This window comes from Toxotes jaculatrix, chromosome 2 (assembly GCF_017976425.1).
Source record: "Toxotes jaculatrix isolate fToxJac2 chromosome 2, fToxJac2.pri, whole genome shotgun sequence".
Taxonomy (NCBI): domain Eukaryota; kingdom Metazoa; phylum Chordata; class Actinopteri; family Toxotidae; genus Toxotes; species Toxotes jaculatrix.
In genome coordinates, this window is record NC_054395.1 from 26,788,015 (window position 1) to 27,038,484 (window position 250,470).

At 41.9% G+C, this 250,470-nt stretch overlaps 19 protein-coding genes across 30 annotated transcripts; 9 read left to right on the forward strand and 10 right to left on the reverse strand.

Moving 5' to 3' along the window:
- Nucleotides 1–343: 343 nt before the first annotated feature.
- agmat (agmatine ureohydrolase (agmatinase)) lies at nucleotides 344–3,469 on the reverse strand. Its single transcript, XM_041056469.1, has 7 exons — nucleotides 3,094–3,469; nucleotides 2,530–2,732; nucleotides 2,286–2,334; nucleotides 1,893–2,088; nucleotides 1,206–1,385; nucleotides 870–954; nucleotides 344–794 (listed from the first exon to the last, which is right to left on the reverse strand). Exons 1-7 carry the CDS (start codon nucleotides 3,405–3,407, stop codon nucleotides 721–723), a joined length of 1,101 nt encoding a protein of 366 aa, XP_040912403.1. The 5' UTR covers nucleotides 3,408–3,469; the 3' UTR covers nucleotides 344–720.
- Nucleotides 3,470–4,722: 1,253 nt separating this feature from the next.
- LOC121192766 (tubulin alpha-1B chain) lies at nucleotides 4,723–7,425 on the forward strand. Its single transcript, XM_041054646.1, has 4 exons — nucleotides 4,723–4,801; nucleotides 5,773–5,995; nucleotides 6,087–6,235; nucleotides 6,338–7,425. Exons 1-4 carry the CDS (start codon nucleotides 4,799–4,801, stop codon nucleotides 7,316–7,318), a joined length of 1,356 nt encoding a protein of 451 aa, XP_040910580.1. The 5' UTR covers nucleotides 4,723–4,798; the 3' UTR covers nucleotides 7,319–7,425.
- An 816-nt stretch (nucleotides 7,426–8,241) lies between these two features.
- pink1 (PTEN induced kinase 1) lies at nucleotides 8,242–12,647 on the reverse strand. Its single transcript, XM_041054635.1, has 8 exons — nucleotides 12,203–12,647; nucleotides 11,598–11,873; nucleotides 11,369–11,472; nucleotides 11,078–11,260; nucleotides 10,371–10,534; nucleotides 10,114–10,241; nucleotides 9,518–9,748; nucleotides 8,242–9,186 (listed from the first exon to the last, which is right to left on the reverse strand). The coding sequence occupies exons 1-8, from the start codon at nucleotides 12,557–12,559 to the stop codon at nucleotides 8,902–8,904; spliced, it is 1,728 nt and encodes a 575-aa protein (XP_040910569.1). The 5' UTR covers nucleotides 12,560–12,647; the 3' UTR covers nucleotides 8,242–8,901.
- A 1,055-nt stretch (nucleotides 12,648–13,702) lies between these two features.
- On the reverse strand, nucleotides 13,703–15,533 carry LOC121191421 (trypsin). Its single transcript, XM_041052561.1, has 5 exons — nucleotides 15,428–15,533; nucleotides 15,163–15,316; nucleotides 14,811–14,949; nucleotides 14,445–14,699; nucleotides 13,703–13,858 (listed from the first exon to the last, which is right to left on the reverse strand). The coding sequence occupies exons 1-5, from the start codon at nucleotides 15,531–15,533 to the stop codon at nucleotides 13,703–13,705; spliced, it is 810 nt and encodes a 269-aa protein (XP_040908495.1).
- A 3,700-nt stretch (nucleotides 15,534–19,233) lies between these two features.
- Nucleotides 19,234–24,314, forward strand: LOC121192777 (trypsin-3). Its single transcript, XM_041054656.1, has 5 exons — nucleotides 19,234–19,288; nucleotides 21,262–21,421; nucleotides 23,367–23,508; nucleotides 23,602–23,868; nucleotides 24,144–24,314. Exons 1-5 carry the CDS (start codon nucleotides 19,234–19,236, stop codon nucleotides 24,312–24,314), a joined length of 795 nt encoding a protein of 264 aa, XP_040910590.1.
- A 2,791-nt stretch (nucleotides 24,315–27,105) lies between these two features.
- On the reverse strand, nucleotides 27,106–29,728 carry LOC121186853. The gene is made up of 4 exons (XM_041045717.1): nucleotides 28,743–29,728; nucleotides 28,410–28,508; nucleotides 27,445–28,313; nucleotides 27,106–27,345 (listed from the first exon to the last, which is right to left on the reverse strand). The coding sequence occupies exons 1-3, from the start codon at nucleotides 28,911–28,913 to the stop codon at nucleotides 27,720–27,722; spliced, it is 864 nt and encodes a 287-aa protein (XP_040901651.1). The 5' UTR covers nucleotides 28,914–29,728; the 3' UTR covers nucleotides 27,106–27,345; nucleotides 27,445–27,719.
- Nucleotides 29,729–60,656: 30,928 nt separating this feature from the next.
- On the reverse strand, nucleotides 60,657–61,885 carry fam43b (family with sequence similarity 43 member B). The gene has a single exon (XM_041066773.1). The coding sequence runs from the start codon at nucleotides 61,883–61,885 to the stop codon at nucleotides 60,881–60,883; it is 1,005 nt and encodes a 334-aa protein (XP_040922707.1). The 3' UTR covers nucleotides 60,657–60,880.
- Nucleotides 61,886–72,843: 10,958 nt separating this feature from the next.
- Nucleotides 72,844–75,636, forward strand: mul1b (mitochondrial E3 ubiquitin protein ligase 1b). Of its 2 annotated transcripts, none has more exons than XM_041066761.1 (5): nucleotides 72,844–72,943; nucleotides 73,532–73,670; nucleotides 73,760–73,847; nucleotides 74,005–74,125; nucleotides 74,654–75,636. In XM_041066761.1, the coding sequence occupies exons 2-5, from the start codon at nucleotides 73,551–73,553 to the stop codon at nucleotides 75,381–75,383; spliced, it is 1,059 nt and encodes a 352-aa protein (XP_040922695.1). In that variant the 5' UTR covers nucleotides 72,844–72,943; nucleotides 73,532–73,550; the 3' UTR covers nucleotides 75,384–75,636. The 2 variants fall into 2 exon arrangements, with proteins under 2 accessions (XP_040922695.1, XP_040922687.1); XM_041066753.1 differs by lacking the exon at nucleotides 72,844–72,943 and adding an exon at nucleotides 72,961–73,292.
- Nucleotides 75,637–85,761: 10,125 nt separating this feature from the next.
- Nucleotides 85,762–107,967, reverse strand: vwa5b1 (von Willebrand factor A domain containing 5B1). The gene is made up of 23 exons (XM_041058879.1): nucleotides 107,905–107,967; nucleotides 106,243–106,246; nucleotides 105,207–105,363; nucleotides 104,840–105,001; nucleotides 103,853–104,072; nucleotides 103,527–103,681; nucleotides 102,406–102,537; nucleotides 100,566–100,690; nucleotides 99,358–99,534; nucleotides 98,054–98,164; nucleotides 97,055–97,257; nucleotides 95,580–95,694; nucleotides 95,181–95,366; nucleotides 94,727–94,928; nucleotides 93,909–94,105; nucleotides 92,753–92,999; nucleotides 90,622–90,915; nucleotides 90,343–90,480; nucleotides 88,996–89,130; nucleotides 88,301–88,372; nucleotides 87,792–87,861; nucleotides 87,215–87,338; nucleotides 85,762–86,421 (listed from the first exon to the last, which is right to left on the reverse strand). Exons 3-23 carry the CDS (start codon nucleotides 105,343–105,345, stop codon nucleotides 85,762–85,764), a joined length of 3,864 nt encoding a protein of 1,287 aa, XP_040914813.1. The 5' UTR covers nucleotides 105,346–105,363; nucleotides 106,243–106,246; nucleotides 107,905–107,967.
- Nucleotides 107,968–109,920: 1,953 nt separating this feature from the next.
- Nucleotides 109,921–114,231, forward strand: zgc:193690 (ATP-dependent RNA helicase DDX19A). Its single transcript, XM_041055464.1, has 11 exons — nucleotides 109,921–110,052; nucleotides 110,238–110,301; nucleotides 110,416–110,608; nucleotides 111,393–111,485; nucleotides 111,729–111,831; nucleotides 111,920–112,034; nucleotides 112,154–112,331; nucleotides 112,447–112,684; nucleotides 113,539–113,701; nucleotides 113,811–114,002; nucleotides 114,093–114,231. The coding sequence occupies exons 1-11, from the start codon at nucleotides 109,990–109,992 to the stop codon at nucleotides 114,152–114,154; spliced, it is 1,464 nt and encodes a 487-aa protein (XP_040911398.1). The 5' UTR covers nucleotides 109,921–109,989; the 3' UTR covers nucleotides 114,155–114,231.
- Nucleotides 114,232–116,120: 1,889 nt separating this feature from the next.
- ubxn10 (UBX domain protein 10) lies at nucleotides 116,121–116,864 on the reverse strand. Its single transcript, XM_041052572.1, has one exon. It carries the CDS (start codon nucleotides 116,853–116,855, stop codon nucleotides 116,121–116,123), a length of 735 nt encoding a protein of 244 aa, XP_040908506.1. The 5' UTR covers nucleotides 116,856–116,864.
- A 768-nt stretch (nucleotides 116,865–117,632) lies between these two features.
- On the reverse strand, nucleotides 117,633–119,623 carry LOC121194171 (ceramide-1-phosphate transfer protein). 2 transcript variants are annotated; one of them, XM_041056840.1, is made up of 3 exons: nucleotides 119,527–119,623; nucleotides 119,263–119,415; nucleotides 117,633–118,972 (listed from the first exon to the last, which is right to left on the reverse strand). In XM_041056840.1, the coding sequence occupies exons 2-3, from the start codon at nucleotides 119,394–119,396 to the stop codon at nucleotides 118,450–118,452; spliced, it is 657 nt and encodes a 218-aa protein (XP_040912774.1). In that variant the 5' UTR covers nucleotides 119,397–119,415; nucleotides 119,527–119,623; the 3' UTR covers nucleotides 117,633–118,449. The 2 variants fall into 2 exon arrangements, with proteins under 2 accessions (XP_040912774.1, XP_040912765.1); XM_041056831.1 differs by having other exon boundaries at nucleotides 119,263–119,606.
- Nucleotides 119,624–119,917: 294 nt separating this feature from the next.
- ints11 (integrator complex subunit 11) lies at nucleotides 119,918–127,466 on the forward strand. The gene is made up of 17 exons (XM_041065536.1): nucleotides 119,918–120,081; nucleotides 120,342–120,439; nucleotides 121,369–121,442; nucleotides 121,556–121,784; nucleotides 121,901–121,999; nucleotides 122,082–122,116; nucleotides 122,212–122,350; nucleotides 122,481–122,545; nucleotides 122,941–123,130; nucleotides 123,229–123,312; nucleotides 123,389–123,478; nucleotides 123,926–124,088; nucleotides 124,231–124,341; nucleotides 125,008–125,069; nucleotides 125,235–125,377; nucleotides 125,734–125,863; nucleotides 127,174–127,466. The coding sequence occupies exons 1-17, from the start codon at nucleotides 120,054–120,056 to the stop codon at nucleotides 127,237–127,239; spliced, it is 1,806 nt and encodes a 601-aa protein (XP_040921470.1). The 5' UTR covers nucleotides 119,918–120,053; the 3' UTR covers nucleotides 127,240–127,466.
- Nucleotides 127,467–127,674: 208 nt separating this feature from the next.
- Nucleotides 127,675–129,396, reverse strand: LOC121200320 (P2Y purinoceptor 1). The gene is made up of 2 exons (XM_041065548.1): nucleotides 129,265–129,396; nucleotides 127,675–128,817 (listed from the first exon to the last, which is right to left on the reverse strand). The coding sequence occupies exon 2, from the start codon at nucleotides 128,695–128,697 to the stop codon at nucleotides 127,729–127,731; it is 969 nt and encodes a 322-aa protein (XP_040921482.1). The 5' UTR covers nucleotides 128,698–128,817; nucleotides 129,265–129,396; the 3' UTR covers nucleotides 127,675–127,728.
- Nucleotides 129,397–130,491: 1,095 nt separating this feature from the next.
- LOC121187417 (PHD and RING finger domain-containing protein 1-like) lies at nucleotides 130,492–136,532 on the forward strand. Of its 4 annotated transcripts, none has more exons than XR_005894589.1 (8): nucleotides 130,492–131,026; nucleotides 131,390–131,473; nucleotides 131,566–131,693; nucleotides 131,886–131,977; nucleotides 132,231–132,430; nucleotides 133,725–133,821; nucleotides 133,916–134,105; nucleotides 135,618–136,532. XR_005894589.1 is itself a non-coding variant. In XM_041046644.1 (7 exons), exons 1-7 carry the CDS (start codon nucleotides 130,904–130,906, stop codon nucleotides 133,951–133,953), a joined length of 762 nt encoding a protein of 253 aa, XP_040902578.1. In that variant the 5' UTR covers nucleotides 130,492–130,903; the 3' UTR covers nucleotides 133,954–134,229. The 4 variants fall into 4 exon arrangements, 2 of the variants coding, with proteins under 2 accessions (XP_040902578.1, XP_040902598.1); XR_005894591.1 differs by lacking the exon at nucleotides 135,618–136,532 and adding an exon at nucleotides 134,294–135,605; XM_041046644.1 differs by lacking the exon at nucleotides 135,618–136,532 and having other exon boundaries at nucleotides 133,916–134,229.
- Nucleotides 136,533–141,093: 4,561 nt separating this feature from the next.
- LOC121200200 (arf-GAP with coiled-coil, ANK repeat and PH domain-containing protein 3-like) lies at nucleotides 141,094–198,149 on the forward strand. Of its 4 annotated transcripts, none has more exons than XM_041065301.1 (25): nucleotides 141,094–141,273; nucleotides 166,714–166,771; nucleotides 170,351–170,470; nucleotides 171,186–171,239; nucleotides 176,380–176,438; nucleotides 176,788–176,971; nucleotides 177,937–177,981; nucleotides 178,128–178,223; nucleotides 178,820–178,894; nucleotides 181,193–181,204; nucleotides 186,367–186,479; nucleotides 186,600–186,651; nucleotides 187,023–187,123; nucleotides 187,284–187,395; nucleotides 187,627–187,835; nucleotides 189,456–189,525; nucleotides 189,626–189,720; nucleotides 189,821–190,038; nucleotides 190,206–190,295; nucleotides 190,481–190,582; nucleotides 190,726–190,952; nucleotides 191,439–191,548; nucleotides 192,163–192,273; nucleotides 192,387–192,448; nucleotides 197,133–198,149. In XM_041065301.1, the coding sequence occupies exons 1-25, from the start codon at nucleotides 141,227–141,229 to the stop codon at nucleotides 197,240–197,242; spliced, it is 2,532 nt and encodes an 843-aa protein (XP_040921235.1). In that variant the 5' UTR covers nucleotides 141,094–141,226; the 3' UTR covers nucleotides 197,243–198,149. The 4 variants fall into 4 exon arrangements, with proteins under 4 accessions (XP_040921235.1, XP_040921246.1, XP_040921257.1 ...); XM_041065312.1 differs by having other exon boundaries at nucleotides 197,136–198,149; XM_041065323.1 differs by having other exon boundaries at nucleotides 190,490–190,582.
- An 866-nt stretch (nucleotides 198,150–199,015) lies between these two features.
- hipk1a (homeodomain interacting protein kinase 1a) lies at nucleotides 199,016–210,043 on the forward strand. Of its 3 annotated transcripts, XM_041059883.1 has the most exons (17): nucleotides 199,016–199,342; nucleotides 200,283–201,013; nucleotides 201,163–201,536; nucleotides 201,638–201,761; nucleotides 202,274–202,393; nucleotides 202,506–202,592; nucleotides 202,912–203,093; nucleotides 203,275–203,425; nucleotides 203,969–204,173; nucleotides 204,383–204,501; nucleotides 204,961–205,098; nucleotides 206,083–206,234; nucleotides 206,371–206,523; nucleotides 206,856–207,026; nucleotides 207,124–207,317; nucleotides 207,490–207,620; nucleotides 208,090–210,043. In XM_041059883.1, the coding sequence occupies exons 1-17, from the start codon at nucleotides 199,303–199,305 to the stop codon at nucleotides 208,528–208,530; spliced, it is 3,513 nt and encodes a 1,170-aa protein (XP_040915817.1). In that variant the 5' UTR covers nucleotides 199,016–199,302; the 3' UTR covers nucleotides 208,531–210,043. The 3 variants fall into 3 exon arrangements, with proteins under 3 accessions (XP_040915817.1, XP_040915818.1, XP_040915827.1); XM_041059884.1 differs by lacking the exon at nucleotides 204,961–205,098; XM_041059893.1 differs by lacking the exon at nucleotides 204,961–205,098 and having other exon boundaries at nucleotides 206,086–206,234.
- A 993-nt stretch (nucleotides 210,044–211,036) lies between these two features.
- On the reverse strand, nucleotides 211,037–215,886 carry sdf4 (stromal cell derived factor 4). 2 transcript variants are annotated; one of them, XM_041061781.1, is made up of 7 exons: nucleotides 215,658–215,886; nucleotides 214,594–214,910; nucleotides 213,867–214,003; nucleotides 213,582–213,695; nucleotides 213,310–213,468; nucleotides 212,836–213,011; nucleotides 211,037–212,674 (listed from the first exon to the last, which is right to left on the reverse strand). In XM_041061781.1, exons 2-7 carry the CDS (start codon nucleotides 214,902–214,904, stop codon nucleotides 212,498–212,500), a joined length of 1,074 nt encoding a protein of 357 aa, XP_040917715.1. In that variant the 5' UTR covers nucleotides 214,905–214,910; nucleotides 215,658–215,886; the 3' UTR covers nucleotides 211,037–212,497. The 2 variants fall into 2 exon arrangements, with proteins under 2 accessions (XP_040917715.1, XP_040917716.1); XM_041061782.1 differs by having other exon boundaries at nucleotides 215,549–215,671.
- A 1,532-nt stretch (nucleotides 215,887–217,418) lies between these two features.
- c1qtnf12 (C1q and TNF related 12) lies at nucleotides 217,419–232,544 on the forward strand. Its single transcript, XM_041046448.1, has 8 exons — nucleotides 217,419–218,544; nucleotides 226,770–226,874; nucleotides 227,028–227,139; nucleotides 227,277–227,461; nucleotides 228,186–228,294; nucleotides 228,658–228,751; nucleotides 230,133–230,211; nucleotides 230,300–232,544. The coding sequence occupies exons 1-8, from the start codon at nucleotides 218,365–218,367 to the stop codon at nucleotides 230,396–230,398; spliced, it is 963 nt and encodes a 320-aa protein (XP_040902382.1). The 5' UTR covers nucleotides 217,419–218,364; the 3' UTR covers nucleotides 230,399–232,544.
- The last annotated feature ends 17,926 nt before the right edge of the window (nucleotides 232,545–250,470 follow it).

Below are 250,470 nucleotides of genomic sequence, written 5' to 3' on the forward strand. Positions count from 1 at the left end.
GCACTCTTTTACGGTCTTCCCTTACCCCAGTTGTTGCTATAGCAGATTTAACTTAGACAAGTCCCTTTCCATTTTACAGCAAGAAGAACAGGGACTTTGCTGACACTAAAAGCATGTACTCACAGCCTTGTCCTTTTTGTAATTTCATAGGGCAATGGGAAAAGTGTGTGTGTGTTTATGGATCTCATGTTTTGGACATGAGAGACAGTGTAGTCTTTTTCAGTGCGGTATGTGGAAAACAGAACAAACAGCTTCACAGTGTCCATGATTGATAGATTCATTATCATATCAATATATATTATGTGAAGTTACAAACACATTAAAGTCAAACTTAATATGCGCTTGCCTTGTTTATTAGTTTCCTCAACATAAACCGTTGGCACAGTAATATGTAAACATTGTACATAATCATGATATATTATTCTGTATTTTAATGTAGCTTGAAAGCTGAATGTATTATATTCATAACATGAACATCAACATGCTGTAGTTATGAATTTTATGAAAGTTGTCAAATGCTTCAGTTGGTTTTCAATACTACATTTATCCCCTTGATGGTTGTAATCGGATGTTTCACTGATTAAAACATAAAACTGCCATTGTTGCAGAACTTGCCCTGCTTACCGGCATATTCAGCAGAACAACATGGTCATTTGGTATTCAGGTAGCTGTGCTGATTGTTAACACACTACCTATCCTGTACTGTGTGCTCAATTCTGATCAGTAATATTTCATTTTTGGGAGGACGCACAACATTTCAAAGAGGAGGTTGGCAGCCGTCAGTGCAGTGTTCCCTGTTAAGGAAAAAAAAGTATAAATGGTGGTTGTTAAAATATATATTTTGACAAGAAATTAAATGTGTTGATTACCTGTGGTGTCATAGGGTGGAGACACCTCCACTAAATCACATCCGACAAGATTCAGACCTCGACAGCCCCGGATAATCTCAACTCCCTAAATCAAGCCAAGACAACAAAAATGCATCAATATCCATACTGAAGACTAAAAGAAATTAGTTTTAACAGCATCAGTAACAACTAATCGAATTCCTCTTTTGACATTTTCCTTCTTTAAATTGTACATGTGGAAGTGGTGGATTAATTTCTTAATATAAATAGTAATATGACAGAGTTGTGTCATAAGATCTTTTTTAAAAATCACAGACGATAGTTTAGAAGGATTAAAGCCTGTTGCATCATATTTACCTGGATGGGGGTAAGCCCTGCTATCTCTGGCGTGCCTGTTCCAGGGGCAAAGCCCGGGTCAAGAGCATCGATGTCGAAACTGAGGTATACGGGACCGCTGCCCATCTGAGCCCTGACCTCAGCCATCAGAGGTGCAAGAGATTTGAACCAGCACTCTTCCACTTGGACCACACGGAAACCCTGCGCAATATACAAATAAGGAATGAGATTATTATTAAAAGATTGTTTTCAGGTCCAAACAAAAACAGGTCCACTGGAGCTTTAAAGCACACCACACTTGACCATACTTGTCTGATCATGTGGTAATAAATAGTTGGTATTAATTTCAGATCTTATTAAAGCAGTTACAAAAGTTCTTTTAAGAGTTCTTTTAATTTATTAGTAGATTTAAAGAAAATGAACTGCCAAATAGTTTAATAATTTATAGATTTTTCATCATCAAAGAAACGTGTGTCAGTCAAAGAAAGATATTTGAAGGTGTAATCTTGGACTCTGGGAAAATGGCATGGAGTTTTAAATTTCACTGACTACTCAGTCAATTAACTGAGGAAATAATCAGCAGATTAATCAGTAATTAAAGTAATCATTTGTTTCAGCCCTACATTCATTTAGTCAGACCTACTCATGAGAACAACTCCTGTGCTGTGTACCTGTACATACAAGACTGACAGTATTGTAGCAGAGTACCTGGGCGCGGCTCCATTCATATGAATCTGCAGAGTAGCCTGAACCCCGCAGGCCGATCTGGACCACTCTCTTACAGTCCAGTAGCCCTTCTTCCACACAGCGTCTGAATGGAGTCCCATGTCCGATCTTCTCCCCCAACACCACATCACTGGTGTCAGCATGAGCATCCACATGGACCAGACCCACTGGGCCATGCCTGATAAAATGTCACAGAACAGACTGAGTGAGGCACGAGGACACGATGTATGAAGTGACTGGGTTTTTGCTTGAGTTTCTTAGATTTGGATTTGGACTGCGCTTTGTTCTAGATGTTGGTTGATTTGCTCATGTTGTTTGAAGTCCTAATAATATGGATCATATCAGCATCCAGGCCAAGGTACATAACCTACTTACTTCTCAGCAACAGCTTGCAGGATTGGATATGCAATTGTGTGATCGCCACCTGCAGACACCAAAACTTCCTTCACATCTGACCTTTGATCGAGCATGCACCTCAGTTTATAAGGCTATTTAAATGGCTAATAATTGTACAGACACAACAGCTCTTTGCTCTTATGAAACATTTACTGAGCTACACTGACTCTCTGTCAATGTAGCTGAACCGATCAATCTCTCTTTTTCATCTAGTCCTTCTCACCCATAGTCAGAGGGATACATCCAGTAGCCAGGATCTTCCTGTAGGCCTCCCTGATGCGTTTACAGGTGTCCTTCAGGTCATACACATTCACATTGACGTCCCCAATATCAGCCACCATAAGGGACTCATACGGCGCAGCCCTGGTGCCACTGTTGTAAGCCCTCAGCATGGCAGACTCTACTCTGATCTGGCGGGGCCCAAACCTGTGGTGGTGGAGGAAAAATACGAGATTTCATTTCAGGGCTGAAATATTTGAATCTAAAGCTGTAAAGCAAACTGGGTCATTTTGGACTGTTATCATTACCTTGTACTTTGAGTATTTCTACTTTATTTACATGAACTGTCATATGCTCAGCTGTCTTGGGAAAAACTTACGAACCAAGTTGCAGTTTATAAACCTGAAAATAACAGCTAAATGCCGGTGCTGTTAAGGACGTTATACTGTAACCACAAAGTAATGGTGTAATGTAATAGGGACTCTTGCAAGAGACACATGACACTGTATGATTACAGCAGCAACAGGCCCACACTTTTCCACAGCAGCTGCAGAGAAAAAAACAGCACCTTGCTCCGGGTCGGTTGGAGGTCCCGGTATCAATTGGGACGCCGACAAAGGCCGCGTCAAGTCCGTCCGCCGTCTCCTGGAAAGGTAATCTGGCCATGGTGGGGATCCCTGACACCCGTGCAACAAACTCGGCGCTCGGCGGCACATTGAAGCGTTTCCCTGAGTACTTTCTGTGGGGATTTACGCAGAAAACTCGCCTGTCGCTGCACAGGCCCAAAGTTTGTCGCGGCTGCAGAGAGAGGAAGTCAGCTGCAGAACAATACGGCGAAATAATACTGCGAGTTATATTCAGGTTCCTCCAAAATGAAAACATATTTGCAGAGTTGTGAGTCTAATATGGATCGAGCTGTGTGAGTTGTGGTGAGACGGACTTGTGCTGCTACTTCAAGTGTTTCCTTGTGAGCTCGTAACATCCCATTTCTTATTGGACACAGGGAAATGACAGAAAGTACACCAGGGCAGTGTTTAATGTTCAATGAAGTGGTCATTCCTTGTTGTATTGAACGCACCACGTCTGAAAACCACGCACAGTATGATATCTCCCCTGGTGAGATATCATTTCGTTTCTTTTCTTGTCTGGTCGTGCATGTGGATTTCAAAGTTACGACTTGGTTGTGAGCGTGAAGGCAGCACGAGTCCACAAAACAGTAACGGAGTAGGTGGGAGGGGCGCCCCGCCCCTACCAGGAAAAAAAACAAAAAACAAACACACAAAAAAACAAATAGATCAAAATTTAAGCACGATAAAAATCTAAACACACTATAATGTTTTTGTAAACAGATTTAAAGGCTTATTAAAGTATTTGTCAACAAATTTAACTCCACCTGTTACCTGTAAAAACACGTAAAACACAGTTGTATATATAATAATCCTAACTAACCCATGTCTTAATAAGAGAAGATTTAATTATTGACAAATATTATTCATTAATAAAAACGCAGCTGCTTGCAATAGCCTGTTATATGGTGTGTTATCAACTATTGAGTCAACTTTTTGCTTTTCACTTGTGTATGATTCACAAAAATACAAATTACAAAGTCACAGTTACAATATACTTATACAATATAGTTTTTTGTTGGTTTTAGAAGTCCTAACAAATTTAGTCACTACGAGTATTTATTCGTATTTTTTGTCTCTAACCTTTCATCTGTATTTTTATCCGTTTCTAGTGGAAACGGATAAAAATATAAACTGGCTTCCACGCATTTTTCATAGTGCTTAACTAATTTACACTTTCAGATGCTGACCACACAGTGCACACCCAAACTAAAAACTGCTGTTAAAAATCTCCTGCTCCTGTAAATTAGCAGTATTACAAATAAAGTTTTTTTTGAAAGGGAATGAAAAATTATGCAAGAAGCAACAACCTTAATCTAAAAAAGCACAATAACAAATCTGTAAGAGCCTTATAGGACAAGATCACGTGTCACAGAGGAATCCATACCTTATACAGATAAAATAATCACGAATCCTCCACATAAGGTTTTGGGGGTGTACAGGTCCTATTTAATGTTGGATGTGAAACAGTTACTGCGACAGACGGAGGAGTGGTTTTTTTTTTTTTTTTCTTGGTCATTTGCGCACTTCACCTGTCCTCCTCGAGAGGCAGAGAGTGCGTCAGAGCAGCTTCAGACACCGCACATCGCAGACGCAAAACACTCCGCAGACTTGTCTCATTACATTGCATAATATCGACAAGCCATCATGGTAAGTACGAGATTAAATTCAATTTCCAACATTTATCTCTACCTCTGTTGTTTTACGTCTAACCTATATTCGGAGGAAAATGTGGGTGAAAGCCGTTCGATTCTGGGATATTTGTCCAACGTTACCCTCTTTTGTCTTGATACATTCTGAAGCCAGTTATGGCTAAAAATTCACAGTCAGTATTCCTACTGTCACAGAATTAAAAATTAGATAGGGTTACAGTTTTTTTTTTAGAATGTAGTCTAATACATTCCTGCACTGCAAACGTCTAATCCTCTTTCCACATAACACATTCAAATCAGCTTAGATACCAGTGCTTGACCACTGGCCTTATACTAACATTGCTACCGGTTTGTCAGCCTGATTTTCTGGCCATTTATGCAGCTTTTATGCATTTACATCAGCCCAGTGCCCCTTGTAATAAAGATCATTTTATGTGAAATGATAAATCCCTCTGACTGTCTTTATGTGTTACATAAAACTAAGACACCTGTAATATTTCAATTCACCATATACTAGAAAAAAAAAAAAACATGTATATATAATAAAGAAGGAATCTGATGGCACACAACCTCAGTGGAGAATCTTAATGTGGCTTTTTAAAGAGACAGCACACTGCAACATGTCTGACCTAGATAATCCCTTCTCTCTACAGTAATCCCATGCGCAGTAGACACAGTCTTATGTCGCAGTAGAAAATGCAGGGGCTCCAGTGAAAGAAACAATAGACCTTCAGTTAGACATGCTGTCATAGATAATAGACTGTAAATAGTAGTAGGCTTTTCATGCTAGTTGGAGCAAATGAACTGATACAGTTTGTGCAGTTTTGCGGTTATTTTAAAGGATATCTATATATCTGGTATCAAAGTTTGAAAGGCCTCACTGATTCAAGTTTACATGTGTTTCTTTCCTTCCTCTGTTCCCTATTCAGAAATTAATCTTAATCCAAACCTTCTTTCTCTTCATCCCAGCGTGAGTGTATCTCCATCCACGTTGGTCAGGCTGGAGTCCAGATTGGCAATGCCTGCTGGGAGCTTTACTGCCTGGAACATGGGATCCAGCCGGACGGACAAATGCCCAGTGACAAAGCCATTGGCGGAGGAGACGATTCCTTCAACACCTTCTTCAGTGAGACTGGAGCTGGAAAGCACGTCCCCAGAGCTGTTTTTGTGGACCTGGAGCCCACTGTCATCGGTAAACTCCCAGAAATATAGATATCTTGTTGCCTCGTGATTTCACTTTGTCTAACTCGCAAGTCGTTTTGTGATTCAATCTGTCTCTTCAGATGAGGTGCGCACTGGGACCTACCGGCAGCTGTTCCACCCTGAGCAGCTGATCACTGGTAAGGAGGATGCTGCCAACAACTACGCCCGTGGGCACTACACCATCGGCAAAGAGATCATTGACCTGGTGCTGGACAGGATCCGCAAACTGGTGGGTAAACTGAGAGCAGCAGGAGTTGTTTTAGAATAGCAAATTAAATCATATAACTGTATCTCATATATTTGATCATGGTCTCTCCCTCTCTGTCCTCAGGCTGACCAGTGCACTGGTCTTCAGGGCTTCCTGGTTTTCCACAGCTTCGGAGGTGGCACCGGCTCTGGTTTCACCTCCCTGCTGATGGAGCGTCTGTCCGTCGACTACGGCAAGAAGTCCAAGCTGGAGTTCTCCATCTACCCAGCTCCCCAGGTGTCCACCGCTGTGGTGGAGCCCTACAACTCCATCCTGACCACCCACACCACCCTGGAGCACTCTGACTGTGCCTTCATGGTAGATAACGAGGCCATCTACGATATCTGCCGTAGGAACCTCGACATCGAGCGTCCTACCTACACCAACCTGAACAGGTTGATCAGTCAGATTGTGTCGTCCATCACTGCTTCCCTTCGTTTCGATGGTGCCCTCAATGTTGATCTGACAGAGTTCCAGACCAACTTGGTGCCATATCCCCGTATCCACTTCCCTCTGGCCACTTATGCCCCCGTCATCTCTGCTGAGAAGGCGTACCACGAGCAGCTCTCAGTGGCTGAGATCACAAACGCCTGCTTCGAGCCGGCCAATCAGATGGTGAAATGTGACCCCCGCCACGGTAAATACATGGCCTGCTGCCTGTTGTACCGTGGTGATGTCGTGCCCAAAGATGTCAATGCAGCCATTGCCACCATCAAAACCAAGCGCTCCATCCAGTTTGTGGACTGGTGCCCCACTGGTTTCAAGGTCGGCATCAACTACCAGCCTCCCACTGTGGTTCCTGGTGGAGACCTGGCCAAGGTGCAGAGGGCTGTGTGCATGCTGAGCAACACCACTGCTATTGCAGAGGCCTGGGCTCGGCTTGACCACAAGTTTGATCTGATGTACGCTAAGCGTGCCTTTGTTCACTGGTATGTGGGTGAGGGTATGGAGGAAGGAGAGTTCTCTGAGGCCAGAGAGGACATGGCAGCTCTGGAGAAGGATTATGAGGAGGTCGGAGTCGACTCCATTGAGGGTGAGGGAGAGGAGGAAGGAGAGGAGTATTAAAAGGGATGTAAAGAAAACAGGAAACAGGAAACAGTTGATTTCAGTGTGATCCTAGATACATTCCAAACAGAAAAGTCTACTACATATCAGTTTAACCATGTTCAGAGTACAATCATGAAAATGCCAGTTTGGCTCTGTCCTAAATAAAATTCCTGTAACGTGAAGTTGTTTGTGTGTTATTTATCAGACCTTTTTTTTTTTTAATATCCTGTGAATATACCGTGACAAATGAAATGTAGGTTGCAGGGGATTTCGCCACCAAAATCTTTGAAATCCTAAATCCTATGCCATATTACTGTGTGCATAACCAACTGTCAACATATTAATCTAAATTCACTTAACTCACAGAAACTTAGAAACAAGAGGGGTTAATAAACAATGACTTGTACAATCAGTCCAGAGCTCTTTTCAGACAGGTACCTTTATTCTGAAACATGGCAGAAAAATCTACATTTATCCAAAATATTTCTCTCCATCTTTCGTATGAAAACAATACACACACACTCTTTATCTTCTATTCCTAACTGACCACATGATTATGTGATATTTAAAGGTGCTGAAATTGTAGACTTTACTGACTGGTTTTGATAACAGATGATAGTGAGGTGTGAAAGGTTAAGCCACTCTATTCCAATCATTCAAATCAATATATAAGAATATAATTAATATCATATATACGACAGCTACAAACCAACACCAGTAAGCCATAACAATGGCTCTGAGCATGTGCAAACAGGGACATAAAGTGCAAACCACAGGATCAAAACCAGAACAAAATCACATCCATAAAGTCGGTCAATAATAAGATCCACGCAATCCCTCATCATCATTGTGAGTTGTGCAGATGACAGTTTTGTTGGTGGACAAAATAAGCAGTTTATGTGATGTGTGTTACCTCTGAGTATGTAAATCTTACCGTCACCCTACACAGTAGAGTCCAACAAGTACAGTATATTATTACTTTAAATTATCTGTATTGGCCTTCACCTTTATCTTGCCTAACAAATATTTGAATAGTGCATTAGGGCTTGTAAAAGAAAATATCCATGCTTAGAATTACCAGAGACCAGTAGTATATTTCGTCCTAAATTAATTTAAGACTAATTCAGGGAGATATCAAACACAGAAAGCACAGGGATGCCGAGCTTATTTCTCCAGCTGCATAGTCTCTATTGTCAATGATGCACTGCACTCAAAACACACATTGCATTTTGCATTAGGGGTACTAGTAGCACTTTGTTAAACTCCCACTGATGGTGTAGTGATGCAGAGTGAAACTAATTCAGAAATTTGTGAGAACTCATTCCGAGAAATGCAGATCAGCACCTACAGCAGCACAAACAGCACTGGGTTAGGGTGGACCAGGAATATCAAAAAGGTGAATTACACCTTTGACACTCTGTAATAAATCCTGGAATACACTCACTGTCACAGAGGATGAATAACAGTGTGAGAGTATGGTGCGTTTGCACCTCTGACTGAGACTCTAAATCTTCCAAATATAGATGTTTCACTGAATACAAAAGCAAGTTTTAACTCTAGTATCCCAGTCTAAAGACTCTAAGTTATGTGTTTGAGTGTATCTATGCAGACAGTATGCAGGCCTGACGCTGGTCTCGTCCATACAGCAGGAAGCCCACAGCGGTGCGCAGGTCCTCCAGGTCCAGGTTAGCCAGAAAGCTCCTCTGAAGCTCCGCCTCCACCCTGTTCCCACTGGGTCCACTGCAGCCCTTCAGGAGAACCACAGCAGACTGGCACATCAGCCAGTCAGCCAGCTTCCTCATCCCTGCACTGTCCTGATCGACCAGGGCCTTCCGTCCCCAGAGGCTCAGATGTAGCATATTAGCTGCGACACGGGCACTGGGGCGCTGCAGAGTAAGAAAAACATCAGTGAGTAAGGGTTTAGCTATTTTTTATTATACTATTTTCAACATCTGTATCCTTATATAGTTTCTTTTTTTATCTGCCATGTCAATGTTTTATGGACATAATGCTGCAGATCAGTGTTGTGTTGCAATGCCCCCAAGTGGCCAAAAAAACTTTACTGAACATTACCAAAACTCGTTAAAACATTTCACAGTAATGCTTAGATAATGTGATTTTCAGAGTTTTCCAAGACCTGTAAACACTCAGTTGAATCACATCAATCATCGACCGAGTACACTGTGTCCTAACAAATCCTCCCCACCGCCGCTCTACCTTGTTTGGGTTCCTCCTGAGGAGTAATCGGATCACGAACTGCACATCAGCTGGAACGCTGGAGGGCAGAGAAGGAAGCTGCTTCTCCTGGTAACTCCTGCTCTCCAGTCCCACTGCTCGATAGAACGGATTACGCTGCCCAAATATCTCGTAGGAGATGGCACCCACCGCCCAGGCATCTGCTTTGCTGTAATCAATCACCACACCAGACGCAGGAACTGCAGTGGCCACCTGTGGGCAGAAGCATCATGGAAAATGATTAAACATATGGTTAGTTACAGCAAACTGTTAAAACTTATTTGTGTGAATCTGCATTTATCAAAATGACAACCCCTTCAAAACACACAATTTGTAAATGCAAACTGAGCTGCTGAGGTAATTCCATTTCACATTCCACACTACATTTAAGAACATTTTCATGACAGAACATGTATTGGTAAATACTGGTTATATCCAAGTCATGTCTTTGATAAGACATGTGCAAGTCGCCAAAATTTTTCTTCATCTCTGAGTCTAGGGGGCCAATAAGAGACGTCTCAGCAGCAGTTGGACATTTTTCCTTTCCATAATTACAATAAAGAGCTACTTAAGCCTACCTCAGGTGCCATAAGCGAGGCATTCCCTCCTCTGCTGACCCACATGCTGTTAAAGGGCAGCTGTAGACTCGCGTCCCTCTGGGCCAGGCAGCAGCCAAAGTCAGTAATCACTAAACGAGGGCAACCATCTGCATAAAAGCAAAATCAACTGAAATTTTAAGAGAAATCGATGGAGTCAAATCTCAAACTTATTTAACCTGCATTTCAGTTTAATCTGATCTCCTATTGATGGAAGACGTGTTGGTCATTTATTTCACCTGAGTCAAATTCCAACAACACGTTGTCTGACTTGAGATCTCTGTGAGCGACACCCTGTCTGCACAGATGGTCGACCCCCTCGAGGAGCTGCAGCACCATCAGAGAGCCCTGCCTGCGGCTTGGCGTGGACGCTTCCAGGTACTGTCGCAATGTGCACGGATAGCTAGGGCACAGAAGAAGACAGGCTGGCAATGCAATCTTATCCTCACGACTGTCATGAAATCAGATCCAGTTTTTGATACCGTTTATGTAGCAGTCACTGAATGCTTTTACATTCTGTCATTACCTCTCTACAAAGTGGTTTTCATTAGTGGTAGACTGTTTGTAATTTTACCTCACTGTCCACACTGCTACAGCTGTATCAGAGCTGCTTTAAATTACTGATAATGTAAACTCAACATCACCTTCTGCTTCACATTAAAAGCATTCAATTGGTGAAACACGGGATGGCTTTTATTGTGAAGCAGCCTCAGGATATTCAGTGTCACTGAGCACCGAATGTTATGTTTGCTGCCCCCAGAATTCTGGGACCTGGAATGATTAACTGCTCTTGATGTTACCATCAGTAACCATGGGTGCTGCCAAATCAATCGGGACTAAAATCTTGATATTTTTAAGATGAAGCTGGTAACATTTGATTTAAAAGCTTTTTAATTCTCCTCCTGTATGAGATTTGATCATGAGGGTGAAAGGTGGCAGGTCTTACTTCTTCATGACCAGGAAAAGAGTGCGATTGTTGCCCAGGCCGGCAGGGTTAAGCCTGGCTGGCAGCACATCTGGATACTCTTCCTGGGCACCTGGTAGCAATGGAACGTCTGCTGTGAAAGCCCGGTGCACTCTGATCACATTAGGGTGAGCTGACAGTTTTTTGGGCAGGACTCCAAATTGTCTGAATGTAGAAACAGATGAGGTCACAGCGATTCATGAACATCTTTCATACACCGTGTTAATTACTTTAAATACGACAGAACTAGTAAAGAACAAAGAAAATACTTACCCATCCACAGTAATTTGTTTTTTTTCCTCCTTTAAGGCCAGGGGGCCTGCAGGCACCAGCTCCTGTGACATGGATTTTAATATAGCCTCGCTTGATGAACCTGCCTGCAAACAAATGGCATCAAAAAAGACCCGTCAGTGCTGATGTGTGCCTGACATTTGCTTTCCCACAGAGGATTGAGAACTAAAATAGACATCCCCGGGAGACATATCCACGGCAGAATACGCACCCCAAAGTTCCACATCATCTTGATAGCCAAGGGGAAGTTCCTCAGCGAGCAGCATGTCAGAGATCGAGTCTTCTCTCCTTCCTCTTCGTCTTCTCTCAGCTGCACCAGGGTGCACTTGCTGTCACGTTCCTTCGGAGGGGCAAACTGAGCTGCAGCCTCGTACACAGCGGCATTGGAGCCTTTCCCGATCTGGTTCCCAATAATGTAATCTTCCAGTTTATATCCTGCGGTGAATGGCTTGAGTGGGCTCTGGAATCTTTTCTTCCTAAATACAGCCTGCAGATTGGGAGAAATGTTTTTGTTTGTTTGTTTGTTTGGATGAGAAAGGTGGCTGCATGCAGATCTCATCCTTTATTTAGGCCAGATGAAGTAACAGGTTCAGCCAAGGAAGAAGTATTAAGCAGAATGTTATTACTTATATCTACTTTTTAGTCACACACATGCTATGGCTGCCAGATAAATATAGCCTGTGGAGTAAAATGTCTCCCCCCGTAATGTTGTGGAGTAGAAGTAGTAACATGAAATGGGGATAATAAGAAAGTACAACTACCGCAAAACTGTGCTGAAATACAGTATTTATAGAACAACGATTTATCTGGGAATACCTGGATCTCCTGACATGTCGCCGCACTCTTTCTGTCATCCTCCAGCTGCTGTTCGATGAGCCCGACGCCGAGACCGAAAGCCAAAAACACGGCCCTGTTTCGCGGGGATGCGCCGGTAAACCTCCTCCTGAAGCCGGCGGACTGGAGCTGAGCCGCCAGACCCTTCAGAGAGGTGCGGTAATAGCGGTACCGGGACGGCAGGAAAGCCTGAGGCTGAACGGTGCGGACCGACGGGCCTACACGAAAACGGTCAGCTCGGAGCTTTGCTGCGACTCGGCCACCGGATTTGAGGAGACCCAGCTGAAAGACCGACCGGCCCAACTCGAGCCCCCGGCTAATGGCGTGTTTCACAGACATAATTTACCTGCAGAGGTAATTTAAGCTGTGCTTTCGCAGTCCGGCCTGTGTCAGCTACACTTCCACTGTCTGACACAGGACAGGGCACGCTTACGTAAACAAAACAACTGCTACTGAGCATGCGCTAGAATGACAGCTGACCTAAATATTCATTTTATTAATAATAACAGTAATAACAATAATAATAACAACAACAATAGTTATTATTATTGTTATTTTATATTCTATTTCTGTACAACAAAATATCCTGTAAAGAAAAATAGCTAAAATGTTTGCAAAAAGTTGTGAGAAAGTAGTTTCTAGGCGGTCGGTGTGGAGTTTTGACACTCAGTGGTTTTTGACCACTAGAGGGTGAAGACACAGCTTGAGATAAGTCAACTTTATTGGTTTGTTTTTTATTTCTTGTAAAGACAAGGCAAGAGATTCCTCAAAGCATATACAGACAACCATAAGAAAAACAGCCCATCTTTACTGTCACTGTGGCTGGTTAATTCATTCATTCATTCAGAGCTCCTATTAGGAAAGTGTCACTAACCAGTGTACAGACCCAGTGCTTTGGTACAATGTCCTTTATGTTGTGTCAATTAATATTTTTATATTTCCAATGCAATGCATTAAATGAAAGGTGTTTTTTGAGCGACGACTTTCACATTAAATGTAGTCTTTTGATTAAAATAGTAAATAAATATGTGGTCATTCAGTATTATAATTGGGAAATGACTAAAATTGGGATATGATTTTAACCATATTACCCAGCTCTTCTAATTAATGCAGCTTTAACATCTTTGCTGCTGCTACAACTACTACAAATGCTACCAATAATAATCATAATGGTAGTGTGTTTATTTCTATTTATTTATCTCATTTCTGAGCAATGAATGAATGAAAATCACTGAATTATAAGCATACTGACATATTTCCGGGAAAACCTATATTAAGAAATGACTGATAATCCTGGCTCTATATATGCAAATAAACTAAGTATGTAAATTTGACATTTAGTGCTAGAAAAAAACACAAAATGTTATTAGTAATAAAAATGAAGCCACTGAAAATAACGTCATGAATCAGCTTGTTAGTTTGTTTTCAAATTGAATGAATCTAGATCTCTGCAGTGTGCTCATCAAGGATCATGGCGACTGTTTACTGTGCGTCATTGTCGATTATCCATTTGATCCACTGTACGTAGTTCCTCACTTTGGTGTAAACCCCAGGAAAGTATGGGTTTGCGCAGCTGATACCCCACGAGACAATGCCCTCGAAGTAGCCGTTGCAGATAAGGGGACCACCGGAATCACCCTGTGGAACGCCAAGACAAATTAGAGATGAACAATATTTTGGATTTTTTTTTTTCCAATTCCAGTCTTGAATGATATACACTAGTCTGCAGTGAAAAAACAGTATGCATCTGTGACTCTGTAGACACATTGTGAACACAACTCAAGAATGATAGAGAGTAGAAGCTTCATATTTACACCACAGGTAGTCCAGGCAAATCCTGGCAAATTCAAAACTTACACCACAAATACCCCATTGGAGAAGATGATCTGATTAGACTTTGGTGTGTTACAGCCTCACAGATTCACTAGCATGGCTAATGACTCTTAGTGTTCATTTGTAGTGCCATGACTGCTGTCACTCCTAAAAAGTTACTGAAATAGTACGTGGGCATGCTCAGTGTTAGTATGTACTACAACACATCAGTTTGCTTTTCAGACATTAAAACACGCAACAAAGAGGCATATGATACAGATCATGTAAATTAAAATGAAAATTAACGTTAAAGGTAGTGTGTACTGTACAAGACAACATTGTGCTACATCGTTATGTAGTTAAATTATGCAGCACATAAAGATAAACAAAAACAACATAAATCTTCCTGTACCTGGCAGGAATCTTTGCCGCCCAGTCGAGATCCAGCACACAGCATGTTTGACGTGATCCTGCCCCAGTAGTAATAACTGCAGTACGGCTGTATTCTCACGTCCACGGCACGTAGCACAGGGGAGAGGTAGAAGCTGTAAATCTGTGTCACACCCCAGCCGCTCACGGTGCAGACGTCATCAGTAAGCTGAGGGGTGTTTTCATCAGGCAGATCAACTGGCTGGACATTGGCATTCAGCTGTGCCGGCTCACTCAGCTGTAACACAAGACAAAGTTACGGCATCACCTCTGTGAGACGGTGACCAAGCACAGGTCAAGAGCTCAATGTCCCCTATCTACTATTTCAGGCTGCCATTCTTCTGCTTACCTTAATGATCATGATGTCGTTGTTGAATGTCTTGTAGTTGTAGTTGTGGACATATATTTTTGAGACATTGAAGATCTGTTCAAATCCTTCTGTGGCGGTCAGGCTGTGTTCACTTAACACCACCCTCATCAAAGTGCTCCTGAAGGCCAAAAGAAAGAGCTTCAGAAACTTAGCTGCAAAATACAATAAAAATTACAATTTCACATCTTTGCTGTCACAAAAACACATTCTGCCCTCATCATATATCAACACAGTCGTTTATTATAACATTTTGGCTCTTCTCAAAACATCATCAGTTTGCATTACCCTAACTGCCTTCCTTTGTCTGGTAATATCTAGTGTCAGTACTTACGGTCTCCAGCAGTGGGCAGCAGACACCACCCACTGAGGGTGCACTAAGGTTCCTCCACAGTAGTGTTGCCCGGTCTCAGACTGCAGGGACGCCTGATATTTGATGGAGTACGGCACAACTTCCTGACCCCCAATGATCCTCGCTGCAAACGCCTCTGTGGACAGAGACAACAGGCAGGGAGTCAGGCATTTAACAATTCTGGTTTACAAAAATGTTCTGTGGTGCACTAAAGAGGAAAGTAAAAATTAAAAACTGAGAATCTTACCTGATACTGAGAAAGTCAAAAGCAGCAGCACAGTGGACCTCCTCAGTGAGCCCATAGTTTTACTCATCCACTGCAATGGAGAAATATGACTTTTAGCAGCTTCCATATACAGTAGAAGAAGAGTCAGACATGCCTTTAGGTGTATGTATGACACCTGAAGGCATTTTCTACCTTTTTTCTTTAATTAACTATTTATTTATTAATTTTGCTGAAAGGTACTGAAGTACAACTAATTAGCGACAAAAAGATCACAACCTTCTTGTTGACTAAAATCCTAGAATCCTAAATATCAGAGCTTAAAAAAAATTCTGTGATGATTCATCATCATACTCTACTGTTATCACTGTGATTTTATTTTGAAAATACTGTACTATTTGACATTTTAATGCAATTTTAGCATGTGCTATACTAAACACTTTTCCAACAGATTTTTAAAAATTAAAACACCATCACACTCTGAATTCTGGACAGCCTCTTGTAAACTGATGATTAGATTTGAACTAAAAGGGTTAGAATCACCGTGTACTTACCTGTTAAGTCCAAACACAGCAATCTTCAGATTTATCTCCAACTGGTGGGGCCAATGCTCTCCTGTTGCCTTTTATAGTGTAACTGTATCCTTACCTAAATCTTTTGTTTAAATTATCTTTTCGTCTTGTTCTGTACTTCGACCAGATCGCAGTACAACAATGAAACTGACCTACTACTTGACAAAGCTAAGGCGTTCTCCTGTATTATGTTATTTTTCTGAGCCTTGGTTTACTGCTTGCACCTTGGGATATGAAGGTATTTAGGATGGGAACACCTCCACACGGTCACCATCATCACCAGCTCACACACAGAGGCCGAGTTTACGGCCTTGTTGATGTGATGAAATTTTTTTGTGTGATTGTAGGGATGTTATAAAAAGAAGTCACAGTGATGTCTGAATTTTATTTACTGAACTAAATCTGAAAAGATAACAGCAGTGCTCTTTGAAGTCTGTGGTTCAACTCATGTTTCTATACTTTTTATTATCTAAAATAGCATTTGAACACAAGTATCCCTGACAAATCAACACACAACATCTTAATTGAAAGTTTAGTTAAAAAACAAGTCATTACAGGCAGTAATGCACCCTGTGATTGACCTCGATAGTTTTATTGTCTGTATCTAACACCACATTGCTACATGCTGAAATGTTTGTAATATGCTGTATACACAGATCAAAACCAGGTTAAAGCCTTTATTTCTTTAGTGATTTCCCTTTAAATCTATGGGAATTACATACTGTCTGGGGACATATAGAGAACCCAAGGGACATAAACACCTCATTACTCTCAGGTTACTCTGTATAACTGTACCTTTTGTTCTCTTCATTACAATAGGTTTCAAACTATATGCACACAATGGTTCTACTGCACAACACACCCTGGTTTTGTCGTACACGGTAGTGCAGTATCTCACTGAATTATTACACAGACACTGTATGACTATGGCTTTGAAATTCACCATAAGAATGAATTATTCAGTGATCAGTGAAGCTTAATAAAACTAACGGCAACTAATACTACTACTATACTCTGGTAAAAAAAACTAATACTGTAGTAATTAATACTGATGATAATAACAATGTGGCTACTGACACATCTATGACCACTATTCCTACTAAAAACAGTTAGAAATAGACATAAATCTAACCTAAACATGGGGCAGTTGTTGACGTGCTGCCAAATCGTCATGGATTGGGAGAATAATGTTTTCCCACACATAATCTTTTTATTTACATTATCACAATCTGACAAACTGGTAGGCTGCTTTCCTCAGTTACTGTTAGACTGACAACAGCGATTTTACTCCCAGTCTGCCCAGTCAGACAGACAGCGAGGATAGATAGATAGATAGATAGATAGATAGATAGATAGATAGATAGATAGATAGATAGATGAAAAAAAACCTGTAAAATGAAGCATTAGAAAAATTTCCTGGAAAGAACGATATGATTTGTATTATTTACTGAGTAAATTACTTATGAGACCAATTGCTGTCTCTGTTGCAAAGTTACACTGTTCTCTTCAGGAAGGAAAACTTAAAGGTAATTATCAGGCATTTACTGACATGTAAAATAATACATATTTGCAATTTCCTTTTCTGAACATATGTGTAACTGAAGGAGAAATTGCATAACGTTTGATCGGGAAGTCAGTGCTGAGTCAGAGGTGCTGTGGGAGAAGTGATGATGGTGATGCTGGCACTGATAAGCCGTTAGGGCCACCCCACTCCAAAGACTGTAAACTAAGATTATCCCAGGATCTACGTGGCTCCTTTCCAGTTAAACATTTTGTTACAGAGTCATTAATTAATTATTTCTTAAGTGAGCTGAGTTTTTTTTCTTTCTCATGTCAGTAATTAAAAACAACACAGATTACTTGCAAACCACAAGTGCACTTTAAAGCATTCAGGAAACGTGCCAGCCCCAATTAAGCTTTATTTATGACATTTGTCAAGTCATACAGATGGAATGAAATCAAATACCGCTGATAAAGACATTAAACACCCCTAAAGGATTTATGTCAGATGGTAACACTGTAACCCACGCATTTAGCTTTTATGTGCAAAACTTATATAGCAGTTTTTAACACAATATAATGTAGCTGAAAGCAGATATAAAGGGATTTTTGTACTTATAACTTTGTTTGTCAAGAACTGTAACTTCTCTCCTGAAGCAGCCATAACTGGTGTATAAGCAAATAACAAATGATTACTAGCACAGTGTAACATGGCAGTAGTCATATCTAATAATATATAATTACACAAATCATTCACCAGCAACCTCTTTTTCCAGTCAGCTGACGAGTTAACAGTGACTGAGTGTATTAAAACAGATGGGATGCTTCTGGATTAAAGCGTGGTGCTGTGTGATATACAGTTGGCTTGTCATTCCAGGGCCAGACAGATGAATGTGAGAGCTGGCAGCCATGTGTAATGATGACAGCACTTGAACTGAGGAGTGGGTCATGCAGAAAAAAGGCAGCGGTCAGCACTCAGGGGATGAGAGAGGTACCAAGGGCCCGGCTACAGCTATCAGTAGCAGGGAGGGCACCCGAGAGGGCTATTAGCCAGCTGAGGTCAGGAACTCCACAGAGGGACGGTAACGGTGATGAGACCTGCCGGAGCTGTGCTCCATTTTTAATGACACCTGGCCCGAGAATAGATGTGGAGCAGCTCGACCTGGTCTGATACAAAAGCTTTTGCTGCTTGTCGTCAGTCAAAGCCCTCATCATTCCTTCCTGGGGAAATCAATGAGGAGAGACTGTACAGTGATGAAGAGCTGCAGAGACCCTTCCTCTTTCATTTAGGATGACAGCGGCCCATTTGATGCATAATGGAAGTTTCACTCCCAAGCTGCAGTATGTCAAATATCGAGGCATGGCTGATACAGCTACAGCATCATAGTAGCTGTACCATAACATGATAAAACTCTGCTGAAGGACAGGGTCATGACAACACAACTGACAGTATATCCTTCACCTTTTATGTGTCAGTAAATGGGTCAACAAAGAAGTGGGTGATTATATAAACAATGGACAAGTATAGGACAAGTTTAGGACAGCTTGAGTAGGTCATGGAAGAGGTGAGGCAAGGGGCCGTGCTGTGGAGGCTTCAATTATATATCCGTCCAGGACAAGGAGGTGACCATGGAAACGGAAATAAGAACTATAAGAAACCCGAGAGTGCAGGTGCGATGCCTTCCCATTAAGATTAGACAAGTAGCACACAGGTGAAGCCTCTCTCTGCGTGTAGACTGCTGTTCCCATTGTCTCACTATGGACCTGCAATCTTTACTGCTTTGTATACTGTTGGAGGTACTGGCAGTAAATTGTGAGTAAGCTTCTTTATTTTGAATTTGCAGGATATATATGTGTGAAAGGGCATTCAGTGAACTTAAGCGTCTGGGTTACAACGACTACAATGGACAGTTGGGATGCATACTTTGTTGTCTAACTTCCTGAAAAACAACATACAGCAGCAGTTTTGGGTTCACAGACTGAATGTGTGTTTACATGGACTGAATGTGTATCTATTAGTATCCCTTCTCTCAATTTTTAAAGACATCCCTTTTAGCTGTGGCACTTTCAGTTCTGATGCTCCCCTGAGATGGTGTTTTGGCAGAAAAAGTGTGACTCAGATCCATTTTCATTCATGACTGAGCATCTTACAGCTTTAAATCATAAATCACACTAGCAGAGTAATGCAGAAAGGGGAACGTGGGCAAACGTTTGACTTGAAATGAAAAAGATGAGAATATTTTACTTATAGATTTCGCACTGCATCATTTTGTTTGTGAGAATCAGTTTGGTTTGCCACTGTGATGCAGGGCTATGTTGAAGTGACTGATCTTCTTGTTTACATTTAAGTTTCATTTTAAACTTAAGTATAATGAGTGGCATTGTTATAATTCCTGTTACACGCACATTGTTACTCAGCACAGCAAAGATATCTTTCTGAGATAAAGAGCTTTTGAGATGAAAAGGTCAGTAAAAGTGTGCTTATTCATGAAAAGAATTTGAAACCTCAGGGACAACAGACGGAGGCTAACAAGAAAAATAACAATAAGTAATTGTGGCCAACACCCGCTTTTGTGCCTGACAATTATGTCACAAAGATAAAATGTGAAAGGGGACTCTGATAAACATCTTGAACAGGCCCAGGATCTGGGACTAAACAGAACCGCTTAATTTCACAAGAGACGATGCTGAAAATTGAGAAACTTTCACTTTCCTGTTGTATTTTAGCTTGTTTTGAAAATATGTACAGATTATGGAAAAAAAATAGATTTGTTTGCATTAATGGCGGCTAAATACATCACCAGTAAATGCTGAAATACATGTTTAGCAGCGTTTGCAGTAAGAACGTGCTGTCAAATTTCACTCTATACAGTTCTGCCCACAACACACAATAGGAGACCCATTCGTCAAGGTTCATTTCCAAGGTCTTACATAATGCTTTCTTGCACCTGTATATGTGTGTGTTCATCTCACTGTTTAGAGTTATCATTTTGCTCTTGACACGCACCATTGTCACTAATTATAGCTTGGGATCGATATCTAGGATCTAGGACAGCAATTAGAAGGTGGTAGTGTCAGGATTTCAGAAATACTGTCATGAATACGGTGACGTTTTTATCTTATAGTTTATTTACTAAGGTGAGGGTGAATGTATATTGTGTCAAATCCTGTTTGACAGAAATAAAATTCTGATGGGGAAATACTGAATCCTAAAAGTAATGAAGCCTAGCAGAGGCTAACAGAGTTAACAACTTGGAATAATGTATGAACATTTATAACCTCATTATATATGTGTATGTAAAATCTTCTCTGCTGGAGAAGAAATTTAAAATGGCATGAAATGGAAATAATCAAATAAAATACAACGATTAAACGTGTACTTGAGAAAATGTACGTATTTACTTTCTGCCTCTGCTATTTTGGATTCAAACCACTACATATAGAGTAGAAATCCAAATCGAGTCAGTCAGTGTGATGAGAACACGTAGCTCCCTCATGAGATAGAGGTAGACGGTCAGACTCATGCTCTCCGCGAATCAGGGTACCTCAGAGATGAAACCGTTTTTCATTGATGTTCTGAGCCAGAAGCATCTGTGCAGTGAAGTCCTCTGTTGTTTTCTTTATGACTTGTTCTGTTCTTGCTGATGCTGCAGCTGCAGTAATAAAATTACAGCTGTGTTAGTTCTGTGCGGCCTGCACAAAAACCCTGTGGACTAATGTGTGTTTCTCCCTCTAAATACAATCTGAGCTAAAATCTTTTTATTTCCCTCTGTGTGTGTGTCGCAGGTCTTGACATTGCACAGGAACGAATAGTGGGAGGATACGCGCCAGTTCCACACTCAATAAAGTACATTGTGTCGATACAGACGACAGAACGTCAGCACATCTGCGGCGGCTCCTTGATAAATAAGTACTGGATCATCACAGCAGCACATTGTAACATTGGGTGAGCTAATTTTTTTTCTTTGATCTCCTTCCACTGAGTATGAAAGTTACATCACCTCAGGCAGAAACACAAACTTGATGAAGTGGTAAAATAAGGCCCGGTTCAGGGTGTACATCTTGGTGTCCTGATTCAGCCTTCTGACATTTGATGACCTAAGCTTGACTTCTCTGCGTGTACATGCATGCCTACAGGATTTCATTTGAAGACCCAGAAATTTTCGAGGCATATCAGATATTGTGTGCTGCAAGTTATCAAGACTGAGAGAAAGCACCTGAAAGTGATACAAGCACACCAGAAACAATGGAGCTCTGGTACTGGAGTCTAACACAAGCATGCGACTCAACAAACTTTCACATAGATTACAAGCACTTTGGCTCATGAGGTAGAAATAATTTTAGACAATGTTTGGATTTTAATCCAGTCTCTAAGGTAACAACAGTACCTCAGCAAGTGGATATTGGCCTTTTATTAAATGAGATATTGGACTGCCAGGGTTGTCAAGCTCCCAAATGTCAGTGTTACCTACTTACGTCAATACATATCAGTGTCTGTCCTCAAAGTGCTCATGGTGTTTACAGCAGGTACTGGTCCAATGACGAGGATGAGTCACTGTTGTTTTATTATTCATTTATAGTTTACCTATAGTTATATGTATAGTTTCATCCTTTTATCAGAAATGAAATGACATGCATTAAACAAAAAAGTTAAATAAAGCTGTAATCACTACAGGTGGATATTATACTGCAAGATCAGATATATTTGGCAAACAACTAAAATGTTGTCTGAGAACATTTTAATGACATGCTAAGTGTCAAAGTATTTGCAACTTGCCAAAAAAAAGTTAACAATATATCCTCATTACGTTAATGAGGTTGCAATTACATTTCCTACAAAAATGTATTTTGTGTGTTTCCTGCTTGTGTGATGCTTCCCTGCCCTGATTAGTTCCACCTGTGTTTCATTGTCTTTCATAGTCATTCATTGTTTTTCATAGTGTTCCCCTCCCTTTGTGCAAATTCATCTTTGTTCCATGATGATAGGGTTATCTTATCTTTCTCTGATCTTTTAACTCTCTACCTGTGTGCTGAACCTTTTTGGCAAGTAAAGAGATTTTTGGACCCAGTGACTGTCTTAGAGCTGTACATTTGAGTCCTCTCTCCTGTGGTGTTCCAGTTGTTCCAGTATCCAGCACTAAAAAAAAAAGCTCAGACAAACCCATTGTACACTACCTGGCCAGCACAAAAACAGACAACAGTTAGTAATTATCCAGTGAGCATAATGGAGTACTTAGCAGCCAAAAAGCCAGATATTTAAGAGTTTGTGAACACAAAAACAGAGCTAAAAGTAGAGTGAATATTTGTCAGGTGACAACAAACATAACTCCATAATTGCTGTATGTGTAAAAAATGCAAGTGTTTGTTAATAAGTTCACTGCAACAGATTTATAAGGTGAGAATGTGTCAAGCTAAGGATGCACTTACGGCTTGTTTTGTTGGAATATACTGAGTTTCATCCCAGTAGACCTTTACGGCTTCTTTATGGCAGACATTTTGACGTCATGGCAGGAAAAGCAGATGTAATTAATAACCTTAATAAAGGCTGCTTCCAGTTAAGTGTCTCAGTACCAAGAAGCTGGTATTGTGCATGTCGGCTCACAGACACAGCTTAGTGTTAACACCCAGATGTAACAGAGCCATCATTAATGCTATTACTCACCTGTGCTTTTCCTGCTTTGACAAGTTTAACTGTCTGCCAGTGAAAGCAAAGCCTAGTGGGAGTTTTTCAAGTATGACTTTTTTACTTGTCATAGCACAAGAAACACACGTGCTGCTAATATCATTAACAATGGCTCTGTTCTATTCAAGTGTCCCAGTAAGGAATGACAGAGCGATTGTGGGTCAGCGTGCACAGTGTGGTAACTTTAATCTGCTTTTTATCTCTGCAGGGTAAACAAAATGATGATAGTAGCAGGAGACTACTCTCTGACCATCTATGAGGGCACAGAGCAAGAAATCATGCCCCATCTTTTGGTACCCCACCCTGAGTACAACAAGACCACCAACAACAATGACATTATGCTTATAAAAGTACAGTATGCGGACTTTTTAGATGTTGTTCTATCAGTTTTAGTTGCCCTCAGTAGGTCTGTTTGCTGATCACACTGTCCACCATCTCTCCAGCTGAGGGCCCCGATCTACCTGAACAGCTACGTTTCCATCGCTCTGCTGCCCAGGCAGGGCGCCTCCATAGCGGAGGGCCGAATGTGTCGAGTGTCAGGCTGGGGATACACCAGCCCCAGCGGAGGCCAGATCCCCTCCACCCTCCGCACCGTCAAGCTGCCCATCGTCTCCACACAAAAATGCAACAACAGTGAGTCCTTTGACGGCAGCATCACAGAAAACATGCTCTGTGCGGGTTTCAGCACTGGTGGGAAGGATGCCTGTCAGGTAAGAGGAACTTTTTACTGCGGCCACAATAGTCTGTGAGCATGTGGAAAGTTTTAGAATAGTTGCCTGTCTTATATTGGAACATGAATTTTTCCAGTGTCTGAACAAAATTAAAAAAAAATAGCCCTGACATATATTTTTGTTCCTATATATAGTTTATCATACATGTAGTTGTTTTTCATCAGGTCATCATTGGACCTACTCAGTAAAGCATGACTCTAGGACGTCTGCTATAATAGCATGTCTCACCTGCTGTTCATTCCCTGCTGTTTCAGGGGGACTCTGGGGGTCCGCTTGTATGTGATGGCCGGGTCTACGGCGTGGTGTCGTGGGGGAGAGGTTGTGCTGATGCTCAGTTTCCTGGAGTCTACACTGCTGTGTCCACGTACCGCAGGTGGATAGACAGCACCATATTTAGCTACTACAGCAGGTGTGACAAGGAGTAGAAGTCAGTGTTACTGAGATAAAGACAAAACAGTTGGCGGAGACTCAAGGTTCTTCATTTCAATTTAGCCTACTTTCAATAAATATGTATGTTCTTTTTATTATTTGTGCACATTTGATTATATGTTCATGTCTTAAAGGAATAGTTAAATATTTTGGGAAATAAACTTACTCACTTTCTCGCCAGGACATAAATGAGAAGATCGACATCACTGTCATCTCTGTATGATAAATATGAAGCTACATGGTTAGCTTAGCTTAGCATAGATCCTGGCAGGAAGGGGAAACAGCTAACAAAATCCACCTCACCAGCACCTCTAAAATACGCTAAGTAACACATTACATCTTGTTTGTTAACAGGTATAAAACCCAAAGCGTAAAAACATCAAGTTGTGGTTTCTACAAGGTTATAGGCTGGTCTATTTCTTGGTGCTAAGCTGACTCTCTAAGCTAAGTGGTATCAATCTTTTCATCTCATTCTCAGCAAGAAAGACATTTCTTCCCAAAATATCAAAACTATTCATTTAAGTTTTCACACTTGAATATTTATCATGTCTGTTGTTGATCTGTTTAAAGCGTTTCAAAAACAAAACAAGTGACGGATAATCGCCCCTCTGACAAAACAGGACATACTGACCACATTATTACAACATCAAGAATGAGGTGCCATATCACTGCTTAGATTGTCCAGATTCAGAGATTTAAAAAGCCTCATGAAGAACTATCTGAAATGCTGTTTCACTAACGAATTACCCAGGTCCAACTGGTGCTACGACTGCAAATCATGTGAGCAGTCAATGCTCGTTCAGAGGCGATAAACACAACTGTAAAATACACATGCAATTCAATACAGTAGTACCCTCTACAACTGAAATGATCAGAAAGTGAATCAGCAGCTGTGTTAATAAACAGAAAAATGTGGATTCAGCTGCAGGGTAACTTTTCCCTCCACTTTGTGGGGTTTTTTTTTTTTCTGGATTGCAAAGGAAAACATCAAATAGTAAAGTTCATGCTTTTGATCAACTCCACCAATATTGAACACAGGCATAAATAATACACCAATGGATATGAATGTATTCCTTTCAGACTCATTTAATCAATTAAAAAAAACAAACATCCATGCTGAATTTGTCGGTCCAAATGTCAACAAACTCAAACTCAGATGCAATAGTTAAGAATCAATATTGTGTATGTGTGTGTGTTGTTGGGGGAAGACAGAGCAGCCTTTTGATAAACCTGCCCTTATTTTTCAGAATAAAGTTGAATTAGTAGGAAAATAATTACTGCCAATTTCATGTGGTTTATTTATGGACTAGTCTTGATATAAACCTGGCACTATGCATCAAGCACCTTGAAGTGTGAGAGTTGAGTAAATGCATGGAGTTAGGTTAGAAAGGGAGACTGAAATTGTGCGCGTGTTATAAAACAATGACATGAACTGGAGTGTTTTCTTGTTTTATACACTTTAATAAATGACTGATCATCCCATCTTGTTTTTTTTTCCCCCGCCTACCCTCTCGTTGACTTCTTTATTTGCATTTACAAAGCTGATTTGCAGCTCAGAAGCTTGTTGTCGCTCTTCAGAGTGGAGACTTTAAACAACTGATTACACGAGCTGTGTACATAGATAACTCGCACAGTCCTCTTTTATAACGGCATTAGAAGGGGGGCAATTAATAACTCACCACACTGATTAATTTTTAAAGACTACAGCGATCCCATTTGGTTTAGAGTGTAAGTCTTGGTTCCTTGTCATCAGCCTTGCTCAAACAGCTGATGAATTATCCCAAAACCGGAATAGCTTCATGAAATATGCATGGGGCCCGGTCTTCAGAGCAATCTCGCTCTGAGGCGTCACTGGACTCCTCCTCACGAAGCCGCTGCCTCAGCCAGCAGTGATTCCTGTAGAGGTGAACAGCCTGGCCAGGTGAAATCAGTACAGACTGCATCACACCTGATAGGTGTAGGCGTATCACAACAGAATGAATAGTTGATGGCCTACTTTGGAGGCATCTCTGGTTTCACCGCTGGGCCCTGTTTGTCTGTGATGACGGGCGTGTCAATGCCCCATGTGATTGATGGATTTCAGGGTCTTTTATGCCTCTGATTTTACAGGCTTGGTTACATAAAGGCTGTTTCCTTTTGTTCTGGCATGAGAAGACCTCTCTGGGGACTGTTAGAGTATATCGCCTGACACGGTTGATCCCAAGCTCCCTATGTTTTTGCTGGCTCACAAAGGTAAACGTCCCTCTCTGGGTTTGTGCGTTTCATGTGGAAAAGTATTGATTGAGACATACAGATTGTGACCATTCCCTGAAAAGCTACTCCCAGTGGACGTGGCTTTGTGGCAGCTGGGAAGCAAAAATATGTTTCACAGCGATAATGGCTACTTTTCCCAAAAACTAGGCTACCAGCATCCACTATTTTCCAATAGGAGTTATTAATTTGAAGAACAAAGTTTGCTCTAATGCCTCAGGCAGAGATTTGTGATAACGGGGATGGAAAGGTGTGCACATAAAGAGACAGAATTCAGATCCCTTACTTGAGTAAAAGTACCAACACAAAAAATGTAAAAATAGTCCTTTACAAGGAAAAAAAAGTTATATATAAGGAAAAGATCAAAAATAAAAGTACTGGTTCTGCAGAAACATGCACTTTGCTTTTGCAGCTTGGCTCTTGATGCAGCAGTCAGGTCTTTCCAAAGGGTCACAAGAAAAAAAACAGAGATCATTGGAACAAGGAAAAAATAAAAATTTTCCCCAAAACTTAATTTTAATGTCTTAAGTGTTACGGCGGCGTGGGAAGCGGCCAAGATTACAGGCTAAACCCAAATGCAGAACTCAGAGGCAAGGTGGTGCTGTGTACAGTCTTTATTGCAATTATGGCGAGGTGAGGGGAAGAGTGGCTGCTCTCAGTTGAGGCAAGGCGAAGTCCGTAGTGGAGTGATAATGGATCGAATGGTCGATGGAGCGTGGGAAGGAGGCAGGAGTCCAGGGATGATATTTCAGGCGATGAAGAAATGGACAGGTGATCCTACAGAACGAGACGAAGACAAGATGAGAATAGGAATGACGGCTGGAATCAAAACACGGTAAATAACTAGTACAAAACTTTCTGAGCCAACGTGTCTACCCGGGACGTGGTCTGACGAACTGGCGACGACAGGACTGCAGAGCTGGTTTAAATCACCAGTCGGAGGTGGAAGGCTGATGATTGACTCAGGACAGCTGTGTCAATTAGGGAACGGACGTCCCCACACTCCATCCTAGCGAGAGAGCCACACACATACACACACCACAGACCAAACAGACAAACGAGGACAAACAACCCACACAAGGCAGGGGATACACAGGACACAAAAGGAAGGAGGAGGGAACCCTGAACTAACCCTTAACAGTACCCTCCCCCTAACGGGCACCTCCCGGTGCCCTACCAGGTCTGTCTGGATGGGTCCGATGGAAATCCCTGACCAACTCAGCATCCAAAATCCGAGAACGGGGCACCCAACTCCGCTCCTCAGGTCCATAACCCTCCCAATCCACTAGGTATTGAAGACCTCTACCTCGCCGACGCACATCCAACAGCCGCCGTACCGTAAATGCAGGTAGGTCATCCACCAACCGGGGGGGCGGAGGGGGTTCGGCAGGAGGGCACAAAGGACTGGAAGAGACGGGCTTGATCTGAGAGACATGGAATGTGGGGTGTACCTTCATGGACTGGGGCAGTTTCAGTCTCACCGTTACTGGGTTGACCAGACGGTCAATTTCAAAAGGACCAATGAATCGTGGTGCTAGCTTCTTAGACTCCGTCTTGAGGGTAATGTTTTTAGCCGAAAGCCAAACCTTTTGTCCAGGGACGTACTCAGGAGCAGAGATCCGATGCCGATCAGCGATTCGTTGGTTTCTCTCTTGAGTCCTCAGCAACGCCGCTCGGGTCTCCCTCCAGACTTTACGACACCTACCGAGATGGTGCTGGATAGATGGAACTGCTAGCTCGACCTCCTGAGAGGGGAACAAAGGGGGAGAGTAACCTAATGAAGCTTCAAAAGGTGACATACCTGTAGCTGAGCTAATAAGGGAGTTGTGGGCATACTCCACCCAAGCCAGATGACTACTCCAGGAAGAGGGATTAGATGCAATCACGCACCGCAGAGCAGCTCCCAGGTGTTGGTTAGCTCGCTCGGCTTGGCCGTTAGACTGTGGGTGAAAACCAGAGGTTAGACTAGCAGTGGCCCCTAATGCTCTGCAGAACTCTCTCCAAACTTGGGAAATGAATTGTGGGCCACGGTCAGAAACTATATCAAGGGGAATGCCATGTAAACGGAACACGTGGTCCACTAGTAGCTGGGCTGACTCTTTGGCAGAAGGAAGCTTAGGAAGAGCCACAAAGTGCACTGCTTTAGAGAACCGATCAACAATGGTAAGGATTACCGTGTGACCCTGAGAGGGGGGAAGACCGGTGACAAAGTCCACAGCTATGTGTGACCAGGGACGGCTGGGAACAGGTAGGGGACAGAGTAGACCTGCCGGGGGGCGATGAGAAGCCTTGCTTCGGGCACAAACTGTACAAGCAGCAACAAAAGTCCTGACATCAGTTTCCATGGTGGGCCACCAAAAGTGCTGTCTTAACAGGGCTAGGGTTCGTGTGGATCCAGGGTGACAAGCAAACCGAGAATTATGTGCCCACTTGAGAACTTGTGAGCGAACAGAGTCTGGGACAAAAAGCCGATTGGGGGGTCCAATACCAGGATCAGGGTTGGTCTGCTGTGCCTCCTTGACTTGGGCTTCAATCTCCCAGGTTAGCGTAGCCACCACTCGAGAAGCAGGTAAGATGGTATCAGGAGAAGAAGTTTCCTCCCCCTCAGGAGCATGTTGTCGGGAAAGGGCGTCGGGCTTGATGTTACGGGAACCTGGACGGTAGGTGAGAGAAAAATTAAACCGGCTGAAAAACAGGGCCCAGCGGGCCTGACGGGAGTTCAAACGTTTTGCTGATTGAATGTAAGCTAGGTTCTTGTGATCTGTCCAGACCACAAATGGCTGTTCCGTACCCTCCAACCAATGGCGCCACTCCTCCAAGGCTAGTTTAACAGCTAGCAGTTCTCGATTACCCACATCATAATTCTTTTCCGCGGGAGACAGCTTGTGGGAGTAGAAAGCGCAGGGGTGAAGCTTTTGGTCTGGTCCGGAGCGTTGAGACAACACTGCACCAATCCCAGTGTTCGAGGCATCCACCTCCACCACGAACTGCTGGTTGGGATCTGGTTGAATGAGGATGGGTGCAGATGTGAACAGATGCTTGAGTAGGTGGAAAGCCTCGTCAGCTTCAGGTGTCCAATGGAACGGGTTGGTGGTGGAGGTTAGGCGAGTCAGGGGTGTGGCCACAGAGCTGAAGTTGCGGATGAACCTCCGGTAGAAATTGGCGAACCCCAGCTGAGCCTGTATAGCTAGCTCAAATTCAATAAAATTGTCCTCTGCACCAGAGTCTATGAGTGCTTGTAGCTGCAAGGAAATGGATTGATTACAGAGAGTTGCAGGGATCTGCAGTCTGGATGGGGGAAGATTAGTTTCTGAGTTAGCTGTGCTCACCAGTACCCCCACACCTACTGATGAGCCCCTCCTTTTGGCCGCAGGGAGCAGGCTGCCACATAATGCCCAGGTTGACCACAGTATAGGCACACCCCTGCCTTAAGGCGACGCATCCTCTCCCCAGGGTCCAGTTTTGCTCGGCCCACCTGCATTGGTTCCTCCTCAGTAGCATCGGAGGAGGGGAACTCCCCTCTAATCCCGCCAGCTGATGGCGACGCGGTCACACGAACGGAAACAGGGCGACTGGGCCGAGAGGACGCCGGGAAACGTAGTTCCCCGGTCTTTTCCTTCCGTCGTTCTCTCATACGATTGTCCAATCTAGTAGCCAAGGAAACAAGAGAAGTTAAATCTGGAGGAATGTCGCGGGTAGCTAACTCATCCTTGAGCTGCTCATTCAGCCCCTTAACAAACACTCCCTGTAGTGCTTCGTTGTTCCATCGAGCGTCCGCAGCCAGAGTCCAGAATTCCACTGAGTAATCCGCTACGCTCCGGCTCCCCTGCTTAAGACTCAGCAACCTCTGCGCCGCATTACCAGCATGGTCAGGATGATCAAAAACAGTCTTAAACTTATCAATAAAATTGTCGTAAGACGTAGCGCTTACCCCACCGCTGGAATACACAGCCTCCGCCCAGGTTAGCGCTCTTCCCCGTAGCAGACCCATAACGAAATGAATCCGGGCAATGTCCGAGGAGAAGGTAAGAGGTTTCTGGTCAAAAACCATGGCGCACTGCATTAGAAACCCCCGACACTTATCCAAATCCCCGGAGTAGGGCTCCGGATCCGTGGCGTACGAGTCTCTCGGTGTCGGCGGAGCGGAAGTCGCCATGGGCTGAAGCGGAGGGGACTGGTGCGCTGAACCTGGTGATTCCGTGGCGGCTGTGGGAGAGATCTGTGAGGTTAGTTGTGACATGAGTAGGGACATCTGGGCTACCTGGTTAGCCACAAAGTGACTCTCCTCAGAGAGGGTCCTCAGTAATTGTTCATGTCTCCCCAGGAGCGCTCCCTGGGAAGCTACTGCCTTCTGGAGCATGGCGGTCTCGGACTCTGAGTCTGCTGGGTCCATCTTATGGCCAGTTCGTACTGTTACGGCGGCGTGGGAAGCGGCCAAGATTACAGGCTAAACCCAAATGCAGAACTCAGAGGCAAGGTGGTGCTGTGTACAGTCTTTATTGCAATTATGGCGAGGTGAGGGGAAGAGTGGCTGCTCTCAGTTGAGGCAAGGCGAAGTCCGTAGTGGAGTGATAATGGATCGAATGGTCGATGGAGCGTGGGAAGGAGGCAGGAGTCCAGGGATGATATTTCAGGCGATGAAGAAATGGACAGGTGATCCTACAGAACGAGACGAAGACAAGATGAGAATAGGAATGACGGCTGGAATCAAAACACGGTAAATAACTAGTACAAAACTTTCTGAGCCAACGTGTCTACCCGGGACGTGGTCTGACGAACTGGCGACGACAGGACTGCAGAGCTGGTTTAAATCACCAGTCGGAGGTGGAAGGCTGATGATTGACTCAGGACAGCTGTGTCAATTAGGGAACGGACGTCCCCACACTCCATCCTAGCGAGAGAGCCACACACATACACACACCACAGACCAAACAGACAAACGAGGACAAACAACCCACACAAGGCAGGGGATACACAGGACACAAAAGGAAGGAGGAGGGAACCCTGAACTAACCCTTAACATTAAGTTTCTCTAAAGTCTTTGCTCTTTGTGAAATACTGGATTATTTGACCTCTTTTGGCCTAAAGATTTTTTTTTATATTAAACCATTTGACAAGTTTGATGGTAAATCGCTCTGGAAAGTAACTAGAGCTGTGAGATAAATGTACAACAATTCCTCCTGAGGTGTAACGGTGCAGAAAGTACAAGTACAAGTACTTCAAAATTGTTCTGTAGAGTCCTTGAGAAAATGTACTTAGTTACCCTGCTGTGTTTAAATATCTTCAAGTGTCCGGGCTTGTTGCCGACAACAGATGTTTAGATTCAGGCAACCTTTTTGAAGATGCATGCTTTGATAACAGATTAGAAAAACATGAATGGTTTCGAGGATGTCACAACAAAAGAGGTGTCTATTAAAAACAGATGAAAATGCACATGACTCGTTTGAACCACCAGGGGGCATTTGATCATTACAGCATGAGGAGCAGAAAAACAACAGATGAGGCGCAGGCCTGCTGGCGCTTCCTCCTCTTCGCCTCCTTTTTGATCATAATAAGCCCTTCCTCTGAAGTGTTGTGTCTGTCCATGAAAGCGTTACATCACGCTGAAACTGAAATGATTATGAATGTACAAAAATGAAACACAGTCACGAATGTATTTTTTTTTTCTGCTGGCAATGTTTCATTAGAGGAAAAAAAGAGAAGGGGGGAGGGAATAAGACAGACAGAGGAGAAAGCATTTGTTGAGGAAGCTGAAAGAAAATGTCCCTGGTCCCTCTGTGCTTATTATAGCCGAGGTGCAGAGTCTTGGAGGCCAGACAACTGTTCGAGTTCAGTGGGATGCCAGGAAGCTCCGAGGCATGACAGAAGCTGAGATGAAAACGTGACCGGATTATTATGCAGTCCGCTCCTCCAAGCCAAAGAGCCATTCAACTTCACAAACAGCTTTTTTTTTGCTTTTTTTCTCCTCTGACCCTGCAGAGATTCATGCACTTTATTTTTTTTTTAAACATTTTCTCTTCTTAATTCTTTGACATGGCTTCAGCCAGGAGGCTTCTTCATGAATCTGGGACGACAGGCATGAGTAAAATATGCAGAAGATGGAATGACTGGCTCAGAGGCAGAGACTGAATAATGTCTCTCTTTTTTTAGGATTTACAAAGGATAATCATTACCACATTCTGCAAATTATTTTTAAAAGCAATGGACAGAGGGGATGGCACAAAATAGCCCCTCTTTATCAAATGTGCATTGTTACTGTGCAGTCAAACTTTTTTCTTTTTAAGTTTCTTTTCATGGTAAATTCATTCTTGATGGATGTATTACACACCAAAAACAGATGCTGACTCAAACAGGGGGACAGATCCACACAGGATAACGAGTAGGCTGAGTGACTGAATCAGCCACTTGAGTTCAGACGACTTCCACTCTACAAACTACAGCACTCAGAGTCAACTGTCTCGACAAAACCGGAGACAAAATGAGCCATTAGGTAACACAGAAATAAGTCATCGATTCTGGTTATAGAAGACAGAACCTTCAATTTAATAGTTATCTCATGATTCGGCTGACACACTCTCAGGTTTTACAACCAGTCAGCGTTAAAATCCATTATGTCGAAATTGGGGCCATTTGTTTCCTCTGTCCATCGAGAAGAGTTTGTGGCTAAATGGAGATGAATTGCTTAAGTGTTATGTCCTGACAGTTTTGGCGGCACACACCTGGGAGAGTACAGCTGAATATTAAAAAGACATTTGTGGAGTCAGGTATATAGTACTGGATGACAAGACTGGGAAATCCAACCCCTACAGTAGCCGGGGCCACATTTACAAGTGCTGCAATTCATCCCGGCTTCTTATAACCGGGCTTGTCAATGCCCACTTTTTTGCTCTGAATAATAAATGCAGTGTTTTAAAGCGAGTCATTGTGCTGGAGTGTGTGAGTGTTGTCTTAAATCACAACAGTGCAGGGCCTTTGTGATTTGGGAGCAGCATTGCAGGTGTATCTCATCAAGTTGCCTACCACCCAGATGTGGAAGATTATCTGAGTTACATAACGAGCAAATCTTCTCACAAATGGCATCTGCTCAGCTACAAGACAAATAATTAGCTCACTTAGAGGAGGTGGTAAACAATTATAAAAGGAGTTTGAGGCTTAAGTACAATGTAAAATGTCAGCACTGTGACAGCCTGAAATGGTTGGAGGCGCAGGAAAAAAAAAAAGAGAATGATTAGGATTGAGAGGCCGGATGGGGATGATAATTGCAAACAACAGAACTTCAGTGTCTATGAAAGACATTTACCACGGAGGATGGGAGAGATGTGAAGTGTGTCGTCCCTCTTTTCATCCCCGTCGACAGTCATGCGAGACGGCCTGAGAGGAAACTCTTTGGTTTCACAGCTGAAAACATTTCGCTGAATTTGTTTGTTCGTTAATTAGCAAAGGCAGGCAAGGAAATAAATGCATGTTTGGTTTTGGTCTTTAACAGGTGAAGAATGAATGGCAAGACACATTTCTGAAAAACAGTTTCCACCCCCCATTTTTTTTTTTTTTGCTCTCTTCCATGTCCTTTTTACTGCTCCGTAGATTTATCAAGTTTCCCCTCAGAGGATTAACAGAAAGTAGAGCACTTTAATCATGTTTCCTAACTTAGGGCTGCCATCAAAGGAAGGCGGTGCTTTGTTCTGTTGAGAAGATATTGCTGATAGCCCCCACACCCACCCCGAAGCCGCAGATCAGAGCCCGCTGACATTATTCCCCCACCTCTTTATCAACTCACTTGTGAAAACACTGAAACTTGTGGTGGTGGAAAACAGTGGAAAATTACAAAACACATCTACTCAAGTACTGTAATTAAGCAGAGTTTTGGGGTACTTGTACTTTCCCTGAGTTCTTCCACTGTATGCAGCTTTATACTTAAAGTATTGTGCTATCTATTCCACAACATTTATCTGATAGGTAGCTTCTCGTTGGTGTGATCTCGTTTGACTATGTAAATGAAATGAAGAGTGAATGTTGGGACGCAAATAAGACACACAAGTTTCACTGTAATATTTATGATTTTACTTTACTATAAGATCCGACTTCTTCCTTAAACAATTTGATTAAACTAATGAGCAGTTAATATGATCACTGGTCCTGACGGCGAAAGATAATTATAAGGAAGCAACCGCGCTAATTTAAAAGTTGACGAGGCAGAAGTGACACTCACATCTCGCTTGTGTTACATGTCGCTGTCAGATGGTGGGAAAGGGAACATTTTGGGTGCAAACGGAGGCTGTGTGAGGAAGAATAAGGGAGTTAGCGACAGAGGGGGCGATGTGAAGGGATTAAACAAAATATCAGATCCCATCAGAGTTGACAGTGTTTCAAACTAGGCACGAGGCTTGGTGTGTTTGGATGTGAATAACTATCAGTCCTTCTTTTTCAATAATACACATCCACTGTCTCCTGTCTCATCAAGCAATAACATGCAGTTTTATGTAAGAACAAACCACAGGGGCGACGTCACTGCTTGCTCTCAGCATGTACTTCACATGCCTCTAGTGTACGTGGCACATCGGACAGAAGAAGACAACATCCTTTCACGCTGAATAATACACTACAGTTAAGTGCTCAGACAGCTGCTGGGATGTTTTGATCAGACAACAGTGATTAAACCAGTGGCAATGTTGTGGAAAGTAAGAGAGAAAAGCCCTGTGTTATCAGTGCCAAGAGACTTTTGTTTTGACATCTATGAAACTAGACAAAGCTTAAATTGCGTAAGGCAAAGGTAGCAAGAGGACAAAGTGGAGCAATTAATCTTCATGTGCTCCAAAACTCTACTGTGCAAAATTGATGCTGCCACTCAGAGGAGACCATAATCACACTTCCATCCAAATCTAGGAGGGAAACAGAGAAGAGATCTCCAAATCTGTCATGCAAAGAGAAGCAAGGGAGGCTTTGACGCTTTGATTGGTGGGTGTGCTGTGGATTGCCTCTGAATTTCTTTTTGAAGTTGAACCTCTCAGACAGAATCTTAAATGTACTTGGCAAACAGTCTGAATCTTCAATGGATCTCCCCACAGAAAAGCTACTTTAACAAGCTTCTTTAGTCTCACTGGAAAAAAAAAAAAAAAAAATACAGTGGATCTGGTGTCAGAGAGCACACAAGGTGTCAGGGATGAGTCTGAGCTGCTTTCATCACGCGACTCTCTGCAGATTACCAATCTGAGAGAGGATGCTGAGCTCACTCTCTGCAGAGCGGCGATGTCAGGGGCGATCCGGCAACCTGAAACTTTTAAAAAATTATCTCTGTCACTGAGAAAATAAGACAGGTCCAGAGCTGGACACAAAGAGGTCAGCGGTCACAGAGACGGTCGCCTTGAGACCTTATACTCTAAGTGGATACTGCTCATCAAAGAGACAGCCTCCTCCTTGTGTGTGTGTGAAAGCAAAAATCTTTTAGCTCTCAGCTCTGTCCAAAAGGCCTCAGTTCAACAGAGAACAATGATTGAACAGAACAGAGTCATTTCCGCTCCCGTGCCCCGCGGCCCCCCGACAGCACTTCCAGCTGGAGATAGCAGACAGATTACATCTCATCCGTATGCAGAATGCAAGAGCCGCTGTCGTTCCCCCGTCGCCGCCAGCCAGTGATTACTTGTACAGGAGAAGGAGGGGTGGCAATCAATATGGAGAGGGAGAGACTGATGGGACATTGGAGTTAACAGGCCTGATCTAAAGAGATCGGCGTTACCGCCTGGCCAATTCCAAACAGAGACAGGTGTTATAAGGCTGAAGAGCCCAGGGGCAATGCACAGGCTCTTCTGTGATGGAGTTTCTGCGAGAGCCAGGGCAGGAAGAGAGCAATCTCTGTGCAACACAGCAAATGAAGTCATGATACTCCTTGTGAGAGCTGAGCATCAAAACAGTTGAGAGGAGTTGGCAAACAAGTAAACAGATGAGTGAGAGGTTTCCTATGAAAACATACTCGCCAATGTGTCAATGCATACGCAGCACAACGAAACGTGCAGAAAACACAAGCACCACCAATACAGATAACACAACCACATACAAAATCATGCAACAAAACCCAAAAACACATACAAGAAAACAAGAAACAGCACAGTAAAAGGTGCAAGATGCAGAGAAGAGAATGCAACTGAGTAACAAAACAACAGAAGTTTCCAGAGGACACTAAAAACTGACGAACACGTCAGTCAGGTGTTTGAGGCTCATGGAGAGAAGTGGACTGCTCTTAAGTGGAGCCGGAAAATGAGCTTATTTTAGTTCTGACATTCTCAACGGTGACAGAGATCCATCTTTCGCTTCATGCACAAGTATTTTAGGTGCTTTTTAACTGAAGAGCAGAGAGAAAATTATTAAGGACAAGGTTACATAAAGAGCATTTAATAATTTACTGATGAATTATTTGCCTTTGCCTTGTGCTCTGCTGTCTGTTTGAATTAGCAGCACTCTCTGCCACTTCATGATGATGCTTGATTACCAAATAATTCATTCACTGACTTTTCCGGCAGCATGCAGCATGGGCAGATTCACTGCCAAGATAGTCTTTTCTTCATTAGCATTTTTGGGTTCCCCATAGATTAATAAGTATTCAGCCTTCAGGCCAACTGTCGCTCCCTTCCCCTCCATTACAAACAAATGTCCTTGCAAACTGCAGCTACAAAAGTTTCAATTCAGAGGTCTCACCTGTTTCAAGAATCAGCCTTGGTATGTGATTTTAAAAAGATGCACTATCTGCACTAGTTGCATGTGAAATTCAGTCTGTTGAAATGTTGAATGTAGTGCAATGAGGCTCAAACCTCCTGACTAAAATCCGACTGAATACGTGTATATTCTGTAAGAAATGTTTATTTAAAAAAGCCTTATTCGACAGATTACAGTGAATGAGCCTGATGTTTATTGTCTATTAGAGGCCACTTGTGAAAGTGAAACAGAACAAGATGAAAACAAGTGTATCTGTAGCAGCAGCAGGGGCAGCATGGCCCAGAATGCCTCTGGCTACACAACAGGGTTAATGGCTTCATTAGTGAAGAGCAGTAATTAGGATTAACGAGGATTCGCCACAACAAGCCGACATCCTTGCACTTAAACCTCCATCTGTGTCAGGTTTCAGCATGTTTCACTATATTCAGTCCGTGAAGTGGACTTCACATGGTGCCTTAATTAGGACCGGTACATAAAAGATAAGTGGGATCAAGTGGGTTTTACAGTAGATATTTTAGATAATTACAATAAATTAAACTTGCTGCGTGAAGTATGTTAGAGGAGGAAGCGCAGCAGGTGAAGTTATGTTATGTTGAACTGAATATACTGTAGTAAACTGGTCACTTAGTTCAACGACTCAGAGAAGTAGTTCAGCATTTTGAGAAACGTTCACGTTGATGAGAAGATTGATACCTGATATCGTCATACACAAATTATGAAGCTACAGCCAGCAGCCCATTAGCTTAGCTTAGCATAAAGACTGGAAACGTGGAAACAGCTGGCCTGGCTCTGTCCAACGGTTAAAAAAAATCCACCTACCAGCACCTCTGTAGCCCAGAAATTAGCACGTTATGTCTTACTTGTTAAATTCGTACAAAGCTGGAATGTACTGTATAAGCAACAAGTTGTGGTTTTACAGTGATACAATATTTCCTGGACATACGCTATGAATTCACGGAGAGGAGATGTAACGTGTTAATTAGTTTAGCTTTAGGCGTGCTGGCCTAAAGCTAAACTGAGCTGGCTGGCTGCTGGCTATAACTTCATAATTAGCACACCGTTCTTTCCAAACTATTGTTTTAAATATTACAATACAAACATTAAATAACTTTTCAAGATCAAATAAAAACATTAGGACCAACCATATTGCCTTAACAATACAACTCTATCAGCACATTAATTAAAAATACAGTGTCTTATGACCTCTTTCATATTATCATTGGATACATTGCTTTTATAGAAATGATTATAGCTGCCTCAAGTGAAGTCTCACACCTGGTCAAAATGGCACTAAATTAGTCTTAGTAGAGATCTTTTAATCTCTGTAGTTTATACACTTTCCTTTGGACAAACTCAGAGTCGGTTCATTTATATCTGCTGTAGATACTGTAATTCTTGCCAAGGCTTTTCCGCCAGCTGCTATAATATCATCATTAAGTGGAAAACGGTGGCCTCCTCAGGGAGCATCCACGAATCCATCAAATCCTTTCATCATACGGTGTGGTAGCTGTGAAGATGCTGTGTTTACTCCAAGGTTTTTTTTTCTCCCGTGCCATGTGCTCCATGAGAGCCCTGGAAGAGAAACAGCATCTGTTACTACAAACGAATGGCCTGTAAACCTATGAATCACCAAGAGTGACCACTGACAAGTTAATTTATCCAAGCCCCAAGCAACCAACTCATGCTGGTCTCAGTCTTTTTAATTTGAAAAACTGTCTGATAGGCCAGGGCTAGTGTAGTCTTTTTAAATGCCGCACACTGCGCTGATATATGAAGTTGGTGGAATATTGCTGGTTCAGCTTAAAGTCCCCAGAGAATATGTTCGAAAGCCTTGATACGCTCTTAATCTGCTGTAGTATAAATGTGCTGAAACTGAACAAAGGGTATGGATCGAGCGTAAATTAAATAAAATGCTTACTGTTTCAGAAAAAAACTTTCTTTTTTTTTTAGCGAGATAGACAGTGATTTCTTTTGGCAGCCGAATTCTAGCAGAAACTAGTTTTCTGAGTTCTCTGTACAACATCTGGACATTTACACCGCTCTTTGTTAATGAAAAAAGATCGGTTGTGCCAGCTCAAAATGAGCTCGAATCTGTTGTCCAATACTCCCAGATCGATGTGTTTCATTTTGTCAAATTGATGTTTTCTGGCAGTAACAGCAGTTCATGTCCTCAACACTGAATGGAGATGGTTGGTATTCCACTCTATCAATGTTCAAAGTAACCTTCTGCCTCTCTCCCCCCTGGTTTTCTAATTCTAGTTTCTCTTTGTCTGCATGACCTTTCTCGTATTTCAGACTAGCCCACAGAAATATTACCCCGCAAAAGATAAAACCACAAGTCTTTTCTGGCCATGTTCCCATTCCCCATTATAATTAAACTTTATCATTTCGGTCAGAAAGACTATACATCATCACGGCAACCTAAAGTCCACTGGCTGACCGATCGAGGGTGCACCCTGCCTCTCGCCTAATTATCAGCCGGGATCAGCTCCAGTCCCCCCGCGACCCTCTGAAAGGATAAATATGTAGAGCTAATGGAAAACAGAATGTTGTTTATTTCATCTACTCTATGTTTAAATACAGAGCAGCTAAATAAATGATTATTACTGCCACGGAATGAAAGAAAGAGGATTTGAGCACTGACATGTTTTGCCCTCACCCCCCAGATTAAAAAAACAACAAAAGAAAACCAGAATAAATACGAATTCAGTCAGGTGCTATAGGCTGATATGTGGGAGATCAGAGGTCTGAATGTCCGTCAGAATCCACCCGACTGCATGATGCCCGAGTCGCATGACCAGATGTGTTAGGGGTGTTTCCTCCAGACAGATAGGCCAAAGCATGCATCGCTGAATCTAAAAACACACGTTAATAACTGTTGGAAAATTAAAGTCCAGTGCTGCCTGATGTGGAGGGAAAAGGGAAAGAGAAAGCTGTGTTCTGCTTTCTGTTATGATGCAGAATAAAATGAAGGTGGGAGCTGCTGCAGGCTGTCGTAAAATGAGGAGCTCTCTGGAGAAATAGTTTTCAGTCACTAACAAACCGAGGATTTACATCTATTCTGTCTCAAAACTGCCTGTTACAGAGACAGGATCATTTGTTCTGCATATTGCCAAACATGCACTTATTTTCATGTGGCTACCACAAGAATCATGTTTTTGATCTTTTAAGTATTTCATCTTTTCTAGTTTCTGTGTTAGCATTAGCTGACACAGAAATTTTAACTCATCGGTGCCAGTAACACAGCTGTTTTGAAGTTTTGTGTTCTGATATTTTCTTGGCAATAGTTTTGATATATCTAGGGTACATTTGTGAAAAAGGATTAGAGGGGGGACAGGGTGTTTACAGGAATATTTTAATATACTTTTTAAATTTTAATTCACCAAGTAGCTGGCGCGATATTTTCTCTTTTCCTCCTGCGGACACATGGGGAATGTTATCACACAAATGCTAATTTAATATGTGCTGACAGTGAGAGTCCGTTTCTAATTTTATTTGTGTCTGTGCTATAGACTGTTCTCAGACTGTTCTCTCACACCCAGGATGTTTCTGAATAATATTCAGTGACACAGCAAACACAACAAACATGTCTGTGAAGTAGCTTCTTGCTGCTCCCACTGGATGCTGAACATCTTTGTAGTAGCTGTAGTTATGTGGCATCTCAATGGTTCAGCTACCTCAGATTGAAACACGAGTTATGGGCTTATGTACAAAGACCTTTCTGTGTGTTTGCTGGTGTCAAAGCGTGTGTGTGTGTGTGTGTGTGTGTGTGGGAGGGGAAAATTGCAAACCATTCCTCTTTGCCCACCCTCTACATTAATGTCTCACTTGGGCTCCCTCACTCAGATTGCTCATTTTCCAGCTGCTGCTTTTTAATAGGAAGTCTGTCCTGTGAAACTGGACAATTGGTGGGAGCCCACAGAGGGTCATTTAACAACAGGATCGGTGCTCCATTTGGGTTTCTATGTCATGAAAATGAAAGAGTGAGACATTCATAAAGTGTCTTTTTTTACTCTCCTTGTGTGTTTGCTCATCCGTCCAGTGATATTAAAATATTTATATCATACAAAGCACATATCAGATGCCTTGAATTACTGGTTTTATTCAGGTGTTCTGCACCAAATGATACCCAGCCTGCACGGGCTTACCAGACACTAGACGGTAACAACCACAAAGATGATCACGTAAAATACTGAGTCATAAAATACACTTCCACAGATAAAAAACATGAAAAAAAAAAAAAAATTCAAACGATTTGCTTTACAGAAGCAGAAGTGTCCACTTATGAAGGGCGCAGAATACCCAGTCTCAGCTATACATTTTGTACACATGTGGCCAAAATGAAAAGCTCATTAAAAAAACAATTCAGCACATCAACTTCAAACAACCAAACCAATCAGGAATCTTTGGCTGTATGAACAGCAATGATGACAAGTTTTGGAAGGATTGCCGTGAAATTCATGCTCCCCTCAGGAGTTCTTAATAAATGGGCACACAAATGGGTTTGTACTCTATGCTGCTGACTTGTTTTGCCAATTTCGAACTATAACAAACTCTGTATGTCCTTCGATGCAAATATAAAAATGTTTTTTCATGCTTTAGCTGCTACAAGCAGATATTACGAGAGTGGATATTCTAGGAAGCCAACACACAGTGAAGGAGTCGCTGATGTGAACAGTATTAACGTTTTGTGACTTGCCAGATATGTTGCTTAACAACATTTCCTGATTATTTTGATAGGAAATGTAATTGGGTGGAATTGCTTCCCTTCAAATTGTATTTGCTATTGCAAATTAGTATGAAAATGATCTCTGTAGCTCTCTGTAAGTTACCTTTAATTATTTATTTCATATATCCTTTCCACTGTTTGTTTAGTTTTTCCTTTAGATAAATAAATCTTTAATGATTTTTTTCTCTGTATCAGTACAATTAAATGCTATTTTCAAAGTGCCGGTTGCCATAGTGCTGGTGTTGCATCAGGAATAAGTAACAGACCAGACAATTTTGTGTCTTAATGACATGTCACACTGTTTAGAGGAATAATGATTATGAAAATTAGTTTAATTAGCCATCTCATTCCCTTTATGAGTCATATAAATAAATAAATAAATAAATAAATGAACAAATAAATAAATAAACTATTATCAACCAGCACGAAGCACAGAGAAATAGATTGGGTCTACGGGATTCGTTACAGAGACAAACTGCTGGTATTCAGTCGCTCCAGCTTGCCTTCATCCTGCAGCTGATATAACTTCTTCACTTCGTGCTTGCACTTTATTGACCTAACAAAACCAAAGCACCACAAGGAGGATGATGTGTTCTGAACAGTAAATCAGTGCTGGCATTAATATTTCAGCATCAGTGCTCCCTTAAAATAAGGGGAGTTTTGGGGTCCATCAATGGAAGCACCTTTTATTTTTAATCCACAATTAACTTGAGTCAGACTTTGCTGAGGAGCTTTGCTGTGTAGCCTAATTACCAGCTGCTAAATTGAAATGTAAATTTGCTCTTTCTTTTCCTGCTGAAGCAGAGCACTTCAACAGTTTGCAGTGCAAGCACAAGGCTAAGGGGAGCGCTCTCTCAAATGAACTTCAAGGGTATAATGTCACATTCAGAGCACATACGCATGGGCTCAGGATACAAAGCATCATTCCGATATAACAAGATGCCTGTATCCATCGCCTATAGGACAGGGAGATGTACAAAGAGCTGCACGAGGTTTCTTTGCGTGCAATGCCCAGTGAAAGAAGCGAGGCAGACTGTGTGAGATATGAACTATTTTCTGTTGTAGTTTGGTTGAAAAAAGCTGATGCAACTACATTTGAATATTTAATGCAATTAAAGGTCTGCTCTGTGCTTCTGGCCGTGTTCTTGCTCACAGTTATTAGCTGGGGATGTGGTGTGAGATAGCAGCAGAATATTCCAGTCACTCGTTCTGTTCCGCTCTGTTCGTCAAAACAACCATGAGATTCATAAATTCGTAATTCTGCTTTGGGAATCTTCTTTTTGATATTTCTGTATGCACGCTCTGAGGAGATATTCCCACTACTGATTCCACTTTTCCCAACCTATTTCCATTTTATGTACCATTGTGGCTGTTTAAAGTCCCTTTCCAAATCTGCTCTTATTTCGTCTCTCTTCCTGTCCCTCTTACCGTTGCTGTTATTTTGCAAATGAGTGCTATTATTGTTTCCTTCAAACCATCAGTAAGATTTAGACCCCATTCAGTCAAAATATAAAGAAAAGCAAGGAAGGCTTATCCCCAAATGCCTCCCTGCTCTTTCATTATTAGCTCTTCTATCAGGAGAGCCTCTCTGCAGAGATCTGTGATTCATGCACCTCTGTAGTTGTGTAAATATTTGGTGGTTGAAATTTTAATATAGAAGTCAAATCAGCTGAGTTTTCCTCTGGGAGCTGTACTGAGTTAACTCACAGAGGCTGTCTTTCATCCCCAAGTGTTATTGTTGCTGTATGCCAATGATGGAAATCCCCCTCTCCCCCCGAAACAAAAGGAATAATGACAGAGTTCGGTCTTTTTAATAGTCATGAGCCACACAGTCATGATAATGGGAAAATCTACAGAATATTACACTTTCAACCCCATGTGGTTAATTGTATTTTGCGTTAGAAATGTCAGATGTTAACAAAATGATGTAACAAATGTGTTCACTAAATGCAAAAGAGAGGAACAAGAGTACTCATCAAAGTAAATGCATGTTCCGTGTTTCATTACACACAGTGTTCCTCTTAAAAATCACGAGTTAGATTTCTAAACCATAAAACGCACCACTGCTCATTTAAATACACTCATGAGTTTTGCTGCTAAGGCCTTACATGGTCTGGTGTAACCAACAGCTTTAGCTTTGGTGGCTAATGTTAGATAATGTTTGCAAAGTTGCGACAGAAATTATTGGTAAGCTTATGTTACTGAAATTATTCGCTGACTTTATTACCCTTCTCTGCTTGTTCTGCTGTTAAGGCATATTCACATTAGAGCAGAAAACCATTAGGCCTACTAAACAGTGCCACCTTAGCTACAACGCTAAATGCTTTATGAAGCATAAAATACACACTCTACACTGAATATGATGCACTATATAGTATTTAGGGAGTGATTCTGGACACAGCTAACAATTATCATCACATTCTGATTCAAATATTAAGTCCCGATTGATGGTCAGAAGTACTTCACATCACCTTTTTCCAACTGAGCCCTGTCTGACCAGTGAAAATGGCACAGACAAAAATAGTGCAGACAGAAATCTCTCAGAGGAAATAACTGAAAGTGTCCTAACATTGGCAGAACATTTACTGTAGGATCCAGTTGCTAAGAAGTCAAAGGAGAAATAGGATTTCAGGGCCATAAAGTACTGCAGGGGATGGATATAATAGATTAACGTGGTGAAGTGTACAAGACTTTATTATAATATATGAAGTCAAGAAAAATTCTGTCAGGTAGTTTTCAAAGTCTTATTGCTCTCAGAGGATGAGAAACACTGCGATCTTACCTGGACTGAAGCCGTTTGTCTGAGCTCTCTGAGGTTTAAGATGCATTTTGCGGAGGCATATTTTCAACAAACAGCACACTTTGGGGTTTCAGAGGCAGGAAGGGTCCATAAAGCCTGACTGCGTATGAAACAATTAGAACTTTGCTTACTTATTATTTTCAGGCCTAGACAGCCCTTTGAGGACCCCATTGTGAGGAGAGATGGAGAGGAGAATGGCAATATCTGACATTTGCACAGCCACTGTCTGTCCTCTCAGGCAATTACTGTACCTCAGCTCTGAAATATGAACCACATAAACACCCAGAGGAAACTGACTGACACTGTGTAACTGCTAATGACAGATAATTTAATTCTGAAATCAATAACAATGATACAGCATGTTTTGCAAATATGAAGACCTTGCACGCATCCATGTTTTTCAAGTTTTATGTATGAGAATCTCAGAAATGTAGAGCAGAACTTCAGTGAAGTATAAAGTAGAATAAAATGTAAATACTCAAGTAAAGTACAAATACTTTAAATCGTACTAAAGTACAGTACTTAAGTAAATGTACTCAGTTAAAGTCCACCTGTGAATTTTGATGGACTTGGATTAAAGCTCTCACTGTTCCTCGCTGTGTGTGTGTGTGTGTGTTCTCAAAGTTTTCTCAAAGTCAGATTTTTGAATGAAAACCGTCATGATCTAAATCGCCTCCAAATTTTCTCACTCACCATTTTCCCTGAGGACTCTTCAGCTGCTGCCCGACTTTCATCCCATCAGCCAGTTTTCATTTCCTTCACAGCGGGTCTGGATGCGAGGCAGTCCTCTACAACAGCATTCATAAATAGCCCAAACCTAATGGCTTCAGTGAGACTTTGCCAGTGTACGGCCTCAGTGTGTGCACATAAACACTCCTAATTTTTGTTATGGAGTCACATGAGTGTCATCCACGCATCTCACGCAGAACACTGAGGCGGTGTGAACTGACTAATGTGAGGCTATTTATGGACGTCAGTGAGAGCTTCATGATTAACTGTGTCAAGTGTGGGAGGCAATGCTCTCACACACTGGGAAATTTACACCATACCCTTCCTCTCCACTGATTCGGTCCATCTGATTTATCTAATGGCTTTGGTATCTCATCTGCAGCATGCCTCCCTGGTGCCCTTCACTGTGTTAATATAAAACAGAGGAAGAGGGAGGGGGGGGGGGGGAAACATATGGTTCATATTCAAGGAGTGAAAACACATGAATTACAATGTGGCGTGAGAAGACATGCAAAAATGTGACTAGGAGGAAACGAAGCATCTTCAGCCAAGCTAGCAGCTCTGTAAGGGATATATTTTGACAGTGGTGCTATGAGCTAAATGCTAACATGAGCACGCGGACATGTTTGTGGGAAAGTTCATTTTACAGGCATTTGTGCGTAAACAATATCGTGAAAATTTAAAGTTTCACTTCTTGATTAAAGGATTTAATTAATTAAAGGATCACCACAGTTCATGCTGAGGTGAACATGAGTATAATTCATTCAACAGTTGACATTTCACTCAAAACTACTAACGTGAACCTCATGCAAAAGTAAAATCGGGGGATCATTAGGATTCATCCTACTGACGAAAGGTCTGAACAAAATGTTGTGCCAGTTCTTCTGGTAACTTGAGGGATATTTCTCTGGATAAGTGAGAAATCTGACCTGGTGACACCACTGGATGAAAAGTCAGGGGACTCCTGAAGTCATTAGGATTCAGTCACTGAGGGACATCAATAACTGTACCAAATGTCACGGCAGTCCATTCAATAGCTATGGTCATGCCACTCAAAACCATAAATGTTAATGTCATGGTGGTGATAGAGGAAAAGTCATTAGAACTCATTCTCTGGAGACCATGAATGTCTGCAGAAAAATAAATGGCAGTCTATCCAGTAGCTGTTTACATATTTAACTCTGGACCAAAGTGATGGACTGACTGACCGACCGACACCGCCATCCACAGAGCCACATATCCAGCCTGGCCACAAGATGAAGGAATGAGGTTGCTCTGTAGTCGCTGACTTGCTTCAAGCGCTCAGATGCATTTCTGCACATTTCTACTCTCCACATCTGGCTCCAGAGCGGCAGAGGAGAGAGACGAGTGTTGCTGGGGATCATTTGCCACCCTGAGACTCGGCTTAGCTGAGGGGCTTGGCAAGCCCTGCCTCTGTCAACCACATTGTTTAAAGCTTCAGGAGATTAGCTGAGCCACAGCTGCTGCCAGACGCTGATATGACTGCTGCAGAGTGTACAGCAGGCCCGCTCAATGGAAGCTGGGTCTGGGTCTGGCTCTGTGGGGGCAGTGGCAGGCAGGGGTGCTTATTCCAGCTGAGCAGCGGGAGCATGAGGAGGCAACTGAAAAAGGAGTGCAGTCCCGTCAGAACAGCATGGAGGATGGGGGATGGGGGGGGGGCACAGGCTAGGGCCCTCCGGTGATGCCCCCCACCCAAAGGCAATCTCATTTTAAAAGGTTCTCATTACCCCCAAGCCACAGCAATCAGGTATGCCGTAAATCCTTCGGATCCAATTTATTCTGGAGTGGGCTGACACAGAGCCCCCATACAAACTAATAGCTTTCCAGGACTTCCAACCTCAGATTCTCACACACACACACACAGGGCTAATCCACTGATTACAATAGCTGACACGGCAGGAGTATTGCTAATCAAATGAATTAATACTAACTGGATATTATGTTCATTATCTGGAAAGTAAATTAATTTCCCACATCTTCACGAAAGCTCCATAAAACATCTTCTGGGCTGTTTTAAAAGGTTTACATTTTAACTTTTGACATCTATTCAAGTGATTTGCTGTAAAATTAAAATAAAATTACCCCTGAGTCTTTTGTATAGTATGTGTCCCCTTTTTTTCAGCGATCAGTATTATGGCTTTAAGTCTATTCCAGTCTAATACATTGCCACTTTCTGTGCGTCTCTTTCTATTCCCTCAACTGGCATTAGTGTTGAAACTAATTCCTTCTCTTTACATATTTTAAAGCCAATCAGTTTCAAGGAAGGACTGCCTTCATTGCCATTTCCTTGTGGGAAAGGCCAAACACCCAGCTCAGATTAGAAACTAATCTCACCAGCTATAACAGAAGACCCTAAAATTTCACAGCATATGCTCAGAGAGCTCAGCATATGGTGTGTGGAGGCTCGGAGCCATGTCGCCTGCCTAATGAGTAGGCTTTAGTTCCTAGGTTAGTAGGGGACAAAACAAAATACTGATGACAGATGTACAGGAATTCTAAAATTAAATCCAAGGTAAACAAACAAAACAAAAACCCAGCAGAATTCATAGAGAGTATATAATTTCTCATTCTTGTTTATGTGGATTTGACACTTTTCCTGAGGGTATGAATTTGTGGTTTGTGGCTTGAACATGAAAAGCTCTTCCAACCAAGCGACAAGGGAGCCCAGACTGTCAGTGTGATACAAAAAAAAAAAAGAAAGAAAGAAAGATCCCACAGCTGCTTCACTGACAGTGAATGAAAACCTGGTGGAGATAAAAATGTTTTTCTTTCTTTGTGAGTTCACAGCCTGTAGCTACAGTAAAAATAAATAAATAAAATAAAGCAAAAGTTCATCTTGATGTAAAACACAGTCACAGTCTGGGTGAGTCCCCCAAAATCTCTCTTGCCATTAATTATTAGTGTAAAAGCTCAAAAGTTTGGTCTCTTGATGATTTCACAGATGGAGTCTTTGGCTCCATGGTTTCCAACATTTTTAGCTTCATATATATTTTAAGAAAATAAGAACATATTATAATGTTAGGCTTAGACTACAGGCAAAATGTGCACATGCTAGTACAAGCATTTTAGAGTCTTGAGTATAGCTCACACTGGCACACCTCACCTACTAGTGGGCTAATTTGCTGCTCAGGTCATTATACAGTGGATGTAGAATACCAGACTATTCCCTCCATTTTTCAGCAAATACTTTACATGAATGAGTAATGAAGACTTGAGGTGGCTCGCTGTGTGCACTGCAGCATTCACTTTCTGCTATTAAATGCCTTGTTAGTGGTACATCCCGCTACTATCTCTATCCCTAGCAAGACTGGAGGTAATTGTTTTTCGGTATGCATCTCTGAAATACTCCTGGAAAGCAATGAACTGCCTGAAAAAAGCACAGCAGCACACCAGTAGAGACAACAGCGTCCCAGCCTATCGCTCACTGTCAGATTTGCTGTTCTGAACAATTAGCGGGGTTGTTATCACAATTTTTTTTCTTCTTCTTGCTGTCTACATTGAGACGAAATTTTAAGGCGAGGGTTTTCACTCACTGTGTTGCGTGTGGCTGCCTTCCATTCTAGTTATCCCTGGAAGGAGCATACGCTAAGACCTGGGCATCAGTTTTGATTTTTCACCCAACAGAGTAGCTACTGAATAACCCACATACCCCCACATACCTTCTTCCTTTTTTTTTTTTTTTTTTTTTTTTTTAACAAATGTGTACTCTAAGTTTTCAGTTTTTCCTCATTTCCAAAAAAAACTTTCTGCAAAGAAACTCTGGGGTCTTTTTTTTGTATCTCCCCCTGCCAGAATGTACCCATTTTACCACATTTTCTATGTGTCCAGAGTCAGATGAGATTAAAATTCCAGCAGCACCTCCTTTCAAAAGTAGGACCTTTTCCCAACAGCTAACGAAAGGGTGGTCTGAATAATTTTGTAGCTGTAGTTTTTAGCCAAGCTAGCAGCATGGCTCCAGTGGTATGTTGACCAATAGGTTAAACAGATTTTTGTCCAACAACCAAATTGCTGCAAAATTAATGACAGTCCCGTTGGTCTCAGCTTTACTTTGTGGTTAGTTCTAACTAGCAAATCTTAAATTTAAAATGAAGTTGCAATGGGTCACGTGCCTTGGCCTGATGAGTCCCTGGAAGGTAAAAGGACACTGCAGAGCAAAGCCTGGTTCATGACTACATGGAGATGATCCTTGGCCATGCTACATTTCCTCACAACCCTGACTGACAGAAGCAGAATCGAGAGAGAAAGAAACATGGAAGAGAAAGAGAAAATTCAAAACATGACCGGTAGCAATGTTTTTATCATTGACTTCCCACACTTTGCATGATTATTGAAATCACTGATTGACTCAATGCTGATGTGCGAGAATACAGCATAGTAGATCTATTCCTGTGATCAAAATGTCATTATGTGCACACACACGTGAAACAAATGTAAATGCATATGAGGTGCTTTCATTTTCAGCTGCACTTTCAGCTGCTGCAGCCTGTGAACAATCCAGACACTCAAAAACTCAGAATGAGGTCAAAACAATGTTATGTAAGCGACCTGGCTATTTCTTTTGATTTGGTTAGCCATGATAAATCACCATACAGTCCCCTCCATCAGTCTGTTTACCATAGGGACAGCACTGATACAGCAGGGCAGAGCTACAATATATAACAGTGAGCATATACAGTAGGTTAGCACTCGTACATCAAAGGCCAGAACCAGTCTGCCTGAGAGGAAGCATCGCCTGAGGACAAACTCTATGTCTGGGGAGTGTGAGCTTGGAATTAAGCACAAATGTGATTTAAATAAGAGGACTGATAAGAGAGAGAGCATGTGCCATTGGCTGGTCCTGGGAAGGAAACCGGAGAAACTGGTCAGCTCCACTACAGAGCAGATGCCGCGGCCCACAGTCCATAAGCACAGCCAGAGGAAAAAGCCTCTGTCATGTTTTTACTGAGTCACTTATTTTTGCTCTACCCTGTGATTATTGATGGATTTTTTTGGTGTGTGTGTATGTGTGCACGTGCGTGTACGTGTGTGCACGAGGGGGATGGGGGTGGTTGTATAAAGCACTCTGTGCTACAGTGCATTTGTATGACAAGTGCTATGGAAATAAAGTCTGATTGATTGATTAAATGAGACAAGCAAATGAATGTCTGCAAAAATGAATAAGCTGCATCATCGGAAGCCAAACACCTCGGATCACATCGAACTCATTTGTCTTACGTCTCCAAAGCTGATAAAGCTGACAAGTCTATAGTCTCCATTCATGAGGGTGAGGAAACCGAGATATAAATTTTACCCCTGGCTTTGAAGTGTGAGGAACAGCTCCGAATTGTCAAGAAGACACATTCATTCCCCTCATTTATCATTTTTTCAAAGTAAACCTCGAGCCTGGTATTTCGAGCTGTTATGTTGATGCAGCCAACTTTACTTGTGAGGAGGATGAAACTTCTCGACAGAGGTCACTGTGAGGTTCTGAGGCTTCACTCAGACAGCCTTCTCACAAAATGACAGCTCCATTACACAGAGTACATCTCAGGAACTCCACCTCAGCAGGGATTACAGCTTTTTCATTCTTTGATCGTGTTTTTACCATAATAATGCGGTTTAAAGTCAGTTAGAAAACTCCTACTGGTAAAGGAACAGTAGTGTGCGCATATACATATATATGTGTATATATATATATACACACAAACATAATATACACACAGTGCTGAGGCTAGGAGGTTTGATAGTCTGGTGAGTGATTAGCCATGGGGGGACCTATCCAAGATCCCCCCCTTTGTGTAATTCAGAACACAACACTCAGCAGGTGTTTTGATAACATGACGGAAAAGTACAAGGGTCATCTCAAATGTTGAACATTGTAAAAGGACAAATGAATTATACTGCAGAACATAACCAACATTAGAGTTGTTTAAAAAAAATGGGGGAAAGGCAGCTGGTGTCAAAGTTCGTAGGCTATTTAAGGCAGATATGCTCAGAGACTTGAATTTGTGTATTCAGACAGAAAGTGAAGCGAATTCTCGCCTGGTGTCATAAATGTGGCCGTTGGACCATTGATGTTAGCTTTAAGCTCGGTAGCAGGCACTGACTGTGTGTATGGGAGTGTGCTTTTGTGTGTGTGTGTGTGTGTGTTTCTGTGGCAGTGACATTTTCCTCAGTTTGTATGTTTCCTCATTTTTGTATGTATATGGATCCATTAAGTCCTTGGAAATACACAGAGCTGAAACATTTCGGAGTTCAAAACTGACTTTGTATGAAACCACAAATATGTCAAAAAACTGGTTTTATCCTCCTTTAAGGATAATCGAAAAACATGCAAAACTAATAACATACTGCGGTATCGTCATTTATATTTCCTGAATTCGAATTTCAGTTCAATTTGAAGTCAGATTTCTTATCAAGCCAACAGCTGGAGCCAACCGCACATGTTCAGCCTCTACCTGTGAAAGGTAATGACGACTCTTGATGAAAGAAATTGAGCACAGCATGAGCAGGAGGCTGGAGGGTGTTCAGAGAACATCTTTCTGAGTGATCTGTGGTGATGCCTGTCTGTTTCCTAAAGCACAGAGGATGATGAGTTTTACAATTAATTAGCATTAAGTGTGTGTGTGTTGTGGGGTGGAGGTGGGGAGTCTTTTGGGGGACCACATCAGTATTCCCCTCCGGCTCTTGTCAGTGTTTTCAGAGTTGGCGTGTCATGCAGTTGTGGGGAGATAACTTGCAAAGTGGATACAAGGACATTCACCTCAACTCAAAAAAAATGAGGAAAACTTGGCTGTGAATAAATGAGCATGTGAGCTGAGAGAGCAGCTAGATGCAGACACGGTAAATTTACATGCATGAATGTTCAAGCAGTTATGTGTCATGCGCTGCTGTTAAGAATAAATAAAACCAATATTGTACCACGTTTGGCCCGACATAAACTTTCATTTGACTTAATGTGTTGCATCTTTAATCTATCTTATCCTTCATTGGAGCACGCCTCTGTCGATGATGATGATGATGTCCCCCTTAACCCCAGCTTCAAGGTTGCACCATGTAGAGATTGGCAGGTTTTATAATGACTTCCTGCTGAAGCCAAATGAACATGGGCACTGTCTGAGAGAGCAAGAGGGATTTGTCATGCATGTAAATCGCCAAATGGAGTAACCCAAGTGGAACGCAAAACCTCTGGTTAGGGAAACATTAGACTGATGAAGCAGCCCAGGAAAAATAGACCATTCCTAAATTCTCTCACGCGTAGGTATAAATATCTGTTTTATTTTGAAAGAGTTCAAATTAATTTAGCTCGGAAGAAATAGGTTGCGTGGATCGGTAAACTGTACATTATGACTTTAAAATCATCATCAGAGACATCCCTAGCGGTGATGACAGTGTCTTTCTGTCGGTCAGTCCATCGCTTTAGTCCAGACTGAACCATCTTTTTCAGTGTGTGGACATATTCATGGTTTCCAGAGTGGGGACGATCAGAAGTTTGACATTTTTGGGTTTTAGTGAAATGTCTCAATAAATATTGAAGTGCCATTAAATTTTACACAGACATTCATGGTGCCCAGGATGAATCTTAAGTACTGGGATGATTTTAGCATCGCCATGAGGTTCACAGTTGTTGTTTTGAGACGTCTCAATAACTATTGGATGGAGTACCATTGTCATTGATCCAGTTTACTCCCCAACTAATTGCATTTGTCACAGTTCAATTCAAAATCACTTCCTGTCTGTATTCTACTAAAGAAAACAGACCAAAATGCCAGCTGACATGCATGTCACCATCAACAGTGCACCAAAGGTCATGGCAATGCGTCTTTTTAAACAGAATTTGGTCCTCAACATTTGAAGTATTCTCATACATGTAACAAAACAAAGACTCATCATTCGTTCATCATTACCTTGACAATTAAACCTCTTTAGGCAGCTGCTCTCTGTTGTGCGTGCCAACAATTTATGCAGTTATACATTGCCTTGATCACTGAATCCCTTGCAATATACTCCTACACCCTCAATATAGCCTTCTGCAAATAATGGGCCTGTTCTGCCTTTGAAATGCATGAGAAGGCTTTATGTTATACCTGTAACCTAAACATGTGGCATTTGTGTAACCATAATATGTATGTATATATGTATGTATGTATGTATGTATGTATGTATGTGTATATACATTTACATACCTACATACATACACATACACATATACATATACATATACATATACATATATATATATATATATATATATATATATATATATATATATATATATATATATATATATATATATATATATAAATATTAATATATATATTTTCTACTCTTTGCTTTCGTTGTTGCAAAACTGTTTAATTTAGGGAAAGTTCGTTTTAAATCAGCCGTCAGTATCCGATGTTGCTCCGCGATCATCGGTGCATAAAGTGATGTGGAAAATAAAGCCTTCGTAGCTGGATATGTCCCCGCTAATGGGCTGCAGAGGTCCAGTCTGCTTGCTTTTGTGCATCCTTGTTTATTCAGGTATTGTGGCCATGGCTCGAATCCATACATGGCCTCCTCTCTGTGGCATGTGCCAACCCACTCACATGCCAGCCAAGTCCACCCACTCCACTGCCCCCTTTATCCACCTGCCACTCTGCGTAGCTCATCAAAGACAGAAAAAAAAAAAACTTATCTTATCCTCTAACACTGTCTACCTAAATGAAATGCCCCTAGCCTTGTGCACGTGTGTGTGTGTGCCTTGGCCCAGTTTCTCTTACGGCTGTTTGTTTGTGTGTGTGTGTGTGTGCCTAAGTGATTGCTCTCTGGTACCTTGTTTCAACGTTCCCAGAGTAATAGGAAAGTTGGAAACAAACGGATGCTGGACTGATTGCCTCTTCGCTGTCCAACAAAATGCTTCAGGGGTAAATAGGGATGTTTTTTTTTCTTTCTGATGGAGCCTTGTTTTCTTCTACTTCACAAAACTTTCTCTGAAGTGCTTCTGTTTGGTCATGATATTAGTCATGCCTTTTACTAAGAGATCAAAGAGCGAAAAGAGCTGCATCAGACCCACAGGTATAATGATGAGTACACCTCCGCTGCTACTGCAAATAGTGGCAAATGTGATGATAATTGCAGCCAATTACTTTCCTGTTGCACCCTGGTGTTTTGCAAGAGCTATATATATGGAGCCTTCAGCAGGGAGGCAGCTGACATGACTTTAATGTTATTTCTCTCTCCATCTCCAGCAAGCAGCAGTGGCTTGAAACTAAGACAAAGAAGACATCTGTAAGGGCACATTAGCTTTATTGCAACCCAATGGATGTTATTTATCTGCAATAACAGCATTACAAGTACGGGAGATGCTGAAAGGAAATGCATGAGTGAAATCTAACACTAAAACTCACAGTATATTTCTCTTTTCTAATTTGTACAAAAAACTAAGAGGAAAAAAACAGTTTGTGGTTTTCTAAGATATGTGAAGAGAGGTTTCTTTATCAGAGCCAGTGACATCTTTAGTGCAACCCAAAGCTGCGTTACGAGTAGGAGGAGAAGGTGAAAGGAGAGGAGTATGAGAAATACATGTGAGATCTCTTGCTGGGAGTTAGATGAGAAGATCGATACCTTTCTCATTTCTGCCTGTTAAATATGAAGCGACAGCCAGGAGATGGTTAGTTTAGCTTAGCATTAAGACTGGAAGCAGGGAATAACAACAAGTCTGGCTCTATCCAAAGGTAATAAAATCCACCTACAGGCAACTCTACAGATCACTGACACTCACATTATATCTTGTGTGTCCAATTTAAACCAAAGTGCACTTAAGAGGTGCTAGGAAGGGGATTTTTTTTTTTTTTTACCTTTGGACAGAGACAGGCTAGTTTCCCCCCGGTTCCTGTCACTGTGCGATGCTAAACTAACCATCTCCTGGAAGCAGTTTCATATTGAACAGATGGTTATGAGCAGAGGTGTCGTGGTGCATATTAACAGGTATACACTGTAAATCCACTTATACCGTAAATCCACCTCTGGATAGAGGGACTGACGGTGTACCAGTTTAAGAAAAGACACAGATACATATCAGTACACATCCTGCAGAAGCATTACATGGTTCATGTAATCTGTGGTGTTTACTGTGACCAGGAGATTTGTGTTTCCTTCCTTAAACCCCTTTAAAACATCAGCAAGCCTGGTGAAAAGCTGGCATACCCACCTACCCAGATACCACTAAATCACTGGACATGGCAGTGGTATCAATCCTCTTATCTAACTATAGGTAAGAAGGTGATCCGGTATAGTTCCCAAAATGTTGAACTACTCCTTTAAAATCACATCTAGACATAACAAAAGCTACATCTCCTCTCATTTTGCTTGTGCTGATGTCGGTGTACATTTACAGCGGTCAGCAAACGTTGCAGGTGTCATATGAGGTTGATGCAGCTTGTAACCAGAACCCACCATTACAATCAGTGAAGCAGCTGACGCACAAGCACAACGATCACAAAACAATTTAAGCAGACCCCACAAGGACATGAGCAGCACTGCCTCCGACCGGAGGCCATTAAAGGAACAGTTTGGGAACACAAACCTGTGCTCCCAGGTTATTGATTTCATAATTAGTCTGTGTAATGGCTCTCTGGTGACGTCAGGGGACGATGGAGACGTGCAACTTGCCTGCAGTTCCATGTTCTGTTCTGTGCCCTGTGGCAGAAAGACATCAGGTGCTGTGTGACAGCGTTATTAAGTCGCCTCACGAAGGTTTTATAAAATTACCTGTTCTTGTTTGCGTCACATTATCACCAAAAACCTTTAAAGAGCCTTTTTCATATTTTGCAAAGCACTTTAAACAGGTTTAATAGGGGAATAGTGGTGAAAAGGGCATGGAATATCTTCTATGGCTCATTTTCAATAAACTCAGCAGCAATAAGGAGTGCAAGGATGAGCAGTGAAGCTGACTGAAACACTACCGAAGACTGCAGGATTCAGTCATTACACCACCATAAATCTATCTGCAGTCTTTGCTCCTTCACTTTTCGGAACAGCATTATTAAACAGAATGCACGCATTCATTTCCCAAGGCTTGATTTTTCATCTCAGACTTCTTCCTCGACAATTTTTGCATTGCTTATTATGTTTTAATGGGATAAAAACCATTAATGTTTCATGGCAGTAACTAATCCCTGATTCTCATGAATTAGTTATCTGTATAGTTATGCTCACTGGCACTCAAGTTTTGTTTTCTTTTTTTTTTTTTTCATAGGAGTCTGGGCTGCAGCTTAGACTCAACAAGAACAGTCGTGGCCCCAGGCGATTATTTGACAACTTAGTCTAATGAGTTCTCACTCACTTTAAGACCAGAAGTGGTATCATATAGTATCCAACTCAAAGTATTTCAGTTTACAGAGGGCATACTCTGACTCAGTGTGATTTTGACAGTGTTGCAGCGTAGCAAAACACACAGTATCTCATCTACAAACTGCCAGGTGTGCAACTCTTTTCTCAGAGGATACCATAAGATATGCATGAGACGGAAAATGATGCTTGTTAGCTTTGATGGTCTGATCATTTGAACTTGTAACTCTAACTCAAGCTTTCTCCTTTGACTGCAAAAAGATAGGAGCATCAAATCATGTCAGGAATGGTCTGAGCTCTTGGGAAGAATGACGGCATCAGTCTACTCAGAAGGTGACCCAAGATGACTCCTGGTTTTGTTCAAGTGACGAAGCCTTCTAGTGGCTGTGGTAATCATGACAGCAAAGGAAGAAGTCAGGTGACAGTATTATACGAGGGGTTATTCATTTGTGGCCTAAACTTAAAACTTACTAACTTAAGATGGAAGGAGTACATTTTAAAAAATGTTTGGAAGAAGTCGGGCTCTCTCGGACCTCCAGAAAGTGGTCCACAGCAGCAATGGTGTCATCATCACTGTCAAAAGGGCGACCACTGAGCTGCTTCTTCACCTTGGGAAAGAGGCAGTAGTCTGAGGGTGCCAAATCAGCCCAAGGACCTCATTAGGTGAAAAGCTCTTGAGACTGGAGAAGAAGACGATTGCATGAAGGTTGATGTCCATTTTCTCAGACTACGCTGACTTTCAATTTTTAATTACACAAAACAGTCACAATAACAAAAAAGTTATTAACTTCAAACTTTCTGCATAATCACTCAGAGAGCTGAACTGCACGTGCATGTAAGGCAGCTGTATAACTCAGCTCCTGAAGGCCCAGAGGCCCAACGTCATCACATCAGACATTTCTATTTGTCATTCTAGAGGGCACACACACGCAAAGTTTTTTTTCTGTGCAGTCAGCAGCATTAAACTCTAAAACACACATAACCACATTTTTTTTTTTTTTACAAGGTCTCATTACTGTTCATCTCTGTCTGTGCTGAGCAGAGTCTCATTGATCCACAGTGTCCTTCCTTCCTCTGCATGGACTGTTCTTTATCTCTGCCATCCTCACAGAGAAGCTGCTCAGCCCTGTTTGTTTATTTATTTATTTATCAATTCTCACTGGAACAAAACGGACTCCCACCTGCTGCCAGCTGCTCTGGGACGCAACATTTTGTTCCTGCTCCTCGTCGTGATGGAGACGAGCGAGACTGTGGTGCTGTCACTCATCTTGCTGTGTTTGCTTCACAGACGTTGCATGAGGATGAGAAAGCATCTGAACAGCTGTGTGCAGGCAGAAGCAGCTTTTTGGGTCCCCAAAGACACCCTGCTGTAAAACGGCACAGCATGCTTATATGTGATACGTGACAAGCCAGTGTGTCACCAATGTTTGATTAGATTTCTTATTCTTAAAGAGCATCGCCTGCAGCCGATGATGTGACAAATCACTACAGGCTATGGATCCGGGCTTGAGCCCTTGTTATTCTGGAAGATGAGTGTGATAAAACCCAGCGTGCACCTTACTGCTGCCATCTGCTCCCTCTCTTCTGCTTGCCTGACAAGAGTATGTTTACATAAAAGCACCGTGTCTCTGCTAACCACTCCATGTTAAAACAACATTGGCAGTATGGCAAACAACAACCATGCATTTCTGCGTGAATGTCAGTGAGCAAACAAAGTGGCTTTATCACATCGTGTACTGTGTGTGTGTATATGATTACTCGTCTATGCAGAACGGCAGCCTGTCAAATGGTCTGGAGATTAAAATGCAAGAAAAAAATAATAAAGCAATAAATACAAAAAAAATATTTTCTTGCTATTCAGAATCTGCTGAGCGAATCTGTGGCAATGGCACAGGAATCCTTTATTATCTATCAGCTGTTCTTTTTTCAGAGGTGGTTTATTCCTGGAAAAGAAAAATATTGATCTCAAAGGTTCCAGCTGAACGTATCCCTTCAGACCAATCATCTCAGTAATTCAAACCAACTCAAAATGATTTTCTGATACATCAACAGAGCAGCACCTATTCTCTGTTCAAAAGCAGAATTCTAAAACGAGGAATGTCATATCAAACAGCTCTTGATGACGTTATGTAAGACAATTAAAGTGAATTTATGAGCAGATTTGACATCAATAATTTCACAGAGCTTTAATATATTTATTGCACTGCAATAACCTGTTGTGATGATATAATGTGGAGTATAAAAAATTAATTCACTGTTGTTCAAAGAAAGACACGCTGCTGATTTAAAGTGCCCGACTGCAAAACACCACAACTCAAACATGCTGCAGTTTTAAATGTGTTATTGTGTTCACTTGCTGATTTTGTATTATTCCAGTAAAACAGCATAAAGACTCTGTCGTCACTAAAATGGCTGATGTTAGCAGTAAAATGGTTGATGGGTGGGTCAACTTCCTGGTCCCCGTTTTGGATCGCTCGGCTCTATCAGAGCCTGACAGCTGTCCTGCCGAGGCAGGTGCTTTATGTTCATTTCCTGAACAATTCAATTCTCTGATTAATTGCCTGCTTCAGAGTGAAAGCCTGGGAAGCCTGCAGAAGGTCTGCAGACATGTATCAAACCACATTAGCATCCAATGGGACTGAGTTAGACAGTTAAAAGTTGATATTGCTTGTGCCAAAACCATTTCTTGTACTATTTTACAGCTCAGGAAGCAGATTATGCTAGTGTAAACATGTTTTTTTTTCTCTGAAGTGTAAGACATATTTTCACATCACAAGCATGCAAATGCACACCGGAGGAATGCAGAGTAGTTGGGTTCATTTAAATAATCTCTTTGATAAGATCTAGAAATACCCCTCCTCCGAGATTCAAGAAGGAAACCCAAGTGAGGGTAATTTTTATTCATCATATTTGGAAAATAATTTCATCTCATAATAATCACAATGCATCTTTAGACAGTAGCACACATATTATCAACAGGAAATTAGCTAAAGTCATATTCAAAACAGTTTCTGTTAAATTTTAAGGGTCCGTCTGCATTTTTGCAAGGGCTCGTGGAAAAATTGCATTAGCAAAACTTGGCTAAAAAGGGCACAGCAATGGCAAATTGAGTGATCTGTTTTTGTTTTTGTTGTCATTTTGGCAAACCAGGTGACACTGCACTAAAAGAAATGCGTCACATAAACTAGGCATTGCTGCGTGAACAGTTGTGTTTTGTCCCTGGTCACTCATTCATCACAGTGTTCATTTTAAAAGCAGAAGGATCAAAGATGTCACATGAAAAAAGACAAAAGCTCAGCACGGAAAGGTTACTGCTGATATGTCATGCATAAATAATAAAGACTGTAACAAATGGCAGCAATGAACATGTCGACTCAATGGCTTGCTTCCTAAATTATAGCCTTATTCATTAGTCGGCTGTGATCATTAGTGAAACCGTAATAAACGTCATCTTGCGACTATGAGCTCTCAGAAAGGTCAGTCAGTGAACAACATCAGTGAGGATTGTCATATTAGAAAAATTACACAAATTTACAAAGAGCCTCCCTGAAAAAATATTACAAGTCAATCCGAAAAATGTCCCTGCTGGCAAACACGGCGTTAATTATACTCACAAAAGTAAGAGATCGAGGACTAGTAAACACATCCTGCTTGGTGCTGTGATCAATATGTGACCTGCGTGTCAGTGATCTCAGCGTCAGCGCTCTCGTGTTTACTGAAACCAATGTCCTCGTTCGTCATTGTGCTATCGTTAGTCTGTGCATCACCAGCCCTCTTTGTAAACAGTTTCCCAAACTGCTACAGTCAAACCAGCATCTGAGCCAGAATAGAAATTTCTCCCACAGAACGACCGTCTGTCTTTTCTCTACCACCTGGTAGTTGGAGAAGTTTCCGGTAAACACTTCACATTACATGGATGGGGCAGGAGGGAGCCTGAGTGGGGTACCGGTGAAGGGCAAAGAGAGGAATGTGTTACTGTAGTATTGCAGAATCGCGTTCTCTGAACTACGTTAAAGTCACACCAAAGAGGTTATAAACGTAAACGTGTTGTTGTTGCTGTCACTGACAAAGTTGATTTGGCACTGCTCCAGTCTGGCAATATCTCCAATGTCCAACTCTGATAATAACTGTGTTGGGTCCGTGTTTGTTGTCAAAACCTTCTGTTTCTCCTGCTGCTCCTCTACATCCTCCTCTGATTCCTCTACCTCCTGTTTCTCGTCTTTGCTGTCCTCATCCTCCTCCTCCTCCTCCTCCTCCTCTGTGATGGAGCAGAGGCGGGTGGCGCTCCCGGGGTTGTTGGCAGGCGGTCTGTAGTGACACTGCCCGTTCAGCAGCCTCCTCAGTGGCATCAGGGGCACCGCTTCATCGCCCAGCAGCTGCTGCTGGCAGTGCCGGAAATCACTCTGACGCTTCAGCCGTTTGAACTCGCTGAAGGCGGAGGTGGCGTTCTGGTAGAGGCTGTGGGCGATGGCCTGGGCCTTCTCTGACTTGCTAACCAGAACGGCGTGACACCGAAGCACCACTGCCATGTTTTTGACTTGGTGTCTGTAGATCCAGGCCAGGATCTTGGGCCGACAAGGGTCAGCTGTGCAGTAGGTGATTCTGTTCAGAGAGTAAAGATGAATCGGTTTCTTCTTCCCAGATTTGTCGGCACTCATCCGGATGCCCTGGGGCCCCACCGTTAACCTCATCTTGACACTCTGCTCCCCATAGTTGCTCCGCGCCCAAATCTTGGCAACTGCCTCCTGGGTGCAGCCATCTCCCTTAGCCGTGATGGTGACCACACTCCCCAAGTAGCGTACATTGTAAACAGGCTCCTCTTTGTTCAGTTCCACCTTTTGCCGTTTGGTATGGAAAATGCTGCCCATCCAGTCGAAGGGACAGTCGGGCAGCAAATCAGGGCAGGAGCGCAGCAGAGAGGAGAGGATGGAGTGGTAGGTCAGCCCGGTCCCCAGGCTCTTAGGTTTACTCTTGGCTTCATCCTCCACCAGAACAAACTTATTCCTTCTCCAGGGCAGCATGGTGCGGGAGGAGTTGGAGCGGCTGAGCCCCTCTGCCGATGCGTTTGCTCTTGTGAGCTCAGGCAAAAAAAGAGTATGAAAGCCGGTGTGTACGAGGGAGAGAGGAAAAGCAGAGAGAAGCTGCTTTACGAAGCACTGAGGAGAGACTGAGAGCAGCGAGCCTCAGCCAGTCTGTTCCCCTTGCTCGCTCCTCCTTCTTCTCCTCCTCCTCCTCCTCCTTCTCCTCTGTTGTCTGCATCATGCAGCGCTGATCATTGCAGGAGCCTTAGCCCAGCGCTCAGGCGCCCCCCCTCTCCCATCGCTTCGTTGTTTTGCTTCCAAATGGCTCCGCACCAAAGCATTATTTATCCTTCCAGGTTTAAACCGAGGTATCACTGTATTTATACTTCCTGTGGAGCTGAGGAAGAGGGTACATCGCCTCGATATTCTCTCAGGGGACACGTTACTACTTGTTAATTCTGGTACAAAAGTCGGTCAAGTCCATACAGTGTGATTAATTATTCTTGTTTACAGTGATATTTAAATGAGTATGTCAGTAAATTGCTTATTTATTATTATTTGGATGAGGATAAAAAAGTAGTACTACTCTCAAATTGTTTGAGAGGTCGCATAATACACACACTAACACTGGATAGCAGCTAAATCTAAATTTTTGTCCTTTAATACTGTGAAAGGTTTGTTTAGGAAGAAAGAGCTGCATCTTAATACTGAAGTTAGAATGTGGATGAGGTACACACTTCCTGTCTCATGCCTCAGGTCACTTTTTGTTGTTTGGGCATAGCTCAGTCAGTCAGTCCATCACCTCCCAACTGCTATTGTATAGATTGCTATGAATGCTCCCCCATCCAAGCAACAACATTACCATGTTTCTGACCATATACACAAAATACATACAAAACTGCACTCTCGTCAGCCTGACCTGTATTTAGCACATTGTAGCATGCTAACAGACTAAACCAACACCATGAACATGGTAAACTTTAAAGCCCACCTGCTAAACATCAGCATATTGGTACTGTTGTTCTGAACATATTAGCATCCTGATGTTAGCATTTAGCTGAGTGCAGCATCTCATAGCTGCTAACTTGCCTGCAGACTCTTAAGTTGCTTAATGTTTAACAGAGACCGCCGATACAGTTCCCTGACCTTACACACAGCCATAAAAAATTTTTTTAACCCTGCCTCAGTTGCTATGACAGATACTATAGTGCAAGAATGAATACTGTAATACTATGGAATACATTGTCAATTAATGCTTTGCTGATATATCACATTTTGCGACTTGGCAGATGCATTCATTAAAAATGTATTCTTATTATGTTGATTTAAAAAAAAAGTGTAATCTGTTACAGCCTTGAACATATTTGCTGTTGCAAATTAGCGATATGCTTTCTAAACATAATTTTTTTACATGATTTTCTGTGGTGCCATGTGCTTTGAAACGTGCTTTGGAACTCCTGTGCCCAAACACCTGTGCGACTGGCAGACACGTAAATGAGGGATGATAAAAGCCAGCTGCTCTTTCAGTGGAGGATTCAGCTGAAATGAATCAAAATAAGCATCATCTGTGTCTGCCACTGAGCCGTGCTGGGCAGCATGGACTGAATTGTCGTGTGGAGATGGTGGATGAAGTTCTCTGCTGAGGTTACTGTGGCAACACTGGGAAATAAATGTCTCTTTGCCACCCCTGGTGTGTGCTGTGAATTACAGAAAACCCTGAACAGAAAAACAAATTGAATTGCTTTGGAGGAATTATCTCAAATGGAGATGTGATTTATTCTGATTATATAAAGCAGAGAGCAAATTTGAACAGATTTCTTTTTTCTTTTTTATGTTGCTCCTTTTATTTATTCACTTCTGTTTAAAATCCCAGTTATTCTCAGTGGCTCAGGATGCACATTGAAAAGAGCCTCTTTGTAAACCACACGCATAGCCAGAGGGTAGCTGGCCTAATTTACGACTGTCAAACTTAAGGTTGGGAATAGTTTGGGAACTGGCCATGACACTACCCTGGAGAAATGATTAAGAAACTTTTGCTCTCAATCCAGTTGGATGTTTAGTGAATAAAGAGTGGGACCATGATCTGATCCAGGATGAACCAGAATCTTCTTGAATCACCAAAGACTGATTGAGAGGCCTTATACAAACATACAAACATGGTCCCATAAATCACCTCTGATCAGAGATAGCTCATCTCTGACCACAGAAGATGAACACAGACCCCAATATGCTAAACTGAAAAAATCCATCATGTTTTGGCCTTTACAGAAATGGATGTGTGTATTCGGTATTGACTTATCTGCCATCTGAGATATCATCCTGTAAGAGCGTTGCTTGATGAAATTAGGAAATGTCTCGACTCTCGTGTGTTATATGTCCAGTTTCATTATCGCCAGCCTGGCAGTTTACTTTTGCCTGATTTTAGCTCTAAAGTAGTGTGAAAGTGTGCAACAATTTGTCTGCAAGACCTGTTGTGACTGAGATCAAAAGCAATACGATATAATGATCTATGTGTGTGTTCAGTTTATACTGCTGTGATCAGTGAGAATTAAGGAAATATGGTTTAGTGTGAATTTGCTGTCACAGACAGAGCACAGTGCATTTTAATAAAGCTGTCTGCATTCAAGGAGAATGTTAGAGAGTTTTAAAAAAAAATCTCATGTATGCATTTTACATCATCATGTAATGTTTATTCTTGTTAGGGAATTAGCAGCTCGTCTAGCATGTAAATAAAAAAAAATCATTACAGTCAAAACTCTGCAAAGTGACCTACTGTTGACACCACGGGAAAAGTCAAGGGATCACCAAAGTCAAAGGAGTTATTCTATGGGGATGATGAATATCTACACAAAAACGCAATGAGTCTGATGTTTGCTGAGATATTTCAGCATGGACCAAAGTGGTCGAACCAAAATGTTTGTCTGGTGACAAATCTGTCTCCAGTTCAGCTCTGAGTCCAGATTTCCTGTAACTCTGACTTCATCTCTCTTTCTCCTTTCATTGAATATACCGAAGCAACCCCCGGTGCTGAATGATGTAACAGCAATCTGATTCCTTTTATTTAAGTGACACAGCTCTCTCACCTCCCAAATTCTTCTTCCTTATCCTTAGCATCTTTTCGTTGATCTTGAAGACATCCTTTTATCCAGTGTATGCTACATATTTCTGTCTTGCAAGGCAGCCTAATTGAATTGGGCTCTCTTCAGCATTCTACACTTACCCAGTGCAGTGCAATCAATGAGAGGGGCCTGGCAGAGAGGGTTCCAGCTCTTAGACGGCTGATTTATGGCTGTACGTGCGGGCGGCAGCCTCAGGCAATCGGGCGCACAAGAAAGAAAGAACGAGAGAGAGGAAATGATGATAGAAAAGCTGTGCTCTTCATACATCAGACTTCTGCCATAGATAACACATCTATACCCAATCAAACACAAAAAGACAAGTCTCTCAAAATTGATAAGGGAATGCCATGAACGTTTTGTAGAGGCGAAGTCATTTCTTTGTTTACAAAAATCCTCAAGGGATGGAAATCAATATCATCTCATTCCCATGCCTATAGATTCCCATAAGGCTTGGCTGAATGACATACATAATGAAGTTCAAGTGAGTCATAGTGTAATGAACAGGGAAAGTGCAGGACATTAGATACAGGAGGCTCGTTCCTTTCCTTAATCAGGAGAACGATACAGGCACAGGAGACCTGCAGGTCAACTTCCTCTCATTTACTCCTGTACTGTACCATAGGGAAATGCTGCACTACAGTAAGTGATTTATTAGTATGCATGTAAGGTCAAAGATAAACAAGTCAATTAGTGTATGTTAATGTGAATCAGACATAGCTTCAGTCTTTAATCAGGATCCAGATTTGAAGATGAGAAGATCCACCCCACTCTCACATCTGGCTAGAAAGAGCCTGGCTTTGCCCAAAGGTAACAAAATCCACATACATACACCACTGAAGCTCACAAAATAACACATTATATCTCATTTATGTGACCTATACAAAAACTGAAGGGTAAAAAAATTCACTTTATGAATTAAAAGGACTATCATGATCATGGTCCATGACATCCCGGAGTTTCCGCTGGATGTCACTGTGTTTGCCTATGTAATAGTTTGGTTTTCATTAATTAAATTTTTTTTTTTTAAAGTTTTCTTTGCTGTTTAAAAGCACACGTTGGATCCATGCTCAAATTCACTGCTCCATGACATTTATACTTTCATAGAAACACAGCATTCTCTTTAATCACTAATTCACACTGTGATAATTGCATATTGTTTGATATCCCCATATTCAGTGTCATAAGCATCATCAGTGTTTCATCATGCGATGCAGGCAAATGTGCTACACTACTGAAGTTTTGAAGGACAGAATATGAGAGGTGCCACAAAAAAGTCTGTGCCAAATAGCTTCATTATACATCCAGAGCTCTCGTTGAATAATCCTCAGAGGCAATCCTCCAGGCACAGAGTGCCAGCTGATTTCAATATCTCAAGGAACGGAGACTTTTCCAAATAATGTGCTTTTCAGTGGAAGAATAAGCAGATTGTATGCCGGTGTAGAGCTCAAAGCTGTGCGATACAGTGAGAGAACAGGAAAAAAAAAAAAATCTTCCAATTATTCCAAATACGTTTTTACAGGAAAGACTCTGCTTTTGAAGTTTTTCACCCAAATGCCAAAAACTTTTTATTGCATCCTTGATTTTGAGTCCATTAGAGGCTTCTGAAGGAAGTTAAAAAAGACTTGTGATTGACGCTGTATCCTATTTATGTGCTGAACAATGGTATTTGTCAAGTCAGAATGACATAAAAGTTAAAGAGGGCGCTCAAACTTTGAGAGAGTTAGTGCCAACTTACTCTGCCCCTTCAACCACAAGTATTCAAGTCTGACATTTTAAAGGTTCCAAAGTTAGTTCTGGCTGTAAATCAGATAGAACATTGCTATTGCAATCAGAACAGCAATGTTCTATCAATAATTCCATTTGAACCAATCGTCAATTACCAGCCAAAATACAGGCAAGTCATTATCAAATTCCTGGCCCCTAAAATCAGTCATGATGATCTTAGAGAAGTTATCACCAGGGAATAACAACATTAATCAACAGATTAAAAGAACTTACAGGGAAGCACATGTGAAGATAGTTAAAAAAATAAATAAATAAATAAATAAACGATAAAAATTAAAAGGTTCATTCCAACATTTAGATTCTGTTTAAACTAAAATACAACACCTCCTTGGAGGAAACGGCGTCAGTGCTCATCAGAGCCTAAGAGACGACCGGCACATCAACATGGCGGCTGCAGATGGCCTCCTTTCTTATGCTCTACATTTTTACCTGAACAGTATTCACTTCTATATACAGTAGACCTATGACAGAGACATTCTTGTCTTACTTCAGTTGTGAGGACACACTGAAATGCAATGCATGCCCTAGCCCTTTACCCTACCCTAACCTTAACTACCCAAACTGAAAGTTGAAAGGAGGGTCTGCCTTATTTTTATTTATTTATTTATTTATTTTTTAAGGCTGCGTATGTGTGTAACCTTGACCGACCCCCCGCCAAAGTAAATGTATTTTACAGCTGCCTGTAGAGAAAGAGAGACAAAGGAGAACAGGCTCCTAAACGGCCCCAAGACAAGCCCCATCGACACAGAGGGCTCCCCAAATCAGACCCAACACAGGGCCTCAAATCAGCCCACATCAGGCACATTAGACAGAAACAAAGGAGGACAGGCCCCTAAATCAGACCCAACACATGGTCCCCAAAACCAGACCCAACAGAGGGCCCCAAATCAACCCACATCAGGCATATTAGAGAGAGACAGTCCCAAAGGGCCCCTATGAACCATATTTGACAGAGAGAAACAGGCCCAGGAGAGAGAGAGAGGGGACAGAGAGACAGGCGAACGGACGGGCGGACACAAATAATCATGGCACGCCGGCCATGTGTGAGACAGAAAGAAAGAAAACAGAGCGATAGAGTGAAACCAGTCGGCACAGCGGCCATGTGTCTGTGTGTGTATGTTGCAGAGAGAGGGAGACAGGTGGCACGGCAGCCGATCAAACACACCCCAGCAGCAGAGAATAAAAACTTGACTTACTATTTGTTGATTTCTTCTCATGCTGATCTGTTTGTGGACCTGAAAGAAGAAGAAGAAACAGCTCAGTCTGAGTCGGCAGGTCAGAACCAGTTCACCTGTAAAGACATGGGATGGACTGATGCCTTCCAACACTCAGACTCTGTGGACACCAGTTCACTGAATATAAACCAATCTGTGTGATGTTTTATACACACACTCCTCAGACTCATCAGGGAATAATCATTTCTCCTGCTGTGATTGGTCGAGCTGATGGAACATTCCTGTCATAATTATTGATCATATTGGAGACTCGTGTTTGAGTGAGGATGACTGGTTCAGCGCACGTGACCTGCAGCTCTGGACTCTAACATAACTAACAAAGGTTTATGTGGGTAAAAACTGTGCCTCTGTCCAACTCTGAGGACTTAAAGGCCTGTCTCCACAACTGAGGGTTTGCTAACGTGAACAGAAGAGGCCGCTGAGGAGGTCTAGAATTTAAATATGTCAAACCACCAAGACTGAAGGAATATTTACTACAGGACCAGGTGAGCTCCACCTTAAAACATAACCCCAGGTGGCACCAGCGCACCTTGGCACCGTAAACTGTGACTGAACCATGTCGTTGGCGCGCTCGTTGGGGCTCCTCTGAAATCGTGGACTGGAAATGTTGTGTGTGCTCACTTTTCGTAGAAAGTCCAGAAAGCCGTTTACCAAACCGTCTGTCCGAGGTGAGCGGTGCGATGGAGACACGCGCACTGAGGCTGTGCGCGCAAGCGTGTGCAGAAAGTGGCGTCTGTGACTCACGTGGTGGAAAGGCCTCTGTTGCAGCATCTGAAGCACAGAGATTCACAGTCTGATACACCTGGTCTGATACACCTGATCACTCAGAAACTCGGTGGAAGTCTGTGTTCCGCGCACACGCGCTCTCCTCTCCACCAAACCGGTGCGGTAATGGCGGACTCCGTTCACCGCGTGGTGGTCACAGTGGTACCGTGGTTTAGCTGAACTACGAGCTGAAACCAGCTCCAACACACGGCTCAGCGTCTGTTTTTTTCGGGTTAAACACCGACTTAAAGTCCTGGGTCTTCACCTGATGAACAACTGTATTTCACAGATCTGAATGAACACACAACTAGCGTCTCCGTATCCACCTGTTACTAGCGTCGTCGCGGCCTTCACCTGCCCTTTTTAAGTCCCACCCCTCTAACGACCAGGTGGGTCGTCATCTCTGATTGGGTAATGATTGGCCAGTGATAATTGAGCCAGACCATAGTATCACAGGCCATGTATTACGAAACTAAACATAGAAACTAATAGGAGTGTGCGATACTGTAAAATTTGGTATGATCCCATACCAAGTAAATACAGGCCCAGTACTGCTGGTCATAATTTATGAAGTGAATGCAATATGCAGAGTATCTTACATGTTTTTCAACTTCGAAATCTGTGTGGCAAATCCAACACAATATTAGACGAAATGTATGTTCCTGCTGAGTGTTTGGGTGTGTAACTGGATAGACTCCACAGGGAAGCGAGTTTGTCTAGATGCTGACATGCCTACCAGGTGCCAAGCTAATCTAAACGCAGCAAATTCCAGCTGTAAACACTACAGCATCACGAGGACACATATGATGCTCTTCTCGCTTCTTGTACTCCCCCCATAAAGCTGTTGCCTCCATCTGCTGTCTCTATTCATGCCTGTCTGAAATCCATTTGAATGTGTGTCAGGCTGGCATTTGAACGGAAGTCGCCATGTGACAGGCACAAAGAAAGCCAGGAGGAAGTAGGAGGTCTGCGTGGGCAGAGGGGGCACTGGAAATGCAAGGTAGACTCAGTCCACTAAACAAGGTGACTAATATTGAATTGAAGCCCCAAGGACATTTTTGTCCTTTCGCTAGGGCTGAAAACAAGGTTGCACCTTTACCCATCAGAAGCAAGCTGCGAATTCTCATGGGCTCATCATTCACATGTCAGGCTGATTATGTCAGGCTGATTCAGCCAGAGGAGTTTTCTGTGGCAGCTATTCCATGTTACATTGTTAAACTTCTCAAGGTAAAGGGTAGTTCAGGAGGCCATGTCAGAGTAAAACTTACAATTCTAGTTATATATTTTTTTCAAAATAAAATATTTTAAAGTATGATCCTGTCCAGCAGCAGCAGCAGCAGCGTTTGCAACAGGTCTGATGCATAAACATGGACTGAACATCCGCCCACATGCGTCTCCTGATAACCACATACAAAAAATATACATATAACTAATTTGACTTACACCTGGTTAAAAAAAAAAAAATCATATATAGTACTTGATTTTTTTGTTTTTAACCTCATGCTGCCCCAATAGAAAGCATCCACTACGAAGGTTATACTGAACTGAAGATTGGTAATGAAATGGCCTGAGTATTAGTCAGTAGCCTTGGACAGGAATTGGACTATCCTACCTTTATTCTTCTCAGCATGAATAAAACTTTTTTAAATGCTGTTTTCATCTGACAGCTCAGAGTCTGAAAGTTCAGATGTGCGCTGCAGCAGCAAAATATCATTGAAATAGAGACACTCCTTTATTTATTTATTTTTAACTGAGAGCAGCTCTGCTCTCTGATGTGATGCAGGCTATCATTGACTGAAACTGGCTGCTGGTTATTTGCTCCATAGTTCACTTTCCAGTAATTCGCTCACAACACTGTACAGTGCCAGTGTTTTAATGGATCGCAATGGGGCGGTTGTGACAGCTGGAGGACTTAGAGCAAATAAACAAAGAATCGGAAATGGTTTGGGATATTTTGGGATACATATAGGCAATGTAATCCATCATCTGGATGTCCCTTGTTTTTCTGTGTGGTCTATTAAAATATTATTAATTCATCAAAAACAATAAAATCACTGAAGTAGCATATTGTGTCTTTATATAGGAATTTATAATGCTCTTAACTCAAACTACAAAAATCTGTAAAGCACACCAAAAAATGTTTATCTGACATTATGGACAGATTTAGTCAGTATAAGAAGTGCATGGAGTATCCTCTACATTCAGAGTATTATTTGCCTGTTGAGAGCCCAACAGCTCTGAAAAAAAAAACAAAAAAAAAACACTGTACACATGATGCAATTCAGTTATTTAGCTGAAATATGGTTTGTGTCAGAAGAGGAGAAATTCATTATACAAAAGGCTTACCCATTCCTCTGAACTCACTGATATAAATCTACTGACTGATACTCTGCCTTATGTTGTCTAATAACAGCCGATGTCTCTCTTTGGGATTTATTTATTTTTTATTCATATGTAACTGTGTACATCTGTGCACACTGGTGGGAACTGTAAGTGGACCCAAAGTCATGGTTGAGGATAGAAACTGCAAATGATACCGGTGTAGAAAGCATAATTTGTATGCAGCCTGAGATGAGCCGCTAGCTCAGAGAGTCAACTCGGGGCAAGAAAGTCTACCTGACCTCCTTCTGGCCTGTGAGCGCTCCCTCACATTTTTATCGATTGGAATCTGTATTAATTTTACTATAGCACAGACTTTATGTCCTCTGCAGAGACATAATTAAATGTGACAGGGAGGTGAGCAGGAAAACACTCATAACACCAACATCCTTGTGTCCTCTGAGACATTCAGTTATTGCTTAGACAGAATAATGACACTTAATTACTGGAGTAATAAACATTTTACCAATTACTTAATTACTTTATGAATAGCATTTATCCATTAATTCTTAAACACGTCTACTTCTTTGAACACAGAGAAGAGGTGATAGGCCTCGCTTGCACAGGTATAATAACATTAACAATACAGTAGTTGCAGGGTTGAGTGGAATCAAGCTATTATTGTTGTTGGTAGTTCATGTGTTTTTCCTGCCACAACAACAGAAAAAAAATACTATATCCTGCAAATGTACTTGTACAGTGTCCCAATTTCATAAAACAACAACTACTACTACTAGTAGTGCATACAATACTACACTGTTGCCTATAAAGTTTTATTTACAGACATATTCCTATTTATACACATCAGTAATCACATTGGAAGAGACTGATCAATAAAGCGAAGGTTTTGCGAAGACATACACTTCATCTATCAAGAGTAAATCACATTGTCACAATCATTTCGTGAGAAGAGGTCAAATATATTTTATTCCAGCTGTATGAGCAACAGTGTAATCGTTACAGAAAACTGTTTTTGCAGTTAGTAAACATATCTTTAAAAAGTTGTGCACAAACAGGAAATAATAAATCTTGCATCACACTGCCATGCAATTACACATGGATAAAATACAACACCAGTGGAGAGTATTTTTAAATAAGTATAATGCTTCAGAACAATTTTGAAGTATCTGCACGTTACTAGTATTTATATTTAATTCTACCTTTTACTTCTACTATGCTCCACTAAATTTCAGAAGGTTGTATTGTACTTTGTACTGCAAAACTGCACTTTTTAATAGAAAAACTTTTTGGAACTATTCGGATAGTTTCCTCCTATGAAAAGATTTATTACAGTCACAGCTCAGTCAAATCTGAACACAGCTACATCATAGACATATTTTTTTAATTTGCAGCATGAGATATCATGAAAAGAGGCTCCTTTTAACTCCAGAACTTGCCTGAGAATCATCACGTTTTTAAGGTTTCTTCGGGATCAGAGTAAGTCACTGATAGTTGTCATTACATCCACAGGTACAACTCAAACAGAAGCTGTCAACAGTTAATTCGGCATACTTAATTTCTACACAAACTTAAGCTAAAAAACGGGTCCCAATTTGCAGCACACGGCGAAACTCAATGGATTCATAGCAACATTATACTTTCTGTTTCTTGTAAATGTTTACATGTTTTAACTGGGCAGCTCTGGGTAGCATTTCTGATTCTACAGCGACATCTTCTGGCAGAGAGGAGAATCGCACGTCAGGGGTTTGTCTGGTGTTTATTTTTCCTGATGAGACCCGCAGCTCTTGTTGACAGAGGGACGAGTGTGAACACAGGTTTGACAAACCGTCTTAACAGTGGTCCGTACAAGCTGCTGGTGATCACAGCGCTTTGACCCACGGCAGCTGCGGGGTCTTTTAAATGGGTGGTTGAAATCACGCTATCGTTGTTAGCCGAGGCATAGCTAGCAGACTTGCTAATTTGGCTAACTAGCCGGAAAGCCCGGTCAAGTAAGCGTGTGGGTATAAGTTAATAAATTGAACTAGCTGCGTTTTAGGGTTTTAGACCCGTTTATCTAGTGTTAATGTCTAACAGAGGCCACCATTACGTTATCTTGCGTCAACTTAAGCTAATCGTGTCACTTGAAGGACCCCGGTAACAATGTGCTATCGATATTACTTGAAGGTATTGACATTGAAACAGCCACAGTCGGCAAAATAATGAATATTTAAGCACTGTGTCGTGTTTAGTGTCTGTGCAGTGACACCGAAAAATTATCAAGGCGGTTTCAGTCCCCCTGGTGTTTGTGTTTTCTTTAAGCAAAGCACTTGAGTAAATGTACGACAACAACCGACTCTGTGACTGACATTGTGAAGTGAAAGAGACAAACCCTGAATCTGTCCTCGTCACCTCTGTTTGGACAGCACCCCTGCAGACCACAGGATGGACTCCAGTGGGAAACCCTCGACTGCACAGATCGTGGTTCTAGCCACCAGCTCAGCCCTGACTGCTCTCTTCTACACCGTGTACAGGAGCAGAGCTACCACAGTGGCCAGATTAAAGGTCAGCAACATTTCTGCTCACTTGGTCACAAGGGTGTGGATTTATTGATCTGATGTGTTCCAGTTGATAATAAATGTGTGTTTCCACAGGAAGCCAAGAAAGTGTCCATTGACCAGGATTTGAAAAACATCCTGTCGGAAACCCCTGGAAGATGCATCCCATATGCTGTCATAGAAGGTGTGTTTAGTCTCTTTGAAAGTCTAAATAAACTTACTGTATTGTGGATTATGTTTTTACTCGGGGGTTACCTACAGTAGCTGCTGTACAATTTGTTAACATGCACAATTAAAGCAAGTAGTTTTACACTGCTTCTTTTGTTCGTTGCACGCTGCAGGTGTAGTGAGGAATGTGAAGGAAACTCTGAGCAGTCAGTTTGTTGAGAACTGCAAAGGCGTCATTGAAAGACTGACACTGAAGGAGGAAAAGATGGTGTGGAATCGCACCACTCACCTATGGTAAGTCATTTATTCATTTGTTTTTGGTTCCATTCAGAGCATGCATGGTGCTGATGTTGAGTGGTGAGGCACCATTTCTTTAAGACTCCTCCTTGGTCCACTGTGGCTTGGATTTTACCTCATTTGTATGTTGTTTTGGACATGAGCTTCAGCCAAATGAATAAATGTTAATAAATGGAAATTAGCTGCTCAGCTGCATTAAGCAGCAGATAAACATACCTGCAAATATCGCCTCTATATATGAGTATGAATCAGCAGTTATTTAAATAATTGTTTAGTTATTTTGTTCAGAGAAAAGTGCCAAAAATGTGCTTGTTCCTTCTCCTCCAATATGAGGGTTTTAATTTATTCATTTATATCATTGCAAGCTGATTATCAAGATGTTATCTTGGATTCTGGGAAGCTGTGATGGGAATCTTTCGACAGCTAATTGATTAACTGAGAAAGTAATCCACTTAATTGATACTGAAAATAATCATTTGTTGCAGCCCTAAACAACACATAAATAACTGAGATATTTCTGAACAGGAACAGCACAGAGAAAGTCATCCACCAGCGCACCAACACCGTTCCCTTTGCCCTCTGTTCTCATGATGAAGACATCACTGCCACAGTCCGGGTTATACGTCCATTAGACGCTGCAGAGTTGGACCTGGAGACCACCTACGAGAACTTCCACCCCACAGTCCAGTCCCTGTCCAGTGTTATTGGCCACTTCATCAGCGGGGAGCGCCCCAAGGGCATCCACGAAACCGAGGAGATGCTGCGGCTGGGGGACAGCGTCACAGGGGTGGGAGAGCTGGTCCTGGATAACAACTTGATCAAGCTCCAACCTCCCAAGCAGGGCTTCCATTATTTCCTCACCCGGCTGGACTACGAGTCTCTCCTGAAGAAGCAGGGGAACAGCGTCAGGCTGTGGCGGATTCTGTCAATTGTCTTCGGCATCGCCGCCTGTTCCACGCTCATCTTCATCCTGTGGAAGCGATACAAGCAGTGCCGACAGAGCAAGAAGGAGAGGAGCATGCTCGAGGAGTTCAAGGAGCAGCAGAAGAAGCGTCTGCGTGAACTTAACATAGAGGAAAGCAGCGTGTTGCCCACCAGCTGCACCGTCTGTCTGAGCCGGGAGCGCTCCTGTGTGTTTCTAGAGTGTGGTCATGTGTGTGCCTGTGCTCAGTGCTATGACGCCCTGCCAGAGCCAAAGAAATGCCCCATCTGCAGGGCGACTATAAACAGGGTGGTGCCTCTTTACAACAGCTAATGTGGGCATTCAGAAACTGTCGTCTCCGGCTTGAAAAGGCTTATATCTGTACTATTTGTTGCTCTTTTGTTTTTTCTGCCTTTCCTCATCCTGTGAGATGAATAACAGGTGTCTCTGTGCTGAATCATTGTGCAATCACATTTCCCCCCAAATGTTCAAATCAAATTTGGAGACTGTAATTCATCTTGATAGTGAAAATGGAATCCCCTCTTTCATCTTGATAAAGAGAATTAAATTCCTTCCTTCATCTTGAGATGCTGTGAGATTTTTTCTTATTTGGACACGCACAGCACAAATCTCGGCTCTGTTTCCCGATCAATCTCAATTTCAAGATCAGTCTTAGAAGTAAAGAGCATTTTCTAAGAATGTTTCTTTGAATGTTTTTTAAATGTTTATGTGTTTCCCAAAGCAGCACTTCAGAGCAAGAGCACAAGCAGTTAAGAGCTTCTGACTGCACTAAATAACTTGGCATGTTTAACTCTCTGTAAGCCATGCTCTTAATTAAATATACTGCAGCTACAAAGTGTAAATGTCATGCAACAACACCATCTAAATGTGCCTCTTAAGAAGATATTAAACCTTGTTTCAGCAGCCACATTATGTAGAGCATTAGTGGTCATGGTTTAGCTGTAGTTTATTACACTTATTTGTCAGGGGCCATGGACAGAAGTGCAAAAAAAAAGGGATGCATTGTATGAGATTTAGCTTCCACCTGCAGTCTGTGTGCAGGCAGACACAGGGTAAAAGAGCAGACTTAAAAATGAACAAAAACAATAAATATGTCATAAAAAAAAGCGTCACAAGATAAATCTGGGAGAGGAAAGAAGAAAAACCAAGTTCAGGTATATAAATTTGGTTTTTTTTTTTATATTTTCAGTTTTTTGAGAAATAATAGATCATCAACAGTCATGTACCTGAAATCATCTCAGAAGCTGAGAGAGGAAATCGTGCTTTGGTGGAACTTCTGACAACATTTTGAAATATGACGCGGAGCTCCACCCAGACTCTGGCTTTTTCTAAGAGGTAACAAACCAAAAGGGTTTGGAGCAGCTGATTTAATGCATCGCAATCCGTTTTATATGCTCTTTGTGTTATATTTAATATAAAATCTTATCTGCAAATAGTAACTTCAGCTGTAAGATAAATGCAGTGGAGTAAAAGTATGTAGTAACTTTGTGAAACAGGCCATATCTTGTTCTGAGCCTCTACATTGGATTTGGAAGTGTGAGCAGATCTTTCTTTTAATGGCTCGTGTTGGGATTTAGCTCTGGTAAGGCCTTGAGGTTCATTTAAGGTTTTATTTTGTGCAGCGATGTGCAAACGAAAGGCTGCAGCTCACACTAAAAATTTCTGTGTATGAGTTTGAGGAGTGAGGTGAGGTGAGGTGAGGTGGCAGGGGGATAATTGTACAAGCCTCTGTCAGGTTGTTCCCTTGTTCTGGAGAGAGGGAGCAAGCTGACCCCATCCTACGCTTTTGCGATTTTCCACCGTGCGCCTGCTAATAAAGACATGTGCAGCAGGTGCTCACGCTCTACAGATGTTCAGCCACAGTACAAATGGCAACACATGTAAAACTTAAAGAGCGCTGCACTGGGGCGACGTCTGAAGCACCGCAGCCACTGATTGTTGGACTCTGAACCAGCTTTTTAGGGGACTTTGGCCAAAAATTTAAAAAAAAGACAACTCGCTCCGTATATTGTAACTGAAATGTCATTAAAGACAAATGCAATCTAGACCAAAAAAACTAAATAAATTTACTAAGGTCATTGTGTGGAAAGAAGAAGAAGAAGCTGTTAGAAGAAGGTGGAGATTTCTGCCAGGAGAGGGGGATGTCTGCCATAGAGGAGCTTCAGATTCAGGGATTCAGAATTTGGAATCACAGAGCATGAATAGACATAAAAATGCAAAGCCACATGTTCCTTCAGAGCAAGCAGTTGTTTTAACTCCTGCTGTATTTGTTGCTTCATTCTGAACTGCCTGTGTATTATTAATATTAAGAACAAAATATGTTTTAATTGTCATGAATCCCGGTTAAGTGATTAGTGCGTTGACCCTGTATGAGATACTGAATATGACTTTGTAAAATGGAATAATTAGTATTCGAAGTGCCTGTATTATTTTTATTTATTTTTTTCCATTTAAACTCTATGGGCGAAGTACAAAACCTTTATTTTTCCCTTTAAGTTTTTAGAAAATAGATGATTTAGTCAGACAATTGAAAAGCAAAGCATGAAGACAGACCAGAGGCAGGAGAAAATGCTTCAACACGATTTAATTTTAGGCCAGCAGGGAGGCATATCTATCTTATATTGACTTAAGGCACTTTGGACAGAGAAGAATGCCTTTTATACTTTCAAATGATTCCGTATTATTCAAAAAAAAAAAAAAATCCCATTTTATCATCCCACATTATGCCATGAAACCTCAGATGTATTACTTAACATTACACTGGGACCTTGGTATTATCATTACATTAGTATTCAGTGCCTGGCTCGCAGATATCTATTTTCCAGGAGTGAGCTGATGCTGGTCTGTCTCTGAAGGAACCTGATCTAAATGTCAGATATACAGTGTAAACAAGCAGGAGGAGTATAATGCACTCCTCCCTGCTTCTTACTTTACAACCAGTATAACTGACTCAGAGCTATTTATAAGTATTCAGTATTCTCGCTCCTTTTCTTTGTGTTATGTTTTATATGCTTTCACCAGTTTGGTCCAGACTGACGCATCCCAACAAGTATTGGACCGATTTCCGTGAAAGCTTGTGCAGAGGTTCGTGGCTTAATGAAGTCCACTGACCTTGGTGATCCCCTGACTTTTCCTCTAACATCACCAGCTGGCTGGCATTTTTAGACTAAAACATATTGAGAACTTTTGGATGGATAGTCAGGAACTTTGTTACATACATCCATATTTCCCTCAGGATGAATTATAATAATGTTGGTTATCCCTTTTTCATTTATTTTTATTTAACATTTATTTAACCAGGAGTTTTTAGTAGTTTTTAGTAGTTTATCTCTGTAGTATCAGCTTTTAAATCTTTGTTGCCACATGTTTACCGTGCAGTTTGACCTTCTTTTTTTTGTGTGTGGCTAGAAATAAAGCAATGATATCTCAAGATCTCACTTGTGAAAACATCACTTGTGCAACCACTAGTCACGCATTAACAAACCACTCTTTCTCATTGTGTCACAAACATGAAAGCAGCAGCTCTGGTCCAACACCATGGAAACCCTTCAAACCAGCCCTGCAGTGCTTTTAGAAGCAGGAGCTGTCACTGTACTGACAGTGAGTGAACCATCAAAGACATTCCCTCTATTATTCTCCACTTAAGAGTTTTGAATTTCAATGCCACACGAGGACTGTGCAAGAACTGCATGATAAGAGCCGCACACGGGCTTAATGACAGAGGTGAGATGTTTACCGTACAGCATTTACTTGGGAGATGATGAATTCCATTTGCAATTTAAAAGAGATCGCATTTTCCTGCACATGCATCAGTCGCCCCTGATTCAAATCCCCAGAATTCGCACAGCGGTCTGTGGTGACCCTCAGAACAACTAACAAGTCACATTTGTTTTCCTCTAACAAAGATGATCTGAGGCACCCAGACAGTGAGATTAATCAGGCAAACACCACCTCAGACAAGACACCGGTCTGACCAGCACATGGGATTACTGTGTAATCTGCTGCGACAGCCATGGAAACTGGTGGCTAAATCTTCAAATTAACGTATAATTGTAAATGTGAATGTGAAGAATCTACACACTGGTCAAAATGAACTCATTTAAATGTGGAAAACATGCCTCTGTGGCACTGAAATTGAGTTAATTGCAACAATAATGGCATCAGAGGCAGTTTATACCGATCAAAGTCTTAATCCCGACTAATTCGTTCACATTGTATTTCGTTTTAAACTGCACTCAAAACTTCTTTTATACCACAGGATGACTGGAATTGGTACCATTCTCTATAAAGGCTGCCCAACAAAGAGTGGCTACCTTGAATCACTTCAGTTACTCTCTTCTTTTATCTAAGAAGTGGTGTTAGCTGTCAGGGCGGAGGATTGATTTTTCAATTCACTTATCCAGTCATGGAAACATCTTGTTCAGACCAGGTATTTGAGTGTCTCATAATAAACAGAAATGCAGTTCATTTTCCTTTGTCTGAACAAGATTAGAGATTCTGGGAAGGTTTTCCTGCGATGTCCTGTTATTATCATCTTGTATTACCACATTTTAGTTTTAAAGATGAAGCTGATACTACTGAAATAATAACACAGTTTTGACACACGTGATGAGACCTTGATATGTTCTTAGCATCAGACAATAAGTGTGATTCATACATACAGTAGCAGGAGAAGCATTCAAATCATTTTCTTCTGTAAAAGCAGCAGTATCACAATGTAAAATAAAAGTATTAGAACTTAATATTTGGAATGAACGATTTTAGTGTTAAATTAGACAGTGTATAATATAATCAGATTATCAATACTGAGGCATTAATAATGTTGTTGTAGATGATCGGGGTGGATTAAATTAGGCTATTTTACATCCTGTTGGTTCATTTAATCTTCAACGGTGTATCAGATTTTAGAAGCTGATTTTATGTTTTGTATGCAAAATGTGAATATATGTACTAAAAAGTACTGTATTTTCCTTTGAAATGAGGTGAAAGTACCATGAAATTAAAATACTAAAGTACCTCAAAAATGTACTTGCATACAATGCTTGAATAGATGGATTTAGTGACATTCCATCACTGTATACATGTCAAGTGCAGGCTTTGCTAATGGTTGTTAATTATTATGATTTATGTCTTGGAATAATCAGTGTCAGTGTGGCTGAAAGGTCTTGTCTTGACTCTTTAGTTTTTAATTAAACTCTTTTTTTCTCTCTCTCTCCTGATTGCAATTACTTCGTAGTCCTATGCAATCAATACAATGGCATCATTAAATCAGTCAATCGCTGTTTAGAAATTAGTGATGGCTATTACAGGTAAGCATTTAGGTCCACTTCTTCAATGCTGAGACATAAACAAAGGCCACATGCTCAGTGTCTGCAAGACTCTGTGCAGCTGAAGTGTCCCTGAATGAAACTCTTGAGTCCCAGCCAGCCCTCAGGCATACAATAGATGTTTTTTTAACATCAGGGTTATTGGTCCGAGCATCTGAGCATCAAGCAAGGTACTTTGGCTAGAGTGTTTTTTTTTAGTCAAACTGTCAGTTTACAGAGGACAGAAGAAAAGCTGATAATTATCTTATTATTTACAGTTGGATTAATAAAGTACAATAAAAAGTCAAGTTAAGAGGATTCATGCAAAGAATCAGTTCTCTTTATTAAAAATTCATTGTCTGTTGGTTTTCAGCCAGCTTAACTAGTTACAGGAGTATTTGCTTGCCTCAAAAAGTCTTAAAAAGCAGTGAATTCAGTTCACTGAAGATATTGAAAAGTATCTATATATATATTTTTTCCTTTCATTAGTTGTAACATTTGGCAGAGACACCCTTCCTTTCAGACCCACTCATCTGAAAGAGCCACAAAATGACGACAAACAACGTGTCTCATTGTGACGAAGGCCGCGTCGCTGCTCACTGGTAGCACATGGTAGGACAGACACTCAGCCCTGCACCCATTCATGGTTCATAGTAAACAATTCCCCACTGTTTTCCTTGGCAAATGTTCATACACCATATACCCAACCCTCACAGTAAAACAAAAGAAACACACTGCACACCAGCTCTGATGTTTCAAGATGGTTTATTGCCATCTTGGTTTTCTCCTTCTCTGTGCCTGGCGACTGAACCAGAGCAGCTGCAGAAGGCTGCCTTATATAGTGGTAGGAGGTACCTGTGCAGCTGCTTAATTACGGGCCATACCAGGTCTCACTGAGTGGGAGGGGGGATTTTGGTTTGGCACAAATATAATGAATGATAAGATGAAGCAGATTCATGTATGTGTGAATTATTGAAATGATGATTTGTGTTTTGTTGTGGGTTTAATGTGGGACCTGATTATGAAGATGTGGTGACTAGAGATCAGAGATTTAATGCATTGATTTAATGCATTGATTGTAAATTGGTCAGTCTTGGGAGGGGCTTAGGGTTTATAATGCTCCAGCCAACAAAGGTCTCGAGGCGAGAGTGAGGGATGCAATACCCAGTAAATTGTGGATTTGATTTTCGTTAATTTTGCTTTGCTTTCTGGTCGCATTTTTTTTTTTTTGCCTGCAAATAAATGCACCGCTGCAAATGCTATTTGCGACTCCAGCCATGTTTTTTTTTTTATTTCCTAAACTAAAAAGAAAACCCACTTTTGTGTGACACTGTGGCCACATTGCGGCCATTTTGAGTCTCTTTGCGAATGTTTTGAGTCTCTTTGTGGTGGTTTATCTTTCTGTGGTCTACACCAGCCTGCATACACCCAGCCATGTGGCTGATACAGACTCAATATTAATATTTAAGTGCCTCATGTGAAACTGTCTGCGATAAAGCAAACATAAGTCAATAAAAAAATTAGTAAGTAAGTTAGTATGTAAATGAATGAATAAATGAATAAATTAAACATGTTGGGGGACACCTTGGATAAAAGCAAAATAAACATTGTTAAGATCATTTTCCTCGCAGCACTCCAGATAGACCACTTTGGAAAAAACACAAATGGTTTCCATGGGAACTGCTAATCATCCTCTTAACTCCTGCTCCCCCAAAGTTGAGACAAGATTCATTCATTGCATCCCATGACCTACCTGTGTATTAGCCTTCTGCCAGACAGTGCAATCACTTATGTTTGTTCTGTGCGCTATTTATGTGCACATTAAACAGCTCTGATATAGTGGCCTGGATTAAATTACACTCCAGCCTCCTGTCACACTGTCAACCGGAGCTGTGTGTGGAAAAAAACATGACAGCTGTGTGAGTGGAGCTAAATGAAAAAGTTGATGTTTTTCAACATAAATCTATATTAAAATGCTGCTTGCGTCAGTGGAACATCATTAAAAACTTGATATTCTAAAACTAGCCACTCTGCTGCACCTTCTCACTCATTTTATTATATGTAGTACTGTAGAGAACATATTTTTCTCGCCTTATCGTCAGTAACTTAGCAACAGAACATGGTTAAAAGTTCTTGTAAGGTAATTTTCTTTGTGTAAAGTATTTGCAAATTGCTAGGCGTGCTATGTTTGCTGTTTCCACATGTAATATCATGATACGTCTGAATAAAATAAAATGCCTGTGTATTTTTGTAGGTGCGTGTGTGTGTGTGCTCCTCAGACCACTGTGCACCACCGTCAGGAACTGTTTGAGTATTGTTTGATCTCTGAAGCGGGGGTGAAGGCGGTTATTAGCCCCGCGGTAATGAGCTATCATTTTTCTTACACCACAGTCTGTTTTCTGTCTCGTCATCCTAATTACTAGCACCCTCTTTGATTTCAAGGAGCCATAATATGGCGGCTTTTGTTGTTAATGAGGCATGCGCTGTGTCATGCTGGGAAGACATACAACCGCTGCAGCTGATGTCGCCTTGACATCACATCAGCCGCTGAGCAAGATGGAATTATACAGCATGTCTTTTACTATGGAATCTCCTGGGATAGACCACATTCACTATGAATTACAATTATAGATTCTGAGTAGATTCTATGTGTAAAGTGTGGAGCAAAAAACTGGTAGCGACCAGAACGACATAGCAACATAGAAATAAGGTAGAGCCCAAGCCACAGTGGACTGAGGGGAAGCTTTTGAGATTCAAGTGACAAGAGTTTGAAATTCCACCTTACACAAGAGCCACAAGGTGTTTTGCAAAAAGAAGGGGTCCACGCATTGATCCATGAGGTACCCCTTGGTGTTAGTAGTGGGCCAATAAAAGCTACAGAACCTGTACCGTTGGTTGTAGAGCCATTTTATTACATGCACCTGCAGAGCTGGTCATAGCATCAACAGTTATAAAGACATTACAGAAGCTTTCAACAGCCTCAAACAGGCAACAATCATTTATAAAGGCACACACATCAAGTTGAAAGTTACTGCACTATACAACTGACCCAGTACATAAAAAATACAACTTATTACAATTACAGCTGCACTTACTACTGCAATTACAGCACAAAAATATTACTATATGACATCTACTGTATTTCTTGTTTCATTTCAGAGAGCAAAATACTGCACTACGGGCTCCAATGTTTCAATTCAGTCATTAAACATCATGACATAAACACCTGTGTCCATGCAGAAGTATTTACGCAACTGAACCTGAGTGAAAAAATGAATAAATACCTGAGTAAAGCAACACTGGGATGGAATAAGAAAGAGAAAAATCAATACTGAAAAATGCCCACATAGGCCACCAACAGGATCAAGAAAAGATTAAGAACGAAAAAGGGTACCCGCTGTATATTTAAGACATTATCATTATCCACACCGATGAAACTGCAGCGAACAGATGTACATTTTCTGCCGACTTTAAACCTTGGTGAGGCACTTGCGGTAGATGAGCTGTGACAATGACCAAACTACCTTTCCTCTCTGATTCCCAGAGCAGGACTGTTCATCGATGCCCATATTAGGATTCAGTTGCACCAGCTGTTTGTAAATCCATTATTAATTCGATTAAAATAATTCACGTGATTTATTGAATTGGGTTGCACCATTTTGAGGAAACTTGAGAAACGTGTTTGCTGGTCAAGACTTCAGTAATGTGTAAACTGGTTGCTCGGAAGCATCTTTAGTGCCACCCATCAAAAGCAATCAGATACGTAAACAGTAAGTCAAGAGATTAAGGGGTCAAGAGATGTATTAAACTTAACTACCAATCTGTTGAAACACAGATATGATTTTGTTGTATGTATACATGCATACATAGATAAATATGTATGTTTCAGAGTACAATTGCATACAATTTAGAGTGACTAGGAAGTATCTGATTGCGCACAACTGGAAGGGTTAGGGTTATTGCAGTTTATAGTCAGCAGTTGGAGCTGCAGCTGTAGTTGTGACACACAGCTAATGGAGAAGGTTAAGGTAACTTAAAAACTCTTCAAGCCTGATTGTTTGTGTCCAAATTTGTATTCTTCCTCTGAGTCATAACTCTGGACACAGACATGGTACATGTATTTTTAGATCCAACCTGACAGAAACAAGATGCTCCTTATAACTCCTCCTCCTCTTTTATACTTTTAATGTGGAGGAGCTTTCTTCTCCAGGGGGTCAGCCTTTATTTGGTCATGTAGTCTCATGCTGTTTGCAAAACATTTGCAATATTAGGTATATTATTTATTTTTTGTTAAACAGCATTTTGGACAAGTCTTAACCATATTCCTTTATCTCTTCTAAGGACTGAACATGTAATACTTCAGCCAGCTAGCTTTGGTAATTTAGCTACACAACAGTTACAGCTGGCAGAGAGCGTAAATATTTTTGCAACAACTAATCTCTATGAAAAAAAAACTGTTTGATGTAACCCTTTTAAAATATGTGAGGCATAAATACCCACTTATGCAGTAAACACTTAGCTTATAACTAGGCTTATTTTGAACTTGCAAACACATGGTGCAACTGACTCCATGTCAGTGTTACTCTCTCTGAATCTATTAACGAACGCATGATCAAAACCTCTACACTTAAAGTTAGGGTTGGTTATAAGTGAAAAAATAGAAACTGTATGTATCATTAAATAATAAACAATAAATAACATGCCAGTGGGATATGCATTCATAGAATCCCATGTACACCACATATTTTTTTAAAAACCAAATCTTAACATGTATTTGATATTTTCTTTAGCTTTTTGCATATTTTTCTGTCTCTGCTATAATCAAATAGCAAAATGGCAAATATTAATAACACTGTAATGGTAACAGGCATTAGAAAAGACTGGCAGTACCGCTAGCAAGTACCCAGATGTTTTCATGTAACATTTTTTTTTTCCACAATACAATCAGATTCAGAAAATGCTGTAAAGATGTAAAAACAGTATGCGTCAATCAGCGGAACAGTTTTCTTCCATAACATAACATCAATATGATGACAGTAAGAGCTTTTCTCAGATGTTGATGTCCAGCATGCTACTAATTGAACACTGACATTCTTCTCCATAAAACTCAAATCTGTGGCATAACTCTGATTAGATCCCGTGCTAACGGGGATCCAGCTACAGTATATGGCACCAGCGAGGTAACAGCTTGCACATAGTACCTCAGAGGAGCCTGTGATATGTTTGGAGGAACAGCACACAAACAGAAGAAGAAGATACACATTGTTCACAACTGCAACGGCAAAATCTGACTCCAGAGGACATACTGCTGAAAGGAGAATAGTACAGCCTCAGTTAGCATAGTATCATATGGGATTGAGTACTCTGAGTTGTCTGCGTTAGCCTCAGACACTGTTAGGGTTGTAGCAGAGCATGTTCAGTTGCAGGTTTTCGTCCCAGTGTCTGAGGATGATGAAGAGCTGATTGGCAGCAGCCTTGACGGAGGCTAAATCTCGGCCTTCTGGGATATCCTGTGCACTCAACCACATGCTGGCCTTGGCGGCTACCAGTTCCCACTCTATGAAATAACTGGCAGAGCTGTGCTCCAGCCAGGCGAGGGCCACAGCCGTGGCCCACACCATGCTCTCTGGATTCAGCATCCTCTTAAGCACACCGCCAGGTAATGCTGTTTCCAAGCCCCCTGAACCAGAGCTCCGTCCACTGTCCACTTGGGAGTGTGGGGACAGTGGGGGCTCAGCAAGGGTGGATGGACTTCCTAACAAGGAGGAAGCAGCATCCGTCCAGGTGCTCCTGGACAGATGAGAGGGGCTGTGGATACCTACAGTTTGCTCTGCAGGCTGCTGATATGGTTCTGGCTCACACGGTGATCTGTGCCCATCATCGGCACTCTCAGCTCGGCGGGCGCTGGAGTGAGACAAGTGGCCCAGGCTGGTGCGGTGGCTGGTGAAGGGGGACGTCCACTTTAGCTTATCCATGGGCACGTTAATGGCATCGCACAGAGCTGTGTCCAAGGGAAATGCACCACTAGCCAACTGCAATAAGAGCTGTGCAGAAGGAAATCGTTTACAGTTTGACATAAAATACAGCTTATGTTGTTTTGTTTTTTTTATGTTACTGTTTTTCAATCAGCAGTGTAGCACTTGTAGAGGATGGGGAAGGGCTTTGCGCTTGCTAAAGGGTCCCTCTGTGATGGTTGTTAACTGAAGGGAAAAATCATTTTGAAGGGAGCTATTGTGATCACGTTCAACAGATGTTTTCTCTCCACTGGATTTGGAAAGTCATGAAGTGCTGTGTAATTAGAGTCTCCTCCTTAAGGTCTTGGTGGTCTCAAGGAGGGGCAGGGTATGGTCTTATAATATTACAGTAAGTGTGGACACTGCTTCAGGCTCCCACAAGCAAAGGTTTGAATTATCGCTGGCAGGGAAAAAAAACAGTCAAACTGTTGGTGGTTCTCAGTTTAGCTGGCTGAGATTATATTAGCTCTTCCTCAGTCAGTTGTGGATGAAATTAGCAAAGAATAAATAGTGTATGTAATGATGTTTATAATCCAAGCAAAATACTATTTATACAGTCACACTGTAAACCAGCTATAAGATAAATTTTCTTTTTTAAACTTTAAATTTGCAAAGAATGGGATATGATATGCGAACAAATTTCCTGGGTTGGGTGGTAATAATAGGATATGGCATGCTTACATGCTGCACAGTTGCTACTGCTTATTGGTCTCTTGCATGCAAACTGATTGTGACACATCTCTTCAAACAGTTTTCAATTAGTGTCCATCAAAAAACATGCAGGTTGACAGAGCATTTACACGTATATAGATCTGCTACCTACCAGAGGAATGTAGTCTTTGTTCTCATTGTCGCTTTCTCCGATTGAATCGCCGGACTTGCTGTGAGATCGACACATGAATCCTTTGGCAGCTCGAGTCAGTAGCCGAGTCCTGCTGAGGGCCAACCTAATAGAGGAACGGGAGACGTGGATGTAAATCACAGTGCACAGTACGTGTAGCACACACTATTCGATTTCATCTAATGCATTTATCAGGATAGGAAAGCAGTCGTTTCCTTCGATTATTTTGGTTCATCTGAAGATTTACACATCATAGAAATCCAATAAATTGTGTGCAGTGAGGATTTTTAGCCTCTCATTCATCATTATTTGGTCATGGCTTGTCATGAAATGATCTGATATTGTTCTGATACAGTAACATTAAGAAAGCTTTCTCTAAAAAGTCAAAATAATTTAAAAGAAATGAATAAAGATGAAGATTGTTAACGTGCAATGATTCTCTGCCTCTTGAGACAGTTAAAGGAAATTACTATGTAATGCTGAAATCGCTGTGTTTACTCATGCAGCGGTACCACAGCCACAGCACATTTATGCTGCCAGCCAGTCGCCAATCACCCACCTGGCAGAAAAAAGGCTCTCCACCGATTTCTGTGATTGGTCAGAGGTCACAGACGGACTCCTTTGGGAGACTTAGACACAGAGAGGAAGAGTTAGACAAGAGAGGGAAAGAAGCAGTGGCACTTTCTGTCTCTTTCCTATTTTGTTCTCAACATGAGTCTCACATAATAAAGAGCAAAAGCACACCCACTGAGCTGTAACAGTGACAGCAGAGGACATATATTCCATCAGCTGTCTCTCCGCAGGTGAAACACTTGTGTGTGTGTGTGTGTATTGGTGCCTTCACTATGTGCTCATTGTTTTTTTTGTTGTTGTTTTTTTTCCAAAAGGTCCAGACAGCGTTTGTCAATACAAGCCGCAAAATTGTGTCGACTTCTGTCATCACTTACGAGAAGCGGGACTAAAATGTCAATAATCTCATGTTTCACATTCGGAGCAAAACAGCAACGTTGCCTAGACAATGACAAGAGGCTACCAGACAGTTCATGTCGGCTGATGTGCTGCACTTACCCTCTGTGAAACTACATCTCTCCCAGCCAGAGGAGGAGGGAGTGCTACATGGAGAGACAATATCGTCCCCACCTAAAACAATGATAAAAAGACACTGGAAATTAACTGTCAGTTGTATTTTATTTTATTTTACTTTAATTGTTTTTACAAAATCAGCCACTCTCTTTTCTCATAACCTAAATGGACATACAAAATACAGAATTATCAGGCAAAATTGATGCAGCTCATCTGCATCTGTGCCCACTGTGAACCTTCTTTTTTAACTGGCAATGTCAAGCAGATGTTCAAGCAGTGTGCTAGTCTTAGCGCCTGCTGTTGCTATGCCACCACTGAAAACCAATTTAAAATGCTGTGCCCTTTTGCTGAAGTTGGAGTATTTTTAATGTACAGCAGCACACAGCTTTTTGACGTTGTTCAATATTTCACAATATTCTCACAGTGCTGGTGATGCAACCGTTTTTATTGCCAATAAAGACAGATTTGAATAAATATAAATATATAAATGTCTTGAAAAAAATCTCATATCGTCCTTATCCCGAAAGAATTATATTCCCTCTTCTGTATACTCACAACTTTCATTCTCCTAGTTTCTTTCTCTGTGGTTCATATCTTATTTCTGTCTACTGTGTATATATATAAAATTAAAGCTCCATCTGTTGTTTAACTGTTTGGGATAGATTGAAAATGCAGCCTACTGTTGGGCAACAGGACGTCTTCAAGTTCCTCCGACATGCCACCAGACTGAGAGCGACCCAGTCCAATGGAGTAACCTCTGTTCTTCCTGCTCCCTGAACGAGAGCTGGAGTGCGAGCCCCTCTTCAGACCTTCACCTGAAAAGCAAACAGCAAACAAAAAACAAAACAATGTTCAATCTGACTCGTATCTGTTTCACAATTTGAAGTTGTTTCATGAAGAATATAATCTAGGATCTACGCCTTAGATTGATGTAAAATGACTGTTTTGTCTAGCCACATCGGTGACGCAAACCTCGAGTCAAGACATTATTCAGCAGCGGGTTGCATCTTCAGCGGTATATTTATGATGTCACAGATGAGTCCCCTCTGCGCCGAACGATAAAATATTGGCCCGGGGCAAAACCAATGTTTAAATCTAATATTTCCACAGGCTCCACTGCTCTGCTCAGCTCTTCTTCTGCCTCTTCTACTTCTTGACGGGAATGTATTTATATTTATCACAGCCAACTTTGTCCGCTGACATATTGGGTTTTAACATTGGTCTCACACGAGGCAAACAATTTATCTTTCAGGCTAAACACAAGACATCTGTGAGATCATGTGTGTACCTTTTAAGATATAACCTGCAGCTGGATAACAGCTAAAAACATAATGTTTCAACGTTTCCCCTGAAAGTTTGTTCAGGAAATGCTTTGTGACCGAATCATGGATGGACATAGAGAGTGCTGAGGTTTCGTAGATATAGGTCAGTGTTACAACACCAAAAGCTATGAATAAGAGAGCCAAGTCAGTAGACAAACAATGTATAACATGTTTAGGACTAGAACTAATAATTCTTTTCATTATATGTGTAATATTGTTTATGATTAATTGTTTGCCTAATGAAATGTGAAAACAAACAATGAAACATGCCCAGAGAGCCCAAGGTAACACTCAGGTGTATTGTTTGGTCTCAGCTGTAAACATGAGCTTAGAGCTTAGATGGAATCTTTTTCTTCTCAGCAGAGCTGTTTCCCCCAGTCTCTATGCTAAGCTAAGCTAACCACCTGCTGGCTTTCATGAGATTGGTATCCCTCTACTCATCTAACTCTCAGCAAGAGAGCAAATAAGCATATTTCCTAAAATGTCAAACGATTCCTTTAATGAGAGGGTAATTTTACCAACACAACAGCATGCGACAAGAAAACAACTTACTGTCTGATTTATAACTGCTAAACTACAAATAAAAGAAGTTCAACTATAAGAAGTTTTTGAAGGTTATGTTTGATGACACTTTAACGTACATACATGTGGAAAGGAATGAACAATGTGTTGCATAAGGACTGACATTAAATCCATGTGACTTACCGGGGCTTATGTATTCAATACATGTCTGCAAATACTCATTAGTGTCCAGGTCGATGGGAACAAACGCTGTGTATTTGCTCAGTATATTGCAGGCTTTGCTGGTGTGAATAGCATACAGCTGGTACTTCCTGCCAGAGCCTGTAATCATATAAAATGACTGTAAAACATTCCATAGGATTGCATATTACATAACACTATACTGTATTACATAATATTTAATAACAATAGATATCACACAACAGACCTTCCCAGAGACACTTGAATCCACACAGTGCTCACCATGCTCAATCTCACACTCTTTATCCGCCATGTGCTCAAAGTCGTGTATGATGGAGCGTCCAGCCAGGTGGTGGAAGGTCTCGTTCCACAGCTCCTCGTGAACCTTCTCCTCACGTTCCCGTCCGTTCAGGAACGGCTTGATGTCAAAGACCACCTCCCACTTCATCGGTTTCCCACACAACAGTCCGGACACCACAGCTTTGCAGTCACCTTTGTGCTGGTTGGCCGCGCCCAGGTCTGAAATTTGGGTTTCCTGTGGGGTTTCTGCTTGACATAACTGGTGTCCATAACCATCTGAAATATCATAGGAGCGAGATTTGATTTCTGAATTTGCATTTATCAGTTATGCTGTTCAGATCTCCCTGAGGGTTCTTACCTGCTACTGCTTACTTGTGACTGGATTTGTGTTAAATTAGTTCATCACCTATGGTTCCAAAGCTCTGTGTGTTCAGCCTGCTTAAATAGACCTCGAATTACTGCGATTCATCTCCTGGACAATTTTTTGTTTTGTCCCCAAATACAGGAAAACATTTCCTGTCCCTCCTCAGGACAGAATTAGACATCAGCCTGAATGAATCCATTGTGGTGGTCCTGGCTTGAATTCAAGGGCTGCTAATTTTACTGCCTCAATTACCCTATTGTTACCTCCAAAGCCGATTCTGATTAAAATTTGGAATTAGGATTTTCATTTTCTGCAATACTCAACATCTACCCCACTATAACCTCACCCTGACCAGCAGTCTCTGTGACACTGATCTCTCACAGTACTGGCAGGCAGGTTTTGTTACCTTCAGACCACAGACCGTAGCTGTTCCCCCGTTTCCAGTCTTTATGCTAGGCTAAGCTAACTAGCTGCTAGCTGTAGCTTCTTATCTGATGCACAGACACGAGAGTGGTATTGATTTTCTTGTCAAAGTCTTGCTGAGAAAGTGAATTTATTCTCTTCACTGATACTTTATCACTAGGACAAGAATAATAAAAACAATAATTGTAATAAAGAATAAAAATAACGGTCTTCCAATGATGGAGACAGACGTAAGATTAATGATAATTCTTATTTCCCAAAATGTTGAACTATTCTTTCAAAGCGACAATAAAAATCAATGTGATAAGTCACAAATGCAAAATGTTTCTTTGATTTTATTATATGCCAAAGCAAATGCGATCAGTTCCAGTTAACGTAATAAAGCTTTGTGCATCCATGCCATGCATAATTATGTGCTGCCATGCTTTTATTATCAAATCCCTCCAAAACTATGGACTCCGGGGGCTGAACACTATCAGGCAAAAATCATCACTACCTTAAAACATATGATAGTTTTTCCAGTTGTTTATCACCCTAAACTTGTCACATTCTGGTATCATATATTTGATGTTTACACAAAGATATTTCAAATAACCATCTCTCCCAGCTGTGTGTGTGCTATATTTGGGTTTCTGCCAGAACTTTACTCTACTAAAGGCAAAGCTCAAGTTCTTTTACTCCCTTATTGCTAGAAAGCTTAATCTCCTCCTCTGGAAGCAACAGTCTTCGCCTAGCCTCGCAAAATGGATTAGAGACACTATTTGTTTCCTAAAATTAGAAACACTTAAATACACTCAAAGGGACAATCAACAACTTATGAGAATCTGGAATACCTTTCTACAAAACTGTGAGAACACATTTACACCTCTTAGTGTGGACGACCAAGAAGATAACTTTTAAATGGTTTATATCTGTATGTGTTTTTCTAGGTTGGGATGTTTATCTATCATTATTATCACCATTACATTGTGTGGAAGTCATTTTTGTTGTATTATGGACTGGCTATTATATGGTCATACAACTTTGAGTACCTTTTTGGCTACATGTGGATGAACATGAATAGACTCACTTGGATATTTAGGGGACAGCTGATGGGCTGATTGGTGGGCTAGTTGTTGGAAGGATGGGATTATATAATAACTAAATGGTTTATTGTACCTCTGTTGTATGAATATTTCCATTTCCATTTTATAGATGCTCTGGTATGCAAACAAAAAATAGTGGTAATGAAAAATAAAACATATGGCAAATTTAAAATGTTGTATCGCTTAAAGATATAAATATATTCAATGAATTCTCTCATTACTGCAGTGCTTGTGGTCTCACCTGTATCTCCGACGCTGCCAACAGATGGGCTGTCAGTGGAGGATCTGGATCCATCTTCCCCAGCAGTGCTGCGAGATGCTGGCAGCACACCACTGCTGCTGGGCAGAGGGTTGTCCTGAGGCTGGGGATGGAAATGAAGCTCTGAGTCGGCTTCCTGCTGCAGAAGAGGCTCCTGCTGAGGGACTGGCTTGTGACAGCTGGCAGGACGCCCTCTGGAAGACACAGCGCACAGGCTCGCCAGCTGTGGCTGAAAACAAAAGAAAGATTTTTCAATTTAAAAAACCCTGGTCCCGATCACAGGTATTAATAAGGTACAGAACCTCATGTACTGATTGCAATTCTGGTCATTTAAATGTGTTCACTCTAGCTTGCGTTTCATGGTTCTTACATACAGCCTCTTCAAAAGGAAGAACACATAGGACTATTTCAGAAAAATACTGAAAGTGCATAATTGTGAGGTGCACTCAAGTCAAACTCTTACTGTCTGATTAAACTCATGCAAATCATCTACATTGCAAACAGGGATGCAACTAATTAGCAGTTTTAATATCTTAATTTTTATTTCTTTTATTTGTGTGAAAATAAACAATAGAAAGTTACTATTTACTCATTACAATTAGATTTAGACTGATTAAGAATGGCAAGAGGGCAATGGATCCTCAGCTGCATGTACAAAGAGAAGATATCATTTCTTCACAGCCCGGTGAATTCTGTTTAGTTATACTAAGCCACACGCTGAGAAATATTAAAACTTAATTACAATTCATAACTTTTGCCCTTCATTACCGAGGAGAGCACATTAGTCTCGTCTTGATGATACACCAGTCCAGACGAAGGTCAGATGTCTGTTTAATTTGTTAACACAGCCTGAATACAAACATCATTTTTCCAGATACAAAATAAGGTTCCCCTGCCTTTATAACCATAAAAGACTGTGGCTCATTTAATGTGCATATGTGTGCAGCATTATTATGATTATTATTATTATTATTAGACATCACAGTTTGGAAGCACTGGCTTCAGATTGATGAGCTGCAACAAAATTACAGACTGAAAAAGAAATAACTGCTGACCCATTTCACAAACTAGACCAGAGCAGATCATTTGGCAGTAATCATGTGGATGTTACTCTTCACAGCGTGAGGTGGGACCACACCTGGTAGTCGTTCTTCCACTGCGCCTCATGCTCGGGGCTCATCTGGTTGATCAGCTCCTGGACCTTGGCTCTCCTCAGTGGATTCTTGGCCACCACAGAACTAGGGTCACTGGGAGTGTAGACCTTCTTTGTCGGGTTGAACTCTATTATCTGGTTGGTACTGTACGCCCGCCGTCTTGGTGATGTCTTATCCAACCCTGATGTATTGTTCCAAGATTAAAATACTCAACACACACTATATATATGGGGACATTATCATACCAATAACTGTTGGTTTTGCAGTTATTGGTTTCTCTGGCCTGCTGGCTGCTAATTCTACACTGATAACTCAATAGTAATTCCAAAGATGCACAGTTCAACAGCTGCGTCTAATGGAAATGTTGTTGGTTTTTCCTCTCAAAAAGTTTTGGACACATTGAAATGTTGAGATCAATAAAGTCGTGTCAGTTCAGGATAAATGTCATGGCGATCAATCCAATAGCTGTCAAGACATTGCACGAAAAGCCATAAATGTCAACATCATATGGCGCTAGAGGTAAAGTCTGAGGATCAGTATGATACGTCTTGGGGCTGTGAATGTCTGGACAAACTTTCATGGCAGTCCATCCAAAAATCATTAGACCCCTGCTAACCTAATGTACCTTTAAACTAGGCTCTATCAGCTTAAGCTAACATACACTGACTGTTGTCATGGCCTGACTACCATTATCATCACAAAACACCAGTGGCACTAATAATAAGAAGAGAAAAATTAAGATTCAACAGCTATAATCGAAGCAATGGGAGATCCCCTCATTTAGGTTGTCGTAGGTTCTTACCCATGGTGTCTTGTTCTGTGCCGGCAAGGCTGCCGTCTGTCATGGAGTCCGGGTAGGAGTCATACAGAGGACCAGAGGGTGCCTCCTTGTAGGAGCCCTGGCTGTCAACACTTGTCTTCACTGGGTCCTCCTCTTGAGAGTGGTAAAACACAGAGCTGGCTGACTCAATGGAGCGCATCATGCTGTACCGCCTCCTCTTATCCTGTTAAGATTTTGAGCAGGTGACACATAGAAGACAAGTGCGTCAATGAAAACCCATTAACAAGGTTCTTCTGCATAGTTGGGCTTAGCTTATAATTTAGTTCAAATACATTTCAGAGGTAAAAGATAAGGGATTTCTGTGAAGTCACAGATCAAACACATGGTATAATTTGAGGTTCCTTTGTTGAAATATTCTCAACAGTCACCCTGAATGCAGTCATTTGTGACTTTATATCCGGGGTCTTCCACTTACAGATTTGGGGTTGGCGTGGTAGCGGGTGGTGTCACAAACCACACTGTAGCCAATCAGACTGTCCCCTGGAAACAGGAAGGTGTTTCCCACGGGGGACAGCAGCACTTCCTTGGTCTCGGGGAAGAGCCACTCAATGGAAATGTCGCTGAGTACTGGACACATGGTTTTCTTCAGGGACTTTATCATCTGCGGAGTGAAAATAAACAGACTAAAATAGACTTTCAGATATAATACACAGTTTCTGCTTGACCAGTACATAAAGCGAGTGGCGTCTCAGAGATATGATTTCCTAATTGGTATCAGCAGCAGACACTCAGTGCTTTGAAACCACTGCATAATGAATCCTCAGTGGCCCTCAGAATAGCGTGAGGAGTGATACAGAAGGCTGGAAATGGGTACCTTGGGTTGCAGCCTCTCTCCCTCGGCCAGGAACTCTGCTGTTCCTTTAGAAACTGTCGCCAGTCCCTGCACCAGCCTCCTGCAAGCGTTCTGTCCTATGCCGAACGTAAAACATCTGCACAAACACATTAAACACTGCAGCTCCATGGACAGATCAAGGCATACATGAGCATGATAACAGGCATCTTCTCAGGATGTGCGCATATTGTGCAGACATCTAGAGACATGCTGTGGAGACATATAGAATCTAATTTGTCAAACATGTCTTGGGGAAAAAACAGGACATTATCTTTCATGGCGAAAAGCTGAGACATGCCTGCTGCTTTTCAGTGTTCTCCAGGGAGGCTGGGGGATGCTGTTTTTTACCATTTTCATTCCCTTTTTAACAGAAGGATGAGCTGTCTAATTTCATTGCACCAGCTCCATCCCTTTGCATTTTTAATGAGATCAAAGAGTTCAGATTAAAACGGAAACGTCACCTTCTATATAGTTAAAAACCTAACACGGATTTTGCGAAACAGAGATCCGTCGTTGTTTGATCTTGTCCCCGACCGGCTGCGATGATTTGTAAGCATAGTGTGATAATGACCCAGGAAGTGTCGATGAATTGGGAAAGCTCCGTGTACCTAATGCAATCGTCTGGGGGCAGTCATCCATTAAAAGGGGGAAGACAAAAGTCAATTATTTCCAGCGTGACTCAGGACAGGGATTCACAGTGTGAGACTTAGATGCAAGCAGCAAAATGAAGTGATTTCCCTGTGCACTGCAGATCTGTTGTGCCACCAGCGTTCACTCTCAGCTGACAGCTGCTGTTTGGACCCTGCAGGGAGCATTCCTACGTCCTTCTTCTAGATGTAGTTTTAAAACTGTGTTTTTAAAACTGAGTACTGTAGTTTTAAAACTGTGTTACACTCTTCTCTTGTGTTGTTTTGATCTAAAATTGAAAGTGCACAAATGTCAGCTTTCTGGAAGATTCTTTGTTGTGATATATAATGTTTGACACGGACACAACATAAGCTGCATACTTCCGGATTTCATTTTGAGAGGATTACAGCTCCATAACCAGGTGCTGCATTTAAGCCCCTGACAATCCCTGGCTGTGATTTTTATGTTATCTGTGAGCTCTGCTTTTGCTGTTTGCATAATGAGCATAAACAAAAGATGAATTTATTATCATTTGCTTTGGCACAACATACAGTAGTTTCTCTGCCAGTACTGTTACTGCTACAGTGGTTTCTAATAAGGTTGCACTTGATCCATTCTTAACTCCCAATAACGCGGCAGCTATCTCAGACACACATTCACGTCAGTGTGTGGCTGATGTATGTACAGATATAAATCACATTTAGCACCAAACTGGTCACTTTGTAATGTGTTTTGAGACCATTACAGCACTGGCAACACTAGATATTGATCTTTATCCCTTTATTCTAACATACAGCATTGTGCCTGTGAGCGATAACAGTCATACTTGCCTGATGTAGCGTGCATGCCTGCGGACCAGCTCGATAACTTTGCCTGTGTTGCTGACGGCCCCATCGGTGAGCAGGAAGAGCAGGCGTGGGTGTCCGCTGAACATCGGCTGCCTCAGGATCCAGTTGAGCGGTAACAAGATGTTGGTCCCACCCATGTCGGCTCTGATCTTCCTGACATACTCACAAGCCAGGGCCAGGGCATCCTGGATCATCACAGTGAGGAGAAGGACATATAAACTGATGCTTCTTGATTTAAAGCATTTTACAACTGTCTTTATAAAACCTGCAACCATTAGCTGATTAATCAATTAGTAATTTGGCAGAAAATTAACTGATAATTTGACAGAAAATAAAAGATTAAATTTCTTTGGATTTGGGGTTGGTCAAACAAAATTCAAATATTCAGTATTTCAATCACTGATAAGTCTGATGATCTAAAATACAGTCCCTCTTTATACATTCTCCATTGTTGTAGAACAAATATTAAAAATACTAAACCACTACATAAAGTTGGGGGATTCTGAAGAGACAGATTTAAAAAATAATGAAAATCAAAGCAGCAGAGGCCAAGATATTCTGATTTAGTCTCACATATACAGTAGTGGAATGGAACAAAGTAAATTTAATCAACTACTGTACTTAGGTTTATTTTAGAGGCACTGTTACTTTACTTGAGGGTTCTTATTTTATACTTTATTTGTCTACTCCAACACCTTCCAGAGGGTGTTTTACTCCTCTACATTTACAGTATCTGACATTTGTTACTAGTTACTTTTCAGATTAATATTTCACATAAAAGAAATTACATAACCTTATAAAACACAATGCATTGTTAAAGATTAAACCTAGTTTCCCATCCTTTCTGGTTTGTGACTGAAGACTTTAAAACTTTAGAAACCACCTTTCAAAGCCACAGAAGACATTATACAAATGTTTTCAAGGCCTGAGTTGTAAAAGTTGTGACACTGAACGTGTGTATAATTGGCAGAGCTTCTTTACCTCTTCATAGTTCTGGCTGGTTGTGAACAGTGATTTGAATGTAGAGCCGAAGCCTATGATGTTGAAAAGGCAGCCAGGCACAAGGCTCTTGAGAATCACCACCATGGCATCCTGAGAAAGAGTCCGAGAGCAGATTAAGTGCGTGTCCAGAAAACAGAACAGAACAAAGGTTGTGAAGTCTGAAATTCTTAAAGAAGTTGTTGGAGTATAACACAGCTACATGTGCTGATGTGTGGTTGAATGGAAACACGGTGCTGTACACAGCTGTCATCACTGGACAGAAGATTTTCTCAAGGAGAGGAGTGAGCGGAGAGTGGTGTCACACGGTATCATTCATCCATCACTGCCGAGGGGCAGTTTCGATAAGAATACCACTTATTTTTAACCTTTCAGGTGAAGAGCACGAACATTACATCAGCCAGACAATCTATAATAGAATGCTTATTCAGGTGCATTAACAAAGAAAAAAATCAATATGTAATGCTCCACTTTTTAGAGATATTGTTGAAGGTATTCAGTGGGATTTCTTGAGAGATCAATGGTACATCATCATCAGACTCACCCTGGCCCTAAGCCCAGTCTCTGTAATATAAGACACATCCAGTCTGAGTCTGAATTGCATCTCTGCTGTTTGCAGATGATGCACTTCTGTTGGCTTCATCAGACCGTGACCTTCAGCATGCACTGCTTTTAAAAGCGAGCTCACACCTATGGTCATGAGCTTTGGCTAGTGACGGAAAAATGAGACTGTGGATACAGGCCTTTGAAATGAGTTTCTTCCGAAGGGTAGCTTGTCTCACCCTCAGAGACAGGGTAAGGAGCTCTGATATCTGGATGGAGCTCAGAGTCGAGCCGCTGCTCCTTTGTGTTGAAAGGAGACAGCTGAGGTGGTTCAGTAGGCATCTGATTAGGATGCCTACTGAACATCTGGGTTGTCCCCTGTGAACCAACCCCAGGCCAGTGGCAGAAAATGGGAGATGTTTGATGACTGGTGAATAATTTGTCTCATCAATACAGCACTGGCTATGTGCAAAGTAAACAATTATACTAATGGCACATCATGGTCATCATGTGTTTTGGTTGCATTAGCTTTCCATTCACATTTCCATTTCATTTCATGTGTTTGGTACTGACAACACGTCGCAACAAATTCAGTGTAATCTGCATTTCATTAAAACAAACATCTTTAAGCTGGTGATGTTGCGTGATATGTTACAATTTATATGTAAATCAATGTATGCCTCAATGCATGTTTGCATCTGAATCTATGCAAGAAATGTACCACCACACTGAGATTAAAACACCTTCACACGGTTGATGTTAACCCCGCTCATGCTGCCGCTGCGGTCAATGAGGAAGATAAACTCGCCGTGAACCTTCCTCAGGTCTGAGCTGATGGACTTGAGGTCAGGACAAAAGTTCAACATAACCACAGGGTTGTGGAGGATGTCCTTGTGGAGTCGCCTGTGAATGATATCCACCTGTAAAGACAGAGGAACCCAAAGGAAAAGCATGAATTATAGGGAATGTGACACCATAAGATAACTGGACTTTCAATAAATATGTGCATGCTTTAATTTAACGCTTAAAAAAGCCCAAAAAAAAGCAATAAAAAAGACTCGAGTGATCATGTTGATAGACAGAGCACATCAATTATTGTAGATGTGCAGGAAATTCCAGGCAGAGTGTGGCGAGCCTTTGGAGTGTTTCCATAGAAACCCATTTTTATGGCTAAGTGCTCTCTCTCCTTCTGTTTAGGTCTGCTGGTCACTTAACAACCTCATCACAGCTGAGATGTGAATGGAAACACATGATTCTGATAAGTAAAGAACCAAAGCTTTTCAACTAGCTTTGGGCAGGTTGTAATAATTTGGGTTACTTTTTGTCATTATCTGAAATTGAAAATATCAATTTTGATGAACTGGCAATTCATTTTATTATTATTCTTAACTAATTTAGATAATAGTCAAATTATGATGAAAAAAGATTTTAACATTATAGTGTAGTTAAGCTAGCTTCTACCATCTAAGCTTTTGACTGGCTGATTTAATGCAATTTGAGGTAGTTAGCTACCTTTAAATCACATATTTAAATCTAATAAATTGTAAATTTCTTTCTTATACTTATTTCAATGTAAATATTACAATGTATGTTATATGATATGTAGTATATAATTGAGGGAACAATAAATTTAAAAATCTATTTTAAAAAACTACAACTGCTTCAAATATTCTACCTCTGCGGAGGTCATAGTGTCAGACAGGAGCTGATTCAACCCAGCAGTAATTTTGAAACCACAGTGTGTAGCATCATTGTATTGGATTGTATTATATTGCAAGATATAACAAAATTATGGGACATCATCTCTTCAGCTTCACAAAATTTGTTTGTGTTGCAGGGAACTGCTCATGATACTGTGCTATTGTGTAGTCTTTACCACTCTCCACAGAATGATATTGGTACGGTATCGTTGTCATCAGGCACATGGTGCTGATGTCAATGACACACTCACTTTCCTCTCGTTGCTGGCATCCTTCTTGGTGGCCTTGATGAAATCGCTCCGGCCGTGAAGATACTCATCATACTCCTCCTGTGTCATGTCTCCATTCTCGATGAGCACATGTGGCAGATGAGGCTCTAAAATGACACAGTTGGTCAGGACAAAGACATTACTAAATATATTTCAGACAGATTGTAAAGCAGATGGACAATGCCTGAAATTGACACCAGGTAACAGCACAGGGTGGGGTGGGGTGGGGTGGGGTGGGCTGAGGGGGAGGGGGTTGGGCGTAGTCTGTGATGCAGAATTATCCCCACATTGATGCGAAAATTAAGAGGTGATTGCATATAAAGATGCTGTATCACAGCTGGGTCTAAATAAAACAAAATGAGCTCAGAGGGTTGAGTGAATCCTGGGGATTTGGACCGTTACTTTTTCCTCAGTACAAGTCATCTGATTTCATCTTTATCAAAAGATTAAATTAAAAAGTCTTTAATTTACAAACATTAGTTATAAAATGTCTTTGTATGGCATTTTAACAAGAATCGGCTGGAAAATGTCTGATACCACTGCTCTGGACCTGTGACCTTATGTAAAATTCATGCAGACCTTAAATTAATTTGTTTTTTTTTTGTTTTTTTTCATGGGTTAATGCACCCATCCATCCAATCATCCATCCATTTTGTGATGCTTATCCAGTTCCAGGTCACTGCTGGGAAGTAAAGACAAAAATGTCAATAACTTCATGCACTTGGCTTTATCATCCCCACTGGTTTTCATTGACGTTTTTCTTACTTTGACCAGTACCACCATGAAAGCAGGTATTAAATTACATTCTATATGGTATTAAAATGTCTTTAAAAGTCTCAAATTTCACTTACAAAGATCCTAAATATGTTTTACAGCCTGACATAGACAGTAACATTAGTTGTAAAATGTTTCTGCATCTGATTTTAGCTAAAATGGAAAAAAAGACCAAAAAAGCTAAAAATGAAAATTCATGTGGACATAAATTAATTAATTGATCCATCTATTTTCTGCTGCTTAATGATTAATTAAGGATTACTGGGGATTATTGTTATACTGCTGGCAAGTACTAACAAAAATATGATAAAAACATCAATAAATTCATGCACTAGGCAAATAATTCTTGGCATTATCGCCCCTACTGGTTTTCATGGATATCTTTCTTACTTGGGACAGTACAACCACGCCACAAGTATTAAATTGCACTTTATGCATTATCAAATGAAAATAAACTTCTACCTTGTGTTTTTTATTTTCTTTATTACAACAGACATGTATGTCTGTAATGCAGCTCAGCTTTGTCCATCTCTCTGCTCAAGTTGAGCATCCATGTTGTGACCAAAACAGCAGCACCGGTCTGGAATGAATTAAATTGCCCAGCACTGGCCGCAGGTCTGTTTGTGAACAAAGCCTTCATAAGAGGCCTATTGGATCAGCGAGGCCGGGGCTCATTCCTGCCTCTGGGAGACAACTGGCCCACACATACTGTAAGTCAAGACAGCAGGGAGAGACGAGAGCACAGAAAAACCAAAACAAAGACCTGACACTGCACACCCACACAATGGCGTCTGACTCCGCTGGCATGTCATACATTAATAACAAGAGGACCTTTTTTTTTTTTCCTGATGAGGCGCTCATACACACAAAGTGAAGCAGTGAATCACCTCGCCACTGATCTGATTATAAGCTCAACAAAAAAGAAAAAAGGCTGCAAGAGAAGCTTGACAGTGCTGGAATAAACAATTTCAAAATATTGTACTTGAGAGGGGAGGAAAGACTAATTGAAGGGCCACGCTGTGAGTGAGTATTGAAGTTGTACACCTACCGCTGGGGTAAATGATGATTTTGACAGGACAGTCATAAGTGTATTTGTCCGCCAGAGTGATAACAACACTTGTGGCAGAGCGGGCCAGAGGATCTGCATCAGCTCGGATGGCATGAGACGGGCTCTCCACACCTACACAGAGCAGAAACCAAAGCAGATCAAATAACCACTGGCTTCACCCTCAGTAATAATAGCTAATAAGAAACCAGCAGGTCCCACGGAAATAACTCAAAATTACACCATAAGAGCTCAAATGTCCAAAAGATTCAAAAAGCAAGATTACTGTTGTACTAATGCCTTTAGGTGCTGTTGCAGTTTGAGCAAACTTGAGGAATAAACAATCCATAATTATGTATTATTATGTAAAAAAAATTTCCATGAAGCTCAAATCATCAAGTTTATAGTAAAGGAATAGTGCAGTATTTTGGAAGATCCTTTTTGTGCTGAGAGTTAGATGAGAAGATCAATACCACTTTCACGTCTGTAGGATAAATAGGAAGCTACAGCCATGACACAGTTAGCTTAGCCTAGCTTAGCATAAAGACTGAAAAAAAGGGAAAAACAGCTAGCCAGGCTCTGTCAGAAAGTCTCCCTACCAGCATCTCTAAAGCTCAGTGGTTGTGGGTTTATGGGGGTTTAATCTGTAAAATAAAAACGTTATTAGGGAGCTTTAGAGGTGTAACTGAGCCAAGCTAGCAACTGTCCCCTGTCTGTAGCTTCATACTTAACGGACAGAGAGTGAAAATGGTATCTTCTCATCTAACCCTTGGCAAGAAAATGAATGAGCGTATTTTCCAGAACGCCAAACACTCCTTCTGTGCAACATTAGTAGTGTTGCCAGCTTATGTGTGCAAATCCCAGTTCAATTCAGAATGCGCTGTACACACAAATGCACAGTGCTGAAGCAGTGTTTTTTTTTCCTTTTGCACCTCACTGCAGGATGAATGACAATTACAGCTTCTTATTGCAGATGTAAGAGCTGTCAAGGAGCACTGAAATGTAACGCTTGATTACAGGATAGCTCAAGTGATAGGGCCTGTTATACCATTACACACACTAGCAAAATCAGTGTTCCACACTTGAAGTGGATTTGCCCTGGGAGTAATGGTTAGGTTTCTGACCTGCAAGGAGATAAGGAGCACGTATCTCCAGCTGAAAGTTAAACTTGTAGTCCATGGAGTTGATGGTCTCCTCCTCCAGCAGTGAAGCCAACCACAGCTGAGGGGAGTTGGGAGTTTGATCATGAGGACTTGAGGCACAGGTATGCCTGTCCCGCCTAAAAGTGGCAAAGCATGACTACATTAAAATGGGGCCATCTTGAATGAACATATAAAATGTTTCCATCTATCAAAAATCCAATTGGCAGTACCAAATCATTTTAATGAAATACAAAATTGTTTTGGTTTTTTTTATTGTTTTTGTGAGTTTATCAGGTTTTTTTTCTTACGTTCTGGAGAAGTTTGGGGAAAGTCCCTGCTCCTCATTAATGGTCCTCTGTACCCGAGGTGTACACACCGGTGGGGATGACACAATGATGCCCCCGCTGGGTAGGGTGGAGAGCTCAGAGGAGGTACTGACCAGAATATGGACCGTCTCCATAGGAGGGATGATCCCAAGGTTAACCACCAACACTGTCCTCTCCAAATCCTCATCCAACAGTATGTATCCTGTAACACCAGAATAGTTGAGTAAACACATTTTTAAACTTTACCACAAATGTTATGACTCTCCAACCTAATGTAAAGCTGTCCAGGAGTAACCTTGGATGCCTGATTCCTTCCTTGATTCTTTATTTTAATCTCTAAAACAGAACACTGGAATGACTCTTTGCTGGTTTAAGACTTTACTGATTTAGGCAGAAATCACAGCTAGGCTTCACCTCAGTTATACGTCTGGTTTCCTAACCTCTTACAAGCCTGAGCAAGGGTCTTTTGGGTCATTCCTAATGCTAGGCTAAAGATTATAGCATGCTTGAGAAGGCATGAATTTTCTTTAACATACTCATGTATCAAAAGACTTTAAGTGGCGCTCCATCAATTCAGTACTGCACTTCGATAAAGTTGGGAGGAATTGTGAGAAACAGTCTAAATCAAAGCAGCAGAAGGAGAGACATCCTAACTTTTAGTCCTAGAATGCTGGATCCCACATTTCCCATAATGCAACTCTATAATATCTTTCCTGAGACCAGCATGGTCTGGTTAATGAGCAAGAAGAGTAGCAGTGAGAATGAACCATAAGTGTAAAGCTGCAGGCCATAAAACCAAAACAATGAGCTGAAAGCCACTTAAATGCTCCATAGAGCTGAGGGGGAATTACAGAGCAAGGTGATAATTCTCTGTGGGTTCATCGCTACGAGCGACCCCTTTCACATTATACTAAGCCATTTAATCCATTACTGATACAAAAATATTGATTAGAGCAGCTTTAATCTTACCGCTGCCACTCTGGAGGGCTCCATTAGATGTGTTGCAGCAATCAAGATAACAGTCCTCAATTTTTGCTTTGTCTTTGACTTGCAGCGTTATAATTTGACTGGATATCATAGCCTCAAACCCTACTACGATGGAATTTTCCTCCAGTGGATAAATGAAGATCCCTAAAGGGCAGTACGAGAGGGGAAAAAAAACAGAAATAAGTACATGAACCAGAGGCATCAAACAAACAAGTACATATATTCAGTCAATAATAATGAATTTTACAACAGTGTGTTTCAGAGCATAAGGTCGGTTTAAATTGGTTGACAGTGGCAAGGCTCCACATAACTGAAGTAAACTAATAAGTGTCCTGTAGTACACACTTACCTTCAATTGCATGATCCTCAATATTTTCATAGGTCATAGAAGCTGTCAGAGCCAGAGTATAACCCCTGACACAGGAAGTGATATCAGAGACACTGAGGGGCAAGGCGCTCCGATTCTCCTTGTTAATGAGTCCAGGCATGGTGTTGGATTTAGGATGCTGGTTTGTTGTCATGTGGAAAAAAGAAAAGAAAAACCTCTCATCAGATAGTGACAATATCAGAAACAAAAGCTCTCACCAGCAGAATATGGAAATGTTCAATATTAGAGAAAATAAAAATACATTAGGAAATAATTAATTATGTAAAAAAAAAATCTTATGAAATTCTTAAAATTATTGTGAAGTAATTAAAACTCAAGTCAAATGTTATCTCATTTTAAAATGAGATAACATTTGACAGTTGTGGTGTTTTCACCACCCTCTCACATTTCAGCCAGAACAAGAACAAGAAAAACACCCCTTATTTTGACTTGGGGGTGTTCACACATCCTACTGCAATCACGCAATGACAGCAGAAAAGTCAAAATTGGAAAACCTCCTTTTGTTGTGACTTCAGTGCTTGCGTATTTTTCCAAGATGGTTACTCCTACGGCTAGCTTTGCAGTTAGACCACTAAATTAGCTGTATTTGCAGTATTACGTGTGTGGAGCAGTTCATGTGAAACCAGATAAGAGCTGTATCTTGTACAAGCTTTTTAGCTGAATACCAGCTGAACTGATTGTTTTGGACTTTGGTAGCATTCACAGCCATTTGCAAACAGTTTGTTGACATGTCTGTAGTGCTTTTCACCAAGTGGAAAATATCGTCCGTGTCGGAAATTCATCATACCACCAACACAGAATTATAAGTTGGAGGCTGACATGAACGGTTTTTCCCCACTCGGCTGCTTGTACTCACAGTTTCACCATTATAATGTAAATGTGCATTAGCCCCCGTTAGCTAGAGCACTAGCTTCTGATGTAAACAAAAAGAGTACACACACAGAAACAGATCTCTCATTTATGTCGCTTGACAAGGCTGCTCATGCTGCATACCAACCTGGCTAACTAGATAATCTGGCTTTCATCATTTTTGTTACCCAGTAATAACATCAAACACATGGCAGCATCTCATTACAGACTCCAAAACTAGATGAAAGCAGCTATCTAGGTATATGTTCAGTGCAGCCTGTTTCGTGAGTATTCCAGCCTCAATCATCTTTACCAAGGAGCCTTAAGGAGGGTGACAGAGGCAGAGTGCATCTGAGATAAAGATCTGAGCAGTGAAACAAATTTAGGGTGGTTTCATCATTACAACACACCAAAAATGTAATAGGAAAGGAAAAACAGCATTCAGTGCCATGTGAAGGTATAAAAGCATCTAAAGTTTAGATGCAGCATCGCTAATTATGTAAGTTGTACAATAAAATTATCTGTTGCTTCAGGACTATGCTTCATTGTTAATGTCGTCTCCTCCACCAGCAATCTTGGTTATGTGCTGTCAAGGGTCTGTGCCTGCTGCACGACCAGAGCGCCAGCACAGGCTTGATAGGAAGTGTTATGACGAAAGCAATTTCCATAGAGACAGCTCTGCTTGCTTGCCTGCAGACTGACCAGTAACATCTCTAAAGTGTGCCTTTATTTGCGGTACACTGACTGATTGCAATTAAAACACCAGGCGATCTCTGTCCATCGCACAATTAGAAATTCATATTCACTCAGAAAATTCAGACTGATCTCCACACACACACACACACACAACTTTCACACTCATTGTCTGGTTGCATAAGAAGTCCTTCAGAATCGATATCAAATTCGATCAGCCTCTCTAATAGCCAAACTGAGGTTTTAGGCACCACATGGTTATTTATGGCGAGGAAAAGGTCATACAGATGCAGTTACAGACCATTTTTTTTGTCTGTCTCAATAGTGCCATCATGTGTCCGGTCAGCCGCAGCTTTGGAAGCAAACATCAATTAGTCCCTTCATGAAAACAATTTTCTCTTACATGAGAATAACGAGAGACTTAACAAAAGAAAAATTCATGCATGGCTGGACTGCAAAATATCCCAATGCTGTCAGTGAAAAGATGACAACATGAATGATACAGAGCGATACAGACACTTAACATCAATAAAGAAAATGACAAATTAATGTGAAATTACAGATCTATTGCATGTGTAGAAGGGGATTTGAATTCAAATTCTAAATATTTTTCCATTATTTTAGCAAGCTTGGTGTTTTTCTTTCTTTCTTTCTGTCTTTCTTTCTTTCTTCCTTTCTTTCTTTCTTTTTAAGCATCCTTTTCTTTACAGTCTTTCAGCTTATAGTAATTAGTGTTAAAAGTGGCAGTCCCAGGGTGCTTCTTTCTTGGTTGGCTCAGTCACACGAATCACCCTGCCTCCCTCCGGGGTTTGCTAAAAGACCAGCAAACCATCAACTCTAAACATTTTCTATCAGCGTTACCACACTCCTCTGCTCTCATTAGTGTCAAAACAGAGAGCAGATGATGTGGTAACCACCTGTTGAAACACACTAGATATCTGTTTACAGCACGTTTCAAGATGGATCACTGGTAGTTTTAATCATCATCCAGCTGGCTGACCTTTTCTTGATTTAAAGCAAATGACAGGGATGTTTAATATATGCATCATCAGAGAGATACACGCTACAACATTAAAATGCATCTGATGTGATCACAGTATCAGCCTCATTATCTTACCTTTCATTTGTGTCAACTGGATTTGCAGCGAGGGTCTCTCTCTGTCAGAAGTCCACTTATCATGAAAGATATCCTCCTCCTCTCCGACCTCTCTCAGCTCTCCCTTTTTGTTCTCTCTCTGTGGCATAGAGGGAATAGGAGTGCTGCCACAGGTGGCAGAAACTACAGATGCAGCGGCCACATCGTTAGTTAGACGTACAACGCAAAGAAGGGGAAGGTAGGGAGCTACTGCAGCACTTCAATCAAGCACAGCAACATGTGGTTATTCTCTCCTCCTTCTCCTCCTCTTCCTCCTCCTCCCTGTGGATGCTGGATTTGGAGGGCTTTGAGAGACAGAAAGGGAGAGAGAGCGAAAGAGAGAGAGAGTGAGAGGGGGACTAAGACAGAGGGTCCAGTCCTTCCAATAAATATCCCCCTTCCCATCCTCTGCGCATTCAAAGCATCAGCACCACCCACTCACTCCAGCCCTCCCTGACATCGATGACAACAGGAAGCATCCAGGTATCCTTTTTAATAGCAAGGGATCAGTGTAAATGACATGTACTGTGACACCAGGAGGGTGAAAAAAAGAGGCTAGAAAGAACAGATTGGTGGGTGAGAGAGCACTACATGTCCCCCTCATATCACCTATAATGTCTCTCTCTTCCTCTCTCTGGTGTGATTGGAAAGCCCTTAATGTTTTAAATCCAACGTGGGTGTTTGGCCATCTCTGTGTTTTGTGATCGCTCAGTTTGATCCATCTGTTTTCTTGAGGGGTTACCATGACGATTAATATATGTTTATAAAGTCATTTTGGTATAGTCGTGAAAATGTAGATGGTGTTTGTCTGGTGTGTGTGTGTGTGTGTGGGCTGGCTGAAACTCAGCATCCGCCTCCAAATTGAATTTACCTGCAGCCAATAAAACTTGGTCTGTACAAACCCACACACCCCTCCCCACCCTCACACCCACCTCTCTCACTGTTTTACTATCTGTTTCTCAACCTCTCAGACGCTGTCACACACCAACACACACATGCACACTCTCTTTCTCACAGGAACCGCACATTAGGAGGGTTACAGCCAAATTCTACTCTAGTTCAAATTGCGTGTCTTATCCAACTAACAACCCAAAGCCCAAAATATATTCAGTTTACAATCACATGAGCCAACAAAAAAAAATAGCTAATCCTCACATTTGATAAACTGGAAATAGTTCAGTTAGTTTTGTCAATTTGTCAATGGACAGGAAATTAATGTGCAACTTTTATTTCTAACTTGATTAATCAACTTATTTAACATGGACTTTACACGACAAAATGAATATAGGCCTACAAATAAACTTTAACATGCAGTTGATCTTGAAAATACTTCAGCTCTTTTTTATGCAATAAAAGATTTATGTAATACAAAGCAAATGTAAAGAAAAACATACCATGTGCAATATTGCTGCAATTATTTTTACTGGATTTATATAAAAAATAGATTAGTGTTATTTCCATTAAAAGCTCTTACTATGTAGTTCAGAGCAGATCGTCTGTGATGGGTGTGTCAGCAGGTTCACTCCACAAACACAGTACGGTGCCTTCAGGTAGTCCCCACAAACTTCGTAAATGTTAAATCTGATACCTGCACTGATGCAGTGTTTTGTTTTGTTTAGTTTTGATTCTTCTACCAAGTGTTGCATAAAGGTGACCACCTAATTAGAAAAATATCTGACAACTACCATCATACGGAGAGAGAAAAAACATAAACCTAATAACAACAAGTTCAGTCAACAGAGGATAAAATTAGCTTTCTCATACAACTTTCACCTCATGATAGGGCACTGAATTGTAGTCAACATTAGCTGATGCCGTGAAATTACAAGCAGGTTTCCATTTGTAATGAATTTATCAGTTTGAATGGCTGCGTGTGTTGGCTCGGGTCTTAAAATATCGATCTTTCCGACGCGTGTGAAGGCAGCATCGGTGGTGCGGTCCAGCGGGTTGCGGTTGGTTCAGCTCCGGACAACGGCACGTCGTCACTTCACTTTCACGCTGACATCAAACTTTTGATGAAAACTGTTGTTTGTGTCGAAGAAAAAAAAATACAGTTGATGTGTGAAAATGTCCAAGGACTCGTGGGCGTTGGCTGTCGATGTTCAAGAGGCTACAACTCCATCATTACAGGTAAGTGTTACAGGTGACCAACAGTCCCAAAAGCAACGTCAAACACCGGCTAACTAACTCGCTCATCGTCCGTTAGCGGGCTAGCTTAATCTGCAGCCTCGCTGCTTTGCTTACACACGCAGTTTGTTGCATAATTTTGTTTTTTTTAAGCTAACAGTATGATAAACTGTATTTTGTCTAACCAGGGTGACTTTTCAAAGAACGCGGATCGAGTTCGTGGTCCATTTAACTTGAGAGGAGACATAAACGGTAACTTCATTGATCGTTTTCTCTTATTAAATCTCCGCTAACTGTTTTTATCGCTGACTAATGGTCGCGTTTGGCGGGTTTCGGGGGGGGGGTGCCCTTTCTCCACCTGCGCAGGAAACATTGTGCCGGAGAAGACTGGAAATGGAGACTGGAGAAGAGATGTGGACAAGGTGGACCTGGCTGAGCAGTCCCTGTTGAATAAACTGATCCGCCGGTCGCTGGTGCGGAACAGAAACCAGGTGGAGGTCCTGCAGAGGGACCCCACCTCACCTCTGTACTCCGTGAAGACGTTTGAGGAGCTTAGATTGTGAGTCTGCAAGGAAAACCTGTGATAGTGATGTGGCTCTCAAAAAGATGATCACATACTCTCACTGGCCAGTTCAATAGGTACACCTAGCTAAAACTAATGTCTAATTTGTGTTTTAAAAAATAACACATTCTGGTAGGGTTTTATTGCAGGACTGTTGTATAAGACTGCATTAGTTTTAGCTAGATGTACCTCATAAACTCCCAGCTGAGTGTAAACAGGTGTGTCTGATGATTTTTTTTTTTAATGAACAGAAGTAAATGCAATTCTTTCAGTAAACCAAAATTAAAAGATTTGAATGTTGCTTTTTTATTTCAAGAAAAAAAAAAGTAGGGTCAAACAATGATAGTGGCATGTGCACACTACTAAAGCCCCATACAGGAGGGATTAACATTACAGGGGGAAGGTGGGGAATTAAATATTCACTATGCTTCTTGGTGAAATAACCCACCATTCCAAGTAGCATGTTAACCACCTGGAAATTACAGGATATGGTCTGAAATATACATGGACATTTAGCAGGATAAACCTAAAGAGAATGATAAAAGCCATATTTTTGGGTAGGCTTTTATTGTACAAATGCAACTCAGCAAAAAAGTGCACATCCTAAATCAATACTGAGGCTGTGCTCTTTTTTTTTGCTGAGTTGTATTTGTTTATTTTCATTTCAGAAATCAGCAGAATGTGTAATTTGCCCAACAGATGCCCAAACATTGCATACAACTGTATATACATTTTTTTTCCTCAACTAGTATTCCTGCTATTTTGACTTGATGTTCAATAGGAAGCCTGAGCTGCTGAAGGGTGTGTACAGCATGGGTTTCAACAGACCATCCAGAATCCAGGAGAACGCTTTGCCCATGATGCTGGCACAACCGTGAGTTCATTTTCACTCTTTTGAAGTAGTACCGAGACAAGTAATCAGTTCATCAATAACTTAATGGACTGTGCAATTTTTGCATGAAAAATGAATTAATTGATAAATCAAAATCAAAATAGCTGAATTTTTTTTGTCAGTCAGCTTGTTTCGCAGCTCTAAAATGGAAACTGATAACAGCAGTTAAAATTCTGTGATTTAGTGATTTCTTGAAGTGTCTCTTCTTTTTTTTTTTTTTTGCAGACCTCAGAATCTGATCGCCCAGTCGCAGTCTGGCACAGGTAAAACCGCTGCTTTTTCTCTGGCCATGCTCAGCCATGTAAACCCCGCCAATAAGTGGACTCAGGTAAGCATAACATGTAGCCAGCCAGTGTCCGCATGCAGCCTAAGTCCCTGAAATGTACCCGCCACAAAAAACTGTTTGGATTTTTCAGTGTCTGTGCATCTCGCCAACGTATGAGCTCGCTCTGCAGATCGGCCAAGTCATCGAGCAAATGGGGAAATTTTGTCCAGATGTGAAACTGGCGTACGCCATTCGAGGCAACAGAAGTAAGAACGTGACCATAATTCTAAATACTTCTTGATGCAATCAGTGGTAAAATGGCATTTCAAGTCATTAGGCAGCCAGTGCTTTTTAATCACTACATGAATTTCGGTGTTCTGCTCAGTGGAGCGGGGCATCAGGCTGCAGGAGCAGATTGTCATTGGAACACCAGGCACAGTCCTCGACTGGTGCACCAAGTACAAGCTCATTGACCCCAAGAAGATCACTATGTTTGTGTTGGACGAGGCAGATGTGATGATCGCCACACAGGGTCATCGGGACCAGAGCATTCGAATCCATAGGTGGGCTCCTTGTAGGTTTTTCTACAGGTGCCGGTTGATATTAATAAAAGATGCTGAGTCCTCTGTCATGTTATTCAGCAAACTTCTATTTTCCCCTTTCTCGTTACCAATGCAGACTGCTGACAAAGGACTGCCAGATGCTCCTTTTCTCTGCAACTTTTGAGGACTCTGTGTGGAGGTTTGCAGAGCAGGTGGTTCCAGACCCAAATATCATCAGGCTGAAGCGCGAAGAGGAGACACTGGACACCATCAAGCAGTTCTATGTGGTCTGCAACGAGAAGGAGGACAAGTTCACAGCACTCTGCAATCTGTACGGAAGCCTTACCATTGCACAGGCTATGATCTTCTGCCATGTAAGTCTGCTGTTTTAATCTTCCAGAGAGCACAGTTCATTATGATTCAGAATTAAAAAATTCTCCTTCACTCTCGGACCCCATTTATGCCTGTGGATTCATTACGTGGGCCTTTGAATTTACACCTGATATTAATTTGTGTTCTCGCTTTCTAAATTTTGTCTTCCCTGTGATCAGCTTTCAATAAAAAACACTCATCAGCCTGAGCTGTACTTTATGTTTTGCGCTAATTAGCAAAATTAGCACACTCACAATCGATTAATCTTATGATTTTTTTTTCAATTAGTTGATTAATTGTTCATATTGTCTACAAAATGTAACAAAATAGTGAAAACAGGCCACTATGATTTCCCAGAGTCAAAAATAATGTTGTTTTGTCCGATCCAACCAAAAACCCCAAAATATTCAGTTTAAAATGATATATACCAGCAGCAAGCTGCATATTCACACATTTGAGAAGCAGGAACCAGTGAATTTTTGGCATTTTGCATTAAAAAAAATCTAAATAGATCAAAACAGTAGTTGCCAATTCACTTGATTAATGGCCTAATTGTTGCAGCTCATTAACATGCTAAACCACAATGCTGAACGCCGGAAATATCTGTGTGTTAGCATGCTGATTTTTGTCGTAGCCCGAAGCATTGCTGTGCTGAAGGACAGCCTCACCCAGCTGCTTAGTGTGTTCTGACTGCATTGGCATTAACTTGCCTTTTTCCTTACCCAGACACAGATAGCATGTTAACGCCAAATGTGTTCTTTAATTTTGCTTAATTGACAGATGTGTGGCACGGTCACACCTCATGCATACTTCAGTCTGTATTGTTAGTACATACTTTAGATTTCTTTGTTCCCAGACTCGTAAGATGGCCGCTTGGCTGACTGCGCACCTGACCAAAGAGGGCCACCAGGTGGCGCTGCTGAGCGGGGAAATGACCGTGGAGCAAAGAGCTTCTGTCATCGAACGCTTCAGGAACGGAAAGGAGAAGGTGCTCGTGACCACCAACGTGTGCTCCAGAGGTGAGGGAGATAAAGACTGACAAGAGCCAGATTTTAAAACTGAAACCTCATTTTTATGTTGGGAGATAAAAATAAATATCTCAAACACATTCTTGTGGCCATGTGGCAGGTATTGATGTCGAGCAGGTGTCACTTGTGGTGAACTTTGACCTCCCTGTGGACATGGACGGGAACGCAGACAATGAGACCTACCTTCACCGGATTGGCCGCACGGGACGCTTTGGCAGAAGAGGATTTGCTGTCAACATGGTTGACAGCAAACAGAGCATGAATATTATCAACCAAATTGAGATGCATTTCAGTATGTTTCCCATTTCTTTGAGCTTGATCACGTCAGAGAGCAAATACAAGGATCCTGACTTGTATTAAATCTTCTGTCTTTCTTCCACAGACAGGAAAATCACAAAACTCGACACTGGCAATCTTGAAGAAATGGAACTCCTGTTGAGCTGAACGCTCTGCTCTGAACGTGCACTACGCAATACTGAAGCAGTTAGACGTGTTACCTCAAACGTGACTCGAGTTCTTTCAAGGGTTTATTGTTTGCATTTCATTGTTTACAGGAGAGAGAAGCATGTTAATGCCGATTATGCAAAACTAGTGTGCCAAAGTTTTCTCTTAGATTTCATTTGATATGTCCGACTTTGATTGATCACTGAAGTCACCTTAAGCCTTTAAGCTTTGTCTCCCAGAGACTATAAGCAAACCACTGGATGTTAAAACAGCATTTAAGAAGGGTGGAGATAATACTGTAGTTGATGGTTTGCTGTGCTGTTTTATTATTTGAAGTGAATTATTAATTTAGAATCGGTGGGATATAAGAATGCCTCATCTGTAGGTGTTTGTGTGGCTTGATCAAGGCTGAACGTAAAATATCCTTGAGTGACTTGAAGCATTTTAAGGTTTAAAATGCCTGTTTCATCAAGTGGTTGCTGATTAATCCGCTGAACTTAATTTGGTTGTTATAGCAGTTTTTGTGTAGATGACAGAAAAAAAAAGAGAAAGTGTAAAACCTGTTCAGACAGTTTATTGCTGTTGAAATGCTGTTATTGTATGACAGCTTTGTCCTGTCAAAGGACAGGTTTTAGCACCTTATTAAGTAAGACCGTTATATTGGATGTATCTAAAAGAATGAATCGGTTGCTTAAAATGAAAATATATTTCTTCAAATAATATACAGAATGTTCAAAAGATAAGAAACCTGTAAACTCCTGATTCTCTGTGCACTTTACAGTGTGATTTTTGTTTGTTTGTTTTAATAAATTTTCCAGAGTGAGGAGTCGTCATCATGAGTTTATGTCTAAAGACATTTACACAGGTTTATAAAAATACAGACAGAGTACCTGCTCAGAGTGAGGGTCGTTGTATTAACAATGGCTTTGTTCTGAAATTCATCTATCATCAGTTTTATTCACTCACACATGAAAAATATGTATTGTTTAAATTTAGTGGACGTTAATTTTTCTTCTTTTTGAACTGCACGACGCCTCTTGTCTAAACTAATGATTCAACACATGCAAACTTTATGAATTGGTGTTTACACACTTAGAAAGCAGGGTAGTAGCTGTAATATAAAACTTAAGTGTAATCATTCCTCATATATTAATCTAGTGCCTGCGCATGAAAGAGAGTTTGGCATATAAGAACATCAGCCATAAAGAAAATATACGGAAAATGGCAACAAACAAACTCAGAGAAAACCCTGTTGATATTACAAAGACTCTGACTGTGCTTTGGTATTGATTGTCAGTACCACTGCAACCATCACACAGTGAAACCAGATTCTCTTCTCTAAATCAATATCCGAAAACACATCAAAGGCCTTAATTTGGTATTTTCCAGCTATTATGGTCAAACTATTCTGTAGAAACAAAACATCGGCTGTTGTGGTTAGATACAGGCAAACAGGAAACATTTGAAGTAGCTTGAAGTATTCTGTGCGATAGCGAAACAAGTTATGAAAAAAACTAGAATGCACTTTACTGAATTAGATTTAGTTACAAACTTGTGTATACTTACAAATCCCCTACAGACATGATTTAAGATATGACATTTGATTTATCCACAAAAGATTAATGAATAAAAATTATTAAACACTTCTACTAATGGAACCACCTGAAGTCCCAAAAAAACATTTTCTTTAAATCATGTGCACGTGTGTTATCATGTGTGAACAAAATCCAAAAACATTCGTAATCATTCAGGACTCCTTCCCTCTCAATGAGAAATCCAGAATTTATGAATAAGCTAATATTTTTTGTTGTAAAAGTTTAACTACTGGAAACAAGATGTCTGCTGCGTGAAAGAAAAGTCCGATCAGAGGTCAAACATCCAAATAACGATGAGCAAAGCACATTTCTGAGTGCAGGGTGATATTAAATACCACCACAGAGCCACATTTCAACTGCAAAACAAAACTTTAAAAGTCCTGTTCCACCTCACTGCCATTATTCTGAGAAATGCACAGCACTGATCTGTTCAAGATGCCACACTGGGCCAAAGTCATATCCATATCTGTGAAGGTCCTACGAGGCACATCCATAGTCTCAATGGAGGCCTCTCCATACGTGGCTCCATACCTGGCCTCTGCACTGGCTCTCACCATCAGCAGAGTGTCTGTGGGCTCAAAGTGCTGCTCGAACCTCCTGCCACACGGTGCTCGGATAGCCAAGAGCAAACTGCCACTGGTTGTTACTGGTCCTGGGTGTAGCGGCTTAGGCCGGATCCTGAGGGGTCCATCAGCCCCCCTGTCACCTCCAGAGCTGCTGGTCTGTGCTGTGGGGAGATCTGGCTCCTCATGCCTCTGAGTTTGCTGCAGGATAGAATCATCAGACAGGGTGAGCTTGGACATGTTTTTGTTCAGGCCTCTCCCTGGACTCACCGCTGACCGCCTCCTCTCTATGGACGGCAGGACCTTGTACTTGTTGAAGGTCCGCAGCGGAGCAGCGGGAGCGTGTTGCAGCAGGTGCAGAACTTCATCCTGGCCCAGGTGGCCGGTCTGCCTCATGGTGGGCTGGGACTGGGAGCGGAGGTTTCTGTCCGGCCTGCTGTGCACGGGAGTCTCTGGGGACACAGGTGTCCTCTGGATGCTGTCTGCGTTGTTTAAAGCAGGTCTGCTTCGTCCTTTGGAGGACTTTGGCCTTGTTAAATGCATTGATAACCTGTTTGGGGTCTCTCTTGCGTTAGAGTTCACGATGGCCTGCGCGTGAAGATTTCCAGGTGTTTCCTGTTTTCAGTCCTTCGCAAAAAAAGAGTAAAGAAAGTCACAGCTGAGTTAATATTGGTCCCCATTGTCCCTGAGGACAAGCTGGTAGGACAGTTTTAGAAGCTGTCATACAACCTGCAAGTATATAGGTTTATTACCGTACCTACATTACGGGTTAAAACACCGTTTGTGCGCATTACTTTCCAGTCGCTTTCCACCCAGTTTCAGTCCCCCTCTTCAGCGTCACTGGTTACCATGAAAGTGTGGTTGCCATGACGACGGCCTGCAGTCAGAGACAGGGAGCTCCCTGGTGTTGAAAGCACACAACTGCAGCTAAATTGATCAGATTTTTTTTTTCCCCCCCTCAGTGAGTTCACTTTCTCAGCAAATGTCACAGAAATCTATCAAAAATGCTGTAATATGCTTCATAAGCTTTTGTTTTTGCACGTAAAACACACAAAATAAAACTAAAGTAATTCCAGTAATTCAATACAAAACTATACATTCTTGTATAGGACTGCCCCAGAGATGCAGAATATGTCCAGACATCCAGCAAAGACAGAAGATCCAAAAAAGACACCGTCCTGGTATGGACTGTAAATGGGCTGTAAATGATGAAGCACCACATCGTCCTGTATGATTATAAAAACGCTCTGGATTCAGCCTCACCTGCCACGTGTCTTTCATAGAGGTCAACAAGGAATGAAAAATGCCAAAAGCATTAGCATCAGTATATACCAAAAGTTTTTATTGATCCATGACTTCATATAAAGTGCAGTAAAAAGAAAAAACCTATATCAAAATGAACTTATCTCCTCATTTACTTTACTCAAGTAAAAGGCCAGTGGACAGAATGTGCAGATCAGTAATCAATTGTCAAATAAATCTAACATCAAACAAATTAAAACCATCAACCAAGTGGATTTTTTATTAAGTTACACAGATGAGCTGTTTGAATTCATATATATAAGATATATATAATATACAGCATAAACAATACACCCTTCACTTCAAAAGAGTAACCCATTAAACCCTGTGCATTAGCGATAAACACTGTATAGCTAATGTACAGCTATAAACATTGTATAGCTTACATCTGAGAACCAGGAAAGCAGAAACCTGCTGTTTCCGCTTGGAAGAAAATACTTCTCCCCAAATTTTTTGGGGATAAATAATGAAAACAAACAGCTTTTAGCAGTGAGCAAAGACTTCTGAGTCCCACTGTCGTTCCCTCCATCTATTTCAATTACAAACACATTAATATACAAGCAAAAAGTGAATTGAAAAGATAATTTACACATCAGAGTAAAGAGAAACATGCAATATTATAATTAACAGTAGTTTCATATTAAAAACTGATAATGGAGTCAGTGCAGACAAGTGTCTGTGAAATTATGATTAATTATTTGTGCCCAACACCGTACAGATAATACACAACCTCTGAATCACCAAACAATAGCAGCAGCTCGCTCAACAACCCATCAGCAGGGACACATGGACATTCGATGATGTAATGTATAAAGAGGCAAGCCCTTCTTGCTGCCTATGGTAAGTCAAGCAGGTTATGTTGAGCGTAAAGTTCCTCTGTGATCTGGTACACCTCAGAGATGAGAGGCAGGGCTTCTCCCAGCATGGCCACGACCTGCTCTTGGGGGCCTACGTTCATCACTTCAAAGAAAGCAGGACGCCCAGGGAGCACACAGAACGCCATGCCTGCAGCCTTACGGACCACCCAAGGGTGGTGCTGGGCGAGGGACTCGTTGTAGGCCTCTGCACACATGACAGATGTCTTGCTGTCCTCAGTGCTGGTGCGGAGGCGCTCCAGGAAAAGCTCCAGCCACCTCAGTGCACGATGGAGCCTCAGCAGGGTACGGCAGCCTGACTCTGGGTGGCTGCCTCTCTTGGTCAGGTCCACGAGTTGATTCTCCAGCTCATATTTTACCATCGACTGGACGGTGACGTACTGAGACCCGTTCTCGCCATTCAGGTAGTTAACCAGGATCTGGATCTTGTTGACAGCATCCTTAGAAATGAAGCCAAAGACACTCCCTAAGCTGTTCAGAAACCTATTAAAGTGATACACAAAAACAGTCTGTTAAACACCTCTATGTCATTTAGCAGTCTGTTACAGTCAAGGATGCATTACCAGCAGGGAAAAGTGGGCAATTGCTGAGGGATCGCAGACCCCCAGGGGCACCAAGAGCCCACCCCCTTGTCTTCATAATTTCATTAGCCACTAATCTGTTTTTGATTTTGCACCACTGAAGAACAATCTCAACTCCGCCCTCCGTCCAGGCTGAGAATTTAACCACATAAATCCAACACACGCCAAAAGAACTGACCCCGACCCACTTACTTTACAAGCCCACGCCACCCGGCGACGTAGTGTTGAAGGTACACCTCTTTATTTTCCGACAGACACATTTTGAAAGTGTCGAGAACCTCCTGTAAGCAGAATCTCTGGTCCTCTGATGCCACAGAATCAGCCATGGTTCACTATGAGGAAATGCTGTCGAACAGGCAATAAATGAATGAGCGGAGTGTCTGAAGGCCACCAACAAACCGGAAGTCGCTACAGATATAAGTTCTGGTGTAAACAATCAAAGACCGAGCACACTACCTGCCAAAAGACCTAAAAATGAAAGCAAAACTCCGCATTTCTCTTGAGCTACGTTAAACGACAGGTCATTCCTGCTCTAATCCGCCTCTACTGCGCAGACTCGGGCCGGAAAACACCGGAAATTGACACACTTTGCCTTCAAAGTAAAAGCGTTGGCGTTGGGAGTTGCAGCTCACCACGGTATAGTGTCTGCTGTGAGATAAATTTAATCATAGGACATCCCCACGGTTCTATACCCGTTCTATAGCATTCGAAAGCGGGAGAAGATAAAAGTCTATGGAGAAACTAATGAGGAAAATAATTAGTTGCATCCATGCTTGAGTGTCAATGTTTACAAAAAGGGTTTTATTTTGAATGCATTAACCGGAAGTTTTTTTTATTGGTGGCGGGTAGCTTGACATACAAACGCCCCACATGTACACAACAAGTTAGACAATAAACATTTCTTTATAGACAAAGAGTTATTCATCTGGAGCAGCCGGGCCGTTGGGGTTATGTCCTTAAAGTGGGTGCCCTGACGAGAAAACATGCCTGAGATAAAAGTAACGCCACTGGGTGAGTATACCATTGCAGTGGCTAGCTAGCATCTGCTAAGCTAGTTCCGTCAACATTTTTACTTCAGCAAGATAACTTTAACGTTACGTATTGGCTTTTTAAAAAGTATTAATTTGGGTATTTTCTGCTATGGTGGTCCCGAAACAGCAAGCTACGTCCCTTGCTGTTTAGCAGCTGTTTGTTAGCTGCTGTCGCTAAATAAGTGGCGGTTACTGTGTGTTCTTTAAAGCTTTCTTACAACTTCACTTTCCCTCTCCAAGGTGCTGGACAGGATGTGGGCCGCAGCTGCATCCTTGTCTCCATTGGAGGCAAAAACATCATGTTGGACTGTGGTATGCACATGGGATACAACGATGACGTGAGTAAAGCAGCTTATTTACAAAAGCAACATAACCACCGGATAAGATAAACAACCCGCATACATTCACTGAGCACTTCATTGGATAGTTGCTCCATTTGCTTGCAAAACAGCCTCAGTTCTTTGTGGCACTGATTCCACACGATGTTGTGAACATTCATTTGAGATTCTGGTCCGTGTCACGTAGTTTCTGCAGATTTGTCCTCTGCACATTCATTGCTGCACAACCTCCCGTTCTACCACGTCCCAGAGGCGTTCTGTTGGTCTCAGCTCCGGTGATCGGGGAGGCCACTGAAGTACACTGACCACCCTGTCATGTTTAAAATTTGACACAAGAATATAAAATGAAATGGCATGTGACAGACAAAATTCAAGCATGACACAGGTTTAAAAGACCTTCTTTAAGACCTTACAGATTTATGTGAATGTTGTGACTTGCAAATTAGTGATAGTATATATAATATTACTCATTATTCAAATTGTACAATCATCCACACTTCTCTCATCTTTCTGGTTCCTACAGTACAATGTTTTTACACCTGTTTTTAAAACCTGCAGTGTCATCACCAGGTAGTTGCTGTAATACAGGGTTGTTGGTCAGTCAGAATGATAAACCCTCACTCATCCACTCATCTCCTGTTGTAGCTTTTTTAAATATGAGAATTTTGTGCATTATGTCAGTGTTAAACTGAATATCTTTGGATTTATCTTGGGCTCTGGAAAATTACAACTAATAAAAATAATCATTAATTGTGCCCCTACTTGAAATCAGTATTGCTACAAAAGCAGATTTTATTTTGATTGCGCTGCACTTAAAACCTGTTATTAAAAACCTGATTTGATATTGTGTGTCTCACATGTTTTTGACCCTGTGAAGATGGTAATTTCCTGTTTGATCCCAATTGAACGCGAGTCTGTTGTCGTTCCAGAGACGTTTCCCTGATTTTTCTTATGTAACCCAGAATGGACGTCTGACAGATTTTCTGGACTGTGTGATCATCAGGTTTGTTGTCTGAATACAACAGTTTAATCGTAATGCCTCTTTTCTGTTTTATTCATATCTATAACATTAAACAATCCTGAGGTTTTACTTGGCTGCACCTGTTCCTTTCTCAGCCATTTCCACTTGGACCACTGTGGCGCTCTGCCTTACATGAGTGAGATGGTGGGCTACGATGGACCCATCTACATGACCCATCCCACCAAGGCTATCTGTCCCATCTTACTGGAAGACTTCCGGAAGATCACTGTCGATAAAAAGGGAGAGACCAACTTCTTCACCTCGCAAATGATCAAGGACTGCATGAAGAAAGTGGTACCTTTGAACCTCCACCAAACTGTCCAGGTGCAGCGCTGATATCATTTTTGACGCGCCCTCGTATCTGTCTGTTAATCATTTCTGCACCAGCTGCTCGTCTCTTTTGATGGTAAATCAAGCTGTTTCTGTTGTGCTGCTGGCAGGTGGATGATGAGCTGGAGATCAAGGCGTACTATGCAGGCCATGTCCTGGGAGCCGCCATGGTGCACATCAAAGTGGGATCAGAGTCTGTGGTCTATACTGTGAGTGTAAACAAGTCTGCACTGTTCTTGTGTCAGTGAATTCGACAGCCACAGTCTCAGAATATTGTCTGTTCATTTTTAGGGAGACTATAACATGACGCCTGACAGGCATTTAGGGTAAGTGACATTTACTGTATTTATCGATTATCCGCTGGAGTTTATGTTTGTGACATACCACACAGTCTATTCATCCTCATGTTATATATTTGTAGTGCTGCGTGGATCGATAAGTGCCGGCCAGATATCCTCATCTCAGAGTCTACGTACGCCACCACCATCCGTGACTCGAAGAGATGCAGAGAGAGGGACTTTTTGAAGAAGGTCCACGAAACCATAGAAAGAGGAGGAAAGGTGAAGCTTAATTAGTTGAACACTGTATTTTGGGCTGGAGATTTTTTGTTTCTTTTTTAAATATAAGGTCATGGAAATAAAATTAAGGTTTTTAAAATGAAAGATTTTTCTTTTCTTGTTATATTTTCAGGTTCTCATCCCCGTTTTTGCCCTTGGAAGAGCACAAGAACTCTGCATCCTGTTGGAAACATTTTGGTAGGTTTGTTCTTCGATTTTAAAATAAATCCCACAGAAGCTTTTAATGATTTCTTAAATGCCCAGTATAGGTTTGTGAATGTGAACAAGCCTCTGTCAAAGCTAGAAGTAGCAGACAATGATGTGTGGAGATAATCACAGTCTGCTGCCGGGATGAATGATATTAGATGAAGGCCATTTTTCTGCTTTGTAATTGTTGGCATTCCAATTAAATAAAAAGTCCTTTCAATCGGGAGCAATTGCACATTATTACAATACACAAAGGTCATAAATTGTGCAGAAAAAAATAGCTGTTCCCTAATAGCTATTCATTTTTATTAAGCTTGATATAATAATGGTGGTATGTTAACTTTGTCATTGGACAGACACTCTAATTACCTCCTCTCATCGCGCAGGGAGAGGATGAACCTAAAGGCCCCGATCTACTTCTCCACTGGGCTGACGGAGAAAGCTAATCATTACTACAAGCTTTTCATAACATGGACAAACCAGAAAATTCGAAAAACCTTTGTACAGAGAAACATGTTTGAATTTAAGCACATCAAGGCTTTTGATCGCTCCTACGCTGATAATCCTGGACCTATGGTAAGTTTTGTTTCTCCTCCAAAATGTGCAAATATTTAAAAGGTTTCTCATAAAAAAAATCGAATTGCAGTGAACTACAAAAAAATGTACGCTTTCAGGTGGTGTTTGCCACACCAGGTATGCTGCATGCTGGTCAGTCTTTGCAAATCTTCAAGAAATGGGCCGGCAATGAGAAGAACATGGTGAGTCTCATAAGGGAATGTGAGGTGTTTTTAAAAATAACAAGACTCGATGTACAACTAGTTCTGCTTTTCTTAGGTAATCATGCCTGGATATTGTGTACAAGGAACAATCGGTCATAAGATCTTAAATGGGCAGAGGAAGCTGGAGATGGAAGGGAGAGCAACGGTAAGATTTTTTTATAAATAAAGTTTTTATTTTCTGCTGCATCCGTGTGAGTCATACGATCATACTGTATTTTATGGCTTGGATTATTTCTTTGTGCACGGCACATAAAGGCACATAATTTGTGCCTGAAACTCATCAGCTACATCATGTCATCCCCTTTTTTTCTCTTCTTCCTTGTGATTTCTAACTGTTACTGCTGAGAAGCTTAAAAAAGAATAGTTCAGCATTTTGGGAAATATGCTGCCGCAGAAGCAAATAGGCATATTTCTCATATAACTCTCACCACAGGAGTTATATGAGAATAAAGAGAATTTAAATAGATCTTTAACCCCTGACGGTCTCCTCCCCTTTGTTGTGTTCTTGCGTGTCTAAGTCTCTCTGAGTTCGTGAAATTGTCAACGTGATCGGTGTGAACAACAAGACAGACTTTTATCCTTTCTGTTACAGCTGGATGTGAAGCTACAGGTGGAGTACATGTCCTTCAGCGCCCATGCGGATGCTAAAGGCATCATGCAGCTCATTCGTATGGCAGAGCCTCGCAACATGCTGCTGGTACATGGGGAGGCCGCGAAAATGGAGTTCCTCAAGGGCAAGATTGAACAGGAGTTCAGTAAGTGTGGCTCCATCTGTCGGACAGACCTGCACACTCGATCTGTGCTGTATGATCATCTACGGTCGTATATATGTAGGCTCACAGTACAGAGGGAGGGGATTTTCAGTCGTGTTAATACTTTATGTTTTTTAAATGGCAGGCATAGACTGTTATATGCCGGCCAATGGAGAGACGGCAACTGTGACGACAAACCCCAGTGTGCCCGTGGACATCTCACTCAACCTGCTGAAGAGGGAGATGGCTCTCGGAGGTGTGTAATGGTAGTTCAGAAACTGTGGGAGTTTTTTTTTAGTTCAGTTTATGGTCAAAGGAGTCATAAACTGGCACTCCTGATAATAATGGAGAAGGTACACTGTACCCACGCAGTTTCAGTTTCTCAACTTTTTTTTGACTTGACATTTTGACTTGTTGATTTGATTGAAGTGTTTGTTCACGATGCTTTACACGGCTACTAATCCTGTCCCATGATATCATGACCCGGATTGGTTGTTATAATGACAAATGTAAAGATTTAACAGTAAAAGACAGTTGTGGATCACTACTGACTAATTTAATTTTATGTTTATTATTGAGGGTGGCGTCGTACCTTGAAATGTGTTTCTAATATTTTTCACCCCTCATGTTTCTAAGCGGGGTGGGCACAACAGTGGAAACACCTCTCAATATAACGCAGTACAAAACCACCACTAACTACAACCTCAGTAACAAACATGTAAATCAATTAACGCCTCTGAGAGTTTTTGCTAAAACTGGAACATTATAAACTTTGTAAAGGTAGAATTTATGGCAGAGCTGTTGTGTTGAATTGCAATAGATTGTGCAGGTGTATCCAGTTTTAACAATCTACGTGCGTATGAATGTATTTATTTGCTTGTTTATTCATACATTTATGTAATAAACCCTTCTTGTGTTGAAGGGCCTCTGCCTGACCCAAAAAAACCTCGCACCATGCACGGCACCCTGATCATGAAAGAAAACGTGAGTTATGAACTTTTAACTAGATACCAGTCCAGGAAGTGTGTCGCTCCTTTTTGATATTTTAAATATTTAATATTTTCTGGACTGCAGTATAGTGGTATTTCCCTGAGTCATTGTGATTGACACATGCTGATTCACCCTCTTGTTTTCTTCCTCCGAGCACAGAGTCTGAAGCTGGTGTCGTCGGAGCAGGCCCTGAAGGAGCTGGGCCTCAACGAACATCAGTTACGCTTCACCTGCCGCGTGCAGCTCCAGGACCCGCACAGCGACCCCGACACGCTCCACAGGATCTACACACACCTCAAAAGGTGAGAGTATCACCGCAGGAGGGTGAGGGTCACTGGGCCTCCTGCATCTAAAAACTCATCTGCATTATTTTGTAATTCATCTGCACCATCCACTTTTCCTACCTTCTTCCTGTAAACCACATTTTTTGTTTGCACTTGTATTCAGGAAAAAAACGCTTTTTTCTCCCAGTTTTATTCTCTTTTGTCTTTAAGCATATGTGTGAATTACTTGAGCGAATACAGTACGTGGAGCTTTTCTCCTTTATTGTTAGATGATTTTTATGTGAGTTGAAATCGGTATCAGATTTCTGAGAAACTATTCACGTCTCCTGTATTTTGTGACATGTAACCTTTGCTTTTGCTTTTCTATGCTTCAGCGTGTTGAAAGGTTACACCATCCAGCACCTCCCAGACGGCACCGTCATGGTGGAGTCCATTGTCATCAAAGTCTCCTCCTCTGCTGAGGACACCAACACCAAGGTCCTGCTGCTTTCCTGGAGCTACCAGGTAAAACATTTGACTGTCTATGCTTGAGTCAACTTTACTGAACTTCACTAAATGGTTTTTCAAATGCCTTCAACATCAAAGCTGCTTAGACTTCAGTTTACTTCAGATATTTACTGTCTCACTGTCTCAGGTGATATAACCCTTAAATAAAACACACAGGAGAGAAGGAGTGATGCATCTTAGCCACAATGAGTGCAAGGACAATGACTGAGGTTGAATATAATATATCCTGTTCTAGATCCTTTCAGCTGAAGCACGCGAGTGTGTCTTTTTGGGTGGAATGCACTCTGACCACACTGTCTGCTAAACGTTTTTTTTGTTGTTGAGTTGAGGCCTGGCCACACAGAATATGAAAACACTTGTGTGGGTGGACAGTATGAAAGTAGGGGCTATGAAGGTGAGCGCGAAGTGAAAACAGAAGGTGGGGAAAGCAGAAGGGTGGGAAACTCAGTCGCTGTGTAGCGGAGGGAGAGTGGTTTCTGTGGCCTCGTGTTCTGTGCAGAGTGCAAAGGGCAAGAAAAAAAATGATAGGATGTGTATTTCTGCCTCTTTATCATATCTGTTCTCACGCATGTTCTCTCAGAAGCATCTTACAGATTTTATTGCCACTAATCTTTAACCCAAAACCATATACATGTGTTTTTTGTTGGGAAGATCTGTGATATTATCACTTCCCGATATAATCAGGGACCCCACAGGAACTTAAGTATCACTAGTGGCAACAGTTTTAAGAAAATCTGTTTCTCTGTAAGTAAAACTGTATTATATGTTATTCTATGAAAAGATTACTACATGTAAAACATTATCTTATATTTATGGTTGTAAAAAAAAGAGGGTTTTATGAAATATATAGACCCTTTTGAAAAATTAAAATGTACACACAGTGTTTTACAAAGGAAAATGGATATTTTTAAGCCATTTTCTTGCAGAAATGCCAAACATTCCTTGGTTCCAGCTTCTCGGATGTGATAATTTTCTTCTGTTCTGTTTTTTTATGTCACTGGAAAATGAATATCTTTGGGTTAAACAATGTGAAGATGTCACCTAGGTTAACAAGCATTTTTCTTTATTTTCACCATGGATGATTGATCAATTATTCAAATCAAATATTATTTGATTATAAAAATAATAGTGTCAGCTCTAATTCATTGTAATACGTAATTGTCAGTGGTTTGCCGCTTTAATATCGTGGCTAGACATATGTTATGGGTCACAGTATGATTTATAGGATAAGCTGTAGTAAAAAACACAAATATATATATTGATTCTTTTCTGATTTTTTAACTTTTTATTCTGGTTTTCTTTGTCAGGACGAAGACTTGGGGAGCTTCCTTTCAACTCTGCTGAAAAAAGGCCTTCCATCCGGACTGTGCTGAAATATGATCTTTTCCCAAAACACAATTTAAACATTTGGAGGGAACTCACACTTCAAAGAATTCATGCGCTGCCATTCTTTGGATTCTGGATTTCTGGAGGCTACAAACTCCCTACCAGTGCTGAGAATTTCAAATTCTTACCACCAAACATCGGCGGCCACAAGGTTGTATTTGCTCCCTGTTCCTAAATGTATTATAATTATAATTTTCTGCAAATGTACCCAGGATTCTGTCCTGATTGGTCTGTTCTTTTGTGTGGACATGGTAGACTCTTTCATAGACTCATTTATAGACTGGACTGCAAAGAAAAATAAGAAATGAAACCGTCTTCTGATTTATTTTTTATTTTGACGTACAAAGACAGTTTGAATAAACTGTTTCATAGAAAAGCCTCATTTTTGCCGTACTCCAGTTACACATACAGTGACGAAGAAACATATACAGAGTTATATTTGCAGTAAGCATTTACTTCTACCCCTTTAAGTTCACTTAGCTCATGGCAATGGTATAAACACCCCTGCTCCTCCTGATTTGCCCACACAGCCATGTCATCTTTAAGCGATCCCATTTGCAGTGGCTGGTGGTAACGTAGTAAAGCACTGGGTCCAGGCATGTGTTGAGGGTGACGAGGGCCATGGTGACCCGCCTGGCGTTGTAGATGGCGTTGGCAGCGGAGCAGCTCTTGATGACGTCTATGCGCCGAAGGAGGTGCAGCAGGTACACCACATGGTTGGGCAGGAAGCAGAGCAGCGTGATAGCCAGGATGGTGTAAATGACCCTCACGGCTCTTTGGGCTGTCTTAGTCTTGATCATGGAAATGCGCCGTGCAGCCAGCGGGTAACACACCAGGATGATGATGGAGGGCAGCAGAGAGCAGAAGATCAGGCTCAGCATGCTGTACGCCACCAAACGCGTGTTCCACTCGTTCTTGGCAAAGTTCTCAAAACAGCTGTGGCTTCCAGATTGATCTGCATTGGTTTCCAGAGGTCCCATGAGGATGAAGACCAGTATAGCCACTGCGGCGACACACCAGAGCACCGCACTCACAACCAAAGAGCACCATGGGCTGCGCATCCTCAGATAGGAGTGTGGATGTACAGTGGCCATGTAGCGATCCACGCAGATACAAGTCATGAAACAGATGCTCATGTAGATGTTGGCGAAGAACAGGACCCCCGTGATACGGCAGGTGACATCCCCAAACACCCAGTCGTTTCTGTTAAGGTGGTAGTGGATCCTGAAGGGTAGAGTGCAGAGTATGACGATGTCTGCCAGAGCCAGGTTACTGATGTACACACTGAAGGCCGTGCGAGGAGTGATCTTGAAGGCGAAGACGAAGAGGGCGACCAGATTTCCAGGTAGACCTATAACTAAAGCCAGAATGTAGACCGCTGGGAAAAGGTAGTACTGGTACTCCACTGAGGGGATGATGCAGCCGTCTTCTGTTACATTCACCATGGTGTTTTTGGGTTGTGTTTTTTTTTTTTTTTTTTTTTGTGAATGTAGTCAAATGAAAGTCAGAGAACAGGCCTACACAGTTCTCATACACGCTGCTGCATCACAGGCGGTCCTCTGCAACTGTAGCAACACAAACATGTTTCCATTCAGAGTTTTTCCACTTCCACTTTAACAGTCTTGGAAACTAATCTTTGATTCTGATAAATAACATTTATTAAAGGTCATTCTTTGATACAGCTTTTAATAGTATTTTTGCTCCAGAAACTGACTACACTATTCTGTTTTGTTCAATTTTATTTTTTTTTCTAAAAAAAATTATATATAAAACCAGTGTGGACATTTTTATGCTATGCTGTTCAGCTAGATTTTTCCACCCACCTTAACAAAAGATTTCAGTCCCGTTTACTGGATGAGTTGTTTACTATTTGAACTTTTTCAGCACATTTTAAATTTTAAGTTAAATGTTTTCTGAAATAATTCATTCATCTTCATATTGTAAAACCTTAAGAAAAACTAAACGTAGTCTACACAGAAGAATAAAATATAGGGGAATTTTGACACACTTACTGGGTTGCGTAGGGACTTTGCCTGATCTTCAAATGCCGAAAGCTACACTGTAGCTTGAAAAGATGAAGTTGTGTTTTGTAGCTACACTTTCTTTGTGCAGCTGCTCTCTGTGAAACTCTACAGACTACAGTGAGTATATACCATGCTGCTCTTTGCTCTGGCTTCTTAATTTCCTGTCAGCATGCTTTGGGTGGAGAGTTAAGCAGGAAACCATAGCATTGCACAAAGTTACGCACAAATATAGCCACCCACCAGCGTATAAATAAACTGAACTGTATTGCTGTGTGTTGACAGGTGTTTCTATTATTTTGTCCACCCCACTAAAATCATTGAGTGTTGGCTAAATAACAGACCACATTCCCAACATGTCCAGCAGGCTACTTAATCTTTAAGAGGAATATATTTATTTCATCTCTGTGTGGGTTTAGGGCTGATCTGGTGGTTTGATATGGCTACAAAAAAAAAAAAACAGACACAGAGGTCAAAGCTGATCCACATTTTCTCTTTATTATTAGGCCTCAAATGTCTGAGGTTTTGCTCCACATGTTTACTCGGTTTTTGAAATCATGGGCATGCCAAGGAGGGTTTTAAACGTGGTCCTTAAAGATTTCCATGCAAGATATGGATCTTGCAAACACATCTTGTGGTTCAATCTGTGTGAACAAGATAACTTTCCCACACAACACATAATCTTGTACAAGACAGGAAGTGTATCATTTTCAGTTCTGTAATGTTACCTTGTGATGATGGTGTGTGTTAAAAGTGTTATCTCATGTTAACCCCGGACCCCAGTGAATTCCCCATTCTTTCCACTCTGTGCATCGTGTATTCCTTTTCAGGGGTACTTCATGGCCCCAGGTTTGCTGTGTGGTAATTTAATCAATAATTTATTTAGGAATATGCACCATATACGCACAGTTTCAGCTGAAGTAATGCAAGTCTTAGTACTAGAGACTCTCCTCAAGACATTACCTTAAGCTCAGGTAATAAAGCAGGACAGCTATCCAATTTTAATCCAAATAAAAAATCCAAAACATAAATTTAAATGAGCACAAACCAGTTGCCACACACAAATACACCTTTAGGCAACGTTTTGTTAATGAAATAATGACGCACAGCTTTTGATGTGGCTTGGCTGCTAGATACTACTCTGCAAATCAAGAAAGATTAAGATTTTTACGCCTTTATTCTGAAGGAATTATACCGGAAGTTTCTGTGTTGACGTCGGAGCGCGGAGCGGGTTGAGAAGTGACGGCAATTTTTTTTGTTTGTTGTTTTCAGTTAAATTGCGGATTGTAGTTCTGTAATGTAATGTCCGCTGAAATACTAAACATGTTTAACGTTTTATGACTGTATTGACTCAAATCAATGGCGTACTGACCAGGCTTCATTGTATTGTTAGCCACCGCCCAAGCTAGCTAACAAGCTGTTGTTGAAACTGCGGCACAACCATGAAGTTATGTTCGATATAGTTTTTTTTTTTTTTAAGGTTTTATTCTTAGCTTACAGACTCGTTATTCGCCCTGCTTTAACTTTGTCTAAATGATATTTGGCACATTTTGTCGCCATTGTTGACACTACTTTTGAAGAGTCTTCAGAAATCTCCTTTAAACAGACACTTTGTTGTACGATCTAAAACATGGAGGAGTCCATAACAGATAAATGTTACATCTGCCTGAGTCACTTCGAACAGCAAACCGTGGCCTCTCTGGAGAACTGCCAGCATGTCTTCTGCCTTGAATGTATCCTTCAGTGGTCCCAGGTAAACACACACCTCACCTGTCACACCCGTGTAACTACATTTGTCAGTTTTAACCAAAGATAATTGTGTGAGAAAAATACTTTGCGCTAATCGATAAGTTCTGTACGTGCTATGGTATGTACGACAATAATTTAGCGTGTACCATAAAGCTCAAGCGAATCACCATAGTGTTTCAGCAGGTAATAAAAACATTAATTTTCTGTTGACTGACTTATCACCTACTTCATTGTTTCAGCCGTACAGCAGATTAATCGATTATGAAGATAATCATTAGTTGCAGACTTGATCTAAACAAATCATATATTCAAGGGGGGAATATTTTGTTGAAGCTAAAATATTTAGTTTCTCTGTCGTGAACCTCAGACAGCCAACACTTGCCCGGTGGATCGGATCAGCTTTGCCTTCATCCACCAGAGACGGTGTCCTGGAGGGGACATTCAAAAGAAGGTGATTACTCGCAGCATGTGACAGAAGCCTTCTGCAAAGTGTTCGGGAATATGTGAACAGTGCTGGTAGCTGACCTGTTTGTGCTGCTGCAGATCAAAGTGAGGACACGGAGAAAGGATGCAGATGATGAAGAGGAGGCGAGCGATGCTGTCATCTGTGAGCAGTGTGGACGGAGCGACCGCAGGCACCGGCTGCTGGTGTGCATACACTGTGACTCAGGGTATGGCATTACAGCATTAATGCGCTCATCGTCTCAGCAGATTTTTAATGTGATGGGATTCAATCGTCAGATGCGCTCACTCTGGTCTTTGGTGGTCAATACATCCCAGTGGGTAATAGTGTCATGTTATCTACATTTGTACAAGTTAAGGTTATTTCATCATGGTACTGTGGTTGTGCTGTATGTTTCCAGGTATCATATGGACTGCTTGACACCATCGATAAACCCGGGCCCTGACGGTGACTGGGTCTGTCCTGAGTGTGCAGTCTGTCCTCATCATACAGGTAAAGCTGAGTAGTTAGCTACAGTTACATGCAGAAGTTTTGGCACTCCTAGGCAAATTACATCATTTGTTGACTTTTAAAGTGAGAAGAAGTAAATACAACCCATGCGTTAAACAGACATAAAAATTTGCCTTTATACAAATGTTAAAGTGCGGTTAATTTTTATTTCATGAACTTCTCCTTACAGAGAAGTTTAGATTTTCAATATTACAAGATGTTTTGTGTTTCTTTTTGTGAAATTACCCCTGTACAGACGACTCCTTGGCAGAGGAGGAAATCAGTGATGGAGAACTAACAGACCTCCTAGCCGAAGTTGATGAAACCGCAGCTACCAGCAGCCGCCTTAGGTCCTCAACCATAAATCGTCCCAGCAGGTCCACTGAGCGACGACAAAGTGCGAGGATCCAGAGCAGGACCATCAGCAATCCTAACCCGCGCCCACAAACCTCCTGGGTCAGTTAAACATTACATAGAGTATTGTTTATTTATCACAAGAAATTATAATGTAGTGATTTTTTTTTTGGCCAATCCCACCTGAGAAAAACTGTTACTTTTACTAAAACATTACACATAAAAATATAATCTTTAGCATATGTCAGATTATTAATAGATTAGGCAATAAACATGTTAAAGGGAAACTACAAGGACATGATGAAGTATACGTGGATATTATTTTTCATGAAAACAGCTTAGTATTCTCTAAATTAAATAAAAGTAAATGTGCTGCACATCAGCCATGCCATGAACTCCCTCCATGCACATCACTCATTTAAACATCCTGAAGTTAACCACTCACTGACTGAGGTAAATAGGGCAAAGACAAATTCTTTAAGCAGTCGTCAAGAAGAGAAAGTGTCTTCTGGGGTTTCCCTCAGTTTACAGATTGCGTGCAAGACTAACCTATCACTGTACAGGCGGTGCTGTGGAACTTAACACATTTCCTGCTTTGCTGGATGCTTTTCTGACACGTGCACTGTTAAATGTGATGCACGAACAAAACCTTTCCACCAGGTCAATCATCTGTAGACACGTTTGCATGATCTTGGGCTGTCTGTAGGTGAGACAGGGAAGCTGCTGGTGTTTGTGGTTACTGTCTGAAAGAGTGTCTTGGCCCTGTGTGGGTTCATCTGTGTGGGTTACTGCTGCTGCCTGTGCATGTGTAAATGTGAGGCCATTGTGGCTTCTGATATACTGTTACTGGCCGTGACTCACGGGTCAAAGGATCAGATAGCCCCAGATTAGTTGTTTTCATTGCTTTTCAGAGGCTTATATCATCTTCCTCAGAACTCTAAGTGCTATTCGTAAGCTGGCAGGTTTAGTTTGTAAGCTTGTGTGCCAGTTTGAGGTGGCTCACCTGACCAGGCGCTGGTGAGCCGGTGCATTCTGTAGATATTTGTTTACTCACTCAGGAACATCTCTGTGTCACGAGTGTGTTTTTCCTCTCTTCACCAAAGACTCGCACTTTGGTTTTCTGACAACGGTTTGTATAATAAAAGGAAAACTGCCACAGTAAGGACAGGGATAGAGTGGTTTACAGTGTATTTTAATAAGAGCTTTTATTGCACACAGCCTAAATGAAAACTTGCACCTTAAACTTTGAACTAGATCAAAATGTAGTTGATGATGGTACAAAATTTCCCAGTCGCCCCTGGTTTCATTCTGATCTGATCTGTAAAAGACAACCTTTTATAACGCTGGTGTTTGACGCCATGAATGATCATGACTGTGTTTCCTTCTTGTTTTTCAGCATGTACCTAAATACCTGTTACAAGCATCAAGGCCTGCGGTCACAACAGATGAAGTGACTGCAGTTCAACACAGTGATACCAGAAATGCTTCGGTCAGTAAGTTTATCATCTGTCACTTCGCTTCCTAATAACTTCAAGAGTTTGTGCATTCTTTAATATTTAAGATGAACTGCTTTTGTGTGTTTCACAGAGTTAAATACACAGAAAAGAAAAAGGACTGTAATTTGAGCTCCTGACACCAGTAAGCTGGGAAGACCGTCGTCACGCCTCGCAGTAGCTCAAAGTGCTCAGGTCTGAAGGGACCACAGGGTGGCAGCATGGCGCCAGCAGTCAGGCACAACCATAAACCTCATGTGAAGGAACTGAACCTAAGCCTGCAGGTGCTTTTTCATTTTCTATGCTGTGTAAAAACTGTGGGTGAATGTTTTAGTTTTTACTTTCTTTAAAAGATAAGTCTGGCATTGTTTTATACTTTATTTATTGTCAATAAAATCTTTAAAAGGACCAAAACCAACGACATGTGGTAGGGTGTATTGACCCAAACTAAACCTTTTGTCTTAATCTGAAGTCTGTGTAAAATCAGTGCGGGTACCCTGGAGTGGGTGGACATCACAGGTAGGTGGACTTTGGTGTGTGAGGCAACCGAGGTGTCAGACAGTCAAAGGCTCAGACTTCAAACAGGAAGCAGCTCCTCTGATTGTCTGCAGGATTCCCTCATCCCACCTCTCTGCGCAGCGCCGAGCCATCGCCTAGCAACACCAGCCTCAGCGAGGCTTCTGAGGGTGTCGCGCAGCCAGAAGAGGAGGCTGTCTCAGGCACACACACACTAAGATCTGTGGTTTCTCGTCGTTTAATATTAAATCTGTCCCCTGATGTCCGAAGGTATTGTACTGTACGTTGCAACAAAAAATTGAATCATTCCACCATCATTGCTAAATTTATGTAAGACCAGGGACCAGGACATGTGCTCAGACATCACCTCACTCCTGCACAGTGATCCCTGAAATTATAGCAAAGTTATTGTCGGTTATGTGTATCCAGTGTCTGTTGATTTGTGTGTGTGTGTGTGTGTGGTTATCAGTGTGTGTTGTGATTCAGTGGGCGGGGACGTAACAGGCCTGCAGCTCATCTTGCCCTACTTTTCCCCCAAAACAACGTGCACAGAAAAACAAATGTTCACCTTCATTGGCCAGACATGTTTGCTGAGCAGAAGTGTTGAATTGAACAAAATGTCCTGGTTGAGAATCTGTAAGTTGGGGTTAGGGTTAAAACCAAGCGTACACAATGAGGCACAGTTCAGCTTCTTGTTTGTTGCTTTATTGTTACCTTAGGACCAGAGAGCAGTTACTTGACATCAGGTTGATTAATATTAATAATCCCTACTGTCTATACTTTTTTTCTTTGTGAGCAGTTCTGCATTTAAAAGTATTAAATGGAATAAACCTAATGGCTTATTGGCTGTCTAACTTGTGTTTGGACAGTATTAAGAACTGCTTCGTCCAGTTTTAACGATAATATGACGGATACCAAATATAATTGTTCATTCAGGAGCCTTCATGGTCCTTAAAGGTTCAATTCAATTAAGTTTTATTTATGTAGGGCCTTCCACAATCAAAACTGTCTCAAAGCTGGATTTGTATGAACAGGCTATATTCTTTTGCTGATACAGCTTTTACCGTATAATCATTTTTTTTTTAAAGAGCTGCTTTGCTGCTGTAATGACGTATGTTCACTGTCAGCAGTCAAACCCTGTGACCCTGCATGACCCTGGTCCCTGTCGTCCTTATACCTTGTCCTGAAGATTTAGATTGCTTTCTGAATATTTGATACTCGTCTAGCTGACACGGTGAAACATGCTTCCTGAAAAGTACTTTCCTTTGTTTCTGTTCCAGCTGTTGCAGCTCTGACCCGGCGCTCACCCTCTCCACTCTTTATGGGATCCTGTCACTGTCTCCCTCACAGGAATCACTGACAGGAACAGCGGCCTTTTGAAGAGCCCTCCAGCGGATAAGGAGCTGGGCCTGCAGTGCTGAAGGGCTTTGGGCTGCAAAGCCTGTGACTCCTTAAGCAATTAGGCTTACCCTAACACGATTAACGCACAATGGAGCCAAGGTGAAAACTTCCAATGACTCACTGCTCCAGAGAGAGTCTGTTTATTAGTACAGTATGTTCTTAGAGACTGACATGCTAAATCGCTATGAGGTGGCCGTGATGTGACTCAAGGCCATGTTTCATTCATGAGTACAGAATATGTACGACACAAATTCTCCCATGCATGTAAAGGTGTAGTGTCTTTTCTTCACCTAAGGGAAAAACTATTTAAAACTAGATTAGACTTTAAAGACAAGTTTTTTGGGAAGAGCTACATTAGAACATCAACACCACTCTGCATTGCTTAAAGAGAAGCTATAGGCAGGAGAAGGAAGAGTGAAACAGATAGGTTTGCTCTCTCCAAAACCAAAAAAAAAAAATCCTTCCCACCAACGCCTACAGCATTAAGCTCACTGATTAAAATGTCCCCTATCTTTTTTAATCTGTGCAAATGCTAAAATGTTCACGACTTGTGTTTACATACAATTTTGGCAATCCCCTGGCCTTCCATCTGTCACCATCATCAGGCATAGCTTTCAATTTGTCCATTAACTTCATTTATTTAACAGTAGGTTTTTGTGTTTCTTGTTGTTAAACTTGTGCTTTGGCAAACTAGTGCTTTCCACCTGCTTCCATTCTTTATGCTCAGCTAATCTAACCATCTGCTGGCTCTAGTTTCATATTAAGTGTACAGACAGGAAACGTGGTATAAATCTTCTCTGCTGTGAGTAAAATAAAAAAATTATAAAAAGCCCCCCAATGTTATTTTTGCTGCAGCAGCAGTGATGCAGTGGAACTGATGCTAGGAGGCTTCTAACGCCCAGGAGCACTGCTTAGAGCTGCAGAGGCAGAGACACACTCAGAGGCTGAGACACTCGCTGCACAAGTTAATGTGCACTGGCAGAGCTGCTAAATAAGTCAGCAGTGCTGTTAGCATGATTGCAAACAGCTTCTGGTAATGGGAGCTTCAAACTCAGAAAGGTCATGTGTTAGGGGTCTTTGTGACCCAGTATGCAGAGCGAGAATATAAGAGAATATAATTTATTAAAATAAACAACATTATCATCACAACATGCAGCATAGTTAAGTGACTGGTTCATGTCCCCTTAAATTTAAACAACATCTGCTTGTGACCCCTTGTCACTGGTTAAAAGTGTCAGTTGACATGCAACTGAAGGACCAGTTGCAATATCCACTGAATCCTGCTGCACTTCCCCGGTACAGCACTTTGGTATGGCAGTTTGGTTACAGAAAATAAAACAAACACCGGATACTACAAACAGAGGATAGATGTAGAAGTGACAGAGCTCTGCAGACTTCTCTATTCATTTGCTTTCTTGCCTTGAGTTAGATGAGAAGATTGATACCGCTCTCTTGTTGGTAAATATTGAATATGAAGCTAGAGCCAGCAGCTGACTAACTTAGCATATAGACTTGAAACAGCGTGGAACAGCTTGCCCGGCTCTGCAAATTCTCTATGTCTCTATACTTCCACCCACCTTTTAAGTGCACTTGTCACACACATACATTGCCACCGGTGTGAGCACAGCGGTTCTGCTGCAAGATTAAAATGAATTTAGAATAGACTAGGGAATAAATTTTGGAGTAAGTCAGCGCTGAGAAGACATATGCATGCATAATACACAACAGTCACCCAGCATCTGTACATGCCTCGTTGGTAGTGGCTTATAGAACCTTGCACCTGCAGTCAAAAGGGATAACATTACAAGCTGTGTGCTCAGCAGTGCGACTCGCGGCTCTCTGCAGCAGACCAAGAGGGGAGCAAAAGTAGGTCACCCTCCCAGAGACCCACACATGTCTCCCATTGATTCCACGCTGCAGCAGTGCTTGTGTCTTATGAGGGCCGCTGATGGGAGTAAAAATGGGAGCCGACAGCTCCTCTCTTTGTGTTTTGCTGCACTGAGGCAGGGAAGCCTCATCCCCGCTCCTTGTAGATGCCACACAATATTTGAAACAAAAGGAGACGGGTCATGAATAGTCCATTACTGATATGATAGCTAAACTGTCTCTGCTGTAAATCAACTCACAGTTGATTTCAGTCATCATATGACCCTAAACCTCACCCTCCTAAATCTTAAATGAATAGTTTGACATATTTGGAATTACATTTATGTGCTTTTACCAGAAGTTAGAGGAGAAAATTGTTACATATGAAACTACAACCAGCAGCAGGTAAGCTTAGCTTCACTAAGACTGCAAAAAGGTGGAAAACAGCTTGTTGTTACAAAATCAGCGTTGTTTTACTGCAGGGCTGTTTTCTGTTGGAACACCTCCTTAACTGAGTTAACTGCTAAAATCAGTTCACCAAGCAAAGACGTAAGGATTCGTCCTCTGAAGACAATGACAATGTCACGGCAATCCGCTAAATAATTGTTGAAACATTTCTACTTACTGACCGACATTGCCATCTAGAGCCAGGCCCTGGAGAAGTCACATAGTGAATTAGTATAATCTCTGTAATTAGTTTGTGCATTGCTGGTAGTTGGATTGTTACTGCAGAACACAGCCTGGCTTGCTGTTTCCTCATGGTGTCCTGATTCTGAACATATATGAAAATTATAAGCAATCCTTAAAGTGGCAGAAATAAAAAAAAAAAAAAACATGGCCAAGAAGGCACTTTCAAGCAATTAGTCAATTAAATACCCATTTGATTGAAAGCAGACTTTACCAAGCCACCACAATGCTCCAAAAGATCAACCTACGAGCATGTGCTTCTGCTGCTGCTGCTTAAAATCCACAATAGTGTAGATTATACAGTGTATACACATATTATACAGCGTGCACACCGCCAAGTTTGCTCATAAGTTTCTCTAGTAGTGTGCACTTTCAGTTCAGACGACTGCTGACTCAACAGCTTCATAAAGAAGCACTCAGTGCTTTGATGTCAGATTAGCAAAAGGAACTGGGGATGAGGCAAAGAGGGAAAGGAGGGATGGCGAGGGGAGTCAAAAAACTGAGGAACTGCTGTTTTACGAAGCAGAGGAGGACATTTATGTGAGAAGCACCTGCATTTAGTGCCTCAGACCTCATGTCAATGGATCACCAAAGTCACTGCAGTTCATCCTGAGGGCAGCAGGAATACATCCAATACTTGCCCAGACATTTTACTGAAAACCACAAACATCAGCCTCATGGTGGTGAAAAGTTATGAGCCAGCCAATGTCAGTGATCTTCATCCATGGGGAACATGAATGTGCGAGCCAAATTTTGTGCTAGTCAATCTAGTAAGATGTTAAAATATTTCACCAGATAAATAAAAAAAATTCTGGTGACAGAAGAAAAAAGTTACAGGAGCACAAGTTACTACCATTCATCCTCTGGGCACTATGGATGTCTATTCAAAATTTCATGGCAATCTATACAATAGATATTGAATAATTTCACTGTGGACCAAACTTTTGGATCAACCAACCAACCGAGCTGATCTTTCCTCTGAGATTTCAGTGAGTGACGGTGGCATTTATTCAAGTCACCTCTGCAGAGAGTCGATGAGATCATCTCCATTCATGGCCTGAGCTGCAGCCTTTTTAGAGCTGGGATAGAAAGGAACAATGGCGCTCTATGAAAACCTGCAGTGAAATCCCAAGCAGGCGCTCTTTCTCCGAGCTTTCCTATTTCCTGTGAATTAATAATAGCCTTACTGGGGAAGTGGAAGCATTCAAGATACCCTCATTTAATGGCTGCATGGGAAAGTAGTATGATACAGCACCCCTAGAATGTGTTAAACACGTAAAGATTTCTTTTAAGCGTTTTGGAATCAAGCAATTAGTTTCAGTGACTCAGGCTTTTACATAAAATAGATTTCACAGCTTACACAACATTAAAACATGATGATCTAACACAGAAAACAAGCCAGACTGTATCAAAGGTGTGAAAAGATGAGTGGTATGAATGTGACTGTACATATTCGTAGCTTGAGTTACCACAGCAGAGTATAAACATGCCTTCATCACACTTCTCTGATTGATATCTAGCTAACCAACAAAATCTCAGGCACAAGACAGAATTATTTTTTCCCCTTTAATTTACAAAATGCAACAACAGCAGAGCAGATTAACCTCCAAGAAGGCCCCTTGGCAAAAAATTTCTTGTGACCCTGGCTATACTACCCCAAGTGACCCTGGCTATACATGTCAGTTTCATTATTTCCCCAGGCACTCAGAAATCAACCAGCCATCTACAGCTGAAATGATTAGATAATTAACTGATTAGGTGTATTGGGAGTATTTTTTTTGGATGGGAAACACAACATTGTTTTGTCTTTAACTGTTGTTAAAACTCCTGTTCGACTGTATTAACTTGGGCTTCTGAAAATAATGATGGGCGTTTTTCCATTCTGGCAGAGAGTGGATCTGTAGCTCTGGGGGACCCCAGGCGGCTGCCCACTGTGCCCGGTTGGTAATCAAAGCCTTGCCCATAGTGATTTTACTCTTTGACCTGCACTGACTGAAACTTGATTGTTCCGTTTTAGCTGTTTTGGTAGAAAAAGAATGAAAAACGAGTTTGATTTCAGGATCAAACACCGCTGAGATCACCGAGCAGAACAATCAGGTTGTATTCATTCAAATGAGTTGGAACGTGACGTCGGCGTTCCACCGATTGGCATGCAGAGGGAACAGCGCGTGGTGCTTTCAAGTGTGATCGGAAATGTTAAAGTTGTGACGAGATGCGTTCAAAACGACGTTTAACATTTTAAATGAAACGACGACATTGTATGGAGGGTTTGCTGAGAGGATAGGCTCTCCGGTGATCTACAGCTTGTGCAAAACTTATATGTTTTGCTCAAACAAAGTAGTATGAGTTACATGTATAGTCTGAAATGGTGGTTAAAGAGTTATTCAGATAATTTGTCTAAGTAAAAGTAGCAGCACCACTCCATAAAAATACTGTATTATATACATTCAATATACATTCATTTACATTTATTTTTAAGGTAACGTGTAATCAGGTAGAAACAAAACTAAAGCAATGCTACAGTGGTATATGACAGCTTTACGAAAAAAACACAATATGAAATTGACAACTGAGTTACATCCCAGTGTTTTAAGTAGGGTGTTGCACATAAAATACTACAAGGAAAACTACATTCATATCATCTGACTGCTTGAAAAGGGTTAAGGCAATAGTGGTTGAACAGAAGTACCGTTGGATGTGGGACGTCAAAAGTCCGAGCTTAGGCGGAGCACATGAATGCAGCATCGAGTCCAGAGCTGAGTGAAGCGGCTTCAGACCCTCAGAGGAGGACTGAGTCGTGAGGGAGCGAGCAGCGGCAGGAGCAGGAGACCGAGGGAGGATCGCCGTGTCGGATACTAACATCTCTGCTTTGACCTTCCCAGGAGATGAAATCCGCATTTTAAGCGCGTTACGAACTTTACTGCAGCGCAAGAAAATGACGGTGGATTTTGAAGATTGCATTAAAGATTCACCCCGGTTCAGGTAAGAGCATGAAACTCAGTATCCCTGTAGTGTGTTCTCGTTAAACTGTTGAACGCCACAGTTCTCATGCAGGCTGCGGGTCTATTCCCATCAGTTATCCCGGGCTCTGGTTGTTGAGAGTGGGATCTGTCCGTGTGTCTTGTCTCTGCACGTTGCATGCTTGGACCAAACTGCGACACGTTGCACTTAAAATCTCAGCGCGATCAATGACCTGATCCGATAAATGGTGGATTACAGCTGTTTCTCCTGGCGGATTTGTGCGGGCATTTTCACAGCCTGCAGGTCAGTCATTTCCTACAGTGCTCATGATGAGGATGATGGTGAGGATGAGGATGAGTAATGCAGCCGTATGAGTTGTCACATGGACTGACTGGGGAGCTGCTGAAATCAAAGTCATAGCTGTTGTTCCTCACGTTGTCCGCTTTCTGCATTCCTTTCCACCCCTATGCTACCACAGTTGTGTTTGTTTGTTTGTTTGGTTTGTAATCAGCATCCATTTGACAGCCACGTGTTTTTCAGGAGACCCTGTGCCTGCAGTGGTGGAGTAGTAACTGTAGCCTGCTTAAGCTCAAACTCTAGGTGCCTAGACTTTACTTGTATATTTTCTTTCTATATAATCTATTGCATTTAAGAGGTAGAAAGACTTTTTCTACATCACAGGTTTAGTTACTTTACAGCTCAAGAAATCAGCACAGGAAGTGCTAAAACTATTCATCCCTAAATTAACTGGCAGCTGTTTTCTCATTTTTTTCATGCAAAAGTGAGTCCTCTCATGGTTCCTGCTTCTCAGATGTGAGGGTTTGTTGGTTTTCCTTTTAATTATTTTAATAATGTGAATTTAGTGTGAATAATTCAGAGTTTTGGATTATTGGTTGGACCAAAAAAAAAAAAAGCATTTTGAAGGTGTCACTCTGGGTGTTTCTCGCTATTTCTGATTTCGTTCTTTTAGTTAAGTAACATTCTTGACGCAGAAGTTTTACTTGTAGTGGATTTTTTTTTTTTTACAATGTGATACTAGTACCTGTCCTTTAGTAAAAGACCTGAATACTTCCTCCACCACTGACTGCCTGTAATAAGATATCATAGTCCTGATCCAGAAGAAATAAAGGTGATGGGTGGAAATGGTTTACTGTTACACGTTATCGCAGGAATTCTTCTCATCATTTAGATTTCCATCATAAACGAGGTCCTGTCCAGAGGATGCAGTTCAAAGCAGGGCTGCAACTAATGATTATTCTCATTATCAATTAACCCTCTGGTTTATGAAATGTCAGATAAAAGTGAAAAAGCCCAAGGCGATGTTTTGTCTGACTAACAGTCCAGAACTCGAAGATATTCATTTTGTTTTCACATGAGACAGATAAAAACAGCAAATTCTCCACATTTAGACGCTAGAACCAGTGAACGGTTGGAATTTCTCCTAATAAAGAAAAAGATTTATGTGACCGATCAGTAATCAAAATAGTTGCTGACTAGCGCTTCAGCCGTGTTACTTCAAACAGTGTCACTTATCACTGGATCAGAGGAAACTGAAGGTTTCCACTCACAGACTGTGCCAGAGCCGCTGACCGCCATGCACCAAAGGTTACATAAATAAGGCAGGAATTTTCTACACCCACATCTAAACCTGGTCCTCTGCTCCCAAAGGAGTCCAGAGTCTCTGAGGCTGTGAGGGGAGTCTGAGCCAGGGTCGTTTTACACTCATGCGGAGGTGGAAGATCCTGTACCTAAGCAAAAGTACCAACACAACAGCGTAAAGAAACTCCATCATAAGGAAAAGTCTTGGATTCAAGATTTTACTGAAGTAAAAGTACAGTGAAAGAAGTTTTATCAGTGAAATGTACTCAAAACACTTAATGTCTATTTATCACGTACTGTAGAAACACACAGCATCTCATTCATGTACATAGACCATGAAAATGTTTTGAAATAATTTGTTCAATTTGTGTGTTTAAATCATATTTTTTACAACCTTGAACAACCATTTTTCAAATAAATGAATGTAGTAGAGGTGAAGTGCAAAGTAGTATAAAATGGAAATACTCAAGTACCTCAAACTAAGTACGTTACTTTAGTAAATATACTCAGTTCCTCTCCAGCACTGCACTTGTGTGCTCCCCGAGATAAAAATCTCTGCTCCCAAATCAAAGACTTCCAGACTTGGCAGCAGCACCTTAATGGCTGCCATCTGGAGCTGGAGAAAGGCACATCTCAGGAAGCGCTGAGTGAAGGGTATTTGCACTAACCTTCTCCTTCCTCGTTTCATATGCTAAACAGTGCAGCGAGACAAGCTGCATGCTAAAGAGTCACCTTCCTCATTATTTACAGCTCTGAGATGCCTCATTGTGTCTTGTATTTTTCCTCAGATGGGTGGATAAAGTTATCTCTTATCTGACTGAAAGAGGAGTAAGACTCTGCCCCTCTCCCCCCCCTCCTCCTGTACTGTACAGATCTTTCCCACTGGAGGAAGATGTTCCTATTTGCTCAAGTTATTGTGAGCTTTTTTCCAGTTTATGAGTCTTTTATCTGCTGCCCAGGATGTTTAAATGACTAGAGGAGACACGGAAAGAGACATGTTCTTGTAGCCACTGAAGCCTGTAACAGTGTTTTCAGAGAAAATTCAAACAGCTCCTTTGTGGAGCTAAAAGCAGTGCTGCAGTATGAGGTGTTATGTAACAACCCTGGAGGTGGATGACTGGAAGGAAGCAGCAGGCCCAGAATACAGGAAAATCGAGGCTTTTCACTGTGAGGATTGGCATGACACACCGCTTCCCACACATGTAAAGTCATGCAGGAAATCAGTTCTGCACAATTACCTCTCACATATCCCAGGATTCTCTCAGGAAGCCCAAAGCTTATTAGCTGAAGCTTTGGGCTTTTAATGATCAATCACTCTGACAAAGATGGGGGAACAAAATAGCAGACAGTGAAGTTCTTTGCTCCTTCAAAGCTGCTGTTTAAGCACTTCCCAATAACATGACAAATAAGCCGTCCAAAGATCTCCCAGACAAACTGTTTGTATTCTGTTTTTAGTCTCTATGGATACTCCGACTCGGACAGATGTCAGATTGCAACCAGCGATGCTCTCCACATCTGTTTTGAGAAAGTGGTCTGTAATGAGTACAAGGCCACAGGAACTCGTGTGTTTGTGTTTGCTCCGGCACAACATTGGTAACACGCAACGTTTGAGCTCTTCTCTCCCCACTGACATGTTAATTTGGGGTCACACTCACGTACTGTCAGAGGATAATATACGAGGGGCTTAATTTGCATAGCAGCCAGCAGCATTATTTCACCTTTGACGTTATTTCTTTCTTATGTTTATGTTCAGGCGCTCGCAGACTCGCTGCCATTGATAAATGTAGCGCTTCATTCATTTAAGGGAAAGCTTCTTCTGAACACAGTCCAGCCGGCGATTACGTTTGTCATCACACCATAACTGAGGAAACAGTTTTGAACCTGATGTCTTGGAGACGGGGTCGAACCAGTGGAAAGGGACTTCATAAACACTGTAGTGGTCAAGCTGAGGTCTGACTTTTATTTCTCAGCCTCATGGTTTTGTTTTACTCTATTAGATTTTCTAACCCGGCCAGGACCACTATGAATGGCTCTAGTATTTGTACTGAGCTTTAGAGGATATTTCGTTAATGGCCATTTGGCGGGATTTTCGGTGTCCTCAATGGTCCTTTCCCGTGTCCTAACAGTCCTCCAACAGAATATGACTATTGTCCAAAGAGCGTCTCGCTTCCGCTGAGAGACAGACTCTTTTCTCTGCTTCTGAATGGCCCAGGGCAGAGACCCCCGATGATCCCTCCTCCCCTCCCATGTGAACAGTTGGGGGGGGGGGGGGGGGGGGGGGGCTGAGGCGAGGCTGCCTTCATGGTGATGGGCTTGTCATTGACTCACAGAGCCGAGCGGAGAGCCCCGACAGGCGGGGAATCCAAGGCCAATGACCTGTGGCGCTCGCTGCTTGTGTGTCTCCAGCGTCTGTGAGAGAATGACTGGATGGATGGATTTGTGACACAAAGTCAGATGACAGGGTGAAGGGGTGGGGGGTTGCATGTCAAATTGCTGGAGATGCCTGGTATGAAGGAATGCAAAGCATCTGGTGTAATGTCTTGCTTTGTAGGGGTGAATTAACTTTGCCTGTTCAGAGGAAAATTAGGCACATAAGAACAGGAAGAATGCATGAAGAGAAAAAAGTCATGGCAGAACGGTTTTTTGGTCTGAAACCATTTACGATCACAGACAAAAAAAAAAACAGCAAATTTTCATTAGTGAAAGGTTGGAACCGTCAAATGTCCAGTTTGTTTTCTGTGGGCCAACCAGTTTATTGACAAACGATTTAAGTTTTCTTCAGTTTGTCTGCAGCCAGCTGCTGTTTGATTAAGATCATATCTACGCCTCAGTGCTTACAGTCAGACCTTGTCCAAATTGGGCAACTTTTCACAGCCAGTTTGAGCTCCGTTCTTCCGTACTGTGTAATGTTTAGTGAACTGGAAAGTACCGGACTCATTTTGCTTCTGGATTTCTTTCTTTTTTTTGATATATTTCAAGATGTTCTCGACCCATCTGTTCCATTCTCTGTGGGGAAGGACTTGAACATGGTTGGATTTAATTCGCTGACTTCATATTTAATACACGTCTACATAGAGGAGCTTACTGCCAAGCAGGGACCTTCAGCACCTTTAAACACCCTGATTTCAGATTGGTCTGTTCCTGCTTATGACCACTATGTATATGAAGTCCATAATGGTACGCAGAACATATAAAGCGAGGCCTTATCACTCAAAGTCATGGCGAAGTCCAAGCATCAGGTTCAACTGAGTTCTTGGTGGTGACAAATCATCTTTGTGTTTTGGGAGTTTGGAGGATGTTTCTTGTCTTTCTGGAAGATCTGCATCTCCAGCTGCGTGGAGCTGGAAGGGATTTCTACTGCGTGGTCTTGTTGCTTCTGCTCTATTTCAGACTGACCTCCTTCCATCTTGAATCTGTGTCAGTGGCCCTTCTGTTCAGCCAAGAGTGCTCCTCTGAAGACTGTGACTTTGGCCAGATGAGGGTGGGCGGATGGATGGGTGGGGGGACGCTCCATTATTGTGATTGAAACAACACTTTGCTGATATCAAGCTGGCCTCAGTCACATCCGCCTGCCTGTGCCGCAACAACTGCAGCTGAGATCTCATCTTTCATATTAAAGAGCTGTCAGTGGTGGATGGTAACTAATTGCATTTAGTTCTGTACGTAAGTTTGGTATTTTTCATTTGGTATTTGCCAGTTTGTACATCTGCTCCACTACATTTATTTGACAGCTTCAGTTAAGCATAGGTACTTTTATCTTTGAGAACCTAACATGCTTAGTATTTTCATGTTAGTAAAGGGTCTGAATGCTTCCTCTGCCAACGAGCGTTTCACAAACAGCACTGTGTCTGTTGCATATTTAAGGTCTGAACCAAAACAAAACAAAAACCTGTGTCCTGGTTTAATGACCTCTGCTTGTGATTTCTGCCTTAGACGCATTAAACTCATGCTCTACTACCATCTCCCCCCACCCACGCCAGTTTATTCTGCTATTTTAATTTTCATGCGTGCGCTTGATTTAATGACCGGGAAAGCTCTGTGGCACTGGCCTGCGGGCATTTTCACCATCTTGTTAAGGGCGTCAGTGAGCTCTGTGTGCGGCAGCTAACAACTCCAGGTAATGAAAGTGACAGGGATTAAGTCAGCAGTGTGCGGTTTGATGGCCGTGCGTCTTAATCGGGGATTGGCCCACATTCACCGGCTCAATCCCTCGACGGCAAGGTGTCACACCTGGAGGCTTAGCATCCAGTTGGTGTCACCCTGATGTGAGGGAGTGCAAACAGATCTAATGATACACGCAGAGGGGCGATATGATTTCTTAATCACAGCGTTGTTGCCCTCCCACTGAAAAGGCACTGCGCCATTAGCTGGAAAGGCTTTCATCTTTTTAAAATGAGACCAGATGAAGGGCTTTTGCCAGTTGGAGCCTCGGAGCTCACCAGGCTCCAAAGCATGTAGGGCAACTATCCGAAGGTCGCTGCACAAAGATGATCAGGCTGTTTGGAGGAATATACGTCTTCTATGCTGATGCAAACCAAAAGGCAGTGTGCAACAGATATAGAAGAGTTCAGGGTGGACCTCAGGAGACGCAGACAGCTTTTGTATTTGCAGTGCACAGAGCCCCCCAGATTTTCACATGCCCGTTGTCAGCACTCTAACGCCTCCAGCGATGGCAAGCAGGCATGACTGCATCTCTGTTATGGTGTCGCTGTGTAAGGAAGCTCTTTTAGAAAGTTCCTTTGCTGTTTGGCTGCGGTTGTCATGGTTGTCAACCCTTATATGTAACGAGTCGGTGGATGCTCGTACTTTTGTTGTCAGTACTCTCGCAAATGTTGTGGCTCTATTTATTCAGCACGTAAGTGGGACAATGATAAGTTCAGCTTCTGTCTAGTGTAACCTACAAATTATGCATCGCTCCATAACTGCTACTCTTTTGAAAGTCAAAAACAGCAACATTATGCTGTATGTCTTAGCTTATAGGCAGGGCAGAGTGTGTGCACTCTCCCATGAGGTCACAGTATAATTTTAATTATTTTATACACTGTTGTATAAGGTATTATCCATTGTCCATTTATATGTTCTGTATCCCAGAGGTTAATTGATGATTTGTGTAAATGGGGATTAATCCCCGGTGAAACGCTTTGGGATAAGGAGATGATGTCATCCCTGAGCCTTTTGTGCTGAAGGAAGGGACTCGCCGCGTGAGCCCTGGCTGTCCCTCTCATTTCATTTTAATGAATAGCAAGATGTCTCACACACACACAGAGGGCCGCGAAAAGCAGGGTGCTGCATGCCGAACGCTGTGCTAATCTGCTTCTATCGGACGTCCTGAGAGGTGACAAAGACCTGGACCGGTCAGCAAGCAACTGGCAAAAGTTTGAACAGTTTATTAAGTGCGATGAAACCTAATATCTCAAAGCTCAGTTCCCCTTCTCTCTTTCAAATCGACCATCCGGTGTTGCCACAGGTTGCGCATGCTGTGCTGCAGACATTGAATCAGCACTATGGCAACATCCTGAGCCGTAAATGATGGATGAGTTGTAGTAAATTGGCATTAGTATTCCTATCACAGCCCATGGTGAATAAAACCAGAGATGACTAATGCGAGGCAGGGGAGTTAGAAAACAAGAGCCGGGCCAGGGATTGCAGCATCGCATCCACCGAAGCACGCTGAGCAGACATTTAACGCTGGTGATCTGGGCCTTTGGTCTCACTTCACAGAGCGGGTGAACAAAACCACTTACAACTCGGCATTTGTTTTCTCTAGCAGATTGGATTATGGTAATGGAGACCAAACATCTGATCTCAATTCTGTATGGCTGTAGATATCGGATGTCTCATACTGTTTGGAAATCCACTTTCCCCCTGATATGTGAGAGAACGGCTCCAATTTGCCCAGAGTCTGACTCGATCATGTGTTTTGCCCCTGGATGGCAAAGACAGAAACATCTATAAAACTGAAATTTGTGTACCAGAGCGTAGCTAACAACAGGTTGCTGCAATCTCTCATGTTTGGATTAGTATCATCTGTGCACCTTCAACCCTGTCTAACCCTGCACAGAGGGAGTTAAGCCTCGGCTGCAACGTGACTCCATGCATGGCCGCGGGTTATGCCTTGTGAAATGGACGATAATTCTGACTTAATATAAATGGTCTGACGAATGTTCCTGCTGGATTATCCATACTGTAAAGTGGAGCTGTCAGATGGGCTGCAGGAAGGGCCGGCATAATATGGCAGAACAGCAGAGGAGCTGTCCTCGTCTTCTCTACTCTGATCAGTCTTTTTTGTTTGTTTCTTTCATGTCGTGTTATTGAAATAGTTGGACATTTTGGGAAACACACTTATTCTGGCGGAGACTTAGATGACAGGATACCGTTCCATTAAATGTAAGCCAGTTAGCTTAGCTTAGCACAAAGACTGAAAACGGGTGGAAACAGCTAGCCCGTTTCTGTCCAAAGCTAACAACACTTAAAAACTCTAAAGTTTATATCTTGTTTGTTTAATCTGGATGAAAAAACAAGTGTAAACAATTTTACATGACGTTGTCGGGTGATTTTAGCCAGGCACACTAACTTCCTGGAGTCTCGGCTGGTTCCCAAGAAATAGTCCGTCGCATAACAGCTAAGGCTCATTTCAACTTCAGTTTTTGTGTGAATGAATTAAATGAGATATAACATCTTAATCAGTGAGCTTTAGAGGTGTTGTTGGATTTTGTTACCTTTGGACAGAGCCAGTCTCGCTTTTTTCCCTCTGTTTCCTGTCTTTATGCTAAGCTTGGCAAAAAAAAAAAAAAAGAAAAAAAAGAAAATGCCGCTTTAAATTTAACGAGCTGATATTAGATTGGTACTGATCTTCTCAACTCTCCGCTAGAATCAAAAAAGCCTATTTCCCACAACGATTTCTTTAACAGCTCTGAGAACGTGGATTGTTCATGCATGACCTAGAAACATTGCACAGAGGTCCAAGCTTCTGGCCGCGTTTCACATTCAAGATAGAACACTAATTGGAAAATACCCAATTTCCTCAGCGCATAACATCTCTCCCATCTCGTGGCCCATCTCTCAGCTGTGTTTTTAGACTTTGCTGGAGGGGATCTGCTGTTTTTTTGAAAGCGTAGCCTCCAGTCAAACGCAGCACTGTTCTCTCGCTGAGACAGTGACTGGGCTTGGCTCTCGTCAAGGCTGAGCATCGTTCGTCATCAGACTTACAGACATGATGACTTGTATTTGGAGTTTCTGTGCCACTGCACTGTTGATAAATCAAACAAGCTTCACACATCATTGAATCCATCTTTGATGGGGGCAAATAGAAAGGCTGAAGAGGAGGTTATGACTAACAGATTTCACTGTTTAATGTCATGTCTCTGAAACTTCTCCCCCGATGACCAGACTGCTCGGAAATCCGCAGTCTCAAGGGGAAAGCGGCTGGGTCGTTTCCAGGTGTGTCAACATCTGTCCATGCTATATGTTTATCACTATATGGGTAATGGGATAAAGCCACTGATAGGAGCGGTGATTTCAGCCATATGGCTGTGGCTGTTTGTCGCCACCTGGGGAATATGAAATAACTCTATGTCCAACACAAATACGAAGCCGTTGCCCTGAAAGTGTGAAGCGGAGGTAAAGGGAGAAATCGTCTGGGTCCACAGGCACTTAGCTCCGTCTCTGCTCAGTTTTGAAATGCTGAATCACATGTGTACAAGCATCTGTTTTTGATTTGTTCCGTCCCTCTCACTCCCCTGCCTCATACTCTCCTCTTCTCTTCCCCTTTTCCGTCCTCCCTGCCTTCCTCTGTGTGCGGGGGCAGACTTCTGGTCGCGGCTGGGCCAGAACCGGGTCTCGGGACGGGGTCAGGAAATGCGTCAGTCTTCGCCGATATTAACAGCAGGCTCAGAGTAAAGGGCAAAACCCCGGGGAGAAGGTGTGTGTGTGGGGAGGTTGCCGACTCCCCCGTTATGACGTGCAGCCCTGAGTCACAACATAAATCCCTTAAACACCCTTAAACGACTTTCAGCTTTAAGAAAACTCAAATGTCCGTCCAGCACTGCTCACAAGGAGAAGACGATTTATTATTTACATTTCTTTATTTCACCAATTTACAGAAATGATATAAGTGAAGACACGTGCCGTTCACTGGTTTTTAGTAGGTGGAATAAAGGGTTTTTCATGGTGCTGAAACGAGTAGACGATTGATAGGAATTTTCATTATCTTCAGTTTATGTTCCTGGTTCCAGCTTCTCAAATGTTCTGTTTTTATATCATTGTAAAGCAGAGCTGTAACAGTTAGTTGATAATTTGATTAGTTGCCAAGTCATTTTTCAAGCTAAGCGTCTAATCTCCTGGTCATCAAAGTGGGCAATTTGCTGCTTTCCCTCATCTTACGTTATATTAAATTGAAGTAATGTGAAGAAAACATTTTGGGTTCTGGGAAATTAAAACTAAGGCTTTTTTTTAATTTAGCAATGATTTCCAAAAGTCCAAGCTGATGTCTTCCAATAGTTTGTTTTGTCCAGTCAACGGTCCAAACCCCAAATGACTGACTCACAATCAGGTAACACAAAAACACCCCATCATATCTTCACAACTGAGAAGCTGGACGAGGTACTTTTGCTTGAAAAACTCATTAATTGATTAATTGATTATCAGACTAGCAGATTCATTTTCTGTAAGTCGACTAAACAATGAATAAAGTCAGCTCTAATTAAGTTCTGAGCTTTGTAACAGCACCTCTCATCAAGCTGCGGGGGATGCACGCAGGAGGTGTAACGTTGCCATGGAGACAGTGAGCTACACCTTGAGCCCTGTTTATTTAGGCCACGTTTCTTGACATTTTGGTGAATCTGCGCCACGAAAAAAGTCTTCTGCTGTCAAACATCAGACGCGCCGCGTCCTCGTCAAGCGCTGATTGCTGTAGTGTGTTTTATCAGATTTTAATTTGTTCAGTTATGACCCTGAGAAGAAGAGAAGAGGTGCACTGGTGTCCCGAGCACTGCCTGTATCACCTGTACTACAAACGTCTGCGGACTGATGATTGGCAGCGTGTTTTCTGACTTTAAACTTTTCTCTGTAACAGCTTCTCAAATTTTCAGCTGTTGATCAAGAGTTTGGAAAACATTATTTCAAGTTCTTTCTGTCGACCTGTCTGCATTTACTAAACAGACAGATTTCGCGTTTGCAATTTCGCGTTCCACTTAACTCATTTTTCATTGTTTTCTCACTTTTGTTGATGTCGGTTGTGGCGCTCTCTGGAGAGTGTGGTTTGGTGAAGAGACCAATGAGCCGTGACTCGGCTTCATTTTTTCTCACAGAACTGTATAATTCTGCTCTTTTCTTTCCTCACTCCGAGTCTGGCAGAACAGCTGTGGCTGTAAATCTCCGGAGAGCGATTTTCAGTGCCATGTTTCAGCATTGTTAACTGAGGACAGGCGGCTAACCCACACTTCACTTTGCTGCACACAGCCATTGTCTTTTGCACATCAAGTGTCACGGTTGATTTTTCTGCTGTCATGCCGTTGTTGCGTTTCTCTCACACAGTTTTTTGGGTTTGCCAAAGAAAATTAGCAAAGAAGCAAAGCAGCTATTGTCTTTCCTCTCATCGACATGTAAGCGTCCCATCCCAGATTGAGCAACAAAAAAAAAAACGGCAAACTTTGCCATCCTTGTTTTCTCTGTATGCTCCCTCCTTTGTCTCCTTGTAATGCTTCCTCATTTGATAGTGTCAGGGTCCGGTTAGGTCTCTCCTGGTTGACACAAGAGTAACGTCAACATTCAGGTCCATGGACTGATGGGAAGGGGTCAGAGGTCATGGAGGAGAGCCAGAGACTGACGTCAGGGGCACGCTGCTGACTTCAGACCAGAGGAAACACCTGGGGGGAAGCCCAGAAGGAAGTGACGGGACCCAGCACCTCTCCTGTTGCCTTTCACGGTTCCGTTTCAGTCAGCTGAACTGACACTGTGACATTCACATGATCGATGGGTGGTCACCAGCACCACATGCTACTGTAAAATCTTGTTGTTTTGTTGTTTTTCGAGTGTGTCCCCAGGGCAGTTTGATTTGAATGGTTTAATTTGAATGGTAAAACAGCAGACTTCACAGCGAAAGGGACGTCAGCAGCATAATTCACATGGAGGCCGTCTGTCGCTAGAGCTGTTGTTTCTACGAGCTCCATCTCTCAAGCTTCTAGACAGGAAAGAGCTGAATGCTTCACACGTCTGGTATGTCTTTCTAGTGCAAGCCAAGCTGCATGTTTAGCCCACAAAAATGCCGGGAAGACTCCCAGCTCAGCCCCACCACGGCCGGACACATCACGCCTGTGTGGGGATTTCACAGAGCTATTTCACCAAAATGTCAGGGTGTTACACCGTAGGATTGGCTCACTGTGAGCGCCGCTCTATTCTGCACCAGTTTTTTGTTGTTGTTTTCTTTTTTTTTTCTACTCTGGCACTCTGCTGTGCTGCCTAGAAAAAGGCTGCGAGAAGCACCACGTCTGTAGGCTTTATTGTCCTCCTCCCTTCAATGGAACATTGTCCAGGCCAGTTCTCACAGCCCAGGCCTCTTCTGAATCCTCTGTGTGTGTGTGTGTGTGTGTGTTCGTGTTCTTTCTTTCGTCTCCTTCGTCCCGAATATCTTCATTGACATTTTTGTGTGTTGGAGTCATCTCGGACCACCCTCAGTTAGTATAAACCTGCACCGCCAGCCGAAACCTCTCATATCCTGACCTTTCTTTGGCCTGTCAGCCTCTCTTCCGCTTACCCCTCTCCCAATGATCAACAGCGTCCCACTCCCCACCCACTCTCACAATGCTGCTGTTACGTCGTACACGTCCTCTTGCATCCTATATAATAATAAACACACAATCTGAGACTGTCCATTCAAGTCTGTTTCCCTTGTGATGATACACAGGAAACGCTCGCAGACCAAACTCATTCACTTCGTACTGCAGGAGTGGTGTAAACTCTACACAGCATTGTTGTGCTTAAAGGGTTAATCTCTGTCACATTTCCTCTACATGACCATCTTTGTTAGCTCCCTGTATGAAGTGCCGTTTCCCCATGGTGGCCTAATTGCATGACCCCTCCCCCCCAACCACCTATTTAATGAGGGATGGATGGAGCTGGCATTGCATTATGTGTGCCCACTACACCCAACTGGTTTGTCAGAAAGCCTGATTGCAATATTTAATTCTTCTCACTGTTATGTGCCAAATCTTACAATCATGCAGTGGTAAGATGTTTTGACAAGAGGTCTTCTACGTCTTGATTGCCCCAAAGTTTACAACGCTCCCCAGACCTGGACTGGGGTTTCAGGTTATTTAAATCAGTATTGTCTAATTAGCCTCGTTAGCGGCTAAGCAAAGTCAGTCTGGCACTTTGATCCATATTGAAATTACTACAGGATGCAAATTTTGTACAAACATTTATGATCTCCAGAGGATGAATCGCTCAGACTTTGGTGATCATCTGACTTTTCCTCTGGAACCACTCTGAGGTTTCAGGCTTTGCGTGAAATTTCTGGGCAACTGTAAAATGATTTATAAATGGAATTTAGTTCAGACATTCACTGTCCTCAGACGATTAATTGTAATTGATTTTTCATCCTGCGCCATCATCTGGTCAAAGTTTTAATTCATCCAAAAGTTACATTAATCACCAGAAACACTACTTATCAACTTTTTTTTAAAACACCTCCATTGTTTTTGAAAGTTGGAGGTCTTTTTGCTGTAAACCCTTTCTGACAGCTCACAGCGACATCAAGCTTTCATACCACTTTTCTGAAAATAGGTACTTTTAGGTAACTCGTGCCTGAAACTAATATGACTTCTGGCCAAATGTTAAACCTTTCTGTGTTTCCCTTAAGCAGCGTTCAGGTTCTTGGTTTGTTTTATGTTTTTGCTCTCTGGTATTACCCTAGCATTGCTCAAGAGGAGCTGAAAGATACTGTGGTTTGTTAAAAAACAATCTGAACGTGATATTATGTGAAGTCCAGTTACAGACTGTTGCATCACACCCGCTCCTCTCCCCCCTTCGATCGATCTGCGGCGGTGGTTTTCGTTCACGCTGATGTTTTATCCATTAAAGAGCTGAGAGTGAAAAGGGGTGGGGGGGGTTGCTGTTTCATTCTGTGCTGGTATCAGAGTGGGAGCTGTTGTTTATGACTCCACCGCCGACCCCCAACAACTCAAGGTCACGCAGGACTCGCTGGACACGTTCCCATTCATTGTCTTTTTTCAGCTACATTCCTCTTCAGCTTCCAAGAACTGCGCTGTCAGCAGGAAGTTCAGGAAGAGAGCTTCCAAGTTTACTGTAAATACTGGACGCCGAAATTGACAGTTGCATTTATAGAAACCTCTGCCTCACCCTCTCCTCCTCTCTGAGTATATTGTCTTATCATATGCAGAATATTTAGCTTTTTGTCTGGACAGAGTGTCATCAGTTGTTGCTAACTGATCCCTATAATCTCTGGCCCTGTGGTTGTAGTGCTCAGTACAGACTGGGGATTTATTAGTAGCTAATGCAGCTCTAACCACAAAGCTTCAGAGGCTTTCAGGAACATGAATGTCGTGTGGAAAACTGCTCAAGGAACAAACCACAGTAAGTCTAAACTTCAAGACTAAATTGAAATCACAGTTTTAAGGACCGAGCATCCTCATGTCTGCAGCCCACTGTCAGATGCCACATCTCTGAGTTCGACTCACTTGCCTTTCTGCAGCTGACACAATGAAATGTCTGTAACAGTGTCCATGGGAAACGCTGGAAAATGCCTGTAAGAGCCCTGCACAGTACCTTTCCCATCACAGTCCCAGTGTCTGTCATATAAAAGGTGCTTAAAAATCAGGTGTTGATAGAATTGGATAGTTTGTTTTGTTTTGACTCTCTTTACAGGTGTGTTTTAAGAATAGGGCTGCAACTACAGCAACTGTTTTTATTATTGATAAAGAAGGCGATCATTATTTTTACGATTACTTCAGCAATCTCAAGATGATCTATCAGTCCAAAACCCAAAGATAATTTATTTGAATTTACAGTGATGTAAAACGGCAAAATCCTTATCTTTGATGATTCTGGTGAGCCATAAATCACTTAACATTATTTATCACTTAAGATCTGTTATTCCTAATTTCTCTCAACATCCAAATATCTTATATATTCAAAGATTTAATCTCAGATGTTCATTATACCAAACTGCTTTGTAAAGTTGTATTGTGACTTAAAATTAATTGAACTTTTGTGCAGCATCAAATATTTTGCACCTCATTTGATCACCCAGTAGAATTAACTTTATATTGTCAACTTTAACAATAGAATCACAAAACTGTGATCAGCGTTTATCTGATAATGCTAAAACACTGCACACCTCTGTTTGAGATTTAACTTCCCAAAGCCCAAAGTGACACCGTCCACTTTTTATTCCTCCAACTTTGACTGACTCCCAGATCCCTCATGGATGAACAGAGTAATGGGGCCGTTACCAAGTTATTGAAACAGACTGAGATGCTCTGAAAAGATGCTTTTTAGAGGCTTAAGTCCTTTTTATTACTGTCTTCGGCCCTGAAATCCATCCAGCTGTCTGACTACATAATGAAAGGCGATATTGTGCAGAAGACGTCTGTTCCGAAGCTGACCCATAGTTAAAGCTTTGAAATATTAGTGGAAAGGCTGACACAGGAAAGAAAAGCCTCACAGATCCAACTCCCGTGTAGCAGGGGAGAAACTTTCTGCCACATTACGGGAATCAGGGTTTATAACTGTGGAGTCCAGGCATGTGCTTCGACACATCCGTCCATATTCTAGACGCAAGCAGAAGAATTCTGCTTTAATATTTCTTTAACAACTCTGGCTTCTCTTTCGACTTTGTACCCTTAAATCAGTCTGAGCAGAAGCTAAAATTAGATAATCCAAATGTTTTGCCGTTTGTCTGCTGCACAAATCCCTGAGCCAGACGAGTTATGAATGGAAACAGCCTTACTGAGTGTTATAAAACAATCTCAGTGGATGACTTCAGTGAAAAGAAAATGTGCATGTTTTGTACTTGAAAGGGCCTTTTATCATCTGGTGACTGTCTTTAACTCATGCAAATTTGTTTATTTGCTTTGATCGGAAATTATGTGAATATGAATATGTCCTTGTCTTAGAGTAGACTGAAGTGTCTCCGTGTTGTCCTGGCGGTTCTGTCTGGGCTGACTTACTTTGAGTTTGAACAGACTAGGTTTTGAAAAAGGAGCGGGAAAGGCCTCCTCAGCTGTTGCTGTTGCTGTTGGTCAGCAGCAGCTCTGGCTGTGAAACAAACAGGGGAAACATGCTCTGTTGGTTTGTTGTTTTTTTTTTTTTTCTTTTGGCAGCCGACCTTACTTCTTGTTTGTGTGTAGCCCTGTGCTGCCCGAGCCTGGGGTGTGATCAGACCTCGGGGGGGAGTGGGGGGGGGCTGAGGGCAGCTGCTGTCTCCCTGGGGGTCGGGTTACTCTCACGGGGTCGCTGCAGGGTCAGGAGTCAGGGTTTGGCAGCCGCTATCTACTGTATGTGTGCACGAGTCATTGAGGTGTGAAAGGGCTGCTACTACATTAACTTTAGGCTGCGAGTGAAGTCCTGTGGTTTGCGAGTGATCGCGTCATCTGAATTTGTCAGACGTTGTTTTTTTTTAGTCGGTCCAACTTTGGTCCAGACTGAAATGTCTCCTCCTATATCAGATGCCTTGAAGTTTTGCACAGACCTTAATTATCCTCAGGGGATAAATCAAACTGACTTTGCTGATCCCTCCTCTAGCGCCATCATCAGGTCAAACTTTTCCATGTGTCCAGCACCTTGGACACATCTGTACTTTGTGTTTAGTGGACATTAGCATTAAAAAGTCGTGTTGAAGTGAAACCCTGAATCTGACTGATTTTCGTTCTTGGACTTTTTCCTTGGACGTATCAACGAACAACCCTGGCAGGAGTTTTTTTTTTTGCAGGAATAAGCTTTGGCTGCAGAAGCTTTGTTTGATTTGAGTGTTTCTGCAGAAGAATGCCTCTCTGTTCTCGTTCTCTTTATATGCACATTGAGAAGATGGGATTCATCTGCTCAGCTTAAGTGGGAATGTTATCCCTGTTATGTGCTCAGGGACTGCTGGGCCTGCCTGCCTGCCTGGCTGCTTTACTGCCTGGGAACCGTTGGTCGTTGGACAGCGCCAGAACTAATGTATCTCGCCAAGGGAGGGTCTGAAAAATATGCACACATGTTGTGCAAGGTCCAACAGGACACTAACAGGCTGATACAGGAGGAGGAGTTGAAACAGCAGAGAGAGCATCTGATTATTGTTTGAGTGGTTTTCTTTCTGTAGATAAACAAAATGTATGACGATCGGTTTGAAAAGACAGATGTGTTCATCCTCCAGAAAGCGATGCTTTATTTCCATGAAAGCAGAATGTTCTTAAAGGGGCATTCTGCCAATTTTACACATGAAGATCAGTTTACTACTACCACTACTCACAGGGTTTGTCATTTCGGTCCCCAGCTCCTCCTGTCCACATGTCTAATTGTGGACTTGGTTAAGACACTGGACTCCAAGTTGGACAGACCAGCACCTTGCATGACCTTGCATGTCTAATTGTGGACTTGGTTGAGACACTGAACTCCAAGTTGGACAGACCTTGCATGATACCTCGTTGTCAATGGTGTGTTATGGAATGAAAGTCCAATTATAAAGCACTTTTATAAAAGCACAATATAAATGCAGCCATTTACCATTGGAATATATAAAATACAGGACATTGGTTCAGGCTGTCCTCTGATATGGTTGAGGGTGGTTTTGCTATGTTAAATCAGCTGGTAAAACCAGAAATAAAATTTCTGTTCTCCTTTTTCTTATTGCTTTTTGTGAACTAGTTTAATAACTCTTGGTTTTCCTGTGCGGTCAATGTGTCAAATGAAGATCTAACCATCATTTCAAAGGAGAAAATTATGGGGAAGACTCATCTCAGCATTTATAATTGTCATATAAAAAGATGATTAACACTGGCATTAATCAGTGAATCCTTTTAGTAATAGCATTGGCCTTTAAAAAGTCAATAGTTAAGCCTTTATTTTTAACACTTGGCACATTAATTTTAAATGTTACTTCTGTTTGTGGCTTTAGTGCATAATATGAACACCAAAAGTGTTTTTGACTTTGTTTTTCCAGTGTTGGGGCCGCTGACACCCCGAGCTCCCAGGATTTTTAAAAAAAAATTCCCGCAGGATTTATGTGCTGTGGTCTGCGGCGTGCAGAGAAGCACCACACGGCCAACCCATGAGCATGGAGCAGGGAGAGTTTGCGGGGGTGTGGCAGGGAAGATGGAGGAGGAAGACGAGCAGGAGGTGTAGGGAGCAGACAGGCAAAAGTTCACCCACAGCAGGCAGACTGGTCATCTGAGGTGGAGCGCTCAACCCGTCGCCAGACTAGATATCTCCTTCAGTTAAAAAAAACAGCAGGAGTGTTGATTTTGGAGCCGTCGTGTGCATTCAGGAGAGAGGAATATGTTGGCCAGACTCAAGTTCTCCCCTCTCTCTCTCTCTCTCTCTCTCTCTCTGCACTCAGACTCCTTTACCTTTCCCCTCTTTTTTCCCCTTTCCTAAATTTTTCCCTCTCATTCTTTCCAGTGCAGACAGCTTTCTGGATGAGAGATGTTCTGATCCAGGTCTGTTACAGTAAGCTCAGCTATTGCTCCACATGCAGATACTGTAAGTTTCTGACATCCTATCCCAGCTCAGGCTTTGGGGGATTCCTTACAGTGAAGCCACAGCAGCACATGGTGTATGTTTTCATAATTTAATACTCATGCAACACTAACACCTTGCTGTCTTCAGTATAGAAAAAAAAAAAAAATTGGTCCATACTAGATACTGGACTCAAATACAATAAATCCTTAGATGAACAGTTTTTTAGTCGTTAGATTATCGTTTCCTCTGCTGGCTCCCTCTGTTCCTGCTCGGCCCATAGATTTTACTCTTGGTTGGCATCTTGAAAATAAAACTTTTCACTTTTCTAGGCTCTGCAAAGGTTTTACAAACATGACCTTGTTTGCAGTTCCGGGTGTCCCATCAACAGTTTCACATATGTCTCCGAAACGCAGCCCTCTCATTCATTTTAAAGAAAGCCGGTCTGCTGTGGTGAACAGTCGCATGCGAGTGTTACTCCTTGGTCGTTGTACAAATTTAAAAATGAGCTGTAACTGGTGTAGGCAGTCTTTCTTGTTTTTGGACACAGCCGGGCGAGCTGTTTCCACCTGTTTCCAAGAAACGGAGTAAGAATGTTTCCCGAAATGTGGAACCGATAGCGCTGGAGTGCAGTGGAGGTTCGCTTCTTCCAAACTGAACTTGCACGACTGAAATGCTGGAAAACTGTTGGTGAACACATGAAGCGTTTTGAGACACATCTAATCTAATTTGCATTTCAGAGGCTTCTCTTTGCAGGCAACAACAAAACTGTACAGAATTAGCCTAATATACTTCATTTTCTCAGTGCTGGATTATTCTATTTATGCCCTTCTGGTTAACAGTAGATTAAGTATGCCTGTCATATAAATGTGGTTTTGTTGGGTGTTTTTTTTTTTTTTTAAGAACCTTTCATGCAGACGGAGCTGTCCTGCTCTCGGCTTGAATTAGCTCCTGTCCTTGTCGGTGGTTTATGAGGCCTCTCATTGTGCAGAGGGAGGGTACACATATGCCCTTCTGCTAAAATAGACCCAATTTTTTGGGGCTTTTTCAAGAGAACAAGCTCGGTTAGGTGGCAGTTAGGTCAGTCACTGCTGATTTAGTCACTGGGGCTTCACTGACAGCCCCCGGGGCAGTGCGGGGGGGTTTGCCTTTCATCCTGGCAGATTCGGGTGGCACAGTGTCGTGTACATACTGTAACATTTAGAGAATAAGTGAAGTACAACATTTCTGTTTTATTAAATAGTAAAAGAATTACATAGTTTTCTTTCCCCGAGCTGAGAACAGTTTGTCAGTTGTGTTTTTTCATACATCCCCGTCTCTGGTGATTAAAAACTGTAGTTAAACTCTCTACTGCGTGTGAGATAGGTGCTGCCACGAATGATTATAATTATTTATGATTTTTGGTTTTATTCATTTCTAGAGCTAAATTGATAAAAGATTATCAATTAATAGTTTCAGCAGTTAGTGAGAATTTAGCAGCAGACAGTGTCTTTACAGACGTGGCAGAGATCAGACACACAAGGCCCCTGTGAGGAAAAACAGTGTGGTGGGAGTGTTGGTGGTCTCTGTAGTGAGTGCACTGAATGAGTGGGTGGGCCGGGAGGGTCGTCTGTCTGAGAGGGCGGATGAATGTTTCTGTAGGCAGAGGGTTTGATGAATGGTTGCCACTCACCTGTTTGGCTACACACTAGTATTTGGCACTGTAGGCAATCAGAGGGAGGGGTGGTGGTGGTGGTGGTGGTGAAGAGCGACCTCCACTTGTGGTAGAGAAGACCACAACTTCACACTCACACACACACAGTCACACACATATATAAATATGTATACATGCATAGATATACTGACAGAGCCGATGTGAGCCCCCGTCCTGCCATTGATGGATACCACACATGCAGTACATGCTACTGCATCTTTGCATCGCCGCTGGCTCAATGCTCAGGCCTGCAGCGCGTTATAATTGAAGCATAAGTGAGTAATTACTGCTGCAGCAGACGAGTCGCTGCCGTGAGGCCATTAGTGCAGACGTGTGTTGTTGTTGAAGCGGGTTTGAGGTTAATGCGGTGGCAGCGGCGCGCTCAGCAGAGTCTGGTGCAGAAATGTGAGCAGTGTTTACAGAGCGGCCGAGCTCTCTCCTCTCTCAGAACAGAAAGCAGAGCTGCTTAAGTATGAGGAGCACATCTAAGCTTTCAAGTGGAAATAAAAGCCTGGGCTTATGAAACAATAGTCAGAGCTTTGAACACATGTTGGGGAGGGTATTATTGGAGACATCTGAACTCTCTCTGCACCTTAAATGCATTAGGATTGGTTTACGGCAGATTACGGGGCAATGTAATTCGTAAATTATTGGGATGATGATGTAAATGTGACGCCAACTGGAAAGTGCCGAGGAGGTCACAAGGTCTAGGTTAAGGCTGTTTACTTTCTGGATAGGCAGTGGTTGTCGCACCCCCCTTTCTGTCCTTGCACATCACATGAATCAGTTTAGCGTGAAAACAGAGGAAGATTGAAATTCTCAGAACATTTTTAGACAAATTGTCCTCGATTTCAGACAGAGTTAGACTAAAGCGGGCTTCTGGATTGACATCTGCTGCTGGTGATCACCTCGTGTCTACGTTTCAGCAAATATCTGAGCAGTTTTATAGCATAGAGAAAAGCGTGAAGGTTTGAAAGAGCTGGGAGAAAATGAGTGACTTTCTTCCACAGTAGTCTGACAAACATCGACCACTAATTACACAGTAGAGCTAAATTAGATCAGTTCTCCGCCCACAGAGCAGCAGGATCAGCTGCCCGTCTTAGTGTTGGTGCTGGTATTTTATTATGTGTTTTATAACAGTGTGATATCATAACAGAATGAAGGAGTCTGGCTGTGGGCATTCAAAACAAATGCTAATACAATATTTATTCATCTAAGACACAGAGTCACAGTAGAGACTCATTAGTGACGAGTCTTTTTTTTTTTCTGATGTCTGTGCTGGACGTGGGGTTGCTGGGTCTTATGACCTTTTCTATTTTCATATTCCCAACTTTGGGAAGTGTGCAGCAGGCTGTATGAAGCGACCTGACTTTTTACTTGGATTTACTACAGTAGGCAGCAAGCTAGTGAGCTGGACAAATAAAGTAAAATATTTCTGAGTGACTAGCTCGTGCTCTCAAAATGCACTGGGTACATTTTTTAAGTGCTTGGCGTGGCATACCCAGGGGTGCCTCCTTGACCCTGCGTTAGTTCATACAGTGGTCTGGAGGAGGATGTTAAGAGCTGGGCATGGCAGGGGGGCACATTAGGGTCCACACAGCTAAGAATAACCCGAGCTGCTGCTCAGCGTAGCGGAAGGGAATATGCTCGGGGATCCCACCCCTGCTTCCAGTCAGCCATTCAACCCTGCTATCCAGCCTCAATTAGGGCACTAAAGCAATCAATATTATAACAAAATGACGCCTTTTCTCCAGACAGGAAGCTGCTTTGTCACAATGGGGCCCTTCAGACGGACGGGGCCGCCCTGTCTCCAGCAATTTACCTCCCCTCCCCACCCGCTGCCCCCTCTAAAGCCCCCCCAACAAAAAACAAAATAATTCTCCACATTGATGAAACCTTTGTGGTAGGTTTTGCATTAAGATGAGGTTTAAGATGTTGAAGAGCGGAGGAAAGAGCAAACAGCAGATTGATATCAAACAGTCTGCTGATTACTGAGGATCACTTGAAGCTAGCATCTCGTCTGCTCTACAGCTGTTCTCATTTGTATGCTGGCACAGAGACCAGAGCGCGCTGACGCTGCTGCATCACTCGGTGGCTAATTCGCTCCCCCCAGCTGGCCGCTGTCTGTAGGTTGAGTTGCCGTGCCCCAGCTGGTGGACGCTTTGGAGTTTGGTTGAGGAGCCATGGCTGTATTTTAGGGGTCACTACCTGGAGCCGGTATTGGCTCTCTCCACAGCATCCCACCTGCTCGCGCTCCATCCAGACGACCGGGCCCCTCTGCCTCGATACCTCCTCCAAAACACAACCCTCTGGGGGCGTCTGAGCCCAGCTGCATCTCTTTCAGCCGCTGGCTTCACACACAGCAGCCAAGACACACTTACTGGCTGTGGTGGAAAGTAATTAACTGTACTTAAGTACAAATTTGAGGTTCTTATACTTCACTTCAGTATTTCTGTTTCATGCTATTCATACTTTTACTCCATATCAGAAGGAAATATTTTAGTTTTTACTCCAGTACATTTGCCTGTTTCTAGTTACTTTACACATTAAGATTTTAAATATAACATATGATGAGCTTTAGAAAACATGTTTGGGTTTGAAAGTGTTGAAGCATTTTCTACCACCATGATGCTTGTAGAACCTCTAAAAAAAACATAGTTCACACACCGCAAAACAATGTGGGCATGGTCAAAATGTTATTTTACATTACAGCATTAGAAAAGACATTAGCCTAGCATCATGTGAAACGAGTTAAGACGTGAGTCAGCTCACGAGTTAAAGAGAAACAGGGTTGTTCTGTAGTTTTTGGGCCAGTAAACAGCACCTCAGCCGTTCCTCTGGACGCATCGTCAGCAGCCAGAAACCACCCGAGCTGCAGCTTGCTCAGCACAATCTTAGTGTTTATTATGTTTTTTGTTTTTTACGCTGCTGCCTAACTGCACCATTCCATTTCAGATAAATGATCCCAGACTAATCCTGCACAATAACAGGCGCACATAGCCTCAATCTGCCGAGACGTGTTGTGAACTCATTGTGCCGTTGGCTCAATCTGCCATTAAGAACAACCATCGGCTTCATGTTTATTCGAGTCGGTTAGTGACGTATGTGTACTTCACATGTGAAGCACAAGCAGATTTACTGCAGTTTAATAGTCTCCTGACTAGGTTTTAATGGTGCAGTGATGATCATCCCTTGTCACAGTAGCCTTGTGATTCATGTTATTATCTACTTAGCTTCTCTACTCCCTGTGGTGTGAATAAGGGTCAACACACAAGCACATCGGGGACCTCTGCGGCCCACTTAGGAGATGGTTGCCCTGGCTACGGGCCCGGGGCACTCTGTGCATCCATTATGGGAGGCATGTGCAGTGAGACAGGGCAGTGGGGGGTTACAGCCTGGGGGTGGGGTTCAGCGGGAGCAGCTGTCCCATGAGCCAGAGTCTGCACATCTGGATCATCCAGCCGGGCTGTCACCATGTTGAGCCACACTGGTTCAGTTGTATCTGGAGCAGTGCTGTGCAGGAGAAGCATGGCTGAAACACAGTGCCTTCCCCCAGCCTTCACTGAAAGATGCTGAGTGAAGACGCTTTTGTAATTTTAGACTAAAGCTGCTTTATTATTTTGTGTTTTGCTGGATTAGATAGTGAATGAGTAATTCAGTAGGTTATTTTATTTACATGTTGTAGGTGTTTATGTTTTACAGTGGGTAGAGAAAAACTTTGATCACATCACACCATATCAAAGATGCTGCAGACAACGCTGTGGTTGTTTTTTTTTAGAAAAGACATATCAGCGTTTCTGAAATCTTCTGCTTGTAGCCATTTAGAATTGAACATTTATGAACCGTGTAAGGTTCTTTCAACACGTTTAAAAATAATATATCAATGTGATGTTTCATGATCAGTCTGGCTCCCGCTGAACGGCATGAGGGAACAAGCCTGCTGCAAAAGCAGAGCCCTCTAAGCTCTGCATTATCACATAAGATAAGATAAGAGAATCCTTTATTAGTCCCTCAGTGGGGAAATTGCATTTAGCAACAGCAGGGATACAGTACAATAAGTGAAAGTGAGATATAAGTAAGAGGCCAATATGGCCAGAACAAGATTTAAATAAGGTAGAATAACTATGAGACAAGAAAATAGCTGCTGTAAAAAAAATAAAAAATATACCTACATAAATAAATAAATATGAGATGGAGATTGTTGAGTTGAGTGACTATATAAAAAGGCCAGTTTCAAAAATGACATCAGCAATGAAAACAGCTTTGCTCACTGCAAGATTATCCCTGGGTGTGGTTGGCTGAAGGCTGTTCGGTAGGAGATCAGTTGAGGTTACAACAACACACGTGCACATGTGGAATAATATGGTATTGATTATTTAGGTTATGTATGTTTCCATTCTGCGTGAGTTGGGGCTTTTGACGGATATTTCCTCTCTGGAGTATTTTTTCCCTCCACTCCCACACTTAGTTAAAGCTGTGGGGGCAGAGAGGAGTGTGAGTGCACGTGCCATCCCTCGTCCCCTGAGCTCTCTGCAGCCCCGGCCAAGCAGGCTAATCCACCCAAGGCCAGAGAGAAAGAGATGAGACAGAGATACAAGTTTCATATCCTGCCAGGCACGGCCGATATCTGCCACAGACACTCTGATCACAGAGCTCCTGAGTGTGTCGAGCTGTGATTTGTAATGCTGTCTTCTTGATATCAAATGGAAAACTGGCTTTAAGTGTGTGTCAGATACCTCTTCAGAAGTTCTTATCGGATGGTTGTATAGCTTCAAAAACCCCCTCAACCCCAACCCTGTCTCCTAGAAATGATGTTTATATACAACCCGACTGCAAACACATTTTCTAGTAACATGGTGAAGAGACGTTGTTAATTACATACAAATTTGGCAAGTCGCAAACATGTTGATACTGAACGTAACAGTTAAAATGTTAACAGACCACATATTTGATATGATAGATGGAAATGAACACATCAGGGGAGTGTTCATGATGCACTCACTGCCTCCTGACGTCAGCTGTGGAGCAGCTATTGAGTGTTTTTCTCAGGAGCTACATCATCCAGCTGTGAGCCTTTGGGCGTAAATCACACCTCTCCCAGTGGTTCCAGATGCAGTTGGGTGTGGAATTGGTGGCGGCGGTGTTGACAGTGGGTAGGTGGATTGGGGATTGTGGGATGAGCCAGACAGCCATGTTCCCCTCACTGTGTTCGTTTGTTTTGACAGAGCTGAACTGCTCCCAGGACGGCGTCTCACTCACTTACAGTGCACCCAAACTCTTGCCTGTTGCTGCGCGAACACGTCTGGTTATGGCTCCATCTGTCATTTGCAGATTTATTGAATGTCCTCGTGCTTTCTGAGAACGTGGGAAATCGCAAGCAGATTGTAAAACGGCTGTTTTCCAGCGAGATATAATGACCTTAATGGAATTTCTTTGCAGTCATACAGTAACACATTGGCACACGTGAACTAACAGCTTCTCTTGCTTTTGTTTTTCAGGGCAAACATTGATGAGGTGGAGACAGAGGTTGTGGAGATCGAGGCAAAGCTCGATAAGGTAAGACGTCTTTTTTCAGGGGCAGCATGTTTTTATATTGTGTCAGTACTAAATGAGAGGACAGAAAATTATTGGCACATCAACCCATTATACATGTCATACTTCTTACCACACCTTAAAAAGTCCAGCTATTTTTATTATTATTTCCAATTTTCACATCCAAAAAGTGGAAATTTCGGTGTTGAAAAGTCCTATATAAATCAAATTTGCTTGCTTGACACTAAATTACCACTGTCAGTAAGGGTAACATGTTATAAGATGTCATTCGTGTCACATGAAAATTCGTCTTTGTGTAATTTTTTTGGCAGAGATAGTACAACAGCTTCTCCAGTTATATTCAGCCATGCCAGCCCACGCTGTGGGTGTATGCTTGTTTTCTTGCTCTACAAGCCGTCAGTTGAGATCAGTCCAAGTGACATCTGCTCCATCTCCCATGTGCTGAATTTACATGGAATGGAAATCCTGCCCCCATCAGCCATAGCTCCGTGCCAGTCTGGTTTTAAAGTGTACCTGAGGGCATCGGTGACATCACTGACTGTGGCGTGGCCAGAAGTCTGACACACCTGAAAGTTTTAAGAGCAGCATCTCAATAATTTACTACCCACTGTGTTTGTGTATAGCAGGGCGCCATACAGTATGACTTTTCCAAGGTACAGTATGACTGTCCAAAGCACATAAACAGCTCAATATGCAAAATTTCAGTCCTTATTTATGTTATGTGAAAGACAAAAATACCTTTTTTTTTTATCTTTAACATTTATTCATTTCCCACAGACATTTTGTGTGCACCTACAAAAGCTGTGGCCTTTGCTGCCAGTACCAGCAGCCAGTCCTGGACATATTTGATTAAGGTTCCTGTTGGAACACAATTCAACACAGCAACTATTTCACGCACTGATCTTTTGCCTGTTCGACAGGCTTGAGGAGAAGCCTCCTCAATAGAAAAAATGACTTGAAAGGAAGAATGCTGGAATTTCGTTCTCCACATTCTGCCACAGTATATCTTGTTGCAACAGACATTAGACACAGCTCGCCCCATTATGCTCAGCTGTTCACTCCCGACATTACGTTACTCCGCAGCGCCTAATCCCACACAGCTAACGCTGCCAGCCTCCGCTGCTGACAGTCTACACTCCTCATAAAGAGCAGTGTGATGCCGCTCAGTCCTGTTGAACTGTTCAGCTCAGGGTTGTTAGAACGTGACGTGGCAGCAGTGTGAGACGGGGTGCACTGAAAACATTAGGCTGCATCACGCTTGCCCTGTAATGAGGCAGCCAGATGCTTTGCCTGTAATGCTCATGTCACAGGTCCATCTGCTCCTTTTGACTTTGAGTTACAGCATGTGTCAGTGAGAGCCAGGATTAGTCAGGCAGGCAGCTCTTCTTTTACTGCCATCAGTGCTGGAGACCTCCACTAGAGTTACACTCTGAAGGGATCCTGCTCACTTTTAACAGGAATATTCAATATTCATAATCAAACACTTCTCAAGTACGTTCATGAGGCTGTGTCTTTAAAACACTGGAGAGAGGGCAATGTAAAAACTCTGACTTTTACTCACGTGCTCAATCGCAGCATCTGAATTTGATAACATCTGCAGTTCTTTGATCACTGAATGCTTTTTCTGCATGAGTGATTCTAATCTAATCCAGTTGCTGTTTAAAATTAGATCATGAAAAAGGGGGGGAAGAGGAGAAGAAATTTCAGTCGATTGTCTGATCTGGATTCCCAGCGCTCTCTGTTCTTCACCAGTTTAACCTCATTAGAACAGAACAGTGTGATGCCACATTGCTCTGTTTCCAGAGCCTCAGCTATATGTGTAGGACACTCACAGTACGTTAGGAACGCTTTAAAATGGTCATTTTTAAAATGGACATTAGCAGTTTGTCTGCAGGCAAAATTTTGGTTCAGACTAAAATATCTCAATAACTTAACCATTAATCTTTATCTGAGTATATTTATAATCTCCAGATGATGAAACCTAATGACTATGGTGATCCCTGAGCTTTGTGTTGACTGCTAATTCATGCACCAACTCTCAGCAAAAAAAAAGCTAATCAGCATATTTGCTAAAATGTCAAAACACTTATTTCAGACTAAAGGGCAGAGTAGCTCAGTCTAATGTCTGGTGAGCAGATGGGAGGAAGTGGGACTTTGCTGGAGAAAAAAAAAAATTGTGCTGAAAAACAGAAAGCCTGGCAACAGAACACAGGGTGAAAAATACAAAGAAATTAATTTTCCTGACACCTGACAGTGCACCCACCACCATATGTTACCACAGGTGGTAACAACAAACCGAGATCCGTATGACGTGCATCCTTTTCCCACATGAAGTAAAACTGCGAACAAACGTGGAGATTTTTATGTGGAGACAAAAGTTTGAGTATTGTGGCTGATCATGTGATACTGAGCTTTAAAAGTTGATGCCCTTAAGTGGAGCTTGTACCTCTGTGATGGTCACATGGAGCCTCTGGTTGAGCTTCTGGTTACATAAAAAGAGACAATATAATCGTAATAAACATTCAGGGCTGTAACCAGGATTTTAGACTTAGCCTACAGATTTATTTCCCCAACATTTCATATATATCTATTTTATCGTTAAAATATATTTTCTCTAAATGTTATGTCCTTCCATAAATCTCTAAAGCTGTTTCAAAGATGCCGTTACAGTGCTAGAAATTTATTCCGATGGAAACGTCTAAAGCCTCGTTTGGACAGGATTAACGTTATAGGAGGAGGCAGGGATTTAAATATTTACTGTGCTCCTCAGTAGTTTAACTCGTTTAACTCGGTTAACTAATTTTAACCATTGAAAAAATTACAGGATGTGGTCTGTCTCAGACATGGACATTTCGCAGGACAAAGCCAAAAGAGAAGGCCACAAGCCTCCCCAGGCCGAGGAGAATTTGAGTCAGAGCTCGGGCACCTTCTCTGAGTCACAACTCGGTCAAATCTTAAGACACAGACAAGAAACACATATTGGTATCATTCAGTGCCACTTACACTTCCCGAGGATATCACTACCTCCAATATTCATTGAGAATTAACTTTAATAAATGTGCTTCTTGTGAAATCATAGAAAAAAGGCACTTCAGAACTTGCCTGAGAATCATCATGTTTTTGAGTTTTCTCCAGTATCAAAGTAACACAGTGATAGTTGTCTGCGTATTCATGGCTGCAGTGCAAACAGCAGCTGCTAATATCCAATTCGGCATACTTTCAATCGTGCCAATTTGCCAAAATGTAAATGAATACAGGGAAATAACCAGGGCTCAAAGAGCTGCATTACACAGCAGCCTGTCTGAGGAGCTTTTACTGGGCCTTACTCTCCCGGTGACTCTAATTTTTTCTGTCATCATATTGGTTCCCACAGAGGCCTGTAACATATGTTGGTGTCAGGATGATGCACAAATTTCACACTCAGCTGCCCTCTTATGTGTTCCGGTCATGATTGGCCTTAAGGGAAACTACGGCCCTGCTAAACCCAATACGATGTGTGTGTGTGGTGAAAGCTCCAAAATGGACAGTATGCTGCGATACCTTCATTGATCCCCTCTAAATCCGCCTTTTTTTTCTCCACAGCTGGTGAAGCTATGCAGTGGTATGATTGAAGCGGGGAAGGCGTACGTGAGCGCCAACAAACTCTTTGTCAACGGCATCCGGGATCTGTCTCAGCAGTGCAAGAAGGATGAAATGATCTCGGTGAGTTTCTGATGAGCTGGGAGTGTGTCCAAGTCATTTCATCCTGCCTCTGTTTGATCCATTATGGTCTTTACTGTGGCTTTATTGTCTTTATTTGTCATATTTTTCTGTCATTTAGTGGAGGGGACTGTGGCAGTAAATGTCTCCAGGAATGGGGACTTTCCTCCTCTTTGAGTGTTAGCCTTACAGCTCTTTGCTGTATGTGTGTGAGTAAACCTGATTACTAACAGATTAGTAAGTCAGGATCAGATCGGGTCTGGAAACTTACTTCTGGCTCGGCTCACAGCACCAGCGTCTTGGACTGTTTTCATTGCTGCTGACATTAAGCACTATTAAAAGCCTTCTTGGCTTCAGCTCTATGACTAATTGTGAGTTTCTTATTAAAGTCTTGTTCATATTTGTAGTTTCCATTGTAAAAAAAGATCTGAATCAGCCCTGCAATTACAGTTCCTTTTCCCGTACAAGGTTCAAGGGGGAAAAAAATCCTCCAGAGCTCAAAAAGTACACCTCAGTGACATTAACCAGCTTTGACTTAATTTTAGCGTTGCGGATCTTTTCATTTTCTTCCATTTAAAGTCCACATAAATTTTGGTTTTAGTCTGTGACAGCTTTTATTTGCTTCTTTTATTCTCAAATGCAAATGCAGCTGCAGTTATGAGAATATTTCTTTATGTATTATTTAGCTAAAGAATGTTTTGTGTTCTGTTCTCTGCAGGAGTGCCTGGAAAAGTGTGGGGAAAGCCTCCAGGAGATCATCAACTACCACATGGTAAATCAGCCTGCTCTCCAGACTGTCCCCCACATGCTCCACGTAGACTAGATTGAGAAACACCAGCACAATGATTTCATCTAGTCTCAATATACTAACATTAACTGGCATTTAAGGCCTCATCAGGGTCCTATATTCCCTTAAGTGCGTCACAGAGAGTCAGACTGAATGGTACTTGAACCGATTCCACATGGATTACTTCTTTCACACATCATTAAATCTGAGTGTCTGTCACAACTGTCAGTGCTGTACCTGTCAGTCAGAGCTGTATCACATCTCAGACAGAACTACAGAGGACGAAAACGGCTAAAAGGTCAACTCTGTCTGTCTAAAATGGAGGAGGAATTCCTCATATGACACAGTAAAGATTGGACCGCTTACTAATAACACCCTTTATAAAGGACCTACAAGCTGTATCTTTACTAATGGTGAAAAAATTTATTAATTAATGGTTAAAAGTCATTACAAAATTAAGAACAAATCTGGATCTGAAATAAATGATTGTAATCCATCAATGAATACTTGAATGAATCCACTGGTTTACTGAATGTGGGTACAGTAAAGTCCAGTTGTCTTCTATATTTTCCTCATACCCAGCTTTGTTACTGTATTTCACATTCTCCAAATCTCTCCCCTGACATGAAACAGAGCTTGTGCTCCACTGCTGTGTCATTTCCCCTCCCCGCCTTCAAGGTTCCTGACCCCCTGCCCCCATCCTGCTCCTCCAAGGCCCTTTGAAGTCCATTAGCTTGAACCCCTTGCGTGCTTGATGATGCCATAAAGTCCTGTGTTTGTGTGCGTGCGTGTGTGTGTGTGTGTGTGTGTGTGTGTGTGGATCACATTCCTTTCTGAAGATGCAACAAAGATGTGTCATCGCAAATCAGCCTCTCCCTCCATCCCGTTCGCTCCCAGTATACTGGTACAGGGGAGTTAAGCATTACAAATGGAGGGCTAAGGGCTTGGGTCAGTCAGGCAGGCATGGATTAGCTTTAGCCGTTGGACAGTAGTAACCCTGTATAACCTTGACATGTGTGCACGGAGTGTGCTACATATAACCAGTCATGTGTACAGTATGTGTGTGTATGTCATGTATGTCAGTAGCATATGGCCATACGGTTGTGTGTTATTGTCTAGGTGATATATATATATTTACTTATATTTATATATTATATATATTAAGGCTGGAAACAACAAATTTATACCTTCACATAAAAGCAGGATTTATTGGAGAGTTGTTGTAGTTTTAGCCGGGTGTACCTAATAAACTAGCAACTGGGTTTAGATTCACATTTATAGTGAACTGAAATAAGCACATGGTTCCTTTTGTCTTCCTGTTCCTCTGTGAATGTATATATATATAAGCTCATTTGGTAGTTTTTAGGATGCTCCATCACTCTGTCAGCATCACTGACAGATTCGCCGTTTGTCTGGTTCAGTGTGTCACACTTTAGAGAACAGAGCCTGGTGTGGCCTGGGACCAGCTGGCCTCATCCACTGTTTTCAGCCTCCTGTTTCCCCTCTCCCTCCCTCCAGTCCATTAGAGCCAAGAGTCTGACTGGACATTAATATGATTGGCTCTCAAAGGTTTTCTTTGTTGCTTTGATGTAACATCAGAGCTGAGTTTTTTTTTGGGGGGGGGGGTGTCAGAGTAGTGCGAGACTGAAGCGATAAGAGGGGCTCCCCTGAGATGAGAGATTTCACAGAAATGATTTTGCCGCGATGTGACCTCAACGCAGTCAGGTCCTGTGAGTCCTGTGATCCACAGATAGTCAGGACTTTTTTTGCTGAAGCTGTAACATTTTCTGTTGACATCTTATACATGTTCGTCTTTTAATCAAGAAAGACACCATGTGCATTTAAATGTGTAGCTGCCCTGTAGCCGGGGGACTCCCGCAGCGCTCCAATGAATAAGAAATGATGATGGTTATATCTGCTACTTGTGACGGACGTTCCTCTGTGTGCATGCTCTGCCATGCAGCTGCCACTGTGCTTACCCTACGCAGCAGACACTCAAGAATATTAAATAGAGCCGTACATGTGGGACCTCTGAGTGCCAGCCGCCCCTTGTAGAAGTGCATGCTCGGGTGCCTTTAAGGCCCATAAAATAAACACAAACAGCACATATGTTTGAGCGTTTACAGCACACGGACACGAGCCGAGACAAGCAAACGCACAGAGCCAAGGAAAGTATAAAAGAGTCTTGGCCCTTGCTTCCCTCCATTTCCTGATAGCTTGGCTCTCTCGCCAGTCTATTACCACACAACAGAACAAACAGGCTCTGTTTGTATGAATGTCAGACGTAAGCCAAGTGTAGCTCCTTCTTCTTGAGCGCAGAGACCGTGTGTCTTTTCCCTTTCGGAAGACTCCACCACTGAGTTTACTTTGAGATGGGGCAGAAGCATCAGCGGAATCAGGGCAACGTTTTAACACTCTCTGTTTAATTCAAGCATGAAACTCCATATGAATACTCAATAAATTATTGACTTGTGTTTGACTCTGAACATCCATTAGAAATGAGGGGAGACTGACACGGAGATGCAAAGAGAGACTAACATCTGAGCTGCCAAGTCTTAATGCACTGAAAACAGTAAAGATTATATGTAGTGGTTGATGGCACTTGCTGCAGGTAGATGGGAAGAAAACATGTATGAGTGGAAGAATTTAGCTTATGATTACACATGATTGTCAAATACATGTTTGGTCACATACAGTATGATTTTCTGGATTTAAATGCCTTTGACTAAAATAAGTGTCCTCGTGCAGTAGCTGTACATACTGAATGAATGAGTGTATTCCCATGTGGGATACAAACACCAGTTTCTCTCAGTTATATTTGGAAACAGGAAAACAAAGCAAGACACACTTAGAGGGTTTTTTTTTTTTTTGGTTTGCAACTGCAGTCCTTATCTTTCCTTACAGATCGCACCAGAATCCTTTGTTTAGAAAGTAAAAATGTATAAAGACCTGTCTTTAAAGTGGGGCACAGTGGCCTGCAGAGAAACTGATGCTTAACCAAATGCTCCTACATGTAACCGAACACTTTGTTGTTACTGTGTTCCTTAATATACTTCATATTGACAGCTGGTCGTTCATTAGTTGTGCTATGCAGCACCGGCATTTCTTGATGACAGGATTAGCCCTTAAGTCCTATAACAATATGAATATAAATAGCAGTTTTAATCTCCAATCCTCCAAATATATCACTCTGCAATATGCCGTTCATTTGTAGTAGTGTTAAGAATCAACCGAGGGATCATGAAAACTAATTTTAGGGCAATCCATCCGGTATTTGCCAAGATAGTTCTCAAATCTTGGGGACGTCAGACTGATCATCTCCAGAGCGCTGCATTATTAGAGTGACTAATTAATAATCAATATCCCTTTAGGCATAATGTATATCTGTAGGCAGTGCATTGTTCATCCTGCCTTCCTCTGTTTCAGTCGGGTTAATTCACGTCACTCAGAGACAACCTGTGAAATCTTTGGTCCAATGAAAGTTGGGTCTCAACTTGCCACAGAGCAGCTCAGGAACGCTACAGGCTGCACTAACCCCAGAGCCGGGGAGTCTCATAGCAGCCTTCCTACAACCACTCACTCACAAACACCATGGCAGTGCACTTGTTGACTTGAAAACATTTAAAGACTGTGATTTGCATTGAGCCACCTCAGTCCTGTCTGCACGAAACCCAACCTAATCCTGCGCTCAAGTGTTTACGGCCCCTGCGCACCGATACCCCGCTGATCTTGTTTTGAGTCCCTGTGTGTTTGTCGGAGCTCTCAAAGGCACAAGCCTCCAGTTCTCACTTACACTTTTCTGAGAGCTTGTTAAACTGCATCCCAGGAAACAGATTGACCACACATGCACGATGAGACGCTGGCGATTTGCAGTCAGACAGAGTTGCCTTTGAACATGACACTTTGCAAGAAGCCATTAAAAACAGTCAACTTAGAAACGATAGTTCACCTACTGCCGCGTTGGAAAAGTCTGGTCCGCTGCGGTATCGGAGGAATTCCTTTGTTCTTTAATCACATACAGTAAAGTGGATGCTTTCTGATGCGATGATAGAACCACAAAGCAACAAACAGGATGGGAGCGCTTCTTTGTTGTTCCACTTTCACACATATTTAGACCCAGTGAGTTTATAGAGCAATAAAATGAGTCCGTAACCAATGATCAAAACAAACACTTCTCTCTTGGACGTGGTGGAAGGAATACAGTAAAACTGACCACTTCCATCTCAGCCACATCTTTATTTTTAAATTCAGTCAAACTAAAGTCATCTACATTTATTTTTTATGCCAGTTAGCGGCTACCTCTGTACAGTGGCAACAGTACAGAAGGGTCTCACTCATTATTGGCTCTTGTAATCCCTGAGTCAAAACACCCATAAGCCTCGCTTTATGGGGCCTTGCTAACTCAAATCTTCTAATCCACACACACAGTTGTATATCCAATTATTCTAGCAGGATGAGGACGCAAACCCTTCAACCACTCTAGCTGCTCAGTTGTGGTGATAGAGCCACGACAGTTTGTCAGAGAGGGTTTGCACCCTGCATTGGATGCAGACTCTGCAGTGTCACATTGAACCAAAAACTCCTCCCTCTCACTCGCTTCCTCTCTCCCTCTCTGCCCGAGTGACCTATTTAGCGGCAGCAGCAGGATGGCAGGAGCAGTCAGACAATGTGCTCAGAGGGTGAAAGAGGGGAGGAGGGATCTTGAATGTAAAACACCTAACTGAAGGCAGTGTGTTATTGTGTTAGAGCGGGTGTGTTCGTGTCAGAGTGACATTCCTCTTCCATTCATTCCAACAGGCATTAAGGGCTGATTTGCATCATTTGAATGCATCTTATCTGAAAAGTTGGGCTTTGTCGCCCTCTGTTGGTTAGAAAAAGTGGGTGTCGAGGTGTTTTTAAACGTGTGTTGCGTTGACGCAAATTGGTGTATAATTGGTAATTGTAATTATTGCCAAAATACAGTTGATTTTCTGTCAATTGACTAATTGTTTCATCTCGAATTATTGATATCTTACTAAATATCATTGAATACTAGCAACATATAAAAGTTTTGCCTGTGGCTTTCAACTCCTTATTGTGTTCAAATGATCAAGAAATGCTAATTTCTTCTTTCCATCTGTTTCAGATACTGTTCGATCAAGCTCAGAGGTCTGTGAAGCAGCAGTTGCACAACTTTGTGAAGGAGTGAGTAAACCTACGATTCATGATTGTTCAGTCAGGTGTCCCTGCAGAAATTTATGTGTATGAAATATTCAGCACAGGTAGAAAAAGGCAAAGTCCACAGTCTTTAAAGAGCAGACGTACCCTTGTTACCCCTGAAAACCTTTTCTGTGTTTTTAAAAATTAAACAGTGCAACGTTTTTGCAGCCCAGATATTTTTTCCCCAGACATATCATGAACAGTCTAGGTAAAGTAGGTTACTTCTAACCTCACATTAACTTTGTGGCGACTCTCCTGTAAATGTGCCCTGTCTCCTGATTTGATCTTTTGATTCGGCGGCTGTATCTAAATTTTATTTACCTGTGTCTGTCAGGGATGTTCGGAAGTTCAAGGAGACCAAGAAGCACTTCGATAGGGTGCGTGAGGATATGGAAATAGCGCAGGTGAAGAACGCTCAGGCGCCGAGGAACAAGCCTCACGAGGTCGAAGAAGCCACCAGCACACTCAGCATCACCCGCAAGTGCTTCCGACACCTCGCTCTGGACTACGTGCTGCAGGTCAGAAAAATGACTCAAAAGTATGAACCGATGCTTCTGACGTCTTCCTGCAGTCATTTATTTGCAGCGGTTACACCACTCTTCACAAGACTGTATATTCATATTATGTATTTCTTTAATACTCTAGGCCGATTTCTCGTTATCTGAATTTTTTCTGAATAACTCCTAAATATCAGTGTCAGCCTCAAACGTCCAGTATCAGTGGGCTGTGTTAAGGGTTGTAAGTTTTATATGATTTCTAAATGGATTTAGGGATGTTTACCATGGGAAGATTTCAATAGGTAGGAGAGGGAAAAATCTGATAGTCTTAAACATATTTGCATTTGTTTACAGTTATGCTAAACAGGCTGATTGACACATTCTCCGCTCCGTTCTCGTGCAGTATGGCTGTATTTTGCCCACATGTTGTAACCTTCTTCACAGGACTGCCCACGGGAACAAAGAGACTGATTCAGTGTGATCGCTGCGATGGCTGTGCCCTCTTTCCATTCTTGATTGTGTCTGCTGGCAGCCGTCTCTCACTGCCCTCAGACATTCGACCCTTTTGAGTCTTAATTGAAAGTGTCTTGAGGCGGAAAAGGTCAAAGCTATGGGGAGATGCACTATATGTATAAATGACCTCTTAAATATAGCACAAAATGTCATTTAGGTTTGCATCGGTTAGGATACACAATGCAAAGGCTTTAATTCAGGGAATGCCTTAGCAGGGATCACGGTTGTTGCATGAAGTATAAAGGATTAAATGTTGTATTCACATATTTGCAGTGGCTTAGAGAAAGGTCGCCCATCAGGCTGCGTGTTCAGTGTTTTTTCCACTTCTTCTCCACACTGTCAAACGGTGTCACAAAGGAAGATATTGTCCACTAGATGGAGTTTTCTAAATAGTCAGCAGGCGTCAAATGTAGTGTATTGTTGTGTCGTCTTATGTCTAAAGTTCATTTAGAAACACGTCTTTTTTCCTGCAGATCAATGTCCTCCAGGCGAAGAAGAAATTTGAGATCCTAGATGCTGTGAGTCACTGCAGACACACAAACTCATGCATTGCTTCCTCCCACAACACCTGCAGCTTTGTAACGTATTCCACATACCTAGGCAGCCATCTGAGTGGTCATCAAACTTTCTAACGTTTGAAAACTTCTGCTTCTGTCCCACCCAGATGCTGTCATTCATGCACGCCCAGTACTCGCTGTTCCAGCAGGGCTACAACCTGCTGGATGAGATCGACCCCTACATGAAGAAACTGGCTGCTGAGGTGAGCGGAGCATCTTTATCTGCACTCGGCTCGTGCAGCACCAGCTGGGCTGTATTACCTCCCCGGGCACATTGTCTCAATTGGAATCAGTTCGATCCTCATTTGAACTATCGACCAGGGCCAGTTGCATAATTTGTCCATTAAATTCCCGCTTGATGATTGAAACATGGTGATATAATGGATGTTGATTGGATTTTGGCTCTACTTTATTTACACTCTATAAAAAGCTTCCTCTCCTCATGCGATTCACTTGTGAGTCATAAAAAAAAAGGCTCCATAAGAGCTGTTTGGTGCACATATTTATTGTGGGCCAACTTGTTTGTGACAGCAGGTTGACTGCTGCAGGAGAACTGAATCAATGCTTCATTACTGTATCTGTCCACAAACACCGACCTAACGTGTCATTGTAGGCTTAGCCTGTGTTTGGAAGTGAATCACTGCAGCTCTGACATTACCTGTACTGCTGTCATGCTGTGTGAGTTCGAGTTATTCCACTGCTAAATGAAGGGTTTCACTGGATGCAGCTTTGGCTGAATGTCCCTGAAGTGATTCTGAACCTGTTTTTTTTTTTTTTCTCTGTGTGAACTGACGTTCAGCTGGATCAGCTGGTGATTGATTCAGCGATGGAGAAGAGGGAAATGGAGCATAAACATGCCACCATTCAGCAGAGGGTGAGTCCCTATTTTATTTTATTTTATTTTATTTTTTATTTTTTATTTTTTTGAAACAACTGTACCAAAAACACGCAGGGTATCTGCAGGTCATGAAAAAGTCTTAAGACATTTAATTCAGTTTCCTTAAAAATGCCTTAGCAGGTATTGAGAAGTCTTAAGTTTATCGAATCAATAATTTTTAATCGGTTAATCCATCCATCTTCTGCCCTTTATGCGGGTCCAGGTCATGTTAATTTAATTTATCATATATTTAGCGATTATTGTTATTTACTGCTGGGATGTACTGAAAACGTGATATTTTGACTGGGATTGGGAGGATCACGAAACAGATATTACATAACTGTCTGCATGATATTTAAAACATCTTAAAAAGCCTTAAATTTTAATTGGACAGACCTGTAGAAACCTTGATATGGCTTCAGTGTTTTAATATTTTTCTATATTTTAGGCTCTTGAATAAAGAAAGAATTTAGTACATGTGCATCGTCAGCACAACTTCATCGTGTGATCAGTGTGCAGGCTTTTTTTTTCCTGTGTGATGGGACTGCTTGTCTTGGCTACTCAAGAACAAAACACTTTCACGTTTGTTTGTCCTTGGTATTTCCTGAAATTATACACGTGTTTCGACCCTGAAGAATCTTCCTTTTGTATGTAAGGCTGGCAGACTGACACTGAGCTGTACTGAGAAGCTAAGACGGTGTGAATGTGCTCACATCACACCTCCAAGATCCAGTCTGCCACTTGGTCCCGTGCGTCTGTAGTGGCTGGGGACGGATTAGACCTGGGCAGCTGGGAAGTGTTGGATTAATCTCCCTCACAGAGTCCAAGCATTGATTTAAGCATTAAATCAGGTGGAATTAAGTGTTTTTAAGGAGATATTAATCCCACTGTTGTCTGCTGCAGATGGCAACTGTCAGCACATTGCCTTCCGTATGTGCTGATGTCTAAGCAGGAGCTCGCCGTGTTCTTAGTCCGTTAAAGTGCTGATCTTATTGTTTGTTGAGGATTTTTAACTATGCTGTTTTCATGTCTCTGCCACAATGGATTGATATGAAATTTTGCACAGGCATTCATGTTCCCTAGAGGAGGAACCCTACTCACTTTGATACAGACTTGCAGCAAGCTAACCTGCCTTGAAAATTATATCTATCACAAATAAACCATGCAAAGATAACTTCTAGTTAATCAGATTTTTGAAAACCATGTTCAAGCACCACACAGTCTTGTAGTTCTGTTATGACAGAACTTTCCCTCAGATTTTATAAGGTTATCAAAGTTGTTAGAGTCTATCCTCCAAGGACTGTGAATGTCTTTTGTAAATTTCAGGGAAATCCAATGAATAGCTGTTGAGATATTTCATTCCAAACCTCTTGGAGGCACTAGAGGAAGAGTGAGGGTGCTGTTCGTCCTGTGGGGACCATGAATGTCTGTACAAAATTTCACCACAGTCCATTGTTGGGATATTTTTGTGAGTAGCGGTCAGACTGCAGTACGATTACCTCGCTAATGGTAGTGCTGTCTTAAAATAAGCATGTTAGCTTTGTCATCGTGAGCATATCAACAGGCTGCCCGTGCACAGTCTCACTAGCGTGGCTGCCGACCCTTAATCTTCCTTGATTCCATGCCCTTACTACTCTGTCGAGCCATCGCCATATTTCACTAGAATTTTGTTTCTATTTTTACACATTTCAAACAGGCTCTGTGATCATACTTTGTATTATCTCTTGATGTCCCCAAAAAAATCTAATCCATAAATGTAGGGTGCACTCTCTGTCTGGCGTCCTCTTCTTTAATAATTCAAAAACCTTTATTTTCAGTGGGCCAGTGTCTGGCTCCTCTGTGTCCCAGGATCAGCGACCATCTGTCAGACAGCTCTGGTCAGCGCTCTCCCTCCAGGCGCTGTGGTCTGCGCTGTGGATAGAGCCACGGGGAAGGGCTGGGTCACATGTGGGGGCCGGTTATTGATCTGTTTTTGCCAGAGCTGTTTGACACTAAGCTTCATACACCATCCATCACCGAGGGACACGTAGTAGTAAATAAGCAAGGTCACAAGCTGAAGAAGCCGTATTGAAATGTGCATGGAAATATTGCAGTGTTGTGGTAGGTGGGTGATATTTTTTGTTGCTGGAGTGTGATGGGCAGCTTCACTACTGGAAAACCAGCAAAGCAGACAGTCAGAGGTGCATTCAGCCTAAAAGATTGTTTTATTATCCCCATTTGCTGCTTTTGGTGATTCTAATGTTATATTCTCTTTTCTTGTGTTTGCATGTTCCCAATGCCACCATCTCCTCTCAGACCCTCATGCAGGTGAGTACTCCTCCGTTTGTTTTCCCGTCTGAATTTTCATGTTAACTCGGAACACGTCTTAGGTTCTGTGCATTGGGATGGTGCGGCGTGGCCCACAGCGTTGGTGCAGAGCATTAGCAAACCCCTTTGAAGTTTGCTTGAGCCGTAGTCAGACTCCAAAAGCCTGGAGGGCAAGCTGAAGTGCACCCTGAATCATTTATGCAGAAAATTAGTTGGGATGGCTTGTATGGAAACTTTCTGTGTCGCAAAGATATAATTGCAGTGTCCCAAAATAGATAACAGTGTAATTGTTGACCACTGAAAATGCTGTGTCAGCATAAAAATAGGTCAGTCAGCTTCTGTTTTGGCTTCATCATGGTGTTTTACTCTACGTGTATCTTAGGTAATGTGCAAACTAGAATATGATTGCGTCTTGTTCGATTCTCTGCTGCTGTTCGAACAGTATGGCCTACATGGTGCTATTCTTCTGTCCTTCCTTTAAAGAGGTTCTCATCACATCAAGCATGTGCAATAAGCCTTGTGTAAACTTACAAAGGACAAAGGGGCAGCCCGTACTCAGTACAAGCAGAAACCAGGGGAGCAGAAAGGAGTTAAAGTGCTCCACCTGTGGACTGTCAGTATTGCTGGCTGGGCATGCAGACCAGCGAAAGCGTCTGACTGCCAGAGCCATTCATTTTTAACCACGGAGTTAATGGAGAAGTCCTGTAACGGCAGTCGGCTCTGCCGGCTTTTCTATATTTCTACGTTTACATCAGCGGTGCAGGGCTACATGCTGCCCCTGTGCGTCACTGGGTTTATTTTTACCGTCTTAAACTCCAGATAGATGTTGTAATGAAATAATGATTAAATATTTTGTTTGGATGTAGCTTTTTAGTCAACAACCCTCTACGTCAGGCCACAAAGCATGAAATCTCAACGACACAGATGTAAATGTCCAGGAGACAAAGAAGACGTGCATGAAGAAATGTGTATATATAATGTAAGCAGCGCTGTAATTCATTAATCAAGGTTGATGGTTCTGTTATTTTCTCAATTAATCTATTAATTGTTTATACACACACACACACATATATATATATAGGATTTAAAAGTGTAAAATAAAATAGAAATATATTACGAGAAGAGGAGAATAATCTGGAGAATAACAGTGCAGCTACAGTGCAGTGTGGGACATGAATAAATCATCATCAAAATTTGACTTCATAAAAGAAAAGTCTTAAGCATTGATTCAAAAGAAGTGAGAGTTTTCTGGGAGTTCGTTCCAGATGTGTGGTGCGTTAAAAACTGAACGCTGCTTCTCTGTGTTCAGTTTTGTCTCTGAGGAAAAATAAACTGTCCCCAGACGATCTGGACGGTTCATAGTGGAGCAGCGGCTCAGAAATGTATTTTGGCCTGAAACCATTCAGTGTTCCAGTGTTAAAGATCTGAAACTGGACTGATGTGGTCCTCTTTTACTGGTCTCAGTGAGAACTGTAGCAGCAGCTTTCTGCTTTTCTTGTCAACTGACTAGTTAGTGCAGCTCTAATCAAATCATATGATAGCAGTTAGAAAAGGAATATTTATCAAGTGAATTTTTACATACGGCATGTTATCACTGCGCTTTCTTTTTGCAGCCACTTTGTTATAAAATTCTCTTTTTTTTAAAAATACTTTTTTTAAGCAAACGCTTCCCTAGAATTTGAATGTCCTCTCTATTTAAATGTTCTCATCCTTCAGGAGGAAAAAAGGAGGTGCAACACTGTGAAGACAAATAGAACTATATTTATTCATTAACACATGATGTTTGGGCCTAAGGCCTTCATTAGATGAGTTCATCAGATGAAGGCCAAAGACTAAAATGTCACATCACATGTTTTTTGTCTCGTCGTGAGTGCTGGGCTCAGCATCACATCCATTTTTTCCTTTTACTTCACTAGACCTCATTAGAGGAGTCGGTGAAGTTCCAAAGAATTCAGAGAAAGCTTTTTTTTCCAGCTGAACATGGAGAGAACTGTGTCCAGAGGGAGGTTTTCTTACAATAGTCCTGTCAGGAACTCGATCAGCCACTGATCCGTGTTAACTTTTGCTCCCGAGGACTCTTGTTAAATCTCATTTTTTAATTTAAGCATTAACTTGAGCCTGTCTGATCGGCACAGTTTGGGCTCTTTGTCGTGTTGTTGTGGCAATTTCCTTCTCACTGGCACAATAAATCAATTATGGAAGATTACAGGATTATGTTTCACGGCTGGATAGAATTTAAAAAAGACTTCAGAGACGTTGTGGCGTTCAATAACTTTGTGGTGAAGTTGACCAGGTGTGTTGAGGATTAGTTGAAGATGGCTAAGCAGACGTCAGTCAGGTATGTACGGCACAAAGCCAGTCAGTAACAGATGAAAGCTTTCAGACTGTAGTAAGAATGAGATGCAGAAGGCTCTTAGAGACAGTGAACAAACACATCGCAGCAGGCTGAGTAATCAGTGCAACCAACTGGGCTCACCATTTGGCGTTACAGCTCTGCAGCATTGCCCGTAGGCCGCCGTGCGTACGGCGGCAGCAGCAGGTGGACAGAGCATCAGGACATGTTGTCTGCATCATCCGGTGTTCCAGTCTGTTTTCTATTTGCCTGCTGCTCCACAACAATTTACTTATTTGCTCGTAACATTTGGAAGTCTCCGTTTCCCCGCTTGTTCAATAATTCACTGATGTTCAGTTTCTGACTGTGTGACGTTGCATCATTAAAAATAGATGATCTTTGTTGTGGGCTTGAGAGATTGCAGAGTACCACCCAGTGCACATCTTGTTCAGTGTTGCCTACGATGTTTGTCAAGGGCTATACTGCTGAAGGTAAGCTGCACTGGCTTGGTTTCTCGCAGATTTGAAGGTTGCATTGCAGGGGTTTGGGCTGAGAGCAGAGCTGGTGTGAGTGTAGACGGTCAGTCCAACCTTTAGTTGTATTTGTTCAGTGATCTTCAGTCAACATGGGACTGAAACTCCCACCTTCTTCAGTGAGGGAGGTGTGTTTAGGGAGTTGTAAAAGTGAGGCAGACCCAGACTCTTACATGTCAATGCAGTCTGCTTGTCTCTGGGTCAAGAGCAGCTACAGTACTGTGTAGTGTAGTCCACTATTCTTCCACACAGCGCTCTGCCATGGATACATTGGCAGCTGTATGGTAATTAGTCCTAATCCTGAGGCTCACAGGGCAGCAGGCAGGTGGCTGTAGTGGAGGGCACACATGTCAGTGTTGGAATTACGCACCGTACTGCAGCGACACAATGTGCTGTGAGAGCTGCAGACCTCAGAGAGCGAAGACCGACATGTTTCTACTCTGAGAGATCTGGTTTTTAGGAGCTTTTTTATTGTTTTGTTGTTTTTTTTTCTCTGTGCTTTTCAATGTTGTTGGAACACACTAAACGCCTGAAAATGAAGATCTTTTGCCAGTGGGACCACAGCTTGGTGGGTTGATTTGCATTTCATTGCCTGTTTGTTGCTGCTCTTACTGTAGTTCTCATATAGTTGTTGTAATATTAAATTATCGTTTCAGATTTTGTGATTATATTTTATTCTGACTTAAGAGATGTCTGATTTTGCAAAGCCACTTACTCTCGTTATCTCTGGCTCTCTCTTAATCCTCATCATCACTTTTTCTCAGCACAGTATCACTGAAATCAGAATTTGTTTTTAAAAAAATTCCCAGGCATGATGCTTAGTGACGGATGTGCAATGTATGTTTAAATGTAGAATTAAGTGTTAATTGCACACTGGTGGACAGTTGCCTTAGATAATGCAAGCATGTGGAAAAAAAGAGGCTCATAAAAATATACTTGATATTTTGTGTGATGTGTTGTAAGACTATTCACTTCATATTTCCACACTTCATGTTTAGTTATATGATTTGGACTGGTTGTTGCCTCCCCTCCTCCTTTTTGACCCACTTTTTTAATTGATAACTTCAATTATTTTGTTGTGACCATCTTAAAGAACCTTTTTTTTTCTCTTTTCATCTGTATTCATTAGTTTCCGATATGTATTGTTTATCAAATTTTAAGTCTATGTGTACGTTGCTATTTGTCTCAATTCTTCAAAACTTTAATACAGGTTTGGTTTTCTGGGTGTCACGACCTGTGGCTTTAGTACAAACATGATGCCTGACAAAGGTCCGTGTCTCAGTGCTGACTGTTTACGGGAATCCGACCTTTATTTCGTATGTATACAAGTTAAAATGGTGATATGTGGGGAGCAGAAAGTCGTTCTATTATTCAAACATGCAGTGAGTGGTTAATGGTGTGTGCAGGGCTGCTGCGAGTACACATACCCTCTTATGAAACCACAGTCAGTGAAGGTTGTTTCTTATATGGGTCGCTGCAGCAGACACTTTAATACATTTAGAGCTACTTTTTTTTTTTATATGACTGCATCTCTGCAGTTTAAGTGTGCAGCCTAAACTGACTCTGGTGGGAAGACTGGCTTTGGCCTTTTCTCAGGGCCACATGCATTCATGCAAAGTTGAAATTCAATTTTGGATAAGTTGATATTCTGTCCCCTACTGCATATTGCATTACTTCTACAATGTTGTTTATTAGCAGTCTGAGGACATAGTGTGTCATATTTCTCCTCCTTCACATGAAAACACTGATGTTTAGATGACGATTACTGTGCTTCCTAAAGCCTCTCATTTAGGGATGACTCTGCCCTGTGCCCTAAATACCTGTGCTTTACTCTCTGTTTGCTGTTAAAGGTGTCATGCTGTAAATCATGAAAAGGTTAGAGGCTAATTTCACATGAATCACACTCTGTTTATGTAATTATCTGCGTCATACTCACATCTGTTGAGTTATGAAATGCCCCTATGTGCCACACAGGAAGATGGCATGCAGCTCCACTTCCATGCATACATGGACTCGCACGTGACCGTTTCTAGTTGATCGCACAATTTCTCATGATTTGGTTGGTTTATGGACTGTATGTACAGTACAGCGCACATCGAATGCTGCTGGTATTCCAGGAACAGCACTCAGGCAACCTCTTCACCCCAGAAAAGGCAGATGTGTTTTGCTTCCTGTTTGACCATTAAAAGGTCGGAACAACATCCTGCCAATGATCAGCTGGTCTGTTAACCTTTTCTGTGACTGCCAGGGTTAATTTCCGGGTCTTGCGTCTCTGTTTTTCTTCTCTCTTCTTTCAGGACTTTTCGTATGACGACTCTAAGGCGGAGTTCAACGTGGATGCTCCTAATGGTGTGGTGATGGAGGGATACCTTTTCAAGAGGGCCAGCAATGCCTTCAAGACCTGGAACAGGTAACTAACATGGCAGAAATCTATATTTACCGTAACATGGTTCACCTTTGCACACTGACCCTTAAGCATCGAAAGGGTATCCATCTAAAATATGTTTTATTAATCTCCCTCTTTCTCCAGACGGTGGTTCTCCATACAGAACAGTCAGCTGGTCTATCAGAAGAAGCTCAAGGCAAGTCCTATATATCTTCCAGCTATTCCAGTTTTCCCCAGGGTACAGTGGGCTCTAAGAGGTTAAGCGTAACGTTAATGTTTTCGGTGTTGCTGTGATCTACTGATTCTGTGTGAGTCAGGAGGTCTCTGCTGATATCTGAGTTCTCAATCTGAGGCTCGACAGACAGCAGGGGTCTGTGTGGTTTTCGGGTCATTTCCAGTTCTCTGCTTGACATCAGTGTGTGTAAATATCTAATGGTCAGGTGCTCCCAGGCTTCCCACTGTCAGGAAAATGGTCTTATCAGGGACGAACAGCTTTTCTTTTATATTTGTGTTGTGCCTCGGCTGTTGGTAAGTGCAGAAATGAGAAGGTGTGTTGTGTATTTGCAGGACTCTCTGACAGTGGTGGTGGAAGACCTGCGGCTGTGCTCTGTTAAACCGTGTGAGGACATCGAGAGGAGGTTCTGCTTTGAGGTCGTCTCCCCCTCCAAGTAAGGCACACACTCACTGCCCGCTGCACCGCTTTAGGAGATCTGACACTAACATATGAAACCTATGATGCTTGTTTAGCATGTTGCACCATGTTACAGTATGTAGATCTGTCAGGAGGCACGTTATTGTTTGGTAACACCATGGCTGTTTGTTTTACAGGAGCTGTATGCTTCAGGCTGAATCTGAGAAGCTAAGACAAGCATGGATTCAGGCAGTCCAAGCTAGCATCGCTTCAGCCTACAGAGAGAGCCCAGACACCTACTACATAGAGGTAAGTCACAATACTTCATCATTAACCACTTACAAATGAGTTTTTATTATTTTATTTATTTATTATTTTCTGCCCATCATCTAATCATTTCAGCTGTAAACTGAGCACTTACGGGACACTATTCAAAAACATATCCTAACATTATAAACCCCAACTAACCTGGTACAACAAAGCAGATTTGCAAAACACGCTGCTATGGCATTTTACAATCTAATGTGTTTGTCCACGTAGCATCTGGACAGAACTGCCTCCCCGTCCACCAGCAGCATCGATTCAGCCAGCGAGCCACGGGATCGCAGTGCCCGGGGGGAGACCATCCTGCAGCGGATCCAGTGTCTGCCGGGGAACGAGCAGTGCTGCGACTGCAGCCAGGCCGACCCTCGCTGGGCCTCCATCAACCTGGGCATCCTGCTGTGTATCGAGTGCTCCGGTATCCACAGGTAGAGTCCAGAAAAAAAACATCTCCACATGAATTTAATGAAATACTAAAAAATACTAAGTGCTACTGCACACATCTTCATCTTAAATGATAAGAAAAAAAACAGTGTTGAGTGTTTAATTGAAAAATTCGAACACCTCCACCACCGCCATGTGCTGTGTGGTTACTGGCTCTGAAGAAAGGAAGTGGTGCCAGCTGCCTGTGCCTCACCTTGTGCTGCTAAAGACACCGAGCACGTTCTAGCGCACACACTGCTGAGGGGATTAAAGTGCAGTACGTTGCGTATTGGATCAGCCTGGCTCTGATTGAGAGTTTTCATTGAGGGAGGGAAGTGAGAGGAGAAAGACGGCTGCGGAGCCGAGGCACACACACAGTGACAAAGTCCTTGAATAGTTCAGTTCACTGTCGGATCCTGGCGAATGTGATGTAATGCTGTTGAATGAAGTTTCCTGCTGCGGACAAACACATTCTCCCATCATCCGGATCAGTGCACCACGCTCGCGTTCGGTTACATCACGTTGTTGCATCAGTGAGGTTAGTTTTCAGGCTCCCAGTGGGGAAAAAAATTCCCCTCGGGAATTGTGTGAGTTATTTTTAAATTGCAATCATCGCTGCTTATGTAATCACAAAGCCCATTCCTGTGTGCGCTCCCACCTGTTGAATATTCATGCTCCCTCTTTGGCCTCGTCCTCTCACAGTGAGAGCAGACTCGGCCTCTTGTTACAATGAAGGGCAAACGAAGGGGAGAAACACTATCTTTCTTTCTTTCTTTTTTTTTTTTTTCTACTGTGCCATTGTTGCCTGGATACCAGACAGCGTCATCGGTGGAACGTAGTGATTTGCATGACATTGGGAGCGGCTTCTCTCGTTTCCCCCAGGATAACACTCTTGTTATTTTAGTTTCTTGCAGCTATTCAAACCAGGTCACCATACACCACCATAGCCGTGGATGGATTATAGAAAAAATGGGCCCCTGGGGGCAGACTAGCATAAGGCCCCACACCCCTCATATATGACTTGCCATTTTGTGTCTCCCTGTGGTCATTTTGCATCTCTATGTGGTTGTTTTGTGTCTCTTTCCAGTCTTTTTTTTTTACCAGCCACGACAGCGAGGCTGGTATTGGTGGATTTGAGTACGTTGGCTGGTGTTTTTAAGTCTGTTGGTCTGTGGACAGATTTTGTCGCTTGGACAGCGTCACAGCCGTGCAAGATGAAGTCACACAACTTTACAGGAGTGTAGTTGAGTTCGAAGATGGGTGTGATACTCACATACTCATGTAACAATACAGTACTCTTTTGCATCCCTGTGGTTGTTATACGTCTCTTTCTGGTTGTTTTTGCCCTTTTGTAGTACTGAGGCACAGGCCCCGGGCCCCCTGACCTCTCAGGCGTAGTAGGCCCGTCCAGTTATCCATCCATGGCCACAGTGTTTGATTCATTTCTAAAATTTCCTCTCCTCTTATTAGAAGAATATAAACTACATTTGTTTTCTAGAGCTGGCTGCCATCGGCTGCTTTATAGTCATAACAAAGTCGAATTCTTCCACTTTTACCTCCAAATTCTTTGACCACAGAACATAACCTGCATTTTTTTTTTAACTTGAAATATATTTGTGTTGCAGGAGTCTCGGGGTTCACTGTTCGAAGGTTCGCTCTCTCACACTGGACTCATGGGAACCAGAATTATTAAAGGTACAGTTTTATCTCAGCTGTGTCCTGATGAATGAGAACAGGAATGAGGCAGCCTTAGTGTGGACACCCTTAAAGACATGTCTCCTGTCTTTCCTTGTAGTTGATGTGTGAGCTTGGAAACAGCGTCATCAACCACATCTATGAAGGCTCATACCAAGAGCAAGGTCTGAAGAAACCATTACCCTCCAGTTCAAGGTAGGAGTTACAGGAAACGAGCAGCTAAACAATATGAACATGACTTTCTTCTTTCTTTTGAACTCTAAAATGTGTCATTTGTTGTTGTGGTCCTTTGCAGGCAGGAAAAAGAGGCTTGGATTAAAGCAAAGTATGTAGAGAAGAAATTCCTGAAGAAGCTGGGCTCCACAGAGATACTCATCAACGGAGAGAGGAAGCCAGAGCGGCGGTGGAGTGTGAAGAAGTGTCGGAGACACAACAGCGCCACCACGGTATCCAAAGCACGGCGAAGGTACCGACAAGAGCCCGGAAGCACCTCCCCTTCTACCCTCTCCTCGGGTGAGTTAACTGATCTCTGTCTATTTTTATCTACTCAGAACAGAGCTGTTAAATTCAGGCCCTGTTTGTGCCTCTCATGTATTAACATTACATTCAGGTGTCCTAAAAATATATATTTTCAGCAATTTTTGAAAAACCTCACTTGTCTCTTTCACTTTGTCTCACAGCTGCTGCTAAGTTCAGACGAGACTCCCTGTTTTGTCCCGATGAGCTGGACTCCCTCTTCTCTTACTTCGACACAGGATCTGGGCCTCGAAGTAAGCGACTCACTATTTGGTCTGGAGATATGTTCACCGTTCACAGGCCACTGCACGATACATACACATTTAAGAGCCTTCTTACCCAGATTAAAGCCAAACAGTGTGTGGAAATGATGCTTGAATCGTGTGTAGAGGACTCAGAGACAGCTGTAACTAATGTGTCCATGTTCTGGCGTCTCCTGGTCCGGCAGGCCTCAGCAGTGACAGCGGGCTGGGAGGCAGCACAGATGGCAGCACAGACATCCTGGTGTTTGGGTCTGTGGTGAACAGCGTCACAGAGGAGGGTGAGTCCAGTAGAGGAATGAATAACAGATGGTCCCTTTGGTATAATTTAAACACTGTGAGCATAAAATGTTATGTAGTGAAATTAATTTGCGTGTAAATAGTACAGTGAATAAATAATCAGTCTCCTGTCCCCCGTCCTCAGAGTGTGAGGTGTCCGAGGACTCGAGTGGTGAAGCAGAGCTGGAGGCCGAGCCGGAGACGTCAGACCCGGAGGACATAAGAGACCTTCATCCTGGAGCGCTGCTGTACAAAGCCTCAAAGGCCCGCAACCTGCCCGTCATGGCTGAAGCACTAGCGCATGGGGCCGACGTCAATTTGATCAACGATGAGGACGAAGGGAAGACGCCCCTCATTCAGGCAGTGACTGGGGTAAATGGCACCAGATGTCTGTCAGATTTACCAGCAGGCGAGGGTGTACAGTAATGGAAGATGCTATCAAGCTGCATTAAGGGAAATGTAGGATCCAGCGTTTTTTTTTAGAGCTTGACCCATATTAGAAGGACTAAAAGTCAGGATGTTGCGACCTCTGCTGCTTTGAATTTTGACCCTTTTTTGAAATCTTTCTTAAGTCCCCCAGTTTTATGAAAGAAAAGTACTAAATTACTGAAGTACACCTTTATGACAACCAGACATTTTTTAGGGTTAGGCCGTTCATCTGGAGGGCTGCCAAAGAACAGGACAACATTTTTGTAATAAATTTCAGATACGAGCGAGACTGTCGACAAACAAAAAATCATAAATCCGCAGCAGGGAATGAGTGAATGTCCGTTTTAAATGCCCCCTTTACCCCCCAAAATCTAAAGCAGTATTTTTGCTGTCAGTGCTGAGCGTACTGGTGTTGTTATTTTATTTTAGGGTTCATTGATCGCCTGCGAGTTCCTGCTCCAGAACGCTGCTGACGTCAACCAAAGAGACGCGAGAGGGAGGGGCCCCTTGCATCATGCCACATATCTGGGACACACAGGGTGAGTCATGCGGCCGATAGTAACTGTTGACTCCAGGCTGCGTTTGTAGCATTTGTAACCTCTTCACACGCACGGTTTCCATTTCAATAAAACATGTTTTGCTGAAGTTACGCTCAGCATGTCCGGCACAATGGGCCTCATGCAAGAACCACTCGTACAAACAGATTTGTTGAGTGGTCCAGACCTGTCCTCTGAGTAACCTGCAGATACTCTGCGTGTCCCCACAAGAGGGAAGCAGTTGCTTGACTTAAAGCAGCAGTAATCGATATTTTTATAGGGCAGTGAATCAGATGACAGTGTGAAGAGCATGGCTTCTCTCGTCCAGTGTCTCTGTGACTGTTTTTGTCCCCTTGACCACTTCTCGTATTAGTCATGAAAGACATTTTTCAGCATCTGATGTGTCAGACAGCACAGTGCTGCTCTGACGACACGCTGTTGGCTCTTATTGTTTTTGGGACCTTTAATTCAATGATTGACTGCTAAATTTTTTTTTTTTTTGTCTGCTGATTCCTGGTGCCAGGACTCTGCAGTGTGAATGTCTTATTTTGAAAATGAAAGTCTGATTGGATGTGTGCTTGCTGTGTTTGATCTCAGTTTTTCCCTTGTATTTGCAGGCAGGTGTGTTTGTTCCTTAAAAGAGGAGCCACACAGAACGACGGGGATGAGGACGGCCAGGATCCTTTGAGTATAGCTGTACAGCAAGCCAACGCAGATATAGTCACACTGTATGTTAATTTTACATAAACTCTTCCCTTAAAATGTTGTTACTCTCCAGGTTTTATGAGTTTTTTTTTACGATTCTGCTCCTTTTCTCTTTGTTTTTCCTTCCATTCCTCAGGCTGCGTTTGGCCAGGATGAATGAGGAGATGCGGGAGTCGGAGGGACCCTTTGGACAGCCAGGTCAATACCCAACCAGCAGTCCCACTGAGCAACAGTATAAGAAATGCATTCAGGAGTTTATCTGTCTCAACATAGCAGAGTGCTAGAATCAGGCCCGGGCAGATTAAACGAACAGTGTTAAACCAGTGCAGGGGGTGCCAATAGACATTTCACAGACTGAGAGAGACCTGTAGAGGATCCCTGTGCTTCGAGCTTGTGTCCTCCACTTGCTCTCTCTCAGAGGGACGTTTCACCACCAGATTAACTTCTAACGTCTCTACATCAGATGCATCCAGAATATTTCTAGTGTTCCTCTCCCCAGCACTGTCTGTCTACTTTAGACCAGAAAGCAGCCTCTACCAGCAATCAGCAGTCCCCTCTCAGGATCACACAAGAACTCAGTGTTAACTTCCTTTTAAATGATGTCAGATTTGAGCGACTGACTTTGCCAAAAAAAAAAAAAAAAAATCAGCGTAGATGAGCGTAGTGATGTCCAATCAGTCCAATCACAGCAGACTTGAGAAATCATTGCCAAGAAAGGGGTAAGCCATTTTTTTAAAGATTATCCAGCAGCCCCAGTGTCAAGCAATCAGTGGACCGCCAATCAAGTCATCAGCAGTGTATTCGGGACCAACTTTGCCCTTTATTTGGAGGTTGTAGAGGGTACAGGGTGCTCTGAACCAAAGACCTGCAACAGCTCATTTGTCCCTACACTTCTAGGTTTAATTTCATCATGTTGTTGTTGTAGTGCTAAATGGAAGGAGATATTCTGGACTCCCTTGGTTCTAGAAGTAAGAGCCCCCCAGTCATTTTTCTCACAGACACTGTTGCATGACTCACAGTTGGAGCTCTTCTGTGGTTTGGATCAGCATGAAAATGTTCCGATGCAGTTTTCTGGTTCTTTGATAAAATAAAAGTCTGTGTACATAAAAATGTTGGGATAGACGTTAACTACAACTCCCAAGATGCATTTCAGCAAGAAACATCTGACCACAGAGCATAAAAACAAGTTTACTTTTAAAATTTGGGTCAATTTTGGGTGAATTCAGCAACTATGGCGCCATCTTTTGTTCCCGACTGCAAAGAGGACGTGTTTTGTTTGGCTTGATTAATGGCAACGGCAGCCAAGGGTCATGGCTGTAGTATTTAGAGCCATCCACCATATCAAAATGATGGACAAGACGTGATTTCTCAGAAACAAAGTAGTCGTCATAACATAAACCTACAGGATCTTTACACTATCCAGAAGAGTCTTGTAATTCTGTGTAAAGAAAAAAATGATATGGGAATACAGAAAGGGGAAAAACGCTTCTGGAGCCAGCCCTCCCACTACGCAGCTCTATACAGTATTTGTGACCCAGATGAGTGTGAATGCGGGAATGATGCCAAATTGACGAGTACAGGGTAATGCAGCCAATTCACTTGCCTGTGTTCAACTAACTCTGATCTGGTTGTGCTTTTTTAATTACCTTAGGATCTGTAGTCCATGCGAGTGTGATCAGTGGTGGTGGAGCTGTGAGCTATCTGTGCGATAACTGTGACTGAGAGTAAATGATCATAGAATCATTTCTCTGTATTGATCGAGAGATTAACCGAGCGAAGCTTTTATGTTTAATTAAAAGCGAAATTATGCACTTTTTCTTACCAACAGTGATTTGAATTATCTTTTTGCTCTTATGTCGTTGTACCTTTTTTTTTCCCCCTCAGAATAGGTTTGAACGCTTTTTTTTTTTTCTTAATTTATGACAAAACTCCCAGAGCAATAGTGCAATGATTATTTCAGTACAGATAATCTGTATTTTTTGTATTATGTTTGACAACAATGCAGATGGTATTTTTTTAAGCTGGATATATTTTGTTAGATTTTATTTTGCTGAGCACTCACACGTAGTGCCAGCATTATATTCTCATTACGAGAAAGAGAGCCAATACTCATACTAATACAGTTTTCATAATATATAAGTAATTCTGCATTACAAACTGCAGTGGAAGATGGACATTTTTGATAAATCACACTAACATGTATTACTGTATATACAGTATTTGTATGTTAAAATGTTTGTTTATGGTAATCTAATGTATCATGATTAGGCCTATATTAGATTTGTTCTTTGTTTATAGTGCATGGGTGGCTGTTGCTCAGGTCTTCCTAAGCCCTGTTGCTTTTGTTTACAGTGTATGTGAATATTTGACATTTAGTATTGTTGAATAATGTGAATATCCGTGTTATATATACTGCCAAATCATGACAACAGTGCATGGAATGACATTCATGACAGAAATCAATAGACCCCTTTCCCACTGTCTTTCATTGGCTGGGTAATGTTTGTGCAAAACGCTGGATGACAATGAACATGGCAGCTTTGGCCGCTGCCCAAAACCGTATTTAATGACCCCATTAATGCTCTAAAGTGATGTCAGGTCTGATTTCTAATTCTTATTAGACCCCCCCCATGGTAGCTCACTGTAAATGACAGTGATCCAGAATGTGCTGGAGACGACTGTTGGTTAAAGTGTTGAACAGCCTCGTTTGTGAGTGACTCACGATGCTGTTCACAAGTTACGAGGCAAAATTATCGTAAACGTTTTCCCAAAGATGATGCTTGTCCTTCACAGATGCTATGGACTGTTGTGGTTTAGTTCAAACCAAAGACCAGAGCCAGCAAGTTTTTTTTAATCATTTTCTTTCTCATAGTAGGCCATGATTTATTTTTTTCTTCTTTAAGGGACTGTACACAAATTATTTTATTCCAAAGTTCTTTCTATTTACTCAACGACTTCACACATTCACATCATTCAGCTCATTGGCCTTTTGTAGAGGTGTTTATACTCCGACAGAAGGGGTTAAATAAAAGTGGATGGTGCTACGTAGCTAATAAGCTACGATAGTTTCCTTCATTTTGGACTCTCTGGCTTTATGTTCCCTCAGAGGTCAGCACTGTCAAGACGGCTTGCAATTGTTCAATGGTGCAAATATAGAGGAGAGTTCACCAAAATGGAACTTTCATGCTGATTTATTTTGTGAATCCTCTGATCATGGTAATTCCGTTTAAATGAACTGATTTCACCATAAAATATTGCCGCTGTAAGCAAATTTGAAAGAAAATTCAAACCACCCTCCCCCAGCGAAAAGAAATAAGACATACCCCCTCCCCCTTCTCTTACTCCGTCTCCTTCCCTAATAATTTCCGTAGTCTCTAACTTGTATTTGCCCTTTAACTCCGAAATGTTTTTAAAAGATGTGGCAGCAACAGAAAGATCAGCTCACTCGTTTTCTCCTCTCCCTTGATGCTTGTCAGTGATAGATTCGACGCACTTTGAAACACACGATCTCTCTTAATCCTGCCTTGTATTATTTAGTGCAGTACTTTACAAACGTTCACAAGAAGCAGATTTTACTCGATGAATGATGTCAACACTACTAACCAAACAATCATTTACATCAAGCCACTGAATGATTATGTCTCGTACAGTACAATGTGTCTACAGTGTATATCAGTCAGTGGGATATGTCAACAAGTTGACTGTTGTGTATATAAACTAAAAACTATTAACACTTTAACTGCTTGCTTCTTACATGCAATTTTTAACTTTGTTGTATTTTTTCTGTCTCTGACTGTTATCTGTACAATTCTTTTGAATATTGTAAGAGAACGTGTGTCTCTGAATATACAGTTACCTGTGCATATTAACACTAACTTCTACCTATGTTTGTTTTTTGTTTAATAACTCCTCTTGTCTTCTAAAATGAGACTGAAAATAAATGGAAGATGTGACTAAAAGCTAACCCCTCGCTCTGCTTCTTTGCTTCATTTCTAAGTGCTCACTGCCTTGCTTTCAAACCCTTTCACTACATCTAACAGAATTAACACACTTCTAACTTCTTGTGCTGCTGGTGCAATAATTATGGATCAAGTATTTCAAATATAACATCTTTATTGTGTAAACTAGAATATGAATAACATGTTTGAATATGCATGGAGAGTTTGACATTTGAGTTTCCACTGACTCTGAAGAAACATAATGCCTAATATCCTAGCCTGATAAACAATGCTTTGCACAAGTTCCCAAATCCAAAAGTATTGGAAAGAAACCTACCAATGTCATGTAAGGTTTAAACTCACTGATCTCTCCCTGTTTTTCTCACGTACAGAGGGAAAGCCAGGAATGTTCATTCCCCTTTTTAATTAGCCGAGCCTGGGAGCTCTCATGGGACACAAAAGAGTTCAACTGCTTTTGTTATGCCTGTAGATTCAGTGGTTACCATGGCCACAAGAAAAGTAAAGGCTCAGTATCTGCAAAGTTGAAAGAGGGAAGCTTCATGGTGCCTCAGCCTGTTTTTGCCTCTCCATTCATCAGGCTTTTCTTACCCATGGCTCCTCTGCTGTCTGTTTTCCTCACTGCTTGTATTCTTAACTTTCATATAAAAGATGTTTTGACTGTCCAAAGACTAGCGCCAGATTTTTCCTTCTGTGACAGTGAGGATCCTTATTTATCGCACTTCTGTGAATGACACTCAAGAAGCCTCTGAAATACCATTTTAAGAGTAAGAATAGCTGTGGGTGAGCAATAAGACATTTATCAAGTGGCTTACTCTTAGTTACAGTGTAAAAGAAACTTTTAACTCTCAAGTAGAGCTGCAACAATTAGCTGATTAATCGAGTAGTTGGTCGACAGATTAGTCACTTTCCTTTGTTTTCTTCAGCAGGAGACGCCACGTACCTCGACATCTTCCGTGAATTTTCCCACATGGCATCCCACAACCCAGAGAAGCTGAAACGAAGGAGTGTGCACTTCCGACATTCCTTCAGGTAGTCAGCCAAGCATCTGGAGAGGAACAACATCATATACTTGAAAAGTGCAGCAGACGCTTTCCAGATAATAGTGACAACTGAGGTTGCATGTTCAACAGTGCATGTAATCCTCAGGGGAAACCTGATAGCAAAAATAATGTTGTTAATGCATTTTTAAAAGAATCAAATACCATAACACACCACCCACTGTTTTATTCCACAGAGAAATTCACAGTCACCTTTAAAGTGCATTAAAGTGAAGAAACCATGACAATTTTGTGATGCTGTTGTTCGTTATCATTCAGTGTTTGGAGTAGCTGCATTATATCTGCAAGATCTGAGCTGTTCTCAGATCAGACTTTTATTTTGATAGGTTTTTGTTCTATGAGGATTTGCTGGTCTTTTCCTCTTATAAATGTGTATAAATATAGCATTGCTTTTGTACAATGTTAGATTTAACTTTGAATAAAATGCCAAGCACTTGTTTTATTTTTTTTATTTTTTATTTGTATAAATCATCATTTGTTTCCTTCGTCTCAGTCTGTGTCTGATCGTTGCAGGAATTCCATCAATACTTTACATAAATGATTTTTTCTGTATGTGTAATGCATGCATTTACTCCCATTATATTTCATTACTTAAACTTGAACTCTGCTATGTTGTATGGATAAAAAAGTGTCATATCCTCTTTAGTTATCATCACCAATCCAACATCTTGAGGTCGCAGTGTTATTTTCTCTTGATAAGCAGCTTGTTTTTATGTGAATGGTTGTTGTGCATCGACTATGCTGGTGTAGTCTTCGTAATATTTTTTTTTTGTGTAAATGTACTTTGCAGTACCACTATGAAATTCAGTGCTTGTGTTACTGTATACACGCTGTAGAAGCAAAAAATGCTAATATATCTGAATGAACAGAAGTACTGATGAACAGTGGACTGAAATAAACATTGTCTGTGTTTACAAATGCGCAGGAAGAGATCTCTGTCATACAGTCAGTCTGACTGAACTCTACATCACCCCACCGTTTTTGTAGGTGAGGCAACAGCACCCTCTTCTGTTTAAATGTGAGTTAGTTTCCAAATCAAAAGTAAAACGTCTGATACACTTGTAAAATATGATGCCGCATTACAGATTTATTATATATCATATAGGTTTACAGATTACACTGCTCTACAGTGTACAGTATGTAGAGTACAGTATGGAGCAATTCAAATTTGCTCTGCATCAAGCAGCAACAACGACAGTGAAAGGCTGCTTACACCTAAATGCATCAGTAATAACAACCACACATTAAGTATATACTTAAAAGTTAATGAAAACAGATTCAAACTGTGGTGCAGGGTTTGAGGAAAGTGTGACACATGCCGAGACATAGACGATCTTTGACGTCCGCACGTTTCGCCGTCAGTGACGTCGGCACGGTAGGAAGTACGCATAGACCGTATGAAATAACATTTAACATGGAAGAACACTGACGCATTTTGCCACTAAGATTATTTTTACACCTCAAATTACGGAAGCTAACTCTATTAGCAGCTTAGGACGGCGCAGCCGAGGGCCTGGAGCAATCGGGTTGCCGTTGTGGGTGGGGATAGACTGTAAATGTCCTCGTGTTCTCACTCGACCCCGCCTTTCGCTCCTCCCAAGCCCCGCCCACTTGTCCAAATATGGCAACACCTGGCTCCAAAAAACCAAGATGGCGGCGACCAAAATGCCGAACCCCAGGCTTCGCAACGGCAGCCCACAAACCAGTGCGTGACGTCACGGTGGGTTGCCACTCGGAGGTACGTTACGGCGAGCAGGCAGTCTGCGGTGATGGAGCTCGGTCTGCTCAGGCGACGGCGCTCGTTATGATGGTATCTGACATTTCGAGCGACATTTTGCACATGTTGCTCGCTCGACACGCGATGTGACTGCGGCATCGAGTCAGATATGACTCAGATGCTTGTCACTAGCTAGCTGTTAGCTCACTGAGCCCTCATCCTCCCTGCTACGGTCAGAGCTCCAGCGGGCGGCTAGCAGCTCAGCTGATCAGCTGCTGCACCACACCGAGCCCGGAGCCCCAACATGATGAGGCCTTAATGTCAGATCGGCGACGGTGTGTTCAGGCATCAAATACAGGTACTGTCATTCATGGGGAGGTAAAGCCCGGGTGCTGTGGTTTACTTACTGTCAGACAGCAGGTAGCTTTATCCCAGCAGGAAGAGGCGAAAAACAAAGAGCTCTGACCCTAATGTATGATCCAGGTGGGGCATAGATGGGAGCATCATAATAGACAGGTGTGTGAGTACTATCGTAGTATTACTGCTTGCAAATGTGTGTGGAGAGTTATTCAGTCTAAATGTGTGCAAAAATCTGTAAATGCGTGGTTTAGATTTGCGAATGTGCAAGGGAGGCTGCACATGTGTACGCAAGCCTTTAAATGTGTACATAGATTAGCAAATGTGTGCATGAATGTCCGAATGAGAGTAGTAAACGACAAGAATCTGTAAATGCACACACAAGCCTGTAAATGTGTTCACACGTGTGTATATGCAGGTTAAATGTGTACATGTGTAAACACATCTGCAAATATATGAATTGAGAATGAGAATAAATGCCCTTTTATTAATGGAACCTTAAGTATTTTGCAGATTATTCTTAATTTCACCTCAGGTGTGCCTCTGAGTTAATCAATTAATTGATTAATCAAAAGAAATGAAATGATTGATTGTTCAGGTCATTGTTTTTAAAATAAAAACATCATGCTACAGCTTAGTCAATGTGAGGATTTTCTGCTTTACAAGAACAAAATATGAAATGAAATTTATGAAGGTGACATGTGCAGCTAATAGTTTACGATGTAAAGTCCAGTTAGATGAAAGCGGTGAATGTGACAAGTGCAAGGATTAAATGAGGGATGTGCAAGAAATAATTCAGTGATGTAACAGTGCAGGTTCAGCTTTCAGTTTCATATCCTTTCTGCACGATCATAAGCATATGAAAAACTCTTAATTCCGCTTGTATCAGCTTCTTGCCTCTTGAATTGACGGTTGCTTCCGATCTCTAATCTCGTCCACAGACATGGCGTCTCAGCTCCAGGTGTTCTCCTCTCCCTCTGTGTCCTCCAGTGCCTACTCTCGTTCAAAGAGGCTCAAAGTAGAGAACCCTGCCTGGGATGTGTCCAACCAGCTGGGAGACAACAGTTACTATCAGCAGAGTCCCACCCAGGGAGCTGCACCCTCCACGTCCGGCTCCAACTTCAACCCAGTGTACAACCCCAACCAGGTGCATCCGCCAACTGCAGGCTCCCGGGAGCAGACAGTGGTGCGGGCAGCAGACAGCACAGGTAGCCTCCGCGGACCTCCCTCCTCCTCCTCGTCCTCCTCCTCTAGCCGTCGTGTCAAGGATGCAGAGTCTTCCTCCCAGCCGTGCGACCTCTACCACAAGCAGTACAGCTTGAAGCGGAAAAGCGAGGAGGTGGACAGCAGCGACAGCGTCCAGATACTGGAGGAGCTCTCGGCTCCTGTGGTCTCAAACCGTACGGGTGGTGGAGGGGGGACCACCACAGCTCAGTCCATAGCACATTCCACTTCTACTACGAAGAGCAGCAACTCCCACAGTGAGGGCGACTACCAGCTGGTCCAGCATGAGATTCTGTGCTCGATGTCCAACAGCTACGAGGTGCTCGAGTTCCTGGGACGCGGTACCTTCGGCCAGGTGGCAAAATGCTGGAAGCGCGGCACAAATGAGATAGTGGCTATTAAAATCTTGAAGAACCATCCCTCTTATGCTCGACAAGGTCAAATAGAAGTGAGTATGATGTTGGAAAGAGTAAAAACAGCAGGTTAGATAAATGGAAAGGTGTTGACACTCTTTAACCCTTAGTGGAGATGTATTCTCCAATATTATCCATTGATGAACACAGTCATTGCTTCGTTTCCTCTCCCTCCTTCCTGCAGGTGAGCATCCTCAGCAGGCTGAGCACAGAGAACGCCGACGAGTTCAACTTTGTCCGCTCATACGAGTGTTTCCAGCACAAGAACCACACGTGCCTTGTGTTTGAGATGCTGGAGCAGAACCTCTACGACTTTCTGAAGCACAGCAAGTTCAGCCCCCTGCTGCTCAAGTGTATTCGGCCTATCCTGCAGCAGGTTGCCACAGCGCTGATGAAGCTGAAAAGCCTGGGGCTGATCCACGCCGACCTGAAGCCTGAAAACATTATGCTGGTGGATCCCTTGAGGCAGCCGTACAGAGTGAAGGTCATCGATTTTGGCTCCGCCAGCCACGTGTCCAAAGCAGTTTGCTCCACCTACTTGCAGTCTAGATACTACAGGTGAGTGCGTTCGCCTGCCTGCACATTAAGGGCCTTGAATGGTCAATACACTGTGCCTGTAATATGTAAATTACCAGCCGTGTGCTTTGACATGCTTGCAGAGCTCCAGAGATCATTCTGGGCCTTCCTTTCTGTGAAGCGATTGACATGTGGTCTTTGGGATGTGTCATTGCCGAACTGTTTTTGGGATGGCCCCTCTATCCTGGTGCCTCAGAGTATGACCAGGTCAGCTGCAGCTCTCTCATATATAAACTCTGAGGTGACATTTATATTCTTTCTTAATTTAAAACGGGAGTAAATAATCACACACACTTTAACAAAATCCACCTACGTGTTCAGAATAAGTATATATAGAATGAGTCTTTAAAGGGGTTTTAGCACTTTATTTGTGATTGTGCACAAAGTGTGAGAAAAGCAGGAATTGCTGTTGCTGGCAGTTGAGTCATAGCAACTTTGTCAGACGTGAGAAAAGTGTGTTTTCATTTGAATTCTTTCTCACCTATTGCAAATGTGAAAAGCTCAAAACTTGTTTGTGACTATTTAACTAAAAATAATGACAAGTTACGTTTGACCATGAATCAGTTTTGCATGTTTTTCATCTGAGTCTAATGTTTGAACCCACAACACTCAGGTGGTATTAGCTGTATAACCTGCTAGTGAACAGAATTAGAGGTCAATAAGTTTACATTAGTCTCTCACCAGCAGCTGACATTTTTTTTTTTGCAATACTCTTTCAGATACGTTACATTTCCCAGACCCAGGGCCTTCCAGCAGAGTACCTGCTGAGTGCAGGAACCAAGACCAGCCGCTTTTTCAACAGAGGCCCTGACTCGAGCTATCCCCTCTGGAGACTGAAAGTAGGTGTCTGTGCAGTATACCAGTCACCACAGAGAACAAACAAACAACATTTCTGCACAAGCGTATGAACAGTACATATACTGAAGCGTTGGTGTGGGTATTTTTCTGCAGACACCCTCAGAGCACGAGGCAGAGATGGGGATCAAGTCAAAGGAGGCAAGAAAATACATCTTCAACTGTCTCGATGATATGATGCAGGTGAGGACGTGACTTCTGATGAAGATTAGACTCTTTGTTTCTCTGGGGCCAGTGTTGCTACAGTTAACAATTAACGTTTAGGTATTACAAAACAAGACTGTCAACATCAGACTCAAAAGGTGATTCCCCACCGCCCAGGGAAACAAGGTAGGGCACTGTATGAGTAGGCAGATTGATTGTGGCTGTGTCAGTCTCCTCTGCTGTGCCCTCAGCACTTTTACCGTGAACAGAATCTGAACACAGGTTAACCTAAGATGTGTTGGCTACACCAGGATCTTTCCCCCAGTTTGACAAGCGCTGACTTCCTGTCCCTCTGCAGGTGAACATGACAAACCTGGAGGGGACGGACATCTTGGCAGAGAAGGCGGACCGGCGGGAGTTCATAGACCTGCTGAAGAAGATGCTGACATTAGACGCAGACAAACGGATCACGCCCATGAAGACTCTGAACCACCCCTTCGTTACCATGACACATCTGCTGCACTTCCCTCACAGCTCACAGTAAGACAACAAGTTCAAGACTGTGCTGATGCTCAGCAGTAAAGGCTTTTAATAACACGTCAGTGGAGGCATTGAGTTTGTGTGTTTTTTAATAGCCAGGCTATTATCTAACACTGCAGTTAGAGTTCCACTGACCCACCTGTGCTGCTTTTTTCATGATTTTTTTTTTTTTACTTTACAGTGTGAAGTCCTGCTTCCAAAATATGGATATATGCAAACGCAGGTGCAGCGCATTTGAGAATGGAAAAAACATGTTTGCCAGCAACAGTACCCCGAGTGCAGCCACCAACCTCACTGTCACCTTTAGTAGCCAACTAAACCAGCACAATCAGGTGAGAGCATTATCTGTAATCGGCCCCAGGGTCACTTTGTTCCTCCTAACATTTTACTTGTTGATCCAGTTTTCACTTGTTAGCCGTTAGATCAGTTGCTATGGAAAGTGATGGGTCTGGGTTCTCATTTATCAACCGTGTGTGTGCACAGTTTTGTGCTTAAACCATGGGTGTGGTTATTCCTACACATATCCTTTAAGTTCCTGTCTGTATGTTTTGGAAAACAAGGTCATTGTTTTAGTTCAGTGTAAATAGTAAAACTATTACTAAAAAGATAAACATTAAGGCTTCAACAACTTTCAGAGAGATGGTTTTGAACCTATTTGTCGTTCTGGGATTGTTTCTTTATGTAAATAAGTGTGTGTTTATGACCAGATAGATGTAGAACAGGTGAGATTTCTAATTTTTCTTTTTATATGGACACTTCCTTTGCACACACTTAGAACTTTTTCTATACATTCCTTGACAAATGAGGTCCTCGGACTTTCTTAAAGATCTTGATTCTTCTCAGACATCAAACAGTGTTTTCTGTATGTCTTCCAGATGGCCTCTACAGGAGGTCAGTCCCTGTCCCTCAGCAGTAACGTCCCGTTGTTGAACTACCAGCCTGGCCTCTACCAGCAGGCCACCATAAATATCCCTGGCCTGACCCAGCAGGGCGTGCCCCTGCAGACCAGACCCACCCAGCTCTGCGCCCAGACTGAGCCCTTCCAGCAAACGCTCATAGTTTGCCCCCCCACCATCCAGGGTGAGAGTGAAACATGTTTGTGCCGTTCTGCTTCAAGGAAAATAAATCTTTGTTCACACTTCTGCAGAAATAGCAGCAATAAACAGAGTAAAATGTTTTCATTTATCTTTTTTTTACATTTTCACCACAATCGAGAAGCAAAGGAGCAAAAAACACATTTTCATATTTGGCTTTTGTGCAGTGTAATATAATCTGCCTCCGTCTGCTAGGCCTTCAAACATCCAATAAGCCCTCTGGTTATCCGGTGAGGATGGACAACTCTGTACCCTTGGTTCCGCAGAACCAGTCGTCCCAGTCTCTTCACATCCAGCCCGGCATGCTGGCACAGGTAGGACCCACTGCAGGAGCACTAAGGCTGGGCTTTGACGCCATTTTATTGAATCTGAATTCAGTATCTTATCTACTTATTGAAGTGATCAGCATCAGCAGTGGTGGATTGTAACTGTGTATATTTACTCAGATGTTGTACTCAAATACATTTTTGAGATACTTGTACTTGATTATTTCTGTTTTCTGCTGCTTTATACTCATATTCCACCACATTTCAGGGGGAAATGTTGTACGTTTCACTCCATTTATTTGACATCTGTAGTTACTGGATACTTTGCAGACTAAAATAAAAAGTATTACTAACTAACTAACTGAAAAGTCTTGATCCAGACTCCTTCCTCTTCAGGATTCAGCAGCACATGAAGAAGGTCTGTTCCAAACGTGTGTCTCTCTGTCTCTGTGTTTTGGTGTCTTAACGCCTTCCCTCCTTCCACCCTCCCCTCACGCCTCCTCCTAGGCCTCCTTCGACCCCCTGCTGGTAGGCAGCCTGTACGCCTCAGTGGCGGGAATGCCGCATTTAGGCTCGGTCCAGCTGCCAGTTGGCTGTAGGGGTGGAAGCCTCTACAGCTTTCTGGATGAGAATGCCGCCATGCTGGTAAAACACCATTATCACAACTGCCACCTTGGTTAAAATCTCTTCTTTCTTCCTCCTAGCACATGTATGCAGAGCATGAGACTCACGGGCAGCTTACCAGCCTGGTTTGTGCTTTCGCTTGCAGCTTCTGGTGTTCCTCTGATTTCTCAGTGTTCCAGAAAATGCACCAAGAAAAGTAGCTAATTAACTCGCTCACGTTGGTGTAAACAATGCAGGTTTCCATTTTTTAAAAAAAAATCAGCTTTACAAATGTTTTCTAAGGAAAGAAATGCATTCAAACATGTTGGTTAGGCCACAAGGAAGCACACAGTTCTTTTTTTGGTGAGAAACACAGAATATAAACAGCATTTAGTTTAGGACTAAAAACTCCACAGAATACGTTTAATTGGACTTTAATTATAAATCCAGGGTAAAAAAAAACACTGTGTAGAACTGTGAAACGTCCTAGTGGTAAATTAAATTAAAAGACAATGTCTCTGTTTCACATTAACTTTCCTTTTGATTTCAGGTTGGCTGTCTTTCCACTGGACTTAGTGTCTCAGTGCACATGAATGGCATGCATGCCTGGCATCAGACCCTGTGTTTCTCTGTCTTTGTGTGAGCCCTGTTTGGTATTTACTGCTTCTCAAGTCTCTTTTAGCACATTTCCTCCTCAGCAGTAACAAACGTAGCTCTCTCTGCACAGGAATAAGTCTGCAGATGGCGACATCTTCTTCCATTTGTGTTCAGCTTGTCATGTGTCAGAGCTTATTTTTAATCTGACACCTGCTGAATGTCTTTGTGTTAGGACAGAGATGGGAACCTTTTTGTATACAGACTGCATGTCATGATTCTCTATGAAAATAATTGAGACTTTTTTTTTTCCCCCACTATGGTCGACGCTTTGTTCCCTTCTTACAGAATGTCACTGCTGAAATTGGACCAAGTGGCATTCTGTCATTTCAGACTTTTAAAATTTGTGTGTGTGTGTGTGTGTACACACAGCAGGGCTGGCCAGCAGGCACGCAGCAGATACTCATCCCTTCCACATGGCAGCAGATGCCAGGCATGGCCATCCACAACCCCGGGCAGACCGTCGTGCCTGACTCACCTATGGGAGCCCCTGTCTCTGACAGTCAACAAGCTTCTGGCTGGAGGTAAGTTTAGTCAAAGGGGACTCAGGTCATGCTAATATTAAAATGCAGTGGGACGATTGGTAAATGATTGGACACAAGTCATAGAGATGTGATGCAGTTTAGATTAAGCTAAATTTGGTCTTTTGTTTTTTTAAAGGGGTCGTCATGGCAGCCAGTACGATGGGGTCAGCCAGCAGGACTCTGGTGTTGGCCGTCACGCTGCCTCCCAAAACCACAACTCAGGGGCTGCTCACTCAAGAGCCCAACAGGGCAAGAGGTCAAAGGCTCGACATGCCGAGAGCAGAGCCAGGTATCCTGTCAGACTGCCATACACTCACATCTGCTATGTGTTGTTAGGGAGCAGGTCGTCCATAAACTGTATAGTGTTGGAAGTCGGACGGTTTTGCGAGAGACAGAATAATCCATTCTTGGTTTGGGTGTTTGTGGGATTTGTAGACAAAAAGACAAATGTAGAATATCCCTGAAGTCTTGGGGGCATAAGTTTTGTTCAAGCATCAGTCCAAAACCCAAAGATAATCAGTTTACTGTCACCTTAGACAAAGAAAATCAGCAAAGCCTAAAATATTTAGATAGATTTTGTATCTGGAATACAGCAGTGATAGATCATTTTTTCCCCTCCAGGCCTGTGTCATCGGTGCATTCAACCACCACTGTGGTCCACAACACTTCTACTTTTGCTGGTGACCAGTCTCAGCCCATCGTCATCTCTGACACGCCAAGTCCTGCCGTCAGCATCATCACCATCCACAGCGACTCGGAGGATGAGGATGACAGGAAGTTCCCTGCTGCTTGGTGAGCTCTTTTCCTGGCTGTAGAAATGTTTGACTAACATTCAGAGGGTTTATTTTGCTGATACAGTCATTCACTCTACTCTTATTTTCTCATGCAGCTCTGGAACGAGCCAGAGGACCAACGTGATCAGCTGTGTGACAGTTCACGACTCCCATGACTCTGACTCCTCCACCAGCAGCCCCCTCAGCCCCAAGACCACCTCACAGCCCACCAAGTCTCTGGCCATTATCATGCCCTCTGTGAAGAGCCAGCCTGGAGAGAGCACAACCCACAAAGCTCCAGCAGCTCCAGGTCAGCAGAGGCAGAAATCCACACTTATTTTTATTACATCTTTGGATGGATCTTAGATGCACTGATAATCAGCTCCGGACAGGTTAAACCGCCGTAACACAGGTGCATTTTGCCTCTAACATCTGGAGTTATACTGTTCTTAGTGCCACTCTCTCTGGTGTTTCACTGGTAGATCAAGCTACAAGTGGCTCTGGGAAGTCGAAGAAGGGGTCGACTCAGCAGTCGAGTCGGCCTGGAGATTCCAACACCGATCGCCATCAACGGGCCGCATCCAGCAGATCTCAGCCTCTTAACCTGAGCCAGGTAACAGTTTTTCAGATGTTTCCCAAGGTGAACCCATAAAGAGTTGTGGTCTTTTCCAGTACTAACACTTGTGTGACATATTTCCAGTAATTGGCACAGTCCCCAAGTGCTCATTAAGACTGCAAGAGTGTAGAGGTCACCTTAATACGCAGCACGGCTCAGTCAATCTCAGATGCTTTATTGGTTTTATATAATTTCCACATAAATAACACTTCAGTAGGGAGTCAATAGAAAGATTAAATTAAATTATAAAAACTAAGGTCTTCCTTGTCTAGCATTAACCAAAGTGTCCTAATTTATAATCAAATGAACAATGAATGCATCTAATAAACTCTGAAGAGGTTGAACAGTGGACACAGCAGATTATGGGAAAAGCCGTCGCACAAGCAGACACATGACTACTTGTAAATACCACAGGTATGGGTGTTGGGAAGGACCCTGCACAGCTCAGCTCTCTCTGTTGTTTCAGGTACAGCAGGCTGTGATGTCATCGTCCCATGACCAAACAGGAAGCAGTAGTTCCCTGAGGCGGCAGCCCACGTACCCGCCTCCTGTCTCCTCCCACTCATCCTACCGGCTTCATGAGAACGCCCTCTTCAGCTCGACCCCCAACCTGTACGCCTACCCAGCATCTGCCGCCCTGGCATCCGTGTCCCAGGCCGTGGACCAGATGCAGGGTGGCTCGTCCCGCCACAGCAGAGCGAGCGGGGCGTACTCTTCCCTGGCGCTGCTCCAGAAGAACGGCAGCTTAGCCCTGGGAGCGTCTGCTCCGGGACAGTACGGCAACCACACCCACCACCATCAGCAACAGCAGCAGCAGCAGCAGCAGCAGCAGCAGCTGGGAGGGCAGCCTTTCCACCGCTCCAGCGCTGCTTACCAACGAAAGCTCAACCAGTATCCCTACCTGTAAAGACTGACTGAAGGCTGATTGAGACAGAAGCTCTACATGAAGACCAAATGGAGACCAAGACTAGAGAGGAGCACAGGCTCATCACAGGCGGCTGTGATTGGACTTGTTTTCAACTCAACTTTTTACTTTCCTTTACTGTCCAGTCTTTGTTTTTAGAACTTTCTCTGATTATTTTGGATGAAATAATCACAGAATTTATTTATACTTCAATCATGGTCAGTTTTTTTTCTTTTTTTTAAAAATCTGTTCCTACTTTGGAGTTTGTGTTGTGTACCGCTATGTTAACAGTGACAAACAGTGCCGTCTGGAGGTATGTGAACAGCAGTGTGGCGGCGCTACACTCCAGCACATCTGATCTGAAACGAAACATTAAGGAAGAGGTTAGAGTTCCAACTTTCAGCTTCGATTTCAGAGCTTGTAAATCCAGATCAGATAAACCATGTGGGAACTGTAGCCCTTTTAATACAGTGTCCAAAAAAAAAGTCTGTTACAACTTTCAGACTCTGCTGTATGTTGATTCTTAACATGTAAAACCCAAAATGTTGATTTTATTTGAGAAAATTATGTGTTGAGGAGAAACTGGAACTTGACTAACTGTTATGCTGCTCTAATTGTTATTATTCTTATTATTCTTATTATTATTCTTGTCTAGCATCAAGTAATTGTTTAAACGTTGCATTTACACGTACACAATCGCCTTACTCATTTAGGCCAATTTCTTTTATTTAAAAATTTTAAGATGTCAGCACGTTGTGATGCGTTAGATGAATATGTTGTACGTTTTCTTTATGAATGTACTGTGTGTGTGTGTGTGTGTGTGCGTGTGTTATCTGTACTACAAAAACAAATGGAGAACGTAAGCTATGTACTGTACTGTATAATGATGTGTCACTGTGTTCTTCAGTGTTTTCCATGTTAATTCTGATTTAGTACTGGCCATCGACTTAATTATATTTATATGTTTAGTATGCTGAATGAGGCAGAACCTGTCACTGTAGAGTAGGGTGTGGTTTTCAGAGGGGATTGCAATGTTTTTTTTTCTTTCTTTTTTTTTTTTTTTACAGTTTTAAAAGTTATTGTTAAGGTTGCATGTGTCTGACATGGAGTAGCATTCAGGAGAGATTTGTAAACTCGCATAAGGATTAGTAATGTTCTGTTTAATTTGTACGACAAACGCATTAACGATATTGGGGAAAAATGTTAAAGCTCTTGTCTCGTGAAGTGATGTCTGTGAAGTAAAGCGTGCACATAAAATCTGATTGGGTATCACACTTATCATGTAAAAGTTAAAGCCATTTAGACGACAACTGTAAAATTCACAGTAATGCGTTTGAATTGTGAATAATCAAATCTGACAGAGGTGATTTATAAAAAATAGGAGTTGATGTTCAGTATGTTACTGCTTCTAAACAAAATCATTGGTTTGGTGAAATGATGGTTGTTCTTACAATCCTGCTGTGTTTGTGAAGTGCTACATTACATAGAACACACAATGAACCTTAACCCGTATATACGCAATAAAATCTTCTCAAAACAGAACTGCGACTCGCTGATGATTAAAACTTAAAAAAAAAAAAAAAAACTTTTCAAATGAGCCAGTAACATGATCTGCTTTAATTTCACACTCCACAATCAGGGCTGCAAGTAACCATTATGATGGAAAACCGCGGTTGGTGCCGGCCAAATTTGTGGCACCTGGGCAGGGTGCACCCAGGGTATAAAAACCCAGCCCACACCATCTTCACTGCTTCTTTTTCTCTCTCCACAGTCACCGTCCGGTCGGCGTCGGTACACCTTACACCTGTTTGCCGGTGCGGGCAAACTTTCGGCTGCTTGTGCAGGTGTTTGATCGGAGGAAAGGACACGTGTCCGGGGATGACTTTGTGAGGTGAGTGGAGTGTTTGGGATTTTGTGCTCGTGTGTTTGTGGAGAGCGTTTTGTTTGGTAGTCGGTATTGTTTGTGCTGGACTGTAATGGATGGCTGAGATGACGCGCGGATGTTGCCCTGTGCGTAATTGTTGTACAAAGATGCGGAGTTTTCCCTTGTAGGCCGAAGCGACGTTCGCCCTTTGGCGAAAGGGGGGGGTGGCTAGCCTGCTAGCCGCTCTTCTGATCCAGCGGTGTAAAGTGCGTAAATACCCACCACAGTTAGCTGCATGAAGACTAGGGAGTGAGTGTAGTTAGCGGGGTTGGGTGAAACTCTAAACCGAGTGGAGGACTTGTGCGCACGGATGAATATCGCCGTGTCTGTCTGGCCTTGTGCTGGATGAATAAACGCTTTATTTGCTTTGGTTCTCCTTGTAAATATTTGACATGTCCCCTCAGGAAAAACTGCAAAGACTTAAGTGATCCACCGAACCACAGCCAAATAAGAAAGGGTGCAATTTAAAGACACCACCTTAAAGTCTGAGCTCCTTTTCTTAACATTGCACTGACTATACAACCAGTCTTTAAAGAAAACAATCCTTTGTTGCAGCCATAAAAATAAACACTAATGTGAGTGATCTTTACTTGGTAAGAAATATTTATTGTTTACCAGTATGTTTGCAATACATTTTATAAAGCTGTGCCACATTCTGTCATCAGAAATCTTATTTTACAATCCAAACAGGACTGAGGACAGAAGAGACCAAAGCAGGGTCCAAAAGCTTCCACAGGTTATTGAAAAGCTCAACAAATCTGAGGAATGTAATTCCATTGTTTGTTTTTCATGCACTTAAAAACATGGCACAAGTGGAATTACATGGTTTAACCAAGAGCACTCAAAATATATCAGGTAAATAATGACAAAAGGTGAAACTTTATTCTTTTTTTGAGCCAAGACAAAGACACCAAAGACCAGCCTCTGCCGCAACAGAGCCAAAAACAATAAGTACTAACCTGTGTGAAGACCACAGATGCAACTCGTCCAAATTATACTGGTCAATGAAGAGAATTCGTCTTTATCTTCATCTGAACAAAAGCATGAATTAGACTGTAGTGAAAAACAGAAGGGCTTCAGCACGGGAGACATTCTGCCCTGACACACACAGGTGAAGCTAATTACCAGAAGCTTCCACTTCAGCGACATCGTTAATGCTGCTGGTGACACCTGTGCTTTTCCTTCACTCAGTCCAAACGTCTGCAGTGGGAAAACACACACTGCTCTTATATATTAAATCTACTTTGACAATAAGTTGTGAATGGAGGTTTGTGCTAAGTAGGATGAGTATATGTTATCAAGGCATTAAAAAATTATACTTTGAGTTTTACACAACCAGTACCCTGTTTGTAAGTGTTGTGGAAGGACGGACACTATCCAGTGAAATTGTACACCACTAATGACAAAATCACCTTCTGAATTTGGGGAATGAAGTGGTAGGAGATAGTTTGTTTGTGTGTGTGTGTGTGTGTTACCAGTAAACTTTTTTTATAATGATATTTTTAGGGTTATTCCATTCAGCAGCATTATATATATATATATATATATATATATATATATATATATTTTTTTTTTTTCAGCGTTTTGTATTGGTATGAGACAATGAATATTTACACTGTGTACAGACACGCTGGCTAAAAACAAGAGATCCTGCAGCACGGATAGCTTGCCTAGCTGCGCAGTCTCTCTCACCACTGCACCAGAAAATCTGCTCAGGGTTAGAATTCCTCATATACACACATTTCACAATATAACACAAATAAATTTGGAGTTGATGCAGCGCCTCAACATTTAAAGGTCGAAAAGTCCAACGGCACACAGAAGGCAGACCATGTTCACTCTGATGGCTGGCAGACAGTCCAGGGCTGAAGGAAGGGCATATTAACTGGAGTGAGCGGTGAAAGAGGCCGTTGAGGCTAGGCTTTAAACACAGAATTGCACACTTAGGACATCCCATTATTAGGCTGGCCCCCCTACAGGATTGTCCCTGAAGCAGATGTAGGATGCCACCCCGCCTTGCTGAGCAGACGGAGGACGAAACTGTCCTCAGAACTCCTCGTGAACATTTCTGGCGTAATCCATGAGCTTGCTGCCTGTGAAGTATTCGCTGTACTTGAGAATCTCGTCCAGCTCCAAATTATGATTCTGATTCTCATCGGCAACGGCAATCATCTGCTTGGCCTCGTTCAAAGCGTTGTGCTCATTCATCGGGTCCATGTATTCCTGTAAAACACAAAGGAAGAAAAAAAAAAAGGTAAATGTGAATCAAGTTTCAGTTCAGTCCAGTTAAAACAAAAGGCACTTGGATTCTTTCTTGTACAGTATGATATGATGTTAAAAAAAAGGGGGCCTTTGAGAAAGACTTTTGCTTTTTGATTTCTCACCTCCAGTTCTTCCATAGTGACGATGCCATTATGGTCTGCATCAATGACTTCCTCAAACTCCTTCTTCCTCTCTCGGACCCAGTCGTCGTCGATGTCCTGAGCCTGCTGGTTCTCCACGGTGCCCACAGGTAAAGAGATGAACTCTGACAGCGTCAGTTTCCTATCGTTATCCTGGTCTGCAAGAAAAGCACCATAAACATCTGATTTATGCTTTATATGCTTAGCATATAACTTTGATGTCCCTGCCCCACGTTTCCTCGCATCACTTAAAGGCAAAATGCCTTTAGGTTGTAACAATGTAGAAGACTTACAGAAAACAAAATATTGGCTGAACATTTATTATATGGTCAGAAACACTACTCCAGACAAATGCTGGATGTGTAAATAAGCAACTATTTGTTTCTGCTGCCCCCAGGTGGCCAGTAACTAACTAATCACTAGTAGCTAACAAGTAGCTTAAAATATTAAATGTACCTAAGTCCCGAACGATCTCTTTGACCATGTATTTGAGCATGCCTCTGCTGTGCTCAGGGTGGAGGAAAGACAGGAACTCCTGTTCATTCAGCAGCTGGTCAGCTGGAGGGTTGTCAGCCTGAAACCAGCGATCCTTCAGGCTTTCCAAAACTTCTTGAGCTGCAATGATGAAAATGAGAAAAAAAAAAAAATTATAACAGATTTAAACTAAACGACTCCAGCACATATTCACAGATCAGCATACAGCATAACCCACATGGTTCTATACTTACTTTCCTCATCCAGCTTCAGATCTTCATTATTCTTTATTTTCTCAGCAATTTCTTTTTCATTGAAACCTTTGCTGGCCAGAAATTTGACTCTGTATTCATCCCATGTCACATGACCTGTGGACAAATTCAGGGACAGACATTCAGGATTTTTTTTTTTGTTTTGACTAAACAAAAAATATTTCCAGGACACAGAGTTGCAACACAGCGCACACAGGCTGTAAAGCTGACAGGATTTGAAAACAGACACTGTGTTTTGAGACTTTCCACATGCTCTCTTTCTCTTACCGTCGCCGTCTGGGTCAACGGCATGGAAACTGTTCTTGTTCTCCTTCATGGCCTCCTGAAAGTGCTCCTCAGTCTTCTCCATAATCCAGCGCTGCATCTCCTTGGCACTAACACTCCTGTCCTTGTTGAAATCAACTCTGTGAAAGGAGAATGTAAAAAAAAAATTAGTGTCTAATTTAGCTCCAGTTACTGAACATTAGCACTGCCACTGTCATTATGTACTATCAGCTGTAACGACCTACATGATACATTATCTGCCTGGCTTGTGTCCAGTCGGGTGCTTTAGTTTAAATATGACAAGGACTCACATCTTTAATATAGACATTTCTTCTCCATTTAAATAAGTGCAGCTGAATCAATTATCTGATTAATTGTAGAGGTTTTTAAACGTATCAAACACCACCTAGTTCCAGCTTCTAAACTGTGAACATGTGCTGCTTTTTGTCTTATGTGAAAGAAAACACGCACGCACAGAAAATCATTAATTACTGGCCTAAAAATGAGTTTGGATGGGATGATTTTAAGCTTCTTGTGATATGAATAGTTATCACAGAAAAAGAGATATTTGTCCTAAAGGCTATGCCTCTTTGTCTGGCATTTCAAGTCATGCAAACGTTCTCTGACTTTATGCTGGTGAATTCCAAAGAACCTGATCAGCAACTAAACTCATGCATTATGTGCATTGTCATAGCTGACTGAGAGTCAAAGAATGAAGAGCATGTCTTACTTTGTGAAAATTTCAATAAGCTTCTTCCTGTTCCTCCTGGGCTCAGAGTCCTCGTCAAACTCCTCCATCTCTTTGCCCAGGAAAACTTCCTGGTGGAAGTCCTTATTGAGGTGGCCGTCCATCTCCATCTTCACCCCATTCAGGTGGTCTGGGGGAAGAATCTCGTTCTCGTCCTTGCTGGCTGGAGGCTTGTCTTTAGAGGCTGACATGTTGGCTGGCCGCGCATGCACATCCATGGTGTGGAGCAGGATGTAGAAAAGCAGAGTTACAGCCGTGAGGTTCCTGCACCACGGTTTCCTCCAAGCAGCCATGATTGCCTGTGGGGGAATAGGTGTAAAAGCACGGGGTTAGTTAGCTGAATGTGAAGGATATGAGCCAAAATCAGCAAAAACGGGGACAAAACAATGCGGAGTCCGCACTGCTGCGTTCAAGTCCCATTGGAGTTTCCAGAATTACAACACGCCCACTGTAAAAAAAAAAAAAAAAAAAACACAGTAAGGTCAACTTTAAAACTCGAGTTATATCTGCTGCAGTTGGTCAATTTCAGCAAGTTTAGCAAAAGTAAACCAAACACTGGTTTGTAGCAACAGACGTAAATGTTTTTAAGATGTGGCAACGACTGTTTTAATAAACGCCACATAAGGTTATAACATTCACTTAGCGGACAACACTTTACGTTTTTTTTTTATTATTTACTTATGTCCATTTTTTCCACTTTAATATTTTCGCCAGCATGAAACGACGTGGTCACAAAGCAGCTAACACCTTAACGTAAAAAAAACCGTTAGCTCATTAATTTCGCCTCGTCATGCCATTTGAATTATTTTACACCGTAGTTATGCTAAGTGGTTAGCACAGGCAGGCTAATTAAAACACTGTGACTATCGATTGTTGGTGTAAGTAAACAGTCCGGGAGTTAAGAATAAGCAGTAGCTGCTCGCCGAGAACAACCAACCTGTCAAGCTCGGTAACTGAAAACGACACTGCGGGGAAGTTAAAACGAGTTGGGGAATGAGAGACGGCAAGCTGCGGTTTAAGTACGAGCTAGCTAATGTTAAACAGACCTGCGGTAGATCCAGTGAGTCAGAGCTGTCAGGCTCCAGTTCCTGTACACGTGGCTCCCCCACAACACTCCCACTGCTAAATGTAGGACAGCTCAGTCTAAAACAACGCTACAGAGACCCGGGTCGGATACAAAGTCCGCGCTGACGTCCCAGTTGGCGTTAATTCGCGGAGGCTGTCAGTTGAGCTGGTGGCTGGCTAGCCGGTAGCCTTGGCCCGATTGGTTGTGTTAAGTTAGCCGCATTGTTTCGGGTAACTTCCGGTTAGTACTTTCAAAGTAAAACAATCGTTAACTATCGCGCCGCTAAAGGAGCTGTGTTGATGAGGGTGGCTGCAGAAGGCTAAATGCTTAAAAAGTAAGATATAGATGGTTAAAAATGGATAACGAAAAGATATGGATGTAATTAAAATAGTTATTGTGGCTAAAAATGATGGATAATGTTAAAATAAATTCAGTAATGGCTGAAAGTAATGATAAACAGAAGTATGGATAATTGGTTAAAAACAGGTGAATGTAATGGATAAATGGTTAGAATAATTAGCTTCACTTAGCATAGACTAGGCCTAAATAAATAAACTTTTGAAATAGCTAAAAGTAATGGATGAATACATAAAATAGTGAGTTAAAAATAAGGGTCTAAAGGGTGCACAAATAAACAGAAAAGATAGGTAATAAAAGTATAAACGCAATACCCTTTTTGTCTTATATTTCTGTCTTCAAACATGAAAATTGAATTTCTTTCTTTTATTCTGAAGGCGGAGTACCTAATTTCCATATTGGCTCTGGCTCCCTGTGTTGAGCTTGACGCTGATTGGCTGCTGCCTGCTACGTTTTCAGACAGAAGTGCCAGCGGATACAGGAACTAGGATGACACCAGTAAGGAGTCATACTGGAAAGGTAGTGGTTGGTTGGTTGTACTTCAGGCGGCTGCCTCTGGGTGGCGCCATGTTAAAATGTAATAATATCAGCTGGAGCAAGTAACAGTATAAAACTGTAAGTAGTGAAGTTAAAACGAATATGGTAGGCACTCATGAGCTAACATGCTATTTAACCCAGTAGGAATATAAATGGGGTGACTTCCTTTTAGATAAATGAGCGGAAAGTGGGAATACACAGACCAATCATTTGTTCAGATCAGCCATGGGTTATTTACTGAAACCTGCAATTTAAACAATTTGAAAATTAAGTATTACTTAAACTCTTTTCCTACTAGAGCTCTCAGAAAGCTGAACAGCTACACAGGATTGAACAAACAGGTATGCACATATGTGAAAGGCACAGTCTAGATTCTTTGGCAGGTTTTCAAGCGACAGATTGCACAAGATAATGCCTTAAGGTCGCAGAAATGTGCATGAATTTGGTTCTACTTCTTACTTAGAAATAAACATGGGGCTTTGGTAGAGTGGACTAATATTGAGCCAACATGACATGACTCTCAGACAACTTTATACATATCACACACACACACACACACACACACACACACACACACACACACACACACACACACACACACACACACACACACACACAACTTGTCTGCCAGAGAACCTCTTCAGCTTGAGCATTTCATGTATGAGATAAAACAGAGCTGAATAAGCCAGTAAGGTTGCCAACAGAGAGAGGGAAGGGACAGAAAGGGAGAGAGAGACAGGGAGAGGGAGCGGGAGAGGGGGAGAAAGAGTAGCGGGAGGGAGAAAGGGTGATGATAAAACTCCTCTGTGAGCCCTCCTGTAAGCTCAGTCACAGAGCAAAGGAGCAACTGAGACCAGAGGGACTGGGAGTGCAACAGAGCAGGCAAATAGAGACCTACCACACACCAAATCTCTGCACAGGGCCTTGGACTTGATGATTTGTTGGGAAAATCAGTAGGTAGAATCTGAGTTGTGTTAGCGAGAAGCAGAAGAGCGCTCTGCTACCTGTAAAGTTTTGTTGTTTTTCATACTTCAAGGAGAAGAGAGGAAAGCTGGGCAAAGATCAAAAGTGGACCTCATCCATCTCCTGGTGGGTTTTGTTCACTCTGCATCCTTGGGGGGTTATGGTGCGCGGACTGACAGATTGATTTGTTGAACTGCATCTTTTGATGAGAGCCCAACTCTTGTGGATCTTGCAGCTTTTCCAGCTACCACACCACTTTGCTGGAGACTGGATCCAGGGCTCAGTGTGAGAAACAGCAGGAGAGAGCTGCTGGGGGAAAAAAGAGAATATTGCCATCCATCTCTCACCCCCACAGCCCACCCTCAGCTTTGGACGCCCCTCCTCTCTGCCTCTTCTTTTGCCCCCTGTACCCCTCTCCTCTACACCTCACCCCCCAACAGAGCAGAAAGCGTGAAAAATCTCACTAATGGGTTTATTTGCTGTCAGATCTGCGCCAATCTGTCATTCCCTTAGCCCATTCTGCTTGACACATTTCATAGTTGAGTAAGCCTCCTGGCTTTCTGTCTAGAGTTAACAGTGCCCCTGCAACGTTGTGCTGGCTGAGAGCTCATCAAGAGGGGAGCGACGGCGGCAGCAGTCAGTCTGACAGTCTCTTGGACAGGGAGTCCCTGAAGCTGCATTCCTCTGGTCTCCTTCTCCCTGTTGGGACTTTGTGTTTGCGTGAGCCTTGTGGGCATCCTCAGCTCCTGTCTGATCACACGACCGGTCCGTCACAGAAGATTCAGGTTGTTTCTGCAGGGATTCTGGTGCAGATCGAAAGGAGTGTGAAGATGTGGTGTGGGGCTGGGCCTCTGGCTGTGGTGGCTGCAGTGTTTTGGACTCAGTGTGTCCTACTGGATGGGGTGGATGCCAAGAAGGAGAGAAAGAGGCCAAAGGAGGCCACCCCACAACACACAGAGACGTACAATGCAACTCTCTCCAACAGTGAGGAGGTCGGTGGAGGCATCAAGGTAGTGACTGCAACCCTCTAAATGTAAAAACTGTATGTTAAAGTAACATGTTTGATATTTGAAACTTGCTAAATATTTGTTATACATTTAGGAGCCGCTTACTATGGCTTCTGGTGATATTTCATATAGAAAAACTATAGTACAGATATAAGTTTGAAGTCAGCCTGCAGATATGTAAGATATGTGCAGATTTCTTGTCAGCACAGGCAACATGCAGGACAAATAAAGTGTGGCAAAGGTAAAAGCCATGACAGGACAGGTGTGCCCTACTAGGTCAAGCCTCAGACAGTGAGACGGACCAAAATGTGTGAAACGCTAAATGGATGACTTCTGGAGGCATGCTAGGAATGTGGACATCTAAAGGCTGATCAATGCATCAATTAGTGCGCGCTGCGGGTGCCTGCTACCAATTTTCCAGCTAATGAGAAGAAATCAGTACACAGTAAAGTTTCATGGATCAGGGAGGGAGATAAGATAAGATAAGACAGGAGTTTTATTTATGCCTCATCACGGCAGCAGGAAATTAAGTTTATAAACAGAATAACTGCAGATGGAAATTTAAAAAAAGTTTCTTTTATCTAGAGAGAATTGTTACTGTTACTGTGATTAAGTGGAAAAACAGTCATCTGTAACTGAAGACCAGTGTTATTTTTGTTAGAAATGTATTCCTCGGGCAAAACAGCAGTACAGTGGTACAATTCCATTTTCAGGAGCAACAGTTGGCCCTTGACTCTGTTATTTATTGGTTTATTGCGGGTGTTGCATATTTGCGAGGGTTTCCAACAGGCTATTTGTTTTGCTTTCAGCCCACCCATTATGTTGGCATTCTCATATAACTCTCACTGCCCTATATACCAGCCTTCACTTCAGCTTCCACCAGCAGCCAGTCTCTGGATTCCTGACGGTAACCTCCACCGCCTTTTTCCCCCCTCGAAACCAAGCAGTGAGGTCTCCTTTGTATCTTTAAGAACACATTGTAGGTGGTTGTGGCCTGGTGGTGTTTATTTGACTTGGTTTGCCCTGTAAAAGCACGAGCTATGAAGAATGACCTTGTGTCAACCCTCGAGCCTGCTGAGGACTGCACCCCATCGGGATTTCACTCCTCTGTCTCATCCCATTGGGAGCAGAGTGTCTTCACAAACAGTGCTCCCCCCCCCCTGAGGTCCCTTACAGGCCCACTGCCATGATGTAACTCCTGGGAAAGTTAGGTGGGCAGATATTTAAAGACCTATGGCGATGTTGTTCCCAGCCCATTGATTCTGTCATTCACAGGCCTAGTCTGACTCCGCTGTGTCTGGGACATCCGATAGGGGCGGTGCGGCCCCGAAAACTGGGGCAGCATGCCGTGTAAGCCCCTCACAAAGCCCCATAGAAAGGGTCCTGAAAGAGAACACCTCGGTGAGGATTAGCCCCCAGTGCCTCCCTCTCTGACATTCTTTTCATCTCATCTCCCACAATCAGAGGGTAATGACATAATCACTCTTAAGACGCAGTGTTATGCCAGATAGTTCCTTTGCCAAACATTGTCACCTCTGACGAGAACCTGAGCTTTAAGCTTGACATCTCTGGAAGTGGCTGTATTCAAGGTCGCATTTGTTGGTGCCACTCTATCTGGGTTTCTGTTTTAGAAGAAGAAAAAAAAAAACTCTACCACACACTGTGAAAAGTAGTAAACTTGATTTTCTTGGGTAGTTTGTAAGTTTATCCTCTATTACACATCTGTTAGGTCCCAGAGAAAACAACACGTCCATTGGAGCTGTCTTGGCAAGAAATTTGTGTTCTCAAACAAGCCAAACATTTACACTCCACATTTACATTTTTTTCCTTGTGCCCAGTGGAAACAGTTGAAACAGTTCTTATGATGGCATTTGCTTTCTATCTGACCAATCCCGTGTGTGGGCTGTTGGCAGCGTGCAGTCGTACACTGCATTCCTCGGGAGATTTTCCATTTTAAAGTGATCACAATAGTGAGGTGTGGAGTTGTGCTGCGAGTGGAATTTTTTTAATGAGACGATAACTGAAGTACATTTCAAACAACTGTGATCTCTGTGAATTTGAGAGCAATATGTCAAAGGTACACGTTTGTAAGCCTTATTGCTCTCCACTCCAAAGATGAGAGGAATCTGTCATTGTTGAGAGCAGTGAGGGATCTGTGATGGCTGTAATTGAGGGAGTCAAGTCAAACATCACGCCTGGCGTGTTGAGTAATGGCTGGGTTTAGCCCGAGGCAAGGGTTTTTGTTTCCTCTCTCTCATCCCCAGTGATGATTAATGAAGCCGTGTGTGGGACCTTTTGGATCAACCTACACATAAGAGACAAGGGCAAGTCCCATAGGAAACAGGGCCACTGTGAGAGCACACACCTCTCATGCACTGCTGACAGTGTGAACTACCTTTAGTTTGTGTTGCATGAAAATGAGCTCTACTTTCAACATGTTAGGCGCCCAAAAAGGTTACGCTTATTTAACGTCTTAAAATTACCTAATGAAGTCATCTGAAAGAGAGTGTAAAAGAAACAAATAATAAACAGTCTTTTGTCATTACATCTGAAATTTGCAAGTAAAATAAACCGCACTGTGTGTCTCAGTTCACAGCAGTGGGACTGTTTTATTTGGATTTTGTTTCATTCATAATAGTTTCAGATTGATGCCAGATTTATAGAAATCCCTTAATCTTGCCTGATTCTTATCATGTGCTGGTCATATTCCTGAAACCATGATTTCAGAATTATTGCTACACTTTACAGTAAACTGGTCAACTGGGGCTTCAAGTAAAAACACCCATAGAGCTGATTGGTCAACATAAGATGGATTACTTTTCTTTTCGATTGGCAACAGAGGATGGTTTTTCAGATTCATTCCGCAGATGCATATGATGGGCATTGCAAAATGTTGTGTAAATGAAAATCACAATAATAATATAATAGTGTAAAAATTCCATATTAAGGATTTACAAGTGTTGTTTTCAAACTTTAAACACTCATATAGTGTGTTAATTAGTGACCTTTAAAGGTGCTGATAGGTGCACCAGGCTAAAAGTTTCCCCTGTTTCCAATCTTCATGCTAAGCTAAGCCAAATGCCTTTGTATTTACTGTACAGATGTAGGAATGACATCAATCCTTTCATCTAACTTCTACAAGAAAATTTGAACTACTCCTTTAATAATAAATCCCATTGTTTTTTGGGGATCTGTTATATGTTCTGTGCTGAAGTTTCACTTATTACCCCTGTTATTGTCACCACCATCAAATAGAAGGAGGAGGATCTAATGACTTACTACCTGAAACATTATGCCCAAAGTGAGACCATGGGGCAAACCTGTACCTGAGATGGAACTGGATCACTAGTGCTTTTCAACAGCTCATTTTACCTACCACAGGGAAAATGAGCACTCACTCCCAATTTCAAAGCTATAATTTGTACACAAAACAGATGTGACACAGCGATCAAAGCAATAAGCTTATATCGTTTTTTTATATCAAGAGGAAGCCAAGATTGTCTCTGGTGATTTCTTTAGCATAAACACAAATTTATTCACTTTCTCTCACACATGATAAAAGCATACACACCTTTGTTTGGGCAACAGCAAAGTTGTTAGAAACAGCAACTTAAAATCAGGCCATATTTTAAGGAGCATGCTCAACTGTATCATTATATAATAACTATTCTTCATTTACACCTCCAAATGGTGTTCCTGCAACATTTGTTGGACTAATAGCAGCATCCCCATAGTGTGATAGAGTAATTATGTTTTGCACCCGGCACTTGCCAATTGAGTAATAACACAGTGAGAAGAGAACAGAGTCAACATTGCATGCCTAACTGTATTTAGCTCTTCAGTGATAAATCCCCAAGGCAATCTGTTTCTGTGAAGTGCAGCGGTGGGGAACACGGGGGTGGGCGCATGACGACTGGGATGCACGCAGGTTACCAGGATCCCCTCGTCCCACACAGCCTGGGGATCCCTGCCTCCCAGGGTGGGATGGGCCCAGCGTTGGGCCCGTCCACCCATGCATGGATGGCTGCACAGGGAGCAGTACGGGGATGTAAAAACAAGGGATTATGGAAGGCTCTCCATCATCCTGTCCAACCTTAAACCTGCCTGTGCAACATTTTTATCAGCAGCGAAACGTTTCATGTCATCTGGTGTGTACGAACAGGTAGAAAAACAGATAACACGAAAAAGAAAATAAGATAAGTTGAACTGTACACATGGAAGAATTCAGGAGCTGACTGCAGTGGAGTAGAGTTTCAGTATCTGGTTGCAGCCCCAGAGACATGTTTTAACAGTTGTGTTTGTGTTTTTGGTGGCATGCTGCCCCAGGGAAATATTTTCCCATTTTATTGCTTCAAATAAATTCAACCTAATTTTCCCCAAACTACATGACAAACACACTTAAAGCGGTGCACGTAAAAGGATTATTCAGGCAGACCCAAATCACTCTTTTCAGGGTAATAAAATCCCATATGCTCCAGGGAATGATCAAGTATGATTACAGCTGATCCATTAATTGATCCAAATACTCCAAACACACGCTGGGCTGTAGGTTAATACAACAGTTCACTTTTATTGTGCACCATGTGTACAAGACACAGTCAGTGGTGGAAAGTAACAAAGTGTATAAGCACTGTACTGTACAGTTTTGAGGTTCTTGCGCTGTATGTTTCTTTATACTTTATGCTACTCCAATACTTTTCAGGGGTAGGAGTCAAGTTAAGATTTTATATAAAAGACATATGATAAATTTGTAAAATACAATGCATGGGTAAAGATTCAACCAGCGATTCCCAATGCTTGTGGCAAAAAACTGTGTCTTTGTCCTTCTACTCAGGTGGTTTCATTTAAATAACTGCTTGAGGCCCATAGATCGAAAATTTGCCTCGCTGAGTTATATCCGAAGACTGACACCTCTCTCATGTCTGTACGTTAAATATAAGTCAACGACTGGTTAGCTTAGCTTAGCATAAAGACTTAAAACCTGTTTCATCTCTACTAAGACTTGAGCAAGTTACGATTTCCGGACAAGAAATAGCCTGATCTGAATACTTCTTCCACCAGTGAACACAATGCATCACATTCTTAAGATCTAAGCTTCAGTAACATGTCATGATTTGGAGCCCCATCAGTGAGGATAAACACTGTCTAGAGGATTTAAAGTTTCTCACCTTTCGACAGAATACCTGACACATTCTCTCGGTCCGTGCTGGAAAGGCGTGCGCTCACACCTGCTGACAGACGAGGCCACTTTGAGGCACTCACACATCAGCGGTGATCAAAGCCAGAGCCCTGGTGTTCTTCATCAACTCTCAGACTGATACCTGGATCTGCTCCCTCCCCACTTTGTTCACGACTTGTACGTGCTGATACAGAGCTATGCGAGGGAATCCATAGTTTACTTTACGCCACAGTCAATAGCGGCGAGTGAGAGATTGAAGGCTTCTGACAGGTTTTTCTGTGTCATCAAGCAATATGGTTTTCATGTCTGCATGTGCAGAGTCTTTGAAGTACTCAGTCGAGACAGAGACTCACCTGCATACAATGAATCACAATTTCTTTTGGCAAGTTTTTTGACCCATCCCAGCTGTCGTTATATCTACGCTATGCTCTGACAGTGCAGACAGCGAAAAAGAGAACACAATCTGTTTAATGGAAAGAGTCGAGCGTTTCTTAAGCTGACGATTAAATTATTTATACAGTGATTTGCTGTTATTTTGTAGCTCAGAAATGAAGGTAATAATTACCCTGGTCATAGCCTTTCTTCCTTGAGCACAGAAAATCCTCGGGGGCAAGGTTTTAATGGTTTAATTACAATGGCGTGTGTTAAAGAGGATGACAAGCTCAGAGCATGGCTGATTTCCTGGCAATGATATTCGATCTTTTTTTATTGTTATGCAGCATTAAGATATGTAATTATAAGCCACATGTGTGGGCCAGCGTGCTCTGGTTAATATCTCTGGAACTTAAAGACAACGATCTTTGACATAAAGACAAGAACAAATGTCAAGTTTTTACTTTTTTTGGAACAGTGGCCACTGGCTGTCATAAGCATGTGGGTGTCTTTTAGATCAAACCGAGCTCCCTGAGGTGATGATTCACAGTTTTACTATTATTCCCAGTGGAAATATACTCAAACTGCCACAGGCGTGGAATACTACTACAACCCCAAAACAAACCCCTTTTATCTACATGATGATATTTGTTCAAGCTTACAGAACTTGGATGTTACAGTAATAGCATGACTTTTTTTTTTGCAGAATATTCTTTTTCACTTTCCAATCAAGAGTTAGTTGAGAAAATTGGCACATACTGGAATCAGGAGGAAACAGCTAGTCTGTCTCTGTCTAAAGGTGAAAAATTCTGCCTACCAGCAGCTCAAAAACTCACCGTCATGTCATATCTCGTTTAATTAATCTTTATAGAAAGTGATGTGTAAAAACAACACTTTGGGGTTATTATCGTGGTGGAGACTAAAAAAGAGCTTAAAGAGAGTGAATATTGGACTTACATTTGCCAGGTGGGCACAAACACGATTCCAAATGAATGATAATGCTGCTCCGATACTGCTGGATGGGCTATCAACTTAATAGCGGCTGATATTTCTGAGTTGTGTTAACAGTTTGTCTCCACTACCCACAAGTCACCAAAAAAAGATCAGTTTTTGTAGGTTTAAGTGTTTCCCAAAATGTTGAACTGGGGTCTGTTAATGAATGTGAAAAATTGACACGTCAGTGGAAAAAGCAGTTTATTCAACAGGCTCCCAGTCTAATGGAAACAGTTCTAAGTAGCGTACACGTATTCTAGTCTTGACCAAATCAGTCATGCTTTTTATCTCCTTCCAAGCCTCAAAATCACAACAAAAACAGAGAACGAGCCAACATGCAGCCGGCGCAGCGCTTGTTAAGTTGTTTATTTTTTCTGCTGTCAGAGAGCAGAGAAAGTCACAGAGAGAGAGAGAGAGACTGCTGCAAATCCCAAATAAAAAAAAGAAGAGTTTTTTATTCCACCATATTAAAAAGACAAACAAGGAGTTACTCTGTTGCGGGGGAACAAGAGGCAAGTCTTTAACAGTGAAGAAAGGGGCATGTTGGTTTTGCAGATAAGTGATCCGTGTCCTGCTGCCAAACCTAAACAAATTCCATTTCAGACAGCTCACCTCCATGGCTCGTCTTTATCTCCTCTTCTATCGCAACTGAAGGCACTTGACATTTGGGGAAGGGTTAGGGTAAAATTTGAGCTCGCTGTAATTGGAATCCATTCAGCCTCACATTTTACCAGAATGAAAACATGCCAGTTGTAGCACTGTGCATAAAAATGTTGCTTCCAGAGGTCTTCTAGGAGTTTGTTCCTTATCTCCCTAATAGATCCCAGTCTCTTATACAGTGATTTATTATAAATGAGTTATTTCAGATAAGGAGATTGAGCATGTATATGGTTAGGAAATAGACAGTCTTAAATCATAACTCAGCCTCGTATACATACTGTGTATACTTCTGTTATCTTGTTTATTAAATTTTCCATCGTAACATTACTCACACAAGTTAGTATTAATAAAAGAAAATACTAGCGTGTCTTTGGATGGAGGAGAAAGTGTTGGCCGCTTTGACGTGTTGTTACAAACTACAGCAGTTGAGGTCTGCAATCCACAGAATCTACATCACACGAGCAGACTCATTTTTCACCGGAGTGCTCATGGAAATTTTCATGTGCTGAAAAAAAAAAATCACTTGACAAGGTTTGTTTACATTCATCCGAGCATGGTGGGCAAATAAGAACTGACGTGGCACCTGAGTGGATTATCTGCAATGAAAGAAATAAACATAATGTGAACCTTTCAGAGAAGAATGGTGACTAAATTCAGATGGCAAATTGAAAAGCCACATTTCTCTTGGAGGGATCGCAGTCAACTGGGCCGAGAGAGGTTTCCCTGTTCGACTGTCCTTGGTGTCTGGCACCATTTAATTCTATCTTGGGCAATATTTTCCAGTGATGGTTTAAAGGGGTTTAGCTTCATGGGTTAAAATATAAAATATACAATTACATTGGTTAATAGAACTTTTTTTGGAATTACTGATTACTACTAATACATTGTGGTGGTTTGAGTTGAAAAATGTCTTGTTTTTCAGTATTGATACTGTAATTTTCCCAGGTCAAAATGGTCATTACTAATGTTGGCCTAGTAATTCACGTGGGAAGTTGTTTTTTCCTGTTTTTCTTTTCTGCTGCAGATTTCTGACCATCAGAGAGTCGACCCGCTGGGATCATGGATGGACTTTGTCAAAAGACCTGTCGGCAACTTTCCTGGAAAGTGTCGTAAACGCAAACGTCCCTTGGTAAATCCAGTGTATATATTGTAAATACTTTACTGTTAATGATAATTGGTACATTTCCTTATTTAGTACAGTAATTGGTAATTAAAACAAACTTCCATAATGATTTTTATTGATTGATGCATGATAATATTCTGTACATCTGTCCTCCACTAGCCCGGCCCACCTGGTCCACCAGGTCCTCCTGGCCCACAGGGACCACCTGGCTCTCCTGGGGCTGAAGTGACCCAGGAAGTACTTCTCCAGGAGTTCAAAGAGATGATTAAAGGTAGAAACATGTTGAATTTCCAGCCCAGACACATTTCAGCTCCTCTTTCAGGCAGTTCTTTCATTCATTTTACAGCTAAACATGGGGCTGTGCACAACTTTATGTCCACTCTGTTCTGTCCATTATGTTTCTGTCAGAGGCTACAGAAAGGAGAGCAGCAGCCCTTGACAGACAAACCAACCCCAGCCAGCTGCCTACGGCTCTCCTCACCCTGGAGGGGATGACCTCCTACCGGCGAATAGAGGAGGCTTTCCACTGCAAGCTCCGGGGACCTGTGGTGGTGGATAAGAAGACTCTGGTGGAGCTCCAGAACTTTCAGACGGTATGTTTGTTTGAAACCAAGTGAAGTGTTTATGAACTGGTTCAGCTTTGCTGCAGTTCTGCTTCTGGCTAAAAAAAAATAGTTTTGGCTAATCCTCGTCTGCACAGTTTTAAGGTTTGTTTCTGACCCATTTACTTCTCTTTCTTAACTGTGTGTGAAAGAGTGAGTGTTTGGTAATTATCGCTTACTTTGCATGTGGGGGAATTATGAGCGGATCATCCCCTCACTGGTAACTGGCACTGGCAAAGCATGCAGTGCCACTCCAAGTCTCAGCCTGGCTCTTTGGTCAAAAATATCTACTTTTTCAATTCTGCACATCACTCTCTGGGCGGCATACAAAAGGCACTCTGTCTCTGACTTGGAATAAAGTGTGGAGAGGACAGAAATAGACACTGTTTGAAACAGCATGCTGTAGTGGAAGAACTATGCCCTGTTGGGATGGGCTGACAACGCTGGACAGGGGAGGATTAAGCTTTGCCAAACTATTTACCATGCTAACGAAGCACTATGTTACTATGAGGATGTGTTACTATGGCTTTGGAAAGTTTTATTTTAATAGTTTAGCAGAGTCAGAAGTAAAGAGGGGGAGGAGGACACAAGGGGGTAGAGGATTAAAAATGAGGTGTTCAGTTCACCTTAAAGCCTGGTCACACCAGAACAAGGGACAACAACATTATTATTACTGTAAAATGTAAACATTAATTTAAATGTTCTGTGCTTTCAGCCTCCTGCTAAAGGAGCCTTCCTCAGAGGGTCGGGAATGGACCAGTCTACTGGGAGATTCACAGCTCCCATCACAGGGATCTACCAGTTCTCTGCTAATGTCCACATTGGTAAATCACAGTGACTTTCCTACACATACCAAGGCCTTAAAGCTGCTGCACAGCTGTACTCTACAGCCACTTAATCTGGTTGCTTGTACCTGATATACAGAGTCTGATGACCCAGAATAGCTCCACCCATCTTGCACTTGTCTGTTTAATTAGATTGATTGCAAACACCTTTGTGGGTGTGCAGGACTACATGCTGCAATGCATTCAAATACGTTGAATGACAATTACTGAAAGAAACAAGGTTTGATCACATGAACATCTTAAGGACGTGTGACTTTAAAACTGTATTAATTGAAAGGGAATATATGTTTCTGTTAGCTGCCAGTATTTTTATGTAATTGTGAACATTTTCCTTCTTTGCAGACCACAATGAGGTGAAGAGGAGCAAGAGTCAGCTCAAGGCCAGGGACAATGTTCGAGTGCTGATCTGCATCGAATCACTCTGCCACAGATACACGTAAGTATTCATTATCAGTTTTAAACATACTGGAGGGCTCATCCTGCTGAATCCAAATCAAATATACCCCACCTAACACCACTGTTAACATGTGGTTTTCATTTGTTATGGATATAACACATGTTGCTCAGTAATAGCCCCACCTATCACCAATAAAAGTTAATAAAACTTATCTTGGGAAGTAATTAATCTGGCTGCAACAACCACACTTTGCATTTTTTACATTCTTGTTTTGACAGTTGTTTACTTTTCCTATGTAACAGTGATACTTTATTGGTGTTTAATGCTGCTTTCTCTTTCACCAGAATTTATGAGCTGTTAAAGGTGTTGTCTGTTACAGTTTGTGTGGAACCAGTTTGGCATTTCCTGTATAAAAGCAGAGCAGGTCTTTAAAGGAAATGTCCTCTCACTTAGAGCCCTTGTCCCCGTCGCCTAACTAATCTTTATAGACTCACCTTTGACACTCCAGGCAGCCTGTAATATTCAGCAGCACAGTAGTGAAATAACCTTATTAGGAATGTGGGAGGCAAATAATGGAGTAGCTGAAGTATCTATCAGCGGTTCCACATGGCGAAAAATTACATATCCAGTCCGGAGCGGTTGTGAGTTCTTTCCAATATTTCAAAATTTCTATTTACATAAAGTCAGTGCAAATTGCTGGAATGAATTGCTCCCTAAAGTCTCCCCCAGACTGTGCAGAGCTCCACAGCCTCCCTTCTAGTGTGGTACAATGAGGGGAACGTATAAATAATATTATTATGATGGGTTACCTAACCCAAAAGAGTTCTAGGCCTTTTTGAGCCAAAGCCCCAGCCAGTCTCACTCTCCCACACATGAAAATGCAGAGAATGTGAATTGAGGCTCATTGTGATGGCAGTTGGAGTGAAGACAAACATGATTGATTTGCCATAAAAATGTAGCATTTTCCACTTAACAGGATCCAGTGCTCTCACTGTATGGTTAAAGCCTGCAGCGATGTTACAGCCATTTAAACCCACTCTACGGGCCCTGAATTGTTAAAAGAAAAGTTTGACATTTGGGAAGTAAACTTATTTGCTTTCTTGCTTAGATGAGAAGCACGGCAAGAAACTCAGCTTTGCTCAAAGACTGGAAACAGGAGGAAACCTCTAGCCTGCTTCTGTCCACAGTCAAGAGAATCCACCTACCAACACCTTAAACGTTCAATATTTAACACTTTGTATCTCCATTGTCAAGCCAAAGTCCTGACGTAGCCTCTGTTCAACTAGCTTCTGTAACTCAAAGCAGACGGATGTGAGAGTGTTATAATGTTCTCTCTGTGAGAAAGCAAATAGGTTTATTTGCAAAAAATTGTTGAAAATAGAATATTTATCCAGAAATTTCACTTTTAACATGTTTGCAGCTCACTGGAGATGATTGTTGGATTAGAGAGTAACAGCAAGATATTCACTGTCAGCGTGCAGGGGCTGCTGGAGCTGCAGGTGAGCAACACTCTAAAAGACACACACAAAAAAAGTATCTGAATTTGTGCAACCTTTCTGCTTCAGCGCTGTATATTTTCCTCTGCAGGCTGGGCAGTACACGTCCATATTTGTGGATAATGCAGCCGGTGCTTCCATCACAATACAGAACGGTTCGGATTTCATGGGCATGCTTCTTGGTGTATAGCCTCACATATGAACAGGGCATCATCCAAGCCATCCACTGCTGCCGTTATTTTATTTTATTTTTTATTTTCAATGGACTGCTTATGAGCACCATCACACAGTACCAAACCACAGGGGAGTTTTGAAGGAAGGACGTAAGGCTGACATTGACTTGACCGCTTGTCAGATGGTGAAAGGACAATGTGAAGAACTCAAGGACTGAGTTTGTTTTTCACCGTGCACTGCGACTTCCCTGAGGGACTTGGTTGCCTGTTGCTTCACCAATGAAATAACACGTATGTTCGGCAGTGAATATGTCTTTTACATATATATTTTTCATGGTTGTTGAACACCTTTGCAGTAAAAACCAAACATCAGTGTTTTCATGTTCACTGGATAGATGTCAGAAGTGTTGGGGAACATGAAAAAGTGCATTTGTGTGCCTATGTATACGGACATGTTGATGTTTTTCATCTACATGATCTCTTGTATACAAACTCATGAACTATAGTTATTTTTTTTTATCATGGGTTAAATCTTACACTTAAGTTATGTGGTACATAGACTCTGTGAGTACACTGGACAATGGAAATATACCCAATCAACAGAATATGGTCTTGGAAAGTGATAGCTCACATATGTAATTACCCATTTTGTAACATAGCTATCACTGCATTTTTAGCAATGTTAGTGCCGTGGCTCTAAATGGCATCTCTATATGTCAGTCTGTTGGTTTGCTACTTTGGTTCAGACAGAAATAGCTCAACAACTATTGGAGGCAGTTGCAGTGAAAGCTTGTACACACATTCATGGTTCCCAGAGGATGCATCCTACTGACTTTGGTGATGCTCTGACTTTTCATTTAGCCTCAATCAACATGACGCTGGTGGTTTTGAGTGAAGCATCTCAACAGCTGGATGGATTGCCGTGAAATTTTGCATACACATTCATGTTGCCTTCAAGAGGAATTGTAACCAGTGCTAGTATGCTATCACGCTAAACCAAGATGGTACAAATGACAACATTATACCTGCTAAACATTAGCATGTTAGCATTGTCATTGTGAATTTGGCAGCAGGTGTTAGCATTTAGCTCAAAAGAACTGTTGTGCCAAAGTACAGCCTCATAGAGCCACTAGCAGAGCTGTAGACTCGTATGGCGTATTCACATTTACAGGGAAAAAACAAGGGTCTCGCACTAAGCATTGTGCGTTAATTGAAGCTGATGCTTGATGGCTCCACCTTAGCTACATTGCTAATGTTGCTAACAGCAGACGCATTTCAGAGACTCAGAGTGTTTTTGGAACAACCAGTATTTCTCTAAGGTAATATCTTTTTGTCTCGATATGAGGCCAATTTTTAATTGTACAATTCTGAAAATTCAGAAACACAAGTGATTTGATTTCTGCCCATTTTTTTTTTAGTTCAAACAGCAACTGGTTGTGAAGATCAGAGCAACTCATGTCAGAGTTAAATTTGAACTTTTGGCACTCCCGCTCTCGGCTGAGTGTACCATGGACATTTATGCAAAAGCTGTTTTTCCGTGATAATGTGAATACGCCTTTAGTCTTGTTTAAATGTGTTAGACTAATCTATGTACACGTTTCGACAGTAAGGGAGCTGTAAAAGAATGATTTTTGGGTAGACAAGATTATTTTTACAGTCCTTTTTGTGTTATCATTTATTATCTGTTTATTTTTACTGTATTTTATTATTTCCTTGACATATAGATGTTTGTAATTTATCATAACTGATACACCAGTAACATTGAAAAGCATTGAAATTTGATATGGTATTTATGTTTGAGAAAATATATCAGTCGTGTGTTGATTTACACTCTTTTGGACTGTTCAAACCACAGATTATTGCAAGAATAAAATTATATCTTTTTACTATTTTTTTATTACCCATAATATTCTGTAATTTGAAATTAAACTCTTTAAAAACATGTTCATTTGGTCTCTGCACATAATAGCAATCAGGAAAACACCTTATAATGACATAATTACTAGCTCAGTTCTCTATTTAAATTTCCATTGTCAGAATTGTTTTTTTCTGCATCTTTGCTTTATTGATGAAAGGATCATCTGAATGCAAAAAAACCTTTACATTTCTCTGTGGCATGATTTGAATTTTAAAACACCCCAAATACCTCACATACCTTTGCAAACACTGGCAAACTGCCAAATAAACTCATTCTGCAGTTACCTGTAAAATATTACTAAAACATCTTGGTGTTTGAAATTAAAGTCTGCATGTTATTCAGGATTGTTTGTTCAGGGAACTAATTCTAATGGCTATTACCTTTTGTCCAGACTATTTTGTTATGTATTTTATACTCCTCAAGTTTCCAGTTTAATTAAAAACTGAATAGCTGTGGTCCATCAGCAGCAGTCCAGGTACATCAGGAATTTATTGCAACTCTTTAATATTAGGATATTGTTTCTTGGGTGGTCTTACAAGGCTCTCATAAGAAGGTTTTAGACTTCATGACACGAATGCTTGTCCAGCCAGGGAAATGAGTTTGTTAGTATCATTGCATGAATGCCTTATAATAGAGGCTTCTCATGGAAGCATTGCTGAGATGCCAAGTGTCACATACTGTACCCAAGGACCAACCACAAGAACGTTGCACCCATGTGCTATTTCAGCCACCTACTGTAGCACACATCTCAGACAGGAATGGGCTGCTTGCTGAAAAGCACTCCCAAAATTTGGAAAACAAACATTACATTTTTATTTTTAAACAAACTGCCCAACATTTTTAGGTACCAGTTAATGTCTCTTATTCACCCACATCTTAATTTACACATAAAGTACCAGTCAAGACACATGTTTTGAAAATGACAAATGAAAACAAAGATGTTTAAAATAGCCAAGCCAGAATTTATAGTGTGTATTAGGTGACTGGGATTATTAAAGCACATTCACTTTCCTTTTTTTTGTAGTCTTTCAACGTGTTTAACTGTGCAGGGATGAAAGACGACATGTGTTTCACATAATATTTGCCTTTTCATTTCCCGAGAAGGAAGAGAATGGCACACACTTGTGAGTTTTGATTGTCTTATGTTTTTTTTTTTTTTTTCAAAATGTGTTTAATGACAGCTATGTGAGCATGCCGTAACGCATTCGCTGCCCTGCAGTGGAACACGGAGCCTGCCAAAGTGGTTGTGAAACCACCCTGCGCCACGACTCTGACAGGAATTTCCCATCACCCCATTATCAGCATCAGACAAGCTGAGTGATTGCAATTACATCTGCCCAAATGCTAAGAGCAACTGCTTTTTCTCTTTTCCTTCAGAGACATGAGGTATTATGAATGGCCCCATTGTGAATCTGTGAGGGTTCTGTCTGCCTGTAAACCAACATAGTTGAGCTGTGTGGCTTTAATGAGGCCTAAATTATGAGATTCCTCTACCTTAGTGACTGACTCATTGGGTGATGGCTTTAAGCAAATCCCCCTTTGTACAGGCATCCTTAAAACAAAGACAGAGCAGAACAGAAGGCGTCCGTATATTGGCAACATCACGCATTTTTTAATACCTAATGCTTTGCCAAGTTCATGTAAAACATGGAAATCAATCCAAAGCAGTTGTCAAAAGTGTGAAGTTTACTCCAAATTTATGCAATCAAGCATGGCTATGAAAGGTGACCATAGTTGGAGCCCAAATATGAAAAAAGGACATCACATTTTGGCAAGAAGCCAGCCACCGGCCCGGACCCCATGCATTCTGTCTTTCTTCTGTTTGTCAGCACTTCCAAACATGGCTACCTGCAGAGGGGAACAGACAGTGAGACTCTCTCTTAGGGATGCCAGGCTCCTTTATATTATGTTTTTAGCATGCCTTGGATTTTTTCACAGCAGCCTAAGTTACTCCAAACAGAGCCAGGCAGTCCAAGTCCTGCTGATACCGAGGGAGCCCTAAACAAACCTGTTGCTGTGATACCGTCCCCGTCCCCTCTGTCCTCTGAGAGGCAGATGAAAGATAAATCCAATGCAGTGGAGTTCATTACTTGCTGGTTTTCACATTAATATCATGTTGGCACCACTTTCTAATAAGGCACCTTTTACAAAGGGTTTATAAGAGATAATTAATGGCCTTATTGATGTTTAATAAGTCATTTTCCAGGTTTTATAGATGAGTTATAAGCCAGTGAGAAGAACACATTTTGATTTGCCAGCTTGTGGAGGCTGTTTGTTGATGGTTCGGTCATAGTGATGTACCCCCAGAGAATAAGGTGGGCATGAGGACCCATGGACATGAAGAGGAGGACTTTTACACAACCTATAAATGCATTTCATATAAGCTTAACCACATCAAATCATATCAACTCCACTAGAGTCTTAAGCTGAGGTGACAGTTGGTGTTACTTTGCTGAGCTGAGTTAGTTAGCGTTTTACTAATTAACCAGATGCTACTTTTTCCTCTATCATGATTACAGTGATCTACTTCATTATTTATAGGGTTTAGCAGACTGGATAACTAAGATGTTGGAGTATTAAACTGTTTTTTTTTTTTTTTAATTATTATTATTACAGGACAAAGGCTGGAAAAGCCTGAACTAGCTTGAGTACAGTCACTGGTTTGGTTTCTACCTCTGTTTTACTTTTTACAAGCTGTTTTACCCCCCCACACTTCTATAATTATAAAATATATGTCTTGACCAAATATGTAATTACTGCATTTTAGCTTTGCAGAGCAGAAAAGATGGTCAACTTTCTAATAGTAACAGCTCAGGCACAGCTAGTGTTGGTGTGTGATTCACACTGCCATGTCACTAATTTGTTACTGAGCTTTAAATTGAAAGAGACAGTATTTATTTTTATATCGTTTGTCTCAGCAAATTAATTACTGACTGTAGAAGAGGAAAAACACAAACACTAATCATGTCCTTCTACAATGCCTGCAGGACATCGTCCTAATATACCTGTGTAAATTTAATGTCATGACCACTTTTCTTCAATCCATGCAAAAAGAAGGTGTCATATCTTCCACTAAGCCAGAGGTGTCCAAACTGTTTCAACCAACGAAGAGCACACAGTTTGACCAATCAGCTGTCTGAAGACTGAGATCAGTTGATTAAATGAGTCAAGTCTGGTGTGCTGTTCATTGGTTGGAACAAAAACATGCAGCCATGCGGCCCTTTGTGGAACAGTTTGGACACCCCTGCACTGAGCAGTCTGTCACTGACTGTGTCTGGGCGAGAATGGTTTCAAAATCAGGAGACATGTAAGTATTTTCAGTAATTTAGTTCTCAAATTGTGACTGTCAAGTGCAATTGAGGCTTCCCTCAGTCATGCATGGCTCCTCAAATTGTGTCTCATGTCTCTGTCAAGCCTACATCTATGCACCTTTACAGGTTTCACTCAGCAACCTCTGGTAAAATTACACAGAAAGTTATATGAGGACACAAGATGCATTAGAAACACTGGTCCAGCCTGACATTCACACACCACACACACACACACACCTCACAGCATGGACAAGCAGCAAGCAGCAGGAAAGAGTCTGTTGTAGTTGGAGTGGAGACGGTGGGTTTTAATGACACAGTATCTTTCAGAACGCCGTTCCCATAATTATCCTCTGTCTGACATGGATCTGTCATTGGCATTGATTGTTTGTCCTGATGCCCACCTCCTTGGGGAGGTGAGTGGGGGTTGTGAGTACAGAGGGGAGGAAGGGGGGTTTGGATGTTTAGATTCCCTTCAGCTGGACAGGTTGCATTCAGGAGCCCACGGGAGGCCCAAACTGGAGCCATTGGTAAGATTGGTATCGTGTTAATGGCTCCGCAGGCTCCAAGATACATAGCAGCAAAACCATAAGAGGGACTGGAATGTGGACTCCCTTGAATCATTGTCATAATTAGGGACAATTGCACACACAGATCCAAGACCCATTGTGCTCATTTGGAATCTGTCTTGTCTGTCTTTTCTCATGCCTTACTACACTGCTTGTGTCTCTGTGTGTTAAAGGAACAGTTTGACATTTTGGGAAATGGAAAATATTTGCTTTATTTGAGATGACAAGATTGTGTGTTTAATATCACGCTACAGGCAGGAGATTGTTAGCTTACCTTGGAAAGACTGGAAACCGGGGAAAACACCTAGCCTAACTCTGTCCAGCTTGTTGTGTTTACATTTGGATTTTGATAAAGATTAAATTAAGGGTTTGCAACCTGTGACACCTCCTGGCACCCTACTTGTGTTTGGCAGATAATCATGATTTGACTTTTGGAACTACAGTTCCCACGATGCTTTGGGGCATGTAAACAGGAAGTAATGATCTTAATATGCTACAACTTGAGCCCGTTTTTGTTGTTTTGTTTTAAACACATATTTGTTTACAAAATACAAATTGGCACCATTAAAATTGGCTTTTAGCAGTCTCTATTCAAGTGACTTTGTGTTAAATAAAGGGACATTATCACTATCCGTCCACCTAGTTTGTCTGCATTTGGGTCCTCTCTCCTTCGTATTTCCGGCCACAGCAACAGCCCTCATAACACGTGCTGCATTCTCTCAGCGTATGCCCTCTGTCTTGACGTAAATTAACGGGGACATATGTTTTTCCTCTTCCCAAAAATAGCAGCTTCCAAGCTGAACTGGACATCTCCAGAGAGTTTATTTTTAATATAAACTCTTAAAAAATTGAACACTATTGGATGCCTAGATGGTAGGGAAATATCAAATACATTCCAGAGAACTAAGATATAAGAATACACAACATATTCATCACTTTTTGAGCATGTACACAGCTGTTCTGATTAAATGTGTAAACACCAGACCGTATTAAATCACATTCCTTTTAAACAGTTGACCCAAAACCTTCAGTTGAAATGATTTCAATCAGAATGAAAAAATGTGTGTGTGTAACCACAGCTCCTGTTGGCAAGTGAATAAACTAAAATGTTGAACTCTGTTTTAAACTTGCACTTTTTCAAAACTCCAGTTGCATCAGGATGTTCTCAGGCTTCCTTATGCAACAGCAGCACTAAGCTCAGTTGTCATGAAAAACATGTCAGACATATGCCTCTCCATAGGACAGATGATTAGACCTTAAATAGCACTATTGACACTAATAACGGCAAATCTCCCTCATTATCTTTTCCACCAGTAATAGCAGAGGATGGAGCGGGGGGGGGGGGGGGGGGGTGCAGGTTAGGAGACTCAGGCTCAGCCTGCTGGGAATAAAAACAGCAGATTTGCCAGTCTGGTCGTGGGCTGGTAGCTCATGTCTGAGGGTGTGGTGAGTCTGAGGTTGATGGTATGGATAAGATAAGGCTTTGCAGCAATGAGGGTGAGTCCAGAGATTGATGTATGGAAGGCCGAGGGGCCCCAGACTGAAGAAGCATGCGGTACATGATTGGAGTCATACCAGTGCTTGAAATTTGTTTCTTAAATCAAAATGATAACATAGTTGGTGTGATGTTCTGTATCTGCGTACACTTCTCATGGGCTCTGCATAAATGCACAATAGTCCTGTGTCTTGGTTTTCATCATTCCAGTGTTGTAGTGTAACTACATATACTTGATGTTGTAGTGGTACTACTTGTACTACAGTATATTCATGGGTGTAGGTTAGTGTATACAGTGTAAAGGTGTAGCTGAAGGTGGTGGGAATGTTTTTCAGGCATTTGCTCATGAACCAAAATGTTCAACAAATAAAAATGTTGACATGATGGTGGCGCTAGATGAAAGGTCAGGGGATCAAAGTTCTTACAATTCACCTTCTGGGGACCATGAATGTCTGTACCAAATTTCATGGCAATCTATCTGGTAGTTGTGAGACATTTCAGTCTGGAACAAAGTGGTGGACTCACTGGTGCCGTCCAAGAAGCCATGCTGATAGCATGGCTAAAAGTGACTAAAAGTGCTGACCCGATACTTGAAGAATGTGACAATGGTGTGCGAAGATGTTTTGTCTTAAGAGCTCCTGAGCATAGCTCGAAACTCATCTTATTACAGTTATTAGCCAGATAAATCAAAAATAAATATATACTATAGAAGTATAAATACCCTTTTAAAACTTCCTCTTTTATCTTTAACCCACCAAATGTCAGCACTCACTCTTCTCGCTGTCAGCGTGTTAATGAACTGTAAACCTCAAACCTGACCACACCCTGCCTTGTTAACATCCACCACACTGCCGTACATTAACCCTCTGTTTGGTGAATCCGCTGTTAGGTGAAGATGGCGTTTCGGCCTTTGCAAACTTGAGGGAAGAGGCTTCTTCCGAACCTCAGCCTCTTCCCTCTGCATCTTGACCCTCTGTAACACCTCAGTCGGTGTCTCTCTGCAGGGAGAGCCGGTGTGGTTTTTCATTGCTCAAATCAAGACTGTTAAACGATTGTGTATATCCTGGCGGAGGCTGATCCAGTCGGCTCATAAATGCCCAGGCTCCTGCCATCCATTTGTTCACATGTGTGATCTCATATATCACACTTGTCACTCGTGGGCAGCTATAATCTCCCAGAGGCTTTTAGTAGAAATCCTGCTGACAGTGTTATTTGAAGTGCCCCATGATTGTTCATTATTAAGTTTACACATCTGTGGGAAGATCTCTAAAGATGAAGATGCACAGAACAACTGTAAGGACAAAAAACACTTTGAAGTTCTTTCTAGGAAATAATCTGATAGATTTTTTTAACAGTGTCTTTCACTTTTTTGCCTGATGGTAGGACTTTTGCTCATGTATTACCACTTTAATACGCTGGAACATAATGAGATGGCTTGTGGGATGAGGCGTTCAGTATGAAAGGATAAACACAAAACACCGGGGTACTTTCACACACTTGACAGACTGCAAACTATAATCTTCCAAATCCTGTCAAATCCCAGGGATGTATGTTTCCCTAGTAAATATATACACTTACGGTATGTACCTTCCTTCTCCCACTGCTATGTGATTGCACCCATACATGCATTTGAATCAGAAAGAGCATCACTAGATATTTTGGTTAGCTGATAAAACCCTCAGGAGAAAAAAAAAAGAAAAGAAAAAGAAAGTAATATTTGTGGACGTAACTCTTCTGCCTTGAGACAGGTTTACAGTCTCATGCTGGCAGGATGGATTCCTGAAATAAACTTTCCAGACCCAGGGAGTGAAAACAACTCCCTTTCTTTTGTGAGGGAGACGAGGCTCGGCCTGATATTCATCAGTGGGGATAACCTCTGACCCCAGAATCATATGACGCTGAGTGCTGGAGATCCCGCTGCAGCCAGACAGTCTGTCTGAGACGCCATCTCTCTCGCTTCCCGACACTTTTGCTCCCTCTCTTTCTCCCTGTCTCCCACTTTTTCCTCTTTCCTCACCTCTCGTGCAATCGTGTGGGCTGTAGAAAAAGATTAAGGGTGGGGACTGGAGCTGAACCTTGTGTTTCAGTTTTTAAGAAAGCAAGTATCTCCTATTGTATTGGTTCATCACAAGTCATTGTCAATAAACTATGAGAGGCAAGAGCACAAAGTCACGCTGAACTTGAACTGTAAAGAGGGAAACAATTCATCCAGTATCTTCTGTTTTTTCTGAAAAAAAAGTTGACTCTGTTGGTCAAAAAGAGACAGGACTACTGTCTTCGGCATATAGAGACCCAAAGTGCTGGCATTCCATCTGGGCAAGTGACAATTTACAATTTACAACGTAATCCCTGTAATGCCTGCTCTCTAAAAACTGTTATGTCCTTCTCTCTCGCCCATTGCCTCACCTTTTCTGTTGAGCCATGACATTTAACTTGTGATGAGGGACTGGGCTTAAGGAAAATGGTGGCCACCAAAAATGTCAAAAACTGAATGAATTGAATGGATATTATATCTTTATCTAAACACATGAAGTGAACCTCATAACATGCTGTTGAGAAAGATTATGTTCCAGAGTTGGATTTGTAATTATTTGCATTTTTACAAATGCCAATAGGATTTTGAATGAGTTTTTCTTGCTTATGGTGCAGAACTCATTAAAAATCTGAGGTGAAAACAAAGAAAATCAAACAGTCTAAACCTCTTCCCCCTAATATTTTTCATGCAGTCCCTTATTTGCCCCCTTTTAAAATATTACGTACGTACATCTCTGTGTCCTGTAATACCATTTAAACTTTGCCTCTGCTCTAAACCCCTGAGATACCAGCATGTAGACAAGACGGTGGGTTCTCACCACTCCAAACAATTACCATTAGGTAGGCCATGACAGAGCTTTTCCACACCGAGCAACAGACTGAAACAGCTGCTGACAAGCCCATCTCTCCAGAGTCCTGCTCCAGTCTGCTGCGATGCTCTGATTATGACACCGGTTTTCGGATAAAGGTACTTTCAGGGCATACAAACATAATACCTAACGGGCTCCCAAAAACATCTGATTTAATTTTATTGAAGTCCAGGAACTACAAAATTGTTTCCATCTTGCTGCACTGCACTGTTGCTAATTGTAGTTGCTTATCAGTGTGATCACAGGTTTTAACCTTAACATGATGGAATGGATGTCATGGTAATGTATTGGAGGGTTTTTGTATGAGACATGCTGTAATTACAGAGCAACTATGGATAAATCTCAGGGTAGGATGCATTCATACTTTCACTGATCCAGACATGGAGCCTCTAAACATGCAATTACCTTATAAAAGAAGTATTCCCCATTTACATGCACTCAGATCATCCAGTAAAATGTAAGGGCAGATAATGCGGTGATTTTAACAAAGATAAGTACTTGGATCTGCTGTTTATTGCACTAATCAGCGTTGAAGTGTATTGCGCAGGGCCTACATAATGAACCTGAGCAATTATAAAAGCTGTAATTTAATGTTCTCGTCCGCAGACTATTACCTCATTTTTATTGCTCTGGTGTTTACAGTAAATGAGATGTATGTCCTCATGATGTATGGTGGCAAAATATGAACCTGTGTTTTGATGAAAAGGGGGCTTGCAGGTGGGCTGAAAGTGGCTGTGTCGAGCTGCTGAACCCCCCCCCCCCCCCCTCCCCTTCCCACCTTTTGCTTACAGGAAGAGGGGGGCTGAGCCCTATGCATACATTTCTGTTCACTTCATAATTTGGCAACTGTAATGTTTGAGGCATTTCACTCAAGTGAGTCATGGTTAGAGTGGAGCCCTGTGCCAAAGAGATGTTGGGTTTGAATGCTGCGGTGTTCAGAATGAGGTGGAGAGCATGAGGTGACATGTTTTGCTGGTATAGAGGATATGGGAGATACTCCTGTAATGAGTGCTTTGTGAGATAATGGTATGCACAAGCCCGCCTCCTGCTATGTTTCCTCACTCAGCTCCAGAGGCAGAAACAGCAACAAGAACAATGCCGAAACATGTCATGTAGACAAGCTCGGGACGCACATGAATGCATCGCTTGGGGAGTGGTTGGTGGGGTGTGTAGGCAATATAATCTGATTTCTACATGGCACATGATTGTGAGGGTTGAATTATACTCCTGACAGCTCTGACACTCCTAATCAAAAATATACTTCTATGATGCATATTTAGCACAAGTGTCCCACTTGTATCGCTTATACATTTTAAAGGACCAGTGTGCAGGATTTAGTGGCACCTAGCCGTGAGGTTGCAGATCGCAACCAACTAAATACCCCTCCCCTCACCCCTCCCTTTCCAAGCATGTAGGAAAACCTATGGTGGCCTTCAGGTAACGTAAAAACACGAAAGTGAATATCTTCCAAAGTTAAAGTTGTTTTAGCAACATGCTCCCACTTTGTGCTACTCTGCTGCCGCTGAGGAAGGAAACACTGGGTGTCACGCAAGAACATTTTTGTATTCTTCTCCTAAAATTTTCTCTTTTTTTCTGTGAGGCTTGTTCACACAAGTCATGATAAGAGATGAGGAAGATAAAAGATAACGTCATATTGTATAGCTCAGATTGTTAAAGCACATTAAGTTAAACCTGCAATAACAGTTTTTTTTGGACCACTTGGGGGCAGAAGAGACAAGTTTCACAACACAACACTTTGGTCATTACCAACTCCCGAGGGAAATATCTGGCTCTTTAGCTGCTAAATGACCCACTGTGTTCACCAGCTGGTCTCTAACTGTTTCTGTCTGCTGTTTGGTCCTGAGCGGGTAGTTTACAGTTTAGAGCCTTTATGCATAAAACAACTGCTTGCTACGTCTGAACATGAAGCTATGAGGGCAGTGAGAGTGAACCAAAACAGTGGGGTTTTTGCCCCAACAGCTAAACAAAAAGTTGAACCTCATTATAAAGCTCTGTGAAGCTGAGGAGATCTGCAAATTTGGGTGGTAATTCTTTGTAGGTTTATAAATTCTTGTGTGAAAATCACACAAGAAAATCACGAGGTAAAATTACTGTTTTTGTCAATGTAGTCTGGTGGCTTTGAACCGAGTGATATAACAGGTGTTTCTGGTTAAACAAAAAGGATCTTACTCTTAAATAATATGGTCTGTCTGTAGGAATCCTATCAATAATGTTGTAAGACAATTATAATAACAATCTGAACCTGTCAGTGGCAAGAAGAGGCACTTTTAGTGGATGTATTTTTACACGGACAAATTTTGGATTACATTACAGCAGCTGTTAGGGGATTCTTACTCAATAGCAGGCTGATTGCAAATATTTTAGTTCCTGTCAATGATATGATACCAAAAAAAAAAAAAAAAAAAAAAAAAGACAACGGAAAAACAAGGCCCAGGTTAAATAATCCTGGAGTTATCCTTTAAGATAAACTGTGGAATGTTTTTTTGCACAGGACAAGCACAAAAACAAAAACTGTTTCAATGCACATGTACATGCATGTGAGTATTGTTTTAAGATACACTTGAAAAACATGCAAACCCCAAAGTCCTTTAAACTACTTGATATAATACAGCGCTCGAGCCTCTTGCCTGGCAGAGACAGAGAGGTTATACTGTTTGTGGATGCTCAGCCATGCTTGTGTGTGTGTGTGTAACATCAAGCTGCAGCACAGCAGAGAACAGCGTCTAGACCGAGCAGCAGTATGGCTAACAGCTGTGTGCTCCTGTCCAGGGACAACTGGCTGTGACGGCATTTCCTTGGATATTCTCTCACATACTGTGTCTTTATTTCCAGCGGTCAAGCTCCCATGCAGCGCCCACCATGGATAAATGCAGCTTTGTCAAGAGTTTTTCCCCTCTGAGCAGCTGTCTGTAGCCCCTCTGGCAGTCTTCTGCTCGGCAACCCAAGCAAGTGTATGCCGGCTGTCAGGGTGGCAAGGAATGAACATTCAAGTTGAGAGACAGTTTTCATTACCAAGCACAACCTACTTTAGATTAAATGTTGAAAAAATATTTTTCTCAAGAAGCCCCTGTATGAAGCAAATTAAAACTAGACACACCTGTGTACTGCTGTGCGAACGTGATGTGTCTAACTAATGCATACCTCACTGAAATCTGGCTTGGATACACCTCACACCTCAAACCATTTCACAATTCCTGGTGTGACTCACTGATATTTTGTGGATGTTCCCAAAGTTGGTTTGTAGTCACACTGGGCTGTTAACTTTCCGTGATTATGTGGCCAACCACACAAACACTGAGATCCAGCGCTGCTTTGGCCTTAAATAGACAATGATTCATTTTTACTGCAAATTCTTGCAAAATAAACAAAAACAAAACAAACCTCAATAGATAAAAATAGTTGGTTATGGGCCCCAGAAACTTGTATCTTCTTCCATAGCTGCCGTCTGTGTGTGTGTCCCTCCACCCTAAACAGTTTGAGTACCTTAGCACTGACTGGATTAGAGACTGAATTAATGAACAAGGAAGAGGGATACTGTAACGAACATAGGACGACCCCAACCACAGCCCTCCACCTTGTTACACAAGGTTTCCCTGAAATACCATTTATCCAAGGAGAAGAGAGTCCTCTTCACTGAAGCCTTTTCTATTGTATATGTGAAAAGGGAAATATGGTAATCTGTAAAACCCTAATTTGTGCTGTCTATCAGTCACAGTCTCACACTCTCTTATGTCAGGCCTGTGGAACTGGTCAAAATTATTTTCTCTGACAGTTAACATTTTTCAGACTGTCTTTTTGAGCTCATAATCTGTGACAGCTATAATTCTTTTCTGTTTGACAGATTTTCTCCCTGGTTCATTTCTATTCTGTAAACTGGTTTTCAGTTGTCATGAATTTTAATGCGGCAGCAAAATGTGTTGCAGGAGCCTTCAGAGACTCCTGAACTCTGAAAGACTCTCTATGAATTAGTGATGGATAAGCGTCTGAAGCACTGAATCAATATGAGGCAAGTGTATGAAATGAAAAAGGTTCACTGTTTTGAACGAGGGGAGTTGTAGGTTTCAGCAGTGAGGATCACTTCCGCGTTCAAAAGGCTGCAGTTCCCCGGCTGCCGCTGGGGGCTGGCTCCAGAAGTGAGCAATTTTCCATTGACCGCCATGTTAAAATAGCCACATTTACAGCCTAAGAAACATATTTACAGCCTGGTATATTTTTTGTTTTTGGTCTCTATTGATAGTTTCCACCTCCGTGAACACTGTGGGGGCCATAAATTAGGGCGTGGTTACGCTGAGTGACAGCCCCATAGACAGGCACTGGCAGTTACCTCTTTGCTAAAGCATCGGCTGGGCTAGGCGGCTACATCCAGAGGCTTCCGGCTATCTTAGGTAGCCGGAGGTTGACAGGGGCTGCAGTGTCTGTATTTGTTTGACAATGTTTGTATAGATTCTTGTGACAGTCTGGCTTGTTGTAGTGTAGACTGTACTAACCGACCGTCGAAGGAGTCAGTGTTGCAGTTTTTTCGGTAAGTAAATTTCTCACTATTTTACCTGGATGTTTGCACTAATTAGCATGTATTAGCATATTTTGCCGCTAGCTTATGACTTCATTGCCGATTTATGGTCGCTGCTGATACAGATAGAGGACCGGAGCAGCTAATGTTAGGAACGTTGTTGCGGTGTGTTCCGTGCTCTCAGAGTCCGTTTATTGCGGGAATACTCGGCTACAATTTTATTTCGTCTCATTTTTCTGTTTAAAAAGTCCGACATTGCATGGACAGAGCAGCTCTGTCAGTAAGCGGCTGCTGTTGTTTGTGTGCTGCTGTAATTGTAAGTGGATAGTGGATGGAGGCAGCGCTGAAAGCCGGTAAATATTAAACATTTTAATGTATTATTATCATTATTTATTATTATTATTATCATTAATAATAATGACAACAACAATAATAATGTTAACGTTTTGACATATTTTATTAATATGAAATAATAATGATTGTTTCACAGTTAAATAATAGGCTAGAAATAAATTTTCCCCCACAACTCCACCAAACCCTGCAGCTCCACCTAAAACCTCTCTATCTGAAACAGTCATGTTTAAAACACAGTAGCAACATTATGATCTCTGTTGTATGCTGTGTGTCACGGTTACAAAGAGCTAGTCGGGTCGGACTCGGGGACTGTCGTGTGGTGGATGTAGCTGCGTGTAGCTGCCGCTTAGCTTGTTAGCCTAGCTGATTAGCTAGCCCGGTTGCTCCGTGCTAAGTGGCCGGGTTCCCCGTAGAGTAACGGCCTCTTCGCCAAATATGGAAAGTATGGTTTGGTCACAAAACCAGTGGCTGACGTCACGGGTGCTACGTCCATGTTTTATACAGTCTGTGGTTTTGAAGCATCTCTGTGGGCCAAATGCTTGTCATTACATTTGTTTGTGTAAAGTAAATCTCAGACTGTGATAAAACAGGCAGAATGTGGTCTTAATGCTTTTATTATTTTTTTTTATTTTGTTCAGTAAAGCTTGTATTATGAAAACTAATCATGTGTAAACTGACTGCAACAAGTTTTTAAATACTGGGACAGAATGAGACGTACATCTAGCTTTCAAACCCAGCGTGACTCAACAGGCTGCTAGATAATGTTGAAATTCTGAAGTTGGCTAAAGCAAAAGAAATTCTTCTGGACTATGAGATGGCACAAAAAAGGAAAGAAGTTGATTGCTAGGTCAACTGGTAAACAAAGGCTTAAGATGCAAAAAAACGTGGCTCCCGGCAGCTGATTACATACAGGAGATGCCATGAAGGTTTGTAGTCAGGCAGGGCATATGTGTCACTAATAAGGCCTTGACTATTACCTGGACTGACAGCCAGAGAATGGGAGGAGAAGGGCTGGCTCCACACTGCTCAGTCAGCCAGAAAGCCCCCAAACGGCAGGGCTAACGCAGGTCAAGTGATTTGGCGCCTCGGGTGTATTAAAGCTATTTACAAGGGACTAAAGGATTTACGTTGCTTCATCCATTTGGTCTGCACTTTTATACGACCTGGCACCGGGCTGCTGTGTTTTCTGACCCTCTCAATCAATACGAAAGGGTAATAAAGAATGTTGCCTTTACGGGTGTTTGGCTTTTTGTTTAGTTGCAGAGGAAAGAGGTTTTTATGGGCGGCTCCTGACGCCTGGTGTGAAGGCAAACATATGTAATTACATGAGATCCTCTGCACTCTGTCATGCACGCGCACACACAAAGACAGACAGACAGACACACAAAACACTTAACATATGCACACACCGTCATAATCATAATCAAATTCATAAAGTTGCAACTTGGAGCATTTTCAAGTATATTCAGATTTTTGGCTTCTAGCTTCGTATATATTATTAAAACAGATGAAGCTTTGATAAAATGTCCTTACATCAGCTCACAACTACACTACAGCATGTTACAACCTATTTCATAAAGTAATTATATACTGCTTATACATTAAAGTCTCTGTAACATTCCATAATGATCAAAAATGACTCAAGTTTATTCACACATGCCATTTTAAACCATCCCTATGTACAGATCGTTAAAAACCTCTTTAAGGACCTTTGTATTTATTACTAATTCTGATTGAACTCTTTGGTTGGGGATCCAACCAAGACCCTCTACAACAGATAAAAAAAAAACATACTTAACATTGTTTTATCAACTTTACACTTGATAACTTTTCCTCATTTTGTGATTGGATAAAGACATGGGTTTGAACTGATGACGTGTTTCATAAGTCTAATACATAAAATGATGCATTATTTCTGTTTGCTGATTTTCACGTTCTTAATCCGTGATAGTTTTTACACAGCAGTAAAGTAAAGAAGTGAGTTTGGATTTCTGTCACTGGAGTTTCGTAGCAATTTGATCACAAGCGTTCAAATGATATTCCTCTTAGTCTATTTATATAAACACTTTTTATCGTAAAGCATATTTGGCACACTACATATGGTTTTTATGGCTCCAGTAGCCCTCTAGAGTCTTGTTAACCTTTGGTACTCACATTATTACTGAAATGAAATGAGCGTCTGATATTTTTATTGTATCTATCTGCCATTGTTTAGCAGTTTGTGCAAGACTTAACAAGGGCACAATACAACACAAGGACATCTACACATATGAGTGTGATTAGATGATTATGATGACCTATAGTTGATCGAAACATCACAAATGAAATTAAAGCGAGCTGTGATTCCAGTTTGTGGGTTCTCTCTTTGTATCCAGGTTTTGTGGATGTGCGCGCACTAGCTCCAACTTAGTCTAATTGACCCCAAACAAACGGGGTTATCACTTCAGTACTTTTCTACATATCTGGTTTCAATAAGGAATGAAAGGGAACAAAGTAATTAAAGGGGAAAAAAAGATTTTTAATTATTGCTATTATTTTTACACATGAAGCAGTGGGGTTGTGTGAACCCAAACAGCGAAGTAAAGCCATTGTCAACAAAACACAATCAGTAATATCTGCAGTACCTCAGGGGGATGCATATCTGATTCAAGCCACAATGAAGCAAAACACATGCACCGTCACTGGTGGAAAGTAATTCGAAAGTATTCGGCTAGTTCCTGCCACCACACCAATGGTTCCCAACATTTTTGGCAAAAAAGTGATGTCTTGCGGTCGTTGACGTTCACGTCATCATTTAAATGATGATTTGTGGCTCAAAGAGGTCAAATTAGTAAACTAGTCACACACACAAAAAAAAACAAAGTCCCAAAAATGATCTTTGTTTTTTCATCTATCCTCTCCCATTAATCATCCCATTCCTCAGATCCTGTGACCCTTTGAAATGGCCTGACCCTGAGGCGTGGAGCCAGTGGACTACACTACTAAATAAAACAGGTAAATTTAGCTCCTTTTTTGACCAGCTACAGCAGTAAAATGCTGCTCACACAGTGTTGAATTTGATCTAATATGTAAAATAATATATCAGTCAAAGCCATTTTCTGCATAAAATGTATTTTACCTTTGATACTTTGGGTACATTTTGGTAGTGGTACCTTAAGAAAGATTTTAAATGTAGGACTTTTACTTGTAATGGGGAACTGTTGCATTGGTACTTTAAATTAGCCTAAGGAAAGGATCTAAATACTTCCTCCACCACTACTCACTGCTGACTTTACTTGAAGACCGATACTGCCATCTTGTGGATAACTGGGCCAGCCACGGGACGTTTCTGTCTTCTGTCCCCTGCGTAATTTGAATCATTGATACCCGCCCCTAAACAAATGTCTGAGCAACAGTTACCCTTTCATCGCTTTTCAGCCCCAAGCTAAAAAGTTATGAGACTGCAATATGCTGATGTTCAGTCGAACATAATGACTGCTGAATGATGCTTTGGCCTTTGATCACATCACACTACTTAGTGGAGCAATTAAGCTGGTAATTAATAATAGATTTAAAATCCTCATTGAGTGGCAGGCAGTATGAGGCGAGTGCTTCAGACTGATTTAGCAAAATAAAATAAAAAAAATGGGGGGGAGGGGGGGGGGACTGTAATTACACACATCAGTCAGAAACTATGATTGAACAAAGCCTCCGGGGCATAAAAATACACACACACATAAACACACATGATCTTGAAGCCATTGGCCTGTCAATGCCCTCGCCTGCCGGTTCCAGACAGGCAGTGTGTTCCAGATTAGATCAAACTCCAGGTTGCCCATTTCGATTCTAAAAGCAGCCCATATGGCACTTTGTTACCATGACGACTCTCACAGTCTGGTCTGCTGTCTGCAGGCATAAAAATAGACAGGGGTTGTGGTTCAGCTCAGGACTCGCTCAGATGATAGTGGGCAGGAGACAATCAAAAGAGAGCATGATTAGGCTGCTCTCATTAGGTTGCTGGAGTATTTGGCGCCGGCCCTCAAACTAGGATGATGCAACAACAACAAGCCTCCAGCCTTGAACGTGAACTTCATGGTTTGTTTCCTGATGTGTGTATGGTCTGATCTGTTGTGACTGAGGTGAGAACAGGTGCAGGCACAGAGGGGTGGCCAGAGGGGTTGGCGCAAAACAACCACAGAGATGCAAAACACATTTCTTATTGGAATCTTTAAAGTTGTTTATTTGGAGTTCATTTATTACACTGAATGAACAATGTAAAATTAGTGATGTTTAGTTTACTATTGGATCCAGGGCTTTGCATGTGGGTATTGACACATTTTCAATCGCTTCTTTAAAACTGTGCCTCAGTCTGGCCTCCCCAAAAGTTTCTAAACCCACCTCTGGGTTGAAAAGTCACGTGTTGTCAGTCAGTGTGATTGCCTGCGTAATCAAAACCTCATGCTCTGTTTCCCCTGCAGCGAGGATAATCTACAGTATAGGCTGCTCGCTCACTTCAGAGCAATGCAATCTCCATCCAAGTAGCAAAGAAGTGTTATTGACTAATTCTAGTTGTCAGTGTGTGTGTGTGTGTGGAGAACAGTGGAGATCAGTGAAGCTGTAAATGTCCGACTCTTGCTTGATGGTGCAAATTTGGCACTGCACTACTTTTTCTTCTGTTTTCTTCTGACATTTAACACTTCTAAACTGGACTTTCTCCTTCAGCAGTTTTCAGGCATCTTCTTTTACTCCCCTTTTTTTTAATCACAGCTTCTTTATCGCTTTGTGTAGTTTTGTTCTATTATTTGGATGAGACACACACGCTCACACACACATTGACTAAATGGTTTAAAACACACTAAAATGTGGTTGTAAACATATGAGTTATTATTAAAATACAGCATTTGTCAGGGATTATAACTTCTTCCATGATGACATATTTCATATCACTACAGTTATATTGTCATATCCTTGTGTTTCTCATTTCTCAGGCTTCCTCCAATCAACTGGCTAATTTAAACGTTTCACATGTGAA

Bases quoted from the DNA above. Each gene is read 5' to 3' on its own strand.
- LOC121186853 (XM_041045717.1), bottom strand. From the start codon at position 28,913: ATGGAAACTGATGTCAGGACTTTTGTTGCTGCTTGTACAGTTTGTGCC. The intron at 28,509-28,742 runs GTAATCCTTACC...TTTCACCCACAG, and splicing joins CCCCCTCTCAGGGTCACACG to TCTAACGGCCAAGCCGAGCG. The intron at 28,314-28,409 runs GTGGAGTATGCC...TTCCCCTCTCAG, and splicing joins GGAGTAGTCATCTGGCTTGG to GAGGTCGAGCTAGCAGTTCC.
- mul1b (XM_041066761.1), top strand. From the start codon at position 73,551: ATGGACTCCAGTGGGAAACCCTCGACTGCACAGATCGTGGTTCTAGCC. The intron at 73,671-73,759 runs GTCAGCAACATT...GTGTTTCCACAG, and splicing joins CCACAGTGGCCAGATTAAAG to GAAGCCAAGAAAGTGTCCAT. The intron at 73,848-74,004 runs GTGTGTTTAGTC...TGCACGCTGCAG, and splicing joins CCCATATGCTGTCATAGAAG to GTGTAGTGAGGAATGTGAAG.
- LOC121192777 (XM_041054656.1), top strand. From the start codon at position 19,234: ATGGACCTGCAATCTTTACTGCTTTGTATACTGTTGGAGGTACTGGCA. The intron at 23,509-23,601 runs GTACAGTATGCG...CCATCTCTCCAG, and splicing joins ATGACATTATGCTTATAAAA to CTGAGGGCCCCGATCTACCT. The intron at 23,869-24,143 runs GTAAGAGGAACT...CTGCTGTTTCAG, and splicing joins GTGGGAAGGATGCCTGTCAG to GGGGACTCTGGGGGTCCGCT.
- hipk1a (XM_041059883.1), top strand. From the start codon at position 199,303: ATGTCAGATCGGCGACGGTGTGTTCAGGCATCAAATACAG. The intron at 201,014-201,162 runs GTGAGTATGATG...TCCTTCCTGCAG, and splicing joins CTCGACAAGGTCAAATAGAA to GTGAGCATCCTCAGCAGGCT. The intron at 204,502-204,960 runs GTAGGACCCACT...GCCTCCTCCTAG, and splicing joins AGCCCGGCATGCTGGCACAG to GCCTCCTTCGACCCCCTGCT.
- LOC121192766 (XM_041054646.1), top strand. The intron at 5,996-6,086 runs GTAAACTCCCAG...CTGTCTCTTCAG, and splicing joins CCTGGAGCCCACTGTCATCG to ATGAGGTGCGCACTGGGACC. The intron at 6,236-6,337 runs GTGGGTAAACTG...CTCTGTCCTCAG, and splicing joins TGGACAGGATCCGCAAACTG to GCTGACCAGTGCACTGGTCT.
- vwa5b1 (XM_041058879.1), bottom strand. From the start codon at position 105,345: ATGCCTGGACTCATTAACAAGGAGAATCGGAGCGCCTTGCCCCTCAGT. The intron at 98,165-99,357 runs GTGTTTTAATCT...ACTCTTTCTCAG, and splicing joins TTAACATCAACCGTGTGAAG to GATGCCATGGTGGTGATTCT. The intron at 88,373-88,995 runs GTAGGCTGCATT...TCATTGTTTTAG, and splicing joins AGACGTCCTGTTGCCCAACA to GTGGGGACGATATTGTCTCT.
- ubxn10 (XM_041052572.1), bottom strand. From the start codon at position 116,855: ATGCATTTAACAAGGCCAAAGTCCTCCAAAGGACGAAGCAGACCTGCT.
- LOC121187417 (XM_041046644.1), top strand. From the start codon at position 130,904: ATGGAGGAGTCCATAACAGATAAATGTTACATCTGCCTGAGTCACTTC. The intron at 131,027-131,389 runs GTAAACACACAC...CGTGAACCTCAG, and splicing joins GTATCCTTCAGTGGTCCCAG to ACAGCCAACACTTGCCCGGT. The intron at 132,431-133,724 runs GTCAGTTAAACA...CTTGTTTTTCAG, and splicing joins CGCGCCCACAAACCTCCTGG to CATGTACCTAAATACCTGTT.
- LOC121194171 (XM_041056840.1), bottom strand. From the start codon at position 119,396: ATGGCTGATTCTGTGGCATCAGAGGACCAGAGATTCTGCTTACAGGAG. The intron at 118,973-119,262 runs GTAAGTGGGTCG...TCACTTTAATAG, and splicing joins GGGTGGCGTGGGCTTGTAAA to GTTTCTGAACAGCTTAGGGA.
- fam43b (XM_041066773.1), bottom strand. From the start codon at position 61,885: ATGCTGCCCTGGAGAAGGAATAAGTTTGTTCTGGTGGAGGATGAAGCC.
- LOC121200200 (XM_041065301.1), top strand. From the start codon at position 141,227: ATGACGGTGGATTTTGAAGATTGCATTAAAGATTCACCCCGGTTCAG. The intron at 186,652-187,022 runs GCAAGTCCTATA...GTGTATTTGCAG, and splicing joins TCTATCAGAAGAAGCTCAAG to GACTCTCTGACAGTGGTGGT. The intron at 190,296-190,480 runs GTAAGCGACTCA...TGGCGTCTCCTG, and splicing joins CACAGGATCTGGGCCTCGAA to GTCCGGCAGGCCTCAGCAGT.
- LOC121200320 (XM_041065548.1), bottom strand. From the start codon at position 128,697: ATGGTGAATGTAACAGAAGACGGCTGCATCATCCCCTCAGTGGAGTAC.
- agmat (XM_041056469.1), bottom strand. From the start codon at position 3,407: ATGTTTTCATTTTGGAGGAACCTGAATATAACTCGCAGTATTATTTCG. The intron at 2,733-3,093 runs GTGCTGTTTTTT...CCACCACCACAG, and splicing joins TCCAACCGACCCGGAGCAAG to GTTTGGGCCCCGCCAGATCA. The intron at 795-869 runs GTAATCAACACA...TTTCCTTAACAG, and splicing joins TCCACCCTATGACACCACAG to GGAACACTGCACTGACGGCT.
- pink1 (XM_041054635.1), bottom strand. From the start codon at position 12,559: ATGTCTGTGAAACACGCCATTAGCCGGGGGCTCGAGTTGGGCCGGTCG. The intron at 11,473-11,597 runs GTGCGTATTCTG...ATTTGTTTGCAG, and splicing joins AGATGATGTGGAACTTTGGG to GCAGGTTCATCAAGCGAGGC. The intron at 9,749-10,113 runs GTAGGCTTAAGT...TTCTGCCCACAG, and splicing joins CCTCGCTTATGGCACCTGAG to GTGGCCACTGCAGTTCCTGC.
- zgc:193690 (XM_041055464.1), top strand. From the start codon at position 109,990: ATGTCCAAGGACTCGTGGGCGTTGGCTGTCGATGTTCAAGAGGCTACA. The intron at 110,609-111,392 runs GTGAGTCTGCAA...GATGTTCAATAG, and splicing joins ACGTTTGAGGAGCTTAGATT to GAAGCCTGAGCTGCTGAAGG. The intron at 114,003-114,092 runs GTATGTTTCCCA...TTTCTTCCACAG, and splicing joins CCAAATTGAGATGCATTTCA to ACAGGAAAATCACAAAACTC.
- LOC121191421 (XM_041052561.1), bottom strand. From the start codon at position 15,533: ATGGAAGCTGCTAAAAGTCATATTTCTCCATTGCAGTGGATGAGTAAA. The intron at 15,317-15,427 runs GTAAGATTCTCA...CTCTGTCCACAG, and splicing joins TTTGACTTTCTCAGTATCAG to AGGCGTTTGCAGCGAGGATC. The intron at 14,950-15,162 runs GTAAGTACTGAC...TTTGGCCTTCAG, and splicing joins GCTGCCCACTGCTGGAGACC to GAGCACTTTGATGAGGGTGG.
- ints11 (XM_041065536.1), top strand. From the start codon at position 120,054: ATGCCTGAGATAAAAGTAACGCCACTGG. The intron at 123,313-123,388 runs GTGAGTCTCATA...TGCTTTTCTTAG, and splicing joins CCGGCAATGAGAAGAACATG to GTAATCATGCCTGGATATTG. The intron at 124,089-124,230 runs GTAAGTGTGGCT...TTTAAATGGCAG, and splicing joins CAAGATTGAACAGGAGTTCA to GCATAGACTGTTATATGCCG.
- sdf4 (XM_041061781.1), bottom strand. From the start codon at position 214,904: ATGGCTGCTTGGAGGAAACCGTGGTGCAGGAACCTCACGGCTGTAACT. The intron at 214,004-214,593 runs GTAAGACATGCT...CTCCTTTCACAG, and splicing joins CTTATTGAAATTTTCACAAA to AGTTGATTTCAACAAGGACA. The intron at 213,012-213,309 runs GTACATTTAATA...CTTTTCTTGCAG, and splicing joins AGAGATCGTTCGGGACTTAG to ACCAGGATAACGATAGGAAA.
- c1qtnf12 (XM_041046448.1), top strand. From the start codon at position 218,365: ATGTGGTGTGGGGCTGGGCCTCTGGCTGTGGTGGCTGCAGTGTTTTGG. The intron at 226,875-227,027 runs GTAAATCCAGTG...GTCCTCCACTAG, and splicing joins GTAAACGCAAACGTCCCTTG to CCCGGCCCACCTGGTCCACC. The intron at 228,295-228,657 runs GTAAATCACAGT...CCTTCTTTGCAG, and splicing joins CTCTGCTAATGTCCACATTG to ACCACAATGAGGTGAAGAGG.